The following is a 280,106-nucleotide window of genomic DNA, read 5'->3' on the forward strand; positions in this document are numbered from 1 at the left end:
ACCAGCTGTGATCCCTCCTGGACAGGGGTCCTGGCTGTAAAAGGGCCCCCATGGAGGGCTCTCCGTCCTCAAAAAAATGAGCCTGCCCTGTTTGTTTGTGTACAAGCTGGAGGTAATCAACCCAAGTTCAAAGCTTTCCCTAATTACCCAGGGGTATTAAAAAATAAACATGCATTAAGAGCCATGTAAATGCCATCAGTGATGTTTTATCAGCCCCTGGTTTTAAAGATAGTCTTGATGTCATGTCAAGTGGAATGGGTATCATGGGTGGCAAAGACGACCAGCTCCACTTTATTAGAAATTTACTGCAGCAATAATAAGTGGGTCTTCTGTGCTTCATTGAAATGATCCTTTTGATATCTTCATGTTATTTCATTTTGTATTACAGATTTCATTAAGTTGTCTCCACGATATTTCTTTTTTTTTCAAAGTACAGCAATTAAATCACTTTAATTAGAGGAAAATACTTGACAGAAACGTTAAGCCTTGAGGTTTTATAAATGCTGAGGTCACTGCTTTAATCTTTGTGAGAAGGTCTGAGAATGTGTGCAAGAAGTCATCTGAAGTACTTACACATGTAGCAATCCTTCCCAGAGTCACTGCTGTGTGTGGGTGTGTGTGATCCTGTGAGCGTGTGTACATGAATGTCCCTGTATGCTCTTGTGTGTGTGTATGTTTTTACATTCGTGTAGTTAAGGTGTATAGGGTGCTCTGTTTGAAAGAAAATACAGATAAAAAACAAAACATACTTATCTCTCTCTAACATTCGGAAGTGATAAATAACCCTAGTTAGGTTAAACACATAACCCCACCGGTCACCTCACCCACCTACTCACAACCACGCACAAACATACCTCCTCACACACACACACACACACACACACACACACACACACACGCACACGCACACACACACCCATTCACACAGTCCAGTACTTTATTGTAACCGCTGTCCAACTTTCATTTGTCAGGTGTGCTCATTACTCTTATCTACAGCCTTGAAGGGGATAGAAATGTATGAACAAGTTTTGTCTTCTCTCCTAGCTTTAGCAGAAATAGGGAAAAACATATTTGTGGAAATATCTTTTTGAGGAACATATCATTGGACAGATCTGTAAGGTTAGATGAGGAGATCACATCTTCATCTTTTCAGAATGCTGAAATATGGTTTTTAAATACATTACTCACATTTTATTTTTATTTTAACAGCTGCAAGAGGCAAGTTGGAAGCTCAGTTGGAAGCTCAGTCACCACACAACCACATATTTTACCTCAATTACTGCAATAAACAGACATGCATGTACACGGTCACACATACAGTACATGCACATACACACAGAGCCTCACAATATGCTTGAATATGGTTCAGATTCCCTTTGTATAATATAACAATATTTTTCAGCATTGACAATACAGGTCTAAAAGACTCATGCAGTGAAGCCCACATGTGTGGCATTGGATAGAGCTGATAACCATACTGTTTAACCTCAATGAAGCTTCAATGAATGGATTAATGCCAATAAATGTTTTAAAACATGACACTTACCTATTTCTCAGATAGTGCTCAGTCTAGCACTTACTCCTAACACCCCTTAATTATTCAATGGCAAATACTGTAGAGGACAGTTTTTAAGATCATAAGTACACTGAGGTATGAATCTTTATGAGGCTTCAGGGATTTGTCAGAACTTGCATGGTTCACTGTGTGTAAAAGGAAACCATGGAGACTGTAAACAGTAACTGGAACAGGTGAGAATAGAGCTTGACTTAGGGGCCTATCATGGCACATACAGCCTGTTGAAAGAGGCAGACACAGACAGGTCAAATCAAACAGACCACAACAAAGAAACGCAAATATAACCCAATTCCATTCAAACCCCACTAGACTAGATAAATATACAGCAGTGCACTTTAAATAGGAAGGACACTGAAACGAATTTAGCATTAAAGACAGAGAGAAGACAAACTTGGATGCCTTTTGGATTCGAATTGTTCCCCACCAGCAGGAAGTCAGCTGAGTGGTCAAACAGCACCACCCTGTGGAACATTAATACTAGCACTGTTCTGAGGCCTTTGCATTTGCTTTGAGCTGTATCCCTGCAACTTCTAGGGAACAAAGCTTAGCCCAATATATTACTTATACTAAAACTCACACAAAAACCTCAGGATGTGTTGATCTTTACTGCATGACTTCAAGAGAAGCAAGACAATAGTAATCTATAGGGAATGATCAAGAACAGTGCGCTGTACAAATAATAAATAATAATAAATTCGTAGAAATACTGTAGTGTCCCATGCATGTCGAGGCAAACAGGGGGGATCAAAATCTACTGGAATGATTGTCACATAGTTAAGTGTTCTGAACCTTTTAATGAGGTAGCAGCCTGCAGATCAGCCAGTGATTCTCCAGATATTAGAACTTGAATGAATATGAATTCATCTGCTGTCAGTTTGATGAATGGAGAAAAATGGAAATTGTGGTATTTCCTTACTGTGAAAAAATTATATTAAATTTTTGAGAGGAACAATCCCTTGCACTTGACATGTTTTAAAAGTATGGAAACAAAGGGAATAATACAAAAATGATAAAGGATGCCTAGAAAGCCCCAACTTAAATAAAACCTGTGCTAAATAGTTTATTTACAATTACCCTAAGAGTAACTTTCAGGAAAGGCCATATGGAAGTCATACACTTAATACATAGTGTACTACGGTTTCTAAGTAAGGCAGGTGATGCCCAAGAAGATACAGAACATGCAACTTATCACACCAATGCACTTTTAAGCCCTGCATTTTCATACATGTAAAAATCATCTTCCAATTTGGGATGTAATAATGTCAAGGTGAGGATGTAATATACAGTTCTTTTCCTACTTAAGATTATGATTGAACTCTTTCTAGTTGAGCCATTGGTCTCATTTCATGTACTGTACTGTTTTCTTTTTTCATTGGAAATGAATTCCCTATCAGCATATCTTCATATACTTATCATATACTTAAATGTAAGATAATTCTTAGGCCTGTTATGGTTGGTACCACAATGGCTATCAGAGCTACAAAAGGTAAATGAACTCAGCCAAACCATATTCACCTGGTTAAGTTGTCTGAGCAAAGGAAAACATTACAAGTGGGAGGTTTGGGCCAGAGGTAAACAAAAAATTAATAAAAGTCTTCAAAAATTTTTTCTTGCTTTCAGCATACAAAGAAGGAGTGTGAGAAGGAATGGTACAATTTGAATGCACTGTGTGAATGAGCCTTGGGTCACGCGTGACTGCAGAATATTGCCTTGTCAGCACTAGTTCTTGAGTAACTAACAGAAAGGTCAACAGTGTATATGAAAACCATACATATGACATGTGAAAAGAGAATGCAAATTTGAAAAAGTTTATTTAGTCAAAGTTGTTTCATGTCCCTTATTTATCCTGATACATAAATCTTACAGGTCATAAATATATAAAGCAAGACATACACATAAATATTTTACACAGCAAGCAAGTGGCTCCCAAAGAAATGATTCCTTGAGCTGTCAGTCAGCACACTTACTCCATTTTATGCTACAGCCAGCATGCACATACAGTAAATGAATGGTACAAAACACATACATCAGGAATAAGCAACCCTATGTATGGAGAGCCACAGATATTTATGGCTTTTGTTCATTTCCATCCTTAATTACACCAGTGATTTCATGCTAAATAAATGCAGGTGGTTATGTGCCCAAGACAAGTGGTAGTCCATGAACATGAATGCTTACCCATGGCATACACAGTAATCATACAATAATTCATTTTAACTGAAAAAATCTATATACACCCAATACGTGTAATAAATATTTGCTGTTGTTTAAAAAATTAAGTCATATAATCCACTATAAAAAACAAACTCACACATACCTAGATACATAGTGACAAGGATGGCAAAAACAACAAATTAAGTTCATATTTTCTGATAAACAATATGACAGACACAGACATTACTACATAAATATGAAAGAGGATATACATATCCCTAATCATCCCTCATTTTATCTGCTGCACCTGAGAGAATCTTAGTGTAGATCAACTGATACGTAGGATCATGATTATGTTAAAATGTCCAGAGGAATCAGCAAGTGTGCAGTTTAGTTCACTGTATTTACAATGCTATTTTATTCTTGGAATTAAAGTCTAAATTGACAATTAAGGCAAATAAAAACAAATGATATGCTGTTTGCTACATTAGACATAATAATGTAAAATTCCCTTTCAGTTGTGACATTCTGATGTGCTTACATTAAACTGTATAACAAGTTGCACAGTAACAAAGATACTCAACTGACTAAGCTAATATACACAATGCATATTATACATCCTACCCTTATAAAACAGTCTATGATGTCCCTTCAGATGTGTCCTTGGTCGTTTCTGACTTATGTTTTCATTTCAATACAGCTGACATTTCTTAAGTGCATAGCTGAGGTATACTGCTCAGATGATTAATAAGTTAAATACATAAATATTGCAATACTGGTACATATGTGGGCAATACATTTCTATCTATGCTATTTCTATGATTATTCTAAGGCACAATATGCAAAATAAACGCATAGCAGAAAGTCTTTGATCATTGTGAAAAACATTTTGAACTATTTGTATTTTACATTGTTTTACTTAAATTTGTTATCTACTTAAAAGATCCATGTAAAACATATTGCTTATTGTTTAAATCTTCACATCTTTCATAACTTGGATATTTCCCGGTGGCTAATATGACAAAAAAAGGCACATCATCTTGATATGGATAAGAGAAAAAGAAAAAAGTACCCTGATATCTTTTTACAAGCGTGTGAACTCACTCCAACAACTCCGGAGCTCAAATTATACAAACCACAGTGGCCAAGTTTCAGTCTAAAAGCAACGTGCTTTTCCGACATTGAGCAATACCTTTATGCAACTTAGCTGTGTTACTTTGTTTCTTACACATCCCAGGAGTTTGTTGCTCACAGATATTAACAGAAAACAAAACAAAAAACAATAATTTTTACACTTGTCACTCACATTGCCGAAGAAAGTGCACTGCTGTTAGACTGAATATGTTCTGGCCGATTGCAACAAATCCTCCAAACTAAAACACTGAGAAAGCCTTAAGATGTGTACTTTTAAACAAAGAAAAGCTGGACTTCACAATCACACAAATCAAATTAAGGCAGCAGTAGATAAATCAGACCCATAGGGCCAGGTCACATTCTGTTTTGTGGGGCATCTCTAACATTTTAGAGGTACCCAGGACCTACCTTTCAGGTACAATAACTTGATATTGAATGATATAATGCAGACCTGAATTGCTATGAAGAGTGGAAAACCGAGCTGCTCTGCTCTATTACAGGCATCTGTCTTGGCACCTGACAGACTCACAAAACATTGTCTCACTTAGCAGGTGAGCCACCAGCCTTACATACGTCTAGTGACCACTGCACATGTAACTGAGATAAAGTTTGCCTGTTACTCGCTTGTATTTTTCTTAATGAAAAATGCCTACTGCATAGAGATTGGACTAGTAAAACACATGCTGCTTTTGATTGCTTGGCCCCTGTGAAAACATTATCTCAGGTTAGACATGGTGCTGGGCCTGACTCATGGCTGCTAAGCAGAAATAAATACATGGCAGTTAGTTCCTTGCACTGTGGGTTACCCTGTTATGTAGTTCCTGATCAGTGAAAACATAACACCAGATCACTGGGGCTTGTCTCTCATATTCACTAGCCTTCAAACTCTCATACTCCTTGCCTGCTGCTGTCTCTTCCTCATTTATCGCTCACAGTCTCTCTCCTCCTCCCTAATACAGAAGGAAACTTTACCCTTACCTTCCTGTACTTTGACCTCTGAGGACATTCTGGCCAAATCAAAAGACACGTGACAACTCAACTGTTATTCTCTGGTGTTCTATTGTTTGGTTTTCTATTTTTTCGATGGAACACTAGATGAACATTTTGCTATCATAAACCTTGATCTGCTACAGCAGCCCTTGCATTAAGGTTATGTCCTTCCCTGGTCACCCCTGCCTGTGCTGTCATGCAACAGAAGGAGTTGCAGTAATCACCATTCATTTGAAATCTCCCAGTTCTTTATGGTTCAAACAAACATCTTCTGATTCTTCCTGTCCAACTAGTATCTTTCCATCCTCATCCGGCTAATATATCAATAGAAGCAGCGTACGGAATACGATTTAGTAAAGAGTGCATTACTGCACCACAACATCCCTTGCTAACAGACAAACATCACATCAAAGACCTACATCTTCACGTGCCACAACACCGATCACTGTCACATCACAGGAGTAGTCCTCCTCCCCTCACACACTCCCCCCCCCCGTCCTCCTTGTCCTAGTTGTCCTTCTTGCTCTGACTTTCACTCCCTCCTCACCCGGTCTCTTCCTGCTGCCACAGAGACGGCGCGATCGGTGACCGGAAAAGCGCCGGATTGCCCTGCGGGCCTGGTGCACCTCGGGGTGGCGCCTCGCCAGGCAACACCTGTCCGCCAGCAGCTGCCGCATCCTGTAGCCTTGTCCCTGCTGCCGTGAATGGAATCGGCACACCGTGGCTCGGGTAAACTCACAACCCGTGTGGCGCCCTCGCCATCTGCTCTGGAGAGTCCGCATGCGCTCCTGTCTAGCCCACTGCACTGATCAATATGCTGAGAGTCCAGTAGCAGAGCTTTCCTTATCACAGCGTGCATTACAACTGAGGGTAAAATGATAAAGTCTTAAACACCAACCATTGGCAACATGAGTACGTTTCCCTTTGTCAGCATTGCATTGTGGGATTGAAGTACGAGGAATATGTGTGTGTGATGTGAGCCCAAACATTTTACACCAGCAAGGCAAAGTACTGCATGTGGTATTTCTTGAAATCACAATTCTTAAATAATTTTACAATACAAAAATAAATGTGAGTATAATAAATAATTCATAAAAAATGTTATGTACAGTACTTACACCTAGAAATTTACATATGAACATATTTTAAGGAATAGAGGACATTTCAGAACGAAGCCTTCATTTTTTAGCACCATTGGAAGCCACATAGGACACAGAAAGAACCTGAAAAAGGTGTAAAAAGAATTCAACAATTATGCACATGAAACCACATGAAAAGATGAGTACTAATGCAGCTGCTTTAAGAAATTTTAGAAATTAAAAAATACAAAAAGCCAAACAAGCCCAACAGGCTTATGATATATTACTTATTTCAACCGAATATTCACACTTCAGTATTCAGTATTTGTACAGATTGTTACAAATCCTGATATTTTAAAGCTTGCAGTAAATATTCTATATATTTGTACAACAATTGCATCAATAGTATTTATAAAAGAGATCAATATTTTGGCATAAAGAAATACGCACCTGAAAAAGTAGATTTACTTCACTTTTATGCGAAAGCCAGCACCCGTGGATGGAGTGCATTTTCCACAGTAGCCTCCACACATTCCTGTCACTCTGCTGCCATCCTGTGGACACAAAAGAATAGCAGATTCTTCCAATTCTTCCTACTGCCTTATTTATGATACATGTGAAGTATTCAACAGTCCACAGGGAGAAATTCCACAAAACAACTGCAAGATGCAAGGAGACAGGTTGAACAGATTTCCTCTTTAACGGTTTATGAGGCAAATCAAGGCCACCATAAAACCTTACAGCACCAACAGCAGCTACAGAATGATGAAAGACAACACGTAATAAATCATTGTAGTATGCACCATGCAGTAAAACATGACATAACATAACGCAGACATAATTCTGTAAGTTACAAAATGCTGTCACGGATTAAGAAGATTAGGCTTAATTGTATTCCCATGAAAAATCTAACAATGACACACAAACATCTGTTCAGGTCTTGAACAAGGAACCACACACACGGTGATTAGAGAGCAGCCTATTTAACCGAGAAGCCAGGAAGAGGGAAAACACTACAGTAGCTAATGCTGACAAATTAATTCTGAGAAAATCGACAGAACAATAGAGGGGGGGGGAGGAAAAACTTTTCATCCCACATTAATCTATGCAGTACCCTTCTCTCTGGCATGAATGATCTCATCGTAAGTGCCCTCTCCAACACTCGACCTAAAATAACTGGTTTTCAGTCACTAGCTACTTCAGGACTTTTGGAGTGCACAGTGCTTTGAGGTGCACCCTTCTCCTTGCCAGAACCAGCCACTGCCTGATTTCCATCACAAAAGCAGGCGGTTAACTCCTTTCTCCAGCTGCTCAATGTGGCACTCACTCTGGCCATTGAGGGCAGCAGAAAGTCTCAGGAAAATGGCTGAAAGAACGAGTGTCTTGGTCATCTGCCCGGAGGAGGCATGGACGCCAAGAGGGGAAAAGTCTGACACCAGGAAACAGAACCGGGCCAGAAATATGCATCCTGAATAACTGCACAGAATTCTTCCATTTCAAAAGGAGCCTATTCTCCAACCTCAAAAAGCTTTTGGGATTTGAGAGAAACTTTTTGTTGTTTTCCCTCATAAAAAAGCACAAAATATAACTTTTCTCTGATGTCTTTTCATGCATTTACCAAAAATTGGATTACCCCTAAAAATAGATTATAAAAATACATATTCAAAACATTCACTCTTAATATCTGGTCTTTTAGTAAGACAGAAAACTACACTTTAATAACAGGAAGCACACTGGAACTTCACCCTTTCTCTTATTACATTTCTATGCCTCAAAAGTGAAATATTGTGTTCTGCCATCTTTGACTTTTATCACTTTGTGAGTTCCCATCAGAAGGTCTAACTACAATGGGAATTGATTGTGGTGCAACATTGTTGAGATGAACTGTATTCAGTTTCAGCTCTTTTAAATACCTGACTTTAAATTTACTTCAACACAGCTGAGTTGTGTGACTAAAGTCTGGAAAAGGCCTCAGGACCCCATATTGATTTACTTTTCAGATATGTAGGTTGTATGTATATGTAATGTGAGCTGTAAGAATGTGGTTTAGTAGGCACATGTATTACCTGTGATTTATGGATATCAGCAACAGCGTAATTTCCTTGGGAAATCCACTTGGTGTCTTCAGCCACCTGAAAGCCGGTTCCGGAAAGGTTGATACTGAAACGACCCTAAAAGATGGCATTAGAAATAGTTTATTCACACTTTTTATTGAGAACAAAATGATTGCTACTCCTGCTTATAAGGCCAAATGCATGCAGGGCTAGATTTCCTGAATCCCTAAAGTTTACTCATCTCAGTTTTGGTTAAGGGTCATGTAATTTGTAACAACAACACAAATAATATTTTTTAGCAGCTACAAAGGGACACCTATATGGGTAATAAGTATTTCCAGGTGTGAAATAGTCATCATAGTTATCATGGTCATCATTTCAGATGAAATACCCTGGGGACATCAGGCAATCTAGTCCTGTCTAAACAGGATTTTACAGTAGGTGGCAGTAGTGCTGCTTCTTAAATTGCACTAGTTGCATTCACTGCCTATTAAAGTGTTGCTTATACAACCTAGCCAGAGCAAATCCATTCTATAAACAGAAAAACATGAAGAGGACCATATGTAAATAATTTACACTCGGAAAATCAGCACTTTTACAACATTTTTCTTCAAAAAATATACAGCAAGAGTCAATAATTTCAGATTTTGCCTAAATAGTGGACAGTTAAGTACTCGGTGAAAAATGACTAAAACGTGGGGCTATGATGACCAACAGTTAAAAGTCTGTGGAGGTGCCCGATGCCTTTTTATATGCAAGTTGCACTATGTTAAGGGAGTCAGAAGATGAGGCTCTGACCCTTCAAAAGCATCTGTCCAAATGCTTTAGATACATGAAGTCCTAAGTGGGCGAAGCGCTGCGTTTATTCACTTTCGCCTGCAGACAGCTGTCTGGACCACTTCTGAGATTGCTGTCACATGCGTTACAGTTTGAGATGCAGATGGATGTGGAACAGCCAGACGTGTAATATGCTCTCCCCCTACAGGCCGGCGCAGCATTCCCCCCGCATTCCTCCCCCAGCATCTGTGGAGTGGACCGGTCTCAAGAGGAAAACAGCAGACGTTGCACAACGGGGGAGACGCAGTGTGAATTCCTCGCCGTCTAAGCGGGGCGGCCGCGGCCCAGGCGGGCTCGTGCGCTCGTCTGCAGCCCCTGTGCCATCCGCGCTGAGACGCGCAGGATCTGCGGATGCTCGCAGTGGATTCTTTCCAAATGCACTCGCAGACAGACCCTCCCGCCCTCCGGCGGTCTTTGTCTGCACCGCTCCATCTCCAGAGAGGCAAAATGTTACCATCCCATAACGCAGCCAGATGTCAGACGCATATCCTTGTGCTGCACGCTCCCCAGCTCTCCTCACAGCTTTGCTTTTTGGGTTTGTAATCCAGATAAAAAGGCTAATTTGAGCTGTCTAACTCTAACAAGCCTAACTTTCACATTTAACCTATCAAAGTGAACAGGTGTTTGTAATATACATAACATACATACATGTATACATAGATGGACATTGAACAGGATATTTGTGCCTAACCACAAAACAACAGCCTCAAAAATGACTACAGAGCTGAATCTACACCATTATGACCCAGTCTCAATACAAGCTTTATGGCATGAGCTTATGGTAGGTCTGTCACTTGGAAACTGCTTGTAACCGAGGCCAGTGTACAATAATGCATAACCTGGTATTATGAGCACAAATCCCAGACTTCTGAGAAGTAGAAAAGGTAATATGGTCTGATGAATTGTGATTTACTCTATTTCAGAGCTGGGCAGGTTTTTGATTGAAGAAAGCCAAAGAAAGCCTTCAACCCACATTGCCTGTTCCCAGCTGTTAAATATGGTTAAGCTATGGGCACCCAGTCTGCATGACATAATTACAGCCAAAGAATATCAGACCATTTAAAGTCACCAGGTGCACCAAACACTGTTTGCTTAGGATGTTCCCATATTCAAAGAAGATAATGCTCCCATTACACACTCCTAAATGGATTCAAGACTGGTTTCCTGAACACCAGGATGAAGTCAAACACCGCCCATGGCCTCCCCAGTCACAAGATATAAACATCTTTGAACCATTATGGAAATCTCTGGAACGCAGAGAGCAGAGTATATATCTCTACCTCCATCATCTCTCAAAGCACTTGAGGTTTTCCTTCCTGGAGAAAGGTCCAATATCGAAATAGAAACAGTTCAAAACTTGTATAACACCATTCCAAGGAGGACTGAAGCTCTTCTTAAGGCAAAGGCCTGCCAACCCCTTATTACATATGGTGTCTCCATTTCCATTGCTATTCTCACCTGAGGACACCTGGCGGCGCTGTAGCAATCTCCTGCTGTGGCAAATGGGACTCTGTGGCCTTCCCGTGTAAAAGCAAACTGCCAGTCGGTCGCTGAATACCAGGAGTTAAAAAGAAAAAAAAAGCTTCCCTTTAGTGTTGCCTTATGTGACACAGGCCATGCAGAGATGCATTTACATAACTTTATTTAACTGTGTCCCACGCTGCTACAATAGACCTATCAAAAAAAAACTGCATTCTACATTACAAACATACTAAAAGGCTGCCATACTTGTCAATGTAATTACAGCTGGGGCAAGTTAGACTAATCCCAGCCCCTCTGTGTCTTTAATTGTCAGCCCTACAACTGTAAAACACATCTTGAAATAATTAACCCCTTCAGGCATGGCCTTAATTAAATGTCAGTGCAGTGCTCCTGACGTGGAGACCTTCATTTGGAACATCTTAGGTAGTTGACATATGAAATTCCCTGACTCTACAACATTTCACTGTGGCACTGACAGATCTGTGTAATCCTGTGATTATCACTGATGCTGCATTTTGCAAAGCCTCCAGGACCTCACTTTCTCTCTTCTCATGTTCCCACCATGTGACAGCTAGTGTCATTAAACTGTCACGGGCTGAATTATCACAGAATGCTAGCTCTGGGATAATCCTGACCCTACATGCCCACCTTACAAAGCAGCACTTAGATCTCCTCCCTCCCAGCCCCCTGGTGCTGAAGCCATTCACGGAAACACCAAGCTATCTTGCTGTACAAATATTCTCCTTTGATTATATATACCTTTGATTTTTCTACCTGTGAGTAGAAGGAACACAATGCAATTCTGCAGAGTGATGCTGCGCAGGGCAGAGGTCCACAGACTGATCTCTCCCTGCGGCCTCAGTATGGTGTAGTGTTTAAGGAGCTAGGACTGTGGCCCAGAAGGCAGAGGGTCACTTCCCTGAGGGCGTACACATGTTGTGCCGTTGAACTTACTGTAACCTGAATTACCTCAGTAAATATCCAGCTGTGTAAATGGATGATGTGCATTTAACTATGGGCCACGTGAGAGGCTTTGGGTAAGAATGCCTGCATAGGAACTAAATGATAATGTATATTGGAAGGCAGCTGACATTACTTCTAGCGAACAGGAAGAAAACAGAGCTATCAGCTGACACACGCTATGAGGTGATATTTCGAGGAAGGCTGTGAACTGTAAGACATGGCTGGGAGGCATAAGAGACTGTACTGCCTGTTCCATGACACTGTACAAGAGACTCATTTGCATTAGAAGATCTTGATATTGCCTGGAGCAGATGGGTGTAGTAGAGAGAGAACAGAGATAGCAAAGTACAGTAGTAAACATGGAAGTTGAAGGGGGGGGTCACAGTAATATGCACATTGGGTGTATTGCAATTTTCTCTTCCTGCTCCTAGCAGCCCTCTCCATCCTCCCTGTAAAAGGAGAGATGTGCTGAGCTATATCATTCCATTGCTCCCACTGCAGACAGAGGAAGACCAAAGGGATTATTGATAATAAAAATAATACTAATAAATGAATTGGTTATCAGACCTCTGTGATTATTTTAGTTTTAGTTCTCATTGAACAGCCCAAAGTGTCTCTTAATAGGCAATCAAGAAACAGCCAGCCCTAATCACTCAGAAAAAGGTCAGAGGACACGCCCCTGCATGGAGACAGCTGTGAGCGAGTGAAGTGTCACTGGGACTCACTGATAATCTGCATCTTGCTGAGGTCCAGCCTGACTTTGCTGAAGGTGGAGAGCCCTGCAGCGCTGTAGTCCCTCCTGCACTGGCAGTCCTCCCGGCGGCTCCCGTTGTGGGGGCACTCTGTGGGGTTGTTCAGCCTGAGCCAGAGAAACACCACAGAAGGCTCTTTGTTTCAGATATAAAAAAAAAGAAAGGCTGGATCCTTGTCCGTTTCCTGAGAACGGACCCGCTGGCCCGAGATGCCGTTACCTGAACCCAAAGACTTCCGAAAAGTTCTCAGCGTCGCCCGCCGTCAGTGAAATGTATTCCCGAGGAGCGCCTGACTGCATGCCGGCACAGTAGATCTGAGGAGAGGGGGGAAAAGCAGTGCGGAGATTTGACCCACTTCAAGAGGAAACAGATTTCATAAATAGAAACACATGATTCGCAAGTCACCATCAAACTCGTGTCACATGACATGGCAAAATGACTGGCATTCTCCTTACAAAAGACTGCACTGCAGAATGAAAAAGAGGCACCTGTAGCCAAAACTGCTACACAGAAGGGCAAGGCAGAGGCTGTGAAGTAGCTGGCCCCCGACAGGGGTTTACTGGAATGACATATTGGAAAGGATGAAGTGCTCATTGGAAATAGATTTTTGTGTCAAAATATTAAGAAAGGATTATTTCCATATGTTTAGCCTATAGTCACAAGCTTATATTCATTATGATTTGTGTGGATTTCAAACAGAAACATGGATGCGACCATATAAAGAGGATGGTACAAGGATCTCACCCTCAGTGCTTTTCCTTGTATGCTGAGCAAGTGCTCCCCGTCTGCCTGGATACCATTCTGGCTCTGGATGTCACTGCAGCTAGTTGGCAAATGGCCTGCAAGGAGCAAAGATCACATGAGTAGAGTTCACCAGAGCCCAGCACAGCCTTGAACAGGGAGAGGGTACTCACAGACAGTGTTGCTGCAGACCTTGCGCATCTCAGGTTTAGTGCTGGATAGGCACTGGTTGCTGGCCTGGCCATCGACCGTGACACACTGCACTGTCCTCTCCATCACACCCTCTCCACAGGAGGCTGAACACTGAGTGGAGTAAAAACTAATGTAAGCCTACCTATTCAGCATAAAAAAACAGCACACACAGGCAGCAAATGACAGACATCTAAGCCTCCCTGTTCAGTGAAAAATCGTAAATACATGCAGCAGGAGATGGTACACATCATATTTAGCCTAATCTACCGCAGATTCCATTATTGCTGGTAACTTAGTACAGAAGGCTATTACTTTACTATGGAGCTCACAGAGGTCAAGAATCCCTTGAAATTAAAGAGATCTCCATGAAATTTGTAAAATTCTCAATCCTAGCATAAAATGTAAGAAGTAAATGGAAGAAAATGGCTTGTTTCATTTCAAATGAGATGTAAAAAAATCTCAAACGCTAACTTGCAAAGTCAATTTACACACTATCATGGAAATGTTGTGAGTGGGTTTCTCAAATATTGCTTCAATCTTGTCAGATTTTTTTTTTTTTTGCTTTTTCTCATTTTACTATACCTTCAATACATTTAATTGTTTACAATTCATTTTTTGCTTAAATCTGCTTAAAAGACAACACCTTAAGTAAGTAAACAGGACTGTGAGATGACAGTTCTGAGTTTTTGGATAGGACCCCAAGAAATGCCACTTCACTATTCTTTTTATGCACAACTTATATTTTTCAGTAAAGACAACTACAGAGTGCATAGTTTGTTACATCATGTGTAAACAACAAAAATGAAGCTGTTCATCTAGCTGTCAGCCTCACTAATTAAAGCTCAAGACACACTGCCTGACTGAAGGTATGTCCTCAACTCAGACCATGTGGTTTGCCTCCTTGCATAAGAGAGTCAAGACTTCTTTGTGTTCACACCATACTTTTTTCTAACAGCATGTATGAAGCTGCCTTGTCAAATGGACTGAGACCATGTTGTCAAGCAGTCTCACTTGGTAAGGATTTGGTATGTTTTGGCTGGTTTCCCAATTGCACACTGATGTTCACACTACTCTCCAAATAAACTGCACCACGCTCAGTGCAAAACAAAACTCTAGTTTAAATACCCTTTACAGATGATGTGTGTTGCGTGTGTGTGTGTGTGTGTGTGTGTGTGTGTGAGTGAGTGAGAGACTTCTCATGTAAAGTGTACATACTTTCTTGACTTACTGCTAATTGCCTGAGGCCTGCCCATGACATTTAAAATATTCCTTAGCTAAAATCATAGCCGTATGGTAACCAACATGCAAATCAGCTAAAAAATAGGTCAAAAAAGATTACAATTCCTCACGAAATCTACCAGAACACTACAGCGCTGACTGCCTCTGCAAACATTGCATCCTCATTTCCAACTCTGCTAGACTGTCAGTAAGCTCTTCAGTCTTGACAGTGAGGTGGAACATTTGGCTGCTAAGTCCTGGTGCTGTGGAAATATCCACATGGAATTCATGTCTTATGCTCAAATGGAATGAACAAGTACAGTATATCAACAGTGAAAAAAAACACTCACTGGTCCCCAAATTCCAACTCTCCAGGCTTGTGGAGCAGGACAGGGGGCAAGGTTGCACACCAATACGCTGTCTGGAGGGGTTCCAGGGCAGTTGTATGAGAATTGGTACCCGTACTCATAATTGTCCTTTCCAGAATGCACCTCACTGCAGGACACCAGTCTCCTCCGGTAGCCCTGCCCACAGCTAACAGAGCACTGAAAGAGAGAACACACAAATCATAAAATATCAACAAGCATAAAGACAATGGCTTGCGGTACACAACTGGGTTGGCCCTTTGTTCAGCTGGTCCCATGTGGTATAGTCCATGCAAAAATAAATTACTTGCAGGCACACCAATTATATAAAAATATATTATATAAAAAACTGCTCACTAATCCAATAATTACCAGTTCACACATTGTACAACATTCTGTTGGTAAGATAAACCACTTCCCTACAAATGCTCTGCAATCACACATACAAGATGCAATAAACTGGAGGACATTCCACCTTGCTGCCTTGTTAAATGAGTATCCATCTTTACAAATGGATAAAATTCAAGATGTTAGCAAGTTGTCCTGGATGAGGATATCTTCTACGCAAACAGCAAATACAACGCAAACTTAGCTGCTAATCTCCACGTATATATTTTTTTCTAATACAGAGATGACCATTTCGAGCACTGACCTCTGACCACTCGCCAGTGATCCACACAAACTCGCAGGGCTGCGTGTTGCAGCTCTCCGTGTCAGCTGGCTTCTTCTGGCTCACGCAGTACATCTCATGAACCTCCTCCTCCTCTTCCTGGTCCAGACACAGAACCATCCTGCGCCTGCGTCCCGATCCACAGCTCTTGCTGCACTGCAATGCAAACAGCAGGCGGAACGCATTAGGGAATTCACAGTCCTCCACCCAGCACTGCTTTACCACTGTCCTTAAGCCAAGGTTAAAGGGAGGTTAAAAAATTGGGTAATGGGTGACTTGGAGGTGTTTTGTTTTACATGGGAGACTCGAGGAAAAGAAGATGAAAGAGCAGAAAAAGAGTGGTAAACATCGCTCGATTGTCAAACCCTGAATTTGAGAGTGAGTGGGAGAAGGGTCCCACGGTGAAAACTAGTGCGCTGGCGCTGTCATCGTTTATATCACTCTTGCAGTTCTGTTTAGGTAACCCATGCCTGTGAGGAACTGTTTATCTTCAAAAACCAGCTCACTGTGGGACAACCGATATATGTGGGGCAAGAGCCGAGATGAGCAGACGCAGTTATGTGTCCAGAAACCTGAGTGATGGATGCTTACGTGAGTTATCAGGTCTGTGACGTACATCACAGATGCATTACCTGCATTCGTTGAATCAAGGCCTAAAGTAAACTGACAACCAGATGCTTGTCTTCTGTTGAATGGTAACCCAAACCTTAGAGGGCCAAGAGGCCTTGCGTCATGAGCACTTGCAAACTACTTCAGGGATTGCAAATTAACTCCAGCTGGACTTTTTCCCTGTTCTGTGTTCACCCTTGTCAAACAACTCAAGTGCATCACAGTGTTATATGAACTTTATACAGTACTAGAGAGGAATGTACCATAGCAAACTTGCCTTGCTTAAAATGTAATATACTATTATCAATATTTATCCCAATGACCGAAATACTCCAGTTTCTTATTTTTTTCATCAATTATGTCAGTAAATGGTTGTCAGTGTATGGGGCCCTCCATGTGTCATGAGGGCTTCACTCATACGCTTTGGTAAATCCAATAAAAATGTTAACTTACTGTAACTGCTCTTGTTATGCTTGCTTTGCTTATTTCATGCAAAGCTGTTTATCCACACATAGTAAAGAAAAATGAATTTGTGCTCATAGAATCAATTTTGCTTTGTCAGCCAGCTATTTTTCCACTTTGCTGCATATCAAATGAGCCACGACTCTACGCTGAATGAGCTGCAGGCTAAGAACCACTGAATACAACAATTTAAGTGAGGGGGCAATTTCAGTAATTCTCGAAACCTCCTTCTACTCGTTCGTTTTATGGTGTACAGTAAAGTACAGAGAGCACTGGCTGTCTTTTTCTTAAAGACATGTAAGAGGTGTATTCATAGCTTCATTAAAAGATACAACTTGGAAGTCCAAAAAAGAACCTTACATCCCATTGGTTCTTTAGAATAAGGATTAATTAAGTGAGAGGGAAGCAGTACCTATTTCTAGGAATCCTGTCACATGCTGTAAGTTTTCAGAGCATGAGGAACCCCACGAATGCTCTATGAAGCAACATGACCCGACTAACGTCCAACAACAGAGCTGCTTCATAATTGCCTCCAGCTGTCGAGAGCTGCCACGAGGGGGGCTGAGAAGGTATTTCCAAGCAGGCTCTCGACTAATTAGACTTTTCTCTAAGTGCTACGATTTCATGCTGCTTGCTGACCTAGATTTAAGGCTTTCTGAACATTTGCTTTTATTCAAAGTATTTTAGTAAAACCTTTTTCAGCTGGTAAAGAAACCTAAAAAACACAGTCTATCAAATCGTTTGGTTGATAGAAAATGTGATATTTTTGTATCATTTCACGTTTACCTATATCCTTAAACTGCGTCATTGCAGAATTAAGTCCAACACCACTAGCTCTAAGACAAATCAGCGAATTCTGCGTAAATTCAGCGTAAAATGTTTACTTCTCGGTTTGAATGTGTAACAAAAATACATATCAGATGATTCTGGTAAGCGACTGTACTTGGTAATGTATCCCTGCATCCTTGTTGACTGAATTTACTATTCAATACGACAGCAAAATTCCATAATCAAATAATGTTTTAAAAATCTGATTTCGATCACAGACAGACTACCCCATCCCTCCCCCTCAACGAGCGCTGCGAAAGCCTCCCTCTCCCTTTGGCCCTCTGACAAGAAGCGTCTCTCGAGCACGCAGGGGTCTGGTCCAAGTTAGCCGCTCGCACCTCGCTTTAACAGCAACATGACACTTAGCGCACGTCACGGGGATGGACGCGTCTCGTTGATTATTATTTATTATTTTCTGTAGCGGACGCGCTCCGGCTCACTCACGCGGAGCAGGGGCGCACTCACCTCATGCCAGTCTCCCTCCCTCCACCTGTAGCGCGACGGGCAGTCCGCGGCCTGGCAGGGCTGGCTGGATGCCGGGCGGGCGGATCGCGGGCACTCCGACTCCTCCACACTGCGCTGGTCTCCGATCTGACAGAAAACCTCGCGCTGCTGTCTCCCTTTCCCACACGACGAGGAGCACTTAAACGAGGAGGGAAGGTAAGCTTAGCTCTGTTATTCAGTCTGCTTTGTGGAGGAGGCTTGGAAATGTCTATGAAACTATCTGTCATCTGACACAGAAAGCAATATGATTATTAGCCTCTGTGTTGTTGCCTTCTTCGCAATGGGGAAAACTGCGAAACTGTAATTCACGATCATGCGGTGTAGTGAAAAATACTGCTTTCAATCAACATTTTGAACATCGCTAACATGGCATCATCAATTTATTCTTTCATATCAAAGCAACACATGCACATGACCTTCGTTGTTACAGGTGCTAGATGAGAGATATCTTCACGGCTACCGTTTACCTTACTGTTACATGGGGCTGTATTCTGTGAGCAATGTGCTCAGGAAAAAATATGTGTGAAATAATATTACATTTTAAACTCGATCATAAGTAATATTGACTAAAACACAAATGATACAACTGGAAAAAGATTAATAGATAAACTAAATTATTATAATACTAAATTATATCAGTGTAAACATAAAAAAACTACTGACGTGACATTCTTCCTCTGATATCATCATCATCATCATCATCATTATCATCATTATGTAACATACAGATATGACTTCACTTAAAAAAGATTTCTAAGATCTTAAATGCACAATAATATTGAAAAAGCTTGAAATTTAATACATTCAGAAATAATATCAATTTTATCAAATAAAATAATGAGTTTATTTTCTTCAAGTCAAGTCAATGTCTTGACCTTTTTAGATAGTTTAAATGAAAAACTGTTGAGGCTGTGATGAATACTCATGACATTGTAATAAAAGTACGTTTAGCTGCAAACTTTAGTTAAATTTGTCAGGTGTTTCATGTTAACATTCAGACCTGCAACTGTGGTTTACTTGCTCAGAGGAAGCATTGTATAGGTATTTGCTATTATTTCACTATATTGCTTCAATTATACATTAATTTCAGATATTAGACATAAAAATACCTAGGACATAGTAAGACTCATGGGCTTATAACCCAAATGTTGCTGGTTCAATTCCCAGGTGGGGCACTGGTGGGGCGATGTTGTTGTACTCTTGCTGTTGTACTTAACCCCAATTACTTCTGCATCTAACAACTGTATAAATGGATAACATATACAGTTGTAAGCTGGATAAGTCGCTCTGGGTAAGAGCCTCCGGTAAGAAAATGCAATATAACCAGTGCTCTACATTCGGTTTTCAATGTGACAGTTATTAATTATATTTGAAAGTATAGATTTTAACTATGTTTATGCTGAATGATTTTAGCTATATGTGAGCAGACAAATCTGTAATTGTGAAAAGATGGATACGTGGAGTCAAAATGTGTTACTGTGCAAAGCTACCAGTAACCATTTTTTCCTTAAGAGAAAAGTGCAAGGGACATTGTGTAAAAAAGTTTACATAAGTGAAAAGAAAAATAGCGAACCAAACGAACAGTGTATAAATAAGAGGCCCCTATTGTAGGCACTCTGTCTCTCTTTGTTGAACAGCAATAAAACCTCGATTTGATACAGTACACTCAGCCTTGCCCCTTATAATAAGGAGCAGATTTCTGTAGAGGCCATGCGAGCCAAGAGCTGGGAAGATTACATTTCATTCCTCATCTTAGTCACTCTGAACCACGACTCAGGTCAGAGGTGTGCATATTCTCAGTGGAACTTTCAGACTATTGCTTGTTTGTTACTTTTCTTTTTGTTTCTTAGACCTTTTGTTTGACTACTGCTAGAACGCAGAACCAGACTAGGTGACAAAGACGACAAAGTAAGTACAACTGCAGTTGCCGTGTCTATTTTGTGCATCCGTCCACTGCTATTTGACCAATAGGTTCTGAATACAGTAACATGGTAATATGTTAAGATTTCATTAATGCATTAGAAATACTGGAAAAAAGTACATTCCCTACCCACAGAACAGGGTATTTTTTCAAGGTAAATATTAAACATGTTCCAGGTAAGTTTAATAAGTATTGCACATATGTTTTGCTAATCTACTCACAAATGTAAAATTGTGTTTCATAAATGGATTAAAAAACTAGATCATAATAACATAAGAAGGGTGTTTTTGCGAGTGAGCACTGAAATAACCTTTTTATATGAAGACCAAGATTTATAATTACTGGTAAACACGAACTATTCTATGGTATCAATATTTCATCTGGCTTTGATGAATCTTAATGATCCAAAAAATATCATGTGGATAAAATGCAATGACATCTGTGATTTAATTTAGCAAAAAAAGTGCTCAATGCATTGACCTAAATAGCTTAATAGTAAGGTATGCATTTTCACAAGCAGTATACATGTGGATTTATATATGATGGTAAAACTATTTGCCATTATGTTGCACAATGACTCATAAAAGCCTTAATTGTTTGATTTGGTTCTGGAGGCACTCAGCTGTCCTGGCACACCTCCACGCATGGAGTGTGTGTGTGTGTGTGTTTGTGTGTGTGTGTGGAAGTCTAGAGGAATGCTGAGAAATAATGCCCTTGCCCACCCACCTGTCAAAACGGTTATGCACAAAGGACAAAACGAGACCCCAAGGAGCAAGCGGTAAACACATCCAGATGCACACAGCAAAAGATCCCATGGAATGTGATGGCAGAACTCACTGATTAAAGTGGTCCAAGATTACCATTAAGAGCATCCAAAAAAACTTCACGCCCTTAGCCAGCTGCACATCACCGCACAGTCTGGCTGCAGAGTGACTTACAGGTATGCAGTGTTACAGTGAAAATGCTGTAATGCAGCACAGAACAGCAGGAGAATTTCACAGCCTCTCAACATGTATGTTTTCCTTCCCAAGAAGCAAACACAGGATAATGACTACGTGATTTCCTCATTTCTACACAATTTCAAAACTACATTTTTTGTCTGTGAATTTTTTTAGTTTATATTTAACATATGATGGGAGAGGAACAAGAACAGCAGTTTAAAGTGGGGAGTCTACAGAGCGGACTCTGTTACATATTGGCAATGGGGATGCTTGCTAGATCTGTATCCTTCCTATTTCCCTGAAGATAGTTTTCACAAAAAACATCTTCAGTCTGTTACTAGAATACTATCTCACTTACATTGACGCCCATTGGTAATTGCTTTAGCGATATGTTTGCTGTTTATGGAATTGCTTACTTTGATTATTTTTAAGAAAGCTCTTGTTGGGAAGATTCAAATAACTGTCAAATCAAAATGAACTGTTGAGCAGACATCTAAAAAGTTTATTTTTTAAATATAGCTGAACCAGTGATAAAATCTTAAGTTGGGAATAGTTTGCACTGGACTTGTTTTAGGTTTACAAAGAAAATAACTGCAGTGGGCTTAGAATATGACCTTTAATGTGATCTCCTCAAAGCCTGTTGGAAACATTGCTACTCCCTAAATTTACAAATCACAGGCTAATCTCATCTTTTTTAAAAAAAGACACATTCACTATGGTTTCTTATTCTAGAAGGTGTTGAATGAATGCAGGAAGACCCACAACCAGAACCAAGAGCTGATGTTAACATTTTCCATATTGTTGAAAGTGTCAACAAGGATAAAAGACCTTGTTTGAGAATTTGATAGACATGCTGTGTGCCTACGTTTTCATGTTATCCTTGCCAGCATACACCTATTTTTCTTTTTATACCTTTTTAGTTACGGCGTACCTCATGACATAAGCAGCACCACTGCTATACTGGGGGTATGTGTTTGTGTAGGAACACAATTCGGAGATACTTTGATCACCAACAAATTGCAAACTAAAAACCTGGTTTTGTGAGTGGGTTTCCTTTTTTCTCAGAGGGTGTATTTTCCAGCCATAATTACAAACATTATCCTCCAGTGCTTTGATTTACTGTACATGTACCTACTTATTCAAAATCTTTGAGAGTATCTGACGATATATGTCCCTCGCACCTCAGGCAGTGACAAAGGCAAAAACAGTTTTCATTTACCTACATTATTGTTCTTCATACTGTATGAACAACTGTATGAGGAATAAAATCACCTTTCAACATTTTGAATAAAAAAGGAAAATTGGCAGCACTGTCATTTATGATATGAAGTTCTATTTAGAAGTCATCCACATGCCCCAGGATGTGATGCGCTTATTCATCTGAACTGTATATAAACGGCGACTCAGCGTAAGTATCTGAACGGGAACAGACAGGGTAATCTGCCTCGTGGCATTGCTGACTTTCTTTTTGTGGTTTTCTCAAAGAGATGTCTGAAATTGGGAAGAGCTGCCCCTGGTTTAAAAGTGTCTCCCCCATTGAGGCAACTGCTTCCCAGTACACTTCCTTGCCAATCACGTCGACTACGTAACTCAAACACAAAAGGTGCCGTGTATGCCCCATTCACTTGCAATAACAGCCTTTTGCAAACATCTGCTATACTTTTGTGGAGGTCTCTCCTCATCCGCCCCAGAGTACGTACTTAAGATTAAGAGCCGCAAAAGGCCTGTCTGAGATCACACTCTGAGGTATGGCTCACAGATGTGGGCGCTTGCCTGAGCCCGGCTGCCATGGACGTACCGGGCTACCAGATGTTTGATACATGCTGGGAATTCTGTCTTCTCTGGTATGGTAAGTAAACTGTGGCTGTTCATACAGAAGAGTTTCTGACAGGTTCACTATTGTGTGTGACACCACTTCACACTGACGGGTTTGACCCCACTGAGACCTGGATGAAAGGAGAGCAATGACCCCAGTGGCCCCCAAACGCTTCCTACCGCGGGATTTCTGAGCACACGGGATGAGATATGACATAGCAGAATCCTGTGGTGATGAATGGTTTTGGAGGGAGTGAGGCAGATGTGAAACATCTGCCTACCCACATAAATTGAAATAAAGTTACAAGTCCTGAACATGGTAGCACACAGTATTTGTAAGATGCCAAATGTTTTTAAGAAAAGGAGGACCTTGGCTGAGGTAAGGGTACAGTGGGGGAAGGGTTGCCATGTTATGCGTTTAGAATGTACCTCTCCCCAGATTCCTGTCTTCCACTTGGGGCAGCGCCCCCCTCGGCAGCGCCTCTGCTTGCTGGGCCGGGGCAGGTGCTGGCAGTTCTCCTCCTGAACGGGCCTTCCAGAGAGGGTCACACAGGTTACCTTGCGGTACTTGTATCCTTTCCCACATGAGGCAGAACACTGCAAGAAAAGGGACAGACAGTTCCATAAGGGTCATCCTGGATGATCGCCAAATCAAGTTCGTTTTGTCAGAGTGCTGCTGATTGAGGGGGAAGAAACCCACACATTCATTTACTAGTGAGTGATTAATTGTTCCCATTATGTTACAAAACCAGTATAGCGTGTGACATGATTAATTGCTCCTCCGTTTTCATACAAAATGAACATAGTATGTTTAAGAATCCACCAAGGTACTGTATGAAATGTTTATTATCTGAAATAACCGAAAAGATACTGAAAATGAACTGGAATGTTACTGAAAGCAGTGCACATGCTTTATAAATAAAAAATGAATACTCAGTAAATTGAATCCTACATGTACTGCATGTACTGAAGCTGTCAGGGTTATACTACACATGGGGATGAAACAAGAAACATAAAAACTCCTTCACCATTAATTAAACATTACGATTCCTTTTGGGCAATACAATAAATAAGACTAAATTGGCTACACAAGTTCACAGTTGTTACAAAGTTATGGACATTTTACATTATTACAAACTTTCTGTACTTCAGGCAAGAGAAACAAGTTTATTGTTTAATAAATAAAAAAAAATATAGTAAATACCATTGATCTTCTCAGGGGTACTCAAACACAAGAGTCAGTTTTATATATAGATATAGCTATGGATATAGCGATGTGTAATGGATTAACAATATCTTAGGCTGTGCTGGTTGGGTGGTGGGTGGCTGACACAAAGACTGAATCAGAAGGTACAGTAATTGAAGGCTTTGTTTCGAGCCAAGCGGCTGCAACCCTTTCCTACAGGTTCACTGAACTTCCAAAAGCCTAACCCCATCTGACAAGCGGGCAGAGCACAACCACACTTTGATTTGAGATTTGAGGTTTTCGGTTAAGATGGGAGAATCAAAGGCGGGTCGGGATGGGAGATGGATCTGAAATGACAGATTCTAGTTGAGCAAGTGCGTAACCCAGTGTGGTGCCCACGGCAGAGACCCTGCTGAACAGCGCATTGGACAGGAACAGATTGTGACCTCTCACCCTTTAGGAAAAGGGGTTTATGTGTCTCTGGGACTATAAAGATGGTGGCCCAATCAGAAACATCTGCCTGTTTACAAAGTACATCTGTAAAATGTTGCATTTTTACGAGTATAATTTTTAAGATACATTTTGTCAATACCTATAGCGTATTCAAGTTTGCAGTTTCACAATGATGGTTTTACATTACCACAGAAATCGAAAGGTGTATTTTGAGAAATGCTGTGTCATTTGACATATAAAAGTGTCTAAAGACGTGCACTGTATCGAAACAGACTAAATGCATTATACATGCTATAAAACACTCAAAATGTGTTTCAGGAACAGCAAACCAAAAAAGTCTCACTTTATACTCCCCACACAAGGTATTGAAGCACTACAGCTGGAAAATAAAAGTGGAACGATCACTGCAGACTTTTTAAAATAAAAAAAGACAAAAAAACACTGCACTGATTTTTCTATTTATGTGCATTGTAGTCAGATTTGCATTTGGCTGCCTTTGTTTTCCTCACCATTCCAATTCAATAAAACTGAAGAATGTGAACCATTCTGTAACATAATCACGCTAGGAAGTGTATGCCGTTGTTGCCCTTGTTTTTGTTGTGTGCTTGACAGCAGCAGTATAGTAATTTCAAACATCCTAAAGAAGGCCTTTGAGTCTGGCCCTGTCTCCCAGATGTGGTCCACATGCATGAACTAACTATGAAAGGGGAAAGGGCTCTTAATGCCTGTGTCTGTGATTTACACACTAAAAGACACTGTTGAGGGTCTGACCTGAATAATCCCCTCTTTCTAAAAATGCAGCTGGGAGGAGATGATCATTTTTTCATGTTCACAAAGGCGTTAAGCAAGTGTCCCCAGTTTGTGAGGTGTTTCACAAAAATAATAAGGACTAAACCAAAAATAAACAAATAATTAAAATGATGCCCAGTGCATTGATTTCTGTGTGGATGTATGCCTGTTCATAAACACTGTAATGACGCATACAAGCAGAACCTATCCTTGGGAAGATTACAGAAGGAAACTACAGAAAATATTGAGGTTTTGAATAATTAAAATGCCATTTACAATGAATAGTGAGATCCCAGGTTGTGCCAAATTTCACATGCTAGACCATTTTCAATGTTTAACAGTGATAACGTATAAATGAGTTTTCAAACCATGAAATAACCTCTCATTATCTTGGAAGTAACAGCCTTGAAATAATTTAAAAACCATTAAAGTAATATCCATTTTAACTCAATTACCCAACACTGAGCATTCATACTGTTGTTTATACCAGTTCAACCTGCATCTCTATTCTAAAGAAATACCGCATAACACACTTTTTTTTATCAAGTAACAGGTAATATGAATGAAATATTACCAAATAAAGCAACATAAATAACATATTGGACATACTCCAAGTAGACGGTAGAGATTTTCGTGTCATTGTAAAGTTTATTCATCACTATACTAAAAACTATTCTAAAAAAAATAAAATCTTTTTTTTTAATGTCAAATAAACAACATCATTGAAAAGCACCACTCTGTTTGTTCAGCACCATGTCCGATCGCAATGTTCTGCCCCTGAAAGAAAAGACAGAGGCGTCTCAGTCAAGGAGGCCCGCGCTGGCGGGAGCTTCCTCCAGCCCCAGCTAAAGTGGGCTGTTTCCGAGAAGTCCGTCCACGCTGATCAGACACGCGGAGAAAGCTCTCCTCCCAGATCAAATGCGACCTCTGACCCCGGCGTAGCCCTCTCGGTCGGTTTGGTTCTCATTCGGGTCACTGTGACTGGCGCACCAGCACCAGCGCTGGCGTGTTCTTCACCGCTTTAGGCCAAAGCGAGACCTCAGAGCCTGAATTTCCAGCCTTCGAGAGACGAAGGGCGCAGTCATGTTTGAACACGGAGAGAGTGAAAATGTCAGAAGAATCCACTCAAAGCACCAAAAAAGCAGCCACAGTGAACAAAATTTTTCAAAAATGGAAGAAGCCTGAAAAAAAAAAATAGGACAAACAAACAAGCAGACCAAAACAAACAAAACAACAGCTAAACACTCACCCCACCAAAAAAAAGAAACAAAAACAGACCAAAGTGAATCCCATTCCAAACAAATGAATAATGCGATCAAGCCCGTAAACCTAATACTTAAACAAGTAAATTCATAGAAATGATAGAGAGGTCACATAGTGTCTGATACCAAAGCCTATGAAGGCAAAAAAAAACATTGTGCTCAGTCATTGTGGCCAACCAGACGAAACATAAAATGTCCTAAAACAATTCAAAGAAACGTTCCTAAATAATAATACACAAATAAAATAAGACAAAATAAAAAGATATTTATGATTCAAAATCTTCTGGACACAGATGGTTTGTGCACGTCTTACTCATCTGTTTAGAGTAGATTTAATTCAGATTTAATTCACGAGTGATTATGACTGCGGAAGATATGATGCATAATTATAAGTCCAGCCTCTGTGAAGTCTGTAATAATGACACAGTTGTATCACCCTAGAGGATTCTGAATATAGGTGAATAAGGTACACTTTTTATTTTACACAAATGCTCTAAATAAGAAACATACACACAAATCTAATTTAGATAAACTAACTTATTGAGTCCAATACTGGAACTGAATGGTGTTTCCAAACGTTTATGTAAAATACTCATTTTCTTTCATTGAGATTAGAAGCCATTTTGCAAGATACTCTCATGTTTGGTGGTCAGTTTACCTTATATTGCTGCCATTGAGTTTTCATGTAAAATTTGGAAGCTTCAGGTGAATTAGAATAAAAAGAATTATTTTTCTATTTACCTTTTACTGATATTGACACATCTAATTTTGTAAGTGCATTAAAAATTATGGATATTATGAGTCCAAACTTAAAAGGTTTGTGCACATAATGCATTTTTTCTCCAAACAAAACATAGAAACACTGTTTATTGAATATCTATACTTTACTTTAATTGTGACCTTTTTGACAATGAACGTAAATTTGTATAAACTTATATATTACCATTAGACTCATACTGAAGTAAAAAATAAATACAAATAATTACATAAATATACAAAAAGTCTGTAACACTGATACACCTCAACTAATACTGCCATTTGGTATAAGGGTCACACTTAATCGGAAGAGCCAGTAAATACTGTTATCAAACAAGTAAGATTTATTAACTTTTAATGGAATTATTATACACTCTTAGTGGGTACAGTCTTAATATAAGTCATTTGACTTACTCTGAAACCTTTCACATCATCAAATTCATTTTAATAATAGTTTTCTTCTGAGCAAAGAAGTATCCCTCTACTAAACAAATTGTAATACATTGCATATATGCATAATTAATTAACTGATTAATTGTCACATCACAGCAGTAAAGCTTGCATTATTTGATAATAGTATTAAAAAGCTCTTGAATTACGTGTGACGGTGTAAATTCTGTCTATAGATGCTTCTGTTACAAAGATTTGAATGACCAGGACGCTAAAGTCACCCTCAGAATGGCCACAACATAATGTCATCAATCTTAACCAGCCAACATCCCTCCTGAAAGACAGGAGAGGGAATTTATATGAGAATGAGGTAGACACAAATGACTGGCCTAGGCGCTGATCTTCAGAAGAATAAGAATCTGTTTCCCTTGTTGTTGCAGATTTTGTGAGTCTACAAAACACCGCTGCAAGGAATGATCTCTTAAAGTTGAAACCAACACTATTTTGGCAGAGAAAACTACACACAACTTGAAATACTCTACAATGATAGCTGAACCAAGAAAAAAATTTGCCTAATTAGAAATATAGCTCATCATTAATCCATAATTGTCACTTTTAATGGACACAAAAATATACAAAAATAGAACATTAAGAACTACTAAAACACATTGGGTGATTGGAAATGCAATAAAACATCTAAAAATTGCATGTATACAAATTATATGTTACAATAAAAAAGCACACGTGACCTTAAATACGATAAGGTAGTTATTTCAACATTAAGATCTTATGACTCCCTTGTATTCTATTGAAGCACCGTTTAAAAGTAAGTTAATGGCTAGATGTAATGTGTTTTGTTTCAAGTGAGGTATGGTAGATCTTTTTTCACATGAATTGATTTATGATGGTTGCACCCAGAAAATATTTACAAATGAATACAGCAATACCTATGATGATATTAATATATTAATATACAACACCTTTTGAGTAAAGTGCCTCAAAATTTTCAGTTATGCCAAAGCTTTCAAGAGTGTTTGTGTTATCCCATGAGCAACAACCTGATAAAAAGACCTGCTTAACTCTTAACTGTGTGACCAGCCACTGCCTTATAGTACCATAGAATGCAGACGTGAAAGCTTATGAAGACACATATTATCCTTTTTTTAGTTAAAATGTGAAGCAAGAGCACGTGTTGTCACACAAATACACTCTAAAATTTAGAAAACTGATTTCCCATTATACATCTAATATTACAACGAGATAAAATAGCTCCTAAAAAAGTAGACTAGAAGGGATCAAATTTTGTTGGCAGCATTTTTCAATGAGAAAGTCTCACATCTTTGCGTCTTAAAATGATGACATGTTGCACCCATTAAATCCTGACCCATCTGCACTTGTCCCCATTTAGGAAAGTAAAAACATAAACTATGGCACCACCTGGTTTGGGAAGAAAAGCTGTGCATTCCTCTCTTAATGTTAACCATGATGATAAGACATCAGATACTTTGACCCTCCAGATATACAGAACGTTCACCAAAATGTCCATATATATAAACAGTGCATGTAGATAAGACTGAACAGACTTGGATATTATGACAGAATATCCTTGAAACGACTTGGGAGGTTAATGCTATATACACCAGAAAAGAAATCTCTTAAGTAATAAATTATCTTAAAAAAAAATACAAATTAGATTCATTCTGAAACACAAAACTGATCCTGAATTTGTGGATTACGTCAAAAATGAGCAACAGCAAAGGTGTTCATAGGGTCAACCCTGACAACAAAATATGCACATTGTTGTCACGTATGTATCTGCTTTGTATGTGTATTAAGTGCAACAGAAATAAAATTAGCACCTGTCTCTAAAGTAGCAGTCCGTGACAGGCACCAGGGCTGCGTGGATATTCTAGCATATACGTGCTGCGGGAATAACCCAACCCCGGTTTGTTTGGTTTTTGTTTTTGAGGCTATGGTTTTGTGGCAACCCTGTGTGTGGTGAAAAAGATTGTGAAATACAAATGTTTACGAGCGTACCGAGCTCCAGGGATCGGTGTTCCAGTGAGGGCTGGATGGGCAAGACTGAGTATTGCACTGCTCTCTGTCAGGAGGTTTGTCAAGAATTTCACAGCTCAGATCGTTAAACCGTTCCCCGTTGGGTCGCTGACACGCGACCAGGCGCGTCTTTATCCCCCCGCCACAGGGCTTCGTGCACTAAATGAGAAGAACACAAAAAAGTGTGTAAACATAGGCCAGAAGAACCCACCTCCCACGACTACCTGCTTCCACTCACCTGTCCACTAACCTCCCCCCTCCCCACTTCAAATGAAGGGTGGCCCCCCAGAGAAAGAAGGGAAGGTTTATAAAAGAAAAATCAGAGCTAAAAGAATCCTGAAACACTTGGAAAACAAACAAAGGTGCTAATCTAATAAAGACTCCTCAAAAGCAGCTGAGGCCTAATTGAGACATCACTCAAGAAGCACTTGGCAAACATGCAATTTACCCCTACTCACAACAAACAGGCCTCCCAGGGACTGCTTTGTTAAAAAAGGCCAGGTTTGCTTGTAATGGCCAAAAGGTTTCATTAAAACGTTATCATGAAGTGGGCATGCTGTAACTGCTTTGGCAAAAGTGATGCTTTTAAATTCGAACCATCTTGGTGTGGTGGTTGTTTGAGGGCATTGACCTCCACTTGTATGGTAGTGTCTCTCACCTCTCCCCAGTTCCCATAGACCCACTGTGGGCAGGGCCCAGACTCGCAAGAGCGTTGCTCGATGGGCTTGGTCCTCTCCTCACAGTTATTGGCAGCATAGCCGTTTTCATCCTGACAGACGACGACACGCCTTTGGAACCCTCCCGCACATGTGCTAGAGCACTGTCACCAAGGAGGAAGAGGTAATGAATCAGTACAAGGCATCAACACACACCTGGGACTACACTGGCTGCAAGGATTTTAATGCCTTACCCTTTAAATGCAAAATTAACCGGATCTGTTCTTACAGAGTGAGGTCCTCTCACTCGAACAATTTAGTGGAATGATACATTATTTGATTGCTTGCTCAAATAAAAAAATCAAATGAAAACTCAGTTCAATGTTTACCTTGTATGTGCTTTTGAACATGTAATTATATAACTTCTATGACCTTTTTTGAAAAGGCACAGTACATAGTCAAATCCAAGCAATTGAATTCAGGAAACACCAAGAATCACCAGGAGTACATAGATGCTAAATAGAAGATAAGGCTGGCAGAAATGTATCTACCAAACCTCTGAATATTATCAGTTAGGCACCTGTCATCAGGTGAGTGTGGCCTGAGAGAGACCTGTTGATCATGTGAGGTCTGACAATAAATCATTCTCAACATTTACAAGAACATTCAGTATTCAACAAATGTGCTATTCTACACATGGAAGACTGATGATAACTCTAACCACATGCCACAAATGCAGTACGAGCAGTCCTCTATATACTGTATGTTTGCTGTAGTGTGCCAATCTTGCATAAAGGAAAGAAACTGCATTCCACTGGATTAAACAATTGCTAATAGCTGAAGTGGTTTTGTTATACATCTTTGGATTCTTGATCAACATCAATCAAATTGTCAGACAAACGTGAGGGCCGTGCTCTGTATATCGTCCTGTAAGCGCTCATACAAACGGTCAAGCTGCATCTGGAAATGTGAGCACTGGCGGCTGCTCTTTGCGTAGGCTCAGGAAAGGCCAATGTCATTTGACCAATCTCCACGACATCTTTGATGAGGTCAGTGCAAGAATGATGCTCACGGGATATATGACATAATCAATTTGGGTTTTCCCAAAAGCTTTTGACAAATTGCAGCAAGGGAGATTAGTCGTAAAGCTGAAATCAGTGGGGAGCCCAGGTCAGCGTGCATGTGGATATGGGGAAGCGAGCAGGACAAAGCTCACACTCTGGGGTAAGGGAGGAAATGCATCTATGGCTGCCATCTGAGGACACGACGGAAACAATCCAGGGATGGGAATAATTTATACTCGCAGAGAAAATCAAGGAATGAGGAACGAAGGAAAGAGGTTTGTGTGTGGGTGGTGGGGTGGGAAATGCGATCACAGGACATCTTAGGGTATCAAAAGCGACCATTTTCAGGTGTTGTCAGCCTCTATTTCTCAATGTTTTTTTTTTAAATAAACCGGTTTTTTGAGTAACAATGTCTGTACATGCATGGAGTAATGAGAAACACAGGCTATACTCAGCATCTGGCCTGCCATTTGGCCCTTGAGAGCAAGCGAAGCATCAAATCAGTTAAATTGGTATGAATGTTATATTCATCTCCTTATTACATTTCTTCTGTCAAATGATATATTCTTTCTATTCAAAACCATCTAGCTGCACTGGGTTTGTAGTATGTTTAACCCGACCTTAATTCAAGCAACACACACTCTTATGTGTGACCATTAAAAACTAATGAAGATAAAGTGGACACAAATCTAATGAGCCAGGTACACACAGTTGCCATACAACTTCATGACAGCAGCATACTGTAGTAGCATGTATATATTCAGAGACAGAATTAGTGAGACTTTTGCAGGCTTCTGTGAGCTGAGGCAGTGTGTAACTGCAGAAGCTCATTGGTTTAAAAAAAAAGGTTTCGGTATAAAAGCAAGAGCCAATCCTCACCGCTCCCCATGGCCCTGTCCTCCACTGGTGTGACTGTGCGCGGCCACCATTCCGGACGGAGGTCCCCTGGGGCGGAATCTTTTTGCGAGGGTCCCCATTGGTGGGGAAGTTGCCATGGTCACTGGAGCGTACGGGACACTGGGGCATGGCGCACTCCTGCTCAGTCGCTGGGCGGTCATCGGGGTCACATTCGCTCACATCCACCACCTGGTCGCTGAAGTTCACACACACCACCTGTCGGGTGGCCGTGCCCTGACCACAAGACACTGAGCACTGGAAATGCACGCACGCGCGCACACACACACACACACACACACACACACACACACACACACACACACACACACACACACACACACACACACACACAATCACTTAGGATAACAAGGTTCATTCAAAATGCTCAAGGGCTCTATTTTATCAATATCTCATACCTTAAAACCAGCCCAAACCTAAAGTCTGTCTGAAGACCCTCCAATTATTCATCTAAAATGTAGCTCTCTAAATCAGTACAACAATCAATCCAGAGTCATCACAGTGTTCCTATAAATGGTAAATGCTGGGCAAGTTCAATCAGATCCCCCTTATCTCACTACTAACATACTTATGGATTTATGAATCTGTTAGTCTGAGTCAATGGTGCTTGTATGAACTACATGGAGTGTCTTTTTTGTAGTAATATGACCTTGCACATTCACGCATTGCCTTAACAAAGGTTGGTGCATGCTAAATATGCATTCATTTTTCATGGCATTGGTACTGTTATTTGTACCTTTGCAATGGAATAAACAATGTATGCTTCCATAAGCTGGCAAACAGAGTATTAATACCAGCATTGTAGTATTTGGATTCATTGCACTTTTTAGTGTTTCAATCTCCTAAAAAGATAAAAAGGCATTAGTGAAAAAGCAAACAATAGTTGGTAGTGAAATACAAGCTTTAAGTCCAGAGAACATATATGTTCTAAGATGGCTTAAAGGCAAAAAAAAAATGAGACTTTGCACATTCCACAGATTCACTCTCTCAGACTGCTGCTTGGAGTTAATGACTCAGTGAGAGAGCCTGCTTTAAAAATCTAATAAAAGTTTTGTGTACTCATTAAGCTTCATAAATGGTTGTAATAACTGTAATCATTTTCGCAGTACTTATGTTGATTTCCTGTTTAATTTTAATCAAGCTCGAGAGTTAAAAAAGTAAATGCTGAAATGCTTGTCTCTGCAATTCTATGGCCTTGAAATGAATGGCTTCCTGGGCTGAGTTCACCCAGTAACTTTGACATAAATAAGAAGCGAACCTCCCACAGCCCATGTGCGTGTACCCGATAGCCTTAGTCTGGGAGTTTCGCTTGTACTCTAATTCTGATGAAAAACATCTGTAAACAAAGCCTGGCCCCTCACAACCTCTCTGCCATTCGCCTCCGCTCCTCTCTCCCAAAGAGACTCTGAACTGTATAGTGATCATTAAAAGCAGTTTTGAGCAGAACCAATCAAAGCAAAATAAACATCTAAATGAATTACACAACTGAGTAAAATTCCTTTAGTAAATTAAAGTTAATTAACATTTTTGTGTTTGCATTGGCAAAACTCAACAATAATCAGATTTATAAAAGAGAGAACCACAGCATTAGCTTTCTAAATTGAACCTCATACTGAGCTCTCTAAATTGGACACATTAGAAAGTAAACCAAAATCCTTATATCTGTCTGTATAGATAGTTATCTTCATATTACATTTTTGGGCAACGAATCTACACAATTTCATGGATATTCCAAGTATCTCTAATTTCCTGTCACAATGTAGTCTCCATTCCAAATGCAAAAAAAAATGTCCCTTAATAAAAAAAGATCTGGTCTGTTTGATCCCTTTAAATCATTTCTTTAGTTAAACTTATGATGATTCACTTGCTTCAGCTCGTTACAATTCAAGGCATAGTGTACACATATTATAAAATTTCTCTCAACAATGCCACAATAACAATCCAATTTTGTGAGAATTTTGTGTTAGTTGGGATGAGACTCTTTCCTAGTCCAACTAAGACTATACATAGTGTCCTCAGGGTCCCACAACATTTCTACAACATCAGACAGATGTTGTTAGAATGATGTTGGGTAGCTGGCATGAGATTCTTTCCCAATGCATCTGAATTTCAGAAGAATGTACTCAGGGTCTCACAAAACTGCCACAACTTTAAACAAGTGTCATGAGACTGTTGTATGTTCATTGGTACAAACCCATGGGGCTCTTACCAGCGTCCACTCCAAGACTTTCCATTGACCGCAGGCCACCACAGAGCAAACCTCACGGGCTGGTGGTTTGGGAAGGTGGAAACAAGCGGACTCTTCGGCCACACCCCCCTGGTTGTCCCGGCAACTCACATAGCGCATCCTCGTCCCTTTGCCACATGTTGCACTGCACTGTGGGATCAGACTCCAGAGTCAAGGCTGAGTTCACAGTGTTTGGGGAGGACATTCACATCCAGTCTATACCAAGTCCACACCATGCACATACAAACTGACATGCAATGGGGTACACACTTGTTGTATGGTCATAACCATGCCTTTCTTGACTAATATCACCAAATTTGAGCTGGTAAGCATGAAAAAAACAAATGAAAAGCTCATGACAGTTTTTGTAAAACAGATGCCTATTTACCTGTGTCCAGGATCCGAACCGCCACTGGGTTTTGTGCCCGGGGTGAGGCGGCACTTTCGTTTCTGGGACAACTGGGTGTGTGACGGGGCACTGCACCAGTTCACAGTCCTACGGGGGACAGACACGTGTCCATCAGACACATCCCAGTGAAACATCCGGTTCTGATGAGCACAAGACGCACCAAACGCTCCATACCCAGCACCCTCCATAAATGGTGGTCAGAGGCAAGAGCTCCTTGGGAAAAAGGAGCTCACTTTGGGCTGAGTGGCTGCAGGTCTCAGCTCTATCCATTGAGAGTAAGAAAAGAACAACCCTGGCATTAGAAGCCAGAATCTACTCCTTTTAACTAACAATTAAAATAAGCCTTCTTCAGGGTTGGATACAAAGCCTGTGCGCCAGTTCCCGCGTGTGAGCACCGCTTTTGCGGCTTCACTGGTTTGGGGGATTTTTTTTTTCCATCTTGGTTCAGGTGGACCCAGCCCTGAAACATAAGCTCCATTCTTCCAGTCCCCAGTGACCGGCTGACAGGGAAATCATTTATGGCGGGCAGCCTTGTACCCGCCTTCACGGATGACTGGCTGGAATCACACAAAGGTGAAGTGACTTGTTAAGGGTCAGTGAGCTTATGGCTGAGTTAGGAATTAAAACCGGGGCCTCCCTGTACCCATTTCTCAACTTTTATGACTCCGCCCCGCCTGTTCTTGTTACTGCAGCACCAGACTGCCGGGAAAATAACTATTGCTCCCTTCCCACCATTAGAATTTTTGAATATGCATATGCTGACATTAAATAAAAAAAAGCATAAAACATGCGTAAGAGTAAAGCAAAATACAACAAACATACCAGTAATGCAATTACACACAATCTGTCCAAGCAGGCCAGTGCATTTATAGATGAGTACATGGGTAATGGTTTCCTTGGGCTTTACCAGTATGGTATGGTCATATATGCTTTCAGTTTGTAAACACACAAATACTAAGCAGAGCAGGACAGAGGGTACAACAATTAAGTAGAGTGCAGGTAGAGGGCACTACCATCACATGAACTGTACAAAACACAAGATGAATTAGTGCCTCCAACACATACCGACAGTAGCAAAATGGGCTAAAATGGGCTACAGTCTGCTGCTATGTCTATACATCTCTTGCTAAGGCTAATGTAATCTTTCCCTACAGTGCAAAGCAGCTCCCCCCCGTGGTGAATTTGTGCGCCCCCTGTGTAGGGCAGCCCTGGGCTCTGTGGGGGACAGTCTGGTGGAGAGAGACAATGTCAACAATGTGGTGCAGTCTGGGGGCAGATCCGGCCCTGCGGGCCGTCCTAGTCCAGACAACAAGGCCTTATTGAGTCCAGGTGGTGTGGGCCTAGGTGAGGGGACACTGTCCTTGCCCCACAGTGTGGCATTGACTGTACCTACAGCTTATTTACACACGGGGAGTCTCCTCATTAACAGTCTAACATTGACCGTACCTGTGGCTCTCTCAACATGGTCAGTCTCTTCTTTAACAGATTAACATTGACCATACCTGCGGCTCTCTCAGCATGGTCAGTCTCCTCTTTAACAGCCTAACATTGACTGTACCTGCAGCTATCTCAAACATGGCCAGTCTAACAGTCTATTAACAGTCTCTTTAACAGTCTAACATCGACCGTACCTGCTGCTCATTTTCACACAGGGAGTTTCCTCTTTAACCATGTGTTTAATCAACAATGTGGCATTTATATACCTGCAACTCAAATTGGGAGGATTTCCCTACCATTTCACAGTGCCTCAAGGAGACCTGCATCTCAGGAGCAGTGCTCAGATGGGAGTCATACATGCAAGATTTTCCCTCTATCTGTCAAGGGGAACAGGGCCCCAGGCATGGCTCAACCTGCCTCCCACACTCAGAACCAGAACTGGAAACCAGTGTGTCCTGGGTGGTCCAACTTTGTGACATTTGATTGCGTGGTACACAAGCCAGGTGACACTATACACTATACATCAACATGTGGACATATAATTGTGTGGGGGGGGTCAGGCCCTACCCCACTCCCCCCGGTCAGTCTCTGCTTGGGAGTTCTGCACACACACATATACCAGACATAACTTAGAGCTATTTACCACACATACATACATAACAAACCCACATTCACTCACACATACATACGCACACACACACACACACACACACACACACACACACACACACACACACACACACACACACACGCACACAAACCAGATCAAATCACAAACAGCCACACAGCCCTTTCCACACTCCCCCAGATAACTCTTTGTTATTGTGCTCTCGACCACACAAAACATCCAGATAGCATTAAGATCTTTCCAAGACCCCAGTTTTGTTTCCATATCAAGAGAATCTGCTAACCCACTGCAGCGAAGCACTAAGAGCAGACAAATGGTGAAGACGGACCCTACCTGAGTGTCGGTGGGTCTGGTGGCAGCATTACACTCGGTGTCGTCCATGACGGACCCATATGATCCAACCACACATTTCACCGCCCTCATCTGATAGCCCGGCCCGCATGTGGTCGTGCACTGCAATTGCCAGAGAAATTTGCAAACACAGTGTTAAAGCAGATGTGAATGGCTCAGCTCCACAAAGCGTATACCCCCAGCAAGATACAGGCCACAGCTAAAAGATCATAGCCCCAAAAGCAAAAATACATAAGTATTTCATCAGGTTTACACAACTTTTTTTCTGCCACATAAGTACATGCAGCTTTCTTCTTCTTCAATGACTTGAGTGAAATGAGGTCAAACTCATATGGCAGTGCTTCAGCTGAAATTGCACACAGTTCATTTAATGCCTTCAAATATACATTTAACATGATTGCCTCTTTCATGGTATGGCAATGCATAATCTCTGTCACACTTCTGTGCTTACTAAGAGTTTACACAAACACTCTGTTGTAGACAGTGCTATATTTTGATTTGTTCCTGTTTTAGGCTCCAGACATTTCTGCGGGGTGGCTCTTTTCACTGAGAGAAAATACTTCCAAAAGAACCATGTAAGAGAATATACACATACACACATGCACACATATACAGTACCGTCCATATTTCACTCATATTCCTGACTAAATAGGTACAAAAAATGCTACTTCATAACCTGAAGATACCAGGCTGTCCAACAGCCACTTGTCTAACAGCCAGCCCATGGTGGCAATTTAGACATGCATTCTCTTCCTGGAAGGGTTGCCACTGTATTACCGCCCATACATTGCATTAATACTGGAGCCCTACAGTGGGAAGTAGTAGATGCAGCTTTTTTGATAGCCATCTTGTGAAGGTCAATGACCATTTACCAGCAGTCCTCAGAGAGCTCTTTGACATTAACTATGACAATGCATTCTGTTGATCAATCTCTTCTTCATGCTATCTGCTTAAACCACCAAGAAACAGGAGGCCTTTGAATCTCTCTGTGTGGTTCCAGACGCTTCCACTGAACTTCTAATAAGCAGAATGTTGGTGTACACGTGGCTAGTCAGATTTTGTTTTAAAGATTACTTAACGATGCAAATAAATATGACCCTTGTGCTGCTGGATTCATTTTAAGCAATAAAGAAATCCGATATGTGCAGTTTGTCTTTTGCAGCATGTTTTTGTTTCTGTTAGTCAGGAATAGGCATAAATATGGCGGGCACTGTACATGTGTACACATATACAAGCACAAACATAAACAAATACAGGACATACTATACATGTAAATAATAACCCCTGCACACATGCACATTTCTTTTTTGTGTGCGCTTTTTTCATGGAACCCAACAACAAACAAACTGTCAAACAAAATAAAGGAAAGCTGAATGGGTCTTGTATTCTACTACTGCGTGACAGATTAGATATACAGCTGATAAAGACACTCTCAGCTCTCACATGTTTGCACACACAAAAGAACTCTTGCACACACATATGTGCATGCACACAAAAACCCACAAACATACAGACACGTGCACACATCCACACCGGACATGGCTTGGACAGCACAGCATAACAGCACAAGAACTCAACAGCCTTTGCCATTTGGGCAAAGTTCCTCAGCTTGAGGCCTGCAGAGCTGGAGTCCAGCAGATTTCACAACTTTGTTTGAACAACTAACTCTCAGCATGGGTGAAAAAGTGATTTAATCCATCTTACAGGGAAAAAAAAATGTTTGTGTAATTAGGTAGGTAGTTTACATGGATTTCGCGGACCCAAAAATGCAATTCCAACTCATTGCTCAGCTAGCAAGACTCAGGCTGGGACACATACAGTCCTTAGGGACCACTTCCTGGTTTTCCAGGACAAGGACTGAAGGAAGACTGTTGCAGGGGAACAAGTGAACTTTGACACTGACCTGTCCCCAAGGCCCGACCTGCCAGGAGGCACACTCCTGCTGTTGACAAGTCTGCACTGACTCTGGCTTCGAGGAGTCACAGAACCTGTCGTCCAGACGGTCCTCTCCGAACTGGCACCAGGTCTGCCGATGCTTGTACCCTTTGCCGCAGGTCACAAGGCACTGCAAACATGCACACAGCACAGAGTAAGGCAAGGCAGGCAAGCTGTCAAAACACAGGGCATCGCGAACGTCGCGCTTGAGTCAGGCACAGTTGGTGCGCCCATGCAGTGAGGCTCCACATGGAACCTTATCAGAAATATCTGAGGAATGTGTGCCATAGGTTTCCAAGCAGTGCAGACAGAATGTGCAAACGCAGCAATCGACCCAGGTCACTGTGCTACATTACAGTGTAGGAAACTGGCCTATCTGATGAAAAGCAAAGTGTCTAGGATACAAGGTGTTTTCACAACGTGGAAATTCAAGTGGAGAATGTCATTTCGAGTGTAAGAACCACAACCAGGATTCGAATTCAGATTTTTTGCTGGTGCCTATACCCACCTACATTGACTTTGTTTGTAAATGAATAAGTGAGGTTGCTCCCCAGATTAGTTCATTTGCTATCTTAGGATGGAGGAGGAAATCCTATTGCTTGTGTTTTTGTGATTTCTCTCTTGGAGGGACAACAATGAAAAGACTGTGGTGAGTGATGCTCGCATTATAAAGCCTAGCAAGGGAGGTCAAATGTTTGCTGATTTTCTAGCAAGACCTATTGAAGAATAAACAAGACTGTGCTAACTAGCTAGTGGTAAACATTGTTAAAGGCACTTTCTGGTTATGGTATTTAGAACAGGATAAACACACCTATACATGCTTGACTGGAATTGGATTAGGGCAAAATCAACTGGAATCATCTGAAATGGCCAACGTGCTGTCAGCACTGGCTAATTTGCAGCAGAAATGCCTCTGGGTCCGTACAGGTATAGCACACAGCTAAGGTGGGTCAGTGGAAATGAGACTCTGGGTGTAGTACCCACACAGCTGCAGCACATTAGTAGTTAATCAGAGCCCCGAGCCATCTCTCACCTCTGACCAGTCCCCAGTCTTCCACTGAGGGCACAGGAACTCATTGCAGGGCTGGACCGTCAGCTTCTCCCGCTGGTTGCACTTGCTCTCGTCGTGCCCCGACTCGCCCCCTTTGCCGCACGCCGCCCCGCGACGCCGCGTCCCACCTCCACAGCTCTTGGAGCACTGCAGAAAGCGACAGCCATCTGTGAGGTGCTCGCTCTGTGCGCACAAACGCCGGGGGAGGAGGGGGTGCTGACGCAGCACTGCCACATACGATGAGTCAGCGACGCCCACTCACCTCGGACCAGGGTGTATACTCCCAGCCACCGGGGTTGCAGTCACCATGGCAACCCTCCTTGTCGTCAGGCTTGCGCTGGTTGCTGCAGTAGCGGTCGTCCACCTTCTGGGTCTTGCCGTCGGCCCGGGTGTGCTTGGCACAGTAGATCTCCAGAGTTCGGTAGCCTTGCCCACACTGCGCTGTGCACTCACTCTTTCTCGCAATATGCCACCTGTCATGCCAGGGCAAACCCATGGCAACAATGACACCTCCCATCACTTGCATTGCCAACATCGTTCTCAAACAAATGCATTCATTCAGATCTGAGAAGGGTAACGCACAGCATAAAGAAACAAAACCAACTGTGATAAGTTATTCCAGCAAATATCTAATCTGAGGCATCATTTTTATCTATTTTGAATGCATTTTCTTCATTTGCATACATTTTCTAGTTCTATGCAGCGTGTTCAATGACAGTTCCATATTGAAGGGTGGCCTATTTGATTGCTATATATACAATCCCTTTGTGTTTTTTGAAAAATAATCTTTAGAGACACGTTTGCAGTGATATCCAACATGTCAACATTACATTTACATATGACCATTAGAAATTCAGTACATGAATGTCAATCATATTCAAGATTCTCTGTAATCTCTCCAAAAAACTAAACTCATAAGCAAATGAAACTGATCAACTGTATCCCAATTCTCAGGTACAAAATATCAACATTAAATATATATATCAACATATATATATATATATATATATATATAATATATAATATATATATCAACAACATTATATATCAGCTGGGGGCTATGCCTTATGCGGTATGCTGGATGCAGCTGACAGGAGGCCATTGGTCCATCCCAAAACCAGGGAAATGATTCCAAGATATCAGAGAAACAGCAGCATGAGCAGAGCACACTGGCAAGTGATGCCACCAAACATACAGAAATCCCTATGAGAGGTGGCACCTCTCTTCAGACACAGACAGACAGAGAGACAGGCTGAGGGGCTTACAGACAGGGAGACGGACAGTCAGACAGAAAGATGGACTGGCCAGCTGGCTGACAGTCAGAAGAAACACAGGACTAGCGACTGACCTGAGTTCACACTCTGTGTTGCAGGGCTCAGTGATGACAGCAGGCCGGGGCGATCCGTGGCACCTCTGGTCTGAGACCACCACGCGGTCTGACTCTCGGCTGCACAGAATCTTCCTCTTTCGCTCCCCTGCTCAGAGGTGTGGACAATGAGGACTACATGCCTTGGCAAATTTCTCTTACAGTATCTGCCAGCCACTGTGATCTCTGAACTGTTAAGGACTGAGTGAAAGAAAACTCCTCCAATGAACCCCCTGTTGTTCAAGAGGGTAATGATATTCCCTTTTGGTGAGGCTTTCTATTGAAGACAGAACTATTAAGGGCTTAAATCTGGTCTCTATGTGCTTTTATGACCCTTAACACAAGGTTTTATTACTGTAACACCCCCCTCTGCCACATACCTTGGCATAGCCTACTGCACTCCTGCCATGGGCCATAAGCATCCCAGAAGAACTGCTGCGGCTTGTCTTCAATGGGAATGTTGTAGCTGTACCTGACATCTGGATTATACAGGTTACCGACAGACAGCACCTGGCAAGGAAAGAGGACCCCTTAAGACCCATTCACCTACAAGTCTCCTAACCGTCTTCCAATATGGAGGGAACTGCATCTTCCCTGCATTACACCGCTTAAAGTACTGAGACTAAGACTTAGCCTAAGACTAAGACTAAGCCACTGAAGATGTGAAGCAGCATTATTTTATTAATATACACCATTTTCCCCCTCAAATGAAAGTATAAAGGTTGAGAATCTTATCTGAAACTACTACTCTGGGTACAACTCTGCCATGCTATGGTTCTTCACATATCCAGTAAAGTAAAGCATCTCCTCAATGTTCCACCTCCCAATGTACAGTGTGTATGAGAAACCCCTGATAATGACTCTGCATCAACAACAACTGAGCCTATGGTTTTTAATATTTTTTTAGTCTTTAACATTTTTAATTACCAAAAAGCAGAAATTGAGTTTTCAGGATAACACAACATCAGGGAAATCATCACACTGGGCACAGTACCTGGACGACGATCTCCTCCTCTATTCTGTCAGTGCAGTTGATTCTCTCGACAACGTGGTCAGAGCCACTATATTCTATTATAGCATTTCCCACTTTAATTTCCCTTTTAAACATGCTGACGACGAACTCGCCATTGAGCAGGTACTCCCCACGGCTGTTGGAAATGGCTGAAAGACAGGAACAAAAAGATGACGTGATAATGAAAGCCACCGAAAGCATCAACGCTTTTTGTCAAAGCAAACCCTCTCAGGGGTGTGACAGTAAGTTACAACCGCAATCAAACTGTTCCTCAATGAAAAGACTTTCTTAGAACTTTTAAATTAAATTTCACTGATTTATATTCAAGACCTTAACTTAACTCAGACCTCATTGTATTTTGATGTTTTCCCCTTCTCTATTCCAAAGACAATATTCACAAATATCTAGTGAGGAATGGAGAGGATTTGCCCAGCTATGACATGCACAGACTCTCAGACTTCACTGAGGCTCTGACTGTATTGACAAACATGGTGATTGGAAAAGTGAATGTTTTCACCACATTTGTGGTGGTTTGCGATAGAAAAGATGTACCTAATTGGGGTAAAGTAATCCGGCATTCCTTGAAGAGCCAGCAGCTTCCTGTTCATCGTTAGTCTGCTGCACAAATTCACACTAATGCGATTATGTAGCTAATTTCCTGAGTTAGTTTCCTCGCCATTTCACACATCACGGTAATGCGGCTACAGGGCCATCCCCCAGGGCCGGCACATGTGTCCCGCCCCCCTGTCTGTAGGAACAGGGTGACCTGCCTTTTCCAGCGTTCACTGAGAATACATGGAGTTGGAAACACTCCAAAGAGGCCATTCAAGCATTCGCATTTGCGCTCCAAGCTCATTAAGGTGATCTACAGGCCTCCACCCCCAATTACACCACACCTCTTAATGCATTTTAAAGGATGCTGATGCTCTGGGAATCAGCTGTTTTTTATCTTCACACAATCCCCCCCCTTCACTTCTCACACCTGGTCATTTGTCAGAAGGTCCCTGAATATTCGTGTCATTCACGCCTGTAAATGAAGCTCAGACTAACTTGGAATTGAGAATACACAAAAGTCTTCACCTAGAACTAAGGCTCAGTATAATTTATAATATTGCATTACATTACTGGCATTTAGCAGACATTCTTACCCAGAGCGATTTACGTTGGTTACAGTGTTTTTTTTTACAATGTTATCCATTTATACAGCTGGATATTTACTGAGGTAATTGTGGGTTAAGTACCTTGCCCAAAGGGTACAGCAGCAGTGCCCCAGTGGGGAATCTAACCGGCAACCTTCAGTTACGAGTCCTGCTGCTTAACCACTATGCTACACTGCTGCCCTGTAAAATAACCGTTTTACTTCTTTATTTATATATCCATTTGTATTTACATTTACATATATTTACATTAGTAAGCTACATCACATCATCAACTGATTTGTGGGTTATTGCCACAACAATCCATGGTGCTACACACATAATAGTAGAGACAAATTTATTTCATTTAATTTCTTCAACTGGCATTGGAGAGTCAAGAAGACTTATATTTTTCTGCTGCATTGACGTCTCTTACCGAGGTAGTTATCGTCCTCTGGTTTCCCTGAGTAGCTGTGCTGTCGCACGTCAATATTTGTAGCACCACTGGGAATACGCACGACAACGTTATATCCTGAAAAAAGAAGCGTGAGAATTCCTTGTGTAACCATGTTAACTGTGAAAAAGCATTGCGAGGTGTAGAAGTCAAGCTCTCCAGAAAACACGTTTCACCCGTGCAGTCTCTGCTCACCGTAATGAACAATGTTGAATGTGTCTGCAACAGTCTTGCATGAGGAATTGTCCCCACCACACACCCCACACTTGTCCCTCCTTGCCTTGGAGTTCAGCACGTGGTCACATCCTGCTTGCTGCAGAGAGGGAGAGTAGAGAGAGAGCATCAAACCTACTGTCATAACAAACACGTGTCTCATTTTCCAGCCTTGTTTATTCAACTTTTATGTGACACAACAAAAACTGTGAAGTGGGGAAAAAATATCCCAGTCTCCTGAGATCTCTGAAACTGATTCTGATTAAGTCTGTTTTCTATTTCAGGACAGTGCTGTCCCCCAGGCAACATAACAGAGGAACCTCAACGCTAATTCCACCTTGTCCCTGCACACACAAAGAAGACATATGAGACTGAACTGCTTCATGGAATGGCATGAGGTTAAAGCAGAACATGTAATAAAACAAGAGGAATGGAAACAAGGTAGGTGGTCTGAGAATGTGTGTTATCTGTTGTCAGTTGAGCTATGTCTGAGAGATTTCGGAAAGGCCATACCCTGCACAAGCCCTGAACACAGATGTCGTTGGTGTCTGGCCCACAGGGGGTTCCATCGATGACTCTGTCCCTGAGCTGATAGTAGGCCGTGCTCCCAGCCACCCTGCAGAACAGCTTGCACCGATCCTTCATTAAAACTGGGAAAGGAAGGCCAGGTTGGGAAAGTAGCAGTTAGCCTCAGGAAAACCACAGAACCTGCACATGATCTGTATGGCAGCTCCCCATATGAGGCGTCTTACTTCCGCTGTACTTGGGGACCCAGCGGACGTTTGGAGGTAGACCGTTGATGTTGAAGTGCCTGCCATCGAAGGCCCCACACTGCTCCTCCCTGAAGTCCTTCTTCTGTTTGGAGCAAGGCTCAGAGTTGCAGGAGCGGAACTTCATCCTGCGTCCCACGCAGTACTTCCCCCCGTTCCTGGGCCTGGAGGGACCGAAAAACAGAGCATGGACCTCCCGTGTGGCATGGGTTCAATCTCACATCTCCTCTCTTTTTGCAGCTCTCCACAGATAAACACATTTTCTCCAGTTCCCGTCCACTCCCCGTACCCCTGTTATCAGCAATCCCTTTTCATCTAAGGACCGTCAGAGCGCAGCATTTTGAAGTTTTTGTGTGAAACTTTCTCTGGGCAGTTTAACGCGCTGAGTTTTATCAAGGTACATTGAGAACTGCTGGTCAGGAGACACAGCCGAGCTGGAATGCATGACTTGAAAGGGCCTGCTTACACGGGTCGGTTGCACTCCCGGACGGCAATCTTGATGCCCCCGCCACACGTCCGTGAGCAGGTTCCAAAAGGGCTCCACACCCCCCACGCCCCCTCAATGGGGGTGGCGTCATGCTCCTTGGGGATACAGAGGCCATGTTTGCAGTGCTGTTTGGGGAAATCAACAGAGAGACAGACAGACAAGCCATGAGGCAGTATCCTCTACACTGACAATGCATGTATCTGAAAGCTTTCAAGACTAGGCTTTTGATGCAAATCTGCAAGGATTGTAAAACGAAGGGAAAAAAAAAAAAACATCAACAGCCTCTTTTGGAAGAAGTAACTTGCTTGTGCACAAGGGGCAGAGCTGTTTCAAGTTAGGGAGAATCAGTGACCTCATTTAACTGCAATATCTGAGTTTTATATAGCCCGTGTGTGTTTTGTGCAAAAATACAATGTGTATACAAGTCGGGTCTTAAACATGTGTGTACCCGGGTTCCACTGGAACTCGGCTCCAATCAAGTCTTTCAAGTCAGAAAGCAAGCAGGAAGTGGACAGTTGAAAAGTGCTAATTAAAAGCTACACTAAACCAGTAATGGATATGGAAATCTCCACAAGCCTCCATCGCAGTCGGTTTAAGTCTATTATTGCTTCGTAATAATACAGGCTTTGGGGCAAACAAATCTTTCCTTCCAAAGGCTAAAACTATTTAAACAAATGGAGGGATTTGCATGAAGTGCCACATGCGTTACTCGTGTTTAGCTACACATTCGTGCCCCAATTTTAAGTAATTACATTTTTGTCCAGCTTTTCCTTTGTAGACAGCATTCCAAAGGCCTAACAGCAGTGGTAGAATCCATCCAAACAGCTGCAAACTCAAAGGAATTCTAATTTTAACAGAAATTATTCATTTGCCAAAATATTCTGCTATTCTGTTTTTTTTTTTCTCACTTTTTGAGCTTTGTCTCTTATATAATCAACGTAAAACTTAACCCTCTCACAATACACAGCATTCTAAAGCTCTGTGTCACAGAAACATGGACAGAATGTTATGTGTATTTACAAGTTGGATGTGCTTGATGTGTTGTATGTTCTGGACAGTGATTTGTGAACCGGGTCTACCTTTCCCTGGGAGCACTCAGTTCCGTCTGCCCAAGGCATATGCTGGGTCCGGCAGCCTTTCTGGGCCCCCTCTGGGCTGGTGCACCACAGCCTCCGACACTGCATCTGGACAACATCAACAAACGGGCTGTTATCTTCACAGAGGACTCGCATACAGGGCTCCCCATTAAATATAGCCACAGAACACGCTCATCTATCTATCACAGGACACACTGAAGACATGCTTTAATGCACCGTGGACCGTGAGAGACATCTCAATCGAACCAGCTACACAAAGGTAAAAAACTTATGTAACTACAGCTTATGTTCACCAGCTCAGCAGATTTCTCTACTTCACATTGCCCCCCCTTCCCCCTAAGCCCCATTTTTCTGAGCAGACGTCCATAATGAATGTAAGGCTTATGATGCCGAATTATGTAGGCCTTGGTTGTTTTTGACAGACTAACATGAAGACATTCCAGTTTAATACCACACTGAGCATTCTCTTACCATATATGGGCACACCTGCGTTCCGGGCCCAAATATCAATTCACATTGTTTATTAACATTGTATATCCGTCCAGGGAGCTGCTGAGGAAGACTGTATGGCCTAGGTATGGGCTCATCGAGCAAGCATTCGCCATACCCTGTGCTATTAAGAAATGATAAAAAAATGACTTAAAGAAAAAACAAAAAAACAAAGACAAACAGACAGACAAAAAACACCTTCAGTACAGAGGGCGAAAAATACTCCTGCTGCTGTAAGAAACAGCTAGACTATCGGCATGCCAGCAAACAAGATATCCCAAATTAGTTCAGGCTACAGAAAACATGGGGCTGAGATTACTGTATCGACTGCATTAAAAAGGGTCGACTACATACTCAAGGAACTCTGTGATGTATTTCCTGCTACATTTGGACCACATCCAAGGGTTGGTGTAATAATTCAATGTTGGCGCCATCACATGCTGTTGGTTTTTTACGCCGTCCTCTTTACATTTGTTGCTGTCATCGTGGGGCATGTTAAACCTTAAGGACACAATGGAAAACAGAACACATCCTAATGAGCACAAAAATTCACCACACTGAGAATGTCTGCCCTCTTCGTGCCATTTGACAGAACAGTAACAGGTGAAGGAAAATTATTTTCTGGTTTATGAAATGATTCCAATGATTACTCTCCCTTCAGGCTACCAATAAGAAAAACATCAAAGCGCATTGGTCATTTAGACAAGCATGCATGTGAATGCGTATACTGGTGTTTGTGTGAATGGTGTAGCAATTCAGTGAAATGTGTGCAATAGGACAAGCCCTTGTGTGCCACTAATGAACCCTTAATGCTGACAAATACTAACCTCAAGTCTCCATTAACTGTAACCACAATGCACTGTTTACAGCTATCCACTGAGCGATGGATACTACCACATGGACAGAGACACAGAACAGCAGAGTCTCTGTAAGGTAGTGTCACCGTGATGTAACTAAGTACAGGTCATGAATACAAGAAATCTGCTGATTTATTATGTTGCACTTTTTGTTTCATCTGTGACTTTTGGTGACTAACTCCAAATATTGTGCAAAAAATGAGGAAACAGATTCATTACTCAAAGTGCACTGCAGGTAGACTGAACAGAGAAAGGCCTCATTCATTATGCCTAGGTTAAAAACAACAGTTAAAAGGAAATCCAAACAATAGATATGCTAGTGACAGAAAATCCGTTGCATGTTACAGCAAAAACTACACGGAAAAGAAGAGAATGGAACATTAACTCAAACACAACCAACTCCAATTGTCACAACAGCAACTAAGTCAAATGCAAGCAAGTGCCACTAGCCACAAACACCATCCAGGTAAAAAAAAAACTGACTAAAGGAAAAGAAAAGAGCATGTGCAAGGTGCCGTACAGAGGTGCATGATGGGATGCTGAGAGAACAGGTGGGGTACTCACACGTGGCCCAGCTCATGAGCAATGGTGAATGCAGTGCTTAGTCCATTGTCTTCACTGATGCTGCAGCTCCTGTAAGGATCACACACAGTGCCCAACTCTGCCAGACCTGCATGTCCAAAGATTCATCATAATCATCATCACAAACATGATCATCATCATGTACAACATCATTATCATTTTGCTGAGCAGACAGCCCATGACAGACTGCCTTACAGCTCCTGTATGACTTTATATCCATACATTCCCATTTCAAACTTATGTATACACTTAAAATACAAATAAAATGTTTTTAAGAAGAGGGTTTGAAATATTAACAAAATTTTTTCCGTGAACATAAAAGCTGATAGTACTGCCCTATTGTCCTAGGGTCATTTTCTTTACGATTTAAGAAATAGCTATATCAAATAAAGGGCAGAAGGTCTTACCTAATGTGTCACATTTATCCCGGGCCCGGCAGATATCCTGCCTGTGATAGAGACACAAAGAAAAGCCCCTTCCATCAAACACATTCATTTCTCATTCAATATGCATCTGTAAATGAAATACTTGACTGTTTTAAATTGCATGCATGAGACCACTTATCAATTATTTAGATCTGTATTTCAATGCTTGTTAATTAAGAAAAGGTTTTTTTCTTCTTTTACATCCATGAAGGATGGCTTCATGGATGTAAAAAAAATAATGCACTGATGTTACTAATTTTCCCGCTGAAAATAGGGTGAATGCATTTGCAGTGTGTCACTATTTTTAGAAAAAAGGGTTTAATACACTGTTTGGGGGTAAAAGTGGGATTTCTGGAGCCACACAACGTTTGAATTTTCAAACTGAATGTACATTCTTACTATAAACATGTCCTCATTCAGTTTATACCATTGCTGAAAGCCCATTCCTTCTTGCTCTTTCCACATCTCGAATGTTAGCGCGCTGCCCAATAATTGGTTGGCCTGTCCCTTTTAATCCGTACGCGACATGCCAGAACCAATTACAATAACGTCTGTGTGTCCCACAATGCAAATATGGTTGATATTGACCATTCCCACAGTCCCTTCTGCGGATCGCTGACTTTGGCAAGGACTGCTGTTTCTCTTCACGGGGCTCTGGAGAGAGATTCTGGGACCGGGACCACACAGTGACCTCAGAGCACAGACCCAATCAAAGTAGAGCGGCTGCCGGCAAGACCGATAGGAACAAGTGTACCCACATGTTGCTGTAATGCTCCCAAGTGAATGCTGTAATACACGGTTAAACCAAACAACATTTTGACCATGGCGGTCTTAATCCAGTCACTTTGATCAAACAACATTTTGACCGTGGATGTCTTTGTGAGGTCATTATGAATGAAACATTTCTTTTCACCACTTAATAAAACTTTCACCAGGGAGCATTACAACAGTGCATGGGCACATTTGTTTCTACAGCAAATGTATTCTATTTAATCTATTCTATTTTATACCCAGCCTGTGTAGAACATGTGCAATTGTCTACGCTAATGGATGTCAATGAATGAAGTGCAGCTTGTTTTTGCGTTGTTTGAAGCTGCCAGTGCTACAGACACAATTGCATAAGACAAAAATAATGTTCCATACCTGGTGATGAGAATAGCAGTGTCATGATGTGAGTGGTGGCTTTCATCTGGATGATTCTGAGTTTGCTGCCATATGCAAAAATTTTTTAAAGTGGTCTGTGCATTGAAGGAGATGATCGGGCCATCCTTAGAAAAGAGAGACAGAAGCATTCTTGTATTAATGATCTGGTATGGCTATTATTGGTGCATGTACATTTATCTCATAAGTCTAGTTGCTGGATTAAATCAACACTGTCAGATCACCTTATGGAAAAGTGATATTAAATTAAAAAATAAATAAACTACCAATGCCCTACAATAAACAAACTATTTCCTTAATATGGCTCTATTCAAGTCATTTCACTACAAGCTAGGAAGGACTGTGTTTATTTAATTGAATAGTACTTTTTCTTAAAATGACTTCATATTTAAGATTGATACAGATTAAAACCTTGCCATCTTACCAGTTCATTATTTATTATTACTAATTTCACAACAACTATATTAATTAGATTTCCAATGCTTGGGTCTTTGTAGATGGAAGAAACCTGAAAAGAAATGGATATGACACACAATTAGTGATCAGTTCTACTTTTCACTGATTCATTTCTTCTGGTGAGCCTGAAATGTATGTGCCTTAAGCAAGTCTTAGGCAGAGCATGTTTCAGTGCTCATGCAGTGGTGATTTAGCCTGTCCAACAATGCTGAGCTAAATTAAGTCTGGAGTAGCTGGGAAAAAAATGGCTCATTTGACTGTTGAAAAGTTGATTACAGTCTGCGATCCAGCAGGGAATGCTGCCTTTGCCAGAAACAAAATATAGGTCAACTTACCCCCTACACGGACAGCCAAGAGCCTTGAGCAGGTTTTATTTGAAGAAGGTAGAGTATGCCATCTATGCAACATGCCTAGGGTTATTTTTTCTCATTCATCAAAGTCGTCAGGAAAGTCTGCCTTGTCTTGTAACTCTGGTGTCAGCTGAGAAACTCTACTGCCCTACGGTCCCACAGTGACCTAAATGCAGGTTTGAAAACCACAAAAACACACAAGCCCCTGAACTTACAATGGACATTAATGTGAGAATGTAGTGCTGAAGGTTGCTCCCGTGGTGTTCCACCATTTTGCTGTCCGCGACCACCATGACTTCGACAAAGCGCGGATAGGAGAGGAAGCGCTTTGATCTTCTGTGAGGTACTGAGTCACTGCTGTCATTAGCCGTTTGCTTATTTTCCGTCGCGGAGAAAGGACGCGAGGAGAAGCTGGCGCTCAGCGTTTCCAGATCGGCCAGCATGCCGCCAGGCACTCCCCGCCTCCTCGCCTTGTCTCTGTGTCTCCTGTGTCTGTGTTTATGTCCTTGCATTGAAGAGACACACAAATACAAACAGATCAACACAAAACAAAGGCATTTCACAACTGGAGCAACACCCTGTTTAAAAATGTCATAACTTCATCGACCAAAGTCCCGATCCCTCGTTAGAAAGTTTCGAGCATGGCAGTTATTGAGTTGAACTATATAGGGATCAAAGTCACGGCATGAGGGGAGAGAGAAACAAAGCACTGCTCTTCAACAAAACATCCCAGAAAATCTCTCCCTCTCTTATTATTCTTTTGTTCTGACAATGTTCCTGGAGCAGAGAATAATGGTGAATATATACAATGGCTTCTATGACTGTACGGTAACATTGTTTATTGCTATTAATAGGATGAGACAAATATTCATTTTGCCCGCATTAAAGCTTTTCTCTTCAAATGCCTTGGGTCCAGAGGCCTTGTAAAGGGGGGTGGGGGGTGCTGGGGGGTGCCGGGGTTCACGTTAGGTGAGCTTGGCACACTGCCACTAAGAAAGATGGAGCAAAGCCTTCTCTCCTCAAGAAAATGCCATGTGGACACAGGCTTCAAGTGACAGCAGAACCCAGGGCCTGAATTCTGATTTGTATCTTGATAAGACAACAACGTGGAACAATGGAATACTCCTGCCCTGGTCTGTGTTCTGGCGTGAAATAAAACTCAGTCCCCTAACCACTCGCAATGTAAGACCACTCATATAAAAATGACTTCATCTTCTGTACTCAAGTGAAGCGGTTCTCCTTTCCTGCAAATGACTGTGTTCACAGTAGGACCTTTTTTCCAAACTCAGACTACAAAAGCTCTTTATAAAAAAAATCCCCTCTTCCTCTAATATACATTGCTACTCATTGAAAACTATTTTCTTGCCCAAAGCCCCTTTTTCACTTTGATAAGACTAAATATTGTCCTCACAGACAGTTATGTACAGACAGATATCAGAAAGACAAGCACAAAGAAGCCTTTCAGATTTGTGAATAAACAACACCAGGGCATGCATGGCGTGCCATCTCCGCTTTTACATTTATACAATTCACATTTATTTTCACGAAAACAACTTTTACATGTTTAAAAAGGGAACGCGTTACTATGGTGCAGCTTACAATGATTCTTCATGGTATTGGACATATCGGATTTCCTTATCTAAAGGCTACAGGAAGTACAAGAGTCAACAGGAATTTGAGGCAATAAACTGAGATGCTACGATACCAAACAGAATTTCCAAAATGGCTTTCCTGTTCAGGATCTCAAAAACAAACTATTTTATATATTCTCTCCTACTGAAAACAGACTCCCTTAGCCTAAAAATGGACACAATAATTGACTGACACTTCAGTTTAGTGCAGATATAATATTAATGTTTTCATATTCACACTACAATTCTCTGATGGGTCCTTTAAACTGTAAATTGTAAATACATTTGAAAGAGCACCCTGCACACATGCATTGGGTAAGAACTGTTACTTCTTTTGATTGACTGGTTTATTGGGGTGTGACACTCACAAAAAATTAACAAAACAAAGTGTGTACAAATTAGTCCAACAAGAATAAATGGTTGGAGATGAAGGCATATTCAGCATACCTTCTGAATTACTCCTGAAATGAATTTGCACATATTACTATTAGAAATTTATGTTTTCTTACAATCTAGGGCCTGAATTCTTGTTATTCTTCTCATGCACCTTTGTGCTCTGTAACTGATAAACCCCATATCTCCATGTATTTTCTTTAAATATTAAGTAAGTAGCAGCAGAAACCAGACTATGTTCTTAATGATTAAAAGAATTCAATTCATTCATAACTTATTCATCAGGAGGCAGACATTATGAAGTATATTAACCATGTATTTTGCTGTTTGAAAATATGAATCTCTATCTATTGCAAAAGTATTAGCATCCCAGTGAACCCAAATGACTGAGAAACACATAAGAGTGTGTTACTTTCTGTTTTGCTTCACTACAAATGTCACTGTCAGTATTCACTCATTCAAGAATTGAGCAGAAAAGGAGCAGACTGTTGCCCCAGTGTACTTGCAATGCCTCCCTCTCCCTGTGAGATACTGGGGCCCATAAAAGTTGCTCTCTGGGAGACCTGTCAGTTCCGGAACCGCCCAGTGGTCTGATGGCATTCCACCAGAGTTCACTCTTCACACAGGGATTTAAAAAACCTAGGCTGGTGTGCATGCATGTGCTCACATTTGTATGTGCATGTGCATAAGGATGCACATGTGTTTGTGTGCATGGGAAATTTTGTATATGCTTGTGTGTGTGTGCATGTGAGGAAGTGTGTGCATGAGTTTTTTTTTCTACATTTTAGTGTTTTGAGTGTTTTTGTGCATGTGTGTGTGTGGGTGTGTGGGTGTGCTTGTTCACACAGGTGTTTTTACCTGAAGCATCACATGCAGTCCCATCCTCAGTAATGTCATTCTTGGGTGCATCTTTTCTGTATACAAGATGAGGTTTGTTGTGTTCTTCTTCAAAATGTTCCCCGTTATAGGTGTGAAGAGGCTCCACAAAATATTCCCCTTCCACAGACCTGAAAGTGCCAAACTAAAACACACAAAAAAGTACAATGAATTAAAATAACTGTATGGCTGAACTACGCCATGATACTCCAATGCATGAAGGCTTTCCACTTATTAACACAAATGCCCCATGTAATCAGTCCTGCACAGGTTACACTTCATGATTGCCTCTGCAGTAGAACTATATAATGCACATGCATGCAATTATGATGGAATGATGACAATGATAAGTAGAGATGATTATCATGCATTTTGTCTCTTGGCAGGCTTAATGGATGCCTTGGCATTTTGGTGTCTTACTTCACAGAATGTACAGCTGCTTGTTAACTCAGGTCAAAGATACAGTAATAACGTTAAGTGTCCAGCCGAGCTAAATTAAAAAAAAAAAAAACAAAAGTATATTTTCAGTTTTATACATATGATGGGCTAAACACAGTGCTATATGTGCTTTCACGTTTAAAAATAAGTGCTAAAGAATAAATAAATCGACATATGCAAATCTTCAGTCGGGAGACGGTGGGCTGCAGTGGGGAAGAGGGGGATGGCGCATTAATTCATTAAATTTATGTTAACATAACAAATTGAGAATTGTTTGCTTGCAAAAAAAGTTGTTTGCTTCAATCGTCGTGAGATCCAATAGCAGTTACTGATGTGTTGATAACTTTCTTGATACAAGTTTAAGGTGGTACAATGCTAAATGGCGTACTTCATCACCAACAAGAAAATTTATGCGAAATAAATATCTACAAGTAAAACTGATAACAGCATGCGGAGCCCCACTCTGGGCTTATGTAAGACAGTAATGCTGCAACACACCACACGGGACAGACTTGAATTTCTTACATCTGTAGAAATGAATTTCTACTGGTTCCTTAAACGACGTTTTAAAGTGGTTGAGTAGATGGAACCGCCCACGCGCGCACTTCCCAAACAAACATCAGCAGGTAAACAAACCGCTCTACGCGGCAATCCTGGACATATCATAATGCGCAGATGGACTTATACATTTTTATTTGATGGATATTTGATAAGAAATTCCGTTGCCTTGGGTGTAGACTAAATCGTTCCAGCACGTGCAGAACTGAAAGGAGAGGGATATATGATGCGTTACAGTTGCTGCGCCACACCGTCTTCATGGTTAGCTACATATGGACATACTGAAATGAGATGAACATAATTCGCATTTCAGCGCAAAGCGCAAAGGTAAGGATGTCATGTTATGTGTACAGGATAGGCTTTCTCACATCGCGTTCATTATTATTATTATTATTATATCAGAGAAAGTACACATAACATTTCCATTGTGTACTATTGTCAAAATAATCGTCCCTGTATTTGCTAAGAATAATCTGCTGGAAAGTCCTGCAAAAAGTACAGTGATTTTAAATGGCTAATGTTACGTATATCTGTTATGTGTCTGGGAATACTGCCCCAACTCTAGAGGACAGCATAAATACTACTTGACTGACGACTACAAAAAGATAATATTTCAGTAGTAGTACGCACGTTCAGTCATTAGATGTCAAGTGCTTCTAGGCTGCCAAGAAAATCACATTGACGTCACCACTGCTGATGCTGCCCTACAACTAGTATGCGTGGGACGTCACCACAGTTAACAGGTCCTGATTTGTGCTGTTTTATGATGCACTGGAATCAAACCTCTTTCGCAGGTGTGCCACAAGAAAACGAACAATGTGCGTGCTAGAAATCAGCTGCAATGATCTAAGTTCCCTGGGCTGGTGTATCTGACTGCTTCTTAGAAGGGATAATGTGCTCTTGATCATCAACAATGAATTCAATGCAATACATCTAAAGCGTTGTGTCGTGTTGCTACAAAACAGTAACAATATCAAAGTTCTGCATTTCCAACTCAGTTAAGCATTTAACATTCCCGCACAGTGCTGCACGTTGTGGCAATGTTGCGGAATGGCTCTGGGCCCATGGTTTGAACTTCATGTGCTCAATTCACACTGTTGTCGTGTAAACTGCGCAGGACACGGTATCAGGACCGATGTGCACATTGTGCTCATGAACTTACCATTCCGGAGCACAGGCTGATGACGGCAGTGTGTTCCGTTTTTGAATTGACATGTCCTTTATAAAAGCAATGCTGAAACTCTGTGTCCTCCTCCGCGTCCCCCTCTAGTGAAGAATCCGTTAGGTTACTTCTGCTGGGTACTCCGAGTATCGTGACCGTGTAAAGAGGCGCAATAAATCCCGACTCAAGCGTGAGGTTGAGGTGAAAGTCCTGCCCAAAAGCCGATATTCTGTAATGAATGCGCGAGGAGGCCCACTGATCGGAACTGTTGTTCGGTGTTCCAACAACACTCCGTTTTTTCCTTTTGAAGTGCACGCTCGTAGGCAGTTTGTCACCGGCTTCATTCACTCTCGTCGGAGTTACAATCTCATATGCACCAAGCTGCTCAAGCAGTTTTCCTGAAAATGAGCGTGAGCAACACATTAATATTGGAAATACAGGTTACAGTAACGACAAGTTACACGCCTTCATTCGATGTAGCATTTGTAAATAAGTAGTTAAAGTTTTACTCAGGCTAAACAGTCACTCCAACACTGCCTGTCTAAAATGTGTTGCAAGTCATGTGCCTAGCTAATCCTGAAAAAGTCATTCATTCTGTGCACACCCGTGGTAAAAAAACAGAAGAGGGGTTGGATTACTTTACCTTGTCTTGAATTTAACTGCGGTCCCCCTGTTGTTGCTAGTACATTCAAGAAGTCAGGGATTAATACTAGAAACCCAAGTCCCCAAAACAGAAGATGCATGATTGTCCGCATTAGTTGGAGAGCAGCCCCTTTTACTGTATTCCTTCTGCCCTTGCTTTGGTCAGTCGGGCTTCAGTGCTGTATTCCAACCTTCACAGTACGCGCGTCTGCCACATCAAAGTTGATTATCTTCGACTTTTAAGCGGTGGTTTCTGTACCGGTGTTTTGCGTTTAATCGGGAATCGCTCTCGGAATCTCTGGTGAACATGCATAATGCAAAGGGGGTCGATGTACAGTCAACTGTGGTGGGTTTGTCTCCCCAGCTCCGTTTGCCGGAGAAGCCGTGGGCGGGATTACGATTGAAACCCGTTGAAGGTACATTACTAGGAGGACACGCCTATCTCTTTAGCCACTCCTTTGAGCAGTGTACCCACACAGCGAAATTTATTAGTTGTCTCTTATACATTGTAACATCAACTTTTTCAAACAAAATAATTGTTAGCAGTGTTTATAAGCTCGGAGCAAATTTGTCATCGACATCACTCTTTTGTAGGACTTTTGTTTATTTAATCATCAATTGAACGCGAATTCATACTGAAATAAATATTGAAATTACAACAAACGCGATGTCAACACTACGGTAGGCACAATCTAAAATGGCCTGACTGATAGCAATACGCAAACTTTGTATATTGAAAATGCAAGACATGGTGTTAAAGGCATTAGCTACTACTTTCCCTGACGTCCGAATCATTAACATAAAATCTATTGTAAAAGGGTTCAGTTAAGTGTCAGATCAAAGGATACTCTGAAAGTACACCCAATGACCTAGAAACGCGTGAACTGCAAATTCAGCTCCTCCTATTCGCCCTGGGTTACGAGTAACCACGGAGATGGCCGGTTCTTTAAAGTCGATTAAGAGAATTATGTAATTGATCATTTCCCAACTCGTAATAACTTCCTTTTTCTGTAGCCCAACGCTTCATCTTAATGACTGTGAGCGCTATCAGAGAGGACTCGAGGAAGGAACCCATCGTGCCTACAGCAGCGTCTTACTGAGAGGGAACAGCCGTTTATTTGAATCAGAGTGCAGCTATCAAAATAAGAGATAAGGGGTAGGCACTGTCTGTTGAATTCGACTGTCCTAGACACAGTGAAACGTTTTATTCAGTAGGAACTAGGCATGCCACGGAGATTGAAATAGACAAAATATCACTGTGAGTCTTAAGATCCGACCGAAGGGTCGAATTTACTTGTAGTCTGTTCTGCGAAATTGGTTTGGGGGCAATGTCACAGAGTACAGTGTTCAGAATGCATTGAGATTAATTTCACAAGTCAGAGAACTGTAGAAGCCGTTTTGTTCATTGACCACACAAGTAAATCCTTAGTTTTTAGTTTTTTGTTTTTTTTTTGAGTGAACTGAACTCTTAATGCTAAAAGACTCCGAGTCTGTTGAACACGTGAAGAAATCCAAAATATAATGTTCGGTTTGACCCGCAGTGTAGGCCAATTCAAATATAAATGACATTTCTAGATGTGCTTATCGGTTTTGAAACCAAAGGCTCAACTTAATAGGCGTGTCCACTGTTTGATGTTTTTGGTTATCTTAAAATGGGTAAAAAAATGCCGTATTATGATGATGTGTAGTTTAAATTTATTTTTATTTTTTCTTTATCATTTAGGTTTTCAGGAATTTAAGTTTCATAAATGGAAACATCAGTGTGTTTCAGGTAACAGCCATATTCAAATTTGTCCCGTAAATTGCCGTATATTTAAATTATAATTTAAATAAAACTTAAGATAACGACAATAACATCAAAGCCAAATCAGTTTTGGAGTTTGATATAGATCCAAGACCACCTCCAGCAATTTGCACAGATAAGGTTTGGCAAAGATATGTTTTCCTTGAGAAGAAAGGTTATTTTATGAATTGATGCCTCACCCATGAAGATTGTGATAGGGTGCATTTTAAACTTTCAAACAGAGGCAGCGATAGACTCAGCTTGGTTTCTGAAGGTCACCTGCACTGAATGAATGGAGATGCATTGTCAAGTCAACAGCCTTAGGTAATAAATTAATAATGAAATAATGTTAAAAAAGTTATCAATACCGACCAGAGGACTGTGAAGATACAGACTGCACACCAGTGATATTATAAGCTGGAACAAACCAAGGTACCTATTATGTGGATATTTTTGTGGACAGTAGAAGGAGTTTAAAAAAACAAGTAAAATTCAAGCATATGCCAATATCTGCTAAAAAAATAAATAAATAAAAATAAGGTGTAAGATTGTAAAACAACCACTGAAGTTCATTTTACTAATCAATGACATGGATGAAAAGGTGGTGTGAACCTAAATTATGACAGGTCCCTGTGCTGCTGCTGTTGGGTGTATCAGTCACTGTGGTGTCCTCTAATGGACACATGGATTCCCCAATTCTGTTGTCAGTGAGGGCACCTTGCAGCCAAGGCAAGGAAAAGACATGGACACATGGTATAAATGCTAACCCATTCCTAATGCTTGCATTTTTAAAGGAATAACTGTGCACCTACTTTTCTACTAAAGTGTGAAACCCATCTTTTGAAAGTCTTAATAATGTTACAGAAATGTTGCTTCAGTTTGTCTGATTTGATGTATTCAATTACACATTATGTCATCTTTCATCTATATTTTCTAGAACTGAACTTATTCAACAATTTGTCAATTTTTCTTTACCAAAAATGGTACTTGTTTTTGATTATTGTACCTCATTTACTGTTTGTCTTTAGATAAATATATGATAAACTATTTAAATCATGTCTAATTTAACAATCTATAAATATAGTTCTGTGAATCTGTATGTTTGTTTTGTAATTCATTCTGCCTACACTCTTATCTTCTTATACTATGCAAGGCCATCATTGCAAGATAAATTAAATGCATATCACAACCACAACAAGAACATTGGTACAGAACAGCCAGTAGCACAGTAAATGAGCACCACGCTGCAAACAGTGCTAAAATATTATCATACAACAGTACTCATAATGCCTGCCTATGAAACCTTAATTTCACCATACCGTATTGCACTTAGTGGTTGGAGTAATGAGATACTGGCTTTGGATATATCAAAGGGCAAGATATGTTTTAGCTAACTGTGGGTGATTCTGCTAAGATGATACCTCAGGGTTAGTTAAAGAGGACTGTTGAGGATGTGTGGCTGTGGGGGTGGGAGACTAACCTTCAGTGCACAGTACACTAGTACCAGGGTAAGAAAAGGTAAGGTGTGGCTATGTTTTGGGACATTGAACATCAGCCTAGTGGCAGCATTCTGAATGAGCCAAAGTGATGTGATGGCACAGGTAGGGAGGCTAGCCAGCTAGGGGTTGGCAGTAGTTAGAGCAGAATCGTGCAAGGACCTGGACTGGGAGCTGGGAAGGGTACCTGGTGAGAAACAGATGTGTTCTTCCTAATTTGGTTAGGCAAAATCTGATGATCACTATAACTATGGTCTCTGTGAAGCAGAGCTTATTGTCCAGAGTAACACTGAGGTTCCTAGCAGTTTTGATGAGGAAAAGCAAAGACACACCCAAAGTTATTGAGACATTTTAGAGAGGTGAGGATTTACCCTGCAAATGCAGTCAATCTGTCTTTGTTAAGATTGAGTTGAAAATGATGGCTTAAAAGTGAGGAAGAGACCTGTGAGCCAGATGGGGGAAAAGGGAGTTGAGTGTCGTAAGGATAACAGTGGTAGGAGAAGTACTGGAAGAAATAATAAAAGCAAGTTATTTAGTGTAAATGATGACCAGAAGAGGGCCAAGCACTGATCCTTGGGAAACTCCCATCAACAGTGTGTGCAAAGTCAAGAGAAAGCCTCCTGAGGTGAGTCGGAAAGATCCAAGAGGTAGCAAGCGTACAGTCTTTAGGTCATGCTTGATATGGCTATCCTTGCTACAGTGGAAAGGTGACTGAACATGATTGATTATATGTGTTAGATGTAGATGTTATTGATTTCATGTGTGCAGTTCCAAGGAGGACATGTAGCCTAAAGCTGAAGCACAGTTTGCACATTTAACCTCTTATATCTTTATTCTTTCTACATTTCTATTTAAAAAATCACAGAAATTGAGTTCCACAGTTCCACTGTTGGCACAATTAAATCTATATCATTCAAAATATCACATTCCAGGAATTTAAAATATTCCACATTCCACTTCTAAATTACGTAGTCATGTTCCTCCCTAAGTTTTCTATACCATAGTGTAACCTAGTGAACAGTTTTATGCTACATATAAAGTAGCACTACCTTATACAAAATCGATTGCTATATGATGCTCCATTTTACGCTTATGAGGAGTTCATAGATGCTGTCCCTCTGTGTGTAAGAAATTATTTTCCACCTAGTGGGTTATGCACTGATCACTTCAAATGACTCAGTTCCCATGAACTGGTTATGAAGCCTTCATTAGTATTTTTAGGTTTTGTTATTGAATGAAAGCCTGAACAAACTCTAAAGACAACATGCGTTCAGCCCCCCATGGTGACCATTCCAGGAAACGCCATCACTGTGACCACTCCCCTCCTGGAGCCCCCTTAAACACCCTACCACACGGTGACATGTTCAAATCGACCCCTGACCCACACAAAAAGCTACCGCATTTAAAGTGAGAGTGATGTTTCCTTTAGAACAGCACACAACAGCCATAAAATAAAAATGAGGTGAACATGGGATTTTCTGTTCATTTTCTGTTCTGCTGTGGCTCATCAATGTGGCCTTGGATTTATGCGTGTTTTTTTTTTTTTTTTACTGGCAGTGATTGTGGACACCATAAGGATGAAGGGCTGTGTGCAGCTGCTGGGCCGTGCTTCAGTGTATTTAGGGCATACTTAAACAATTTAACTTCACTTCCCCTGCAGTCCCGATCATACCAGATAAGAGCCAAAAAAGCTGAATGGAATCAAAGTTCTGGTCTGGCTTTTCACAGAATGAGACATGGGAACTTTATTTCTAAGGTATTGAAGCTTTTGAGATTTCTGATCCAAACATTCATAGTGTTCACTGCATGGCTCAGTCTGGCTACCACTTTTAGATCCCACACATGAGGTTCTGCATGGTACATTGGATTAGTCACCCTTCATTTATTCCCCTAGTCTCTGATTTCAGCGCTCGACAAACCTTTATCCTGCCATTTAAGAAAGAGTGTTGCTGTGCAATGGCCGCTATTCCATGAAGTTTGATGTGTGAATAGATTTTGGCTCTTAGCAGTTAGACAATGGCCTGGAAAAATGATTCTTGTAGACATCATGGTTCTATTGAGAGTAGGAATTTTGGCACATGCTTCAATTTTTAAATTTATGATTTGTACTGAATATCCTGTGCTCAGACAGCTTTAGAGTATTCAAGGTCAAAGGTTTATTTTATGTCTTTAAAAAAGTTACAGGTTATTACATGATTTCTTGTTTATACCATATACCACGTTATATACCCATGCATATGCAATGTTAAGTCATCCGTGCAAGTTCCCTCTGCTTCACGTTAATGGTACTTTTCAAACATCATATCAACTAGATTCAAAGAGGCTCCTGGCTTGTTGCCTATAACAGGTTCAAGTCATTGCTCTTTAATACTTTTAATCAGCTTCAGAGGAATTTCAATCAAAGATTGCCTTACTGACCACCATGGTCTGGACCATACATTCCAGGACATTCACAGAATGAAAGAGTTAGAGCCTTGCAGTTTGGGAAAGGTCACTGGAATCTGCAGCAGTCCCTGCTCATGACTGTGTTCGAGCCGTTTGGCATTCTGCCCAATGTGCATCGTTTCCAGCGAACCAGACAGTTTTCCCACACTATTGCTTTACAGAAAATAATTACTACTTTTACTGAAAGAATACCAAAGCAGCCCCTCCTCTCTGACATACAGCGCTACAGCTCATAGGCTTCCCAGGTACAATCACATGCAATTATCTGTCATGCCCCCGCCCCCCTGTTGCGATCCCTTATCCTGGCACACAGCGTGGCCCCAGGGGGATCTGGAAGGCAGGGAACGTGCGATTGGGAGCGGAGAAACGGTGACTTGGTTCCTGTGAGAGGAAAGCTGTGTTTGATAACTCATGGGTCTGATAATGCTCTTACACTTATTGCTTCCTGCAAGATGGGACCATTTGCACTTCCAGAAGTAATTGACTAAACATCCAGAGACACAGGAACCCACCTTTAAGCCATGCAACACACACACACCCATGCACACACTTTCTTAAAGTGCGTCAGAAGTTGCTGTTGAACTGGTACATGCTTAGAGTGGCCCATGCGGCAGAGTTTAGACCACTGCAGTACTCTGGTAAACATGGTGGAGAGTACGTTTACAATGGTATTTTGCCAAACGTCATCCATCAAAATGAATCTGGCCAGCACTGATGATTTAATTTTGTTTAAAGGAAAAATAACATTTTTATTAAAAAAAAGCTAATGTACCTGTTAAGGATATTCATTGCTGTATTATCTGACATTATATTATTATATTACACATACTCCGTAGGACAGAAATTTGAAAGAATTTGCAATTTTACATCTCACACAACAAATTATGAAGATACACTTCTAGAGGGCTGTGCTCTCAGAAGCATACAAAAACCAAGTGCTCTCAGCTTTGAAGTGCAGTCGAAGCTATGGTGAGATTACACAGATGGGCGATAGCTGCCTGCAAGTAGTATTTCAGCAAAGAGTCTCTCCCGGTTTTGCATCCTCTTCAGCTTTTTAAAGCTTTTTGTGGAATGGCAATAACAGTAACAAGCCAAGCTTGAGGTTAGTTGGGGTGCTCTCGTCAAAGAGTGACTTAAGGAGAATGTTTTTTGAAAAGAAAGGCTTGGGGTTAAACAATGTCCCAGCAGACCACCACATGCACCGCACAATAGGGAAACATCAAGCGCACGTTTAATTTTGATTCCAAAAACTGTTCGCGGCTTCCACGAAAGATGTGTTTACAAGTCCAAGAGACTAAGTGCTATGCCGAAGCAGCACTTACTCATTTTCTTCCCAAATGCTAGATTTTTATGGGAGGAATCCTTCCACAATAAAGAAGGACACACAGGACTGAATGGGGAGGGTGTGATATTTTAGTGGAGGGTAAAAAGCGGATCTAGACACGCAAGCCCCCATTTGACTTGTATGAAACATGACAGATCAGTTTGAGAAAGTAGTGATATCGGTTTTGCAGCCATGCGCTATGGGGCAAGCAGCACCCTGCTTGTCTCCCATTCACTTGTCATCCTGTGTTTAACAAAAGGATAACACAGTGACCTAATAGCTCTCAGCTGTGAAGAAATTGAAAAGATAAGCTGCCACCTGACGGCCGAAGTGCGAGTATTGATACAAAGCAGCTGCAGACAGAGGGTGTCTATCACCTGCCACAGGGCGTGCAGATAACCATTACTGTTGGAATTGTTTTTTATAAATAACCCCTTTGTTTTTACATTCCTCCCCTAAAATGTTGAAAATCATCGGGAAGGACGAAATACCTCACAGTCCTTTGATTGCATTCCAAATGAAGAGACGTGCCTAAATTAAAACACATGCGGGTAAATGCCACCTAGCTAGTCAGTTATCTGGAAAGAATATTTTACTAATGGAAGGTTTTGACAGATGTGATCTAAGGAGGATGGATTAAGACCATGTCATGTTCTTTTTTTCTGCCACTACATGACATAAAGTTATCGCTTAAACTTTGGCAGTGAGGATCGCAAGTTGCCGTGACAGCTGTTTTGTATTAACAGTGGCTTACAACAACTTATTCATGGCTGGGTTTTATTTGAAATGTTTAGTGATGATCTCTCTTTTTTAGTAGACAGGGAAAGGCTGGACTGTATCTGCCTGCCCTGAGTGTCAAAGAGAAAGAGAACAGAAAAAGAGGGGAGGAACGATTCTCTTTAAATGCACAAATTGCTGGTAAATTTGTGTCCCATCTGTCCCAGCTGCCTAGGCCTGCCCCATTGTCATATTATATATACTTTTGTGTTCTGGGTCACAAATTCTATTCTCCTGCTGTCAATGCCTGGAGAATAGGTTGGCCCAGGTCCCGCTGGCTGGCCCACTATGCATCAGGCCGGCTGTGACTTCCAAGCCTTGAGCAGAAGACAAGCTCACAGCAGTAAGTATGTCCCCCACTGGAAGAGAGGAAAAGAACTGCAGCAGCACTGCCTGTACTGTACAGTGCACTGCTGTCAAGCAGCCTTGCATGGGGCAGATACTGAGAGAGACAGGGTTTTGTGAGGATAGACCTCTCTTTGATACACACACACACACATGCATCCACATACACATTTGTACACATTCAAAGTTACACATGCATGCATGCATGCACAAGTACACACACACACACACACACACACACACACACACATATACACACAAAGATTTCTGGAGACTGGCAGCACAGTACTGTGGTGCTGTGCTTGTGCAACCAAACTACAGTCTTTGGAAACATAATACTGTTTTCAACAGAGTTCAATACTGTCAGCTGGAGCTGAGCCATTAAGCATGACAGTAAGCCTACTGAGTGTCTCTTGAGTTGGGCAGCGCATTCCTGTCGTAATCATTGTGAGCTCTATTGGATCTGCTAAACTGCAGTGCACAAAGGAACGTCTTTTTTTTGAAATCAGATTTTATAAATTCAATGAAGTCTGATAATCTTATTAAGTTATTAACCCCTCAAGGGCCTTGTGGCACCAAATGCCCACTAGGGCTGATAGGGTGAATATAATGGATCATATTCTGAGCATCAAAAGAAACTCCACTCTCTATACATTCTTTATATTTTTTAGACAAATAAAGTGTTTGAATTTTTGAATTGTTTTTTGACAAGTTAATAATAATACTAATAACTGAGCGTAATATGCTTGAGTGCCTTTGATAGTTGTATAAGCACTGCATCACCTCATTAGTCAGAGAGGTGAGTTGGCACAGGTGATGAATAAATTTAACCTGCTGAATGGGAAGCTGGCCGAAAATCAAGGCAGGAAAACATATAATGCAATCAGTAAGCCCTGCTTTTAAAAAGAAAAACTCCTTCATGTCATTGTCATGGTGGGGGGCTGGAATAGAATCAGTACACTCTTGCTCATCCTCTTGGATGTGCACAGTCAGCACTTACAAACCTGGCAAGAAGTTACAGCCAAAGTTTGTCAATACTAGACCATGACTGACAATTTCTTCCCTGGATGGAAATATAACCAGGCTGTGTTTTTGTAATTATCTCAGCATTGCCAGTCTCACTGCATCAGAAATGGCAGGTCAGACCAATGCGTCAGTGGTTCATCTGTGAGAGGCAGGTATAGGGGAGGTAATCTTCTTGCCAAACTAGATGACCACAAAAGGTCCAGTGCTTACTAGTGTTCACTGATACAGCAGAAAGAGATGAGGCAGGCGTCAGCAACAATTCCTCTATAGCAAAGAATCAAGGATTTGTAGGCACATAAAATGCATACTAAAAGCCTTAAAGATATTTAAATATATTTTTTATAACCTTCTTGTGACTCTACATTTTGGGGTTGACCACAAAGAAGTATACAACTATGTAATTGCTGGGAGTAAGAACAGATGGGAAATGTAAATGAAAATGGTTCATCATCATTATATTGTAGGAAGCCTACAACAGTTATCATCAAGATAACAGTTTCAAAATATATATAGAGAAAACCAATTATAAATATACATTTCTTTCTGTCAGTCCCCCCAAATTCATTGTTCTGGTCTGACCAGCTTGACTCTCCCTCATAATTATTGTCAATTTAATTGTTCATGCATTTTGTTATACATTCATGAGTAAATTCTGTATTTTGGGAGATATTTTATTTACCTAGACATTTTGAAAAACTTGGTCTCAAAAGTGTGTAAAATGTAAAATATAACATTTAGAGTGTTACTTCAACACTTCACTTTCCACAGCCATATGTACAAATATGTGCATATACTGGAAAATTGTGTTTCACTCTGACACACTTAAATAAACAATCATGAATATGCAATCTTAAAACATGCAAGATGTCTACAGTTTTAATCTGATTTAAATAGGGCTCATGCAATTCTCAAAATCATTGAAGGCTTTTTTTGTATTGTGATCCCTGGAAAATATTAAGAATGTGTTTTTTATAAAGGAAAATGACATGCATGAATTGACATGCATGAAAATGACATGCAGAAACATTTTTAAGCATGAAAAACAAACCATTTCTTGTCAGATGTTTTGGTAAAACTTCTGTAAATAACGGTAGAACTAGCCGTACAAAGTAAGCTTCACACAGTATCTTCATTCACCTGAACAGATCACTTTAAGTCCTGTAACAAGAAAAGAGTCATGAAACAATGATGAAAATATTGTCTAGGCTGAACTGAAATTGCTGCGTTACTGTGATAGCTAAGAGACTGACTTGATGATTTATGTTGAAAATACAGCTGTGAGCTGAGAAATGTCTGTGTTGTGTTTGACTCCTTTGTTGTCTACTGCTTTTCTCCCAGTGGTATTGGCTTCTTCTTTGTGTATATTTGGGTTTGGAATGATTTGGTGTGAGGTACAGGAAATATCATATTTCACATGGCTGAAATTCCTTTAAATCATATGCTAAGAAACAATCATTCTTCTGTCAAGAACAGGATGGAACGGCATAGGTTGGTTGACAGTACTTTAATAAAGCTTCTCTGTTGTTGGAAGAAAAATAACAGAAAAACACACCACTAGCAGACTCTCTTTTATGGTAAAGGTAAGGCATGAGAAGAACTCAAAAAAATAAGTTGGAATTGAAAGATCCAACAATTGGCACACAGAATGAGCATAAGTGGTATATTTAATACAATGACAAACTACAAAAAACATGTTCGTAGCAAACCTCTAAAGTCCGCTTTGCTATGGAAACCCAGGGACCGGATTGGAATCTGCCACAGATAGAGTCAGCTGTGACCAGTGGCGTGGGGAGAGTCCAAAGTGTAATCGATATTGCAGGAACTCCAGCACACATTACATCATCCAGCTGAGCCGAAGGCGAGTAAGCCAGAGACAGTATTCCACTCTGTCGCTGCACGGTTCTTGGGAAGGTTTGGCGTGCGACCCCATCGTGGGCGTTGTTTTTACATCACGTCATATTGATATCATTTAAACTCAATGAACCCTTTAATGCAGAAGAGTGAGCCTTAATAATGTGTGATAAATCCAGCACATGCTATGCCGTTATCCATTGCCCTTTTGCCCTTTTTGACGCACTCCAAAAATAAATTGTTTCTCATAAAATGTCACTCTCCTCTCACTTCCCCATCCTGTAATAAGCTCTTTATCATGTTGATGTATGGTTGAAATCAGAAAAGCTGTTTTCCCATAGCCAATGCAATGCCCAGACTCCACAATACTCAAGAGCACCCATGGCTGAATTACGGGTCGACTGACATTTACATCTACAGGCTGGCCGTGCACAGCATGCAACCTGCAAATCTTCACAAGTTCAACAGCACTGCTTCAGTTGGAAACACTGTGGACAAGACCAGTTAGTAGCCTTAGCAACTGTCATATTGAGAGTCACAGAGAAAAACACAGACAGTAATTATTTTGAAGAAATTCTGTCGGAAATTCTGTCAGAATTATTTCCATAAGGTGGACATCCTCATCAAAGTTATTTAGAAAAGCCTCATATTAAGTAAGCACTGTTGATGATGAGTGTGTGTGTTTGTGTTTGTGTGTGAGGGGTCTCTGTGAAGTCCCCATGGAAACTTAGCAAAACACGCATATGTAGTTCTGGGGGAGTAATCGTTGTTTCATACCAAAGGAGCTGTCTGCAGAGAGAGGACTCCTCACCTCCTCTCTGTGCACCTCATTTGTCATTGCGTCTCTCTCTCACGTCTCACTCCACATGGCTGTGCAACACCACGAAAAACAGACTAACATGGTGTACTTGACAACAGGAAAATATTAAGAGTTCAACCCTTGCCATAACTAGAAACCTTTAAACCAGAAACACATTAAGCAGTATCTCGTAAGCATTAACAGCATCACCAATCATTTAATCAATTGGTTCAGTTTTCAAGGGGTGTAGAGCTGCAGCAATGTCATTGGCAGGAGGTGTTTGTGTTTGCGGCCATTTCAGCTGTTTTCACAATCCAGTCGGTGGCCATATAAATTCAGACCATACATACAAACACCGGAGAGCGTAAGCAAATGTAACCTCTTATGTGTGTTGGTGAAAATAAAGACAATTGCTATCACTGAAGATTAAAGAGGCCAAGGAAGGAAGAAAGAAAGGGTACTGTAATCAACTGACTTTGCCTAATTGCTTCAGTACAGTTATGTTACTAATCAGTGGGGCTGTGAGAGGTGAGTCACTGAGGAGCCTAAAGGCCCCCTGCTCTATATAAAGCACAAACTGTGTGCAATGAAGATATATGGTTTACATGCTGTTTCCCTGGACAACATGGAGGGACATCCTGTCTGTGCTTCAGCCCTCCTTTTGATCGCAGGCTTTCTCTGGGCTCACTGTGGCTGCAGGCTCTTCCCACTGCGCTGGGCTTGTAGTCTACTTGACATCCTGTAGCTCACGCTTATTTTCGCTCCTTTCACGAGGGATGCTGGCTGCAGTTGCTCTTTGTAGTTTTTTTTTTTTTAAATACCAAATGCAATGCAGAATAGATCCCTTTTGAGCCTGCGGTTTCCTGAAGCCATCCATCTGTGGATTGGTTTTCAACTTGGGTACAAATAGAATGGATTCCAACCTACTATATATACATAGAGGATGAAGAAAAATGTCCATTTACAATCAAATAAGATGCTTAAACACTGATCCACTGAATATATCCAATAAAAATAGAGCTTTTCTTGTGCCATACATGGAAGGATTTCATTTAGTTGTGGTCTTCAATCTAGTTGAGCAACAAGAAAATATGAAAATATAGAAGTTTTTCTTTTGGCTTTGCAATGCATGGGTTTCCCCATCCCTTAAACTAATGACCTAATTATCTAGATTGAGGTGGGGAGGGGGGTTGGGGGAGGATAGGCAGAAAATGAGAAGGGGTAGTGACCTCAAAGGAAGCTACTGTAGCTGATAAAAGTTTGAAAAAAAATGTTCTGTTTTATTACAAACTGTTATCGAGCGTCCTGCGGGCTCTACCGGGACTCCATGGCAAAGTACAATGGCCGACCAGGGTGTTCCTAATCTGTATCTGATACCAACTACTGTCAGGGAGGTTTTTTTTATCCTCGAGAGAGGGAAAGAAGGAAAAAAAGACAGAAAGAAAGAAAGGGACAAAGAGAAAAAACAGAGGGAGATAGAGGTGAGAGACGGAGGTCATATGCTTTGATGGCTGCAACCTCACCCTACTTGACCGATCAAGAATCCAAAACAACAGCTCACAGTTATACCATCCCTCTGTGTGCAAAACCCTCCTCTGTTGTAAAAACCGGATGTAAAATGTTTGCATTTGAAGAAAAAGCAAACTGAAACAGTTTATTATATGTATTTGCTTTATATCAGATGGCTTGTCGTACACTGTGGTGCTATAGGTGAAGTTATCTTCTGTTTATTAGTGTAAATAATGGTTAAGAGCATTTTCACTGACTTGTTTATTTTGTCTTCAGCATCAGTGCTTAGCTATTTAGTTTTTCAGTTCAAGTAATCAAATTTTGCAAGCTGAGACTTTTCATGCGTTCTGGTGTGTTTATAACAGCTGGTCCAAATTCTTATCATATAAACCAAACCATCCTCACTGTCCTTACAGTATATTCAGTTAAAGTTACAGACAATTATGTGGCTGAAAACACTGGAAGAACAAAAGTGCATTTGAAATCAAATCAAATTTAAATACTGGATTGGAAGGTTATGAACAGCCTTGTGTGCATTTACAACTGTAATATTTCAAAGACTTGAAACAGATTATCCTTGTTACTCCTTTTCATTCTTTACATTTATCTTTGTTGAAGTTTAACAATGTAGCTTTAACTCCGCAGATCTTCTCTCAGCACATGAACCAAATACTTGGCACAGCAACAGACAAAAGCAGGCCCTGATCATCCTTGAAGAGACAGAATATAATGAAAGGTAATAAAAAAATCACTTCAGACCTAAATTGTAATTGCAACTCACATTTTTTTTCAGGCACTGGAACAGAACTCCTTTACAGCAGGGATGTTCAAAGAATAAACTTCTACACCCGCAAAAAAGTACAAAAATGTTAAACTGGTATGCTTATACTATGTTAATGATGACAAAAAGGCCACTAAAGAAGTCCAACTAGTATTTTTCCAGAATTAAAATAACTGAGAATGCAGTCTTTCCCTCTGCTGGCAGGGTGACTGTTGTAATATTCTATGGGGATGCATACTTCTCCTTTGTTTATGTATTTTAGGGAACAATCATGATCATTTCCGTTGGCCTTTGAACTGCTGAAAACCACTATTTGCCCACGAAAAACACAAAATTCAGACATGTATCTGGTTTCTGTTCTAAAATTACACACCCTGTCATTTTGTTATTCTTAGGCTTCAATTGAAAATTATTTGAAAACCACAGGAATAGTATTCTAAAAAAAAACCCTGACAATCTAAATACACTTTAACGTAACATCTCTGTCTTACTACTTTCAATTTAGCCAAAAACAGGCAAGGAGCAGGGCCCAGTGTACTAGTACAGAATAAAATTTAGTTTAAAAGTTGAATATAAATGTAATGACATAATTTCTCAGTGATGACATTGACACCTGATTCATTCACATAGTCACTGTTCATGTCAACATGTCCTTAATTTCAACAGTATAACATCTTGTCCATTTGTCCTAGCATGGTGTCATTGATCCTCTCACACTAAAACTTTTATGTCACACAAGTAAAGTTAAAGCACTCATTAAATACTTGCTTACCTGTAATTTACTTCAGCCACATACAGTACATGGAATAATTTTGTTTCCATTTCAGTAAGGATTTTGCCTTTTTAGCTGGAACACTTTGTTAAGCCAGGTTTGCTTGAGCCTGAAGATCCAAGAGGTGTACCTTGCTACAGGGGAAATCCATTGTGATATTTGAACCTATGGCCATCTGTTCTGAGACTCATTGCTCTGGTCTCAAGTATACTTCTCCATTCCGATGCCCTTTTTAATGAATTAGTTTTAGTTCAGACCTCCAAGAAGCTAAACTCGTTTATGCTTTACACCATCACATTTATTTTGTTCTTTTATGTCTTTACTATTTAAGAAGAAAAATACCCATTATTGGATTTCTCCAGACTGTTGGGTTGAGATTGGATGCAGACAATAATGTAGCATAATGCATTAGATGTGGCTTTTAAAACCTCTAATTGACTAATTATTGTTTTTCCACAGCACATTGTTGTAGACCTTGTATTCCCCTCTCTGTGGAACTCTTGCCTTTCTGGAAAAAAAAGCCAAAACATTTTGGGTTTCCTTTTGTTCACCACAGCGGATTTGTCTGGAGCACGTTTTCTGTTTGTGCCAACTAGTATTTTACAGTTATCACTATCTATCTATCTGTCTATCTATATCTATATCTATATCTATATCTGTATCTATGTGATACAAAGCCTTCACTGCCCCAAAAGAAAAACTACTGAAATTAAAAATGTGTGTTCAGTAAGTGTAATTATAATTGTATTGTAAACTGCTAAATGTTTGTATGTTTGAATTAGGATCCTCTGTTTAAATTACATTTACCATCTTTCCAAAAAAAGATCTGTATTCCATCAACTTTGAAACAGGGTAATGTGGAATTGTGTCTGGTAGCCAGCCATTGGCTAACAAGTCCCAAATGTGTAGAGGTGTTTGCCTGGGTTGAGCAGTTGATTCGGTTGTGGCTCTGCTCATGCTGGTTTGTGCGTTTTGTAGAATTCTAAAATGAACCGTTTAACCGCTTTTATTATGAGTGGCACTTCGGTTGGCACTGTGACACTGTCACAGTCTCTAGCATGAATCAAATTTGTCTAGATACACTTATATTCGTCTAGGTAAATTTAATATTTTTAAACTGATTTTTTAGTTTCAGATTGTTTACAAAACTTATAATATCATCTAAATACATCTGAAATGATGTAATTGAAACCAAATTAAAAGCAATTATTTGTTTTTACAGAGTGTAGGTATCTTGACTTCCCAAACTGGAACCATGCCTCCTACAGTAGAACTGTGACTATCTGGAATTAATTTAAGTCCAGTCATCAACTCTTTGTAGGTCATAAGCTGAGAGTTTATGGCCCTGGGATGAGAAGTGAGGAGGCTGCCACTGGGGATACTGCGTTTGTCTGCCTGTGGCTTTCAGAAACATGATAACCTAAGAGCAACATCCTTCTCAGGTTAGATTCTAGGATGGCGGTTCCAAAGCCTGGGTTTAGAATTGGATATGGACACATGCTGACTGTGAAGAATTATCTTGAAACCTCAACTAAAACAAAACTGTGGTTTGAGTGACCAGGTGCAGCTGTGAGGAATTCGCCTCATGTGGCTTCTAGTCTGCACCAGAACAGATGGATCACTGTCAGTGATGTTGTCTGATCTCAGAAAAAACATGGGACAACAGTTAAATGCTGGATTCTGCAACAATAAAAAGACCCAATGGCTACATCTATAAATTTAAAATTTATAGCTGCATGTAGCCATAAATGCAAAACAAACTAATAAACAACGAAAAAAGAACAGTTTTGTTACAGTTTTAGTCTTATGCTGCCTTTTTACTTTTTGACAAGAATATTATCTTCTCTCACCTTCCAGCCATTCATTCATTCATGCTTTTCATTATTTTGTTGAGCCATCTTGTGTTTTATAGTGCATATCATGCTGTTTATACATTACACACTATTCAAGGAGGGGAAAAATGACATGACACAAAGACCTTCCTTTTTTATGGTGTAAATCAGAGTTGGAGAACCATTTCCAGTGAACTATAATCAGTGTGTACAGGAGAATCACCATGGCCATCATATAGGCAGGATCTTTTATTCCAGAGAAATGTTATGGACACCCACCCATCCTGCAAAGTGACAGAAAATCAGATGGGAGATTACATTCCCAAAAACTGCTAGTCATGCTACCACACAGCCAGACTTTGCCAAATGAAGTCCATACTCACGGTGCTTTAATTTTTCTTGGCTGGAGTGACCGCACTCTCGGCAAACAAATGGTTCCCAGCTCAGGCCATGTAACGGATGTTTAATGTGGGCGACGTCCAGATGTGCAGAGTAGCACCAGGAGGGAAGCTGGCCTTTTGTTTGTGATTACTGTTCTTTTTTGATGCGCAGATACTGGTTTCCCGTGAAGTGACTCAGTCCCGTGAAGTGACTCCTTGTAAGATGAAAGTTCTCCACTGACCTGTGTGACGTTGCTGTTAACAAATGATGAATGTTTCAGTCTTTTATGGCAGCTGAAGTACATGCTGTTCTGGTAACTTTGCTCTTTTACAGTACATTTTTATTCATCTTATGTCTGTAATATCTCCCCTCCCTGTTCCAATGTATTATATTATAAAGGTGCATATCATCAGATTAAAGAGAAAGTGGGAGTTCCAAAATGTCTTCAGTAGACATTTTGCTGAGTTTAAAATTGTCACCAATGAAGTCATTGTCAACATAAGCTTTTCCATATGGTCTCTGCAATTGATATCGGGTATTAGCATAAAGCCTCCAGTTATGTCAGGATCCCTTTGGGGATATACAGTTCCTTGAATAAGTCTGTAAAAATTGACCCTAAGCTTTTCAGGCAGTAATTTTGAAAACCATGTATTTTTTTATTTGCAATAAACAGAAAACTTAAAAAAAAAAAAAAATTACAGCTTCTCCCTCTCTCTGTACCAAACTGTACTAATGATAAGAAGCAGAAGACTGTGTGATGACAGGGAAATCCTTCTATTAGAGACACTGATCAAAAACATTCATTCAATGTACAGTAAAGCAAACCTTCTTCAAAAGTAACTCATGGTAACAACTTCCATTATCACATCAATATATCAAAGCCTTGCCAAGAGGAGTAGCCCATCAAATGTATACTTTACTTAGCATCCGATGAGGTCTCATTCAAAGCAGATGCTCTTCCACTGACAAATTGCCAATGTCAAAATTTATTCAGAATACCTTTCTCTGGTCACATCTCTTACTTTGGGACATGCCCCAGCCAACTCTCACACAGGACTGCTTCAGTTCCAGTGCACTGATTGGGCCGACTGAGTTTCATTCCATCTGTTTAAAATGTTTGTTTATTTTCACACATGGACATATTCGTGATTCAGGGACTTGTGGGACAAAATCTAATTTAAACATGATGTAAATGCCCCTGATCTGCTGAATTTTATAAATTATATCTGAATGATGTTTTCACAACATCTGAATAAGATTATCATTTTGAAATGTGGCTGTTAGGGCAATACATGCACAATTCTTAAGAGAGACTGACCAAATCTGCATGTTTTATTTAAACATCATATTACACCTTTCCGTTTCATTTGCATGTAATTGCAGGGAAGGGAGAACACATGAGAATAAAACACGCAGTGAAATGGATCTTTTTTGGCCCAACATTAAATCCATATGTGGAATACCACACATGTGAAATCGTCAAGATTGCCTCAGCTCAACTAAACTTATCAATCTCCTTCAGATCCTTAGAAACCAAATGGCAGCGAAGGAAGTCTGGTCATGAGCTAACCACGTCCAAAATCCAAATTAGGCCTCCATTTGTGAATTGAACATTCAGTAGGTTGTATATACTAAACTGCAACTTTGCACAGAAGCATTTTTTTTTTCAAGAGAAAAGTTTTTTTGAGAACACATTTAAAATAAAACTTAATAGTTTAATTCCATGTCCTCATTAGATGTGTGAACCTTACCATTTTGACAGCAAGCAATAATCCTCAGGTTTGTTAAGAGTGCTTACACAGCATTTATAGATAATGCGCACGATAGCCTTCTGCCCTGTGGTAATAGGCAAAAGATCCCACATAATGTAAACATGATGGGTTCCCAGGAGCCTTGTGACTTCCTCACCTCCCCTGGCTGTGGACTCCCTGACTCTGCTTCTCATCACAGGAAGTGTGAGACTGTGTGATGATGTGTTGCAAGCCTTCTCTTATCTCAGATAGAGATGGGCTCTGGAGTGTGTGCGTATGTGTATGTGTGTGTATGTGTGTGAGTGTATATATACATGCATGTGTGTGCATGTGTGCAAGAATGCATGTGTATATGTATGTGTGTATATGTGTGTGTGCATGCAGTTGTCCTCTGGGGGAAAGGGGAGGGGTATTGCGCTCTAAACATGAAAGCTGTCCTCTGTGGCCACAGGACCTCATGGGAAAGTCCACTAGCGGCAGAAGTGAAAAACCAACAGACATAGCTACAGCGACCACAGTCCCATTTGGTCACAGGACTTCACAGGACATACACATGGGCTCATTCACACCAGACACACACACACTCACACACCAAACATCACTCACTCAACCACACCGACATACAGTACACCATCACTTCCTCACCCACACACAGATACACACACATAATCACCCAGACAGAAACTGAATCATTTCATTTGTTGGATTAACAGTCATGTACTGTATAACGTGTATGTGTAAGTATGTATAATATATCTTCTTTATTATTCCTCCATCCTCTATGTACCTTTGCGTTACTGTTGTTTGTGTCCTCGTTTAGTTGCTGTGTATACTGAATATTCCAGTTGGACATCTCCTTGTTCTCCAGAAGTGTGTGTACAGTATACTCTGTTCCTGTTGACAGCTGTTTCCTTAGGGATTAGGTGGAAAATGATAGACTAAATAGAAAAACTTTCATTCCCCTCAGCTGTGCTGTACCGGATGTGTTCGATCCATAGGTCACATTAGTGGTGTGTCTCTTGGCTTCCTTCAGCTCCTTGACCAATAATGACTACCTTAGCTCCTCTTGGAAGACCTCAAGTAGTCCTCAGCAATCTACCACCCGACTGAGCTTTAGACATACGCACAGGCTCAACTGGCCATTACATGCATTTTTGTGTCCTCTTCTCCATGAGAATTTGTAGTGTGTATGAGTGTGCCATTGGCCCAACAGTCGTCCATCACTGGCTCTGCTGGTGTACAGATACCTCCCTTGCACACATCCTTCAGTGACCCCAGATGGTGCAAAAAGGGGATTCCTGTCTGAGTTTTAAGTCACTTGTGATTATCAAGATACATTTCTTGACTGGTTAGTGTGTCTTCTGGTATCTGATATTTGCTTTCTAGACAGAGATACCCCTGTAACATTACAAAATGTACATGGGAGGGAAAAGAAAAAAAATCATATTCATTGAACAATTAAATATGCTCTCTTCAACCTTTGTAACATTAACAAATTTACACTGGAAAGAGAGCAGTCATATATATATATATATATATATATATATATATATATATATATACCTATATCATATATATCACAGTATATGTGCATACACCTTGTTACACAATACTGATGGCAAGGGAAACCTTGGACTCTGTAATTACACAGAGAAGTTATATGAATTTAATAAAAAGCGGAAGGCATTGCTGAGAGTTAAATTCTATACTATAGGCAAAAAGTATCCACGCAGCTGCATTCTGCAGACTCCAGAGAGAGAGAGAGAGAAGTGAGGAGCTGCAGCCAAGATTCCTCTCCCCACAGAGCTATGGACACACGCACCAATGCATGCTTTCCACAATGATCCCCTGGAAACAAAGCAGGGCTTACAGTAATACTAACAGTTATTGTAAAACCCTCTCAAGTGCTGTCATTTGTTACACTCGAAGGAGGTGCTTGAGAAATGCACATGTTAAAGACCTGCACATTTTTTTTCAGCTGGGGATCAGTGACCTTATATCAGGTTGCCAAAAACAGGGAAGTACTAATGCCAGGTGGACCGACGTTTAGGACACTCTTTCTGTTGGTAAGTGTTGCAGAATTAATGGCAATCACTGTCCACCCTGCAGGCTTGGGAATCGCCTGCTTAGCAGGGACAGTCATATTGTTGTCAGACAAATTGATGGTGGTGGTGCATCACCACTGCAAAGCCATGGGAATCATGTTCTTCTATAGAAGAATAGCCAAGCATATTCTACTTTACATGTGTTTCCTGTTGGATTCTCTGATCATGATGCACAGTGGCTGGACATTCTGAGATGTCCCTTGGTCTAATCTAATTGCAATATTCATGGTGCTTAGCACTGAATAGCACTTAAACAGTTACTACTTTTTTGTTTCTTTCACAACATTTTTGTTGTGTTCCTGTTTATGAAAAAAAGTTGTACTCGTTTAAAATATGCTATGTGGTTTGTTTGAAAGGAGGCCCTTGTCTTCACTCCTGTGAGGGAAAGAAAGATCTTAACTGTTTACCAGCAGGCACAACATGTTCAGATTTATCAAATAAATCTGGGACTTTGAGTTTTGAGGATCTCCAAACCCAAACTATGATGATAATCCACGCAGCATCCTTGTCTGCCTTTCATCTTCTCCATGTTCTGATGTTAATTAATGGATGATGCCACCACATAAATAAATCTGTGGATTCTGGCCTGTTTCTTTGGAAAGCTCAATAAATATCACCGTTTCCTCCATTTGTAATTTTCCACAGTACTTCTCTAAAAATTTTGCCGATACTGGCATGCAACAAAAACTGGGTAAACAACATGCTTTTGGACCTAAATACAGACCTGGCAAAATAAGAAAAATGTCAGATCACACCAAAATCCAACAAACAGATGAAAGATTAAAGATTATGGTTGAGTAGTAAACTGTACTCATTAACTCATGCAATGCCCCTTCTTTCCGGTAATGGTCATCCTTGGATAGATGCATGATTCTACAAAAACCTCAGCAAAGACTTCATACGTGTTTTGCCACTTCAGGCTTGCTGTGCTTGATTGTGTAATTAATTATGTATATCCTTTAATGTCAAGCAGCAGAACCACAGTGCTGGCTTTCCCAACAATAGAGGAGGACACAGACAAAAGCATTCCAAGATAATCTTCAACATCCTAGACACACACGTTCATTGTGTGTTTTTTTGTCTGTGATGCTGTTACTTCCAATACGGTGCAGAAAGTGAAACTGTTTATGTATATTTTAATGCACAGATATTGTTTGGGGAACCCCCAAAGAAGTAAATTCATACTCTGTCCATGAGCAATGTTAAGAAATATGCTTCCATACCTTGGTGAAAAAAGGCAAGAAATTTGACATTCAATAAAGAATTAGGTGTGCTGAATTCAATGAGCGGATATTCATGAGTAGAGTTATGGTCTGTGTTTTTAAAACATTCCATTATTAATCTTTCCTTCCTGCCACTTCCGTCCTCCTGTCCATTGTTTCAAAATAGTCTTGATGGAAGGTGTTTGACTTAAGAGAGGTGGAGTGGCACAAGCTACAATTTAAATGCCAGGATTGACTTCTGGGCTTTTCATGAAAATCCATTATAGATCAATACATTTTGTTAAAAAGAACAATTCTCTATATACTAGGATCAAAACACTGGTCAAAATAAGAGATCTTATAGGTAATACTGTTGACTCAGAGAATAGAGTATAGTCATATTTCATAAGCTTTGTCTGAGCCAGGTGTTTTTTTTTTTAAAAAAGAGCCCCAACAGGATTCATTTAAACATCAATCTACTGGTTGTTCAGAGGGCAGGCTATATGGCCATCAAAGAACATCGTTGTTGGGCAGGTTGCATAAGGCCGCCTGCCCTGAGCCAAGCATGTAAGGCATTACAGCAATTACACGCTCACAGCAAATGCTCCCATCAGTTTATCTGTGGAGCAGCTCACTGCTTTTTCTCTCTGACCTTAACAGAAGTTTCATACTGCCAAAGATGAACTAGTGTTTGGAACAGGCTGTCTGAGCACATTTGAGGGGGAGGCATGAAAACATTGGCTCAGTGGTTTAGCCTGACAGTTTATCCTTGAAACAACATTTTAAAGGAAATAATGGACGATAGAGGCAGACTGATAGATAGATAGATAGATAGATAGATAGGTAGGTAGGGAGAGAGAGAGAGAAAGAGAGAGAGAGAGAGTGAGAGAGAGAGAGAGAGAGCCTCTGTTAATGTATCCACCGCACGAACAAGAGTGATAGAGCTATGCAGCTGTATGCTGTGTGGAGGATAAAGAGGGCAAGTTTAATTAAAACACATCCCTGTTACCGATTTTCTGCAGTAAAGTTGTGTAAACTCAGCAGGGAGGTAAGCCACAACATGACCACAGCTTCAGCTGAACAGTGTTGCCAAGCCAGCTGAAGGGTTTCCATCATTCATACACAAACATGCAGCTCTGCTGACATTGCTGAAAGAGGGGCTCCTGCAGGATCTTACAGCGCAAGGGATTTTACCACAGGAAGGAGGCAGACAACCAAACAGGTGCTTCAAACCAAGTTTTGAGTGCCCCTTGGTGATGTGAAAACACGCTATCCTACAAAAAGTCTAGGGAGATGAGTGGTTATGAATAAAACATGTCTTTATTCCAAGAAATTAAAAGCATGTTGGCCTGCCTTCAGCCTTATTGACTGCTTCAATGCATCATGGAAAGCTATTAATTTAATCCATTAATTTCTGGTAGAAAACTTGTGGTATGGTGCTTCACTCTTCCTTTAAAGAATCAGTAAGCTCCACATCTGAAGAAGCCTCTTCTTGCCCTTAGCTGTGGTGAATTTTTTCTCAGTTCAGTACTAATTTGGTACACTTTATCAACAGCAGTGATGAGAACAGCAGGGTGGCAGAGTGGTCAGAGCAGCAGGGTGGAGCAGTGGTCGTGGCAGCGTGGGTTGGGGTGGATATGGCAAGTCCTAGCACACTCCCACTCACTACAGTTTCCTCATGACTGAGGTGGGAACAGGCAACCCTCCCCAGGGCAGCTGATAACCATCAGGAAATTCAGTGCACACTCCCCTGAAATGATTCTCAACCTGGGAGTGGTAGGACACAATCCCACAATCCCCCCACACTGCTCACAGCCAAGAGGGGCCACAGGAAGCAGAGGATACAGGAGAGGTATAAAAAGCAACCCATTCTTTTCTAAATGAAACTGAAATTCAGCAATTAATTTTAAATTAAATCCAAATAGCTTCTACTAAAACAAAAATGGAGAAAAATTGACAAAGCTATTTTCAACACTTTATTGAACCCAGGAGGAAATGAAAGATCTCTAATTAGACTCAAATTAGGCTTACCCTTATTTTCCCACTGATCATTGTTATTATTTTAAATTCTGTGCCAACATTGTTCTTTCTCTGAAGGAATGTATTGGTAATATTTCTGTGAGGGTAATGAAATGGGGTTGACAGAAAGAGTCTGGCCATGGCCAATTCAGGTGCAGTGTAAGTGCCGCTATAGTAGTCCATAAGGCAAGCTGTTCCATGTCATTCAACACATCAAATGAGGCCCTTTGTGAGGTGTTAGTAATGTAGTGCTAAGCTGTGCTTGGTCCTCAGAGTTAATATTGTATTATAGAAATCCCATCAACACCCAGAAAATGTAAAAACAACACTATGTGTAAAGCAAATAATATTTATTAAACTAAGTATTTGCTACTATATGGTGTGTCCCATTGTTAAAATAAATGTCAATCTATAACTTTAGTGCCAATTTTGCCTCATTCTTCTTAAAAACTGAATTGATCCTTTGACTGAATCTTTCTATGAGAACAGTGGATTGGAGAGATATGGGTTTGGTAGGACCCTCTTGTGCATCCTCCATTTCAGATATCTCAGCAGTTTGAGGAAATATGGGAACATACATTTCCTATTGACTAGTACCCAAGATCATGAATGCCATTTTATTGTCTCTCATTAATTACTAGTGTAATCTTGTTGGTGTAGATGTTACTACATTATTAAGTGGTATTAAGTGAGGCTGCACTTATTCTATTAAAAAGATGGGGGAAACTGATCCACAAGCTGTATCTTTACCATCACATCTCACAAACTGTGACATAAAGCCAAACCAGCTGAATTAATATGCATATAAATACATTCTGTATTCTAGAATAATTATGGGAAACTGCAGGCTGACAGTGCATTCTGGGTAAAATCACAACCTGCTGCCCCAGAGCCAGTAAAAGCACTGACATAGTGAGCAATGCCCATGTCTTAGGGACAATCCCTGCCAGTAAGATATGAGATAAGTCTAAAATAACGGAACAAGGGGAAAGAACCCTTGTGGAAGCTGGCCCAGATGTAAAGGTAGTTACACGCCTGATAAGGTGACCCCGGTGAAGTTTAGGATCATTGTGGGCAATTGCCAACATGTCACTTTTTAAATGATTTTATGGCTCCCCTGGAAAACAAAGTGAAACAAAACAGAACAGAATATTATTGATATTAGCATGAACACAGACGACCCAAATATTTTGTCAGAAATCTACAGCTCGGGTTATCAGGGAGATTATAGCATTGCCAGCATGTTAAAGTCTCTCTCTCATCAGCACCAATAATCAGGTCAGAGGGTCAGAGCCAGACACTCATTGCCAGTGTACTACTGAAGACCCAGAGCCTCAGACAATTGGAGCTCATTTCCACGTCAGCTTGGGTGTGCCTTCCTTTCCATGTCTTTCCACTCTGTATCAGAAAGTGAGACAGATGACACACAGTTTTCACCATACGCAGTGGCCTCAGCAGGGTGTATGTATCATGAACACTCTGCATGCCTAGGATTCAGTATGTCCTTGCGCTTCTCCCCTACCCTTCCTTCCTGCTCCTATGATTGTGTCTGTCTTTGCTCACATTACCCCACCCTGCCCCCACTTGCTACGCTCTCTGCTCCATTGTACACCACTGATAGCAATAGCATCTTGGGAATGCATTTTAATGAAAACACTCCCACCTCCATCTAATTAATGGCATGACAACCAGATAAAGGGGTATATTTTCCCAACTGTCTTTTCTCCTCTCTCTCCTCTGTTCCTTTCCCTTGTTCGGAAGATGACATCATGTTCAACACCAGCAAAACACACCAAAACAAAGAGCCAACATTAGTCTCTCAGAGGCAGGGTGGAAGCGCCTGGAGCTGCAGGGGGTTTAACTCATGTCAAAACTACATTTACTCTCCTTTCCTAATGGCCTATATCTCTCCTCTCCCACACTCTCCTACTGCAGTGTATGCATTCAGGCCTCATCTGGACGTGCGTGTATTTATGTGTCTCTGTCTGATCTATGTCTTTCATCTGCAGTCACTACTCAGGCAAAGTGTCCTCCTTTAGGAGGAGCGATGAGCTCATGGCTGCTGCTACAATAATATACAATGTTTGCCGCTCATCAGAAAGATGGAGGATGGATGTCAGCTCCTCTGCTTCAGTTCTGTTGCTCTGAGCTGAGCAGGGTTTCATGGGCATGGCAGATGTAATTTGCATTGCAGGAGGTTTTACAACATAGAACAGCCTTGCTACATTAGAAGAATATCAATGTAATGTTTAGCCTTGCTTAAATGTGCAACTTTGTAGAAGTTATACTAAACACCTGGAAGTTGTTGCCTAACTTCTCTAAGTAAATTCCTAAAATCATGAAAATATTTGAAAATATATATAGTAGTGCGTTTCAGTATCTTTCACTACAAACGAAAATGTTATTTAATAAATGTGTATGCATATATACATATATGTGCACATATATATGCATATGTATGTATATATGCATATGTATGTATATTGTGCCTGTGAATGTGTGTTTGTGTATATTTCTGCATTTTTCCTTTGTGTGTTCTGTTCATTTCTCTTCTGCACTGTTTGTGAGGCCAAAGAATAACACAGTCTTTTGCTCTGAGTTCCTTTTGGGTATAAATTCCGTGCTGTGGAAATCCTGCCTCTGATTTCCAGCCATCAGTTGTTTCACATCCCTCATTTACAATAATAAAAAAATTCTTGTGTTTAGTAGATTAAAAGTTTGCTTTTGAACATTCATTGCAACAGTCATTTTCAATATACTGGCACTTAACTCCCCCCTTCCTGGCCCTCCAACTCAAAAAGAAAGAAAGAAAGAAAAAAACAGAAGAATGGATTCCTATGTGTCATTCCATGGGTGGGTTTTTGCAAACAACTGGCAAGGTCCCCTGCCATTTTCCATTCCTACGTAATGGACTGCCATCACACTTCAAAGACTCAGCCCTCCCCTTGATCAGACTCTGATTTAGTGGGAGAGCCTGGAAGTTACATCTCTTGCCATGGACACTCCAACAGAGCGGCCAGATTAAGCCCATCCGTCTGGTGAGTAATTCTGCACGCCCCTGAGGCTGCCGTCCTGCCTCCATAGCAGAGCTGACAGCTAAAGCTAAAGCCTACAGCCTCACACAGGACTGCTTTTTGCTGGCAGGAGCTCTGGGTTCTCCGCTGTGCGTAAGAGGCGCGTGTGCCGGGTCCCAGAAACACACCGTGTCTCTGTTTCCGGGATGTAGTAGTGTTTGTGAAAGGGGTTTACGGATTTTCCAGTAAGTGCTATGGTTGTCACAGACTGGATGTCAGTGCCAGGTACACCTTCCAGAACTTAAGACCAAAGAATTATTACTGAGTGTTGCTTCAGAGATTCATGGCAATCCACCCATCCACATTGGGCTGGATGTATTTTACGAGCTTGCATAATTCCCCCACCTATGAAGTCAATGGTCAGTACAATTACAAATCCTGAACATACAACATAACAGGGAAAGGACACAGTGATTAGAACAGTAACAGCGCCGTTGATGCCAGCGCTGAGCAGCTCTGTGTTTGTAGGTCAGAGTGCAGAGCTGTCTTGGCCAAGTCTCGGACAAGGAAAATAAACGATGACTGAAGCTGCAGACGTCACAGCTCTTATCTGCGCAGAGTGAGTAAAACAGTTACGTCGGTGGGATCCCTGGCCCCAAGGACAGCTCGGCCATAAACGTGCAGGCAGACAGACATGCTAACTGTCAAAAGGAAGGGGTTAGAGACACCCCCCCCATATGTTTAGTGTCTGAACCCAAATGAACCCCCCCCCCCCAGACACGTGCGCACACACACACACACACACAGGGAATTGGCTCCATCATCATATGCCCATTATAATAACCAGACATAAAAATAAAACATTTTCACTGACTCTGCAAAAAAAAAAAAAAAAACTTTAAAAGCACAGTACTTGCATACTAAAGCAACTGTGTGTGAATCTTTCTTCTTCCCAAGAGGTGGCCAGCAGGAACATGTGCTCTGAGTCCCCTCCCATGAGAGAGCAGTGCTGGCATGTGTGCGCACTGTCTCACGGACTCACTGAGCATGCTCCGTCATCTTTTCCCACACAGTTGGCCCATTTTAGGCTGCTCGCTGCTTCTGACCTATTGTTTACTACGGCCCATGTCAGAGGGGCGGAGACGCGTCACTTCCTGTACGTGGCATGCCCCCCCGACCCAGCCCTGTGCGTCAGCGCCCCACAGACCAAACCAGTCCCCTGCAGGACATCCGATCACGGCTCTAATCGGCATCCTACCCTGAGGAAGTTCACGTTCAGCCGATTAGGTTGTGCAATGCATCCGGGCGTGAGGCAGGGCTGGGTCAGTGTGGATACCTTGCACAGCCCATTGTGTGACCAGGACCATTCATGAAACCTCCCTCCACCCAACCCATTGTCAAACACGGGTGTAATCTTCCTCAAGGATGCAGCTCCTCCTAGACGACAAAAAGGAGGCGCATTCCTCCAGACATTTTCCGCAAACCTGTACATGAACGCCAGCTACTGTATAAACCAGATGTGTGCACTGACCCACATTTAAAGATGTCCTATGCTGAATCCAAGGATGCTATCCTTCCTAGAGGACAATAGAGACGGCATATGCCTCACCAATTTACCGTAAAGTTATGCTATGAGTATTAACAGTCAGCTAAAATGAAGTGCAATTTGTCCTCAAACAAAATGAGCCATAGTACAGTGTGGCTGCAATTTCCTGGAAGGAGGGAGACACATTTATGCCAGGGTACAGGGCGGTGTCCCAGAATCCGGTGACAGAAAGGGTTAACACTTCTCCTTGTTACTCTCCACATGCGGCAAGGCGTTCAGATTTACATTCCTGCTTCCTGTTAGCACACAGCCGTGTTTTCAGTCGCGGCCGTGCTCAGATTTATGAGTCTAGTTGCCTGCATGTGTGTCCAGCGCAGCTGCCCTGACGGTCACTGGTCCCATCCCTCTCAGACTCTGCAGCCATGTTCTGCTATAAAAAGTAATGGAAATACTAATACACACATGCACACAGACTGCTGGATTTCAGTATATGTTTGTATAAAGTCATGCCACCTACATTATTTGTTAATGTTAGTCTATTCAATATGCTTATTCAATATAGACCCCTTTCAATTGGCCATAAAGAAAAACATGGATTCATACCATAAAATGTTTTATAAAGGGCCTATTACTCTCACAGGTCTTTTTAATCAATTGAGCCACAGCTTGACTAACTTGACAATAAAACATACCACGGTGGCTTGCTTAATAAGCTATATGATACCCAGGCCTGGTAAGATAGGATTGTGTGAAGTTTACTGAAAGGAACTAAAGATAAAGTTGTGCCAAAAAACAAAAGGTCAGTGGCCAGACACACATTGCAGTACATAATTGAGCGGTGACCATGCAGCAAGGGTATGGGTCCCTAAGGGCTCAGTCCACGCGTTACTCTATGACCAAGCATCGGCCTTTCCCAGCAAGGCAGAAATCCTCGCACCAGATGCTTTGAACACATCCCCTCAATCAGAAGTAACTCTGAACTGCCTGTCAAGAGGGGTGTAGCGAAGGGCAAGAGCAGTCACCCCGCCCGGCCTTGAACCCGGGTCTACGGGGTACCAAACATGCGACTTTGACCGCGACGCCAAAGAGCCAGGCTCGTTGGTATGGCAGTCAGAGCACATACTCAACCGTAGTGATGGCGCTCCATCACACTGCCCTCCCCTTCGGGAAGCGCACCCATGCGCTTCACGCACCATGGCGTCCCTCACGCATTCTCTTGCCGTACTTCTCCCATCCCAGGGTGCCCCACTCACCAGTGCTTCACCCATCTCTGGGGTCCCTCACACCGTGCTTCACCCATCTCTAGGGTCCTTCACACCGGGGTCAACCTAACCTGGGGGTCCCTCATACAGCTCACACACCGGGCACGCCTCCAATGGCCTCGTGGCAAGCCATCCCACTACTGACACCATTTGTAGCAAACGGCAAGAGCAGTCACCCCGCCCGGCCTTGAACCCGGGTCTACGGGGTACCAAACATGCGACTTTGACCGCGACACCAAAGAGCCTGGCGGGCGGGGTGACTGCTGGGTTAGGTGGACCCCGGTGCGAAGGACCCTAGAGATGGGTGAAGCACGGTGTGAGGGACCCCAGATATGGGTGAAGCACTGGTGAGTGGGGCACCCTGGGATGGGAGAAGTACGGCAGGAGAATGCGTGAGGGACGCCATGGTGCGTGAAGCGCATGGGCGCGCTTCCCGAAGGGGAGGGCAGTGTGACGGAGTGCCGTCACTACGGTTGAGTATGTGCTCTGACTGCCATACCAACGAGCCTGGCTCTTTGGCGTCGCGGTCGAAGTCGCATGTTTGGTACCCCGTAGACCTGGGTTCAAGGCCGGGCGGGGTGACTGCTCTCACCCTTCGCTACAAGTGGTGTCAGAATAGGGGAAAGGCCGTAAGTGTAGCTTATCCAAGTGCAGCACTCAACAGCTACACCAGGACACGCTCCAAAGTACAGGAAGCGTATGATCTCTATGGTCATTCTGAAGCATGTTTTCTTTGTTACAGAGGGCAAAAGGGTTTTGTTCTGGAACAACAAAAAGAAACCTGAAAAAAGAAAGGAGCAGAAAATCTCAGGATTGTTTGGTGTTCTGTAAATGCTGGTCACCCCCAGTGAAAACAAATAACTGGAGCTCAGACTGCATGGGTAGAAAACACTGACAATACAAAACTGCACAAAAAGCCATTGTCTCAGACTGTTTCTCATCAAATTTATTTTTCTTCGAAACAGGGGGTCAGCTGGCAGATGTATATCACCATTGTGTGTTTTTCTTGGCAGAGTTTTACTTTATTAACATACTGCATATCTCCTGTGCATTCCGCTTGAGGTAAATGTTAATAGCGCCCAGACTGATTTTTTTTTTTTTGGTCTCCAATCAATGTAGAATTAGCTTCATCCATCCATCTGTCATTTGTAGCTGTTTTTCTTGTTTGTTTAAGATATAAAAATGTTATTTTGTTCCTTATTTTGCCAAAATGTTGATACTTAAGAAAGAATATGCAAAACACATTTATGAACATTTATGTACACCAGTATGGACATCTAATGGTGTAGTAAAAGGGGAATTAAAAATGTCAGCATTTACAGATGGGAAACAGTGGAGAAGAAACAATCATTTCACATTTGTGTGTCAGGGCAGAATGGCCATCTCAACAACTGCTTGTCCAAGCAGCTTTGTCATGGGAAAGGTGACACTGTGGATTGACTGCACCCTTTGTGTCCTCATTAAGTATATCTATGCATCCTAATTGAGTGGGACTGTAGAGGTTTTTATTTGGTCAGAAATAGAGTCAGTGGTCAGTACAGTATGAGTAAGTTGGTGTTTAATAGCTGGTTTGCAGCTTGTCTGCCTTGTGTTCAGGTCTTTGTTCATCATACGTTCTGGCATCCAGAGAGGCCTTTGAAACATCAGGAGGCCTTTCTAAACGTAGGGATTATTTGAAGGTAAACTCAAGGGAAGGTGTTTGCATCAGCATATACTATCTCAATGATCCTACAAAACAGAATTATACATTCTTGACATAACCAACCAGGTTTTATTTTCTCAATAAACAACTCTGGGTGTTTTTCATCACTATTTGTGAGGATAACATTCAGACTTATTGATCATGTGTGCTTTGGCAACAGAAAGATGTTATAAGTAGTTACATGACACACCTTCCATCTCTCTCACATATTTGGAGACATGGAGGGTCTGTAGGTGTCATATAGGTAGATTCTGGAAACATTCCAGAGACATCCCCTGTAAAAAGTAATCTATGTTAAGACATTGATTTAATAATGTTAGGGACATATTTTGGGATACACCACAGTATGAGTCATGCATCACAAATGTATCAATTATTGCTACTGGCATATGCTTAATTCAGATCACAGAACGTAAAATACATTTTTTTTTCATTTTAATAACATGTATTTATTCCAGGAAACTGATTGAACCATATACCTTTCTAAATGTTGCCAAGCAGTGGCCCATCAGTCAGAGGTGATATCACAGAGGCAGCAACACATTCTCCAATTTGTAGCTAATGATTTTTAATGCTGGAGGATGGTGTTGTGGCAGAAAATCACTATGGAATTCAACACAATCACTATGGCTTTGTCTCAGTGACTGATGAGCCCAAACACCTTACTGTTTCCTTTCATTATGTCCAGGGTTATAACCAGCACTGTGCAGATCTTGAGGTTTTCTGATCATGAAGTTGTCAATGATGATGCAAGTATAAGTAAACAAATATGAATACACAATACAAAACCACGCCCTTTTCAAGTACTGCGCCCAATATCCATCTGGACAGTACGTCAAATGCAGGTTACCTGGGGAAAAAATCCGCTTAAAAACTTCCAAGATCTTTGAAGAGATCATTTTAACAAAATAAAACGCAAAATGGTTATATGACATTGTAAAAAAGATTGACAGATAAAAACGATTGACACATTAGATATATTATGAGAACAATCAAAACAACATACTTACGTTCTTTCAGTATCGCTAAACTGATGGAGCACATCAGCATGGGATAGTGGCTAAGGAACTGGACCGATCCAGAGGTGGGGAATTACCATTTGAGCAAGGTACAGCAGTGAACATGACTTGCATTAGTAAGTGTCTAGCCAATGGAAATTTATTAATTGAGAATAGACAATGGAAATTATTAATGGAAAATATTTAAGCTATGCAGGTTGTGCTGGATGAGGGGAGGTACTGAGTAAATGAATGAATGGATAAATTAATTAATGAATACAATAAACACTGTTATAGCTAATAATAAACTTTTTCTCCTCAGTTAAACCATCATTTCCCTGTCAGTCTGTGTTACTACGGAGTCGCACTAGGGGGCAAGGTAGAACATAAAATTCAAGACCGTGTGGCACTCCAGGAAGATGAAACAGCCAGGGAAAGAATGTCAGTGGAATCTAAAATCATTTCTAAATCATGTATTTTTAGAAGCTTAAATATGTATGTGATGGTGCCAATCCAAAACCACTTATTTAGATACATTTTGTGGATAAGAACTGGAAAAAAAAAAACAAATACACAGCTTGCCCCCAAGCTTGAAGACCTGTCAGCCACTGGACTCATAAACACACTCCATGTTCCTCCCTTGTGTGTGTGTGTGTGTGTGTGTCCCACACACCACTTTTCTATGATCAGCTACTTTCCCAATGGCTTCTGTCTTGTCCTTGTCCTTGGAATGTCTGTGTTACATAATCTGTGGTAAATACCAAACTGTAACCTGCAAGATGGTGAGACTTGGAGAACAGAGACTTTTAATATCAATACATTGTATATTATAAAACATACACAAAAACACTGAGGGAAAAAGTAAAAATCCATGAAAATGGCAGCCTTTTCCGCAGTTTATTTGACATTTGTGGTCCTGAGCACACTATAATATGTCACCAGTAGAGGGCACACCTTACCCAGTGTATCCAGAGGTGTTAAACAATGCTGACTTCATCTGTCTACACTGATAAAATTTGAATGACATATTCTGGATATGGTCTCAAACGGAAAATCGTAATAGTCAGAAGAATGTATACATTTTGGACTATGATTCCTGTTCTCAATGTCTGAGAATGATCCTTTAACCGTGAAGACAGAGCAAGGCATATTATGGTAGTGATAATTCTACTAAATGCTTCAAGCACAGCATGTACAGTATTGTAGTGTAGGCAATCTACTCACACCAGTGGCTGCAATTCCAAACTCTTACCACCAAGTGGAGCTTTTAAGGGTGAACTTGAAATTCACCTTTCAGTAAGCAAACCCCTCCCTAATCATCAAATCTCTTTAATGAAATTCCCCTTAGGACACTACTTAGTCCTCTAGATGATAGTGAGCTGAAACATCTGTATTATAAATATATTACATCTAAAATAAATAAAGAGCAATTTAGAAATTTTGCATTTTCTCAAAGTGTTGGTTGCTATCTGTTTTTAAAAAACAATTGCAGAAACAATTGCAAAGTAGGTGAAGAACTTCCTTAACTTCCACCTCATCATTACAATCCTCCTTTTATATATAATATAGGATTGTATAAAATAGTCTATAATAGAACCATTTCCTGATAATGAGAGACACACATGTTAACATGAAATTCTTAGTTTTGTATGTATTCTCTGCTCAGGAAAAGTTTTTTTCCTTCATATGTAATGACACATTAACATGAATGCAAATATTGATAAACACATGTCTCAAAACTAGTAATAATTTACCTTGTAGGCAATATGATGCAAGTAGATTCACAAACTTAAAAATGAACAAAAAGCTTCCATTTACTCTGCTAAAGTGGACCTCTCTGCACATATTCTTTGGCCTTCCATTCATGTCTATTGGTCATGAATGGAAGATTCATGCTAAAAATAACAAACACCTGTGATTCAGTGAAATTCAACACAGCTCTGATGATTATTTCTGAATGAATCAAATCTGATAAAATTGCAAAGCAGTGTGTCCCCATCATTTAACTATAAAATCAAATTGTTAAAGAAAATTAAGACACTGAGGTTAGATCAAACCTGGACTTGGAAGGTTTAGTCAATGCAAGATGCAGTTTGTCAGCTGTCAATTTACAATGGTTCATTATATTCTTAAAGGTTAGTGATAGTAATTATATGGCCAAAACCAGAATCAAGCAGAGTGATATAATGAGAGACAGTCTAGTTTGTAAAGGCACCTGTTAGTAAAAGCTATGACCAAAAAATGACATCAGAAATTACATTTTTACTTTAAGAGTAAGAAAAGTGGGTCATTTCATGTTGTACTGCAGGGCAAAGAACTAGGCAATACTGCACATAAAGTTTCAGAGAAAACATTTCTTCAAGTGTAGAAGGGGAAACAACTTTTTATGAAAATAAGTAAGAAATTAATTTCAGCAGTTGGAAGCATAAACCTTTCAAAATTTGTTTAAGCATTTAAATGTGGTGCAGAATGACAGATTTGTCTCCTGGAAACCATTAAGATTCCAATACACGTAGAGAGGATTTACTTAGTCATAATCATACCTTAGTCTATCAGTCATCGGTACAACTCTGATAGGTATAGACAGGGACAACCTTAATAACTTGATGAGCCAGTTATACTTACATGGATGTCTGGATTAATTCGGTGGCCTAAATCATTTTCTGCTGACCAATCATACAGGTTAATCCGAGGAGGCCTTTAAAAGCCACTGGTGAGGTCGTGGGTCCATTGGTAGCAAAGTCTGTCTCCCTTCACCTTTTTTCCTGTACAGCCAGCCAATACAACACTGCTGAAGGACTGACCACACACCGCAGCCATGAACGGCACAGAGGGCCCAAATTTCTACGTTCCATTCCCCAACACCACTGGTGTTGTGAGGAGCCCATTCGAATATCCACAGTACTACCTTGCTGAACCATGGGCGTTCTCCGCTCTGGCTGCCTACATGTTCTTCCTGATCCTCACCGGCTTCCCCATCAACTTCCTCACCCTCTACGTTACCATCGAGCACAAGAAGCTGAGGACCCCCTTAAATTACATCCTGCTCAACCTGGCGGTGGCCGATCTCTTCATGGTCTTCGGAGGATTCACCACTACGATGTACACCTCGATGAACGGCTACTTCGTCTTCGGTGAAACTGGCTGCAACATCGAAGGATACTTTGCTACCCTCGGTGGTGAAATCGGGCTGTGGTCTCTGGTCGTCCTGGCTATTGAGAGGTATGTGGTCGTCTGCAAGCCAATGAGCAACTTCCGATTCGGCGAGAACCACGCTATCATGGGCGTCGCATTTACCTGGATAATGGCAAACGCCTGTGCCGCGCCACCTCTCTTCGGCTGGTCCAGATACATCCCAGAGGGCATGCAGTGCTCATGCGGAATCGACTATTACACCCTGAAGCCTGAAGTCAATAATGAGTCTTTCGTCATCTATATGTTCATCGTTCACTTCACTATTCCGCTTATTGTCATCTTCTTCTGCTACGGCCGCCTGGTCTGCACCGTCAAAGAGGCTGCTGCTCAGCAACAGGAGTCCGAGACCACACAGAGGGCTGAGAGGGAAGTCACCCGTATGGTCATCATCATGGTCTTATCCTTCCTGGTATGCTGGATTCCCTATGCCAGTGTAGCTTGGTACATCTTCACCCACCAAGGCAGCCACTTCGGGCCCGTCTTCATGACAGCTCCGGCTTTCTTCGCCAAGAGCTCAGCCCTCTACAACCCCCTGATCTACGTCTGCTTGAACAAGCAGTTCCGCAACTGCATGATCACCACCCTGTGCTGCGGGAAGAACCCCTTCGAGGAAGAAGAGGGAGCATCCACCACTGCGTCCAAGACCGAAGCCTCCTCGGTGTCCTCCAGCTCCGTGTCCCCTGCGTAAACGTGCTACCCCCACGGGGTCCGAGAAGATCCACAGTTCACGAACGAGACTTCGGCTGCTGGCACCGACTGAGCGCTGTGTCTACAGAAATAACACAAAGAACTCTTATTTTCCTTTTTTACAGGTCAGTTGGTTAAATTGAAATACAATTGAAGGAGATACTGCGTCCATATGTCCTACGTTGTTTCTGTATGTACAGTACGTCCAACATAATTGTGCATAAGAGAAAAGGTGTTTTTTAGAGAAGAGTTAAGTTTCAGCTGGACTCTACCTGGTACCAGCCTAATTGTGATTGTAGAAGTATGTAACCAATGCAGCATTAATAAACGCACTTTGCAAATGATTTACCTTGTTTTGCTTCCCCTTTGTGAAAGAAACAGGTACAGTGTTTCAGAACTAATTTATTTAGCATTAATGATGAGTATCAGTGAGGAAGCAAAATACCTGTGTGTTCTACTGCATTATTGTCATGTGTTTGTGAAGTTTTCAACTCTTTGTGTTTTTATTTATGATGCTTACTACCTTTACTTTGGCTGCTCAGAACAATGGAAAAACTTCAGGACATCAGGATAAAACATAACTTTAAATTTAACGTCTGGAAATTATTTAGAATTATTTAAAAGTAGGCACAGCATGGAACAAAAATATATATTTGTGCATAAATATATAGACAAGTAAATAAATAATTTGACTGTAGAAATGATACTAAAATGTAGTTATGGATGTTATTAAATGTAATAAATGTCATTGCTAATATTTAAAATAAAGGAATTCTAACAGGTTAGTAGGTAGCAATGTTGTATACACTGAAAGGTCACTCTGCATTAATTCACAGTGTCATCAGGATTTATAGGATTATGATACAAAAATATTCAAGAAGTATTAGGTGTTACCTAAGTGGATATTCGAGAGTTATAATCTGGTGAAGGACTCAGGTAACCAGGTAACTGTATTACATACACACTCTGCAAATCCATCTTAAGCATTAGCAGTTGCATTCTATGTGACCTTGGACCGATGCAAAATTGTTCTGAGTCACATAAATGACTAAATGCAGTAAGTTCCCTTAAACCTAACTAATTTTATAGATAAATCAGATAAAATCTATCATACCATTTAAATCATTAGCTCATTTTTCAAAACATCTCACAAAACCTTAGGTCATTAATTATACTATGAAAAAACCAACATGATACATTAATACTTGCATGTGCATAGTACACCTTCACACATAAGAGAATGCATGTGAGCATGAACAGCAAAATCTTATTTTTGGTTGTTAAAATTTTTAAGTCAGGATCACCCATGTAGAGCTAATGACTTGTAACTGACTGCATCTAATATAGTCATATTTCCTTTGCACACTTCACATTATATTTCATAGGGTTAGGGATAGGGTTACATTACATAATTCTTAGGAGACTAGGGACTGATTGTAGCTTTCAAATGTATACCAACACAATAGCTGGTGTGGCCCATGGGAAGTGTGCCATAACCTACCATGATGCATAAAATACACAAGACAGATGTAATGCAAAGAACAGTTGCTGGCATTTCATCTGAGAGTAAAAGGGGAATCGATACAGATGAGAAAAATAATCAAGAATAAAATAGGAATCAATACCCAGCTCTTTTATAGCATGGTTATATGTTAAATGAACTTGCACTGACAGTCAGGCTGCTAAGCAGCTTAGCAATGGAAAACTCTCAAGATGAGCTGGGTGTCCTCTTGGTGGCCTTTGGCAAATCCATGTCCATATTCTTGTGCAAGTTCTCCTCCAGCCCAAGGTCAGTTGTTTTCCTCATCATTTTTTCAAAACCAGCACAAAACCATACTTCCCTCACATCATTCAGAACAAACCAGCTAAGGAATCCTCCACGCATTTTCCCCACAGGTAATGGAAGTAGAGAATATCGCAATTGGCTCTTAAGTATAAGACTCGATGATGTGTCCTGTGGAGCTATGTTACAGATGAGAACACCAGTTTGTTCCCATAAAAGGGAGCCGTTACATAATGTCCAGCCTGTCCTTCCTCTGCACAATCAGAATGACAAACTGGATATTTTTACATGAAAGGCAAAAAAACTTTACAATGGTTATGGAGCTTTTCGGAGGCAGTGCCAGTTGATTGGCCGTTGTATGATCAAGGTGGACCGCCTTAGCCACTGAGTTCATTGCATCAGCCGATTCACTGTTTCAGTGTTAGCTACAATAATGCATACCTTGCACAAGTTACGTAAAAAGGATTTAGATGCTGATGGGTGATATACTCCTGAGCTCCTCTCCTCCTGGTCATTTTCTGAATCATTTTCTGCATTACGCAACCACATGTATAAGGGACACCAACATACAATGAACACTTTGTGTACACAAATTATTTAAAGGTAAAAATCTAGGTCATCCAGGATCATCTGGGATCATCTAGGTATTACCCCAATGGACCCCTGGTATACTGTAATTAATTATTAGAAAGTATCACTATAACTACTGATCCTTTCCCCTTTACAGCTAGTCATGAGCACAATTTTTGGGGAAAAAAAAACTGTATGTATTGTATGAGCAAGCCAGTTTGCTTCTGCGTATCTTGTTGTTACCTTACTGTTCTGAACATCAAGCACCAAAACTTACATATAAGCAGTCTCTTTAACAACACAATGATCCTTGAAAACTCCTTCATAAACCAGATCATGTGGAATTGAGTGTTATTTTCAGATAGACACAATGTTCATGGACATTGATTACAAAGCTTTTATTATATAAAAGACATCAAATAAGACACAAAATATTAGCTTAAATATCATTCCCTATTCTCTGTTATAAAACAAGTAATGGTACCAATGTCAAACATGTGGTAAAATGCAGAAAAAAAATATATAAAAAAAACATCATAAAATTGGGACTCCCTGTACTAACAAGCTAATGATTTATCATTAGTGCATAAAATGACTTGCTAGTGAATACAGCATAGTCTACATGGATTGTAAAATAACTAGATTGTTAGTTTGTATTATACCGCTAGATCTTGAAACCTTTAAAATTTCAGCATGGTATTTTTTAATTAATTAATTTATTTATTTATTTATTTTTGATAACTGGAGAACTGCAAGATTATAGCAAGGTCTTGGTCAAAATAACAGCTGAAGCTTATGTCAAAGATAGATGGAAAATTTTCAGCCAGAAAGTTTTGATCCAACCAAACTTGAGAATTTGTTTGAAAGGTATGTTTGAATTTAGGGTTTAAAAATGACAGTATTTTAGGGATATGCAATATGTTTTTATTGCATTATGCAGCTTCTTTCAGATTACCAGACCTGATTGTTTTGCACCAAATTCTTTTCTTTTATTTTAAATAAAATGTTATGTCACCTTTACACTTTTTCAAGCATTGCAGGATCGTGAGGCTCATTCCCAATATTACACACAGACTTTTGGTTTACGTTCTCAAAAATGGTCATCAGAGCTAACTGAAGGTGAGTTTTCATTCAGTTTTAATGGTCAGTGATGTGTGGTCCTTATAATTGCATTTTCATAATGGAGCATCAGTCATCAAGTACAGACCATGGTATTGTTACTTTATAAAACCTATTTTGGCATTATGGTCACATTCACATCAGTTTCTGTTGAGCTCTACAGCAATCTTCTGACATCAAAAGCAAAAACACACATTTCAAGCCATGCTTCATAAAGTTCATTAGGTCATCTTAACTCAGTTGCTCAGTTGGGATCTGGGACAAAAATGACTACACAACTATGCTACAATTACTTGAAAAGACCTCTTATACTCTGTTGAAGTGCATATGCACAGCCTTGGTAATGTGACTGTTACGACAAGGGCACATTGAGTGTATTATAGGTAAAATGCCAGTGGGATGTGAATATTGTAGAAGAGATGCCTGTTCAAATTACCACAATTGACTCACTCACCATCCCTAAAAACTACACTACATGATCGCACATTCCCTAATGTTGCATCTCTTCGCTGGAGCTCCATGAGTCATCCATATATACATATATATATATATATATTCATTACGTCATGAGTAATGCATATACTAACCTTGTATTTTTTTTATAATTTATAATTTTGTAATCATTAAATTCATTTGTAATTTTTCTTTGGGCAACAGTTTGGAAACTTTTTTAACCTGTACATTTTTTGTTGGTGCATGTCACTGTTTTTCAGCAGTATAGCTGGAATGCAGAGCATGGAACCTGAATCATTCACCAGATAGCCAGTTGTTGAATTAACCATTCAGCCAGTCAATCATTCCTTTAATGATGAGATCCATTTTACTGACTAATTTTGATGATGTGACAGCTGCCTCCTCCACCACCATTGTCCTTTAAACAGAAATACAGAGGGGAAAAAAACAGGCTCTCAGATTGTACTGCAGCTATTTATTCAAACCTCACCAGACAGCCAGCCTACTCAAAACATAATAATGTTGTAAATGATTCAACCACTGCATATGCTATGAAGGCGGACAGAGGTGTAGAGTATTGGTTGTGAGCACATCTTGCTCAAGGAGTATTTGTCATGCTTCAGCAAAACAAATACCTATAGAACTCAGTGATAATGACCTTCGGGGTAGCTATAGCAACCCTCATGCCTTCGGAACTCTCACAGAATACAAATTCTTCGTGACCAGCTCAAATCTTCTCAAGATAGTGGTGTTGGGAATGGATAAACAACATCTGGATAAAGGCCAGACAGAAGCCATTTTTCAGTTTTAGGAAGAAGCTGAAGCAACGGCTGTCTTCTCCTGTGCAGTGCTCACATACTGTGTATCATATTGGTGTTGCATCAATATGAATTGGTTTAGATCCTCAGGTGCTTGTGTTAAAAATACAGGAGTATTAATCACTCAGTTGATCGGATTCCATGAAGAAGTATTAATCACTCAATTGATCATATTCCATGAAGAATTACCCCTCTCCTTATGGCTTTGTGGAAGAGTGCTTTTTAAAGTGCTGATTAGGACTTGAGGTACTGTATGAAAAAAAATGATTGATTACAACAAGTACAATAAAATCAGTTTAAAAATGGATAATACTATTAATAAGATTTATTTCACAGCATGAACAATTCAAAGTCTTTTTTGCACAAATATCTGAATTGGTTAATCGGTTCAATGCAAAATAGGACCTGTTGACTGTAGCCTGTTTGACCTTACTGAAGTTTATCACTTATCGAAGGCCCTGCAATCAGCCAACACCAGTATCAGATTTTTATTTCTACCAAATATCCCTCATCACGCATTTTGCTCAAACAAACAATTCTATGATACATTTACAATAAATTTGCAATATGTTTTATTTATTAAAAAGCATTATCTGTTTGTTTAGTGGATGTTTTTATCACGTTCATGGATGAGCTTACACCACCATTTTCAATAAGTCTTGTGAAAAATGGTCACCCTAAATGTATTGCTGTTACATACTGGCAGTACCTTAAAACCATAACACTTTCTTAAAAAACTCTCTGAATATTTGAGTGTAAGCGTTCATTAACATTCTTACAATGTAACAATTAATGTTTATGTAGTGTTAAAAGGCATATTAATTCATATTTCATATTAGTTTTCACTAAATTAAAAATAAAACATGGACATACTGTATGTTTTAAAGGATAAATCTAAATGTCATTTCTTTCTGTTTCATTCTGTTGATTCATTAGTCATTTTTTCATTTTGGCCAGCTATACTGCCTGAAAGAAATGCTGTCATCTCAGCTTTCGTCAGGACCGACTCAACCACCACTTGCGTTTCCATGACTACTGCAGAATGCACATCAAGGTCAGTAGATAAGCCCCCTAGTCCTCATCTGAGATGTTGACGATGCTGTTATTAGGTAAGACAATTTTATTAACGTTTCCGTACTGGAATAAATTGTTGCCTGTCATTGTGGTATGCCTCTGCCGCAATTTGTGGGCAATGAGCTGATCCAATTAATGTTCAATAAGATGGTTTAAGGAGAGCAGAGAACATTTGGTAGCTATTGGAAATTCTATATCATTAAATCAAGTCAATACTCCTCTATGCTGGATGCTAGAATGCTGAATGTCCTGAAGGTATTCCCATTATATTGAAAAGGATGCTATTCACATTAGCATGACAAATGAAGGTGTAATGTTGCTGCATCATGATGGCAAACCCAACAGTATAACCCCACACTAACTCTGCAATGCTACTAGCTGCCCATCATTTCCAGAAACCTGTAACTGTTAGCATGCACTGCATAATGACTCAGTCAACAGGCACAATTAATTTATACATAGCTAGCTAGGCCAGGATGGCATTTTCTTCATGTGCATAGTGACACTTAAACTATGCTACACATTTGTATGCACACATGTACATGTGCATGCCTGTACACCAGTGCATGCACACACACATGCACACACACACACACACACACTCAATTTCCCATTGTAACACAGTAATAGCTAACAATCCAGCTGTGAGATATTAGTAACAAATTTGAGGTTTTAGTAACAAAGCACCACACTCCCTTCCTTCAGTCTGTGAGTTGATCACAGCTTCATTTGTTGGTTCATCTTAATTTGTTAATGAATGCTGGCACAGCGCTGTTTCCCTCTCCATCCAGTGAAAACAGAAATGGCTTATGCTCGTATTTCAGCCTAGAAGTTCAAAAGTGATTTCAGTAACTACATTCATTAAAGGTGCACACTCAATGTTTTCTTCACAAATATGAAGCTGAAAGATCAAACCTTTGGGCATACTGCCTTCATCAGTGATAAGATGCCATTCTTAAATATAATGCAGAAATAAGTTTAAGGCTCTTGGCCAAAAAAAAAATACCACTTTTATGAATGGTAACCATGAATTGGCCTTTTTAGCCTTCCAGGCTTCATGGATGGAGTGTCACAAACAAATACGCCCCCAGCTGGACAACGGGAGTAACTACAGTGACTTTTTTCTGTCCCATTTTCTACATCCTGGATATCATGCAGAAAGCTAACAAGTTCTAATTTTAAAACTGCTAACATGACTTGAGGGGTACTGAGCGCAAACTGCAAGACCAATATATACTGTATGGCCTTTAGCAGCATGGAGGATTGTCTGGAGTTCATGAACATGTTCACCTGTCAGGGTGGATGAGTTCTCTAGATTGCATTTTTCCGGTGTTCAGTATATGGCCGTGATAAAATGGAACGATTCAAAAATCCATTTTAGTTGGCATCAAAATACTTGGGTGTGAAATGAATCACTGTATGGTCATTTCCCACAGTGGGACCATTAAACCGATTTGTATGTAAACAATACGGTCTGAACAGACACCCTATCCACAAAGGGTCAATTTCTCATAGATGCCAGTTTCTTTTTTCAACAGAATCAATCAAATGCCCTCCCAAGTATCATCTCAACAATGGTTGCCCACATGCATAAGTTATAATAATGATTATGTCTCCACTCATTGGGTTCAGTGCTCCAACAGCATGGTTCAAGAGACGTTCATTCACAGGATCCATCCACAATAATCCTCTTCACACAGTGTCATAAAATATTGTGATGTCACAAATTTTCCTCAAGAAATAATAAAATGTCAGTGAATAGATGAAAACAAATTATGTTGTAGATGCTGATGTGAAACAATTTGATACTTTGGTTGGGTTGGGAATTATTTTGGAGAACTACTCTCTTTGTCTCTTTCTATACATGCACTCACACATACACACATACACTCAGACACACACACACACACACAGACAGAGAGAGAGAGAGAGAGAGAAAGAGAGAAAAAGAAATAATCATAAGTGGGCTGGGAAATAATCTAGTCTACATAACAAATGTAACAGCTTATCTTTGACAATTATAAATTCATGTCACTGTACAGACGCAACCAATGAATTTTCCTAATCTTGTGACTCCTCTGAATGTCCATTGTATGATAAATTAATAAACAGAATAAACACTCATGTTACAAAAGAAAACAGTGTGTATCCTTTTTTTTCAATGTCGATGTTTATTAATGTAACATATTTATACATTTCCAGTTTGAGGACACCCATGGTTTCAGAGACAATCGGTAAAGGTTGGGGAGGGGTGTTCTTGTTGAATATAACCAATATCTTAGCATCATTCAAATTTAGATAATGTGTGTATATACTTTTATATATTAAAAGTATTTGTTTAGTTTTGAAGGAAAAAAAGATCTGTCCACATTTTCCTTACAACATCCAGTTTGCTGAAACATGGAAACAGAATTAGACGAACTCATGAGAACACATGTTATGATGCATATAAAATGAATAACGTTTTTCTTGATTTGTTGAGCCAGATAATTGTTAATCTGATAAATGTCCATCCATCACAGAAAAACACTGGGAATGTACAATAGCACACAGGATCAGATAGTTCTGTTATGGTACACTATTCTTCTTCTTTTAGTTTACTTCATTCAAATTAATTTAATGATATGGGGTAGGATAACGTTATTTTGTGACAGAAGCTTGTTACTTATCTCCTTGTTCGTCAACAAGAGGAGATTGTATGTATCCAGAAATATCTAATTGTGCAGCAGTAATAATATTGTATTTGAAGACAGTGTTACACATTCCACCTTTGAGTCCCAATTCTGTTCTGCCATCTTGCCTCACAAGTTGCAGCTGACAGTAACACTATCTCCCATGCTTCCACTGAAGTGCTGTCTTTTTGAGGGCATTATTTTCCTTTGATTTCCTTTGATTTCCTCTGACTCTCTTGAATTTCAATGGAAAACTACTTGATAATAAAAATAGCATTCATAGACATCTTTTTGAAAGTGACATATAAATTTTGATCTGTTCTGAGGGAAGAAGCTTAACTAATAAGTCTACATCTATTTGGACGAATGTCACTGTGTGTATGCCCACATGGGTCAAATAAAGCTATGGACAATGTAGTATTTACATGTGCATAGTGTTTTATGTATATATAAAAAGATAGGTCTATATACTGCTTTTTTCCTCAACACAGAAGATAGTATGTCTAGAGCACACTGCAAGAAATGTTTAAAAATAAAGAGACTATTCAAGTGTTTTATAATACACAGACAGGCCCACAATTAAGAGAATATTCAAAACAACAGAACGCTTCCAGTGGCATTTCAAAACTGCTTTGCATACCTTGATTCAGAATGCGTTAATTATTTCCATGAATCACATACTCCATCTCAGAAATATAAACACATATCACATTCCTCATGGCTGGGGTTTATCATAAATTCTCTTTTATACAAGAAAAGCCACCCTTCCCTCACAGACTGTTCTTCTACAAAGTAAATTCTGCCTTCTTGATGCCTGGTTGCTGAACTTACAATCACAGCGACAAGTAATAAAAACTCAAAAAAATGCTTTTGCTGTGACTTTCCTCTTTCTATTTGTATTTCTAGGTGATAAACATGACACACTGTACATATACACATATAAAATACACAGCAGCAGGCTACTTCAGTGGTTTCACGGTAATAGCTAACAGCATGGCTCAGCATGGCAGACTGGCTTTGCTTGGTTACCACAGTGCACCTAAACCATGCCCAAAAGTGGCCTAATCATTTGAAACTTGGCACCCATGTGCTACTCAGTTCAGGCAAAGCCCCAAAGCCACATGCAGAGGTTTGGAGTCACTGCAGTGGTTCTGCTCTTTTCCTTTTCCCGGTCCTTAGGAACCAATGTGGTGCACTGTTTGGTTTCGCTGCTCTCTCTTCTGTCATGAACATGATATCTGAGGACTGGGATAACTTTTCACCCAGTCCAAATAAAATGGCTAACAGCAAAACAAAGCCTCGCACAATGAAGGCAGAAGAGGCAACGCACAGGACTCTGTGCAGCTCTTCTCTTTACCCTGCCTTTGGACTGTGACAGACAGATAAAGAACACTTTATTCTCCTGCTGTTCTCATTCTTTATTTTCAGGCTTCTTTTGCGTCAGAAAATTCATTTCAAACTTGTATTTTTTTTTTCCCAGAGAGCAATGACGTTTGATATAAAAGAATAGACAAAACTTCATTCTGCACTGTAAGTGCTGGTCAAGCTTCTTCCTCATCTGATCTCTTTCTGGAAAGTGGGAAACAAGATGGCCACTAACCATGCACCAGGAGGCATCAGTGGACAGCTGAGGCAGCTAAAGAAATAGGTAAAGAAATAAACTCTGCACTTACTAATGTGGTTATGAACACCCCTCCGTACACCCGCCACACACATGCACACGCACACGCACACATACACACACACACACACACACACACATGCACACACACACGCACACACACACATACACACACATTAGAATGCGCTCACCTCTGTGCAGACCATGTTTAAATAAATATTTAAACAAATGGTTAAGAGGATAATTTGAATATATTATTTTATTTTTTAGCATTACCATCATAGTTTTATTTTTTTTATTTTTCCCTTCATTCTTTAAAATGGTCACTTCTGAATGTACACATACTGCAAACTCTCAAAAATATACAAACAAATGCAGGCTTGTGCTATACTCTGGTCAAATGTCTAAAAAACAGTGGCACTGGGGGAAAAAAAAGACATCAAAAACTTTAAGACATGCACAGCATATATCTGAACACCAGTTACCGGTAGCTGTTTGGTGCATGTATGGTTTCTCTGGGGGGGAAAAAGGATAAGACAGGTATTAAAAAAGCCTGTCTTTTATCAAACAAAGATGTCATTTATGGTGTTGTTAGGCACATAATTGTTTTCATGTTGTTTTGTAAAATTTTGATAAATGCATTATGCTTAACAAAAAAGAAAAAAAGAAACAAACAACAACAAAATAAAAACAACCAAACCAAAAAAAAAAAAAAAAATCGTACTTCTGCTGATACACTGTCTGGGAACACAGGAATGTCAAATCAATAAGTTAGTATCCAGGGTCCATGTTTTTCCACATATGAAGGGCTATGTGTGGAGGAGAACTGCAGAGTAGCGGAGACATTCGATCAGATGCTGAGGTCATTGTGGCTTTCTTTGTAGGGCCTTCTCTTGGGCTCAGGGAACGGTTTGGAGCTGAGGCTGGAACTAGACTTCAACGTGTTGTAGTACTCCTTGATTCTGGGCGTGTCCACGTCCTCTCGTCTGGGGATTCTGTCGGGCGACAACTCTCTTGGCAGGCTAACGGCTTTGTAGCGTCTCTCGGGTGATCGGTCTCGTGCGAACCTCTCCTCCCTGTCGCTCCTCTCAGGCGACGCGTCCCCCAGCGTGTGATTGTTCTTGAAGGCTCTGTCGAGCGTCCTGCCCCTGGGCAGCGTCTCTTCCTTGTAGATGCGTTCGGCGCGCTCCGCTTCCCTCAGGCTCAGGAAGCTGTCCTCTGTGTAGGCTCGCTCAGGGATAGGCATGTCCTTCAGGAAGCTTTCAACCTTGGAGTTGTGTTCAGGGACTGGCAGCTCCTTCAGGAAGCTCTCCGGCTTGGGGACAGGCTCCGGGGCCGAGGGCTCCCTCAGGAAGCCCTCTTCCCTGCTCATTTTATCCGGCATCTTGTTCCGCGCTCTCTCGGGGGAGAGGTCCCGCCTCCAGTCCATGGACTTGGCTCTGCGCCTGTCGGGAGAGTAGTCCCGTTCCCGCTCCGGTGATCTGTACGGGTCTTTGTACCTGTCCAGGGAGCTCCTGCGGCGTGGGGACGCGTAGCGGTGGCGTCTCTCGGGGGAGCGGTCGTGCCTCCTCCCGTGTCTTCGGTCCAGGGTGTTCTCCGAGCTCCTGGCCCCACTCCGCCTCTTTTCTGGGGAGTGGTGCCGGCTCCGGTGGTGCGACTCGTGCTCCGCCCTCTTCCTGCCCGAGCTTTCCTCCCTTTTCTTGCTGTGTTTGGACGTGCCGCTTTCTTCCGACCTCCTCCCTCGCCGCCTGTGCGTGGTCTTCTTGTCGGGGGAGCGGTGTCGGGATTTGGAATGGTTGCCGTGGCTCCCGTGGTTGCTGCTGTGGTGGTGGTGGTGGTGGTGGTGGTTGGAGTGTCGGCCGTGTTCCCTTCTGTCCGCAGCCTCCTTCGTCCTCTTGTCCTCATTTTGTGATGGTTTGTGAAGATCTGGTGGATAACTGGACTCCGATGATGCATGTAATCGACTGTTTGGTGGCAGGGTTTTCACTTCCGAAACATTTTGTGTACCGGCGGCGGGACTGTAGCCGTCATTGCTGGCGTCTGCAACAATACATAAGGGGTTGTGGGTAAATGAAATTAAGATCTTTCGTAGAGTGGACAGTGCTTTCATCTTGCATGTTCAACAACCAAGCAGTCGACATTAGAAGCCAGATTTTGGGTTAACATCAGCAAACACGATTATGTAATATTTGGATTTAATGAAATTCAATGAAACAGCACTGTTGATGGTGAAATATTAGTATGTACGAGCCAAAAGCAATAATGCAAGAGGACTGGTGGAGCGGCCAAAGCTGCTAGCAGAAAACACTCTTGTATTGCAGTTACATAAAAGGCATCTAGGGTGTCCAGCCACAAGAAGGAAAAGTATATGGCTGAACATTCCAAGAGTTTACAAATCAGTCTGACTGATGATTTAACCTGTGCTTGAGAGGGCCATCTAAAAACTTACCCTGGGGTTAGTTTACACTATTTATTGACATCTTCCAGAAATGTCAAAATTCATTTCAGTCTTGAATTAGACATACATTTTATATTAACTGGGAGGTAGCCTATTGATATGCTTTAATTCAGCAAAGCCATAGGTGCCCTAACAACACAACCATTTGGCCTTTGTATTTAAATGAATTTATTAATAAAGATATTTTTCTTGACTCTGTGAATTGATGGGATTATCAGAGTTTGTGAAATGCATGACTTTTTAAAGCACTGATTAAGTTTGATGTTTGCATTTTGACAAGACTTCATGCACTTCCATGCACTTCACACTTGTGTGCTCATTTCAACAAAATCAAAATAATTTTGATGTGGTAGAGATTCTTAAATAATGCAATAAACACATTTTAAAACAATTTAGCAAGTATCACATTTTTTTCTCAAATTGTACACATCACAGTACTGCGAAATTATTGAAAAATGACTTTTAGAAATTCAAAAAAATGTAGTACTTGCGTAGATTTGTTAATCAAAGTCATGGACTAAATACTACATTTGTTAAACCGAATGAAATATATTTTATGTTTTAACAAGGATACTTTTCAGCATCCACGTGACTTAGCTTTTAATAAAACATATAATTTGCTTGTTCAGCGAAATTTCTAAAGGCAAATACGCATTGCGAAATGGAGATGTTGGGGTACAGGCGTTAATGCATGAGACCGAGTTGGAAGCAAAATTGCAGTCTGAAGCAAACTTGCAATGGCAAACGCTTACTGGATTTAACGTGACCTTGTATTCAGCCTCCCTCTTGTCTTGCACTACACATATTTCCAGTGGATTAAATGGAAGATAAAAGTGTCAGCTTATTCTAATGAAAGCATAACATTTAGAACATGCTTGCTTTCTGTTGCTTTCTATCGCTACAGCAATGACTACAGCAGTGGCGGGATCTACAGGATCTGCCATTACTGGATTAGGAAGCAGTTTAATGATAATGACTACAGAGCTGAAGAAACAGATTGGGGAGGTATGCACATATTATATATATACATATACATGTACATGTACGTATATATACATATATGAGGTGAGAAAGTTTGAGAAATTGAAGTAAATAAAGCCAGTAAACGACGTCCAATAACAACAAAAGCAGGTCAAAAAACTGGTAGGCTTTCGCATTTCAACAGTGGACACACCAGGCCCAGAGATCAAATGCGAGAAGCGAATGTATGAATCCATTTTGGCGGGACAGCGTGACGGCAGCTGGTAAAAAAAAGGAGGGGTTGCAGTGCATTCTGGGTGAATGGATTCATTTGCATGGAGCACAGCACAGGTGACAGGTGAGTCAGGCCACAGCACACAGATACCGAGGGGACGGATTTCAGCTACAAACCGTAGTTTGATTTTGGCCCATAAGGTAGAAACAGGGCTCCCCCAGCTTGTCATTTCTCATACATGCAGCGAGATGAGGAGCTATCATCGCTGAAGGAAGGTGGAAGAGACCAGCGAAAAAAAGGGAAGGAGAGAGAAAAAAAAAAAAAACAAAAACAGAAAAAAAGAGAAAAGCAGAAGGTTTAGATCCTCAACATAAGCAGAAGAAAGAAGAATTATCCTTTGGTTTTTCTTTTTTTATGGAAAAGGTGTTTATTTATTCATTTTCAAAGAGAAAGATTGTCCAGGAAACACCCCAACTTTGAGTGAAAATTTGCAAGTAACAGAGAGAGTCCTGGAACCCAACAAACAGCCCAGCAGCAAAGAGACAACCCCATAGACACACAGAGAGATGCACACACAACACTGCATCAACAATTTACATCACAGACACAATGAAATCACTGGCGGCTGTCAAATTGTGAAAAAGTACAAAATGGTATAAAAATATACAACCTGTTATATTGGTGTAGGAAAGACAAACAGTTCATAGTACATTCTTAGTCTAACGAAATTACATGGATGGAAACTACAAATGGTGACTACCCCAAAAAAAGAATGCATTTTGATAATCATGATAAGCAACAGAACAATACAATTGAAATGAAATTTCCATAAATATTATGGAAAAACGGACTCAGAAAAACAAAACATTTTTGATCTGTAAATATGACCATTTCATGCAACAATTCACATTGTTCTTTCTCAGGAAATGAAACGATTCATGGTTTCATAGGTAAAGCACAAATACTGGTAAATGATTTAACTTCGTAGTTAATAAATGAATGTGGAAATATGAGGTTACACCAGGGATTAGTTGAGTCTAAAGACTAGTTGTTATCTATGACAATTACAGTGGGTGAGAATAAACCCATGACTTGTGAGGATTGTGATCTTAAACTCTATAACAGACAGTATTATAAATTTTCCACTGAAACGGTATAAAGTATAAGGATGATCTTTATTCCATAATGTCTTTGACAAACCTTTAATTCAGTAGCTTACATTCACCTTCAATAAATATTATAAATATGTAAATTATGCCTCATTTACTAGCACACTTTATCAAACAGAATGCATTTCAGGGTTTACTGGTACGCATGAAATGCAATGCAAGTCAAGCCTTTCCAACTTAAAAATATAATTCAGCAAAGATTCTGAGGAGCAATAAAGTTTTATTCAATTTGAGAAACTTCAATCATGTTGCTTCCTTGTTCTGCTTTTTTTTTTTCTTTTTTCAGTGGACATGCCACTCCTCCTCCAGCCAGAGCTGGGCTCCTGCCCAGCTCCTCCTTATACTCTAGCCCAGCTTAGAAGCAAGCAGAAGACAAAAGAGAACGGGGAAGCCCAGAACCCAGATGGCAGGAAGCTAGAAGACCTGGTGCGCAGGAAGTGAAGTCACCGGAGCATGTCAGGGGGTGAAGGCGGGAGAGAAGGGAAAGTTTTCGTAGATTGACCCACCATATTCGGGCACGGAGCCGTCCCCTCGCTTGAGGACCAAGCGCACCCTCCGCCCACCGTTTTTAATCAGTTCGATGGCACGGGCGTGCTTCATGTTCTTGGTGCTCTCCCCGTTGATCTCCAGGATCTCATCTCCGACCTACGTTACGAGATGTGGGAGAGGGTAAGGGAGCAGGAAAACACATCTCACCACTGCACAGAGAATTCTTCTTAAATTCACAGTTATGTTCAAGAAGAAGGCGCCTGTTGCCAGTAATGTTGGTTTGTTCTGTGAGAGAAAGCGGAAATCTTTTTCCCCCCTAGTTCAAATCTGTCAGCGCTCTCTGCCAGGGGAATACCATCTCCACCGAAATGGGTCTCCTCTTGACACTTCTGTATGCTTCGCTGTACAGTGTTGCTATTAATATCTCATCTAACAAGCTCAACTCTGGGCGAGGATGGGAATGGTGACATTGAAAAGCACATGAACATACAGCAGCTACTGCACTGAAAGCACAAATATTGGAATGTCTCATTTACAGCCTAATATTATATTCAGACCTACAGACATGCAATTAACTGTACCGTCATCCTTATCTCTGAGTGGAGTAGCAAAACCTTTCCCGTTGTTTAACAGGCTTCAGGCTCAAGCACACCATACTGCACACAATCAGGCTCAAGCACACAAGCACAAAATACTGCTATCAATATGTAACTATATTAGAATTCTGCATTATTTTTTAAATTCATTTTTAAAATTATATATTAGAATCTGACATACCCGCATCTTGCCATTTCGGACAGCTGCCCCATCTTCCGCTAGCCTTAGGACGTACAGGTCCATGTTGTACTCACGTCCCCCTCGAAGACTGAAGCCAAAACCTTTATTGTCCCGTTCAAGATCAACTGAATAGAACTCTGCCTCCTGTGGAAACAAAAACACATACACAAAACAGTTAACAATAAAACAACTCACACAGTTAACACTGCCATTTTGTGAGGAACTTGTAGTTTTAGCACGAAGGACAGGTGCCACCTCCAGGAAAGTTACACATAATCGATACAGGGTTCAGTGCTCAGGACAAAATGAATAATTGATTTGTTAGGATTCGTTAGGATATTTTAGGCTGCGACTAGCCTGTAGGAACATCGCAAGGGCATTGCAACAACTGAGTCAAAATTAAGCTTTTTGGGCATTTTTGGTGACTTCAGATGTATTCCAAAAAACAAGGTGGTGAAGAGTGAAGGTGATTTACAAAGGACTGTCCTTCATGGTTGCTGAATAGTGGAACAGAGAACCATTAAACCAAGGTAGTGGCTGCCGGAGGTCACAGCACACAGGGGAGATGAGGGCTCTTTACCTGGGCTGGAACCTGTGTCGGAGCTGGTGGTGGAGGTGCTTGCGGGGCTTTGAATTCAAATGACTCCTGTTTTGGTTTTGTATTGTTCCTGAAAAAAGAACGCATATATACTCTCAAAAGTCATATTATTATAATTGTATTTAGCAGTCATGTATACATGTTCATACACTTCGATGTGCCTGCTTCAGTGATTCTGCAAGTGAGGAAATATTGCACTCTTAAGACATAATTTCAGAAGTGGGATTTTTATAAAGTAATTTATTCCATCTACAGAGCCTATATCATCAGGTTAGATTATCCACGTCCACAACACACATCCTTCCAAGTTAGACTGCCTGGGCCCCCACCTTGGCTCGGGTGCCGCTTGCTGTTGAGCTGTGTGTGTGGTCGTGATTGTAGCAATCTTCTCCGCATTGGTCAGCAGTGATGCATTGGAGGACTCTGCGGAAACAAGAGTGATTAGAATAACCAAGGCAGCAAGCAAAATCACAGCAGCTCTCTCACAGACTTCCTGTGGGCTTCCTCGCTTTCTAATCTTCACAATACAAAGAGTACACAGAAAATGACCAATCACAGAGCTCCAACCAGGGATATGCAAGAACATCTGGACTCATCATTCTGCTTGTTGAACTAAAGTGTATCTAACAGTGTGTCAAGCTTGGTTTGAACACTCTACAGGTCTCTCTCCTACTACAAATCCTGGTAAACTATTCCATATATTAATAACTCCACTTCAAAACATTTCCAAATGTTAGTGTGAAATTTTCCTTGAAATATTTTCAATTTATGTTTGCTTGGTCTGCTACTCAAACCTAAAATACATATTCACTTCTTGGAACCAGCTTGGAACCAGTCTTGATGCTCTTCCCTGTACCAAGAGCTTTCATGTCCTACTTATAATGCAGTGCCCAGGACTGGACTGTAACTGTGGTCTGACACTGGTATTGCACAATATTTATATAATCTCCTTTTTATTTGAACTCAGTAGTTCTATCACAGCATAGAGTGTAACCATTTTGATTGAAACATACTTATCAAGGTCATTTATCAAGGTCACATTCTCATCAACAACACAGCTGCACACTTTCCCTTCAATCCACACTATTCTCTTACACACAGACACTATTCTCTCCTCTAAAATCAAAAATCTATTCAATCCAGAGCTAAACCTATTGTCTACTCCCCCTGCAGTCAGATACTGCTGTCTATTCACCACTTAAAACCAAAGCCCAAAGGTTTTAGACATTCCCTGGATCCTGCTGGCTAATCACTGCTCCTCCAAACAGCCTGTTCGATTCCAGCCCACTGGACAGAGACTGTGGTCACATCATGGACAACCATGATGTGATGATCCAAATACAGTTTTTCTGATGCCAGCTGCAGCATAGGGTGTGCATTCACTCATTCCACTTCGGTGGGAATGGCTGCATGTTTTTGGTCCAGAAAATATCCCAAGCAAAAATTAATGCGCTGGACCATTTCCAGCCCCTGCAATATGTTGACATATAAGAATTCACACAAGACAAGAGTTGCTGTCACCACCTCAGCCATTACAGTGGTACGCTGGATGCTACACAGTCCTGGCAGTGTCCCCTGGCATGTTCCTCTACAACACAGCAGCCGCAAAGGTGTCCTGATTAGACTGCATTACACCACAGGCCAGGATGATGCATTCCGCATCATTCACTGTAATTCAGCATGGATCGAGAATCCATCCAGAAAGCCTGTGCAGCAGCCTGACTCATTAATTCCTCATTTGCCTGGTTCTCTGACAAGCTTGACTTCCTCTGTGAAAGCCTCAAACCGTGTGGCTTTGGATTAAACACCATTTCAATAAAACAAACAATTCACATTTCTATCGAAACCACTACAGTCCAATTTTGTCTTCGTGTATGTTTATTCGTCCAAAACAAAAGAAAATAAGCTACTTTTCATCTAATTTTTTAAAAACAAACTGCCATGGTTTATTTAACACATAGCTTAACATGGTTGTGCTCTTTGTTTTTTTCTCCGTTTTTTTTTTTCCTTCCCCCATCTTAATTAAGCAGCGTTTGAGAGCCCCTCCAGAGAGATCTCCCAGAGCTGAATACCAAGCATTCACCCGAACTTTGAACGCTTCATACAGCCAGACAAGCTTTGACAGGCGGCCATGTTACTCATTGTGAGAGTTTGCCCTGAATAAAAGGCATCTTCGGAAACAAATTAGAATTGACTGTGGGCAGCTAGCAAATTGTGTGCCCTCTAAATGGTCCCATACTTAAACCCTTTGCAGGCCAAACTCTCTCTGTTCAACCCTAACTGTCTGCGCTACTTTACTGTAGTATTACTACACCTTTTTTCCTTATTTACCTATATTACCAGCAGAGATCACATTCTGCTTTTTCCCTGTTTGTACATACTGTATGTGTAACATTGTCCCCAAAATAAAAACCTATGAAAATTTGCTCAGTCAGTTGAAAGGGATTACTGCTGAGCTCTTACAACCCTCGTTTACAAAGAAGGTTATCTGCATATCAAATATTGAAAGTGACTAATCAATACAATTGATTAATTAATGATTCACCAAACACAAAAGGGCAAACAGTGGCAAATCAGAACACATTAATTAAAAAAAATTGTTGGAGCTGAAATACATCATTGCTCTGCACAGGGCAAGTTGCTGACACTAATAATCCTATTTATGCTTTGTAAAATGGCCATGTACAGTGCAGACATCTTGCTTTTTCTCACTGTAGAAAAATCACCAAACACTTCTCATACACACTATATTCATGCACATATCTGTGAATCTCTTAAACAGCAAATGACTTACAACACTTCCTCCAAACCACTTGTAATGCCAAGAAATTGCTTCTTCTGTGAAGCAAGTTTGTGAAGTAAGCCAAAATATTAACCTCCTTAATTTTTGCATCTACTGTTGAGAGCCTGAGAATCATCTCTCTGGAGAAGCACCTAAACAGGAGTGGTGTGCTACAGAACAGACTTTACCGGCGCATGATCAACGAGTTCCCAACTTAACGGAGTGACCCTCACCATCTCCAGGAATGATCCTCAGCGTGACAGTGTTCCCAGCCTCCTTGATCAGGTTGACGATGTCCGAGTGAGACTTGTTAGTGATGGAGCAGCCGTTGACGGCCAAGATGCGGTCGCCGACCTTCAGCTTGCCGCAGCGGTCAGCTGGGCTCCCCTCGATGATGCGACCTATTTTGTGGGGCATGGCCACACATGCGTTTCCAGCTTTGGCATCACCATTGTTTTTGTGGTTGTGACATTGAGAAATTAAGATTTGTGTTTTTTGGGGGGGTTTTTTTGGGGGGTGGGGGGGAACAAAAGGTGGAAGGGGGCAGGAGAAGAAAGAGGAAAGAGAAGGTTAAGGGTTAATCCACCAAGCCACCAAGCAGAACTGCCCACAGACTATTCCTCACAGACCTGCCGCCTCGCAGTTGGAAAACGCTGGCCAAGAACATGACAGCCGGTTACATCTACACGCAGGGGGTGGGTGACAGAGCTGTGCTGAATCTGTAGAAATTCTGTACCCTGTCAACCTGCATGTTCCCTCAGATATGCATTTGAGTAATAGCACTTCTTTTCGTTAAAACTCAGTGGGTCGGACGGGTTTTGCGCCACTATACACCCTGCTTCATGACCACTGATGCCTAAAATGGCACAGGCTAATTTGTTTTTCCCCTTGGGACGTGAATCGATTGCCAGCTCTTCAACCTTGGGAGCTTTGATGGTGGGATAACTGAATTTTTTGGTCCCTGCGACAGCTCCTAAAGGATGGATTTACAAAGCATCCTCCTAATGAGAACACTGCATCACCCATGCCATGAATATGCTGACACCGGCAGCGCCGAAACATGTGTGCACAAGTAACTGTGGGTGCTCTTTATTTATGCTGCTTGTCTGAACAAGCCCCCAGGCCTTTTCCTACCACATTTATATTTATAGCAGTACCTACAGTCTCAGTATCTTTGGTTAATCATTACTGAGAACCTTCACTTCACAGCCAGATTTCAGTTCTTTCATAATTCCCAGACTGAATGTTCCTTTGCCTTCATCACTTGGTCTAAATGAGATCTGTAAAATGATGTTTGCAAGCACGAAATTGCAGAACTACGACACGAAACAGCCAGCACCTGAGCTGTGGTGTGTTTGTGTAGGAGAGGTATTCGCTGAAAGGGCAGCAGGCTGACAGGAGGCTGAAAGCTGCGGCTCGCCCGCCTTGAAGGAGACGCCATTCAAATCAAGAATCCTCTCATATCTCTTTTCTGAGCACGGATGATCGATTGGCTGTCCCCGAGCGGAGCAATCGAAAAACTAAATGTCCTTGCCAGCGTTTTCCCACTTTGCATTTGAGGGGGAATTTTACTTTTCTTGAGCACCCGTCTGCGATTAAGGGGAAGCAGCGAGTCCAAATACGGCAGCACCCCCACAGGCACGCAGTGTAGCGACGTCCCAGAGCTGGACAGACGGAGGCCCCAGACAGTGAGAGGGAAGGAGTGGCCCCTCCCCCCACAGCTTTGAGGGGGTGAGGGGGTAGGTTCAGAGCACACTGCACAGCAGCAGGCAGACACAGTGCATGCAGAGGGACACAGGGAGCGCAGGGAAGCGCATTAAGGTGTCACACCACTTCATTCTTGGAAGCCAGAAGAAGAAAATTCCTGATTCACGCGTCCTTGCTTGTGTCAATCCCTGCTGCTCCCTTTTAAACAGTGTGACCAATAGAACTGAATGCACTATGCTGCTACTGCTTGTGGAGTGTAATTAGCAGATTTATCTGCGGTGATTATCATGTAAAAACGGCCTGAACATCACCAGAAAACCTAATATAAATATTATACAACAAAATAAATCATTGTCTGCTTTGTGGAGTCCACATATACTAAAACAAACACATCGCATATTTTGCAAAAATGGTGGTATCATCACTTATTTTTTACTTTTTTATTGTTATTTAAAATAGAGAGATCACAGTGTTAGGCAGGTGTAATATGTGTCTAGTGAATGAATCTAGTTGAATTTTAGAATTACCAAAGAAGTAATCCGTTTTCATGACACGGCCTAGTGGCCTCTGACAGATTGTACAGTGTGTGTCCTAAATGTGTGCGCATGTCTGTGAGGTCACAACAAGGGGGGGGGGGGCATACCAAAGGTGGTCCCGGCCTCGGGGCGGGAGACGGAGGACACGATGACGAAGCCGAAGCCCTCATTCTCGCCGCGGCGGATCTCCACGTCGTAGGGCTGCACGGCGGTGCTGACCACGGCGCTCCCGCTGCCGCCGCCGCCGCCACTGCCGATGCCGCTGGTGCTGCCGCTGCCCGAGCTCACCGTGTTCAGCGAGTTCTGGCTGCCCTGCGGCGTGCGCTTCTCCTCCGTCAGGGACGGCGCCTGGTTGCTGCTGTGGTGGGACGAGGCCGGGGACGGCGGCACGTCGCCGTCGCCCTTGGACACTGAGGAAGAAGGTGTGGGGGAGGGGCACATCAGAGAAAGAACTGTGAGGCTGTTGAACTTATGACTGTTGTAACACTTACTTAATCATACTGTTGCCGGACTGTGGCAGAAAGATGCGCAGATGAGTTCTGACATTTTCTGCATGTACTGCTCATGCGGCCTTACCACATACACTTACATAGCTTTTTAAGTCGCTCTGGATGAGATGACTGCATTGACTAATCTCAGACAATTTGGGAGCATGTCAGCACATAGTGCTCCTACCTTTTTGCATCTGTTCATTTCACATGCAATAAAAGGAAACATTTTGTGATCATAAGCAAATTAGTACGTCCATAAAATTATTATAACACTCATTTCACAGATACATTAGCATATTAGTATACTAATTAGTATATTAATCGTTCAGGATAAGACATGCATGTAATGTAATGTAATGTATTACATTCATACAGCTTGTGCAAGAATATACATGCCTTCAGGGAACAGGCAGCACAAACACAATCACTGGGACTCTACTGAGCTTTGATCCACAGGTTTCTATCATAACACTGTAGTTAGGAGCAGTACCAAATTATGTCCATCAGACAAGAAGAAGGATGGATAACAACTCGCATCAGCAAGGTACTGAATTCAACATTCTTAATTAGACCGAGACATTTTTTCCTCAAATTGGTCCTTACAATTGACAGTTTTTCCATCTGTGTTGAGAACATGGTATAGCTTTTAAATCCAAGAGAGCAGAACAGAACAGTTACAGTTCTGGCCACTTTGATTCATACCCTCAGATTCCTTCCACCTCTCCATTGCCCATGTGTGGACCTGCTCATCAACACCCGACCTTGAAAGGCTCAGCCGCTCTCAATCACATTTATGGCAGCTATTTATATTCCTGAAGGGCAAACTTACTCTCCAGTCTTTTAACAACTCTGTCAAAGGTTGCTACACCAGCCCAGTGTTTTTTTCTAAAATGGATACAAATGACCCTGCCGCAAGATATCACAAGAGAAATTTGAACGATTAATATTACAATGTACGCAATGGTTTTGTGGTAAAGTAAAGAGCTCTGGTGCAGTCTCTGATTCATGCTGGAGCTCTAGTAGGGGTGAATACTTGAATACCTCATGTTTCTGTGGGTCAGACTTACTAAATCGCCCCGTGCGAAGACAGCATTAGTAGAGAACCTTAGCCCATCAACTCAACCCAAATGGCTAAACTGCTAAAAATGACACATACATGTAAAATGACATTATTAAAGGACCAGGAGAGCCACAGTCAAACATAGTGAGTGCACCCCGCTTCGCAATCCAGTCAGCCTGGCGCTGTCTCTCTTACCTCCGTATCCGGTCTTGCGGCGGACGGTCAGGTTGACATGACCCTGCTTGGCCGCCTGCTGCATGAGCTGCACCACCAGCTGATGGGACTTCCCCACCACGGCTGTCCCATCCACACATATGAGCTCGTCCCCAGACCGCAGCCGCCCATCTTCGTCAGCTGCCCCATACTTCACGATGTGACCAATGTAAATCTGAACGACGGCACAGAAAGGACCGTTTTTGACTGGAGGGGGTACGGAGTTTTGGGGGAGCTTTTTTCCGCCACCAGCAATGAAGTGTTAAAGCAACACATACAGTTGAATGTGCTGTTCAAGCCTGTCTTCCTCTCGCTCCCCATCTCCTTCATCTTTTCCAACAAATTAAAACCCAAGGGGATGGTTATTTTCTTTCTTCAAGAGCTACACAAATCAACTTGAAAGAACAAACAACTTTCATAGGGGAAACTGGTGGTTGAAGTGACAGAGGATTTTCTTTGTCTCTTTCATAATTTAATGTTTAAAAAAGCTGGCAGGATCCATGTGAGCATGCACTGCATTGCATTGCATTGTATTGCTAGTTCAACCACACAGACACTGCAAGTACTTGCGATGTAAGTGTGGATCCCTAACCTATGTTTATCCTCAAGTGACATTCAACAGGGATGGAGGACACAGCTCTATTGATTGAGTGCACGCTGCTCTACACAGATATAATGCTGTCAAGAAAGCGCGGAAACGTTTGAAGCTAGCGCTTCAATTCAATAACTGTTGGAACTCTGAGATACTGCCGATTGAGTGCAGTCCAGCTGTGAAGACCACCTCCTACTTATATTGATGGGTTCAGTTCTGAGAAACGTATTTTTGACCACCAGTTTTCCCCAGCATTCTGTGAGAGTGTTTCAAAATCTGTCAGGCCTAGTTTCTTGTTTGCCATAATCAGCATCTTTTCACTTTGACCTAATCAGATTTTTTTCAAATGTAAAATTTAGTTTTGAAATAATACCATAAAAAACACTAAACAATACAATAAAGGTCTGTGACTTCAAGCAGAGGCATTGCTAGGATCTTGAAACATTTGGGACTTAGCCCAGCCCAGAAATCTTTATATTTTTGCCCAATAATTGCATCATTTGCGTTTTTGATCAACAATGTATTATTTTCAAGGACTTTATGCATGATCAGAATGACAGATGAATTGATCCGGGGCTATTTTTTTGTTATTCTTATTTTTGTAAAAAAAAAGAAAAAAAAAAAAAAATATATATATATATATATATATATATTTATTTATTTATTTTTTTTTTTTTTTTTTTTTTGAGATCCAGGGCTATTCATAAAACATTCAGGGCTGTAGCCTCGGATGCCCAGGTCTAACAACACCACTGACTTCAAGTATTATCTTTGTAGAGTCCCTTCATGGAAAGATTGTGTCAGTGTGTCTCAGTTTTACAGATACAGATCTAGTGGTAATCAGCAGGTGTGGAGAACGTCCGGCCCAGTCTGTACTCACTGGCTCTCCGGGCTCATTTCCTCCAAGTATTCGGAATCCAAAGCCAGTGTCCTTTCTCCACAGGAAGATGTCCTGTTCTTGATAATCGGGCACTGAAAGAAAGATCCCATGGCCGTAATCAATACATTTGTCCTGTCAGACATTTTGTACTCGTACATACGACTGTGTCTCATGCTTTTGTTTTTATTTTACATGCGGCAGCAGCTGGAACAGGCTGCAAGGGGGGGTTGTGACATCATCATCTCCTTTATGGATGCACCTGCGGCTCTTCTAATTACCCCGATGCTCTGTGTTCACGCTATGCTAATATAACCCTCATCCTAACCAACCCCTCTCCTCTGTGCCCAGCTCTGCCTCAGTATTGGAGCAGTGAAAGAAGCACCAAGAAGCACTTGGCAGTGAACATTGGAAAAAAGCCAAAATGGACCCTCATCCCAGTATAAGTATAGTAAGTAGAGTCAGTATAACATTGGATTGTAGACAACTGCACTTCATGAATGGGAAGAGTGCTGTTCACATTAACACAACTGGGATAAAACTCCATTTTTACAGTTATGTCAAAGCATATGCCTGGCCCACAAATGTAGACTGAAGCACATATGGAGGCAAGAGGTTTTTCAGGTGTTGTATATTATGTAAACAAGACCATTCAAAACTTAACCAGCCTCCCTCGCATATGACCAATGAAACACACAAGAAAATCCCTCCTAAGTCAGCTGGCCCTAAACTCGTTAACCAAGTAACTGGTAATATAATTACCAAATAAATGTCTGCTAGGCATAGTTTGCCCAAATCAGGGTCAACAAAAATTTAAATCAAATAAATAAGTCTTGCATAAGAAATTGGGACTGAATTTGCAAAACAAACTCAATTGTGAAATACCATCCCTCAGTATCAGAGGACTAAAGCTAAGACATGAAGGTTGAGAAAAATGTTTTCTTGCTGCACTGGACTTGGTGCACACAAATCTTACAAAAGAATAGTACAATACCCACAAATTCCAGTGTTAAAACATGATTGGAAAAGATGTTGTACATGTGCACATATAATTCTACATTTTCCAGTCTTTTGTACTGGACTCTCTTTCTCTCTGAGAGATTAATTCATTTGCCTTCACATGTCTTTAGCTGTTGATGGCTTACTTAGCTGTTCCATCTCCCTTTGTGGCTGAGACTGGCAGCAGAAGAATGTCACAGAATTTCAGGGTCATGAGAAAAGTATCACCCAGGGAATATGACAATGGCAGTGTGCCGCTTCAGCCATCAGGACCCAGATTGTGTGGCCTTGATCACTGATTGGAGGCTACCTCAGCCATAAGGAATTTGCCAGTGTACGTCTGCTTTTTCATCATATCTGGGGGGGGGGGGCTGCAGTGGGAGGAGCCCTGCTCTTTTTACCTGGCTATGTGGAGCCCAGCTATGGTTGCTCACTACTCTACGCTGAGCATGCAGGGGGCTATAACGGCATCCTCCAGGGAGAGAGGATCCCCAGAGAGACTTTTTCCATAAGGGGACACAGGGGCCTCCCCAAGAGAGATGCAGACATACCTCCGAAGCCAAGCCACAGAGAAGCAGCAAGGCGGCAATGAAGGAACAACCACCCGGGCTGCGGATTGTGAAGCACGCTGACAATCTGTATGCAGCATGCAAGCCATTCCTCTCTGTCGCCCGCCGTCTGCGGCCCTGTGGACTTGGGAGGTCGAGGACTAATAGCGGCATCGGCTCAGAGCAGGGAGCAGGAAGCTGGCAGCCGACCAATCACAGCGAAGCAGTGGACCGTGCTGCTCCCCGGCAATGGACAAAATGGCTGCCGCAGGGAGGCTTGGCATGGCTAATTTTTCATTGCGTTCCAGCTCCATCCCGTGTTGGGAAGAGAGGCTCGGGAGGCACCAAAACGGCGCATGTTCAGCGAGGCCCTGGCGCCTCTCCGCCGTACCCGCCAGATCAGCCACCGGGCCGGGCCAGTCTCTTCAGAGGCAATTACACGCACAGACGGCAATCGCGAAGAGGGCTCACATCAGATCAAACTCCTCTTTGTTTCGCGCTGCTCCCTGCCTAACTTGAGCTTTCATATCTCTGAGCTCATCGGGAGTGAGTGGAGTAGAGAGCCTGGCTCAAGTTCCTCTCTATTTCAGGATGTTGAATAATAAAAGTGAGGCGCGATGACGAGGGTGCAGGAGGGATTTCTTCCAGCTGACCTGTTTCGCTCAACCTGAAATCCACTCCCCTGTACTCTCCTGACAAAAGCTGAGGGATATTCCTGTTAATTAGGAAGCTCACCTCATTTGCATAACTGGACATGGGGGGAAAAAAGCGCTAGATACACTATCCTCTACCATCTCTGCTTTTGTTGGAAGACATACTTCAAAGCCCAGCGTTCCATGTCAGCAAATGAGTGTCTACAAATGTTGTATCTGGTTGGGAGTGTACTATAGGATAGGGTGGAAAGGACCAATCACTCCAGTGTTTGCAAGAATGAAAAGATGCTTAAACATGGCAGACACCCTTCCGCAGTACTGCAGGTGAAACAGAACCACCTGACTTTCCCTTGAAGTAAGACATGGTAGATTCACAAAAGAACCTCAGGGCTAGTACCTGCACCATTTGCTCTCCCAGATCTGACTGCTGCACTGAGCAGCTGTCCATATTGTGCTTCTTTCTGCTGTTATTCTCAATGCGTATTCTGACAAAGGAGGTAGACAGTCTATTGTAAAGGAGAAGGAGGAGCCCCTCACACAAATGGAGCCATTTGAAGCTCTTCTTGGATTGGAAGCTAGCATTAGAGATCCAACATGCTCTCCCAAGAACCTCCTCTCCCAGCCTAAGTGACGCAACCCCCCACCAATACCCCACAGAGCAGAATAACCTTGACAGGAAGGCGGCGCCAAGAAAACTCCCAGAAAGCCCTCTCACCACAAATCTCATTATACTTACGCCTACTTTCATACATGCTCCTAGACTGGGCCCAAATTTTGAAGGGGTCTGGCTTCTTCTGAGTGGTGCCGTCTCCTGATTCCTGGGGGGGCAGGCCGGGCAGTGGCTGGGTGGGGGCCGGGGGCGCGGCGCTCTCGCTGGGCAGGGCCTGGGCCGGGTGTATGGGCGAGTCGGTGCGCGTACTGCGGTGGCTGGAGACACTATGCTGGGAGCTGCTCTGGCTGTCCTTCCTCTCCAACTGCTGCTGAGTGGAAAGAGAGTGCAAGAGAGACAGAGAGAGACAGAAGGAGAAGGAAGGAGAGGATGAGGGACAGAGGGGGGAGAGAGAGAGAGAGAGAGAGAAGATGAGGGACAGAGAGAGAGAGAGAGAGAGAGGGAGAGAGAGAGAGAGAGAGAGAGAGAGAGGGAGAGAGAAGTGAGCAGAGTGTGTGGATGAGGGAAAAAGAGGAGAAGGAGGAGGGAAAAGATGGAGTGAAATAAAGACATAGAAGGAGAGACAAGGGAAAAGGGAGGGGAAGAAATGTGGGAGTAAAGAATCACACAAGGTCATGACGGAACTCCTCCTGGGTGTTCATTTCCCCCTCACTTATCCAAACCCTCTTATCTCTCCATCTGCATGCAAATGGCGAAGCAGACACAAACCAGCCAATTGAGAGGCAGCCCCGATGTGAACAGAATCACAAAACCTTGCTTATTCACTCCAATCACCTTATTACTTTTCATGAAAAATAAAAAATTTTCCCTACAGAAACTGAAAGTTACACACTTGGCTGCTCATTCCACTGTACAGACGGTGTTTGCTCTTGATGGTGTAGAGACAGCATAAACAACAGGAGTTGTGTTTGTGTTCCAGATATCACTCACAGTTTACTGTGCAGAGAATCCCTTACAACAAACAAGTGTGTCACAGAACTGTACTGTAGTTCTATTCTATCAGATTCATATTTAATCAAAACCATTTGCTACAGCTGGAAAGGCTTTCTGCGTGTGCATATAAAGCATAATTAAACAGATCAGTTTAAGATTCTTCAAGAAGACACATTCCAAGGGAAGACAAAAAAAACCTCAGAAAAAAATAAAAATTACATACTGTATTCTTTTTGTTCAGCAGAAGGCTGAATATGTTTGTAGGAGCTCCCCACTGTATATAAGATGAGATTCTGAGCACATATTGGGAGTGTTTCACCAAAGGCGGAATTCCTCACGGACCCTGACGCACAGCCACATCTAGGCTGACATTTCTATGATACAACACTGTGCACAAAGCCAGCTTTCCCAGAAAAAACTTAATTGAATGTGACAGTGGTCCAGAGTCAGCCCCCCCCCCCCCTTTCTCTTGCAGCTCTTCTACAGTCATGTGACTTCATGGCCATCGCCCCCAGCAATGAGCAAACACCGTCATCAAGTCTTCCTGCTGGTGAGGAGAGCTTGCAACAAGAATGTGAGGGCAAAAGGGTTTCTCCATCTCAGCCTCAAGTTCTGCATTCCAATCTGCAGTACTGACCTGAGACTCCAACCTAAGACACGCTCACACTCACTGCTTTTGCACACTCAGGAAGACATATACATACACTCACAAACATAAATGTTACACACTCTCAAACACATATACATACACACACACTCGTAACTGTCACACAATAACACAAAAACACACCTTCACAAATGCTGCCCTGTCATAAGCCTCTCATCATGTCTTTTACACACACACACACGCATGCATGCATGCACCACTGTCACAACCAGTCTCGTGTCATGCACACGCTTACCCCTTAGTTACAGTCATATGCTACACCTTAACTCTCCCACATCCCACACATAGCCTCAAAAGTACATGCAAGTGCTCCCACATTCCACTCACTTCTACTGCACGAAGCATACTCCACCCGTCTCTACACTCACACAAGCCTACACAGTACAGAACACGCATTCAACCTCTCTCTTGCACACATGCACACATACAAACACACACACACACACACACACACACACACACACACACACACACACACACACACACAAACAGACACACAGACACACAGACACACACACACACTCTCCACACCTAACACCTCTGGTATGGTTACCACAATGTCACTCAGTACAAACATACATTTAAAAATATATACGTAAATTATGGGAGATCATTTTTTTAGATACATGTGAAAAAATATTCATGAAAATTCTGTTTTAGTTTCATTGAAATGCAGGTCAGTGTTCAGCTAAACAGGCTGGAAGAGCGGAGCATGTAAAGCAAATGAATGACTGCAAAATTTGATTCAGTGCAATTTCAGTTCCAAGGGAGCAGTGGCAACACAACATTCCTACACAAAAGCGTTCCCACGGCCTGGCCTGCTTTGCCTATTTCTGTTCAGTTACTCATTAAGAAAATACAATAGGAGGGCTTCTAAGAGCAGGGAGGCAATTCGCCTCACGTGTGCCCTCTGCCCTCTCTGTCAGCAGGTCACTGCTAAACAAATTAATCTGCGCATCAAAGTATTCATTAAAGTACAGGAGGTGGTGGTTTCACAAAAGAGAGAAACACTTCCACCGTTCTGCCTCGGAGATAACCCACAGCAGCCCTAAGAGGGGACCACAGAGAGCGGAAGAGCAGAGGAAAACGACAAACATCGGTACTCACCAGCTTAGGGCTCTTCTTCGCCGGCGCCACCCCTGAAAAGCAGCAAGGAGAGAGAGAGATAGAGAGAGAGAGAGAGAGAGAGATAGAGAGAGAGAGAGAGAGAGAGAGAGAGATGGTTAATTATCAGCACAAACGCCTCACCTTCCCTGCAAGAACATCGGTCCCAGGACGGGGCGGCTTCTACGGCGGAGGAGCGTGGAGCCGCGGCAGCCAGCCACTGCTAGCGCTCCCGCTCCTGTGGAATTAGAGGGTACGGGAGATCTATCTGCATTAGCGATGCTGACTGGTGCTGCAGAAACCCTGAAGGGCTGGCCGGACCCACACAGACCTCCCCAGCTCCGGAAGAACAAGAGCGCCCGGGCGCAATCTCAACTGTTACCCATGGACAGGGAGCGCAAGCGACCGAACATCGAATCAAAGGCAAGCGTCGGTTCCCCGCTTACTGAAACCATCTTCCTCCGTCTGCTCGCTGCGCGACGTGTCCGTTGGAGGCTTGTGCATCGAGAGGCAGATCTTCGCTTCGCTCTCGCGCTCTCTCTATTTTCTTTCACCCTCCCCCTCCTCCCTTCGCTGTGCATTGCTAGTCCTTCCTCACCCCCCTCCCTCCCTGCCTCCCTGCCTCTCTCTCTCCCCCCTCCCTCCCTCTCCCTCCCTCGTTCGCACTACTACACACGCACACACCTACTCCTCTTTTTATCTCTGATAAATCGGAAGCTGGGCTTATGGAGCCTACATAAATGATGCACTAGTACATTCATACAGAACCGTCAGGCGCCCCTTGCTATAATGTTTAAAGTAGAACAGACTAAATTAAATGGAAAGGGCCACAATTAGGGATCTGTTAGATACAGAAAAAAAACAGCCACTTCAGCAGGGAAAACACTGCACAACAGTGAAATGAGCACCTGCATTTATGATATTCACAGGAAAACATTTCTATGGGCAATTGAGTGCAAATCAACCTATTGTGAAAAAAAAAAACAAGAACTGTGTTGCAGTGATTAGGAAGTGCACAGCGCACTCCACTCTCTGCCCATCCTAAACATTGTTATGCTGAGTACCAGCCACTGTGCCTTGCATAATCATCCCACACACCAACAAGACATTAATGGTTCTACACACCTAATAAATGACTAGGTATTGATCCCCCCCCCCCCAATGAAAAGGCTTTTAGCATGACTTTTAGTGCAGCGCTGTCCTCCTGACATGCGGTCTTCCTTTAACGCCGCACTCCGCTGGTGCTCGCTGCACGTGCACCGGCCATCACAAGTGCTGGCGCTGTCACTGATCATCTGTTGTACAAAGATTATCTCCTGCTCTATCTGCAGCCCTGCTCTCAGCCTCGGCAGTAGCCATTAAATGTTAAAACTTTCTGCTGCGGCACCGCCCTCCCCGTGTATTTATAATTCATTCCAGCTATTTCAAATCAGGGGACTGGCTCTGATGACAGGCCGACAAAAACGCATTTAATATAATGATTTATACGCGCGTTTATGAGTGTGTATATACATATATACACGCGTAGATGTTCAAGCCCGGCTGTGGGAGTGTAATTGGATGGTAACAAAGGCTGCCCTCGGTCTACTGCGCAGAAGCCACGCAGGACGACGTCAGAAATAGAAACAGAACCAAAGCACTCAATCTACCTAACCCCAATGTGTTCCTCTTTTTTTTTTAAGGGCAGAGGATGCAGCAGCTGCAAACATGCGCGAGGTGCGTGAGAGAACCAGCCCTCGGATCAAACGATGACCCACTGCTACCACATTTATTCTCCTTCTAATTATCCTCAAGGGAAATCTCAGGCTCCATCTTTCCTTCCATGCACTAAAGTACAGCACGAAACAAAGGTAGGCTGCCTTTGTCAAATCCCCGTTTGCCCATGTGGCGATTCAAGGTTTTCTGCCTCTTTCTGGTAGAAATACCAACACAACAGCAGTTAATATTCCGTAAAATAACGATTTATCTATTTTCAACAAGCTCGGTTCAATGGCTTGGGCTGAGCGCTGTCAAACGCGCTGCATGGGAGTGGACCTGCCAAGCATTTACAAATCAGTCCTAAAGATCGCTGGGAGAGCACACGCATTTTAGGCCAGTGATGTGAATCGAAAGGGGGAGCTTAAGTCCGCATTGAAAGAGCAGATATGAACTTGAAGGTATAAGGGAAAATATCCCTCCCACAATGATGGTGTGATAGCGCCTTGCCAGTTACCATGGTGAGGAACTCCTTGGGTTGGCCTGAAATGTGTCAAACGCAGCGGACACTAAATGGAAGCTATTAATGGTCAGATTATCATGTACGGTGGGCGGAAAGGGCCCCCCTCCCTTGCCGGGGCTTGGAAGGACAGCTTCCAACCGCCCAGCCCATCTGTCACACGAGCCAGACGGACAGGCACGCAGGGAGTGACAGACGGTCTCTTGGCAACTGCGCAGGCCGCATAACACTGACATTATTCACACAGTGATATTTCATCCCATGTTTGAAAAGGAAACTGTATCGAAAAGTACAGAAATCTAATTACTCTGACACATTTGTTTCATACATTTTTTTATGTATATTTGGCAGAGAGGAAGCAACAATGCTGCCAGGCCCTCATTAGACAGGCAACCATACCAGTACTGAACACCCACTCAGTGAAGAGTGCTAGACACATTGCTTCTGTTACTACATGGCACACTAACCTCCCCCCACCAATCCCTCACCACACTCACTCACTCACTTACTCACACACACACACACACACACACACACACACATGCACATTAACACACAAATAGAAACACGCAGACCATCCCCCACTGCCTCAGTCAGCTGACAGTATCTGCCTCATCTTTCACCAGTTCTTGTGTGTTTGGATGCATTCCTGTGTTATTGATGTGTGAGACTGCTAGCTACAGTGTCAGTGAAGCTGGTAGGCTGTTCCCTTTGTCTCTCTCACTCTCTCTACAATGATGGTGGTGATTTTGTTGGAGGGGGGGGGGTGACCCTCCCCATACCCCCCCCCCCCCTCCTCACTGCCCCACTGCAGTACTGCGGAGCATTGTCATGGAAACAAGGGGAGGCCAGATCGCCAAGATGTACCACTCGCCTCTGGCTTCAAGGTGCAAGTCAGGGGGGAGAGCTCACCTTGAGTGACTCTCATTCAAATACCAGCGGTGCCTTAAACTCATCACGAGGACCCAGGCTAATGTTGGTAGAAAAATATGCATCCATTCAGGAGTGATTACTTGTCCCCCAATAGCCAGCATCACCGTTCATTATTCCAGCGCCTCCTTGCTGAATTAGTTGTCAGCAAATTTAATGCGATGCATGCAAAAAAGTCCTTCCGATACACTGAATCAATTCCCTCCTCCATTGTATTCATTATTGTCGTTTATCTTTTTTCTGGCTTTACTTGTAAGTTTTCTGAAAAGGATGCTCCATTTTTGTTTTGATAGAAAAGCTATTTACAAATCTGCCATAAACACGTCTTCTGTTACAGATAAGGCAAAACTGCTGAGTAGGTTGGCTGGGGTTCAGGAGTGACTACATGCCTCTGATAAAGATGGGGGGGTATGATTTAAAATGGTAATGTAGAGGAACAGAACAGTCAATCTGAACTGCAACGCTAACAGCATTCGCAGAGCTGAAGCACAATCCAAACAGAGCTGTACTGGTAGGTGATCCAATCAGGCTCTTTAGAGGTGGCTGTCCGTGTGACAGTGCTGGAATGTGCTGCACTGTGTTTTCTATGACCTTCCATCTCTTTCCCCATGAAGGGGCTTTCAGCTCAGCCATCACTGATTAATGGTGCACAGATGCGGAAATCAGGTTTCTAACCATGCTGTTAACGTATCCTGACATTCCTCCCCGCATTCCTTTATTCCCCTCTATTGCTGTGGAGGTGCTATTGTTGTTTCTATGTAATAATTATCTTTTGGGAGCGCATTGTCTTCAGCAGATAACCTTCCTCTGCTAACACACTGGCTGATTGGAAACAATCTGGCTTCATGAACACGGCATTTAACATCTGCAGAGGCCTAAATTGCATTAATGGATGGCATTTATATGATACGATCAAAGCTATTGGACTGCCGAGGCCCTGCATTTGGGTATTCTGCACATGTTATCTGTGCACTGGTGATTACTGGAAGCACAACAGACGTCTGTATTTCCATACCACACTCTACAGGAATAACGATGACATTTAAACCCATGCGGAGCTGCTCTCCAAGTAAATAATAACAAAAGGTAAAGCCTTTTGGGCACACTATTAATTATGTAAGCATGTCTTACAGAAAATATGGGGAGAAACTGTGCACGCTAAGATGAATAATTTTGAGAGTGAGCATTTGTATGTGAAAGCCAATCATATGTCTGTGCTGGATCACGGGGCTGTGCAAGGTAAGACGTGTGTGTTCTCAATCATAATTGTGAAAATGATTTTTTGAGATGTGATAACTATCCCCATTGTGCACTACCGGATGGGTGGATCTTGCCATAAAATCATCCCTGATAATCCCTTGGTCATTTCTCTCCAAAGCCATCAATGTCTCAGTAGATTCTCTAATTTGTGTATCTATGGCGTTCCTCTCTGTATTCCTGGTCAGGGGCCTGTTTCATGATACATATGCTTTAATGAGGAATGCATTCGCTCTCTGATCCCCAGAGAACAGAACATATTCAAGGGGTTTTTTTTTTTAAATTTAAAAAACACCACGTTTCTACCAATTACAGCTCTCCTCAAGCTTCCAGGCAAAAAGTTCTAATTGGCTGCCTACAAATTGACTTGTGACGGCTTAGCATGGACAAGAACAATGCCGACATCAAGAGCAGCAATTAAACCTGAGTACAGAGCAGAAAGAGTAATTAAAGCACCCAACTAGATCCTATTCACCCCAGGGCGCCTTATTCATTGAACAGTGTGAGACTGAGGAACACAATCAAAGTCTCTACAGTCTTTGCATTATGCAAAGAGCTGCATTTAGAGTATATGGATGGCTTTGACACATTTGTCACAGGTTGGCTACTGCACTCACAGTCTCTGCACAAAGCAATGCAAGGCCTGCTCCTATTGGCTTATACTTGCACAGCTTAGTTGCAAAAGAGACACCGGATTGGACCTTCAAACGAGCCAAACTGAAAGACTATTCATTGTGGGGCTTTATCTGTGGGATCCACTGGGCCTTTATGTCAATATTCATTTGTGGCCAATGGGTCTTTTTCACAAGCCTTGGCTCCTACCAGACTGATCATCTCGGACAGTGAGACTGACTGGGCGCACGAAAATTCAACTGCTGCCCCTAAGTTTCCCTAAGGTTTCTCTGAGCCTCAGCATGACATTCTATAGGCTATAACCTCTGCTATACAGCTATACACTGGGAGCAGCTGGCACAAGCCATTTTCTCCATATGCTCCTTTTGCTTTAACATATAAGCTGTGCCACAGAACTTATCCCCTCAACGGACAATTCTCCGTTATATTGGTTCTGCCCACCCGGGGAACTGATTATGTACTTCGAGTAAACATGTTGCATGAAGAAGGCTGGAGAAACTAGTTTGCCCAATGGGTGGCATCCAGCTCTGTGTGTGACATCGGAAGCCCATTTGGCTCGACACACTTTGATGTCATTGGCATTTTGACATCAATGGCATTACTCAAGGGTGCCACCAGTAGACAAATGTTCCACCTGCAGAATATGGTGGCTTTAGCATACAACTATCAATTACCCCGGGATTGCCTTTTTGACCCTGAGATTGAGGTAGGTTCTATTAACCTGAGGGCCACTAATGTTAGCAATCCCCACTGTTGACAGAATGGCACAGCCTCTGCTTCCCACAAAATGTCTCTTCATCATCCATGTCAGGCAGAAGGGTATCCATTTTTACTGACCAGCTCTGGCAGCCCTTTGATTGGGGGAAATGTGGTTACGTTCATAACCTTCATTTTTACTAGCCCTCTGAATAAATCTGAGCAATTGCAGCTGAGCGATTCACAGTCTCATAAGTGTCCCAGCCCCTTATGGGAGTCATTAATAAAACAAGCAAGCCTGACCTTCCAGTTTGTCAGTGGTTCACCAAGTTACTGCGCCTATTACAATCACTTAATTACTCCACAGATAAGAAGTCGCTTGATTGTAGATTTATCAAATTACCAATCCAAAATGCCACCTAAAACTGTTCTACCACCGAAACAGTTTTATTGTGCATTTCACAGAGCAAAATTAAGGTCCTTTGTAGCTGCATCCAAGGCCCTGAGCTTCATGTGAATAAAAGCTCAATTCAATGGCCTTTCCTTATAAGGCTCCTTTTCAGGCCATTGCTTGCATTCACTCCTTTGTGATGGAGTCCTCCAATCAAAACACAGCCGTCTTCCTCTCCACAGTTTGAAATAATACATTTCAATAAAGACTTTGACACTCATGCCCTCACATACACACTTGCCGGCACTTCTGTGCACACATACACACCCACGTACACACTCACACACACAAGCACACATTCACATTCACAAACACACATACAGCTCAGGTAGGTCATTCGCTGTGTAGGAAACATGAGTCACCCAACCAGTCAGGGAAGCTGCAGCACCACCTGAGCTCACCATTAAACCGAGCACAGATACTTCTAACGTCTATTGCTCTTCTCAAACAAATGTGGCTAAGAGTCACTAACTCCATGGCGAGGACCTGACAGACAGTGAGGAAACTCCCAGAAGCATCAATATTCAAAGGAAAAGGACCCTCCCTGATCTGGAGAGCAGCCACTACCCCCCCCCCCCCGACCCCCCAAGACCTACCTCTCTGCACCAGCATGGTCACCTCACTTCCTTTGGGGCACTTGCTCAGCATGTCCACCACCTGATTGTGGGTCATGCTCTGAACGTTCCTCTTGTTCACCTCCACGATAATGTCCCCTTCCTTCAGGCCCCGGCAGCGGGGGTAGTCCACGATCTGCTTGACCCTCTGGCCCCCGCCAGCTGGGCTGTCGGCAATGGTGAAGCCGAAGCCCTTGTCCCCCTTCTCCATGTGGACGGTTATGAGCTCAGGCTGGGTGGCGATGGAGGACGCTAGCGTCACCACATCGCTCGGGTAGGTGTGAGAGCCATTGGACGCCACCTCGGCTGAGGGGCTGTACGGGCGCGGCTCCTTGGCACCATTCACGCTGTTGCCCGTCTGGCTGCCGTGACTGGATGGCGAGTCGTAGCTTTCCTGCCCATTGACGATGATTGGCTCCTTGTCCAGGATGGCCACTGATGTCACCAGGCTGGTGTTGGGGTCATCGGGGTCAAAGGGCAGGGGGTAACCCCGGCAGAGCTCGAGGTCTACCATGGAGCCGATGGGAATGGACTGGAAGATCTTCACCACCTGGGCGTGTGTATACCCCAGGACACAGGTGTCGTTCACACTCACAATCACGTCACCTGAAAGAAAACCCACATTTTTACATGTGCAAATAGAGCAATGAAATAAGACATGTGAAGGACAGCTACACAATGTCTTGGCTAGGTACATAAGTAGTTAGGGCATTGGGCTTGGATCTTTAAGTATGGCACTTAACCCAAGCTGCTTCAGCAAAAACTGCCAATAAAAACTAGTAATGTGAAAACTGAGAACATGCATAATCTCAGTTGGCTCAGAAAAGGAATAGGGCCACCTCCAAGGCAAATGGATACTTATTCTGAATTTTGGTTTCTGGCTTTTACTGGAAACCCAGTCTTATACTAAGGAACCCACCAGTCTCCATCTTCCCATCCAGCGCAGCGGGCCCATCCAGAACCAGACTCTTGATCTGAAGGAACTCGTCGGGCTCATCCCCGCCCACCACTGTGAATCCGAACCCTCGTCTGCTCTTCTTCAGCTTGGTGTGGATGAAGGTTCCCTTCAGCTCGGCAGGGTTCCGGGTAAAGAAGGGTTTTCCTCCTGCAGCGGGATCAACAGCCCACATAATACAGACATCACATTAGAATTCACAAGGCGTCAAAGGGCGGTTTCCTCATCAGGCCGTGAAGCACTGACAGAGCATGGGAGTCAAGTGCAGTTGACAGCAACTGAGAAGATCTGCAAAATATTCATCATGACACGCCATTAGCACGCACACACAGCAGTGCAGTGTATATCACTCTGGAGACAGACAGGTGTGTCAGTGAATGCAAATGGAAGTTAACACTGGAATCACCTGTGCTAGTGATGCTTTAAAAGCAGGCTGCAGTGGTTCTAGGACAGGTGTTAAAGGGCTGAACTGTAAACCACTGTCTTAAACAGAAGCAGTCATACACATCACGGCAATACACACAACCATAAAACACAACATATTTCTCCAGTGGTAGTGAAGGGATGTCACATTCCTTTTGCTTGGGCAAATGCAGGCTAAGCCCGTTTTATAACATAAGGCCCACTCAAGCATGTAATCCAAGTCCAATCCTTTAGCCAGACCTTGACTCAAACCTTCATCGACATGGGAAGAGAAACCCTGACATCATTTGCCCGGTCGATGAAACTAGATCCAAACATCGACAGGCTGGACGGCAAAGTGACCAACCACAATGCAATAACACTGGGCGGGAGCAACATAAATCACATTGTTGAATGAAAACATAAAATGCGTCTCCTCTGATGAGAGGACCGTAGCTCCACATCTCCCCTTCCTCTGCGACATGGAAGAAGGACTGCACTGAGAGTTTGTTCGCTCAAATCTCAAGGCCTTTGGCAGAGGTACAAAGGATCCTGGATTCATGCTGTGAAAATTGCATAATCGAACCACTTCACAGACAAGAACTTTTTTAAACCACATGTGGACCAATAATCTGACAAAAAAGCTTTTTGTGTGCATGCAGGAAATTGAACATGGGTGTGTGCTTGTGTGTGTGTGTGTGTATCTGTGTGTATGGTAATTGGGAATAACAAGACACTAACGTTTTGCCCCTAGTGGGGGTGGCAGTGGGGGGGCTGCCTGTGGGTCCCGGTATGTCTCTTGGTGGTTGGTGGCGTAGCTAGCGAGTGGAGCTCCGGCAGAGGAGTGCTCTTCTATCCATTCTGCAAGAGTAAGGGAAGGGGTCCTGTTTTTTGGGTCTTTGACAGCTGCACACACTTATTTCTCACTATGGCTGGCTGACACACTTCTGTGCAGATGAGTAATTTGCCTCAGAAGACATGACTAGACATTTGGCAAAGTTACATCAAAGATTTATTCTTTGCTAACACAGTTTCAATCCGTAAAGGCAGAAAACTTAAATATCTTGTGAACTTAAAATGTGAGATATACATGGACAGCAATTTGGACCCTGTAAAATTTTCTAACTAGGTAATTATTATTTCATTACTCAAGAATTCATTACTTGATAGCTTCATATATCTCATTTAACATGAATGAAAACTAATAGGAAATTCTCATTAAATACATTCACATCAAACACAACAGTGACAGTGAATTGAATTCTATTTTATCATGCTTTTTAAATAAAAAAACCTTAACATTTCAACTTTTCTTTTGCATCTACATTGGTACATGTAAGAGCTTTGGGAACCTCTTCTTGTTACAAATGAAAATTCATTGATCAAACAATGCTTGTTAATGCCTTGAAAGGAACAAAAAATGCTCAATGACTCTCAATTAAAAAATACTAGAACACAACAACACGTAATGACAGACAAGACGATCACAAACATGAAAAAAGAAAGAAATGATGCCATGTCTGGCTGGAAACGAACCTCGAATGTACCGCTCACCTTCTGGTGGCTGTTGCTGTTCGAGTTGTTTTTTCCGTTTAGCTTCCAGTATGGGGTTTTCATACTGAGTCTTCCTGTTTATGTGACTGGGAGAGGGAGAGAGAAGGAAAGAGGGAGAGAGAAAGAGGGAGAGAAAAAGGGAAGGAGAGAGGGAGGGAGACAGAGGGAGATTCATTGAGACATTGATAAATGGGTGTACACGCTGGTTGACAGTGTCTCTGGCACACAGACTCTTAAATCTCTCCAGTAGAGAAAAATAAGGGCAGACAGTGACAGCAAAGGCAGGAACCTCAGCACAAGACAATCAGAACAAAATGCTGCTTCAGGAAAAGATAACAACTAGAGGCTTATTCCATTTAAATGAATGTAAAAAAGGCTAAGCAATTATACAGCAAAAATATATAAATCTGAAAGACAAATATGAGTTTTGGCCTCAGAGGTATTGCATTGAACAACATCAAAACACTGGAATACATTTATATACACACTCAGACTCCAGGGTCTCCACTGGGAGGAAGAACTAAATATTTCCAAATGATAACGAAAGCAACAAATGGCCTAATTTAAATAAAGTCCACTACCAAAAAAAAAAACATCAGAGCTGGTCAATTATCTCTGTCATGCATCTTTTTTGTTGCAAAGTGGCATACAAAACAAGTCGGCAAAGTGAAAGACTTACTCCACATAATACACCCCATACACTGGGTCTTCTATTTTCTCCCATCCAGCTGGCAGTTCTGAAATTGAAAAAGATGCAGGACATTCAGGCTCATCTGCTTCATGTTTGCAGCACATTTCATTAGTAGTGTTGCCAGCTTAGTAACCTGGTCAAAAGATGTAGAAACAGTCAGTATGACCACGTAACACTGACACACAGAGATCATTCCACATTGACAGTTTTTTAAACAGATACCAAAAAACTATCCCCATAAAAGTTTTTGCTACATTGTATGCCTTTATCATGTCTGAATGGCAAAAAGTGAAGGACTTATACAGAGCATAAGCTCCCCAAATAACACCTCACCTTTCTCCTTGTAATTGTCTAAAAACTAGTTGTTTTTAAGTGTTGAATTTCTGGTCTGAAGAACAGGAAACGCTGCTCAGGTAGGCATTTCTGTCCATTTGTGCCCTTCCAGCACATATCAGACTCTGAACAGGTGAAGTGTAGAGGCTTTGTGTACCATCTGACATTTAGCTGATCAGATACTGCACTTAAGGCGGCCTTGTGGGTTTCAAAAATCTCCACGTACACCATGGGGTGGTGTCCATGGGGGAGATGGAGGTTCAGGGAGATCATGGGAGATGCACACATTGTCTTTTTTCAAATTGAACCCACATCTTGTGTTTGTCATGCTTAATGTGTAGAACAATAATAACAAAATGCTTTCACCACATCCTTAAACTTTTGTATTGCGTTCTTGATTTTGTTTAAAAGACAGACTTTAAGTCTGTAGTAATACTATCTAGACCTCTACAGAAAAGGCAAAGGTCACAATTTGAGTCCTTGATCTGTAATGAATAAATAATACAACAGCCCACTTTACAATAGGCATGCAGGTGGCATGACTGTCAGGAGACTCCTAGCAAATTACACAAACCTAAACAATTTCCATAGATCCTTCTTGCTATTCATTTATTCAAAAACAAAACCATTCAGTAAACAAGTAAATTTGAGCTTTTCTGTTTCTGTATTCAGGGTTCATCTGTGATGTTTCCATTTCATTAGAGTTCAGTCAGATCAGGACAAACACAAACACACACACGCACACCCACACCTACACCAACGCACACACACTGAAGTGTATGAACACTGAAAAACACATTGAAGCATTTGTGAGTTTTTTGCCCCACACAGCAGGCATTAATTTACCCTTTGGTATGGCAATACTTGTTTAATGAGTATGAATTAATTTGCTCATACTAATAAGCAGCAATGCTTTGCGTGGAACTGAGGTTGCACCTCTGCACGTGCATAATAATTTGTCTTTGCTTTCATTAAGACACTTCAGTTACAACATGGAGCAAAGTGCTATAGACTACATGAAAATCTGACCATACCCCACATTTAAAGCTGCTAGCCTGCTGTAATCACCATTTAAATGGTTCACATGAACCTCACATAGTTTTGTTATATTTTATTCTGTCAGCTTCTTCTTTGATTTGATCAGAAATGACCCTGATAATCATATAAAGAGTAATTCTAAATGTTGGTTTTCCCATGTGAGCAACACACAAACATTTCTGAGGGGAAATAAGTTGTCAGTCTGTCGTATTAATTTGACATACTCTGACAGAACATGCCTCTGTTGAGCAAACATAATTATCAATCACTTGAGTTTAGAAAAACTGAGATCCTAAATCTACCATTCAGCATTAAAGTACTGTCATACTGAAGAAAAAAATTAATAATTTATGTTGAGTAAATGATTTTTTAAAAAAGCACTACTTTAATTTCATATATCTTTAAGTGTCTGCATTCCAAAATCCCAGGCAAATGCACGATGGTCAGGAGGTGTCAAAAAAAGACTGCAGGTTTTGCTAAATGGATAGTGCAAGATAAACTCTACATTCATTATACACAGTTCCTCCGTGTTTTTCGGCTCAGAAGGGAACTGGGAGACAAATTGCCTATTAAAGTGTTTGCATCTCATTTTAATCTTTACTGTACTTGATGCACGATGAGTGGGCACACAGAAACTGCATTTTTTGCAGTGTTTCAATTTTCACAATCAATATTTATTGACTGGGTGCATCTAATCTGTCTGAGAAAATAAATAAATAAGTAGACCGATGGGCTTATTGCCAGGCACTTGGGTCACTTGGTGAACAGTATACCGCAAAACTACGCATCGGACACAAGTAGCCTCTGAATGAATACATTCATACTCAATCTACAGTGTATAAAAGTGCTGTACAATCAGCCAAGCAACATCAAGGCACAATTAAAACCTGATATTAAACGGAGACTGGTTTGGGAATGGTACTTTGGATCACCATATTCTGCGGGCGTTGATATTTGCAGAGTTTACTGAACGGGGACACTAATGGTGCACAGAACATAGTTTTTAATAAAACATAAAGACATTAAGGGGGCTTGGATATTAACCATCTGTGACACTATCACACACGAAAAACGCACAGAAGAAAATGGATGCAGTCCAATAAAACTGTCAGGAAGAAGGCAAATTGTGTGCAAGCCTGCTATAGCAAGGTTTCCTGGAGGTGTGATGCCTACCTAGCTCATTGTCCAGCTCTTCAGTGTGTACGCCTTCTTCTCCAAGTGAAAGACAGCAAATGAAGACAGGCGACAAGAGAAACAGGGAGAAGAGGGGGGTGAGGGATAGACAGCAACAGAGGGGGGGAGATAGTGAGATCCAAGAACAAGCTTCCAGCAAAGCCTTCGATAAAGGAGCACAATGCAGAAAAAAATACACCGTTGCAACCCATGGCAACGCATGCAGAAATTCTGACTGGTTGGATGAGACAGGAATCGATGGGTAGGGCAGCTATAATCAAAACAGGGAATATAATAATAATAAAAAAAGACTCTATAATCGGCTCACGCATTGGTGGATGAAATGAAGAGCAGAGGATTCAGCTGTAATTAGCAAACCTAAAGGGATGATTCCCAAGTGGCCAGGAGGTGGCAGTGTTCCAGATCTCTCATTTACAGGCATGTAAATGGAAGGGCCTTCATTTTGCAGGAAAAATACACTAATAAAAATCAAAGCCTTTGCCATATGCAACCATGTCCATCACTCCTAAAAATGGAAATTCATGCGGGGTGAGGCAAAGCTTAACAGGTACAAAAGAAACAAAGCCAATCTTTTTTTCCCTATTTTTCCCATACTATGTCCTTAATTAAAAGATGAAATAATATTCTTGGGAATTATGAACACCAGTTTTTGTTTTGTTGATCTGTAGGTTATAAAGAACGAGATTTTCCTTTTCATTGACATTCATTCATCTTTTTCAAAATATAATTTGCGGATCAAGGTCCAGTGTTGCTCATGACACAGAAAACCTTCAAATGATAATTAAAAACAATAATTATTTAGAATTAAAGAATGAAAACAGCCTTTTCAGTCTGCAGTGCTGGCTTAATTTGATCATTTTTACAATGACAGAACCAGGCTGTTTTTATATGCCGGTGCCAAACCCTTCTGCAGGTGGAAATATTTATGCGCCCTAATGTTCATAATCATTTTCATGAGTGATTATTTGTCCTTCTCACTGAAGGGCTGCCACCAGTTTAAGAGGACCTACATATGGCCGCACCCTGATTCTCTCCATCCCCGACGTGCCTTGAATCGTATCAGCTCTTTCTTTTTATGAGAAAAAAAAAACTGGAAAAAATGCGAAGCACAACAAGTGAGAGCATTCTGCATGCGAGCGGGGCAAACCGATAACACTGTGTCTTCTAATCCACAGCATTTTCTGTGGGCGGGCATTCCTCTGTGAGGAAGGCATTATTTATTTATGCTAGATGATGCGAATAATCCAGCCAGTCCTTGAGGCTTTCAGAGCGACTTGCTCAGACCCACAGCTCAGGACCCACACATTAGTCATTCGCTGTCTCCTGCAGCTCAAGGACACCACCTGTAGGCCACGGGAGGCACTCGCATTCCGCACAGACAAACGCTCACAGAGGAGATGGAGATGGATGTGTGTGCCAGCATGAGGACGCAGCATGGGAGCCTTACCATCGTCTTCACACTCCTCCAGTGGTTTCTGGGGCTTCTCCAGGCACCGAGGGTCGATCCAGGATGTCGTCTTTGTGTTGTGGCTAAAAACAGAAGTGAAGGACAGACGTGCATTGTTCTAGGATGCAGTAAAACACTGTTGGCAAAACATCCTCAGTGTTAATTGCTGTCTAAAGAGAAAAGAAGGACCCCTATAAAAGCAAAAAATACATATACTACCCAATGTTAACGTGGAGTGTACTGGCGATGTTCCCCAGTCCTGGAATAACACCACTTTCTAGTTTCTGTTTCACATCGAAATAATATCTACGCCTGGATATATGACACATGCTAACACACACACACACACACACACACACACAAACACACACGCACGTACGTGCACACACACACACACAGTATTGTGTAAGTATTCCTTGTTATAGTGAAACTATTTCAAACCCACACTAGTTATGGCTGAAGTAACTACTTTGTGCAGTATGAGGTCAAGAGGATGCACTCCAAGGTGATGAAGATCTCATCTATCTGCTGAAACCTGCTCTTGCACCATGGTCTAAAATCAATTTTCTCTGCACTAGGGTTTAAGAGAATTCTCTTTAAAATAAGAATCTTTTTTTCTCTTTAGCACCTTATAGTGAGTCCAGCAGGCATCCCAAGTCAACACAGTAGGGGACACACAGAATAAGCCTTCCCTACATCAATGGTTATGTGCAGTATGAAGCAGACATTCTGTCATAGGCGATGCATTATAGGGAGATGAAGGCTAAAGGGGGATAGTGGAACAAACTGTGGAAGAAAACGTCCCCTCTTTAAAGTGTATGTGTATGCACACATAAGAGCAGAACTATCCTTTCTCACAAAGGTGACATGAGGCATTGTACAGAGCAATGCGGAGGGGGAGGGGAAGGTTGTATACATACTCTATAAAGTAGACCTCTCCATTCTCGGTGTAAGCCATCTCCCAGTTGTCAGGCAGAGGTCCGAGCGGGTCCTCTTCGGGAGGGTGAAGGTGGGGGTGAGTCTGCTGGGAGCTGTCCGTGGTTGACGACGAGGCGTTGTTGAGACCGTAGGAGGGGGCGTTCTCTCGGGAGGGGTATGGTCGCACGGCGGGGTGCTCGTCTGGTTCACTCGAATCTCCTGGGGATGAGAGAGTTAGAGAGGTGAAGACTGAACATTCTCACTGACGGTCTCTGCGGGATGAAAGGGGGGGGGGGGCAGGACTGACTCAATTTCTATACCACTCTGCTGCTCAGAGACCCCTCCCCTGTAGCCCCAGTGTAGAGAAGTTAAGTAGAGTCCTCACAGGGACTTGCAATTCAATGGCCCCTCCCACCAGGAGATCTGCCATTTACTTCCTGCTCCCACTGTGGTGATCAAATGCCATTCACACCTTGGTCAACACTAAGTCAATTCTCACAGGTACACAGCCACAAGACAAGAAAGGGAATCAACAACTGGCACATCTGCTCCATGAACAAACAAACAGACCCACACTTTTCCTCACTGCAAATCCTGTTAGACATTTCACACAGGACAAGCTTCCTGTTTAAAACAACACAATGCTACACTACACATTAAACAAGCAGGCTCTCAAACGCAGACCATTGCTTGAAATGATTAACACGTATTTCCTCACAATGTCCCAAGACCAAATGAACACATTATATCAAACCACATGCAACATAATCTTAAAAATACATATGATCCTTCAAGAAATAATGAACAAACCATTCAACTTTTTAGATGCAATTGGAGGAACATGCATGTCACCCATATTGTAAAAAAGAACATTTTACCAATATTCTCATTCTTTTGTCATCAAACCTCAGATAAACCCCACTACACCCTTAAAATTATCTCCAATTTTTGTCCACTTTGTTAGCTAAAATCAAATTTATTTCAGTACACACATATTTGTGCATACACACACTCACACACAGTATCCCTTGCTATGGTGAAACTATTTCAGAGCTGAAGTCTTTCCCCTCACACTGATTATGGCTGAAATGACTTGCTGCAGTATGAAGGCAAGGGGTGCACTCCATAGTGAAGAAAATTTCATCTGCTGAAAACTGTTCTAACACTATAGCCTAAAAATTCATGTTCTCTAAACCCAACAAGGATATTCTCTTTAAAATAAAGATCTTCTTTTACATCTGTTGGCTGGAGATGCCAGTTGAACTCACTCAATTTCAGATTCAGAGTCAGATTTCTTCCAACTCCACGCTAAAAACGGACAGAAAATCACAAACAAGCAAGTCTCTCTAAGAACCGCTGCATGTCTTAAACCTAATTATACATCCAATAAATTCAAGCATAAATAATTAATAATTTCACAAATGTTAACTATTGTATCACAGTGTGAAACTGTGTGAAGCCCTTTACTTGGCACACTGTACACAGCACAGCTACTGAGCACTGCGGCCTGAACACTGACAGAGCAGCTGCCCCGAAGAGGCCCCTTGGTGCTGAATGAGCCTGCTGAACGCTCACACATCCTTCACCGCAGCCAGATGGCACTGTTATTTGCCATTAGACGATGGCATACCATGCAGCCTGCTAGTCTCGGCAAACCCAACACCAGCAACGGTCTTTTACCTGTAAAGCTACTGTTCATTTCAGGGACTTCGTCTTCATCGTCGTTTTCTGCAGGCACTATTCCAGCATTTTGCATGTCATTGTAGGACTTGGAGCGCTTGGGTGTGGAGTGCTGAGAGCCAGGGAGGCTGTCTTGCAAAGCATCACTGGCAGTCACTTTCCCACTGGGGGGCTGGCTGGGCGGCTTGGGTGTACCATAATAGTTACCTAGGCAACAGGGGGATATTAGCATGTTTAGAAAAACAAAAAAAGAAAAAAACCCGGAGAGAGAGGCTGGAGAAGCATTTTTTTTTATAATAATCGCCTAGTTGTATGCAGATCAGAGGCTGTATAAAAAATACTTCGGCCTCCAAGCGTATTTTACCGAGGGGAGAATAAGCAGCCACTTGGATTTGGAATGGTTCGTTTTCCATTTTATTAAGGATGAGAAAGGCGAAGTGCCATTGTTTAGGAGCAGTGAGCATGTAGGATTGAAAGAACAGCCAGGCTTAAAAACACCTCATTAAATAAGAATTTCAATGAATGGTGTTTCTGTTGCCATGTTTAGTGATCAGCTGTTGTTATTCCATTTTTCTCTTGAGAAAATATAAATAAACTGGATACAGACAAACACAGGCACACACACAAACACAGGTACACAGGCGAACACACAGACTGAAGTACTTTTTAAAATCAAAGAAGTTGAATTTTTATGGCAAATTCTATGTGAGTGAGTGGGGGGAGGGAGAAGGAGAGAGAGACAGAGTGACAGAGAAAGAGAGAAAGGGAGAGGTTATCACTACACCAATGATGACTTACAGAAGAACAGATTTTGGATCTATAGACATTACTTGCACCAAAGCAGAGAGATAGATCAAACTGTTATCAACATTTTCTGTCCATTCTCAGGATAATTAATACTGTGGTAAACACCAATTGGCATACTAAAATGCACTCCAAGACAAAGTTACCTCAAGCTTTCCTTACAAGAGGTCTAGGAACTTAAACAACTATCTTGTGAAAACTCTTTTACTAATTCTGTCTTCCAAACATGTGTTTTTTCTAATGTCCACTCAGACAATTACCCCCATTTCCATTTCCCTGACTGTAATCTGAGAGTTTGGGGACAAACCCTTCATTCACATTCTAAATGGAAAACAAATGAGGGGGGAAAGGGCAAAAAAATCACTATGTCCTGTGTACACGATGAAGTGTCTATGCGGTCTATATTTTGCACCACAAGAAAAAGAACTAGGGAGCTAAAAACAAGAGTCACAAAATGCAAACGTACCACTAGTTATAGAGGTCTTAATAAATCTCTATGATGTAGCAGGACTTAGCTGGAATCCCTTGTCTCTTCAGGGCAGATTTTTTTAACATGTAATGTATGGAATGGGTTAATTTGTCTACTTTGATAGCAAAATGTTCCATCCATGAAACTGAATTTTGTCTACAAGGCCAATCTATAGAGACTTTAAGGACTATTTAAAATACTACTTCACCTCTGCAAACTGTTCAGTGTGAAAAATATGTAAGATTTGTCATTGTACTCTGGCTATGTGTTATGTACATATTTTTGTATTTCTGTAGTGACTCTTTATGTCAGCACAATAAAAAATGGAATGTGACACTTGTGTGGGGGGTTTATGCCACAGATCCAAAACTCTTTGCGTGAGAATATATCACTGCATCCTGCACTGGACAATCAAGAAAATGTCTTCCTTCCTTCCTACATATGTCTCCTATAGAATTACAGTCGTCTTTAAGGTGGCAACCAGGTACACAATTTATCACTTTCAGGATGCCATCTTGCCATGCTCAAGTATTTTGGCTGCAGAAGCCGTTTCATGTCTTGATAAGAGTATCCCTATTGCCTTATTTAGGTTTGAATCTGCATTTGTTTTTTTCAAATGTGAATTAGAATCTCGTGAACACATTTCTATCCTCTACATTGGATTTAGGATCATCTAAATTCTGCTTTTACTTTTGTGAGGACAGGTTTCATTACGTTAATCAGAATGGCCAGTGCCAGCCATAAAAACACACTTGCCTGTACCCTATGCAGAAATTATTGCTCCCATTTTTATACTTGAGTGTTAATATGCTCTGCTGGAAATAATTGCAGTGTAATATTATGCTGTCTGATTTGTTACAAATGACAACATTCTTCAGGTTTAGTTTTAGTGGATTTTAGAATGTCTACCACTCGCAATCACAGGTTCCAGATCAAGTGTGACTGAGTGCATATCATTTGCACCTTGTTTTAACAGTTAACACATTGACACAGGCATTGAAAGGCCCCGTGTTACTATACGCCTGTTGCCCTGGTGATGACCCAGTGCCAAATCATGTTCACTGTCTGTGAGCTTGAAGGTACCCATATATATCTAAAGCATATCTAAAAATAAAACAAGCAAAACTAAAACCAAAATCTACAAACATTTTATTCTTTTTCTCATTGGTTGAGCAGGGCTCTACTTTGTTGATGTCCTTCTTGTGAGGGAGCTCAAAGTATCCTCTTAGGTTAAGGCATTATACATATTGATATATATAGAATTTAAAGACACCATCCTCGTTTTATCCCTTTTGTCCTTTCAGTGCATTTTGCAGGCTACAGAATGACACTGTTGGTAACACACTGCAGGATATTTTAAGTGAAGTGAATTCGTCCACATAAATGCATCTCATTATTAGGTGTGACGGACAGTTTGCAGAACGTTATCTGCATGGAGAGAGAGGGAGGTGCAAACGACCTGTAGCCTGTGATGGGGGACTGGGGAAATGGGTGTGACTGGGAGGGGACTGGAACTCAGCTTGCACTCTGGGTATGTGTCAACATGGGAGAAATATGGCAGCAATTAGAGGATGGATATTGACTGTGGAAAAAGGCTTTCTGACAGTCAGCGGAAAGCGCAACGGCCCACGAGTTCTTCGGAGAGAGCCAAAATAGTCACAGTGTAGCTAATTAATGAAGCTGCACCACACCACAGTACCAGAGAGAAAGGACAGTGAGAGAAGGTGAAGACACACTGAAGCAGGCGCACATGCACACGCACACAGACACATAAATATGCATGCACACAGACACACATAACAAATACACACACATTGCATTATTGTCATTTAGAAGACACTTTTATCCAGAGTGCCTTACATAGGTTAGAATTTTTGCAACATTACCCATTTATACAGCTGGATATTTAATGAGGAAATTCTAGGGTAAGTACCTTGCCTGAAGGTACAACAGCAATGCCCCATCAGGGAATTGAACCGGCAACCTTTCAGTTACAAGTCCTGCTCCATACCACTATGCTACACTGCCGCCCTGCATATATCAGCATGCACACTTCAACTGAATTTTACAAACAGAAAATCAAAAATAAAAATTGGAGGTAGAGCAAAAAATGTCTCCATTTTAAACATGTGCAATGTAATTACTGCTCTTTGGCTGGTATTCATCAATGACCAAATGCATACATGTAGTCAGAGGTAATGTCCCATACTGGTAATAAATGCATGTATTTCAGGCTTCCTCTTCATCAATCTGGGATCTATCTTTCTGTCTATGCATTAAAGACAATCCAATATTGCATGAGCACTTCTCCATCTGTCTTTGTCTTCATCTGTGCATTGTTAAGTTCATCAACAATATTAAATTAAAATGCTGGCAAACACTGGCGGTAGGGTGGGTTATACCATACTAAGGTTAAAATCCAGCAGGTGTTTCACTTTGTCTCCTACCAGCATGAGTCTCAGGTTAAAGGAGCAAATTACAGTTGGCTCAGTTGAGATGATGATTAGATGAATACAGTGTTTAAGTGAGTGGAGCAGGAACTAGCTCATAGCAGCACTCTCCTGGAAAATGGTCAAGGAACCCTGCTTATGTCAGCTCATCCTGACATATCCGATGTGGCTCTGTCATCAAACTTACCTTCATATGTTCCTATTTCAAGAAGAGTCCCAGTCTGTTCAAGGTTCAGGAAATCCTCTACTGACAAGAAGTTGTAATCTACCCCAGGGACCTCTCCGTCACGTGGGGGGCGGGTTGTACCTGAGGGGCAATTCAAAGAGAGCAGAGTTAGTTCACCATAGCAACAGGACAACCAGCCTCCGTTGATAGATCGATCATTAGGTCACCTCTGGCAAATTCCGCAAAACAAGATGGTCATGTTGCAGTAGCTTGAGAATAAAAAGGAACAACCTCATTGGAATAAATCAGTGGAATATCGCCCCATTTCACCTCACCTCCACCCTGCCATTAATAAACCATGAAAAATTATTTTTAAAACAGTGATTAAGGATGCTGTTGCAGCCAGGCAAAGTGTAAGGCATAATAAACTGAAGAAAGAAGAGATGAGGAAAGCCAAATTACATTAGCTAGCACTGCTGTTAAACAAATAGCAATCTAAACTGAGCAATAAATTCAGGGCTGAGTACACAACTGGAAAGGGTAAAAGGAAGAGGGCACAGCAGTAGCAAAGCCTCGTCTCCTTTCTCTCCAGCGTCTGGGTGCAGAGCTTCCTGGCGTGTTACAATCCACAGTGGCCAGCGAGACTCTCCTTTCCCTCTGGCTGACAATGCAGAGTCGAGGGCTGCATGCTGTAAGAGTCCTCACGCTGATGCATGAACTACTTAGTTTACCTGGACTACTCTGTTTAAAAAAATTGTACAAACAAAACTGACCCGTGAGCAGTGAGATATGAAGCTTGTGCGGATACGATATATTTTGGGGCACATTTGTTACTTTGGTCTTTGTTTTTGTTTCATGAACCAACTAACGTAGTGGAAGTTAATATAACTGCAACTTAGTATTGCAATGTTAGCATTCCTTTTACTGTATTATTACACCTTAATCTGAAGCTCTAAAATGCTCTAAAATGCAGCTGATAAATCATTACCAGTTTAAGAGTGACAACAAACATGCTTCAATTAGAGAAATGCGTCAAAGAAAAATGGTAAATGGGTAAAACGGGGGGGGGGCGTACATAGTCTCATAGGAGCAAAGCAGGACAGTGCTACACCTCTGAACCTGTCATACGCGATGACGTAAAAGGCACTGCCAGGGCATGTTTGGGGAGCTCCAGCAATCTGGCCTGCAAACGGCTGCACGTGCGACGCGATAATGGTTCCTGACAGGTCGACAACGGGTGTAAATTCCGTGTGAAACTGCTCTGCGTCCCGCGTTGCGACGCTGCGATGTTAATTGATGCAGGGCCATGGCTGGCCCACCGATCTCTCCTCCCAGCGCACCCCCTGCTCTGCCAAGCACCCGCTTTCATGGCGGTAACTACTCCCCGTGTGATTAAAATAATCCATGGATCAAAAGACCAATTTTTTACATCCACACATTTACAACTCCTTTATCCATTTCCAATCTGATGCCGCGGTTTGAGCTTTGGACGGACGGATCATGCCAACAGCACTGGATTTCCGTTCTTCTCATTTGATGCTTTTTGGAACTTCCACCGAAACTTTAACCCTCCTACTAATCACATCACGACAAATCCTGCGAATGGATGGTCAGAGGTATTCGTGGGGCCTGCTGAATCTGTAACCAACACTTTGTGGATTGCTTACCTGCAATATGGAGACTCAAAGTTTGATTCAATCTGACCTGCATGGCAGTACATGATAATACAGGATTCAAAACCTGGGACTGAAGCCCCGGGGCCAGGAGATGGTCTAGTCTGGCAAAAACCCACTCAAATAGCTGCTCTCCACTTGAATAAGGCCCAGTTCTTTAGCTACATTATAATTCAAATATAACCTTTTTCATGTCACTAGTTGCAGTGCGGAGCCTCTGCAGGAAAGGAAAATATGCATAACATTGCAGGCTGTTACAAAGATGCACAGACCTCCATCTTCCCTCCTGAGTTCATTTGGTTTACGTGTGCATCCCCTGAATCTCATATCTTGCTTTGATCGTTTCCATTCAACCAGAAAATGATATAAGAGGATGGATGGTCAATACAATATTGTACAAGTATGTGTTTGAGAAGGGAGGGGGGGGTGGAATCTAATCTAAAGCAACAAAGACTTTGCCACAGAAAGGATTGTGCGAGCTCAAATCTCTACAGCCTTATTCGGAAGAGTGCTTCCACAGAGAAGAGAGAGACCGTGGAGCGACTGCTGACAGCTGGATACCCAGTACTGCATAAATGGAAAAGTGGGGGAGGCGTTTCATCCCCCGTCTCGCTGGGAAGATGGGGCTGATGGGCAGCAGAACGCTCCACGATGCGTCTCCATTCACCATCTGGGAGAGGGCTGATGGGCGTTGATGGCAATCTCCGTTAATTTGGACGCTTCCCACGCCGAAGGCGCAAGGTTAACCGAATCAAGGGTTTCATCTGCAGGATTGAATGCGGCCCGGATCGATAACGCAGCAAAACGTATCTGCATGTTTAATGAAATGAGAAGTGTTATCTTTATTCCTTTATTTCCAGCCTTTGAATCTGCCACACAAGCTTACTGGCAGCTGGGGGGACACTGGGGAACTGAAGAATATATATGGCAAGGAAGATCTGTTTTCTCAGCAGAGGGTGGGGTGCAGTACCATGGGATATAAACAGCAGTTATTTAAAATCCATCACAGGTGCACCCTTCATATCCAAAGTTAAAGTCAGTTAAAAGTGTTTTTCTCTGCTGTGGCTATTTCAGAATTTTGTGGATTTTCTATACAGGAAAAAAAGGTCTTTAAAACACTGAAAAGTTGTGAGGCGAACAATGAGAGAGACTGGTAGTGTTTTAAAAATTCTCACGCTGTTGAGTTGAGCAAGTGCATACTGGGGTAGCTTGATGTAAAACACACACACACGTATGCACATAGCGATGCATGTACACATGCGCACATAGACACACAAAACCTTTACAAGCAAAGCTTATTCTCCTTTACAGTCATACAACCAAAAAATATATCCATTGCAATTAGAGACAAGTGTTCTGTCTGGGAAAAAAAATCACCTCGCTTCATTATGCATTTCTATTTTTATATAAAGCCGAGCCTAAATAAATCTGTAACCTCCCCCACCCTCAAGGTCTGCAGCCCCGTGTTAGATCAATGAGGGTACATCTAATATACTGTACAAACGCCTTTCCCCCAGAGTGCATATTCAATACAGTCTGCTCACAAGCTTCTCGATCTCCTCATCGCATCACGCGGGCGATAAAAGGAGAGCTGATAAAAATAGTTCTGCAAGATGAGAGATATTCTTTACTAGCCCTTCAAATGACAGCGACAATAAATCACCGATGCAGTGATATGCCAGACACTGCCTAAATATGCAGAATATTCCCTTTGTACCCAATAGCTAAAAAACACTGCCTTCATACCACAGTTCTTCTTAAGATTGCTTCATGTGCATCTATGCACCTGAGTTTTAAGGGTTAAATTGAGGCATGTAAATGGAAGGTAGGTAACACTCAGGCATCCACAATGTACTTAGGCTTGCAAAAGTTGTTCATTTGTTATTTGATGATGTGCTCCAGGGCAAGGCAACATGACCTGTGTCTTACATGTGGAGGAGTACAGAGAATGGACACTACAGAGTAAGTGGCTGGTACCAATGTCTTCTGCTACTCTCCCTTTTCACAGTAGTTCATGATAATTGCAGTTGAGCTATATTATACAGCTATCAAATAATTCAAAACAAAACGCCTGTTCATCGTCTCTCTGGTAAATCTGATCCATCACTTCAGACTGTTCAGTATGCAAAAACTCACCATTCCCCAAGAGATGGTAAAGATATTGGTTATCTAATACTGCACTTCACCCAAAATCGATGAAGGATGTGTAAGGTTAGCGGCCACACAGTAATGGCAACACAAACACCCGCAGCTAAATGCTTAAAGCTGATCTGGGTCAGTAATAGCCAGGTCAGTAATGTTCAGTTGTTACTTTATGACCGTAAGCATGTTCTTTTAAAAGCACATTTCTCATCTTGTAACGGTGTCATGGAGACCTGCACTTCAAATATTTCATCGCCAAGAGAAAACTAATGAGATCAGGCCTGGCAGCATTATTATCTATTTCTATAAAGGTAGCAGATCTTGTACCTGTGCACTGCTACAGAGGTATGTGTACAAAGATAGAGTTTCTTTATCTTTCCTCCCCATTTCAGATGTGCTCCAAAATGTATTGATTCACTTTACTGAGATGTATTTTATTATTTGTTTCTGTAGCATGTACTAACTGCACCCATGTTTAAAGGCAAAGGAAATGAAACAACTGATATCTTTCCTTTCTGTAAGATACATCACACAGGTGGAGCAAAGTAGAGTAAAGACAATTGAAAAAAAAAAAAGTTACAAAATTTTCAACAGCCAAACAATTTTTCTCCTTGAACAAAGCGGCAATATTGTGACCACAGCAAATGACTGGATCAGTCCAAAAAAGCTTCCATTGAATTACGTCTGAGGCTTGGCTGGGCTTGTCACTTAAAAAAAAAAAAACAACTCATGTATTTCTGAACAGCAGACTAGCTGACTCATGCAATGAAATGGCACTCAACAGGGGAAGGTGGTTGGAACTTCTAAAACCATTCACCTTTTTAAAGATTTTGACAAGCATGAGACTCTCTGCTTTCAACTCAAACTAGAAAGCAAAAAAAAAAAAAAAAAAACAGGTAGTCAAACAAACCTTGGAACATTACAAACGTGATATTTTTTCTCAGATGATCTCCCACAAAAATGTTGACTTTGCTGCACCATTTAAGCATTGTGTATTCAGCACTAGCTGAAAACATCCCTGTGCCATATGGAAAAGATGTTGATTCTTTTCACAAAAAAAAGTTTTCAGAGAGATGAAAACAGGATATGGAAGTCTGATCACAATTTCCGCTCCAAGATAAAGGGTTCACCTCCTGCCAGAACACTGGACCTCCAAATGTGCCAATTAATTCTCAGCCCACACAAAGATCGAGCGACGTTAGCCATGGTGAAGGGACTCATTATCAAGTGCATAGAAGGAACATATCTTATCTTTTGTATTTACTTATAAGCCAATACTCTACCTTAAAATTGTTCTGCATGAACAAAGAATACTGGGAATGCTTTATAACAACTGCTGATTTCTTCTGATGTGGATATTGGATGCTAGCATTCTGCACTGTATCAATGTGCCATTACAAGCATGTCATATTTCATATTTTGTCACCCAAGTCCAATAAAAAAGTGCAGAGATGAAATATTTCCCTGCATTGATTCACAAGTCAGGAGAAAAGAATTCACAAAAGACATGTGGACATGAACGAGTCCTGTAAACAAAATAGACATGCAAGGCAAGAATGAGTGAAACTTCAAAGAGAACATGGGAGAAGGCAGATCAGTTCAGAAAGAACAGTCTCAGAGGCAGACTACTGTCTTAACTCTGGAGAAACCATAGAAATAGTTTACTCCCATGTATCTTACATCTGTGCTCACAAAAATAGAAGAGAAAGTACAAAGTGAAATGACGAGAGTAGAACGCTTATTAAAAATATATGCAGCATTGTTTCCACCTGCAGAGACAGACTGCTCAAGAATTCCATATATCTTTCTCTCTTTGTGCTTTAACACAAAGAGTGAAAATGCAAATGAAATTGTTCATCTGGGGGAAAAAGTCAGATGGTACATGACTAAAAGAAATTATGCACAGGGCCAAAAAGAGGAGGGTAGTTAACCTCCACTTATGCAATTGAAAAAAATGAAAATGCTTCAGTAAAATGAGAATTACCTTGACATGGCTAGTACTCATTTTCTTAAAGGAAACTGGAGTCAGTAGTATTCTATTGTAAAATTACCTAGCATGTGCTACCTTTTGTTTTACTGATGCCAGAAGGGAAAGCCGGCTCTGCGTGAGTAGAAAATACACCCAAAACATACATTTTTTATGTCTGTAAATTCACTCAAAATTAATCACCTCTGTGTGCTGCAACTTTACAGTTTGCATTGACCATGCACTTCGGCAGCAGAGGTTTGCATATGACACGCTGAAAAGCACAAACACATGATTAGCTGCTCCAAAGACACATGCAAGCTGAAAGCAGCCAGTGTGATTATGCCCCTTTTCATAGAGACTTGTTTAATAATTACTAACAAGATTGATATGTGATTTAAAAAAGGGGTAACGTGACACTATGAACGAGAAGGACTGAAAATTCACTTTACTTCCCATTATGCCAGAGAATAATAACGCCCTTCATGGGATGACTGGGTTATGATTTTTATATTCATATAATTGTGGATTCTACGTAACACTCAGCTGTGTGATATCCTGGGCTGTAGGTAACCATTTTAAAACAAAGAAACGTTTTTATGGTAAATGGCATCATGTGAGGTGGCGGTGGTTTCAAAAAGATGTTATTTTCTACTACATAATGGTCTCTGTAAGGATCCATGCTAAGGAAGTCGGCTTGGTTTTCGTAGAGGATTTTTCAAACACCTTTTACCCCCACCACACAGCTTCTGTATTGTTTTTCAAACTGATCTTGAAAACATTAGTGGTAATATGCCTCTTCTTACCAGGTTTAGCTGAAACTCCTGTCTATTAAATGACACAGAGGCATTTTCAGCCATATTCCTGACTGCTGCTTCATCAAAAAAAAAAAAACAAAAAAAAAAAACCAGTAGCACTTCTACTCAAAAAGCCCTTCCCCTTTGCTCATGGAAAGCAACATGCTGGATTAATGCACTTGGCTATGGCAAAATGTCCACCAAAAATTTGGTTAGAATATCAAACCTTTTCAAACACAGCCTCCATTACATTCAACATTCTCAATTCAATACCAGCAGCCGCTCCAGAAGCACAGCGACAGCACAGCTACGCACGTGATCTGACTGCCAACGAGATCAGAGAATGAATGTGCCTCATAGATTTCTTGTGGCCCTGACTGGAAGACATTTTGGGTGCTCTAAATGAACAGGAAACCATGCCTGCACAATCTTTCGGTGCACCAGAAATGACGACAACAAGAACTACTGAGATACAACAGTGGAGCTGATAAGAAAAACAAAAATTAAACCGCAAGCTTTTCTTTGGTGCACATTGCCTAATAATAGCACAGTAGACAGTTCCAGGGACCTGGCTTGGTGCTGATTAAGTCTGGATCTGGTGTCCGTGGAAGGCATCTGCAATCAATCACAGAGAGCCCGCGCCTGTTCTCTCCTGAGAGATTTCAGCCACCTGTTCCCTCGAAGAGGCCAGTAACTGCCACTCAAAAGTACAAGGGGGTCAGCTTAACCACGATGCATTACAGACTGAGAATGTCTGTCACTGTCTTTAAAGCTCAGTAAAATGAAACTGCTAAACTGCTAAAAGAAAATTGGGAGATTTATGTTGTTTATGTTGTTTTCATTCATTAGCTAATGAGCTAATGAAGGTACAATCATACATGTACATATGCATATGTGAACAAGACAGTGGATAAACAAATACAGTACTTGAGAATGCTGAAAGAAGCAAGCGAATGCAAAGGGCCTATAAGTTCTTACACAAAAATAGAATGCTTTGATTGCTGAGACATTCTGCTCTGTTGCTAATGACAACCCTGGAAGGACAGAATCACTTAGAGCCATGCTGCTGAAACTGGCAGGTGTGTATCTGTGGTGCTTTGACAGCTCTCTCCTCAATCCACAGCTAAATTTAATACCTAAAAAAATCAGTAAAGACAAAGCTCATGGGTCTGACAAATAGGCTAACAAATGATTATGTGAGAAAAAGAAAATAATAAGAATGCCACAAAAATCTTGTAAAGGAGTAGTGGAGTTTTATACGATTTTGATGCCTGTGTAACCTAGAGGAAATTGCATTGACAAGATAATGTAGATGTGCTAAACTAAATTTGAAGAAGCAAATTTCCTTTGACTCATCCTAAAGGACTGAGGGGGGGGATCACAAAGCTACAGCATCAGACAGAGCATGGGTGCTCCGCTTAACCGTCTTTGAAATCATGGGTGCACAATTATTGCTTTTTCCTGTTTGCAACACAACCCTAACACAAGACATCCTATAAGCCGCCAGAGAACATGGCTAGTAACAGCTCCCCTTTCCAGCTCCACACAATGTAAGGCAATTATCCCACCCAGCTGTCAAGACTTCCTTATCTGCGTAGTAATTACCCCATGTGATACAAGTCTATGAAGTTAATAAGAGACAAACCTCAGAGCGATTCAATGGAAAACATCCTGTGAAGAAAGAGGCTGAATTACAGCTGTGTGTAGACTGCTTTATTTCCTATATGGCCTTAACTATAATCATGGAAATATACCTGATAAGTAAAAAGGGCATTGTTGTATTAGCTGTGTCTAATTCCTGTACCGCCTCTGTCTCTCCCTTAGCCCTCTCTGTTTCTCTTATTCTCTCTTTTCCTCTCTCTCTCTCTGGGTCATAAAACAAAGGGGAGGAGGGAGAGTAGGGAGAGAGAGACGTGAAGAGAGCTAGAGAGAGAGAAAGTGTAGAATTCCTCACCACCTCTCACCACGCCACCACATCAGAGCGCTCTCTCATTTGTTCCCGGGCAACTGCTGCGCCAAATGTCACTAAGCGTGACTAGGTGCATAAATATTCTTGTAATGCTCCAAAGGTTAGGAGATGAAACACTAATCATCCAATCAGCAGCTGTTTGCTCCCAGCGTCCACACAATCATCAGCTGCACACAACTCATTGCTGGGGGAGGGGGGAGTATGCACCGCCAAATGGCATGATCCCGGGCCAAAAAGAAAAACAATTACCTAATGGGCATTTAAAACCCCCTCTATAAAACACACAAACACACACAGACACACACACATACACAACTAACCACCAACCCACCCACTGACAGATACACATCCACCCACAGAGACACACACACGTGCGTGCACACACACCCCACAGGGACACACACCCACATCCCACTGAGACACTCACCCACAAACGGATAAACATGACCCAACCACCCACAGACACCTACAGACACCCACAGACACACACACACCTCCAGCTGATTGGAGGTCTTAAATCCCCATGCTGAGTTGTTCAATAGCAGAACGAGGCAGCCACATCTTGGGCACACCCTTTAATATCTAATGGACTGAGCCGCATGTCTGTGTGGAGGAAGCAGCTTTTTCTCCCAGAAAAGAGCAGCAGGATATCAGAGTGAATCAGCATCACTGCTCGAGCCCCACTGCCTGCTGCAGCCTTTGTGCAGAGAGCAGCGGCAGCAGCAAAATCCTTGACACTGGCAGAGCTGTAGTCCCCCCGACAACTATACACTACACGTCACTGCCACCACCACAACGAGTTGTGTGATCTCCACTGCACTGGGCTGCATCAGCTCCGCTAGACTGGGCTCAGTCATCACCATTACACAGAGCTCCATCAAGTCCATAGCACTGAACTCAGTCACCTCCATAACACTGAGCCCCATCACTTCACTGAGCTTTACCATCTCCATTACCTTAGCCTGCATCAACCGGAATCCACTGAGCTCCACCACCAGTATGTTGCATCTGTGTGTACGGCAATCCCCACAAATTGCCACAGCACCATAAGTACACAGTAAGTACAGCACATGATTTTGAAGGTCATTTACATTGGTAATACTCAGGTCAGTCACATTTGAATGTCGAAAAGGCAGTCGAGATTAGTGAAACATGGCATCCGCTGCCTTAATTTCAAATGCTGGGCACGCAGAAACGCAGAGCCCCCAAAACACTGAGAATTCACTGGGTCCCTGATCTCAGGAGAGTAATCCCTTCCTGTGCCCTGTCCAAATCGCAGCGGGGCTGAGGTGTTGATTCAGTTACAGGCTGCAAGATCAGCCAACTCTGTGGCACGATACCGTACCTTCTTATCATTGTTCCAGAGCTGCCTGAGAGCTTGTTAACACAAAGGTCTGTCCCCTCTGCAGGATGCTGGGGTCTCGTTTGTATATATATAAAATAAACACCATTCTGCTTTGCTGGGTAAACAATGGCCCGACTTTCTTCCCTCTGTGGGAACAACCACTATACTTATGAGAATGGACACTTTTCATCTATGTCTGTGAGCAAAAGGCTCACACTTACATTAAATAATGAGTACAGTGAATAAAAACATGTGCTCTGATGCAATAATAAAAACATCACTCTGAAATCTATCATGATGAGTCTATACATACATGGCCTTCTCTCTGAGTCATTACCATTTAATCTTGGCAGACAATTTGACTGTCTTCAAGCTCATGTATATTTGATGAAAAGACAATGTCATTTTCCCTGTTTTAAAGTTCCATTTCAATGCTTCTCTCCTTCAGTTGATTCCTTTGCTTACCTATCTGTGGAATATGTAGTATGGAATATGGAGTTTTGCAAGTGGCTGCAAAACATACAGCTACAGTCCTGCTTACTGTCAAATTGACCCTAGATGATAACAAAGCCTTCAAAGCAAACCATGGCATTACTGGTCCAACCGTAACATTGATTGAGAACACATTCTGTGAGGCACCCACAACCCTAAGACTTAATATATTTAATAGGCTGAACACGTGATGGAAGAGGGAGGCTTCTTGAACAGCAAAACCCATTTGAGCCACACTATGATGCTGGTGACTCCCTAATCAGGTCCAATCATACAGTTTTGCAGCCGAGAACAAGGTAATTTAATTGGCCTGAACAAGCTCTGCGCACTATGGATGATGAATGAAGCTTTATTTTCTGAACAGAACATTGTGCTCCACATTTATATTTTACTTTCTACTACATACCATACAAGATGACGCAAATGTGGCCTGCCAAAAAAGACATTTTCTGACATAATGGCATAGCTACAGAATACAGCAAAGACACTAAAATCAGTGATATTTGGGGGAAAAACCCCCACAGCTAAACAGAAAAAGATGGCGTAGTGTTGGGCTCTGCTCACACCGCTCACAAACGAGGCCTATAAATAGCATCTTGTGAGGATGGGTTTGTTTCCACGCGGTTCTCAGTGCGCCATCATCCCTCCTCCCTGGAGTCATCAGTTTGAATTTCAGCTGTGACCTACATTCAAACCTCGCCACAAGGGCACTGTGGGGTTGGGGGTTCTATGCCGAGTTTACAGCGAGGAACCAAGACGCTGATCAGTTGAGGCTCCTGACGCGTCCTCCTCAAAACCTCCAGCAGCTCCGACAGGGACGTCAGCGTGATCTTAAGCTTGAGTTTGTAACAACCCAAAGGCAGTGTTTAAATCTTCAAAGCATATTTCTAAAATTTAAACATTCTGCCACAGTGTCTGTGCGCACCATGCATGGAGTTAAGTGACTTATCTTTACAGTAAGTCAATTTTCTTTGCCGTTTCTTTGATATGGTGCCTACTGCTGAGCTGCAGACAAACATTCATCAATAGCCATCTTGCAGTTTTTAGTGTGTCTCAGATGACCGTGGTTATAGGTTTGTTAATCTGTAAGTACCCTAGGTAACCTCTGTAACACCTGGTTCAACCAAACAGGCCATTCTGAGGTTTGTACCGCAGCTCTGAGGCCCAGTAGCCTCAGGCGGCTTAGCACTGAGCGGGGGAGGGGTGAGATGGGCAGTGAGACGACTAATGTTTACTGGACAAACTAGGAGGACGACCTCTCTGACACATGAGTTCGGCGGCCCTCTCACGGGAGGCTAGCACAGAAGAATCGTCCTTTCCTTTTCAGTCAGCTGTTTTAGCAAAATGGCAGATGAGCTGATGAGGATGTCTGGATTCAGTAAGGTCAGAGCTGTTGTGTTAAAAGGCACCCAGGGCGGAACGACACACAAACAAAACCCATGAAAAGAGTTGGATATGCTAAATATCCATCTTGAAAGAGGCACTGACTGGGTGTGTAACTGGTCCTTCAAACTAAACTTCATATCTCAAGTTCCTGTGTGTCCATTGCTGTTTTCTGTTTTCTCTTCAGGTCCATCATTGGATGACCCTCACATTTTACTAGTGCCACCGTGCAAGCATGCATCCACCTACTCATCTGTCATCCATCTTTTCTCTACAAAGAAGAGCTTTTGGTGCCTTTTCAATCAAACAGGAAGAACAAGCAGGTTCACTTCTGAAGGAAAGACCAAAAAAATTCTAATGCTAATTCTGATCTAAGTCTTAACCGGTGTTATTAAATATCAGACCTAGTCGCAGGGAGCAGAACCCAGAGTGGTAAATTAGCAATGCTGACAGAGAGAAGAGCAGTAGCAGATCTGCTCCTCATGGGAACTGAGGGAAAACAATGACCCGTGGTGACACCTTGCTGATTAGACTCTGACGCGCGTGTTATCTCAGGGTGAGGGATCAAGTAAACTGCTTCATTACAGCACAGGAGTGGGGCAGCCCCGTCGTCAACACCTCTACTGGTGCGCCTTCTCTGCCAGCTACCCATCCAAATACACAGCACATGCGCCCGCGTGCGTGTGCGTGTGTGTGTGTGCGTGTGTGTATATGCAAGAGAGAATGTATACACTTTGCAATATACTCAGCATATACGGCTTACCTTCCAGCTACCCTTCCAAACCCAAACACTGCCGCCACCCTGCTACCCTCCAGAACCTGGCACCATCTTGTAATCTTCCCAGGCAAACTGCATGAGCCTGAGACCATTTCCCAACCAGTCAAACGGGCGAGCTTGCTGTTCTCACACACTCCCCCTTCCAAAACGAACTCTAACATGCCAGACTCCAGCCCCGGTAGGACAGTTCTTACACAGCACTGTGTACAGGTTCTATACCCAAAACAAGGTAAATGGGAGATGACTAAAACTCTCACGGCTACTTCAGATGCCTCTCCCTGACAACAGTCATAGGAAACTAGATGTTAAATAACTAGCAATGCAGCACCTTGTCTGCATAATTTTTAGGGTAGCATAACTCTATGATTATCCAAAAAGTCAAAATAGACGTGCTCCTTAAGTATATCTTAAGTATATAATAGTATATCAACATACTATTAGGAGAACAAAGGGGGATTTTTCACCTTGCTTTCTCAAATACGACACCTTATGATACATCACTGAAAGGTGATGCATTAGGACATGCTGAACTTCTTTGTTTTGATACTGTCACTCCAGTTAACTTCCTCTCTGTTATCAATGCATAATTGCAATTCTACCCTGCATACCTCTCATATAATAGTATCTCTGCTGTAACCAGAGCTATTAGCCACAACAGTTTAAATACTAAACAAGTACATGCAGTGCAATGTGAAGAGTTACAGAGACAGACACCTAGGGGCAACTTCACACTACTAGACTAGTTTTCAATTCCACACTTGATTGGTTTTTGGAAGGGTAACATTTCAAATTTTGTGGTATTTCTTAGTACACATAAGAGCCCTGGGGTTGTAATGAGGAAAATTTGATTTGAGAGCCAGATTTGAGAGCCATCTGGCTCCTGAATGATTTAATGATTCAAGTCATATATTTATAGGATCATACCCTAAAATGTAAGGAAACATCAGAAACATTGAAAAACTTATGCTTATGCTACCCTTTAAAATTGATAGTCTTCCTCCCTAAGATCCTTTATATGTTTTATGCACTGGCAAGCAAGACATGACAAAAAGCATCTCAGTAGTGATCTTAATGTATTTTTATCTAAAGCAAAAAGAGTTCTAATGTGAACCTGAGCACATGATGCAATGTGGCTTGGTTTGGAGGTAGACTCTACACATACCAAGACCTCACTGAAAATTGAAGTCAAAACTTCTGGAAAGACCAGATGAGACTTTGCTCAAAAAAGAAACATTAATTGTCAGAAGTTTATTTCTTCATTTGGTTGCTCTACAATAAATGGAAATATGGACTGAGGGAGACACTTTGTAAAAATTCTGTAATGCAAAATGAATATTTCTGTCAAAGTTAAGGGACAGGCCCAGAACAAACATGCACCCTATAATCCATCAGCACCATTCAGTACACATGTCTGGAAATCCAGTACTATTGCCTGGTTTTCTGTCAGGCCAGTGCCAATACAACATACGATAAAAAATGGCAGCAGGATTCTAGATAACAAGCGACCATTTATAAGATCCAACCCCAGCCTGCAAACCCTTCAAATGCTGACAAATGTTGTACTTCATTGTTTATTTATTTAGTTATTTATTTGGCTGGAACTCCTATCTAGAGCCATTTACAAGGCTAATACTAGAGGCTGTGTTAAATACCCATCACAATAGTAACAAGAACAACAAAGGGCATAGGTATAGAACAGTAGCATTGTAAAAGGCATCAAGGTAATAAAAAACATGCTAAATAATATAATAAGTTTTTTAACAATTGCCTTTATTATAATGAATGATATATAACGCTATATAAACAGTATTTCCATGTGCCATGCTAACACGTCATGCTAACATCATGTTTTAAAGACTAAGCCCTTTTCCACAGGAAAGATATTAAATAAATACTTACTAAACACTAAAATAAAAATACTGTTAAATGTGTAATGCCACATTAGTGTGCTACCACAAATCATCTGAAATCAGAAAGCACAGACAAACAAGACACCAGGATGCAGCTACCAAGGAACACTCATGATGTAATGGAAGTACACCATGCACCTGTGCAAATTAAAGCCAAAATGCATTTAATGCATGTCTAAAATGTCTACAAAGAATGCCAAACTGGAGTGCTTATGAACTTTCAGACTTGCATAAACTACAATTTTTTGCTTTATTCAATTTATTCCCTCTAAAGATGATTACAAAAGCCTTTCCTAAACTTGACACACAGAGGTCTAACGAGTACAGTTAATGAGATGATAAATCTTTATAAGGGTCTTTGTGTGCTAGTCCTAGTAAGGGGTCCAAGCCCCAACAAAGCCTGCTCACACACAGAGCACATGTCCTTTCTTTGCTTCTTCCTTATATTTTAACACACAGAGTAACATGTGCTTTAACGATGGGTCAATCATTGCTGGCCCTAAGATTCGGAGGTGTCATTACCCCGACTCTGTTGAAATGGAGATGTGGTAGCGGCAGGAGAGCACATTTACGACTTCTCGGGATGGTTGTGATGGCGAATCGTGTGACCATTGTGAATGGAAAACTTCGACAGGCAAGTCCTATTGACAAGTCTTGAGAATATGGGTTATCTGAAGGTCAGCCTCCGTGCACCCACTGAGACACCTTCGGAAGCACAGAGAGAGGGTATTGATTATTACAAATCACACCTTGGTGAGAAAGAAATGCATCGGCATGCTCTGTGATAGAGATCAACATCGTGGCAAGATGAAAAGAAGGACAACAATGAGATTTTAGGAAAGAATCATGATTGCCATTGTTCTAATAATAGGGACATTGTCATTATTCGGCTTTCAGGAATTCATGTGTTTGAGGATAGAAGCGATCAGAAAGGTATAAATTGAGTTATGCCTGTCGTGAAACGTGTGAATGTCTGCAAACCTGCTAACAAAGCTCCTTTAATTGGACCCGATTTGATTGCAGATCACTCACAGATAATTCTAGAGTGTGGGTTCTTTGTAGTCTTTTTTTTATTATTTATTTGTTTCTCTTGGAAAATTGGTCACGTCAAACACTGTGTTTGAGGGTCGCCATGTAAACACTGAAAAAGACATCCATCCGGATAGTGCTGTGTTTGCTCTCGGTTTGAAGAAACTTGTTATCTGCAAAGCTTGATTAAATTTTTCATGAGCATGACCCAGTGAATGTGGAGTGGAAGGCAAGCTTCCTGCAGCCTTCGCTGTCCCCCTATCAAACGCGTGCTGCAGCAAAGCAGGGATGTGGTAACATCGGCCAGCTCTCGGTTCCCGCACTTTATGCAAATTGAAAGAACCGCCACAATGCACACGCAGTATTTTACGATTCTAAACATTTTAACAGACAACTGTGGGTGTCCACAGAGGCCACAACCTTCCTTTAAATCCACAACAGAGCTTTGCTCTGTTGCCAAGGGGATGTGGGTCGAAACCAAACTGGTACAAAACCCAATGTTTATTTAACTTTTTATGAAGGAAACATAATAAGCTATTGACAGTAATAAACAAAACACAGTAACAGCATAATGGTTTTTCAGCAAAAACTGGTTTGTAATTTGCATTTTATGAGCGGACTGAAAAATGACAAATCTTTAGTTTCAGTCCACCCACTGAATATAAATAAGAAATCCAGCTCTTTCTGTAACTTTTTATCAATACCTTATGATTACTGAGAACAGTGATCAAACCTAACTCTTAATTTAAGGAGAAGGGGATTTCATGAATGGTTAATGTTCAAAATGTGTCAAAAGAGTTCATCTATGAACCAAACTGCATTTCCTGTTTCTCTGTTTACCTCAATTTACCAGAAGACCAACGTAGAAAAGGTTATGCTACAAAAGCAATAATCCACCAAAATATCATTGAATGCAACACACACACACACACTTAATATCTAATAAGCTGATTTATTGGCTATAAATTATGCTACCACGCAAAACCAGAATGAATGAAATATTTTTCAATAGCTTATATTTTGAGAGGACTGGGTATGATTTTACAGGATAGGAGGAAGAAAAGGTGAAACATTGTCTCTATCTGCTATGTGGACCAGCAACTGCATTCCAGGGCAGGATTAGCCAAAACTGACAGTGAACATGTTTTACTCTCACACAGTTTTCCTGTTGGCCTGTAGTGACCTTTTCAATGTGGTTGTCAATGTGATGCCTATATCAGGAGTACAATAGCCCAGGAAAAACCAGTTAAGCATGCAAAAAGGAGTCAAATACAATAGACAGATTTTCTCCAGTATGCTTTTACAAAAACAGACACCAACATTTTAAAGGTGTTTTCTACTCTCAATCCACATAATTATTTCGTTCCTTCGCATCAGATATTCCTTAAGTATCTAAGAAAACACACACACTCATTCATACACAATCATCAGTTGTCAAACACAAGTCAACTCACAAACACACACGCAATCCTTTGGACAAGATGAAAAATCTACTTGCTCATGCATGTCCATAATAGTATGGACCTTGAATAGTGACATTTGAAACCTTCTCGCTCGCCTTCTGTCTGTCTGTGGTTTGAGCTTCCACACTATTGTACAAAAGACGGCTCACCCAGACATCTGCCACTTTTAACCCCTGCTATGCTGGGGGGGGGGACTTCAGCCCTCCTGTTCCAGATACATTATGTAACTTAAACACAAGCATCCATCCTTAGAAAAGAACCAAAGCAAAAAAAAATCCTGACTCACAGTGGCATGCCAATATTGGCATAAACAGAAACAGAAATAATGTTCTAGAATTTTTTCTCCGCTGCTTTTTGTGTGAACTATACGTCATCGTTGACAGTTTTTGAAAAAGAAAGAAAAAAACAACCATAGAGCAGAAGACATTTCATAACATGATGCAGCAAATAACACAGGCTTTCCATCAGAATTTTAGGGGGGGATTTTTGACAAAAGAAATGAATATGCAGACAATTAAGAGCGGACGACAGCTGTGAGGACACTGCATGCATTCACGGGGTGGGGAGGTGGGGGGTTGGGGGTTTGGGCATTGAAAGAAAGCTCTCACTGGGCGAACCGGGTTTGCGCCACGCAGGTAAGGCTCGGTAGGGCTAGGGACGGTGAGGAGACCAACAGAATGGCGACCATTTCCAGCGCCACAGGGAGAAAACCATCTGTCTCTAAAAGGGTTAATCCACAACGAGGGCCGCGATTTCCAGCATTTTCCACTCTACATACCCTCTGTTTGGGTTCATCCACAGACCCCCTGGGTCTCAAAACACCACACAATCCCCTCTACCAGCTCCCCCTTTTAACGAACCCTTCGTTAACAATTTTGTTGTTAATTGGGAAGGTTTAGAGTGGGTGGATAAGGGGGGGATTGTTTTTGTGAGACCTGACTGGGGGACGGTAAAACAGGCTGGATGAACACAATTAGGTCCAATACAACAGGCCATTCTTCCAAGCCCCCACTACACTCCATTTTCTATGGCTCAGACCCTGCTTTTATCCATAAACATTTTGAAAGGGGATGGGGGGGGGTTAAAAAACCTACAGGCTACAAAACAAGAATTCAAAGCTTAATAATCCAGAAATCTTTCTAAAATACTCTATAAAGACGCAACGGTTTGTCTTTTTTCTTTCAGTAAAAGCTTCCCCCTCACCAAAGGCAAGCAGGATGAGTGAGAAAGCGAGAGAGCGAGCGAGAGAAAAAAGCTTTAAACCTTCCATTTAAAGAGAGCTACAGGGAGCCAGAGGGAGGGAGGGGGGGGCAGCAGGCAGCAGACAGAGAGAGACAGCAAAGGAGGGAGGTGAGGTGGTGGGGGGTGGGGGGGGGGGGGGGGGGGGGGTAGGGGGGCTGGCATCCTAGATACCTTCCCCAATGCATGCTACCCAGCCATGGCAGGGGATAATGGCCTCCAACACAGGCGAACATGTCAACAGATCACAGCTTAATTCTGCCCTGTATGCGAGGCGCAGCTCGTCTCAGCTGACACACAGCAGCGCTTCGCCATCGCAGCTAAACACAACCGCACCGACCATGCCACAGATCTGCATAAGCCCGATTCGCTGATGCTCTCCGCTTAATGGATGGCAACATTTTCCTTCTCCCCACCCCCACCTCCATCAAATCCCGGAAGCTAATGCCCCATCCTGAAATGGAAATGCAAATGCATCACATAAATACCTCTCCGCTGCTTCGTCCACCTCTATTCCAGCAGGAAATTCAGAAAGGCAGAGATCCCAGCAGGTTGGATGGAAAATTTGGGTGTTTTTCCCCCCTTGCACGCATCAGCCGCTTGCATCTGCGCGAACGCTCCCAGCTCCCAGCTCCCAGGCGGCTGCCTTTTTTTGTGTGTGTGTCCAAGCCCACAAGCACAGCAAATTAGTTGTCCTGCCCAGCTTAGAAGCTAAGCCAATGTGATCTATTCACACTCAAACTCTTGTCTGAAGCAAATGTCTCCAGCCTCGCAGTCCCACACATGCACCCGCCCACCTCAACTCAGACACTCTCTCTCTCTCTCTCTCTCTCTCTCGCTCGCTCGCTCCCTCTCCCTGCTTCTCTCTCTCCTCCCTCCCGTTCCCCCCTCCCTTTGCTCTCACACAGATATCCACACACATGCTCTCCTGACAAACAGGGTAGTCGCATCACCCTCCCGTGGGTCATGTGACCCTGGCAATCAACACTCCAAAAGCAGAGGATGGGCTGGGGCGGGATTAAGGCTGAATGAGATTTAAAGATAAAGCAGGCTGGACGGGCCCTGCCTGCGCACAGCTCCATTGTTTTCATTTAACCCTGTGAACGTGCGATCGTTGGTGTGCGTGTGCGTATGTGTGTTGTAGGGGGGAGGGGAAGGGGGGGGGGGGTTCAGCAGCAAAACCAAAGCCCACTCCTCAGGTGTGTCAAATGCTTTTGCCGCATCATGGTCACATTGTTACAGCAGACCACAATCAGATCAATGGCCAGTAAAACATGCAGGTTTCTCTTCCTGCACTTTGACTCAAACAGCTTTGATGATTTTTCAATTTACAAAAAAGACATTCTTCTGTTTTACAATCCATTAATGCTCTAAATTTTAGGGGCAGTGTGGGTAAACTTTAGCCCTCTATCTTGATAGATGATAGAGAATAACTTTCAAATATTCATTGAGAATCCCAGAACCATTACTTAAAAAGTATTTATATTGCAGTATATGACTTGACTGTTTCAAAGAATTAGACTTTTCAGCAAAAGCAGGGAGGTGTTTTATGACTACCATAACTACAGTGCTCAGAATCAATGTTTGATTTTTCAAAATGGCTGCCAAAACAAACACATACTTCCAAGCTGGTAAAACACACCATGTTCTATGCTCCACAGATTATTGTGCAATTGATCAGTGGTGGAAATGGTGGTGGTTGTGGAAGGGCTAGATAACATTACATTTGTAATATCACTGGTTTTTGGCTACGGAGTACATTTCAAATGAGCTGCTGAGAAAGGCATGAGAAGGTAAACACAGAGAGAAGTACTGGAGCAGGTACAACCTCCTACAGTGACCCATAAAAACACTACCCTAATGAGCAAAACCAAGGCACCAACGTATCTGTCTTTATGATGTGAACAAAAAATGGCGTACAGTGCTCTGAGTCACAGGTTGCACAAAGGAATCTTCACTGCATGGCAATAAATTAAAAACTGATTAAGAAATAAGCCAGACAGACCTGCCTAAGTAGGTGCAAGGTACCTTGTTGTACAACTGTAAGAAAAGGAAAAATACATTTGCTAAGGAGGTTGATGAATAAGTACTAACCAAGACACTACTTTTTTCTGGAATTTGAAATCACCGTGGAACAGCTGCCCTAATATGAGGCTGAAGACCAGACTGTAACTGTTGTTTTGAAGCTGGAATCCTTTGCTCACTAGGCAAAATACAGGCTTCCATAAAGAGAAATCCAAACGTACATACTCACAGCGCAATCAGATTCAATTTTCCTCCTCATCCCTTGGAAATATCTTTCAATACATTATTTAAAATATACTGCATGACCGCTCCTACTATTCCTCTGTCTTCCAGTTGGCAATCTCGTCCTGATTGAATCTGATGACTTCAGTATAATGACAGTTCTGATGACTTTATACCCAACTTTCTTTGTTTCCCACTAGCTGAGAAATCCTTCAGATCCACCCACCCAGAGCACTTCAACTCAAATGAGGAAGTGATACTGGTGACAAGCTTTGTGATGGTCTCCTCTCACCATCTCTAGGGGCAATTAACTTGTTCTTTGAATCTTCATGTCTTGCAAATCAACACTATTTGTAGAAAATTTGTTAAGAAAATGGAAGGGTATGATCACAGGTTGCACAGTCAGTTTCTCTACACACAAATATACTTTTATGGTATGCCTGACAGGCATGGCGAACCGTAATATACCAGGGAAGAATAATTTGTTCAGGGAAAAAAAAAAATAAATAAATAAAATAACCACTAACTAGAACATCTAGTATGACAACATCTAAGATCTATGTACATCTTCTGCAGGAAAAACAGGAAACATCAATGGCAGGAGAATCATTTTAGATTCAATCCATTCACTAATCCAGCATGTAAAAGAATGCCAAGTGATTGGCTGGGTGGATGTGGCAATATTATCATGCCATGCCCCAGATATATTTGCTGTGAAATAAAAAAGGGATGTTTGATTGTTCATTGAGCCAGGGAGCTCCAACACACAAGCAGAGAGAATTGCTTGCAGAGTCAGAGAGAGGTCCATGAATGTGACCTGCTGCTTTCTGGACAACAACTCACTCTACTGTTTTCATTCAAAGGTTCACTTAGGGACATTATTTTCATAGCAGAGAAATGTCAACTGCTAACTTTCCACTGGATATCCTGGTTTGAGTTCATACGATGAAGAGCAGAGTTTGGACATACATTATTCGTACTAACATATAAACAGCACCTTAATGGCACCTTACCAGCTGAACTGCCCTACTACGAGAGTGATAACTCAGTGTAAGTGTCCTTTAGATCTAGTTCCTGATTATGCATTGGACAGGTTTTTAGTGAAAATGTTGCTCAGTAAATACAATTTGAAACTTTAAATCTCAAAGCCAGGGATGCCCACCAACAGTAAACTCCTTTAATTAGTCACAGTTCATACCTCAGCCTACATGTGAAGCTGTGAGCCCAGACTGAAGTTGCAAAAGGGAAGAGCTGGGGGTTCTAGTCTTGAGTGAACTCATGGATGCCCCCCTTCATCCATTCATCGTGGATGAATTTGAGCTCTCAACCATTTCAGAGGAGGATAAGTCCCCTCCGGATGTCCCGCTACAACCATGTCTGCAGAGGACAAATGGAAAATATCAAGGTACTCAATAATGCATTCAAAATTGACAATACATTCGCATGATACACCTGCATGAGCTACAAATATTATGTCAGCTCCCCTGAGGGAAGGAATTCACTGTTTTTGGGTGTGGATGGGGTGGTCCAAAAATGATGAATGGTTGTTATGAGAGTGTGCAGCAGTTACTGAAGACTATGCATGAGTGTGTGTATGAACCATGTAACACATTTAGTGCACATAATCATATAGTCCAATATCTAGAAGATTGAGTGTGAGGAAAAAAAATACTCAATTTCAGCAGTTAAAAATAAAGAGCAGCGCATGGCGTTCACAAGGCCACCTCTTCATAAGTGGAACAAAAGTTTCCGTAAGTAGAAAACTGCACTGAAAAGGAGGCGATCCTCACTGCTGCGATGTTATTTTAGATCGTGACCTATATCTCAGGACTAGAGGCCCAGATACCGGGCTACACATTTGCCAACTTAAGGTTTCATCACAGAAAATAGTCTAAATTTCTCAAAAAGGTTTTTGGAAAAAAAAGACATTTAATTTCAAATGCTGTTCTCTTAACCCTGATTGGTGGTGGTTGGGGGTGGTGTTTGGGGGTGGCGGAGGGGGGGGGGGTGTCCCCAGTTGGGAATTCATTTAATTATGATTATATGCAATGAATTGAGGAAGGTTTGCACTTCCTTCACCTTAGCCACCTCTAGGTCAGACTGTCTATCTTTCTGGGGATAACAAGTGGCTGGTGACCATGGCCTTAAAGCAGCATGCTCCATGGAATGAACATGGATGGTGGTACACGTGTTAATTAGGTCTGAGAATGACTTGGTAAAGATAGACAATCATCCCTCATCATGGTTGAGCTATCCGCTTCTATTATTCAGGAATGGGGGGATTGCATACGAAGTGTAGCATCAGATCCAGACCACAGTCTCTGCACACACGCTCTCAGGCGCAGCCCGGCATCTGTCCTCTCAGAAGAACAGAGAAAAGCAGAATCCATTGTTTCCCATCACTCCATCCTGTCTCTCTCCCTGCCTGGGGAGGAAGTGTAGAGCTCTCCGTTTCTGTTCGTATTACAGCACGGCGGAGCATGACCGCTGTTCCGTGACATGAGCAGTAGCTTGAAATGGGGGTGGGGGGGCTGGTGGGGGGGTTGCGGGGGGTTGGAGAACAACTGAAAATGAATTCAGGGGAAGAGAAAGGCGAGCCGGAATCCAGCTGCCCCAATACGTGTTGGAATGCGCTTCATTAAAATGTGGCTGCCTGGTTCAAGCCTGCAATGCGGACGGATGGAGGCACAATGGTGTGCGCCACGCTTTCCCCTGCTGATCCGTTAAAAAAGCCTTTTGTTCAGGTGGCATCTGGACCTGATCTTGGTGTATTCGTGACAGCTGACCCTCCTATACACTCTGCACCCCACCCCACCCCCGAGGCATACACACACGCTCACCTCCCCCCCCTCGCCCCTGGAGTGCACCCGTCTCTTGCCCTGTAAAAGGAGGTCTGTGTACCAGTGGGCCTTATACAAAGCCTGCAGGATGAATTAGAAAGAAAAAAAAAAAAGCACCACAACCACTAGCCATCTGTCCTTCTGGGCTGGATGAGTCTGCCTGAGTGTGCCTGCCTCCCTCTCCTCTCCTCTCCATCCCCCACCCCCACTCCAACCCCCACCCCCATCCCTTCAGCCTATATACAACCCATCGACCATGCCTTCAGTGCTCCATACATCACATTCCCTTCGCATACATTAAGTGCATTTTTTAAACGAACTCACGTTCCAGGGAGGGAAAAAAAAACAGTAACAACAAAAGAAAAAAGAAACGCTTCCACTTGCCTGTGTGTGCAGAAAGCGTAAACCCTGTGAGAAGCAGTAATCCTGCCTTTTGTGCGCGGAAAAACAGAAATTCGTCTCGAACAATGATCCCGAGCTCCGCGGTCGAGTGGAGAAAGAGAGAGAGAGAGAGAGCGAGACAGAGGAAAAAAGAAGAAGAAACGGCGGGAACGGTGATCGTGAGAGGGGCGAGACAAGCTGGCTAACCACAGGGAAGCTGACACTCAGTGGAATATGTGAAGTGAAAAAGAGAAGATTGAGAGAGAGAGGAGGAAGAGAGAGATTGGGAGGTGGGTTCGGTGGTGCTGGTTGGGGGGGGGGGGTAATGCTGTTAGGAGCAGCTGACGGTGCGAAATGAGAAAAAAAAAGAGCGGCAGACTGCCTTTTATGTCGCTGGTGACATTTTCAGCTCATCACAACAATGGCCATCTGTAGGCGAACTGGGGCTGGAGGAAAGGAAATTCTCATGGCAGGGTCCACTTCCTGTGGGCACAGAGAAGACTCGGGATTATCAGCGAGCACCTGTTTGAGTCAGGCATGGGGAGAGAGGGGGAAAAAAAGGACAACGCCACACAGAGACATGAGAAACAATCCTGCGATAGCAAGACAGACGGGCCCCCAGGGAGCAGCGAGAGAGAGTGTGGAGCTATCCGTTTCCTTCTGATTTCTACCTCATAGGATGGCTATTGTTGGGCATATTCGTAGCAACCATCTTGTTTCCCAGCCCATTTACTCAGACACATCTGCCTGATCGTACTTAAAGAGACAGGTCAGAATTATTCACAGCGTCTTGTTATATCTTTCCCCCTGACCAAGTGTGAAATATTACAGCTTCATAAATGTGAACACTGCCCAGCTGTCTTAGAAGTGTTTGTTCTGAGGTATAGCCGATAAAAAATTGTGGCAGCTCTTTTGATCTGGATATACAAAATCAGTTCAAGCACTTGCACACACTCATGAAAATGACACGTAAGCCAACATGCAAAATGCCTCTCGATATCAGAGCACGATTAGTACCATTTTGAGGGACAGTACTTGATAACGCAACATTACCCCTGTGCCAAACTCTCAGAGAGGGAACAAAAGTCTCCTTAGCTGTAGGGTCACACTTCCCCCTCCCCCCCTCACCCCTCACCCCCCAGGCCCCTCCCCTAGCCTCGGGCCTCTAGCCACCTGGCAAGATGACCTGCTGGTCAAGCCATCAAAACATTGACTTGTTGAACAAAGCAGCAGCTGCAGAGCTACACTCTCATAAAATTCCAGGAGGTGACATCACTCACCATTCATTCACAAGGCTGGGAGAACGTCCTACTGATCTTATCTCACAAGTGCCTTGTTCAATATTCAATATTCAAAATGCTCCTTCCCTGTTCTTCATTCCGTACTCCCCCCCCCCCCCCCCCATGCAGACAGTTCTGGAGACACAGGATAACAGCATAACGAGCTCATCACTAAGCTGAAGTCTTGGTTGGTATAGAAGGAAATGATTTAAAGATGATTTAAAGGTGTGAATACATGTGATCTTTGTATTTCTAGAATAAAATCCATTATTTGTGAACAACATGACTATTTTCTTTGTACAATGCTAGTGATATTAAAGTATAACATTAAAAACATTAAGCAGAAACAATACCCAATGTGTACTTTTTATAACTTTTTTAATTCTTATTCAAGCACAAGTAACAATAAATTTGGAAGGCACTGTGTATAGCCTATTTTTGAAAACCCTGTATCCCATGCTCCAGACATCACAGAAAGCACAGAGGGCCTCTGTTAACCCCACAAACTGAGGGCCTTCAAAACGAATTTCCAATATCATCTAACAGGCCTGCGGCCTATGCCCCCTCATCCAATTTCATAACACGCACCACATGTGCGTTGCTACCAGCAGATCTTATTGCATAAACACACATGTGCAGCATGTCTCACTTCTGTTCAGGCCCATCCCCTCCTGTGTGTCCGAAGCATTTTGATGGAGAGTTGTGAGGGCTACCCCAATGGCTGCGTTGTGGTTTTCATCACTCTACTGCCCTTCTGCTCTTTTTGGGGGCGGGGCTGGATTGCAGGGGCGGTAACAGTGGTCCTAAGCTACAGGGAGCGTGTGGAATATCCCTTTTGCACAGTGGCAGTGTGAAGTCAAGCTGGCAGGAGCCACCTGCTGTGCACCCCACCCTGTCCAAGACAGTCCCCCCCCCCCCCCCACACACACACACACAAACACACCCACACACACCCAACCATTTTTCATATTCGTCCTCAAAGTGCCCCTAGGGCCTCTCTAACAATCAATCAGCACACTAAATCCATCATACCTCTACTGCCCACCTCCACATATCCATACACCAGCTATTTTATGTACACAGCTGAAATCAGGATCTGCCTCAGTGATCTCTCATATAAACACTGGAAAGTATCCGCAATGTGCAATTCATTTTATAAAAACACATTCTTCTCACAACGTTTCTTTTAGGATCATTGAGGTTTAGGATCATTGAAATGCTCCTAAACCCTGAAGAAGGTTTAGGAGCTTTTCAATGATCAGATGGCCCTCGGTGAATTGTACTACAATAAATGAATTGGAATCCTTTTATAGTAATACACAGTACAACACTATAACTGTAACACAACATTATCTGTCTTACATATTGCCAACTACTTTCTTGTAAATTCTTTTTAAAATACAGGTTATAATTTGTGCAAGACAATGCTGAATTATTCAAATGGGAATTCAATAATAGAATCATTAAAAATGTTTTGAGAAAAAAACTGTTGTTTCATGTGAGGAATTAGAAGGGATATGTCAAAAATCTGTTAATATAATGAGGAATTAGGAAGGTGATAAATAATTTAAGAATAAAGAAGACATAGAGCGCCTTGAAAAAAAATGAATTTAGGGTGTGAGTGTAAATGTCTTATTCATAGATCAGCATTGTGCATTCCAAATGGACACAATGACAATCCTTGTTTGTGTGGTAAGTAGCAAAGCTCATGACCCAAGGTTGCCAGTTTGATTTCTGCATGGGCCACTGTTGTTGTACCTTGGGGAAAGTTACTTAACCTAAATTTTCTTGATAAATATCCTGCTATATAAATTGAATACAGAATTTAAACTAAGCAAGAGCGTATGCTAAGTAATTGTAATGTAATTACATTCCAGGTGAAAATAAGGTAAATGGCAATGACCTGGAGCTAAGCAAATGGGCACTTTCAATGTCTTGCCTTATTTTTTGTAATAATTGGAACATGTGCAAATTATTACACTTTTCTGGTAAGGCCAAAACTCTCTACATACCAAATTTGAGAACCATTAACCTAGTGGTGCATGCTGCAAATTGCTAGCCATATTTATTCTGATAGGTTCCATGATTTCGTACATTCTGTTCAAATCAGTGCAATGGTTTATGAGGAGATAGTGTTTTTCCTCATATGATGTGTTTAAAATGATGGAAAATTCAATACTGCACTAGTAAACTAGTAAATAATTCATGGGGCAAAAAGTTGCATTACAACGAGCAGAGTATGTATATTAAGTTTCAAATTGATATAATAAATGGTATACTTCAAAAAAATTTTGAAAATTGTGAAAAACATCCTCCAAAATTGAATGAAAATGTCTTAGCATATGACTGCCTTAGCATACTAGGAGCATGCCAAGTTTAATCAAAGCTGACCCAAGGGTATGGAAGTCAAAGTAGTTTTAGTGAAAATAGAAGAGAATGATGACTTTTTGCTACATGACCCCATAATATGCATATCTGACACTTGTATACTAACATTATCATTATTATATATTTGATTTGCTTATGGCTGTGTTTCTATACAAAGACCCTTGCAAAAATTATACAGGAAATCCCAGAGTACAGAGACCCATCATGCTATCTGGAGACTGAACCATGGCTTTTCTCAGGTATTAATTAGTTTATAAGCTGGGCATCCAGATGCACAAAAAGTACATGGAAAGTACATGAAAATTTCAATGCAAACATGTTGAAACTGGAGAAAAGAAAAGGGATTTTACTGTGTGATGACAGATCATTTGCAATGCATACATTACTTATATTAAGGCACAATATTTTGGAGGGAAGCCCTTTCAAAAGCACGCTTGGGTTATAAATTACTGCCACCTCCTCTTTTCTGTCTCACAACGCCGTTTAACCGTCGCAGTCATTTTCACAGTGAGTGATCTTTTATGTGTCCGACATGTGTATCGCATAATCACTGGGGAATTCTATTTTCAATATACAGGATCTGATAATCCCAGCCAGCTGGGGATTGGTCCACTGTGCTGGGCTTAATGGTCACATGGATGGAGGGGGGAAACATGAGAAAATGTTCATCTAAAAGGCCAGCGACCGCAGGGACACGGGTCAATTGCTGGCCGACTAAAATGCTATGGCATTCAGACGTTCAGACGTGGTATAAAAGTCAGGAAAGCGCAGAGACAAGATTTTCATTAAGGGAGATGAACCCCTCCTCTAAGCCTGCCTGCTGATGCTTTGACCTACAGGAGCCATGGCACGACAGTTTTCCTTTCACATGTGGACACTTCAGGGCATTGCATATGATAAAAGACAGGTAGGGGGATCAAAGCAATAGATTATCATCCAATAACATGCCATGACATGTGATCAACTAAGATTTTTTTTTAAAAAAAGAAAAAAATTCTACGAAGGCAGTTGGAACCTGTGTCCTCGGGTGTCAAGTTTTGAACAAGACATACTGCAGTTAATCTTTGCCTTTATTGATCCCTGGAAATACTCTTAACTTATGGATCAGAGAGCAATGGTCAATCTCACCGTAATCAAATTGCATCGGGTTGAAAAAAAAAAGCACTTCTAGCTGATTGGATGGATGAAGAGAAATGAGCAAATCAAGCATCCATTTACATAGTTAGATTCATTGCTTTGTCATGACGGCAACAGAATAAAAGAAAGATGCAGAAGCTGACAGAACCTATGGAGAATTCCTGGAAAAAACCATAGCATAAGGACAAAAGTGGCTAACAAATCCATTTGTCAACATCTGTATCACAGGCAGCCATCCAGCTAATGCATGGCTTGGTAGCCAATACCTTATAGGTACAATCACTCTGTGACCCTCCCAACTATTGCCCTTGTACCTTGCTCTCAATAGTATAATTCCTAGGTGGCCTCCTGCCTGATTTGAATAATGAGTCATACCCTGTCTCTATTAACATGGAGATTTTCACAAGGGGCACAATTACAGCATGCAGATCCAGTCAGTGAATGCTTGTATTGAGTCCTGCCTCTGTGAGGGTCTAAACACAGAACCCACCTTTGGTGAACTCTTGCAGAGAGAGAAACTCTACAAATTCATCTGCCGCATGACCCAACAACTAATCAAAAACAAAGCATCTCCTTCTCTGTCTTGGAGCTCAAATCAACCGCCCCTACAAAATCAATAACGGGCTCCTGGAAGGACTTCGCTGACCCTCTCTCGCATACACGACAATGACCTCTCTCCCACAAAGTCACTGCTCTGAGTGCATTCTGACGCCTTAGTCCTGGCATGCCAGACTGCAGTACCCCTGGGAAGCTGAGAAATTCCTCACGGAAGATACGCTTTCTCTACGAGCCTGCTCCAATTAAAAAAATGCTTATTGGTTGTTCCTGTAGCCTTTCACATGAGCAGCTAAAAGGCAAGAGCAAGGCCTCCATGTTAAATTTTCTGATGGACCACCTACCTAAACAACTTGGCTTCATTGTTGATGGTAGGTGACCAGTGCCCTGGGGCCAATGTCATGACAAGAGTGAATCTGCATAAGGACAATCACACTCACTTGGGGGACGCCCATCTTTGGGAAACCATGATGATTAGTGCTAGAGCAACAGAGTTTGGGTATCTCCCCTGTGCTAGCCTGCACTGGCTTTGTTGACGTCTGTAAGGGGAAACATCTGCCTCAAAGAATACCACTGGCTGGCTGAGAGCCAACAAGAGACTTCCACCGATACAGACATCAAAGAAAAAAGAAAAAAACAAACAACAAAAAAGAGCAAACACACTCCTCTTAAATCCTGCAGACCGCCACCTGTGACACACTTTATGATCAATTAACTCATGGTAGTCCCACCTCTAGACGCAAAATCTCCCAGTTTACTTTGCCCTGTTACCCGACCCCAGCAATGAAGATTGTCACTTCAACTTCCCTAGTCTTCCCCAAGCAGTTGAAGGTGGTTCGGGGTTTTTGGGGAGAAATAATGTGGCCATTTATCAGTTATAATATGGAATATTGGGAAAAGGATATCTGTATACAAACAGGGAAGAAGATTTATAATTGCATTATGCTACATTACCCTTGCTTAGCTTACTTACTACTGCTGCTTATCCAGAGCGACTTACATAGTTTTATGCAGCCACCTATTTTATTGAAGCAATCTAGGTTGAGTACTTTTCTCAAGGGTACAACATCAGTGCCCAACTGGGCAACCTTTGGGTTACAATGTCTGCTCCTACTTCAACACCACACTACTGTCCTGTATCAAGCCAGTTTGAAGAACTTTAGACTTTTTGTGGCAGAGACGACAGCATCTAAACAGAACTGTCTCTCCAGAGGCAATTCTTGGCATTCTAAATGACTTTTCAACACCATCTCAATAATCCATCACCATGAACATTTATTTTATGGATAGGACTACTTTCGTATTGTTCAATGTACCCATTTCGAAATGGGCAGTATACACCAGACAATGGGATGACATCAGTTGAAATGTAACAATGAGGAGTACAGGAGCAGTAAAGCACACTTGAGATCCCAGACAAAAATACTGCAGCAATATATTTGGAGCCCTGCTAAGTACATGCAGTCTCTTAATAACATAGTCTCTTAATAGCATGAGAGGTGGAAAGCGCACTTACAAGGCACAGCGTGGCGGTACAGGTTATCTCTGATGGTCTGCTGGAGCTCGTGGTCCGGGGACGATTTCTGAAACCTCTGGCTCAGATAGTGCTTCAGATCCTTGTTGAGTTTGTTTCCTGGAAAACAAACAGGAAGACACGTGTTAATGCTATGAAATGAGCCAAGGCCTTACAAAGACAGTTTGGCCTTTCACATGCCAAACTTAAAAACAAACTCTGGGTCAGTACACTGCCCCCTAGCTTGCATGGTTACGATACATTTTCAAACTTGTGTACGGAAACAATGAAAATATAGAAATAACACACTACACACTAAAACACATTGCCTTTGTGTTGTGCCACCACACCAGTAAACATGGCCAATATCCTTTTGTTTTGTGGGCAAAACATCATTATGATGCATGACGGGAACACAAAAAAGTTTTTATTGTGGATCAGTCTACTTAAGATGATCTTAATTTTCTCTGTAGTCAGAGAAAATGTATTTCTTTCAACATGTGATTGTTATATGTCTTACTTAACATAAAAGGAACTGAATGCATTTAATCCTAGTTTCCTTGGCACACCACAGTTTAGTAGCATCATTTCCTTTCAGTTTATCAGCCAATATGTGCTTGGCTGTTGGCTCCCAAAAAACAGTTTTGAGAGGAAGGTGCCCACTTCAAGTAGCAGGAGACCACAACTAACTGGACTTCAGAAGTCAGATAACCTGGGCAACAAAATAAACAGGTAGGCATCACAAGAGAGACTTTGCGGAATCTGGTACCTTGGTGCATAGACAAAGATATCCAAAGATATCCAGTCAAGTGAAGGGTACCACCCCACCCACTCAAACTCATAACTAGAGTAAAGGTATATTGCAATTTAACAAGGCAATTCCAGGAGGAGCTATGAGCTGCTAAGAAACTGCCAGTCAGGCTCATACGTTACCACCCAAATGTAATTCTTTCATGCATAAAATCAATGTATAGAAAACCAGAAAAAAGACATTAATTTTTAATCTAAACAAATTTCAACTGATATATAATTAGTGGAACACGAATTAACATGACATAATGGGAAATTTTCATTTAAAAGTTTGCACAGCCAGATTTGCCTTTGCAAAGTGCAATTATGCACCCTCTGAAGCATACCTGGTTCAACAGAACTCAGACAATAGTACAACAGGTAGTGTGAATAATCTGCCACTCCTGGCTACCCCATCTGCCTCTAAAATTCACATTGCCTATAAAGTGTAAATTCAGAAAGGTACCAAAGGCATTTTGTCTGGACATCAAAGTGAATCTCACCATGGACCACAAAAGCATTACTCCCTCCCTCCCATATAACAAACACTGTATTATTAATCACAACATGCTCACTTACTCGCACACACAAACTGAGACACCAGTAGGGCTGCATATCACTCAGAGTACACCTGATGGTGATTGAATGAAGTACATCTGCTGTACATTTTTAACTATCAACTTCCACAGAAAGAAACCTAAACGGCACAGTTTGAGTCATGTAGAGTTCACCTTGCTTCATACACAGACACATTAGCCGCAGTTTACATGTCCACGCATTTTCATGGTTTCTGCCTTTCTCCAGTACGTACAAATGGCGAGCCTTCTCCTGCAGGGTTAAGTGTTCCCTGAGACAGGGGATTAAAGAATTCCCAGTGGACTCTTGCCAATCTGCAATGCTCAACCCAGTCACGACATAATGAAGTCCTAACACTGGAAAATCTAACCGAGCAGCAGCAGAATCGGGGATCCTTCCGATTCTTTACACTGAACTGCACCACTGTCTTTTTCATGTCAAAGGACGCCTCACCACAGAAAATTATTCTTGCGATTTAGTTGAACAGTCACTTTCACATGCAGCTTTTAGTAAACGGTATATGTTTTGTCCAGGAACGGCAACGGTGTCCAAACCATAATTGGCTACGGCCTGAGTCTATTCATAGTTGTACCCACAGCTTTGTAGATTTAGGCAAGTTCTGGTTCACTATACATTTATGAAAGAATGAAAAAAATGTATGTAACTAGATAAAGCACAAGCTACATAGAGATTGGTTCCTTCAACTATGAGATTGGTTCTCATATATATTTTGTAGGAACCAATCTAGTACATTCAAGGGCCAATAAAATCAGCACCCTTAATCATTTTAAGTTTCCTATAGCATAGTAAAAATGCAGCTTTGGTAAAGTGACACTAGGAATAGAGAAAAAAAATTGACTGACATTTGTATTTCTATGAAATGTATTGTATTTGAATAAAACAGTGCCACTAGGTACCTAGCTGTATGTGTGGCATACATGATATTTAAGGTATGGTGTTCGGACTTATGGGTTGCATTACTGGTGAAATCCAATTGGCAGGGAAGGACTGATATTTTGACCTCTCACTAGAGGACCTCTCACTATCAGGAAGTGCATTCAGAGAGTTAAATTCGGTTTTGTTGTTTTTTTTTTTTTCTTCTAACATCAGGATTAATTGAAACAAGCCCAAAAAAAAAAAAAAAAAAAAAAGAAACAAGCCCAAAAACAGAGCATGCATTCCAATCAAGGATGAAAGCACTTCCAGCCCAATCTGACTCCACCTAACCCAACAAGACCCTGAGATCAAGAGGAAATCTTGAGTGCTCTTAGATACGATAGAGCCCCAAACATTGCCATTGATATGTCTGCAGTATTTCCATGTCTGTGCTGGGTACCCTAAACAAAATGCAGCAAATCAAAACTTGCACTGATTGCAATATCCTACAGTGCTGGAGAGAGGAGTTCGCTATACCCTCAGGGGGAAACACTAATGAAATAAATGTCTATACTTTATTAAATTATATGGCATACAAACATATATTTGTCGTTGTTTTTGCATTTACATCATTATAACAATTTTTATAATTATCAGTTTACAATATCTTATTATCTGTATTGTTACATGAAATGCTTTAACCAGTTACCACAAACCAGCTGCATGTAGTTTCACCATTGATGGCTTGCTATGATAACAATGGTACAGTAACTCTCAATGCCAACTAGCTTCATAGTTTCTAAAAGCAGAGACATTACAGCAAAATCACATAGTCCTGTTGCACAATACATTAGATTGTGATCTTAAGACACATATACATCCTAACTCACACTGTAATCATCCTCACATATCTCATATTCAGACGTTATTGATCACCTTCTTTCACCTCAGAGAAAGAATGCACCACATGAGACACATCACCCCCAAGTTTAACCTAAATACTGAGAGGTGTGCCTACCGAACCGATGTTCCTTCAGAATGCCATTGCAACCGCTGAGTCAGAAGAAGTGGATTTGTACAGAAGCATAATATTTTTGGACTTTTTTCTGCTGGGTGATGAGTGAAGTCAGAACCAAGATGCTTAACACAGAGCTGAATCTCAACATTAGTCTTGGGAAGGTAGCATGGCCCTTCTTTTGTTGTTTGGAATACAGTCCAATGAATTAAAAGGACCAGAAACGGTTGCCATGGAAACACTGTGTGCCATAGCAGGACTGCAAGTAAATAAACCTAGGGGCTTTATTGTGATGGTGGAAGCAGAGAAATATCAGCTACCACAGGCAGACCCATTCACGTCATCTTGTCTCAACATTGGTCTTGCATTTTTTGAAATACACAGTGAACACTTATAAAAACTATTAGTAAAATGGCTGAAAAACGTAAAGACAACATATGTTTCAATATATGGAACAATACAAACACATTTCAGTCTATTCAAAAGCTGGAACTGTATGTGTTGGCATAAAGGTCATGGAAATGAACTTAATGGTATGATTGTACTGTATGTAGGTCTTACAAATCAGATTGCGTCCCAGCTCCAAATCTAAGGGAGAAAATGCATGTTTCTATGAAAAGTGGTATTCAAATGTTAGGAAAATATGTCTACCATCCACCACTTCCAAACTGTATCTGAGGTTGCACTGAGCAAACAGCTCGTGTATCAGATGAAAAATTCCAAGAAGATCTTTGTCTTTCACTGTTTGTGAAAAAACAAATCTAACCAAAGAGAAAAATCTCTAATCAGCCATGAGAGAGGTTTGGGATGAGAAAGAAAGAGAGAGAGAGATGTGCAATATAAATTGCACTGAGGTATGAAGTTAACACTGCAACAGACCCACAAACTAAAATTGGAATTATGGCAGGACAGATGCAATAACCATCATTTCAGCTGCAGTTACATATTGTTCAAAGAGGCATAACTAGTTTTAAATAAAAAAAATGAAAGACAAAAATGAGTTGAATGAAATTGGGCACCAATCTCTTGCCATAGAGCAACTGATTCTGTTCCCAGTCACGGTCTTTTCAGTGATTCTGAAAATCCAAAGCCCTTATCACAACCAACTGAAAGGAAATGCTTGAAATGAAATAAAATAAACAAAGCCCACTACCTTGCAACAAGTGGCTGAGAATGACCAAGAAGTTCTTCAATGCATGTACGGATGCCAAGATTGAAAGATGACAGAATACTGTCAACAGTTCAAAATTTAAAATGATTTCCCTTTCTGTATTCTAAAATTCTTCTCCCTTGCCTTGCTTTTGGAACCATCAACTGGAGAGCGAAAATTGCTTTGATGCTCTGAGATTAGTTTTGGAATGAACAATCTTTTTTTTTTCTCCTCTCAAAAATCCCAGTGAATTGTGTTATTTCTGGGTCCTGAGGGTACAAGGGAAAATAGATGTCTTATGAGAAAAGGTAACAACGATTCTCCAAAGTCTGGGTGTGAAAATGCAAAGATGAGCCCTGTCAGAAGAAGAATTATGCTCAGTGTTTAATGTTCAAAGTGCATGCCTGAAGAACATGCAGAGTCACTCAGTACCTTCACAGCAGAACTGTCACCATCCACCAGCACCTTCTGGAGTCACCCTTCTTCAGACTGCACCTTGGCACATTTGATTTAGTTCACTAATCTGCCAGATGGACCCACAACTGGAGCACACCTAACTGTTATTTTCTTGTATCACAAATATCTGAAGATTAATGATAATAGTTACCATTTAGAGTGGAGACACACCATAACATGGGACCTGGACAAGGTCAAGATGGACGATGCGGGAGGAATATAATTTTCTTCTTGATGGTTTTCTTGTGCAAATTATCATATAAATGACATGGAAGTGGGAAGTAAGAAAGCAGCCATTAAGGTATATATATATGTGGATATTGTGTACATATCAGTATCCTGAAATATCATTTTATTAATTCACATATATTTTGGATTAATAGGTTTGTTTTGTATGGTTAAACTTAACAGATAATTTTGACAACAAATATCGTCCAAATCCCATTGCCCAGGAGACCGGAGCAGTGGGTACATCTGGAAAACAAAATGGACCATCAAGCCAATCTCTGTTAGAAGTCTCCAGAGCTACAAGTCTAGGTAATGGTTTCTCCCATCTGAATAAATGTCAAAATGGAAATTCTGTCAAATTATGTATGATTGCATTAAAAGCCTCGACCAACTATGTGCCCCTAAATTAACAGATTTAGAATTTTGCATTTTAAAAAAATACAGGACCAGAAAACAGGGAAAAGGGGTTCATTCACCAGCTGGAACAAGTAGTGATCAGAACAAACGCACACAGATCACTTCATTAAAGTGCTTAAGCAATCCCGACAACAATATGGGCTCTTGTTCAGACACATTGAGTTGCTCTCTTCAACAAAAAAGTGATTGTCAGTGGAGATACTTATGGATTCTCCTCTGGTTGACTTCAGATAGATCTGTTGGTCTAAACTGTACAATGAAAGCTTTTTGCTGGTTTCAGTGATGGACAAATAAGCTAGCACATTGCAATGAACTTCTGCCTTGTGTGGATTGTTATATTTTTTGCAATGTGTTGATCTAAAAACAAAAAAGTGAAAATGATGCTATTGCAGCTGCTGTTGGTGTTATTGCCAGTGTCCTTGTACTCACTCAAAGCAGGGACACAAGCTAACATAAAACACTAAATAACACTGCCCAAATTAGTATAAACATCTGTATTATAAACATCTCTTCTGTATTCAAAATGCCATAAGTTATTACAGTATGTGTGGTGGTTTTCTATATGCACAATTGTTCTTTCGACTTCATCAGAGGCACTTCTGTGCTATTTCTTTGAAAGCAACTCTGGATAAGGGTGTTTGTTGAGCCAATAAATGTAGATATGAATATAATATGCAACCAGGAGTCAGGCAAAGCATGACTGCAACATCAATGCCTCAATTTTATATCAAAATGGAATAGCAATTTCAGTGAAAAACTCAACAATAAGTGACATGTGTCTACATATTAAGTACAGAAACCACACATCTGTATTAGAGCAAGCACTGGCAAAATCACATGTCATACCTGGCACACAGACAGGTTATAGTAAAAAGATTATATAAAGTAATAAAAAGTAATAATATAAGTTATAATAAAAGATAAAGTTGCATTCCCTTATATTCCACGGTGTCTTCTCCATCATCCTCCCCCATTGCCACATAACTTTCCCCTTCTCTTTTCTCTAATTTTGTGCATAATTTTGGTCTCCAGTTTTGCCTAACATAATGGTCTGTATTATAATTTCACAATTTCTACAACCAGGTTAGGAATCCATCAACGTTTGAACCAAACGTAAAGCTCTCAAGACTGATCGGCCCCCTGATCTCAAGACCCCGGCTCAGTCTAAAGAGATCTAAACAACTTAAAGCAATTTCTTATGTCTTAAAGTCTGTTTTCCTTTAAAAATTTTTAAAAATTTTTTGTGTGGTACTGTCCCTCACTTGTAAGTTGCTTTGGATAAAAGCGTCTGCCAAATGAATAAATGTAAATGTAAACAGCTCAATGCTTGCTCACAGACCATCATCAGGCATGTGAAAAGAATAGAAAGAGTCCAGGTGTCACAGTAAAATCTATAAAGAATCAAATGTTTCAGTGGATTACTGTGGTGCTGGTGGGATTACAGCAGGGTACGGTGCTTCGGCCTTTGTCCCAGAGTGCCGCTCTCTCTCCCCCGGCAGACGCTGGCAGGGAGCAGAGGCCTCAAACACAGCATAATCCCACAGAAATAAATTCATATCATGACCTTCCTGTACAGAGCTGCAACCAGACATCACAATATTCAACATCCGGCTCTTTCACATCCACAAAACCATTAGAACAATGGCGTCCCCACCGCACGCTTACACAAAGGCAACTAGAGTGAGGAAAAAACTGCACTCTTCATCTGCAAATAAAACTGCTGCACTGCATGGTCAAAAGGAACATTCCGTTAAGCAAGTCTTGGATTCTTGCTGTTTGCATCTGAAAATATTAAAAGTGAGTGAGCTCAGAGACATTTTGGGCTCCTGTTTGAAAAGCGTGCCATTTCTCACTGTGCCTGGTGGAGGAGCGATTCATTGGTATGCGACTGAGATATTGAGCCTTTTCTCTCAAACTACGGCCAGTCAGCGATGAGAAAAAGCGAGTTGGATGCTGAAAAAAGGTCATCACGATATTTCATGTAAACTCTGTGGAATTTGTGCAGCCCCCTGTCCCTTGGAGCTCCGCCTCTCCAGAACATCCTGGCTGGCATGACTCATTCTGACAAGCTATCATTTTGATTTAATCCAGGCAACAGGTGGTGATTGGATCATTACTCAAGACAGCAGAAGGTTCTGCCCCCCAGCGCGGTGCTCAACTGTCACCTAGCCCACTTTATCTTCAATTAACTGTTACAGGCCAGGTCCCCCTGCAGTCCAATCCAGCCAACCTCTGCTCAGTAAAGATGGCCGCCTAAGGGCTTGGGATGTGGTCACCCTGGATGTCTTGGTGAGGCTCCTTCTGCTAAATGTGACACTGTGAGGGAGCATGCTGTGTCACGTGACTTCCCAGCCAAAGGGCACGAGTCACAAAATAGAAAAGAGCCGTGTGGAGGTGAGCGGCATACTGCATGCAGAACTCCCTGAAGAGCCACTGGTTTAACCCAAATATGAGTGGATTATACGCATTGCTATGCAATGCCTCCAGTAATGATTACATAACCCCAAATCTAGTTATGCATTCTTGCCCTCTTTTGAGTTATGGGGGAGGGAGGGGGGCGCTGTTGGTACTTTAATGGTAGGGAGGGCTGCTTATTGACAAAAACATGCAAGGATTTTTCCCCATAATCTAATCAATGCTTGTGGTGATGCTTTCGAGGTATGGGCTGTCGAGCTGATATGTAACTAAATGCGATCATTTTCCAAATGTGACAGGATTGCTCAGTAAGGATCGTCCATCTCATTTTATGTACGTTGCAGGATGGATTGATCCAAGCACATTGACTGGTTAAGGGCTAACCATATTAAATCAGCTGATCAATTCCAAAAGAAGCTCATGACAATCTCTGTGCTGCTGCATCAACAATGCCTGGCATTTCGAACATGCATTCATAACCAGAGTAAGCTGGACGGTCTTTAAAGCTATCTTGGCCAATTTCAGTTCTCAACCAATCAAACTGAAGCAAAACAATGGAAGATTTCACATTTATATAAGTGGCTGCTTAACATACACAAAGATGGACCACTAAAACAGGAGATCCAGAGATTTACAGACACAGCATTTTCCTCAAGAGTCTTTATGCCGAGGTACACAGATCCCAGCTCTGATGTCATTACAGCCTTATCGGCATGCAATCTGTAATCATTAAGTGAAGCACACTGCCCACGGCTGTCCAAATCACCGTTTTCACCTCGAATTATTGACCCCTTTTATCACTGACGGAGTAAATGTGGAGGGTGATCTTAATCTCGGTCCTTAAGACTGTACTCCTATTGCTGCATCCTATTCATGCGCATCTATTTGGGTTTTTGAGAGTGTGTTTTTGGGCACGGCTTTCCTGTTTCCAGGGAAATTGTTTAACATGAACAACAACTAGGGAATGTCAAAGTGATTTTAAACTGACGGGCAGAAATAAATGCTGGACATTTTCTGCCCTTATTGTTTATCAAAAAAATTTCCTCCAACCCTGCACAGACATTCCAAGCCTGCGGGCAAGGTGGTATATCAGGCAAAATTTAACAGCAGACATATTATCTGCAAGTAAAAGATATTGCCTGCATTCTGTCTTAAAGTAATTTCACAAATTGACATGGGAGACTGGTTAATCAGCGTGGCCTGCTCTTGGGGCACATTAATTGTGCTGGGGTGCTGTTAACACTGCCTGCTGTCCAGCGTTTATCACAATTTAAAATCACACTTACAGACTCCCTCCCCCAGGACTCCAGAGTATTTACTGCAATTTAATGAGGGGATTTTTTATTAAGCTAAAGTGCACAGATCTGGGATTTTTAATCAATAAACACGAACACTCCCCTGATATTTCTTTTTCATTTCAGACCTAAAGATTGCCCCAAATGACAACAGTGCATTAACAGCTTTAGAAAAACAACCCATTACTTACTAAAACTAGTTCTAGTGAGGAAAAAGGTGATGGGAAATGTATTAGTTGAAATATAATCTGGTGATGACTGCAAAACGACCTTTGTTGCATTTTTCCTACAATTGAACAATGACACAATCACGGGAACAAAACGATTCATACGGTCTGCACGTTAGCTGTTTGGCTTGCATGTGGGAGATCTGGTTAAACAAAGGCCTTTAGTGATTCACAAATTTCTATTCATTTGATAAGAGCAGGGACATATCTGTATCTGGGAAAGAGAGAGTCTGAGGAGCAGATACTTACTGTCAGGCCTTTAGAAGCTCCTACAGTGTCCTTCCCAAGAGAAATTATTGTTCATACCTCATGATGATGGTACTACTGTGTTTGTTTTCCTTAAATCTGTCTAGGCAGCACGTTTTAGGCCTAAGTGGTGAACTGATAACACTGATATCACTGTTCCACCTCGCAACAGTGATCGACACGCACTTCAATAATGATCCAGAGGGAAAAATGTGTTTTTCCATTCATTCTTTTCTGCATTTAGGGATATACTTCACAATAGGAAACGCTACATGGCAGATGGCCTGTTTTCCATTGTGTGAGAGAGGCAGCAGTTTCAGACAGACAGGACTGTTTGCTGTTCTAGTTGCTCTGCGACTTAATCAAATGACAGCGTTTGCACACAGACAGAGGATTGTTTGCTGGTGCGGTCGCTGTCTGAGGGTATTTTAACGGTCGCGGTTTTCTGACAGACGGGAAGCCCGTTTGCTGTTGTGCTTGTTGTGTGAGGTATTCAAGCAGCAGTGTTTTCAGACAGACAGAAGGCCCTCTCTCTGCTGCTGCTGCTGTTGTGTGGGGACATGTGCTCGGCTGATTGGGATTCTGCGTCCGTCTCTCAGCTCAACACTGCCCTCTGTGTTCCTCTTCATTAGGCTCGCCTGCGTCACGGGCCCTGTTGCCATGGAAACCCCCGTCAGATAGCACAGATAGCCTGCTTGCTGAGAGGCCAGCGTGCTGCCCCCCACTGGGGGATTTCAGAAGCTCACACACAACCAGCATTGCAACGTCAGAGACGTCTCTGGTCAGGTCCCTCTCCAGTGCTCTCTTGCTCATGGTCAAAAGAGAAATAAAGCACACTGATTGCTCTGATTGTTCACAGAACACGTCTATGCAAGTTTCATACTGAAACAATGACAATAACTCAATGTAAAAAAACCCAAAGCCTTTCACAGATTAACTCCAAATAAACAAAATCCAGTTCAACTCAACTTTACACAGAGTAAATTCTGATTTTTAATTGATACATACAGTAATACAGACGTATTGATGGAGGGAATGTTCTCCGCAAGATCTCCTGAATCCACCCCCACACACAAACCCTACCTCTGATTTCTCCCTGGACAACTCTATCGAGCGAGTACATCTGGGAGAAATAATGGATTTTCCCAGAATCCTGAGCCAATAGAAAACAGCCTCACAATCAATTTATTGCCTTGCAAATGTGCAGTAAGGAGGAAGGCGAACTGAGAGAAAATGCATTCCAATCTTAAACAGGAAAACACAGTAACCTGTGCTTTGCTTCAAACCTCAGCACAGAAGCCTACCCTTCCTGGGGTACAGAACAACCATACAAAGCACAAGCGGAGAAAGGCAAGAAGAGCCAAAAACAGCTTGTTGGCCCAAACCCCTGCTGTATGTATGACTGTCTGGTAAATGTGTCTCTTATTACAAGTGCTCAGACAAGGATATGGCGGGATGTTCACGTGGCAGGTGTGGACACTGATTGGCACTGTTTAATATGCTTTCCAAAATTACTTGTATAGATGGTGCTAGACGCAGACCTCTTCTCTGCTAAGCATTTGCTTCAACAAGTGATCTCTTAATTTGCATTGCTGGGCTCTTCATTGGAGGCAGTGTGTGCTCAACCTTAAATCCACACATGAGGGATGACATAATTAACTACAAAGGGCTCGGAGGATCCTTTTCACCGGCGAATACAGCACTCGGGGAGCACGGCGTTGCCTTCAAACAGCCAGTGGGACTGTTTACAGCACTGTGATTGCTTTTATTGATTTTACTCCTCCAAGCAGAAATATGCTTCCAAGGATTCATTTCAGAACAGTAGTCATTTACACAACTCTTTTCCAAGTGTGGGGGAACACGGGAGTGTGTAGCATCTCTCTGTGTCTGAGTGTGTGTATTTTGTGATTTGTGTCACTGTGAATTTTATGCTAGATGTTCTGTATCCCTTTGTCAAATGCAAACATCTAGACAAATATTATTGCTCTTTGATCGTATTAAGTAGCAACAAGAAAACTAGAAAAATCAGAAAATCATGTTCCATTCCATTTCCATTGAGGGAAACACCCATAATGCAAGGTGCAGATATTTCATAATAGTGAAATGTGCAGCTCCAGTGTTCCTGGTCATCCTCCTTCTAGGAGGTTCCAGTGGATTATAGGATGTCCTTGTGCAATCCGATTGCCTACACCGACTATGTATGTTCTGTCTTACACCACACCCCTTCAGCAAAAAAAAGCAATCTCTCTCTTCCAAAACATATTTTTCTGCCATTTGTGAATCAGAGAGGGTCACATTTAAAGACTTTATTTCTTCGTGGGCATTTGACTTAGTGCCTTTTAAAATGAGAGCTGTTGTTGAACTTGTTAAACATAAATGCCCCAGTGTGCTTTCCCCTCAGAAAACAAAATCATGAGATGCGGCCGGCCAAATTCATCCCCAGTGGCACAGTTTGGGCAATCTTTTTAGACACAGTTCTGTAAATGGCACCGCAGTTTAATACAACAGGATACAGAGAAGATGTGATGTGTTGCATAAAAAATAAGGGATTCTGATCGGTTCATTTTCAAATGGTGCAAAGCATAACAATGAATACACAACCAGTGCTCAAAACTGCTGAAACATGAAATTTTCATAGGTCATTCCATTGCACACAAAGCTTGGAAACAAGCTCAAATTACAGTGTCAGGGCTAGTGCAAAAAAACTCCTATAATACCACTGCAATATTAAAATGACGGCATGATTTTCGTACGTGCCTCTCATTTGTAAGCAAAAAAATTAGATCCCACAGAAATACTTAGCAGTTAGCCTCAGCTGGTGTGGTGTATTTGAAAAGCTAATGTTGCTGTTATTGATTGATTTGTATAAGCCAGTAGGGGGGTATACGCAGCATGTGATTACCTCTCCATCTCTTCCCCTTCGTATTGACAATCCCCATTAGGCTTTTGCATGGCATTAGTCTCCTCAGCTGTGCCAGCGACAGCCCTGCTGATTGGGTCCCAAATTTAAACATGGTCTCTGGGCTGCGGCCTATGCTCAAATTAAGGGAGAAATGTGGTCCCCAGAAAAAGAACTGGCACATCATCATAACTGCATTGCTGTGCCTCATCGAGGCCCTGATCCGCCTTTAATAAACACTCCAGCTCGAAGGCCTTAATGGTCCTTAGTCATTTGCAAACCTCCCTCTGCAAGAAAATCATTTTGATGGCGCTGCGCATGGAGGCCAATGACGATTATGGGACACAAGTGTTCATTACAGTGGGATGAGATTACCTCCTCCTGAAGATCCTTTATACATTTGTTTCACTTCTGTAAATCTCTCTGCATGTACCTACTGCATTTCATAGAGGTTCACCAATAAAATCACATCAATCTGATGAGCAACACAAAAAGGGATGTTTCAGAGAGCCATAAAAACTGTTTCCATTTATTTACGCCTTGCAGACATCCTTATCCAACATGTTAATCCACTGATCCAGATATTATCCACTTATACAGCTGGGTATTTACAGAGGCAAATTAGGTTAAGAACCTAGGGTGCTACAGCAATGCCACACCTGGTGTTCAGACCTACAACCTGCTGACTATAGGCCACATTCCTTAATTGCTGTGCAAAAGTGATGCCCAGGTGGGACACATCCACAGAGTCTGAACACCACGCAGGGCCCAAAACAAGAGTCCAGCCAAATGCAGTATGTCATCTGGACACTACAAATGTGCACTGCATGCAGTATGTAAGCCTAGCTGGGACTCAAGGCCTCTCTGACTGCCGCCAGGCCCTCTGATAGTGGCGGTGAACCCGCGCAAGTGTTCCAGAATCACTTCTCCTTCCCATGCCACATGCTTACGTTCGATCCAAGCATCCCTATAGATTCCAAACCATCAGGCAGCCATCTTAGCCCTACTCCCCACCCATCAGATCACTAGCTTCAGTTCAGTGTAGCATTGACCCCTCTGTGCATCACACCTTACACAAGGTTCCTTTCCAGTCCTCTCCCTGAACTGTACTGCAGGAGGCTTAAGCCTGGGACCCTCCCCCTAGCTCTCAATCCCCCATTCTTCCCAGTAGTTAATAAGCAAACACTGATGTCTAATTAAACGGCCCTTGTTAAAGCATTGTATACCTTACTGTGATAGTGGAGCCCTGTGGTGCACAGCCCAAGGGGGAGATGAAGTCAATACACAGCACCAGTCCCTCATACAGACGATACAATTATCCATATATGGTGAACACAGCAGTAGGGGTTTGCTCTCACTGTGTCCCAGACTGCTTCCTCTATGCATAACTCATCAGTGCATCACTCCAAGTGCTCACTAGCAGGTCATTGATCCATGATAAGTAGAAAACACAGGCTTGAGATCCATCAACTGTTTGATCTTTTTTTAATGTTTTCATGTTTTACCCATTCATCACAAATAAATACATGCAGTCCCTTTTTTCGCAATTTTTCCGAGCTCTAATATTGCATGTGCATTTCCTACTTTAGAAAAAAAAATTAATGGTATTTCTGTAGTCCCTTACATTCTGATGCAATAGTCACATGTCCACCAGGGGGCGCATCTCCTCAATGTCATTCAAAGAGAGGTTTCTCAGTATTAAAAAATGACCCGAATTAATCTGCATGACTCTACTTAACCCAGCTTCTTATCGTAATCAGATATGTTCTCACATCTCAAAAAAATTTTTTTTTAATTTTTAATTTAATTTCATTGCTAATACTGATTACAGTGGTAAGGTACATGAAGAGGAAAGAAGAAATTAAACTTCTTTTGTTGTTGATCTGTTGCGAAGACATTTTATGACGTGTGCATTTAAAAGGACAACATACATTCTTAAAAAGTTTACTGGTAAAAGTGGAATGTGCCCATGAGAAATGAATATATGCCTCACTGAAGTGTGATAGAGAACAATACCACTACAACAGGAGCAGTCTGCAAACTATGTTGCTGTGTATCACATTATTTACATGATATCTCAGGAATAATTTTTTGTCTACATGTATGTCTAATAAAATGTTTCAGGACTTCAGTGTACTCTGAAAAGTACCTTGATTTATGTTCATCAACCTGTTTGATCATATTTGCTAATAATAATAAAGCTGGTTTGATGCTTCCACTGTTGGTCTGTTTAAGTTTATCTGGGACAGAAGCAATACAAATATGATGCACATTTGAAATGACTTTTTTCAGCAACTGCTTGTGACCTCTGGCTATGCCGTATCTCATTGTCCCGAGACAAGTAGTATGCACTTTGAGGGATAAAATTGGTTCGCGCAGTTAACTACAAGTCACATTCAGAGCCATATGCCTGGATGCATGCATGCGTAAAAATAAACTGGCCCTTTCCACATCAGCATATGTTGATTTTCCAAAGCCTTTAATTAGCCCGACAGAAAGGGGAAAAAAAACAGGCAATGCCGACTCCTCCCATAGTTATTGTCCTTTTCCTGTGGTTTGCTAATTACTCTGACTGATCCCCCAGCCAAGCCTTCCACTTCCCTGGATATCCCTCATGTCCACCTCTGTCCCGCCCATGAGAGTTTCCTCCCACAGAACCGTGAAGGCAGGCATCTAAAAGAGATGGGGCAAGATGTTTTGGGAAGACACACTTGCCCCTGCCCTACCCCTCTTCTTCCCTCAGCTGTGATCCATGTTCCTCCTCATCCACCCTCTTCCTACATCTTCTTTCCCTAGCTCCTCCCTCCTGCATATACAACACCCAAGTTCTTCCCTTCATCCTTCCCCACTACTTCTTTCTACACTATACTGTTCAATCTATTACTCTACTCCTCCCATAACACCCCCCTTCCTCGCTACACCCTTCCCCCTACCACTCCCCCTGTATGGTAAAGCTTCCAAAGCCCCTCCCCATCTCTTACCCTACTCCCTCCCAAAGTCCCTCCTCTCTCCACATCTGCTCCACTCCGAACGCTGCTCCTCCTGCCCCTCCTGCTGCCCGCTCCTCACCTCCCAGATCCAGCCCCTGGCCCAGCCCCTCCTCTCGTCTCCCCGCGTCTGCCCCTCAGAGCGGGCAGCACTGACCCAGTTTCCTGTCTCCGCGCTGCTGAGTCAGAGCGGAGCAGGATGTAACACACGGCGAAAGGGAAGCGTTATCCACGGTAGAGCCCACACAGCAGAGCTCCACACTCAAGCAGACCACATCTGTTAGGTCTAATTTTAGCTGGAGGAGCCGTCCCTCCACAGTCCTACTTTTCAAGCTGGCAGGGCAGAGCATAAGAGACAGAGAGAGAGTGAGAGAGCAAGAGAAAGAGAGAGAGAGAGAGAGAGAGAGAAAGATAGAAGAGAGAAAGACAGATACAAGAGAAAGAGAGAATAGAAGAGAGCAGGACAAATATGGGGGAAAGGGAGACACTGTCTCTATCACTCCGAGACCCAGAATCATTTCCTCCAACATTGTGGAAAACATTAAAAAATAATGAAAACACACTGCCATAAATTTTCTTAAATTAAAAATAATTTCACTTTCATGACAAACAATGAAACCCCTAGACGTGTTAGGGGAAGGATGAACATCCTCACTAGCGACACTGTATAACTCACAGTGGCCGTAGGGACCATGAGTAACCACTCAGCACTGCCTCATAACATACACATTATTAAACAGACAAAATAAACAAATGTTAGGGAACTAGAGAGAGGAAGAACTCAAATACATGACAGAGAGTTTGGGCACTATCCCAAACTTAGAGCTCCCTTTGAAAAACACTGTCTCAAACTAAAGGCTCGCTTGGAAAAACACTGTTCTAAACTTAGTGCTCTCTTTGAAAATCACTGTCCCAGACATACTGGCTTCACATTTTCTTCTTACTACCACGTGAACCAGTTCTTCTACTGGGACCACAGCTCTTCCATGCTTACTCAGCACAAAATCTATTTCATCATTAGAGACAGGTGCATTATTAAATTGCACTATACTTGTTAGTGAACAGGAAGAAGCAATAACTAGATTTGTGTGTGCTGCTCATCCATCTGTCGCCCTTGGAGAAGGTTTCCTACTCGCAAAGGGACTGGTTCTGAAGTAAACACCACAGCACCACAGAGGAACAAGACTTCCAGCTTTGACACACTAATAAGAAAGGGATGATTACAAGATCACCCTATGTACAGGCCAAGCCTTGCCACACACAATGGCTCTCTTCAGCTCATCGCAAATGACATTAAGTTTAGTTAGCTGCAATCTGCTCTCAGACTCACGGTGACTTGAAGTCCCCAAACACTTTAGACAGGACTCGGTTTCACGTAAATGACAGGCAGATCAGGATTTTAATTTGTGCCGAACGTCAGCACTTTTTTTTTACTCCCTCCAACAAGTTCCACGGGAACGTCTGCTGTCAGTCCCAGGGTGGCGTACCATCCGGGCTGCAGCTCAGCTGAGACAGGCTCTCTCAGGAGAAGCCAGCTCTGGCGAGGACAGTGTTGGTAACTTAAGAGGAGCAGCAGAACTGAAAGACCCCATTTTGAGGACAGATTGTCTTCTCGTCCTGCCTGGGTGTTTTTCCCTCTCCCGCAAACGCTCTGCACTCTCCGCACACGGAGCTGTCAGCTCCTGCTCACTGTGACATGGCCGCCAGCCCCAGCGCAGTCGCTGCCGGTTAGCTCCTGCTTCTGGGTCACCGATGGTGTACGGCCAATTGCTACAGCGCTGGCTGGATCCAGTCCAAGCCTTTACTCACGCACAGCAGTACTGCTTTTCCACCTGCAGGGGGGGGCATCTAATTAACTCTACTTTAACCAATAGCCTTTCTTCGAGAAACCACAAATATGCCTTTGGATTAAGTCACCGTGATGATGCAATGAGATCAGATTTGCAGAAATAGTGTGTGTGAGTTTTAACGATTAGTCTTGTTTGGTATGAAGGAATTATTCGTTCTAAGCTTGGTGCTTTGTGGAAACCTCCATGGCAGCACACAGTATTATGTATTCTCACAACCCTCTCCAATGTTTACTGGTTTACTTCAACCCTCTCACATTCTAACTTTCATTATGAATAGCTACAGCCTGCCTGCTTATTTTACAAAGGGGGGATGGGAGAGAGGCTGCACTCACCATAACAACAGTGGTGTATACACTCCATTTTACCATTAGTATAGACTGCTGCCATGAGCAAATATGTTTTGTGTACAGACTAAATAATGTGTAATTCCACCTCAGAAGATACCACATAACAACCCCCCTCCCACACACACAAACACATGGATGTGCATTAACACACACACAGGCGGTTACGACCCCAGTAATCCCACACACCGGAGCACAGGAAGTCACACACTGAATTTCAATCAGAGGGAAACGTCACCATCCCCCTGACCCCGGGTGCCTCTGCCGTCTACCGAAAAGACCCTGCCTTCCAGTCACAGCAAACACGCGGCTGAGCACAAACAGGACGGACCCCGGTCACGTGTTCACAGGGAACGTGCTTATACGACGAGCTCCACAGGACACAGGAGGCGCTTTTGATCCAACGTGAACGCCGACAGTGAAGAAGCGGATTTTATTATTGTTTATTCATGGTAATCTGATGAGATGTAAGAAACAGACAGGCACAGACAAAATGCTACAATTATACTGCAGACCCAGCTGGCACTAATCCACTTTTCTGGACTATCCCTGACTTAATCTGGCAGATTTCTCCCCCTGACTTTGATCAGTGTTTCAGAGATGCACTGCTGTTGCACTCCTCAGCCTCCTCCAGTCTAAAACCGCATCCACTGTCACCCTATCCTATTCCTTTACAATATATTTAGATAAATTACCACTGTTTGTAAGGAGGGTGCTAGCAGGCTCTGCCCAGTACTGAAACCCCTGCTATCTGTCCAAGACCAGAGCAGGTCTGTACAGATTCCAGACTACCCTTCTCGGTTTCTTTCCAGCACGACTGAAAAATGTTTGCTTTAAACAAAGCCTGATAAACTAAATTCTTGGACAAGGATAATATCATCATGAACAGGAGTGTATACATTTTAGTGTGTCTATCTTGGGCCAGCTGGAGAAGGTGAGTAAATTAGAGGGAGGCACAGACATTGTGTGCATAAGGAACAAGCCTTAATGGTGTTCCAGTATGGGGAGAAGCAAGAACACTCTGAGCTGGCTGTGTTTAGTAAGACGTGCGACCGCACTGCGCATGAAATATGCGCGTCACAAAAAGCCATTCTTCCAGGAGGCAATAACCTACAGCGAACCTGAAATACAGTTGCCATTAAGGTGGCGAGCAGCTCCGGCAATCCCGGTGCACTAAATTACCACTGCCCAGACAGTGCTGCTGCCCATATATTTCACTCCAAAGCCTCTTCATTTTGGAGCCACACATGGACCAGCAGGAAGGAATGGCTCAAAACGGGCTTCTCACTGTAGCCAACAGCCCCTCGCCTGGGCACTCACATTCTCGCCCTCTGCAGCTTGATAGCTCACCCTGGCTATTCAGCAGGCATTACTGAGAGCTACACACACGGTAATGCAGTGACAGCACTACACAATTATATCCTTAACATGTAGAGCACTGATTGTGTAAGAGAAGTGTGTTTTTTTTTTTTTTTTTTTTTCCAGGCACCAGGACCCTTCCCTTCTTGTCTGTTTCCTCAGCGGTTTGTTTCACAGATGCCAGCCGAAGCTGAATCTGCTGGCGGAGAGCCAGCCCCGCGTTCCCGTCTCTCGGACTGCAGCGCAGATGTTCCCAGCGAAAAATGTGCTGACTCGCAAGGAGCAGCCGTAAAAGATTTTACTGGCTCAGGCATCGCTGTCCCCCACCTTGTTACTAGGCAGGACCCCCCAAACGCTAACAGGCGGGTAGGTAGTATTGCAGACAGGTCTCTCAAAAGTAGCTGCAACGAATGTCTGAACACAGGTTATCGAAATAATGTGCTTAAAGCCATGCAACTGAAAATCACACTTATAATAAGCAGTTATGAGGTTGTTTTTGTGTTTGTTTTAATTTTTCGTGTTTACTGGAAGAAGTGTCGAGGCATGATGTTCTTGGTTACAGAGGACTGTAGCTACAAGCACAAACTTCAACTCTTTTGATCAAAACTGTCAGCATTATTAATGTCCCATTAAAATGTTAAGGTGCTTTGAGGACTGAGGCTGCAGATTAAAAGTGCTTTTAACTGGGAGAAAAAAAAAACATTTTTTCTCCACGTCATTTCCACAGTGCAGTCACAGCTGTGTTTCAGCTCAGAAGGGCCTGTATCATCCACCTGGTCTGGCTATTTCTCCTGATCTACAGCACACAGCTCTCCCAAAGGGCGCTCATTCCACACTGTCACCACTCTGGTATGTTAAAAAGCAGCCCTCTCTGTGATTCACACAATCACCGACTGCCCAGACCTTCCGGGAACCGACCGCTGAGAGCGGAGCTGGGATTTGGACCTGACCATATCCCACATTTGACACGGTCATGCACAGTGGAGGGAATCTCATATTTTGAGTGAAGATAGTATAAAAAAATCAAGATGGTCAACTCTCTTTATTTAACAAAGTCCTGCCCTTGCACTGGTGAGTAGAATGACCTAGTCCACTGATTCTCAATCCTGCTCCTGGGGGCCCTTGCTCCACACAGTTTCCATCATTCCCTGCTCTACCTACCTGACTGAACTCATCAGTGGCACTTTTGATTAGCAGAGCACACCTGATTTAATCAAGAGCATTGCACACTAATTTCAATCAGGTGTGTTTGGAGCAAGGATAGACAGAAGATATGCAGGACGGTGGGTCTCCAGGAGTAGGACTGAGAAACACTGACCTAGTCAATATTAATTCAATTTGGAGGATGGAATTCTTAGCAGGACCAGAGGGAGGTGCCGATGTCTCCTTTGTGGTATCCTGTCCTCCTATGATGCTTGCAGGACAAATCCTGAAATGTTTAATATTAGGTTGAATGTCCCATGAGTCGTAATTGAAATGGAAAAGTGCTAATGTGTTTTCCCAGGTTTACAATAAAAGAAGCATTACATTTTTGTATGAGCAGAATGAAAATCTACCGCTACATCATGGTACAGACAAACCATCATCAGGGATAAATCCTCTGGAGGTCTGACCCATAGACATGCGAGGGGAACCATCGGAAACCTGACACAGTGACATCCTGCTCACCACAACACTCCCCTCACTCCTGACAAGGTTTAAAGGTGACACAGCGCTTACCTGTGGAGGCGAGGCATGGAGTAGTGATGTCATCAGCGTAGACAGGTACAAAAGTCCATGTGGGAAGAAAAAGGAGATGTTTATTAAAAATCTATTTCAAGTATGCCATTTGTGTAAGACTGCAATACTCTATTGTATTAGCACCTCTATAGCCCTATAGCACCATAGCTCTCATTACTACCTCTCCTACATAATCAATCAAGAGTGCAATTTAGAGTTATTTTTTTGGAAATAGCACTAAACACAAAAGGATTGTATCAGTTATCACTATTTTGCACAGAGTGATGAACTCTCTTCCACACTCAGTTTAAACTGCATATTGTCTGCATGTGTCAGAGGTAGAGAGAAAGAGACAAAGAGAGGGAGATACCAGTGAGGGCAGAGAGAGAAACATCACTTCATAGAACTGCACTTTGTTCGCACTTTTACTCAACAAAACCCTTGACTGTCTGTAACATATTGTATATTTTAATGTAACTTATGCCTTTTCAACTGGAGTGTGGACAGTACTGGTGGTTCAAAAACTTTATTTTCAGTGCCACTACCAAATTCACTTAAAAGGAGGAAACTGCTTTATGTCTCAGTGTGCTTAAAACCTGAATCTGTGGTGCCATACATAGACTACAATCTGACAGCTACAAGATTTGTCTTGTCTTTTACAATATAAGCAGCAGAATAATTCACAATAAAATACTGTAAATATAAAATGATTGGCTATATAAAGTAATGTACAACATATTAAATAAAACCCACTAATATGAAATTTATTCAAGCTACCCCTTGGAGACACCCAGACTGCCCCCAGGGCAATGAGTACCCCAATTTGAGAAGTATTTATTCAATACCATGGAATTCAAACATCTCAGATTTCTTCGGTGATTATTAATTTACAACAATTAAATACACACCATCTCTCCCAGTTGACATCTCCTTGCAGAGTGCTTGGATGTTTTATTATAAAGCCTGCCCACATCAGAATTAAAAAGCAATCTTAAATGATTACCAGCTATAAGTAGTTGCTGCGATTACATTTCAGCCCTATTTACAAGTCTTTGTTTACAAGATTTGTGGGGTTTCCTTGAAAAACATGATAACAGTTTGCAGTTCTAGAATTAATGCATCAGCTCACTGATACACTGAACAAAAAATCTGAAAAATACACATATGTTGTAATAAGCCCAGACATTGCATTCATTCACCTTTACCATCAACACAGAAATCTTACCTATAATTAAAGTAACACACTTTTTAGTGAAACTGACTGCTAACATTTAGCATGTTAACCTTTGCAACACAGACCTTTTTAGATTAATTTTCTTTGACAGCACAAATGCATGCATTGATGCACACTTTTTCAGACTGCAGCATATTGCTGGCTTGACAAACCCCATCCCAAATAAGCTTGTTCTTTTTGTGTAATTTATCTCCATTTTTTTACAACATAGAAAACATACTTGCAGTACATGCAGTACTTAACCAACTATCCCCTTTTCTTCTCAGGAACAACCCTCTGGACCCCCATCAATCAGGCCTTCAGAGCTGGCCACTCAACGGAAACCGCACTCCTGACCATGACAGAGGCTCTCCACACTGCTAGAGCCTCCGACTTGTCATCTGTCCTCATCCTCCTTGACCTCTCCGCTGCTTTCGACACAGTCAACCACCAGACACTAATATCAAAGCTGTCTGAGATGGGCATCTCTGGAACCGCCCTCTCCTGGTTCAAGTCCTACCTGACTGGTAGATCCTCCCAGATCTACTGGAAAGGCTCCACCTCTGCACCCACCCCCCTCACTACAGGAGTTCCACAGGGTTCAGTACTGGGACCCCTACTCTTCTCAATTTATATCAACTCTCTTGGCTCAGTTATCAAATCACATGGCTTCTCCTATCACTGTTACGCTGACGACATCCAACTCTTTTTCTCTCTCCCTCCCTCTACCCCCCAGGTCAACGAAAGAATCTCTGTATGCCTGGCTGACATCTCCAAATGGATGTCATCCCACCATCTGAAGCTGAACCTCAGAAAAACAGAACTGCCACAATGCCATCCTCTCAGTCTGCAAAGAGCTTGGGCGTTTTCCTCGACAGCAACCTGGACTTCAAGGAGCACATCAGGAGGATTTGTCCGTTCCTGACAACATACGCGACGCAGCTCCTTATCCAGGCCACAGTTCTCCCTCACCTGGACTACTGCAACGCTCTCCTCGCAGGCCTCCCAGCCTGTACCACCCAGCCTCTCCAGCTCATCCAGAACACAGCTGCCCGACTAATCTTCAACTTCCCCAAATTCTCCCATGTTACTCCCCTGCTTAAATCCCTCCACTGGCTTCCTGTCGCTGCCAGGATCAGATTCAAGACCCTGACCCTCGCCTTCTCTGCGATCAACAGGACAGCCCCTACCTACCTCCAAGAACTCATCCAGCCCTACACACCAGCCCGACCCCTGCGCTCAGCAGCAACTGGACGCCTCGCTCCTTGCATGGTCAAGGCAGGAGGTGCTCGTTCTGCTAGACATCGGCGTTTCACCTACATCGCTCTCCAGTGGTGGAACGAACTCCCTGTCCCACTATGGACAGCTCCTTCACCCCATTCCTTCAGACGGGGCCTGACGACACACCTCTTCAGACTCTACCTGGACTGACCCAGCACAAAATTGCTGCCCCCCCAATCAGTGCTGTTGTAAATTGCTGTGCTTTTTGAATTGTTTCTTGTTGCCGCCTTTACCCTGACACTCATTGCACTGTTTGAAGTTGTTGAAGTTTGCTATTTGAAGGTGTATCGTATTAGTTGCCCTATATGCTGTAGTTGTACAAATCTGATAGTACTGTGTCCTCAAACAGACCTTGCTCTCAGCTGAGAACTGTCTCATTGTGGAACTGTACACATCCTGTCCCCGTACTGTCGCTATACTTACTGTATGCACTTTTGTACGTCGCTTTGGATAAAAGCGTCTGCTAAATAAATAACTGTAAATGTAATGTACACGTATAAAGCCCACCCTGAGACACACTTGTGGCTTCTGTAGAGGGTACATCAAAAAGTACAGTAACCCTTGCAGTAAAAATGCAGTAAAGCAATAACTCTCGATCAGATTTGGTTTTCAGGCACAGTACCAGGGGGTTAGCCCACAAATCCTTTATTTTCAAAAAAATCCGGTTTGCATAGATTATTGCCTTTTTCCAGGACACCCCTGATTTCAATTTGATGACAAATTTGCTCTATGCTCAAGAGTAATTAACTCTTGTTGACCCTGTAATCACGAACTAGTCAATCAAAGGCTATCGGGTGTTTCTGAAATCATTTCTTTAGTCCAGGATTAGGATCACAGTTCACTTAATTTGGGGCAGAAATGTGAAACGCCACCAACGCCAACACTACTCCTGTGTTTCTAGACTAATGTTTGCCTTGGAGGAAGGTTATGAGAAGAAATGGATGCTGGTCCTGTCATCACTGCCCTGTGTGATTATAGCAGCAGGCCTTACTGAACACAAGTGAAAGAGGCTACATTTTTCCTGGTGCAGTATGTCAAAATGGCACTGGTTATGTGTAATAGCTCCCTTAATCGTTTGTAAAAGGCACTAGCAGGCAGAAATGTAATCTCTGAGGACTCTACTTTTGATCTATCTGTGGTTACAAACTATTAATAAATACATATATATCCCTGACACTATGCACAGCAGCAGAATCTTGTTTTGGAGTGATGCATCATAGAGACATGAGGGAATATCTGAAGATTGCTGCAGAGTCAACAGGCCTCATTGGGGTTCTGGAAATTAATCTGTCACATAAATTGGTAGAGAGCTGTAGCAGCTAACAGTAGACTGCACAAGAGCAACACCCCAGAGGAACAGGTTTACATCTGTACCAGAGTGGACAGATTTCAGTGCTCTGTGTGTGTGTGTGTGTGTGTGTGTGTGTGTGTGTGTGTGTGTGTGTGTATGTGTGTGTGAGAGAGAGAGAGAGAGAGAGAGAAGGTATGTATGATTTAGTAACAAGATGACAACCATGTGGTGGTTGAAATGTTGCATCTGTTCATTAACAGAATCACCTCTCTCTGTGATAAAAATCAAGCGGGTGGGCATATTTTTCTTCATGGAGTAATTGGAAGAACATGCAGCAATTAGCAGAAGTGTTTAAAAGAATGTATCACTGGGTCTCCTAAATTCGTAATGACCATGTGGGCTAGGTCAGAAGTGTATCCATGCTCTGGAGTGTGCCAATACCGGTGAATGGATCTTAATAAAAACACAAAACACCCTCCAGCCTCCACCTGACTTATCTTCCAAGCTGCTCTTGACAGGAAGAGGCCTATAACAGCATGAGAGTGAGAGAGACGTGTTTAAAAAACCATAAAATCTATGACCAAAGGTGTCTGAAACGAAATCAAATTTTCAACCGACGGAGCTCAGTGATATTTCTTTAAAAGCGTTCGTCTACCATGGCTGCTGGACAGGCTGACAAATCCATTCCGCCATCCTGGGGCCTTGCCTCTAATGCAGGCTTATCAAAGTAATCTTCCCACAGAGTGTCCTGCCTTTACTCATGTACAGGATACTGCTGCTCACTGAAGTGTATTTAATACACAGCATTTCCCCCTGTCCTTTAGAGCCTTGCCAGCACTATATTGTCATGCTATTTACATGGCACTATTTGAGTGGACGGCTTTAAATAGTATATTATGATGCATGATACTGATCTGATTTGAGTGTCTGAAATGAGGGTTACAGCAATGTCAGATCCGGTAATGCAGACAGCTTGGATTTACATAACCATGCTCACAAAATGCATATAATGCATGCGAGATGTCTGTCCCAGCTCTGTGATGAGGAAATGCCAGGCTATCTTGTTTGCATAGCTCGCCTCCCTCCCATTGTAATTGCTCCAGGAGATGGTAACTTGAGCGGGACGCTGAAGTGTATCTCGTGTAGATGAGACCTTGCAGTGCCTGCACAAGCTAATGTGAGAACAGACTGGGGAGGAAACTCAGAAACTCCCTTTCCGATTACCCCACCACTCACCAGTGACGTTACACCTCATCGACTCTCAAAACCATCAATGCTAGCGGCGGTACTAGCTCATCCACCAGCCATCAGCCATGGCCACTAAATACATGCACCTTACATGGCTGCCTTCAGCAACTATGGGTAACTTTTTCCCCTCTGCATATAGCCACACATTGTTGTATGTATTTTGTACATTAAATAGAAGATAAAAAAGGGTTGATGTCAGCTGTTACAAAGAAAAAAAATGCAATTTTAGGTAAGACAGCACAATAAATTAGTTAGGCATCCTTTAAATAGTGTAGTAATGTAGGCAGTAATGTCTTAATAATTGGTTCTGCCATTAGGAGTGTGACCAATTTGGCCAGAACAGGCTTCCATAAACCCTATAAGCAACAGCCAAGGGGACCATTTACCATCACTTTTAGAAAAATATGGACATTATCCCCACTTAGACACACTTAAGGTACTTCTACTTATTTTTTATTTTAATTTACAAAGTGAGATGCCTTGTACAAAGAGGGGGGAAAACTAACTATTTAAATGCAAATGAGCTGAAATCAGATGGAATATGCAACATTAGGAAACCATTGGAGTCTGGCTGTTTGGGACCCCAGAAGTATATTTACAATGGGGGAGCCCAGCGAAGCATGCGAAGACTGTTTTATCAATGTGAAACGGAGCAGAACTCAGGCGGTTCCCACAGCCTTACCCCTTGCTTAGAATAATCCTCCTGTTTTAGTCTTCTGTAATGAAATCATATAATCTTCTGCTCAGTCCTAGTGGGGCACAAACACATCTCAGATGAGGAATTCAGGAACACTTCAACCGTGACAAACACACTCACAAGGGCTAGCTTTATACCCCGGCTATTTCTGTGACAATATCCTTTCATTATCTGAGAATCCTTTTCTTGCACTCCTACACACCAAATGGGATTTAAAACCACTCGACATTCCTGCATCATCTAATTCCAAATAAAAGATGGGAGTGATGAAAGGTATACTATGAACATGTATATCTTGCAGGAACGCTATTCTATAGGTACATTGTATGCTAGCAGTTGGTGTTAACTATTTGCATCAACTGCTTTGTATTGAACTCAGGATCCACATAAAAGCAGTGTCTTCAGAAAAATAAGTTCACCTCTCTTATAGATCTCAATTTGCTCCTCCTGCTGAGCAAGGGGGTATCATGCGAATAGGCTAAAAAACCAGGGACAATATTTTATCCGTATAAATAAAACATGGAGCTTCAAGAATATATTCATTCTAGAACTAATTATCAGCACGACTGACCAGCTATCACATGGTGGTCAATGGAATCACATACTTCCTGGACAGAGCCATAGTCTGGTTATACAATCTGGTGACCCACAGTGCTGGACAGAATCCTGGCCTACAGAAGCCATTAAGCTTAATCACTAACGGCTTTTTTTCCGCCCAAATTTCATTGATTTTTTTATGGCAGCATACTTACAGATAGTGCTGAGACAGCACTCCAGGCCTGACAAATGATGCCTCTGTGCGCTAGGAATTATCTTAAATGACATTTTCCCCCCAACTTGAGAGAAAAATATGGTCCAATCCAATGCAATGGTGATATCCAGTGGTACACAGTTGTTTAATGTTTTCAGGGCTTAATCGCCAGTATTAAGGTGGAGTCGGCGTGACAGCAGGGCATGTCACTTCAATTCTCTATCCCACATCATCCCTTCCCTATCTGACATTGTACACAGGGGGTTATGGTGGGGCTTTTGGCTTGACACAAAAGCTGCCACCAAAGGAGTGACTTCTGCACATTGTAGAGTGCTGGTGGTCACAACCAATCAGGATGAAGCAAGACCTTACTTAACCCACAGTCACAGAGAGACAGACTTGGCAGTTGGACCTGCTTTAAAACCATCTAAAACCACAGAGACAGTGCATTAAATTTGTGCTTAAACTAAAATAACCCGAGTAGACACAGAAATGGAAAGATATTCAAATATATCCTTGTGTGCTAGTGCCAGTGTTGGGAGCAATTGCACACATGCCATGAAAATAACTTCCGGAAATGTAACTGTGTGTGTGTCACAACTATGAGTGGCAACAGGACAACAACAACAACAAAAACATACTGTGATTTTAACCACGAAGCAAGTGCCTGAAGAGAAGACTGGCTTTTTGTAGAGCTGCCAGTTGTAAACAAGCTGGCATGTGATCATTTCCTTTCCAATAAACAGTTAGATTCCATGGATCATAAGTGCTCAGCTGAACTCCACATTCCACTGTCACTAATGCATTGAACAAAACCCTTTTATACATTTAGCAGTAGGGCTCCTGTTAAAGTGTTGCTCAGGATAACTCTTGTTGTCTGATATATTTCTGAATGTCTTATGTGAAAAATGTGAAATGTGAAATGTGAAAACCCCCTCAGATTTTGGACAAGTATGTAAATATATCACTACTCATGGCAAAGGCATTGATATTAAACACAATTCAAATGGATTGGTTGGAAGTATGTATATTGTTTTGCAAAGACTTTGCAAAAGCTTCTGACTAAGTCCTTTAAGGTCATGCAAAACAGACTTTAAACAGTTTTTTTCTCAATTTTTAAAAAAAAATTTTGATAAACTTTTTAAACTTTGGTGCTGGGCCTGTGTGAAGTGTCGGTTCTGAATCTTGTCAAACAAACCCTGCCTGGTATGCAAATTCACATCAAACACATATTCTCAACACTGAAGAGGCCAAGCACGGGGTAGCTAATGAGCAATGAAGCACTTGAAGTAGGCTAACCATTAAAGCACACTTCCTGGTGGCCACTGCACAATGCATAGCTGTTGAAGAACCACTCGGGCTTCACAGGTTGTTCACAAAAAACTACTTCAACATCCCAATGCCAGAGTAACTAATCCGAAGAAATTAGAGGCTGCCTCTTCATCATCACAAAGCAGGTGTAGCCAGCCTATGGCCCCAGGGTCTCATGCAGCCCTTAAAAACTGCATGTGTGGCCCCCAGTGTGTGTGCGAAGGCAAAAAACATCCATTATGAATTGGATTAATGGCATAATTAAATATGTTATTGTGGTGTCCTGTGAAATTAGTAAAATACAATAACTGAAGACAAACACTAGGGTCCTCTTGAGTAAGGAGTGTTCAGGTTATCCCCGTTATTTCACCATCACTATAATTTCCCTTATTTCCCACTGCATGTAAAATAAAACGGATTTCACTTCAAAAAGAACACATGGAAGGCTAACAAAACATGTGCTAGTTCTCAGTATGATAAATGAATCTTCTATTAAAATCTTGAAAGCATTTTTACTGTGACCATGTGATGATGACACTGGAAAAATTCTGGTTCCCACTCTGGATCAGAGTGGCCATCCCTCACATAAAGGATACTTACACAAAGAGATGACCTTTAAATCAATCACTGCCTAGGAGAATCAGAGGTGGGCCTTATCAATAAACCTATCACTGACACTGACTGACTGCATTTAAAACAGAAAAAACGGCATTGAAAAAATGACAATTTTTTTAATTGCAACTTTGACTTAAGTAAATGAGACTGAGGGATAGGAACTTAGGCAAGCCTCCAGTCACCAAATTCATGAAGGTGAAGCCAAGTGGATTTGTCTTTCACTGCCAGCACAAGAGCTTGCCTCTGTGATGTTGACTCATCAGATAAGGAAAGAGATGTATAGACCCTCTCCCAGGTGGTTAAGCCTTGTTTTCATCACATTCTAATGGTTTGCTGCAATTCAGCCAAATGCAAGCACATTGAGAGGAGAACGACTACAACCACAATAACCCAGACTTAACTTACCAAAAGAAACCCTGCTAAAAGATCCTTAATTACACTGATACACTGTCGCTATGAATTATGCCTCTGAATTAAATTTAAACACTATATTCCAAAAGACATTTTTTCCATTTGAACTCAATGCAAAATGAACTCATAACTCATTTATATTACCTAACAAATTAGAGTAATATTTCACTGTTGGTTGTGACAAATGAAGATACCCCCTCAAATTATACCCAATCCTCTCTTAAAGGAGCACCCACAAATACAAACAAACCTCTGGTAAAAGGTAACTAAATAAACCCTAGATATAATCAACCGTGAATGCTGTTCCCAGAGAGAAATTGAACATTACATACTGGAAACAACTGTACACAGTTTTTCTTGTGAATCAGCATTATTTAACAGAAATAGCTCCATGTCAGTCTCTGAGTGAAGTACTTCATAAGGTTTATTCATTTGGTTGCTGCTAGACTGGGAGCTTCCATGCCTTGACAGGAGCACTGAGAAGCGGCTTCGGCCTGCTTTTTGCTGGCCTGCACATCGACGGGGCTCTGCCATTATAAACAGGCTTTTGTTCATCGCCTGTCCCAGGCCTAATGCCTCTGCACAAAGCCAGTGTCAATAGAATCGGGTTTATTGAAGAGAACGGCGTGGATTGTCCTCGTGGGCCATGGGGTCCAGCATGAAGGCCGGTGATAAATACATGGAAAAACAAATAGGGAGATGGAGTGGATAAACTGGCGATTAGAGGTCCCCACCAGTCAGTTGCAAGAGGGGGAAAAAATGCCTCTGTGCCACATTACAATTAGTCAATTACATCAGCACCCTCGCCCTGCGGCAGAGTCTGTACGCAAGGCCACTGAACTAGAAACAGCTTTCCAAACATCACTTGGCAATGTGAGCACTTTAACCCTTCCCATGCCGACATGCATGCAGATTGATGGACTAATGGCCCCTTGCACATTCAAGCAGTCTGCAAAGCGTAAGCTTTGTTTCAGTAGTATTCTTGATTCTCTGAAGGGATTTACTACAGGTGTTCATAACAAACTTTTTCATATCTAATTGAACTTCAGCAAAAATTCATCTTTTGTACAGCTATTGTACAACAGACTTTCTCATAGGAGAAAGCAGAATTCCTCATCCTAAAAACTAATAATGATGACATCCATAGTATTCACATATGAGCTGTGTTTTCTGTCACAATGTGTGCATGTGTGTATGCATGCAGATGTGTATCTGTGTGTGTACATGTATGTGCGTGTGCGTGCGTGTGAAACATGTATCGTATGAAAAGTTTAACAGCATTTGTAAACCGCGCTTCCACTGGCTCTGTCTGGGAGTTTCCATGAGCTTGTCCCTGAAGAAATTTCTTGAAGCCGTGTCTGCTCTCAGAAATATGAGGGTGGGTCTGTTTTTGGCTCGGTGTAAGGCGGCAATAGTGCAAGTGAAACAAAGGCCTGCCAGTTTTTGCCAGTCCCTCAGCACGAGAGTAAAACAAATAGCTGGATGAAAACTGTGCGACTGAAAGAATTATGACTTAAGGTTCATTGTTTCATGCTTGAAATTAGGAAAATGGATGATGTTCCCCTAAGGAGCCAACTCTGTTGATTCTCCTCCAGTTCCACTCACTAAGGAATCCACCTAATAGAATTAAAATGACAAAAATCAAGTTAACTCTCTGGGTCCACAGAGAAGCTTTCTAATTGTTTCTATTTACAGTTTACGGCATTCTGCATAAAAAAACCTTTCAATTAGGCCATTAAAAATACATTTTGAAGAGACATACTTGTGAACACTAATGTAGTCACAAAGGTGCAACCATGGAAATTGCTTGTAATGATCACTTTACCTTGTAATCCCTCATTACAGTTGTATAATTAGACGTAGTAAAAAAAATCTGACAAATGACAACTCACTTACATGACACAAATCTGAGTTTATGATCCCTTGCTTATCATTAAGTTCTGTAAGTGTTTTTTCCCCAATTTTCACAGACGTTCCAAACTTTGTATTTAACCGCACACTACTTTTAATTCAAGTCCCTTCATTGATGTTACTCCACACCACATTAACAGCAAGGGGCAAGGTTTCCCTTGGCTCTAACACAAACTGATTTCATTCCAGAACAGGAAAGGCTAAAAGAATGGAACATGATGGGATAGCAAAAATGGGAAAGAGGGAAAGGGAGAGAAAGGTCATATCCCATACCTCACACATCATCAAACACCAAAACCCACCCTTTCCAAAGCGATTACCAAATGAGTACTTACACGCCACTTACACACTACTTTCTACTTGTTACTAGTCACACAGTCCTTTAGATCATAATGGCCATGTATTACACCGGCCACTTACTGCCAGCTTAATGCAGTGTGTCCAGAATGTTCCAAGAATACATCACTGTCACCTTGGAAGGACTCAATGTAATTAAGTCTCAAGGTTTTAATTGTATCTGCAGCACAGAATACCATAATGCAGACTTTATCATCAGCTGTAATGCTGTATCAGAAGATTCCTTGGCACTTCACGCACGGGTATCTGTCTGTGCCTTGTGCTTTTAAATTCAGACTTCTACACAATGAGTCACTTAGGTTATTGGAAGGGGTTCTATAAAGATTTTGTAAATGTTTTATGAGGAATCAGAACGCTGTCTCTGTCCTTCCATAAAGGTCCAGCTCGTTTAAGCCTAAGGGAGGAGTGTCATATCTTGGCACCAGAAAACTGAAGTGCTTCAGCCATGTGTCTGACTGTCAGCTTTCTGGATTTTCCACGGAGGGCTGCTGAAGGCTGTAAAATAAAGAGTGAAAGCAGGCCACTCCTAGTCTCTCACATTCTCCTCATTCACTCAGAACTATGGGTGTGGCTGAAAAAAAGCCTTTCCTATTCAAAACAGTGTCAGCCAAGAGACAATTTAAGAAAATATTATGTCCACTGGTAAAGTTCCTGGAAGCAGTCACACAAATTTAATTATTTAACAAATTATTATCAGTCTTAAACCATAAAATTTGTGAATTGAATTCTTACTAGTAAAGTCTTTTTCTGACAGACCACAGCGTGACCTCTGTGGTTTTTCAGAGGAAAAAATGAAATGGGAAGTTTTTCAGACCAATCAGAATTTCCTGTGAGACTCAAGGGATCGGCATTGATTTGACCCCTGGGGTGCTTTCACTCTGACATCAGGCTTGAATACTCATGAAAATGATCCTCTGGAGGACTTAATGGGAGTTATCATTCAGCACATATCTCATTAAACTCCTAGGGTATTTAACAACCGATCCATCCAAATGATGTAGCCTGGGGTCTTAAAGGGGTCACAAAGTCATTTGAAAAATAATACAGACTACCACAAGGCCTACAGTTCAGTGCCTCGTTCAGGAGAAATCACTGTAAGTTACAGTTTCTGACAGCGCCGTGCATCAGCCATCCCGGTTCTACGGTCTAACAAAATAAACAAGATAAGCGTGTCACATCGGCGGTTGTCTAAAGTTACGCCATTAAATGAAAACATACATTTTACTGAGGACCATTTTTCTGAACACTGGCCGCACGGCATTTCTGACCGATAACGGAAATCACCGGAGCTCTGCTCTCCAGGAGATAAAGCACCCCCCCAGGGAGCCGTCTCCAAAGCTGTCAGAGGCGGCGAGAACGTGATGGAGACGTTTATGAAACACCCGAACCGAGCGACGCCGTGGCCCTGGCAACCCCTTCGCAGCGCTCCTAGTGTCCATCCTCAAAAAGAGCGCCTCTCTAATGAAGGGCAGCGCTTACGAATGTGCTGACATGCTCGCATAAAAGGAGCTGTCGGCAAACTGCGGCAGCGCGCTTTGCGGCGGAGGGCTGGACTAACTCAGATAAGCAGGGGACTGCAATCTGTCAGGCCTGGACGCAGTGCGGGCTGGGAGGACTTTCCCCATCTCTTTCCCGTTTAACGCTGATGAATGGAGTGCAACGTCCTCCGGCCCGATAAAAATCCTGAGCAGTCATTCATTTTATGCGCCCCCAACCCCCACCCCCAGCTGGAGTCTTTTGCTCAGCATGATATTCAATCGGTTGAAAGCCCCAGTTCACCTAGGTGGTCCTTCATCCTCTACCTGGACTGATTACTGACCAACATTAGAGGGAAAAGGAGAAGCAGGTGAAAGCTACTTGTCACCTCCAAAGCAGGGGTAACAGCTGGATCCATCGCGTGAAGGGCCAGGACATTGCATACCAATCAAGTAAGGTTAAACTCTGCTGTGTGATCTCAAGGTAGTTTTGCTCCTCTGTTGTAGATTAATCAAACACAACAGTGATTAATCTACAACAGTGAAAAAAATTGAGGAAAAAAAATCATGAAAAAAAACTGAGCTAATGCAAGAATAACATTTACAGCTATGGTAGTGACAGTAATGACGATGACAACAGTGATATACCCCTTCATTCAAGATGACAAAAATCTCCCTTTCTGACTGGACACTTTGGCTTTTAATCAAGGGGCAAATTTCTTCTTTAATCCCATTAAAACTGAAGGGGAGGGCACACAGATTTAATGAGCTTCAAAGTCAGCCTGAAGCTGCAGAAGCTCTTGGTCTGTGATGCCAAGGCCACCAATAAATAGTGTATCACTACAGTAGCTGGAGGAGAACGTTCCAAAATCTGACAGGGCATCTTACTCCTGCAGATCAAGCTCAGAATATTAATTAAGACGGTAGCAGCTATCTGACACGATGGTAAAAATAATGCCTCTATGGCACAGCAATTTTTTTCCCATGCATTACAAACCACACAGTTCCACTTTCATTCTCATTGTCATGTCATAAAATGTACTTTACAACACCAGTACACTCCAGTAACGTGGCTAGGGTGCCACAAACAGACGATTGGTGAAACATTTACAAGGAAGTGTTTAGATAAAAGCCTTAACAGAGGTGTGTTCTCAAAGTTAAGCTGCATTCCAGTAAAAAGCTAAAAACAGTTTTACAGAAGGTTCTACATCACTGAGAAAAAACTGAATTACAGGGTATCGATTCTTTCGGTTATACAGACAGGGATTTATGTACAATGTTTAAAATCAATAGACAAAAAGGCCTGCGACTCAAAAAGAGCATAACATTTGAAGAGCATGAAGTTCAGGTTGTAAACATTTTGTAGGACTGTGTCCATGTGTTCTATAGTATCAATATTTCACTGAGTCTGTTAATCCTGCATTCTTTAAACAGATGCAAGGACTCTAATGCAACCAGGGGCTCTACAAGGCCTCTAACGCAACAGAGCAGTTATACTGCGAAGGAGGTCAGTTCAATTACACTGCCATTAGTGTGATTCTTTAAGACCTCTAATGCAATGGAGATAACTGTTATGCTGCCTTTCATGGATGAAATAATAAATGTCCTCCTTCAGTGTCCACAACAAATACCAATAATAATACTAATAATAAAATGAGGTATTTGTGAAGTGATGGTTCACTTTTATCTTGGTTGCACAAAAGAGTAAGGAGTGTCATAGCATGTGTTTGTGCATGTATGCATTTGTGGCTGTGTTTGTGCTCATCTATCTGTGCGTGCGCATGTCTTTCTGCATGCATGCCTGCGTGCGTGCGTGCGTGCGTGCGTGCGTGCGTGCTCACGTTGGACTGGGCTGGCAGACCCTCAGGGACTCCCCAAAGAGCTCTGTGGCAAAAATATAACAAGCCTCCGTGTGACTGTCACATGACCACCAAATGCACACATGTATCCTCACTCATCGAAGTGGACTGCCATCAAACGAATTATGCTCAGACAGAAAAAATGACACGTACCCTCTCAGCAACACTAGACTGTCTGGGACTTTCATTTTCATCTCCCGACTCAGACAGCATTTTCAAGCCACTAGAAATGAAAAATATTTCATTTGTAAGGCTTTGCGTTTCTGCAATACCCCTCTTTATCACTACTCATATGATTAGTAGCATAATTTGGACTTTCTGAAAGGCCCTCTCAGTTTGCAGTATCACAGTAATCATGCTAAAAAGTGGACTGGGTTAAAAATACTCAACATATCATGCAGGATATTGACCACTGCAGCATTATTGCACAGCAAGAGAGATAGGTGGGCTGCTTATTCAGCACAAAGCAAAACAAAACAAAATGCTGAAAAAATAATTATGGAGCTCACTTTTATCCACACACAGTACTTTTCAATCTAACCCTTTATGCAGTGCTTTCCAGCCAGGCAAGCATATAATCCCAGGAGAGATTTTAATAGACAAGACTGAGCCGTTATGCAAGCGGAAAAGTTTTGAGATACAAATCATTACACTAACCGTCCAAAATTGCCTTAATCAAGGAAGATAGTTCCTTGCTATGCCAAACGATATACACAAGGAAAATCTAAAAATAATAGTACATTGTACACTGTAATAATACACTGACAAAAAAAAATAAGGCTCTGAATTAAAATACAAATTCTCCCTGGACAGGCGTAGAATTTGGCACTTCAATGCTGAAAATGACAACCAGGTACTACCACAAAAATATCTGCAACAACAGAAAACCAGTGTGGTATAGCACAGACGTGTAATGTGGCAGATAATTTCTGAGTGAGTGATTGTTGACCTGAAGTCATCCAGCAGGCTTGATGAAAGAAAACTGTGACCTTGGGGGGGAGCTGCATTTGGTGACATCAGGGGGGACATCAGAGGGGAATGACGTGATAGCTGGAGACAAAGACATGGTTTCCTCCTGAGAGGAGGTGACTGTGGTGCAGAGTCCTTAAAGCAGGAGAGTGACAACACCACCTCAACATGACACAACAGCAACTACTACACAAGATCATTAAAACATACAGATGAATGCCACCACACTCATGGAAAAACATGGAAGCCACGTGGAGCCAGCCAGCACTGCAAAAGAGCCATGGGAACCTCTCAGCTTGTTTATTCCCAGTTGCTGCATCAGTATTTCTCAAAAGACATTGTGACTTTCTTCTGTTTCTGCATTACCCATGAATGAGGCATGGTCTGTATGCTGAAAACAATATGTTAGAACGCTAGCGTTTCTGTGACTCAATTACCACAGAGCTCATTTTAAAACACTGTTCACCTGCCATATGCAGGTTTCGTTCAGTAAACATGATGATTAACTTAAGGAGATGACAGTTTAGCTCCCAGACAAGCGATGAGCACCCAAACTTGCCTCCTTAATTAGTAATTAGATGTTTGAATTGCCTCATGCTGTTTGCCCTCACAAAAACCATATCAGTCTAAGTTATCAACAGACATGACATTTGCTTATAAACCTCGATGTAATTACATCTTGAGGCTCGAAAAAACGATGATATCCTGGGTGGTTCAAGACAAACAACCTTTTCTAAAAATAAACACCTCCTCCTTGTCACCCCATGATTTAAGTGGAAATTAATGTTGATTTTTCCCCAGGTGGACAGCAATGTCATGGTGCCTGTCGAGATGATGGTCACCCCTGCACACTCTTTCTCTGTGTCAGAGGGACACGCAATGATTGCTTTGGCATAGTCCATGAGGACCGTGTTTATTCAGTGCACTGACACCTCTTGGATCTCAAAAATCAATTTTGCGCAGGATAAAGGGTGTCGTGGCAACAGGGGCCATCGGCAACGGGTCATCAGGCTTTTCCCCTCCCACAGTCTCAGTCACAATCTCAGATGCAATTCGGGGAGGATACAGCACTGCCAGTCACTGGGTAACAGCTGTACAAGTCTCAGCCAATAGTGAATTAGAACCAGCTATCATGCTGCTTTGCTTGTTTGCCTAAAAACAAGAGCAGAACCCGCCCTAAAAGAGGTGTTTGAATATTAATGTCATTGATGTAAAAATTCATAAGATGTTTACCATTCCAATGACCCCCCCCCCCCCCCCACTCCCCCCCACTAGTTGGAGGGGGATATGATGGAACCTACAGTACCTTACAGCCACTGAACAAAAAATAGACAAAACCAGACTTGACAAAGATTAAGGAGGTGTTGGTAGAGCCCCCCCCCCTCCAAACATTAGGGTACTGCAACAGTGTGAAAATTCCAGAAAGCATCCATGTCACTGGAACACCAGTCGCAACAGTGGAGCAGGATCAAATGTGCAGCACCATTCACATTTTTAATTACTGACACTTGGCGTCCTGAATGATCAATTGTTGTTATTGGTCCAGAATAACCCCAGACACCTTATGTGGTCTTCCTAAAATCTCAGTTTGACCAAAGGAACCCACTAGTGAATAGAAGGTGGGACAGCAGCTGGCTTTATGGACTCTAGTGCCTATTACCATGGAGTCCTACCCTAGCCTGGACATTGCCTCAGCACCCCTGAGCAAGAACAATCCCAGCAGTTTAATTGAGGTCCCGACTTCACTGCATAAATAAATAAAAGCAATAAATCATTGTAACCCCCCTACCGCACAAACAGTCTTCACACCACGGGCACCAAATGCACAATAGCATTTTCTATACACAGAGTACAGATTCATTTCTCTCTCTGCAGCTCTTCTATATAAGGGCATCATATTGCCCAACAATCATAATTTATAGGAGGGAATATCCAGCAGTCCACAGTGTCACTCATACTACACTTAAACCTATCTAATGAGAAATGGGAATCTCTCTCTCCCCACCCCCACCCCCACCCCCTCTCGATATAATGACGGCCTCTCCCAGGGTAGGTGCTGCCTGGATGATTAAAACCATAAAGGTGAAACCAGCAACGTGTAAGTGAGCAGGGAACAGAGAGGTGAGAGAGCTAAGAGGAGAGGAGCAGGAGGCATGAGAGGGAGACACAGTCAGGCACCGCCTTCTCGGAGCTGGGTTCTGCCACCATATCACAGCTAATTGCCTCATTCAATTACAGACCCACGTTTCTAGCTTGAACACAGGGGAAGCCTTCAAAGCAGTCTGAACACCAGTCAATTAGTAGCATGAAGATGTAAAGACTGAAACCAGTCTGGTGTGTGACACACTGCGTTTCTCAGAATTTGGGTGATTAAAGCATTGCAATTCAAAAGGCCTGCAATTCGCTTCTGCTAATACTATCACTAGCAACCGTAAGCAGTTTTGATTGTAACTTGCAACAATACCAATAAAAAGGCACAATCAATACACACAAGTTTACACAGTCGCACTACATTGTTTTCCCAGCCCCTTCTTCCTGTGGTATTTCAGCACTTTCAGAAAATTTTAGTTTTGCCCTCAGAAGCACAGACTTGCCTCAAAATGTTTACTCTGTGTCTGTTTACTTTAGACGGTTCCACTGTCTTCACTTGAGGGAGCTCCACAAAAATATGACTAACTGAGTGAAAGTCAGAAGCACAGCGCCAACACCCTGATCTTTCTTTTATGCAGCACCTTGCTCAGTTCTAAATAAAGATAAAATAAGTGGAAATGCTTTTTAAGCTGACACTTACCGTTTAGACTCCTTTATTTGTCATGACGCAGTGAGAATTATGGGAGTGAGATCTGTTATCCTCTTGTTCTCTCTGCTGCTCTAACGTGACTGAACCTGTCACAGATTCTTTCAGCTACACACCTGTCACAATGGGATGGGCCTGGTTTACAGTGAAGACAACACCTCTCCAGCGTGTGACAACAGGGGACATAGTCAGCATTCACACACAAATGTCACATATTCTGTGTTGTTTAATCATTTAACCATGTCAACAACAGTATTAATGTTGTTTGATATTATTATTACCCATTAATAATATGATATTATTATGTTGTTTCAGTTGAATGCTAACACTTCAAAATGTCTTACTATGTCAATCATACATTTTCTAACAATACTCTCTCTTTTTCTTAAAAGAACATCAGCCAGGAAAATGATGAGGTTAGGAGTCAGACGTAGAAACAGAGGCCAGGAGTCACCGCGGCGCAAACCCGAAACTCTCAGAGTTTCAGAGTATCGTCAGATCAGACCACCCACATTCCCCGACAGGTTAGACCACATGTGCGGCAAGCCTGTCCTCTCTTTCACTTCCGCTGTAGGCTCACTGCTGACATCATTATATTCCAAAGAAACACTCTTCACTTTCCAAACCTTAGTCTCAACATCAAAGCCGCGAGGTCACACTTCTGCCCCGGCTGTTTGTGGGTGGGCCAGTTTCTGGTTTTAATTTGATGTGCTGCAGTTCATCTACATGAAAGGATTCCACTTATGCTATTGACATTGGCAGGGGAATTTAGATTTACAGTAGACAGAGCTAAATAACAGATAAAAATACTTTCACTATCAAACACCAGCAATCCTAAAGGTGATTAATGTGCAGTTCCTATGAAGGTAAAGACGTTCAATTTATTGCTTTTATTTTAGTCTAGATCACAAATGAGATATGTTTGAAATCACATAGGGACTCAAAGCAATTAACTGTACCAATGCCTGTGGGATGACAGTGCAGCCCAAGACTACTCATTTTCTCAGAGACAGAACAGTCAGAAACTGAGCAAATTCTCATAGAACTGGCAGCCTTATGAAGGAGCAATGTCAGCATTTCAATCTCCTGATATGAAGAACACAGAAACTGACACGCAAGAGGAAGGAGGGCAGCTGAGCTGTTCACATGCATTCAGGTGACCTATCACAGTCAAAGAGTGGTGCATCATAACCTATAACCCCCCAAACTCACGTGGTGTGTAACTGCAACGCAAGATTATCTGATAAGACCGACGCCACCCTTCACATTAGAAGAGGAGAAATTCCATTAGTGCTACAAACCACTGAGATTAAATGGCCAATTTTAATTTAAGAGCCCAGGGATGATAATCACAGTTGTTGGACTGGGCTGAGACAGAGAACTGTGTCTCCTCTTCCCAGGCAAGGGCTTCAGCCTCACTGCTCAAACCTCTGAATCGTGAGCACATCACACACACACACACACACACACACACACACACACACAAACACACACACACACACACACAGGATAAGTGCAGTCGAGACCCTACTGAGAAACACACCCTCCACATTTCAGCATTACAAATCAATATTCAGTTACAGCTTTTCTCAAGACAGCAGTGAGCTGAAATTGAACTGAGGTACTGAGCTAGTCACAATGCTTGTTACAACCAATGACACATGAGCTGAGATCATGCAGGTTGGGGAGCTGGAATAAACCACACATGGTTTTCATTTTGGCAAAGAAACTGTTAAAGATGGATGTGACACCAGGGAAATTAATGAATGCGAGCTGTCATTACAGCCATGTCTCGAGTCTTCACTGAGGTCCTAGCCTTGAGGCTTTGCAAGATTAAGCACCCCATGTTTCTCTAAAGGAAGAAAAGGATTTTCTGCATAACATCACCTATGCTCTAACCTAAATACTTTACCTTATCTTCTCACCATTTCCCTTGTCCAGGAAAGGCAGTTAAGTGCTAATATACGAACTGCCTATCAAAGGAAATCTCAAATCCAGCATTCAAAGCCACACCCCTCAGGAAGCCCGTAACTTTACAGGTCTGCATGCTTGCCGGTCTGAGGGGTGGACAGAGAGAGGGAGGTGAGCTGCAGTGGTGTTGGCGCTTCCTAAGAGTGCAGCCGGAGGGCGCTGACAGGGACACACAGGGCACACTGAGAAATGGTAAAGCAGGAGCCAGACATGCCGCCCCAAGGTTGGGCCAGATGCTTGCCGCCCTGGGTGCAGCTGCTGCCCAAGGTGACCTCACCCAGGACGGAGCAGAATGGAGACGCCTCTTCGTCTCCAGACTCCCGTGTTCTCTCAGTCTCAAATAAAGGAAAAAAAAAAACCCAAGCCCACAAATCTCAAAGGACCTTTTGTACCAAAGTTTGATTGGGGAGACAATCTCTGTTCAAGGTAAACTAAACTAGCCATGGTTGCCTAGGGACCTTCAGAGCCATCCCTTCAGCTTCACTTTGAAAACTGGATCTGCAACCTGATCTCCCACCATTCTGACAGTATGCTGCCTCAGAGGTGTCTGACTTACACAACTGATTATGTGGATTATCAACAGTGAGCTTGTGGTGATATGGCCACCCACCGACAACCACAGAAACTGAACAGAACATTTCCAAATCCCAGCATGTTATTCAAATCAAGAGAGTACTAATCAACTAATTCTCAGCCTTTCATTATGTATTTATCTGCACTTTCCTTTATTCAAACAAACATGTTATAACTTTTGTAGCTCCTGTTTTAACTTAATTGAACTGATTAAGATATTGGGGCAATCTCAAATTTTTCACATTTCTAAATTACAATCAAAATGTGAGAATAAAAATTCAGCACACTGTATCGATAAATCCTGTATGCTAATGATGTGTATTTTTCATATTTACAGAAGGTAAAGCCAATTAAGATTTCTTCTATCAGAAACTAAGTGAGCGCAGTCATTGAGGAATAAACATTTACATTTTCAAGCCTACTTTTAATATACATCTTATGACAATTTATTACACTAAAATTATATTTTCCATTATCTGTCAAGCACTGGGAATCCATTTGATTGGGTGGTTCTTCACAGCTATAAGTGATATTTGGCTGTTGATCCAAAAGTATAATAGGTACAATGCTTAATGCTCATCTGTAGCCTCTAAAGTGCTTCACTGTAAGTTCCAGAAAGGAACAGGAAAGTTTTGTGTTTTTTCAACTATTCTGTAGGTATAATCCCCACGTGGATGATCCTTCAACTATCATGCAGTCTCCAGGGGCCCATTAGTCCATCTGGCAAACTTGTTTTTTGGTGCCAGCCCTCTCAGTCTAATTAGTTGTTTATAACACTCAATAATAAAAAAAGTTTATCCACAAAAATCACTTTGTGCTGCTTTCGATGCACACTGCCTCATGAGGGAAGGGGGGTGCATAGTCTCCATCATTGGATCCAGAGTGAATTCAGCCTAAAGTTTTCAAAACAATGACCTTTGGTTGCTCAAATTAAGAGGGCTCTGTGCGCTTCATAACATCAGTATTGTCATTTTTTTTAGAGATGAGAAAATGAAACTGCTATATACAGGACAGAAATAGCTCCAAAGGCATGGTTCTTCTATTATTTTTCTTGGGATAAGGGTCAATTATTTGTTCTTTTGTTATTTTTACCAATGAAATGCCTTGTTTTCTCCCAGAAAGATTGTTTAAGGTTCATTGGCTAAATGTTGTGTGAGAGCTGGGGACAGATTCTGACCTCATCTGCCATGCTTCAAATCTTCCTCCTCATTATCCTTCTCAAAGATCATACATCACCAGGCACCACATCTGAGTTAAACAGCATCAACTCAAATTTGACCTCACTCTGTTACACAAGCTATTTCTTTAAAAATAGAATTTTGACATTTATTTATAAAAACACGCAAAGAAAAAATTCTGGGACACAGGCTTTGAAACATCAGTAATGACATGAGTCCTTTTTGTAATCAATCTCTATGTGAGAAACTATTCCCTTCAGCAGAAAAGGCAAAGTAAAGCCCAGAGAGTTCAGACAGTAGATGAAGAACTATTCTTACACCAGAGTACAAGAGAACACTGGAGTCTGTACCTTCCTGATAGAACGGCCCTGAAACGAACTGCTATTGGCAGATGAGAGGATGGGAACCATTTGTCAGTCTCCCGCTTTCAGAACGGTGGGAGGGGGGAAATTATGCAAATGAGGCACCGCCGGAGACGGTTCAGAGAACGCAGAGCATCAATCACACCGCACGTGCAGACCGCCGAGTCCGAGACTGCACACGCATCGCGGGGAACACTCGTGCCAGGCGCAGAGCCATGCGCCACACAAACGCAGCTTCATTATCTCTAACGCAGGCGTGAAACAGAAGCATATAATCACTTAATGGCACGAGACTTAATCCGCATATTGTGGTCTTCAGAAATGCACTCTCGTGCCCCGGCCACACAAACAAGAGGCCAATCTGTGGACATCCATCTTCAGCTGGGAAAAAGGCCCCGCAGCGCCCCTTCAACCCAGCCAATCGGCAACATGAAATATGGTGTTAATCCTCACCGCCTTCTGCTCAAGGCCTGCTGCCTACGGATCTCCTAGCCCTTCACATAAATAACCATTCTCAATACCTCTAAAATGACACAAATCCAAAAGCAATGACAGTAACTTTTTTGTGAAAGATGCGCCATGCAACATACATAAACTCTTCATAAGTACTGTGTAAGCAGCCATAGACAACTATGCCAACTGACAGAGGCTGTCATAGGATGTGCAACTATATGCGGCTATATGCATCATCAGTGACATTACCATAAAATACCAAATGAGCAGGCAATTCACATACCATATGGATGCTGACATCATACACTGTTTTGGTTATTACGCGGCTTTGTGTTGTTATTACGCAGGACCTTTCATAGAAAGTGTTATGGCACTTACATATGCTGGCCAAGTGTTGCGTCACTAGAACCACAGCGTGAGGAATTCTCCACTTTCTCAGGGTAAACAGAAGTGATGTTTAATGTAAAAACATATGGGTAGACACAGTGCCTTGTCTTGAGGATTGTGGCTCCACCACAATGGAGAGGTCAACGTGCCCTAAGCCAACCTGAGCGCACATTGATCCAAACCCTTGGAGCCTGGAGCCTGTCCAGTTTCACTGGGTGTTTAACTTGGGTGTTATTTCTTCCTCAAAGATACAGTCACATGCAATCAGAGAGAGGGAAGGAAAAGTGTGCACATAGACATAACATGAAATAAATTTAATAGATTCCACTTTAAATGCTTGGATGTGCCTGCGTTAGGCTTTCAAAAAAAAGCTCCTTGAGCATCCTGAGTTTCCCCCCATTTGGATGAACTGACAGAATACAATATGGAGCATGTATCACAAAGATAGCAGTTTTAATAGTATTAGTATTAACTGAGATATTCCAGCATATCATCAACAGAAACACTTACATCTTGTCTCGGAAAAAGCTCCTTGGTTCAGAATATTTACACTCACAGACAAGAATACAGTAATGTGTCAAGGAGAAAAAAGATGTCATGTTGATCCTGGGACGACACAGCCTGGACCTCCCAGAGTTGTGTTGTGTAGTTAACGGGTTCTGCACACAGTCTGACACATGCTGAGTTCGATGGACTTGGCCGTGAGAGCAAGGCCCACGAAACTGATGGCGGGACAGACAGAAATAATCATATCAAGGAAACAGCCTATCAGAGGAGATTCCACTGGACGCAGAATGTGGGCCCTGACGGAATGCATTCTCTTCACGGTTCAGAGGGCTGTCAGTGGAGGAGGGTGAGCACTCTCCACACTCCATGCTAGACTGGTGTAGTGTCAGAACAAACCAAATCAAAAACCAACCCCCCCACCCCCTCAGCGTTTTCAATTGTTTGCGTTTGTTCTTTGGACATGCAGGAGAAGAACATGTTAGACAGCTATGCCTGTTCAGGGATCTGTTCATCATGCAGCTCTTATTGAATCCAGTGCTGCTTGTCTTTTTTCTCTTCTTCCTAGAGACTGGCTAAACTTATCAAACCATAGTAAGAAGAAAGAAATATTCCCAGGATGGGAGATCCTGCAAGGTCCACTACCATTTTGTGTCAAAGTATCAAGAGCACAACAGAAGTCATCCACTTAGGGTGAAAGAGAAATGTCTTCTCCTGGTGTAATGGGTTAGTGGTAAGAGTATTCACCCTTACACGGGATGTTTTTGAGTTCAAACCCTCTCAAAGCCATACAAAAAAGATTTAGTAATGGTTTTTGATGACTCTCTACTGAGCATTACCGTCAGTATACCTCATATATGGCAGTCTGATCAATAGGTTCTAATGCCAAGGTGAACAGCTACCCAACACTGTCTCAGGGGACAAAATTTTCACTCTATGGAGGGTGGACTGCTGTAAATACTTGACCATGTGAATATTCAACACCCCAAATCTAAATCCATGCATAGCGATGGTCTACTGCGCAAACATACATTTTTTTCACTCTACAATGTAGTCCAAATCTCAGATTTTTAATTTAGCTAGATGTAAAGTTTACCTAAAAGTAGGTTTCCCTAAAGGTAAACTCAAGTACTGCAGACTGAGCACTGCCACCATAGACTAAAATGCAGGAAATGCTCATAGAAGCAGTATCAATTCTCACACAAGGTCACAACAAAATATCTCTCAGAATCCCCTGCGTATGTAACTTACAGTATTTCTGCAGAGTAAATCCATTACAGCAAATGCCTTTTAAATGTCATCACTGTGGAATCTACAGAAAATCTAACAAAGTATGTTGAACTGCTGACACAGATATGGACCTCCTTCACTGGTGCTCAAACAGAAGAGGAGCCACATTTCAAAAGTGTTATGGCTCCGTTAGGTTTACTTTGTTTAGATCTCATTTCTATTGCCATTTAGCATCTGGAAGCACCTGGCCTTTAAGAGCCACAAGCACGTCTCATCTGCTTCCCTCTAAAACTTTTAAGTGTAGAAGTTTGTCTGTGAAAGCTGTGGAAACAAAACACAGGCTGTGTGGATAAACCCCTGGGATGTTCCGCTTCTCACCACATCAGACCAGGCTGAGCGGTTATGTGCATTTCAAATAATTCAATAGAGACATCTTGGTCACTGTGATCTTTGAACAAATATATTCGGTTTATGGCTCAGACGCATGCCAAGAATTATCTTCCATGAAATCTCGTTCAAATCTCGTGGGAATAGTGACATCACAGAGAGGTGCCAGAAAAGTGGGACTAAATTTTACTTAAATTTTATTTAAAATATTATAATAATCCATGCTGAAGACCAGTCTTTTTTACTAATACAGACTGTATTATCTCACAAAAGGCTCCTGAGTATGGCTGAACTCTATGGCAAGCCACATATTCATTACCAGGGGGCATGTGAGTCACAATTAAACAGGATGCAGGTTTTGGACGACCAAGGCTCTACACAGCAAATGTTTATTATTATTATTAATTTGATCATTTAAACTTCCAACATTTAATCTTCCAGTAAACATATTATTTCATGCAATCTTTATATCATTAGTAGACAGAGAAGATCGAGTCTGCTTAGAATGGCAAATTCTCTGCCATTTTCTTTCAAATGGACTAGTCTGCAGTCAGGTTTTCAAACAGGAAGTATAAAGCCGTACCATTTTTTTCCCTCTTTTTACAATAATGGTGCTATTTCTGTTTGAAAACCATTACCTCATTGTTTGGCTTTCCTGTAGTACAGCAGTCTACTGCTTGCTTCCTTCAAATGATTTTCCTTGGAAAAAAAGACTGCTTCCTATTTATGATTACAGCCTTTCATTCTCAACCCTCCAATCGCACTTAAAATTACATGTTGGCCAACCGAGTGGGACACCAGTTCTGAATGTATGTTTTCAAAACAAATGAGTTTAACTCACTTCATTAAAACTATGAAATCACAATAATCTAATCTACTCCTTAGGAGTTGTACGCAGTAGTTATAGGCCCTGGATAACTATGCCTGGATCCAATTCATTTATGTATCACACATACAAATTACAAACATATAATCAGGAGAACATGCACTTGATACTGGAAATTGAATTAAATATTTCAACATGATAAAAAAAATTAAAGATATGCAAAGAAATTAAATTATAGACCACAAACATTTAACAGCCTTAAAGAAATTTAAACAAGTAAACACTAAATCCAGCTGAGAGAGGGAACAGGTTAACTTTGTCCTTATTTACTTAAGCTGTTATTTACAACATTTATGATAATAGAACTGTCCCATTTTTTCTTGCAAAAGGTCACGCTCATGTGTAGGAGCTAAGACACATAAAAATGAAAAAGTAGTACATGGTTTATCATCGTGGACCTGCGGCGCATGAAATGACTGGAAGCACTGAAGAGGCACAGGTCATGGTCATGAGAACAGTGAGGGATGGATCCTGGCAGTGGGACCAACCTCAATAAGAGGACAAGGAGGTGCGAGTCAACCCTCAGGCCACAGATCCCTGGGAGACTACTTGAGTCATGGCTTCCCTCCCACCGATCGATAGGTTTAGGCTGGGAAAGGGAGCCGGTGCTCACCATGGCAAGCAGTTTCACAGAGCAGGCTGAACTCCAAGGCCACCATCCGCATTAAATCATTACACTGAGCCAGTAAACTCCATTTGTTCCTCTGTAAAACCGACACACAATCTGGAAAGGGTCTCACGCCTGGTCCTGGAGTCCAGGCCATCCTTTCATGCCTGTTGACTTTAACGACCACCATCAATAGAGTGCATGTTAAATGATCTTACCATTCATCTTATGTTTATCTTATTGCATTTCGTTTCTGTTGCTTTATTCAACTTAAATAACATAGAATTTAAGCTACTTTCATCATGTGGAAAAATCCAAAACTGTGTCAAAGTATTCAGCTCAATATAAGTGATAGCTTTATTTTAAGTTTTAAAAGTTACATTCACGCAACTCATGCAAATTTTTTTGACTTTTTGATAAAAAAGTTGTACTTTTCATAAGATGGAATATATCAGCTGACTTAACGAGTTGGAAACCTGAAATCGATGCACTGTACCGTCGTTAACATGCAAATCTCCTGAACCTTTTCCACTCCTTGCGTAAAGATTAATGAAAGGCAGCATTAATTTCAGGGGTTTAAAAAAGGTTGGACCCTCTTATCATGGCAAATAAGGCTCAGAAACGCTAGCATCACAGACTGATGACATCACACTACAGATTAATGATTTTTGTCTGCCTGGTAATAATCTTCACCAGAGAATAAGTCTCAGTCAAAATGGTGAACAAATTCACCATTCCCATCTTAGTGGTATTGTCTTTATTAAGTTAGGAATTGCTTTTATTTTGGAGAACTGCATGAGTTAAGGCTCTGCTGGAGGGGTGCAAATAGGGAGAGGCTGAGAGAAGGACACTCTGCGAAAAGCAATGGCCTACCATTCGACACACTAAAATTCAACATAATTGTCTGCAGTTTCATGTCTAACTGTTGAACTGCACAAACTCTGAGCACATTGCTGGTTACACACAACGAATACCAAATAATTACAAATACACTGAATCCCAGAGCAACAGGACCAGCGCTGGAGGGACCTGCTCCCATTAAGCCAACGTGGTACACCAAGATATCTGTCCTGCATACTACCTCATAGGCTGTGTCTAACTTGAGAAATATTTACCTCATGAATAATGAAAGAAGCAGATTTAATGAAAGGATTGTGTCACTTTACACCAAAATACAATGGTACCTTTGGGGTAAAGTTAAACGCAGGGTTCTGAGATAGAGGGACTGCTTGCCCTCCCTTCTCCATTCCATGTGCATGTGGCAGATGGTTTGAGTTAATGACAGAGTACAACCATCCCATAATGAGTCACATCATTTAAACAGCTATATAGGATTTCACTTTAAAAGACAGCCTGACTTGCTCACCACAACAAAACATAATTAAAAAAAATATATATAAAATTTTCTAAATCAGAATGAGTCATGTGTTTTGAAGCCAACCCCTGTAACTGTTTGGCTAATCACTTCCAAATGTCTAAATGCTCGTCCACTGGGGCTTAAATGTCAAGTGCTTTTATTTATCAATCAGTCAGTCAGTGCTGTCCACAAAACTGCCGTGTGTAAGGGCTTGTTCTTGTTACCATGGATACCCAGGCACCTGATTTCAATCAACACAGCGGCTTGTTTACAAGCACCACGGGACATGCTGTGGAAGGGGGAGGGGGTGCATCAGCGACACTGCCCTGCGTTCACCCAGACTGGAAATGCAGAACGTGTGTGTGTGTGTGGGAGGGTTGGTATGGCATTGTACATTGTAGAGAAACGAGAACTTAAAAAGCCACACTCCTCTTGATAAACCAGAAAGGTGTTCCGCCATGCTGTAAGAGTTCCTCAAACACCAGGCCCGAGGCTTATCTCCAAATGCCACTCTGCTGACATTCCAGCCCACAGCTCCGCCCATTCACCTGTGACAGGTGGAACTGAAGAATGCAGGAGTTTCGCTCCGACCAGTCTGACAGGAAAGGCGTGGGGAACAGGTGCATCTACTCCCTTAAAGGCAACGAACGCACAATCAAAACAAGCTCTGGTATGCGGAGCATGAAGAGCTGTCTGACAGGTCAGCTACACCCGCAGACCACTGTTTACCACCCCCTTCGTTCCCACACTGAAACACATGTCCCCTGTTCTCGTAAAGCACTGCATGTCCCACTGCAGACTGGAACACAAAGAGCCATTTGCCATAATCCCACTGCGGATCCACCTGGTCTGAGCATTTTTTCCTAGCAATATATCACTGTGAGGGGTTTCATGGAGAGCCATTTTAAATATGCACTGAAATATGCAGAGACCTCTAATAGGTACACACAGAGTGAGGGAACAGAATGAACTGGATGGGCCGCATTCCAGGAAGATTCCACATTCCGAGACAGAGGCATTTAAGCAGGACACCACTGATGCGCCACAGGCAAACAACACCCCCTCGCAGATAACACAGACCCTGACTGGATTCCTTCTCAGAACCCAGTGTCATGCAAGACCTCTGGCAAGACTGGGTAACAATCGTGATAGCATGTTTTCTGTGTCAGTACACTGCTTTTGTCATTCAGTCAAATTCCATTCCTACAATGCACTTTCGTACTCATCACTATGCTACACCTTGCAAAATCCCCTAGAATAACATGTGAACAAAATAAATTATGTTCTTGCTTAGATGCCAAAAGAGAAAAAGAGAACAGAGCCAGAAATGGTGTTGTAAAGGGCACATAACCTGACAAGGATGAACTGAACTGCATCCTGGAAACTTTCTAGAATTCAGGAGTCACGTGGCAGACACGACAGGGACTGGGGGAGAGAGCCACTTTCTCCAAAAATAATAATAATGATATGAAAATAAGGTGAATAATAAGATGAAAATAAAAATGAAACCAGACAGACACATATGGAAACCTGTCTTCTCATTATTAAGCACAACAAAGTGAGTTTTTTAATTTGTTTTCTTTAAAACTTATACGATTCTCTGTGAAATACATCAGTTCTTTACAGTCTCACTCACCATCAAGAACAGTTGCTGTGTTCATAGCATATTAAACATTAATGTTTTAAAGGAATTATTTTTCACTCGCGGTCAAACAGTGTAAGGAGCAGAGTACTGGAGTACAGTACAGAGCTGTGTGAAATACATACAATTCAAATGCCCATAAGCACTCTCTGTAAACAACGCGACTTCATATATCCTGTGCTGCACTGCAGCGTGACCAATATGACGCGATCATTACCTGTGCAGCATACAGATTCACAGGAACAGGGGTCTATGGCATAGACAGAGGGAGGAGTCAGTGCACAACTCGAATACAGATGAAAGATAAAAATCAGCCTGTGGTTTGAAATACTCGAATGAGAAAAAAAATTACATTTTTATTAACTGCGACACTGCTGTTCGTATCAGTTGCACTTCCTTGAGACAATTTAAACCAAAACAACACAATCAATGGGCTAACCTTATTTTGAGACTGATGGGGAAATAGGATTTTTTTTCATTAACAAGCTTTGGTCTCAAAGGACAACTTCCATCTAAATCAAAAATGACACATTTCTCCCTTTTTAGCATAAGGATTTTCAGCATATATGAAAACCTACACTTGTATAAAACAGATGGCTCTATATACATCATATACGCATAAAATGCCACCACGCCACAGATATGCTGAATGTGAACATTTATTGTGGGCCAAGTTGGAGAAAAAGTTCCATCAGCAAATGTCTGCTGATGCTGCACATCTCTTAAATATCATGCTCCACTGAAACAGTCCAATCCAGACTCCAGGTGTATGGTGCATTTTACTTTAGGACCACCAGAGCATCATTACTGAATTTATACAAACATCACGCAGTAAATATTTCAGAATGTTTCATCGTGAAACTCCAGTCCTCTGCAGCACTTCTTTGCTGGTATAGTGACCAGTGGTGTGGTAGGGGATCAGGGTGGTACAGAGACAAAACCAGTATGAAGCTGTTTAGTTCAGCAATATGAAAAATGAAAGGGCATTCCCTGCCCATTTAATTTGCTGCAACAGACACTGTGATCCATGACAACTGTGCAGCGTCATGGCTATATCGTGGCCAGAAAAAACTGCCAGATGTCAGGAGTCTGCTGCATTGCTGAGGTTGGTTTAGGCCGTTTTTGACACATCAAGACTCTCAAATGTCATGTAAATACTCAATTTCCACGAAAGATGATCCAAAGGCATGAATTATTCTTCTCCGCAGATGCCTAGAGGTCTTTGAAGACATTTTTCACGGGGCCTAGTTTGCTTTCAGAGCCTGCCCATATACTTCCAATCCTGCCACTATCCCCCAGGGTGCAGAACACACAACGTGCTCCAGTCAATCTGGCCGTTTGACGCTTAGTTCCACAGCGTGAAAAATAAGCGTCGAACCTAACGGTCAATCACTGGAGAACTTGCCAGCTAAAGAAAAAAGACCTAAAACTCAGGAGTGCTTTAAAGTCTGAATAATTTCTTCTACAAAGTGACAGACGAAGAGGATTGATTGGTCAAGCATAAGTCCTCACAGCTGAGGTAGTGGAGAGGGGCAGGCTTGACGTCTCCCACTCCATCAAAATAATGGATACTTCACCTTGAGTCTGGGTAAAAAAGGAGTCACTGTAAATTGCTGGGGAACAGCAGACTGCAGGGTTGAAGTCGAACAGACAAATCAAAGAAACGACAAAACAAAAACAGACTGAGTATGAACCAGCATACAGTGAATAAAATACTAACATTCTTCTGGACAGGGACAGATCATGGCAGCAGTGTCCCAGACGAATCTGGGCAACAAAATGCCTTTAGTCTGGGCCTAGGAGTGGCACTTTTAAACCAAAAGCAGAATTACAGACTCTGCCAGCAGATCGCCATTCCTGGGTAATTTTAACAAACACAACCTCAAGAAGAAAAAAAAGAGCCACATAAAACAGGTTTATAAAAGCCTCACTCTGGAAATTCATCCTTCAACACACGCCCCATGCTGTAAGTGAAGACTGAGAGCTCTATCAGCTCTGTGGAAGTACTGCTGTGAGACAGAGATTCAGATTTTTTCACCCCTTTTACCAGCATAAACATCCACCACGGCCACACCACAGTCAGTGAAGTGGGAGGGGGAGTTACATCACTCCAGTGTGGCCTAAACACGGGGCTGCATGTCAGCCCCTGGCATGCCAGAGGCCTAATTCCAGACAGGGAGCGTGTGTGTCACAGTGGGACACCCCTGGGCACGAAGCAGGACAGGGCTCCGGTGGGAACGGAACACCCAAGGTCCTGACCCCTCAGTGTCGACCAGAACTGCAGGGAGACAGGCACAACAACCAGCAGCTGAGGAGCACTGACTCAGCAGGTCACGCTCGCGTCAGTGCGTAGACAAAATGAGTAAAATATTCAGCAGACTGGAAGAAACAATTAGGTGCTGCCCATGAGGTGCTTCCTCAGTTAACTGATCAATGTTAAAAGAGGAACAGCAAATAGCAAGCCACCACAGGACAGGACGCAGGTTCACTAAGAGGAAGACTAACAGCATGCTAAAAAGACACACCAAATGGCCTTTTCCTTAAAACAGAGATAATGAAACAATGCACACTACTAGAGGACTTATGGTAGACACACCTTCCATCATAGGAAATAATCAAACCTGAACAAAAGTGAACCATCGTCCCTTTCTGGTTCATCTCTCATGGCTTCTTTAAGTGATCCAACACAATTTGTCACTGAAGTAAGATGATCTGGATGAAAATGATACAGAAATAACCCTGCTGATTTATGCTAAATCGAAACATGAACTCTTATCTTGGTAACTGTTTTACAGATTACCATTACACAACAAGTCATTAAAAACAATAAAACAGTCAAACAGCATAGATATGCTGGATTAAAATTATATGGTTTGAGTTCATAAAAGTTCAGCCTTGACTGATAAACACTTCTGGGACAGATACCAACACACATTGATGATGTTTGTTGTTAGAAGGTCATTTCTTGTGGCAATATACAAACACATGTCTAATGAACCAGTGCAGGTGAATATTACCTCCTTTTAAACAGGCAGTTCTCTGAACTCTTGGCTCAGTAACACAAAGCCCTGTTGGGGGAGGTACTGCAGACGTGTGTCTGCCTGATTCTGAGTGGGCTCCCTGTGTGGCAACACCTGCTCGCGCCGCGCTTTCCGCCCATCGCCCAGGTGGAATCGTCATGGAGACGACTCTCCTCTCGAAGTTTTATTGGGGGGGAGAGAGGAACTGCTTCACCAGCAAGCCGGCCTTGATCATTTCACACAGAAAGGTTTCTCTGAATGTCCTTTCAACAAGGGCACAGTTCACATTCTGATCAAAAAAAGAATAAAACAACAAAACCACAGCAACTCTTTAGTGTCGCACGCTAACTTCATTCTCACAATGCCATAGTCCGAGTTGTACTGAGGAGGACAGACTCAGTTTTAAATCATCTTAATTAAGGCTGACTCGCTCTCTATTCCCAAGGAAATGTGTGTTTTCGACCCTTGCAAGAAGAAGCCAGCAGAAGAAAGGCCTTTGCTTTAATGAGATTTGTGTAATCGGGCCCCAGGGCCCGGGCTAGACTATAATTAAAGGTAATGAAAAGAAAAATACAAAAGGAAAATATTCCATCTCTGAAGAATTGGATACTGAAACGGGCACCAAAATAAATAAAGCAACTTGGACATTCTACACATGAGATTTCATTCAAAGATACGTCATTCTTGCAAAATACCAAAACATGCATTTGGGATTCCTACACATCCAATCAGACACTTCTTCTGAGATGCCTTTTTTTTCTTTCATAATATGGCATCTCAGTTAACCACTGGCTATTGTAAGCAAACAATTCTAATTGCCATGTAATGTTTCTTCCATGGAATATAATATGTTTTGAAATACAAAATATATATGGAATGTTATTTGTCAGTGAACCTTGTGATAGTTTACAAATCTTAACAATAAAAAGCAGGTTGAGCAGGGGTTAACCATTTATAAAGATCTCATGCTTTCATGACCTGGAATGTCCCTCACCCGATACTGTTGATGCTGACACAAATGCATTTAGGCTTTCACTCTTGAACAATGACTACCTCTGATTCCTGTTTTTCCCCTTCCCTCTTGTACTCATTGAAACGATTATGCGTTTGTATTTCTGTAAATGACATTTCCTACGAGACTGACAAAAAACATCTTACTTTACGGATCACTCTTTGCCCTGCAGTCTCTACATGTGGAAGTGAGCTGTGCTCTCAAATATGAGCAGTGCACCGCAGTTTGGTGTGATCCTAGAAAGCTGAAATTCCTTCACTCAGTTGGCACAGCACGTCAACATGGGGAATATTTCACGCCCCTTCAGAAGGACATCTGCTGATGCACGTCTCACTTTACGCCACAGTTTGGAGGACTACTTTGAAGACGTCTGTTGTTTCAGAGCAGATCCCTACACGGTCAGTCTGCTTTTGTGGTCTGTGACACCCTTTCATCAGTAATCCTCCATGCACATTAAAGTTCTCTCCAATACAGACACCCAAGAAGCCCATTATGTTAAACTCACACTGTTACCCAGCGAGAAATGTTAGGCGCTCTCAGATATGCCTCGATCTGCACAGCAACAGTCCGTAATACACTTTCTCATGGCTACGTGAGGCTTTTTACACTGACAAGTCCCGTAGCACTACAGGGATTACGGATAATCTAACAACAGTACTGAAAACGAGGGAAGTAGAAAAGCAACAATGAGCAGATTTGCTGTGCGATTCTCTGCTCTGGGTGGGCTAATAAGTTTCAACAGTGTGGCAAGATACTAAAAGCCAGCTTAAAATACAAGCAAATCCACAGCAATAGTGCCTCAGTGAAAGAGGGTAATCAGAAGTGGTTTGAAAAATACAATACAAAGTGGTTACTTGTAACTTGCTTTAGAAATGGATGCTTTGTGTAATGGCTGTTACTACAGTGTGCACCAGTTCCACGTTGGCATTCTGTCCTAACCTGTGCTCTAGGGAAGGAGGTCATTGTTGGTCACTTCCTTGGTAACAGGGTTCCTCCATGAATGGGAGCGATTGTAACATGAGCCCACCATAGCAAGAGAAGGACTTACACACTCATATGCACGCAGGCAAGCACACACCCATTCCGAGTGTATAGAGCACCTGGCCAGTGAACATATGTGAGGCCTTTAAAATTTTGCTTTTATATGCTGAACACACAAGATACCAACTCTGCATTCACTTACTGGAGTAAGGCAAGAGCAGCTACCTGTGCATTCACTGGGTAGCAAATTGAAGCTGTGATTAATGCTACCATTAACGGTTTAATTAAGTCAACCTAGATAAGTGTTCAGCAATTACACGAGAAAAACATTTTGGGTAAAGAGCCACAAAGACCCTGAAATAAATCGCCTGACTGGAACTTAGAATGGCATTTGCTGGAATGCTCCGAGTAACGAACACCAGGAATAAGCTTGAGTCCCTGGGATAGAGGGATGTACCAGGAGGCTCCTGGCTCCTGTTCCCAGGAATGCTTGGTATTCCCCTGCCCCCCAGCATGCCTCAATCCCCAGCAGCGTCTGGACAATTCAAACTTCACCCCGGGTGATCCGCTCCCCTTTACACAGCGGCCCAGTTCGCTGGGCTGGAGGATGAACAGACCCCCGCTAGGCACACATTACCGTTTTATGGGTCAAATTAGGGAGGTTTCTCTCAGACTGAAGACCTGTGTAAACGGAGCTGCTGGTGACCCATGCCATTCATCATTTCCTAAAGACAATATTTTCAGTGATCAATGAGAGCACATGACAATAATATGTAAAAATTTCACACATGGTTAAGAAGCTGGCCATTTCCTAACATACTTTTCCTGAAAGATTTTTTATATGCATCAATGAACTGAACCTAGAGAGTGTAATGAAAATATGTGAGCAAGTGAGACGTCTCTCATCACCTACAATGATTCACACACAATATCTACAACTGTCGCATTGCGTCTCCATACCAGAATCACGTAGCGCACATCATTATCAGGTGCATCCATGGGTTGGTCCATGGTGTATGCTGATAAATTCCTACCCTGGAATGGTAAAAATCACCCCATAACGTGACAGCGATGGAATGGAATGTGTGTGTGTACGTGTGTGTGTGTGCGCGTGTGTGTGTGTGGTGTTTTTTTTTTTTTTCTTCAGCCTGCAAAATCACATACAATAGGCATATCAGACACACTGGATGAGTGAATTTCAAACTGCCAGACATTCCACACCAAGGGGTAGTTTGTAAAAAATAGAGCTGTATTCAATCTAAGTCAGCTGCATGAACCAAAACACTCCAACCGTCACTACCACAACCATGCTACTTTCTTTGTTCTACATCATCACCCAACTTGGTTTGATTTCTTTCATGTTACTTAGTAATTTTGAACTCTACAAGGGTAAAGGTAAATACTCATGGACCCACCAATGGACCGGTCCTAAAATTACCCAATTCTGGTATTAGAAGCCTCACACACCAACACAAGGATCCAATTCAAAATCATCTGAGCTACACAATTCTACTGTGTAAACTCAGGGTGACATTCAAGGCTAGTGCACTGTTGTGGAAGTGAGCTGTTGCAGAATCTTTGGCTTATCAAATGCTTCTGCTAGGTTTAAGTGCAGGAGGGGAGGGGCTGCATCAAATCATTTTTAATATGTTTTGTAAAACATATGAAAACACTACCTCAAAATAAACTATGTTACTGTTTCATGGAATTGTGTTTTTTTGGAATTACTTTGAGTTGTTCAGGGGCAAGGCCATACTGGAGAGATTGTTGAAAATGTTAACAGTGTGCTTGTCTTCTCATCAAGCCTGTTTCACCTGCTCTAACCAAGGAATCTGTCAGAGACCTTGGGAAAACTGCATGAGAGAATGAATCCATTCCAATGAGTTATGTAGCATGCTGAGGTCATCTCCATAGTATGTACCATTTATCCTACGCCAAGCAAACAATATCTGACTGTGACCTTTGTCCCCATCTGTACCAACATTTTCCATGCTTCTGCTCATGCCCGCAGTATTATTTACACTCAGTCCAGAGCAAACAGAAACCAAGAGCACGTTAAAAAAAACACACATTCCCTCAGAGAGCCACAACCCTCTAATCTTCCAATTGTAAAGCCGTGTGTGGTGCGAGTCTTCAGTTCCCGCTGTTTGACTATGCTGTTCCTCCACTATGAGCAAAGCCACCTGCAAAATATACCAGGTCTGAAATTTGTTCAAAACTTTACACAAGATTCATATGTACATCTAAAATCACTAGTTTCAGCTTTGGAGAAAACCAACAGACTGAGGAGGATAGACACTCAGAACACTAAGAACTTCATTCTTCTGCAAACATAGGCTAGTCCTAACCCAAATCAGTGGTCTTCACACATCCTTAGGTCATTCTTTTTGGACACCAGCCCTACACTTGGCTCTTTGTTCCCCTTTTTTGCTTCATTTACATTGTCCAAAACTACATGAGGAAGTACAGATACTTGATTGAGGGGAGATGCCAGATGGTGGACCCATAGTGTATGATTGTGGGGATCTTGCATGTTACATGTCACATGTTATGTTATGTTACATTACATGTTGTTATTTGACAGTAAAAAACCTCAAAGCCAAGGCTGTAAGGCAATGCAGGTGTCCATTCAGAAACATAGTCAATGATCAAAGCTTTCACTCAAGAAAAAAGCGCTAGTAGCTTCAACAGGTTTCTCATTCCTGACCAGCATATAGCTTAAGGTTTGAATGAGCTTCCAGGTCACCTCCTCCCGCCATCTCCCTGTCACGAAAACCTCCTTATCAGGAGACCAGGAGTCTGTGACTTGATCTGCCACTGTCAACAGCAACCTGATCAAACAGGTTCCTCAGGTGTAAGAGAGTTGGGTGTGCCATCGGCCCCTGAAAATCCCACATCTTGGCACTGTATGGAACCCCAAAGGCCTTTAGGAAAAAAAATGAGCCCTTATCAATCTCTGAGGAGTGGAGTCCAATGGCTGTGCACTTCATCTGATTAACGTCACAGTGAATGTGCTGCTTCCATTTGCATCCCAAAGGCACAGCCCTTCTAGGCCTCTTTTTAAGGTCTTGTATTTCGTGATCAGCTACATAATTATCTCCTCACCCTAAGTCTGAATCACAACATTCACACTTAAGTAACACAGTGAGACTGGTACGGTGGAATTCAGGTATTCAAGGTTTTGTGTTTAATTCTAAAGAAGAGACATGCCACCAAGCACTACTGAATCCTGAATGCAAATAAAATTACTTTGCACCTCAGGCAAAGCATGATTTAGTTGGCAATTGCCTTTCCTTTTACTTTTGCATGAGCTGAGGTTTAGTACAAGCACTGAAGGCTGGATTCTGTGTCCCATTTCCTTCCATGTTCACAAATTGTGCATCCTGACCTGAAAGAACCATTGCTGTTCTTGAAAAAAAAGCAATGACAGAAATCAAAGAGAATACTTCTCCCTTTCTCACATGATTCAGTGAGAAATGAGATGTGCTACAGGGGAAAGGATTCAGCAAAAGAGACATTCAAAAGACTCGTATGTTGAAACTTCTCGTTATTACGTAACACAGTTAATGATTTTCCCAGATCAACTCTGTCAATAGAAACAAGCAAGGCCACACAATGGCATGCAAATGGTCCCTATGCGAAGAATCATATCCCAGCACTGTTCACTCTAGTCTTTTCCTTGGCAAAATAGAGGTTCAAAAAAGTGATAATTTTCCTACTGAAAAAACAAATACCAAGGCATACATTCAATATTCTGACAAGGCTGCTTTGTCTTTTACTTGGCGTTAAGAGTCTATGCAACTCGTATACTTTTTTCATACACATTGTCACAAGTTTAGCTTGTCACTGAAATGAAAAGAAAATATTAAGAATAAAAAGGGATAGTTGCTTAAATGTGTTATTGAGAGATAAGCAATAACCTCCAGAGTGGTTACCGCTGAGTGACTATTCCCCCTAGGTGTTTTTCATGAAACAAATACAATCCTGAAGTTTGTGGTTGATATTATTTTCAGAGGTGCCCTAAAGAAAACGTACACAAAAAAGAACATTCCCAAAAAAGCTGCTGCTAAACATTTTCTGCTTCATAATCATAACCTCAACAATCTCTATTCAGCTCTGCACTAATTACTGTCTAAGATGTAATATGATCCTCTCTCATGGCTGTTTACATTCAAATATAGGGATGCTCTGATCTGTATCATTCCTTGAGCAGATGTAGACTACTTCAGCCATTGGGGTTTATTAAATAAACTTGTTTTGGCTCTATTCTACTTCAGCTAGAGGTGTCTTTTTAAACATTTTTAACCTACTACAAGCTATACAGTATGATGTGGTTTGTTTATCGGACTGTGGTAATACGTAAATTCAGGAAACAATTTTTGCCCTCAGTCAGGAAATCTATACACAATGTATAAATGTCTGTTACTGCCAACATATTTTCCCAATTAGGACTGATTAGAGCGACAGTCTGTGACTGTATGAATTATTAAACTGAAACCAAGCACCGTCATGTGACCATATCGCCATGGTACCCCACAACAATCTGGAACAAGCCCAGCAGCGTTCTGACCACAGAGAGAGGTGACTGGATTGTTTCCTGACATGGTCTTAATTCATTCATTGACTTGGGTTGAATCACCTAATGATATGCTTGCCAAGACAGGACATCTGAGGCAGACATGCAGAAGCAATCCTGTGATACACAACTGGTCTTCAACGGCATAGGTGTGTTTGTAGTGAACCACACACAATGTGATAAAAGTGTTGACTGGTTAGGGAGGGGCATGATCATTATCAAAGTATGTATTTTCATCAAAAACCAAAAAGATCGAACTATGAACTGCCTAAAGCAGAGACACCATTATTATAGCTATGGGGTTATATTAAGGCCAGAGTAGGTTTCACCCCTTGGTGGTAAAGCAAACTTTGACATTTCACATATATACATAAGTATTTATACCAGTTTGTTCTACTCTTGTTAAGCACTGACAGTGCCACATTTATTACCTTAGGATGGTAATCGAAGGGATATGTATTGGTCCCACTGTCCTCCTCTGGGGACATCAAAGACACATCTTGGTTGCTTTAGAATGAAAAGAATCTCACCAGAGACCCATGTGCTGCAGACCACAGGCAATGGGGTCAAACCAATGAAACTCACAGTGTACTCATACTTAAGTAACCAAGACAGAAAAGACAGAGGGTGTTGTCTCTTTCAGTGAGACACTGCTCCTATTCTGAAAATTTGTAATAGGGACTTTGGTTATTAATTTATACAGATATGCGTAAACATTATATTTAAAATGTTCTTAAATAGGGCGTGGACGTGAGGAGAGGAAAGGTGTGTGTGTGTGTGTATGTGTGGTGGGGGTAACTCCATAGCAAGCCCTACATCTAGACATTGACTTATCTAGTTTTGACACTATGTCCCTTAAAATCTCTAAAAATGGTTAGTCTTGAGTTAATTCTACATACACATGACCCCATTGTCACATGCTTAATCTGTCACATAGTGTAATAATAGCTTTTGGTGTCTCAGAACCTCCCTGCCAGCCTACAACAAAAACTGGATGACTGTCAAAGTGGCTTCATGTCAAACTATATTTTCAAGCTGAATCAAGTTGACCGTGAAGTGTTGAATTCTTTGGTCTTCATATTTGTGTTGATGTCACTAGAGCAGTTCAGAGGCTCCTTTACGGTTTCATTATTTTTTCAATAAAAAAGTTCTTATTGATTTTTTCTTTATTTTGTTTTTGTTTGACAGAAAAGCTAAATAGAATGTTATGGTATGCAGGGTCATAACACTTTTATTTCGTTTTTTTAAATATTTTATGGTTAAGTGGCAAATGAACTGAATGGTAGAAAACTAAAAATTGAATTTGTTTAAAAATGGAATAGTTTAAAAAAACAGACATGGGATGTATATGGGAAACGGTGAGCACTGCCATATGTCCTTTCGTGGAAGAGGGTAACTGCTCAATGAAGTTCATGGGTGTTTCCGAGGCTACTGTTTCAACATAACTGAAATGGAATTTTCAGAAGCTGTGCCATTTTAAAAAGTTTTGGTATAATCATCATCCATTCATTTAACATACCATCGTGCCTCCTCCGTCTCCGTGCTGCCATAGTCAAACACCATTTCACAATAAAACAGGAATACACTTCTATAAACTGTCATTGGGACCAGAGCAAAGTCCGCCGTTGCTTGCTTGCATCACTTACCTTGTCTGACAGTTTTCAACCTGATGGGACCCTTGCAGTTCTTCATCACTGTCAGCACGTCATAGAGGGGCAATCCAGACACCGAGAGACCCTCCACTTCCAGTATTAATTCCCCCTGCGTCAATCTACCATTTTTGTAAACCACTGTATCTTCCTTAACTTGTCCGATGTACGGAAACTCTCCATCCTCCGCGCCTCCGAGCAACTCCACATTCAGCTCGCCACAAGCGTCTTTGCAGATTGTGCATTCGTTAACTCTGGTGGTCCAGTGGTTCTTCTTCTGTATCACTTTGGACATGGTGAATAAAATCCGATACAAAACAGGTGGCCCCGTCGGCGGATAAAGAGACAGCGAAAATCAGCTGTTTCATAGAACGCAGTTTCCCAATCAAATGCAGTAAACTTTCTTCTGCTTCTGTAGCAAGAATCCTGCTTAAAACGTTCCCCTTTCACTCTGCAAAATCAAGCCATTCCGATTCGAGGGTCCACTTTAAAGGAGCTCTTGGCCAGCTGGTTCTAATTGGCAGATTTTCTTATCCTGATTTCTCATCTTCTACAACATCTTTATCATTTGATCCCTCTGAGTCTTATCCTGTCTAATACTGTCTGCTTTACTTTCATTAACGTCTAGAGTCCACACTTATTTTATCTCCAGTTTATTTAGTTTTTGCCACCACTTTTCCTGTTTTCTTTTCAAAATCCCGGTAAGAAAGCGTTTCCTTTACCTAAGCGACGAGTTGGTTGGAGGTTTCACATCGATCACGGCTCCTTTAAGCAGGTACGACGTTGTCTTCTGTATTGTTACATTTCATCCTATTCTGTTTGTTCCTGCGATCGGGATCTACTGATAGTAAAGTCAGCGCATGCGTGCAACTTCCCTCTGGAGCCCTAAAGGGAAATCCTGGCAACACCTATTACAGGGTCCTAATGCTCTACATTTCCCCGCCCACCAAGATGTTTATAAACCGTAAACCGGATTTACCAAACTTGTTGAAACTGTTAATTGTTATCACAGTTCTTTTGCTTGAAGCTACTGCATTAATACAGAAATAATTTTCAAATACATAAGCTCACACAAAACCTTTATAAGTTATATTCTGAATCATAATCGTTCGAATGGCATGCATGAATAAAACTAATGTGAATGATTGACACATAAACCACCATAAAATGTGGAAGTCTAAACTCCAAAATTCTCTTACGGCTGTTGTTACCATGTGTAAGTATACGGCGGTATTTCATTTCCCTTAATTTTCAAATATAACAGATTTGCATACGATATACGTTTTGTGTCTGAGAAAATAGTCTCAAAGGAATGCACAGCGCCAGAGAACACGGAACAGCTTAACAGCGTGCTGATGATTCCATCTGTCAGAGGACTAAAATTCTGGTTCAGCTGCACGTGTCTGTCTTTGATGTTTTTATTTCCTCAGGCCACTGCCCTAAGCACTGCTCATTTCCCTTCAGATTCATTTCTTTCTGTCACCGGTGAATCAATACTCAAACATATCTTTAGAATATTATAAAAAAAGCACTTAATATGGTCTACTGGGACCATAGTTGTTGATGATGAAGAGTAGGGTGGGATTATGATCAACATATTAATAATAAATATTACTAATAACGATCATTTATACTATAGAGTTAATAATAATAATAATAATATGTGTTGTTGTGGTTATCATCATTATTCATTTGAGCCCTGTAAGATGATGACATGGGGTAAATATTAGATGACTGGGATAAGATTGTCTGGCAGGAGGGGAAGTTTAGTGGGATCTTATGAGTTTTAGACACCTAAAAATAACATCCAAAGTACTCTTGTTCCCATGAGAGTGGAACCAGTGGCCTGGATGGGATGGGAAAACTGAATGCTTTTAAGCTCAAACCTTGTAACTTCTCCTCAAATCAGCAAAACACCGGTCACACTCTGCCAGCATGTGCAGTATGGAGGTCGCTCACTCAAGCACTTAAGAGAATGATGAACGTGTGTGTGTGTGTGTGTGGTTGTGCGCGTGCATGCATGGTGTGCCTGCATGCGTGTGTGCGTATTGGGAATTGATGTGGCAGACATTCATTTTTTTCATTAGGTATGACATTTCTACCCTTTCCAGTTTCAAATCTTCAGATTTCACACCACAGTCTATGTCACTCACCACCTTCTGTCATTTTTTATGACTCTCTTTATCTAGCTTGTATTTGCCCTGAGCCAGTGCAATTTTTTCTGTGAACTGACCAGTGAGATGTTAATTTTATATCTTGGGCTTTCTGTGTAGATGCACATCGAACATGAACATTTTGTCCAGCACACTGCGCTACATTTGACAGCCAATGCACTGTAAGGCCCACTGCAAAAGTCAAAAAAGACAATTATAATGATCTGTCACATTTTTGCACAAATTCCTCTTAAAATCTACTACACTGTGACCAGTGTTTTTATTTGTCTAAATATCATAATTTGTACTGTCATTTTCTTTGCACAAATAAATGAAATGGATTGAAATTAAATGATTTGTCTTGCTTCTCTGATGGCTTGCTTGGTCATCTAAGCATAACACACTAAGAGCTAGGTTTATTTGTTCATTTATTCTTGTCCTTTCAGCAGGATGAGAGGCTGTGTGTAGTGTTCCCTGCTCTTTTCGGCCTCCCCTGCTGTGGCTTTAGAGTCTGCCAGTCAAATCGACTGCCAGCTACGGCAGGGGTCAGACAGCTCCAGTGCCTGCCACTTGCCACAGTGTGTCATCAAAACCTGACAGACTGATGTTTTCAGAATGATCACTGGCGAGTAATAGTCAACTCTTGCATTGCTGGGGAAACTGCAGCATAACAGACCTTAATATAAAGAAAAGTAGCAAGATTAACTGTTTGTAGCTGTTAATTTAGGCCAGCAAGTATTGCTCCGTATGTGTATCTGGTATCATGAATTTAGGGGCAGTGGATAATGTTCTGACTGTGCTGTGGCACTGTATGACAGACACTGGATGTTATTTTATACATAGTTATCCAGCATTGTTTTTTCAAGCTTAGGATCCACAGCATAGTCTTATGACTGATAAATACCTATGTAGAAGACAGAAATGTCAAGCTGTTTCTGAAGGGGTTCTATTTATAGAAATGCCAAACTCTGCACTGAGTTACAGTCCTCTCAAATGAATTCAGTGACATTTTCATCTGTTTCATCCATTACTTTTCATACCTCAGAGCAGTACATTCAAATGAGTGGGGTATTTTAAACAAATCAATGTTATAATAGACGCTAATTGTGCCATCTAGTCCTTTCTATGTAGTAACAATTTATTGATAAATTGCAAATGTATACAAATTGACACATGCAGGAACACTAAGGCCTGCTTTAGTGACAAATGACCACCGACCATAGCAGGGATTCAAATAGTCGTTAAAGTTTAACCAACTCATACTTTATCACTGATAAGTTCATCTTTGAATACTGTTATGTCTTGGAGGTCTGACATGGAAAACATTCAGAATCAATGTCAAGTACTTAAATACTCCCCAAAGAGTATAACAATTGCATCGACCACATGCACAAAAACTACACTGAATAAATACAATAAATGCCACAAAGTCTCCCAGGTGGCTCTTGGGGGAGCAAAAAAACAGAGGTTTTATTGAGACATGAAATCAAGACCGTTATTTTCCCAGTCATGGTAAATTTCCCAAGACACAGCCCGCCCCGTTTTGAGAATGTCTCCCTCTAAAGTGAGTATCGGTTTCACCCATGATCACGCTCTCCTTTAATGCACTTTTAATGTTGGTTGGCAGGGCTGGAGGGAAAGTAATTGAGTTAGAGGCAGTAAATGACCCATTCCTGACAGGCCTGGCCCCTCCCCTTGACACACAAGAGATGAAGAGGAGGTCTGCAGGTGTTCCACAGCCACCCAGGGGGTACAGTATGGCTCATCTTTGGGGGCATCTCTTCACAGCACCTCAAATATCTTCTGAGTGAATTATTACATAGGTGGTAAGCAGATCTGCAAGAGTCAATTTTGCCTTAAGTGGCAGACTACTTCAAAACAGCTGCTTTGCCACATTTGGCAGATTTGAATGAAAATTGTTTGTCTGTTGTCATTTGAGTTAAAATCATCAAGAGCGGTGGCTGCTTTCTTTATGACATGCAGTGTAGTTTGTTTCCAAATTTACCAATGTCTAATTATCTTTGAGATGACAGAAAATGGAAACCAGTTGTGTGAATTGCAAAGGTCCAGAGGTGGTATTGGCACATGCAAGAGTGGTAGTCTCCCAGCAGCTTGTTCTGTGCTTTACTCAACTCCTAATCCACTCCACTCTGGCTCTCTTGCCCTCTGTGATCTGATGCCCTGAGGCATTCCCACAGTTATGGTCATTTTGGCTGTGAATAATCTGCCACAGAAAGTGTTGACTCACTGACTGAGCAGCTCCCCCAGAGCAACAACAGTGCCCTCATTTTATCACTAGGTGGAACAAAAAAATTAAGATGGAGACCCACTGAAGCAGTAGCCACAAAGAGTGTTTTTTTGCAAGCTCATATTGATGGAAAAAAGTATTTGCAAATAGTACACGCGACATCAGGGTCTTGTCATTATACTGCTCTCCGCATCCTGTGACTTTTCCAGGTGCTCATGTGTTTCTCAGATGCTCCTTTCCTCTGTTCTGGGTTTGCTCTCCTAGTGCACGGTGGGATTTGACACATGAAAAATAGCTGTGGTTGGTGTGTGTCTGTATTAGACAATTGCATTAGACAATTTTGCATATACCTCAGTGCTCATGTGCATGTATAGGATGTCATGGTTAGATGGTTAGACAGGCCAAATATCCAATTAGAAATTTTCAAGTTAGGTGTGGAAAAAAAGGGGTAAAATGAAAAAAAAATGGTTGCAGGAACACAGTGTACTTCATGAATCAGTTTTGCCTTGGTTCATCCAATAGCTTCAGCTTATTAAATCAAACTGAGTTTAGTGCGGTAGAACGTATTTAAATTCAGATGGTTCACATATCTGTTCAGCCAAATCAGCTCCTGTCTGAAGCAGTGAGGTGCAATGGCCGCTAGCTGATAATGTTTTCTCTTCCAAAAGGGCATGAACTGTGCATCGAGCACATGCCCCAATGCTTTCAGCACTGTAAACCCAGTTCTGTTTTCTATATGGTGTTGATCCACTGCATTCTGGGTTTTTGTCTACAATGATATAAGAAGTATGAGAGACACTATGCAGTGGATGGCACACTATGACTTCAAAGTATTCAGAAATAACCTCCGAGCCATAGCAGCCTTACATCTGTTTGATTCATGACCGCAGATAAATCTAGATGAGGTATAAGTGCATTACAGAATGATTAAAACCATAAGCTTCTTTATGCTAGGGAATCATACGCTGTGAGGTTACATTTCACATTAAATAATGCACAACTCTCCCACCAAGTCTCTGGCAAATTCGCTAACCTAGCCAGAACCACTGAACCACTGAAGGAGAGCTATAAAATGGGACAGTTTTACCATAGATGAGTTTTAATCTGCTTTTTTTCTGAGTCAATAAAGTGGAATTTTCTGTCCCAATGTCATCCAGCAAGAGTGAAATCTCTCTAACTAAACCATTGCTGTAAAGCTTGGTGTTGCTTTGCCAGATAAGCAACAAATTCCTCTCATAAAAGCAAATTCCCCTCATAAAAGGCCCCTAGTTATTTTTAACTAGTTGAAAGTGTCATTATGTTACTGCTCCAAAGCTGTGGATAATGCTATTGGGCCATTAATGTGTGTATGAGCAACAATGATGATTTTGTAATGATAGTTCATCAGTTCTAACATATACAGAGAGATTCTGCATGAGTTCTAACTTGTAACTCAGTTGGAAATTCTACAGCACCATTTTAACATATACTACTGCAACAATATTTACACAGGATCATCAAATTGACATACATATTTAGTCTGTTGGTATATTAATTTCGAAACCATGTTGAAATAAGACTGAAATAGAAAAACTATACACAACATGACAGCAGTTTTAACTGAGTTTCATTTTACCCCTAATTGGGATTTATTTAAAGAAACTAAAACAAAAGAACAAAAGAAAACCTTTTGCTCAGAGGTAAACAAACATTAGATTTGTGCCCTTGATTCTATCAAGAAATAATATTTATCAAGTAGAGCCCATGGTTTCTACTTGATAAATATTACATGGTCTCTTTGGGCCTCTGAGTGGAGAAGCATTAATGTTCATCAGAATCAGGGCTCGCAGTATTTAATAGTACACACAAACATGCCCTGCAAAGCAGCATGTGGTATATATCCTGCCCACTGATCCTCATCAGCTGATCTCGGATCATCACATGATATTCCAGTTCATGCCCCAGCACGCAGACCAAAAAGTTATCTTTATCTCAAACTACACAGCGTGAAATTGCTTTAAGTTATTTGACAATAATTCTGAAATACCAGCAGAACTTCTCCCTCTTGGCATCAGCAGGGGCCATTAGCGCTGTGCAAAGCTCTTAAAGTGGTGTACATTTTCAGACAAGGCCCATAAAATCCCTTCTAGCATCCCTCAGTTATAATAAGGTCTTTATATAAAGAGCATATTCTGCATGCTACAAATTTATGACCAAGGTACCCTTCAAAGTTTGGGGAAAAAAATAGCCATTCATTCTGCTCCACCTCCTCTTCTCACGGCAAGGCCTTAATATATCATTTGGAAAATGCTTGTTTTTAGAGAGCGGGTACTTTACATGGAATGCTGCTAGCCAAGACTCTGTCACCCAGATAGCAAATTACAGCAGTGGAGGGGTTCCTGTGTCTCTCCAGTTGCTGACATCGAACAGATTACACTCACCGTCAGTCGGCTCTGAGCTGCAACACCTGCGGCACAACAAGTCTTTCAGCATTACAGCTGAGCGGACAGAGGCTGGGCGTGTTGGCACAAAGGTCATTGCGTTCTTAACACCCGCCTTGCTTTTGAGATCTTCCACCTGTGAAAACGCTGCTGGTGTGATCCTCCGTTGGGGAAGCAGTCACAGTAATCCACAGTTTCACGTTGCTACCCCCATTTCTCTGCTTTGGAGGTCTTCACCTCAGGTATATATAGGCTGGACACGGTGAAATGCGATGGAATGATTTGAAACAAGCAAGACGATTAGGGCATTGTTATGATCGCTGTATTAGCTTGGGGACTGCCCACTGTAAAGTCTTACCACCATGTAACATTGCTGCATTATTTCATTCCTTGTCAGCAATGACATCATTGAGGCTATGTATGTTAAGGAGCTTGGTCAAGTTATCCCAGTCGTTCTGCAGATACTAGCATTGGGCATTCATTAGGAGGCAACAGTTACATATGCAGTATATCAATGATATAAAGACACTTAGCTGCACTTTGTACCTGCTGTAACAGCACTCACTCTGTGCCATGCCAATATTTACAATATGTCACAGTCTCTCATGCTTTATTGATTTCATATAAAACTCAAATGGTGAACCCTATATTCAAAAAGTCTTTCCCTGCTTTGTTGAAAGCTAAGTAACCAGAACTCCTATAATTAAATGAGCAAACAATTAAAATAACAAGGCAGCTAATCTAAAGTGAGAGGAGGAAGGCATGTAGTGTGAGCTCTCTTTAGTAATAAATGATCATTGAGCATGTTCTTCAGCCACAAAATGGCTGCCAGATAAGAATGTCACATGGCTGAAGCTTCCTTTGCCTGTTGTGCAAATACAGCACCATGTTTGTCATACGAGAGAACAGTGCTACTGTTTTACCAGTATCTGAACAACTTTCTCCTCTAGTGAAAAAAACAACTTGCCTTTGTCCTCTCTTGTTGTTGCCATTTCACAGAGAGATGACACTGCAGCTGTGGCTATTTTAACTGGGCTCTGCCTATGAGTCAACAATGCACCATTATGAGCATGACCTCCTGATTATGCTGAGCTCTTCACCTTTGACCCCTCCTTCAGAACTTCAGATTAGAAAGAAGGAAGGGGAGAAGGAGCGAGAGAAAGAGAGAGAAAGAGAGAGAGAGAGAGAGAGAGAGAGAGAGAGAGAGAGAGGGAGGGAGAAGGCAGTGTAAAAGAGAGAGAAGAGTAAGAGAGAGAGAGACAGAGAGAGAGAGGGAAAGGCAGTGTGAGAGACAGAGGAAAGAGAGAATGAAAGAGACAGGGTAAGAGAGAGTAAAAGAGAGAGTGAGAGAGAGAAACAGAGAGAAACAGAGAGAGAGATGAGAGAGCACATGACAGCAGTAAGAGGGACAGTCATGTGGTGTGTTGCCATCCTTTCCCCCCTTGTCCGAGATCTCCTCTCTTATGTAACCCCATCAGCTTGGCTGCGGGCGGCAGGAGCGAGGCCTACGCTGATGTGATCTGCCTTCTCCTTCACTGCGTCCCGGAGAGCGTGTGGCTGAATAATTCAACGGAACACAACACAACTGGAGAGCGCTAGCGTCCTACTCGCCTGGTTCAGATATCAACTTCTGCCGAACAGTAGAAATAGAGAGAAGAGAAAGGAGAAAACGTGTTTGTTTTATTCATACCAGCCGTGTTTTAAGTGTTAAAGCGTTGTTGTGAGAATCAGTCACCATGCATGCTGTTTGCTGTAACAATGTCATTGTATGCCTCTGACTACACTGATTGTGATGAGTTAGAATGCAATGAAGCGCTCCTGGCTTAAGGAGGGATTGTTTTCGTCTGCACTATATGGGTCATTCCCGTCAAAGCCCATACTGTGCTGCCTTCAGCGAGACCAGTTTAGATTTTCCTCAGATTTCAGATCTGATTACTTAAAGATGCTTTCTCTGACCACATGCAAGACTGCCTATTTCCATGCAGCAAGGACCCAGCCCTATGAAGACCAGCTGTACAAAACTATTCCAGCAGTACTTGCAAATGCACAGACGGTGGCATGTGTTGAGTATGGCAGAGTTAAGCACATTTTCCTTCCATGGCATCATCCGTGGGCATAGTAGTAAAGCAAATGATGCATTTTATAGAAAGTCTCACTGGGGTCCCAGAGAGGGTTAGGTTAATGTTTGTTGCATATATAATCATGTGGGTTGGAAAGGTTTGTGGAACACTATCTAGGGCAAATATCTCCAACACTATAAGACTGTCACTCGCTGGGGTCACTTACACAGTGGGGCCACATGGAATTCAAGATATCAGTGGAATTGTATGGAATGTTCCATCTAGCAGGAAAAGCTCATCCAAGTTGCAATTGATTGAAAAGTACCTCTTCAGTCATGAGAACTGGCATTGACCTCAGACCTGACGTATCTGATAAATGCATGTGCTCTTGTTTGACATTCCTGAGTAAGGTGCTCTTATGTTTGCTTAACTGTGACGAGGGTGCCATGACTAAATGCCAATGTACTGAGGTATGACAGTGGCCTTGGCAAGTTCTTTATCTAGTTGAAGAAGACACTCTTTGTCCAGTCTGTAACCCAATGCAAACATTAACAGTAGTAAAGAAGTAAAGTATGCCATTGTACAGTATATTCTAAAAGTCTGCAGGCTGTCAAGTAAAACTTTGATTGAGTGTCCTCAGTGATTAAATCTGTCTTAAATTATTTAAATTTCACTGCTGCCCTCCAGCATCACTCTGTAATCCCTTAGACACTTCATGCACATAGGGCTGAATGGCAGGCTATGTGGGGCTCTGTGTGACTGATTCAGTTTTCTTTATGTATGCCCTTTTCTGCAACTGAGTCAGAGTTCTCTACCTACCTCCCTCTCTTTGAGTGACTGTGTGCATTGGCAACACCCAAGCTTCTCTGTGACTGATTCAGTGCACTGTCACCACATGCCAGGGTTCTTATCTCTTGTTCAATGGCTTATTGGGCCACATCAGTCCGGCACTATACAAGGAGTGTCCCCATGTGGACCAACTGATGGATCTGACACGCTCCGGTTAGACCTGAACTCAGTCCAAAACACACCAAATGAATTTCTCTTGAAATTCTTTAATATGCATTGTGCATTGTGCTTTAGTGTGCATTGTAAGAAAGTTGGAGGAGGGAAGGGGGATACAGAACAATCATATTTTTAAATGTAAACACTGGTCTGTTTTTAACAAAAAATTGCAAAATTCAAACTTTTTTTTTCTTTCCCTATTCTTTTTAAGTAATTGGTCGATCAATATCTTTGAGTCCTGCTGTCCAGCATACAGTGTGTGGAATCTTCCAGGGCTGGTGAGCTGTGGGCAGGCATTATTAATGGAACACATTTGCTCTTTGTGGAAACCTGAGCTCATATTATTTCTTTGGGCGCATGGTGAATTTCTCTGTTTATGAAAGTCAGTCCAGGGGAGCATATGGCCTGCTGTCAGAGGGCTGCAGGTGGTTCCTCTTTCCTTGCTGACAGGATCTGAGGCCCTCTGTGAAGGAGTAGAACAAAGACCCTTGTTGCTATGTTGGAACCAGTACAACACAACGGCCATTTTAGTCTGCATACACAAGTATACACTCTGTATGGTATGCATTTATAAATTCCACATGGCAAGTATACTGACAGCAGAGCTGAAAGGTCTGACTCTTTATGCATGTGAGACACAAAGAGGGAATGATGCAAAGAAAAAAATATCATATTTTATATAAGTCAGAAAGATCAAAAAGAACAGGACTGCTGCCCAAGCCAGGGAATATTCTGAATACTGTATGATTCTGCAAACATTAGCAATTTTGCTAGTTTAATAAAGTTTATTGGAATGTGATGAAATTCTTGGTATTGTATACTAATAAGGTGCAGAGCCAGAGTGAGAAGCAGGGCACTGAAATTTCATACTATTTTACTTACTAAAGGATAAATTCCATAAATTGATCTAATTCCAGCTGTGGGCAGTCATTGTCCATCATCTCTTCACACAAAGACCAGGTACATTCAGCAATTGTTTCTTCTCCTGTTAATTAATCAAGCATTTATTTGCCCAATGCCTTTGTCACGAATCTCAGTGTCAAAACTGTTGTATCCATGGGCACTGTATATTTCAAAGAGCATCAACCTTGCATGCCTTGTAAGTGGAACCCATTTAATCCTTTTTATGGAATGGACTCCATTCATTTATGCTGGAATTGGGGCTCTGTAATTTCCTAGTAGAGTCCAGAGTCTATGTACTCTATGTACATCTTAAATTGCTTCTGTTATTTCAAATGTCATTATGGTATGTTTTGATGAATGGAAAAGCTTTATATTGGTTTTCAAAATCAAATAATCATTTTGCTGTTGCAGAATGTCTATTTTGCATCAGCTGGTGGTTTTTGTTGTAGTTGTTGCTATCCTTGACTTCCACAAGCTCAAACGGAGTTGAGGGAGCAGACTCTCAGGTAGAACACTGCCGTTGTATTTATCAGTATAGCGGAACACATTTGTAGAGACACTTATTATGTTCACTAGCAGATGTGATGTATCAGAACTCCTTTGTGCTGTGCAAGTGTGATTGAAACTACCGTGCTAGGTCATTTATACATATTGTCAACTGTACTGTTCCTCACCATAAGCGTTGTGTGCATGCGTGGTTCTTTTGTCCACGTTGTATTCAGATAAAAAAAGTCTATTTGACTTATGTTTGCAGGCATTACACGATGTGAAATATGCTCATAAAGGTGAAGGTCTGCTCACCTGTTCACCCTATATAGGACACATGAAATTTTAGATATCTATGAAATTGTACTAAACCTTGTGTGTGTGTGTGTGTGTGTACAAATTACCACTTGCCTTTCCCAATGAAACAAATATTTGTGCCTCCCTCCTAACTGCTTAAGAAAAGTATATGGTCTTGTGTCTAAATTATGAAAATACACATTTTTCACATCCAGGACTGTGTTCTGGGTTATTAGGATCATAACGTGGTTTTTATTAAGGAATTAATTATAGAAGAACAAATTTGACATCTGTCCAATTGAAGTTTTTCACTCATTGCAAAATGAAATAAAATAAAACAAATCATGACATTGTGCAAAGCACCAGTTGAGGGTGATGGAACAGTGTGAACATTTTGTTTTCACACAGAGTTCATCTTTTTGATTTGTTGATCTTAATTATGTAGTTGATGCTGTTAGGGAATATGACAAGACATGGCTATCTGGGGTAACTTGGCCTGGTTGATCTAGATTTGGCCAATTGTGATGCTGACCTCCTATGATCTTGTCAAGATGGAGCACTATTTATTCTGAATTTACTCTCTCCATGTCTCTCAAAGCCTTCCGGAAACTTCCCAGTGCTCGGAAAGAAATCAAAGATCCAGATTAAGCAAGTTCATCTGACTGAAAATCCTGGTATTTAAACAATTTAAAGACTTTGGCAACAGACAAAGAGTGCCATTATTTTCCTAACTGTGGAGAGATTAAAAGAAGATTTAGTTTCTGTAGAGAGAGGACACTGCATGCAGTCACTCTGAGGACAATTTTTGCAAACGTACTGAAAACGTCTGCAACAAATGAGGCAAAAATGAAATGCCTGACCTGACACTTTTTTGTCTCTTTGTGTTGATTATTTGTTAAATCCAATGAAAACGGGCTCCTAATTTTAGAACATCTAATGAGCAGAAAAGCTTCGCAGCATTTGCAGCATCTCAGACTACTGATTCCTGTGTTCTGACACAAGAAAAATGATTTTCATTACACAAATTATTTTGTTTTCGATTTCACATCTTGCTGACATCATCAAGGCAGCAGTGTGACAGAGAAGTTAAGGAAGTGGGTTTTGTGAGTAGAGGGTTGGAGGTTCATGTCTTGGGGGGGGGGGGGGGGCTGCTGTTGTAACCCTTGAATAAGACACTTGAACAGGATCACTTCATTAAATATTCAGATGTGTAAATGGATAATGTCAAAATAAAACATATAAGTCATTTTGGATATAGGTATCTACTAAACTAATAAATAATAATCTAATATATTATACTGTATGCAACAATTTTTATGCATCTAAATTCAGTTCTGTTTTATGTTCAATTATTTCACATGATGCAGAGAAAATGATTTGTGATTGTGAAAGTGATTTGATTTTTTAAATTCACTACTTTCATTTGCTCAAAGCCCTTTATTAAGTTCCTTTCCACAGGCTGTTATGTAACTACTTTAATAGCTGATAATGCAAAGAGCTAAATACTGATAAGACAACGTCAGCTAGTACTTTAATTTATGCTAATTTCTTTATTCGTTTTCAACATGCTCCTAGAGATTTCCTCAACCAATGAATCAAAGGTTCCTTTTCTCAAAAGATGCTCATTGAGATCCTGGCTTTGATCCATGAGAGTGAGTTCTCTGGCTGAGAGCTATAACATCACAGGGAGCAAAGGTCACACCTGAGAGAGCTTAATTGTTACAATCTTCTACCTCTGTAGTTCTCTATTGTATTGAATTTCAAACATTGGGTGATTTCAGCTTTGGACAACAAGCTCTGTAAGAAAGGAAGTAAGAGAAACCACATGAACCACATGTAATCTAAAACAGTTCCAAAGCAAGGGCCTCCAATAATGTATTGCATGTCATAATAGTACCACTGAGACAATATGAAAAGTAAACATCAAATTGTTGGCTCTGAGAAAACTGTCAGACACTTGGCTCACTCAGATGAAATGAATACATTTCATTCTGATTATTTCTTTTTTCTGAACATCTTCTTCACTCTTAAGGGATGAGTGTCATTCACAAAGGGCAAAGGTGAAAATAGAACCTTCCACAGCTAAAATACAGTACCCTATTCAATTGCTTGTCATTCGTAATTAAAATCCACCTCTCTTTGTATCCAGTGAGATTTTGATTTAAGACATTATGAGATATTCTTGGAAGTTAAAAGGGAACCTTTTTTGACTGATGTACACTGCATAAGGACATTTCATAGTGCCTACTAAAATATAAAGAAAATACAACACAAATGTCATTTATAAATGCCAATGAACAAATAAACAATAATTTCACACATTTTGCTATGGTTTCTCATTTTCTTCTGAATAAATAGTTAATACATAAACAGATATGAATTCCCAGATTCAAGCAAGTGAAGACATGCCCTCTTAGTAACAAGCAATCAAAAACATAAACAATAAAAAGATGGTTCCTGATGATTTAGGCAATGTATTACCTCTCTATATTAATACATCTATATGTGGCATTAAAATAATCCAAAAGGCCAAAGGTTAAATACATATAATACAAATAAAGGTACAGAATACTTAATATGGTGGACTAAAGCTAAAAATCACCAGTTAAAAAGTCTGCCACAGAGTGTAATAATGATTAAAGTACAGTGCACAGTTTAGATGGCCACTGGCTATGTACAGTTATCAATGGTTAATGTGGTCTTTATAGATTTGTTTTCTGTATGATAAACGGGCACTCATTCTGACTTTGGAAAGCTTAAATTACAGTTGTAGAACTGTGTTAACTTGTCCAGCACAGCGAAAAGGAAAGTCATTGTGTCACTGTTTATTGTAGCAGACATTTGACCTTTGAACTCAATCTTGTCAGACCTGACAGCTACATAGGAACCATTACAGTAAATATTCAAAAAATTCTTGGTTACAGGCTTGCTGTTTAATGTTGTAAACGTTAGTGAGAACTGGGACGCATCTCTTTGAAAAATCTAGACATCAGACATTGGAGCTTTGAAATCCATTGATCAATGATTAAAAAGAACTCAAAATAAGATTGAATAAGGATTGAGTGGATGGGTAAAAATAGTTGGTGGCAGAAGTACATGCTGTCTTACACTGATAAAATGTTTCTCACTGCAGATAAGAACATATTAATAAAGTTTAACAAGAACAAGCTGTCCAGCCCATTAAGCCTTGTCGTTTTGCCGTCTAGAGTGCAACTGAAGAAGCACTGTGTAAAGCCTGATCTTGAACACTCAAAGGGTCTCTGCTTCCTGTAAATGAATGTTTTAGCAGAGGTTTAAAAGGATGTACACACCGCAACACTCTTCTGTGGAATATGTGACCATGGCTGGAGAAAAAAAAAGACATTTAAAATCATGTAAATTCACAGCAGGTTCATTTACCGCAGTGCAGCTGTGAATATTTCATGCTGGAATATTTTTAAAACTTAAGGACAGGGTCGGAATATCATCCCAGAGGAGACACTCTTCTGCCCTCGTGCTTTTACATGTCAGCAAATAAAATCATTCAACTGACTGAGCAATCAGCAGGGCGTGAGCTACCAATCAACTGTTGGATTGTGGGTGGGATGACGCGTTTTGTCACACGGTTATTTATTTCTGGAGCTCGACGTCTGCAGTTGGGATGGGCCCCCAGAGTTTATAGTATGCTGCAGGCATCCTCCCGCTCCATCCCCGCCTGAGGTTGTCGTCACCGTCGCGCCTCGCTCAGGCTCGTGAGAGACAGCGATACGGCAGCGTCCGCAGAACGTGTCGATAAATTGATTGGGTCAATCCTCGTCGCCGTGGTGACGTCTACGCTGTGGTCAGCTTGGTGTTCCTCAGCTTGTCACAGTGATGACGACCCTCCGGGTCTCTCTCAAGCAGCGCTTCAGCTGAGGGAAAGCGTGCGCTTGTGTGTTTCGCTTCCTGTGTTTCGCTGCTGTGTAAAACCATGCTGACACGTTGTTAAATGGCTTTGTGGCAACAAGGGCACTTTTAAAATGATCAATATCACTGCACAAAAAACCAAACAAACAGCATGGTGTTCTGGTTCAAGCCATTACCTCGAAAAAAGAGAAAGTTCAGTTGCAGCATAATGATTCACAATGCCCCCTGCTCCTCTCCCAAAAAAAACACACGCATATGAACACACCTGCACAACTCACTGAAGTGAAGCAAAAGGACACTGCATTCAGATATTACAGAAGGAATATTGTATTTTCCCATACAGAAAACATACACACAAGGCAACGTGTTAGTGAAAACTGACTGAGCTCTGGATATGGTGGAGAGAGAGACACACCAGTGGATATCCTTCCCCTTCCACATCAGGATACCATAACAACAGTGTCATGTGACCACTACGTGACAGCCACAGTGTGCTCCTATTAATGACGGACTGTCAAGTGGGGGGAGTGGGTGAAATTGCATTATGTATCCCTCTCGTTCTGTGACATAGCTGGTTACTGACTGACACCTCCTCTATGCGACCAGACATCTCAAGGTTCATGACAACTGTGACAAGTGAGATTCAGCTGAGGACATTATGTATGATAGTCTGCAAATTAATGCATACTCATTATATATTAGTGTTGTAAAGCTCGTCATACTTATTCCCATTTCTATGCTGAATATCGAAGGCTGAAGAATAACCTTGTTAACGTTGTTATCTGTATTTAACCATGTCTATCACTTTTAATGAGATGCTTTGTTGTGTGTGAAAATGCGCTTCTTTTAAAATGAGACATCTTGTGTTCACACCTATCACATAGGTTTATGACACAGCCTCCATGATCTACCTCTTCTCCTACCTATTATTCTCTTGCTGTGGCCATGTTTTATTGATCCCATCATCCTGTGCATAAAGTTCACAAAACCTACTAAGATGTCTTTGTGTTATATATGGAACATCTATGCAGAAATTGTGTTGAAGCCATTATTTCAACACATTTTTTTCCAATATGAATGATGGAGGTAAGGGCTGTAGAAATGAGGGTGCTGCTAAGGGACCACAGTGCCCCCTCTGGTAGAGTGGTCAGTATTAATGTAGACATTGCTCTTCCCCCTTGAATCGCACTCGTGACCGCCTGAACGCATGCTGTTCTGACACTGTTATTTTGTTTTCACCAGCCAGGTTACAAGACAAGACTACATTTATACTGGATATGACAGTCATGTTTTATTGATGTCACAAAAGCTAGTGTGTACAGTACAGGGTGGCTATTTCAGTGTGGAAGCAATCACCTACAGCGGGCCCGTACTATGAATTATGAATGAGATTTTTATGTTTGAACTGAAAAGCTTTTAATGGTCCTTGTGTTGGTTAGTACATAATTTCCCTACCTTGCAGAGAAAAAGCCCATTAGATGTCTTCTCATTAAGACATGAGCAGTGGCAAATAAGAACTCTACATACTGTACCACAATGTGCCAAGAAAATAAAGACAATCCTTAATTAATTCTAAAAGTGCTACTACACAGAAAGGTAATGAGGCATTGTATTTTTTTGTTTTGCTGCATCCGATGCGTGAAAATATATTAATACATTTATTGAGTACAATAATTATATACAACTAATAATTAGAAACACAAAATGCAAAAATTGTTCTACAAAGGAGATCAAAGGACAGCCAACCGGGCAGAATCTCAGTTCATACCACTCCCCATCTGTCTCACACTGGAATATTAAAAAAAAAAGGAATACCTTACAAACAATATCCCAGATCCCAGAGGAAAGCTGTGTGGACCCAAACCCCCCCCATGACCCTGCCTTCCTAACCTCCACAACCCAAACTCCACCCCCTTCTCCTCATATCACAAAGATATCATATCACATAGACCTGCTCCTGAGTACAGACCTCAGGGGACACTTTGGATGGGTACAGCAGTGTAATACCTATAGTATAATACCTCCCCCTATAGTATGCTATAGCATGTTCTTCTCCCTTCCATAAATATGCCTGCAGCTCTCTCATTAAAGGTATTCAATGTACCATGAAGCCTTTAGCTGAAGATAAAAAGGAACTTAAGCTCAGATTTATAGCTGCACAACTTTTCATCCGTTGCCTGCAGAAATTTTTACCTGTTGCCTGTCGGAGGGTTTTTACATTTTGTTAGTCTCCCTATAAGAAAATGCTGCCTGTTGATATTTGAAGGAAGGTGGTTGATTAACAGCATTTTGCTTCTTATGTAGAAGAGGGACAGCTGTGGAGTGTCTGGGATATTGAATACAATGGTAGTTGAAATATTCATGGCCAGTCATTGTTTATTTAACAATTCATCCTTTGCAGACCGTCGCCATTGTCAGCCGGAGCCAGTGACGGCTGTGGCGTTCGTGGAAACGGCGGAATCTGATCACGTGACCTCAGAAAGGCTGCTCCCTTGGGAAATCCATGCTTCTTAAAGGGGATAATATTTTCGGCTCTTCCATGGTGGGGGGGGGGGGGGTCATTTTTCTGGGCACTTTGTGCCAACTTAGAGAGGAGGAGCGGGCAGCGAGGCCAGCACAAACAAGGCTGTAATGGCTGCTGAGAGCATCACAATGTGGACGGGATGATCTGCCACCACAGGCAGTAGAACACAGTAAATCATGCGGTATTAAATTATCATGGCAGTAATTCACGCCATCCGCGGCAGCAGCCTGCCGCAGCACAGATTGCGTTATCTTCCTCCCATTGGAGGACCAAGTGCGTGCTTTCTGCTGGAACAGGAGAGTAGCTTGCAACTTAGGCCCATGTAGCGCATGAAATGACAGAAATAGGCCAAAATATTGCATAGGATCCTTCCCCTCTATGTCATTATGCTGACAGTGAATGAAACAGCGAGGGGAACTACCCATTCAGGTCCCCGTTAATAGAGAGGAACCATTAATATTCTGGAGTTCTGTCCTTTCAGTTTTCTCAGCTATGTATGATGTGATGATGACTTCTAATCATAGGCTCAACATAAGCCCCATCAATCAGGCCCTGCTCACTGTGAGGAAGGCAGGCAGATAGCCAGCCATGCCTGCTAATGATGTCAGATACTGTACACAGTATATCAAACAGCCATGTGAACAACACTGATAAATCAAAAGAGAGGCTCATATTTTAGTTCATCTCGGGCTCATCTGCATGTTTGCACACCTTAATCTTCAAATTCAGTTTAATGAGATCTTGAATGACAACATAAAATTATCTACTAGTCTTCGATGAGGACATTGGGTCATGAATTAGTCTGAGCAATGACTTTGCATGCAGACGTTGGGTGGTCTGGCTCAAGGCCATTCACGTCTTATTGCCAGTAAGAAAAACTCATTTCTTTTCTTAAGCTCCAGCTTTCTCATTTTACATTATAGTACATTGTATTATTTATACATGACTAGTCTATGCATGCTTAGAGAAGGAAGATCAATACAAGACAGTAATTGGAATGCTTAAAACAATCGCTTCATTAGACTAGCAGCTCCTAAACTTAATTGATCTTGCCTGACTTGTTTGCTTTATAATACCTGATACAGCTGAAAAGCCCTTAAGTGCACTGCTGTTCTACATCATTCTAAATCACATACTGTAATTTCCAACAGCAGTCGTTTTCAGAACATACTGCAAACACACTGCATTGAGCATATAAATAAATATGACAGACAGGCTTTACAGTTGAAGACTATGTGATGTGATCTGGCAGGAAGATTTATTAAACTAACGCATTAGTTCCTTTCATACTGCTTTTGATTTTACCTCCTCATTCGGGACATGAACGCAGACTGGTGTACAGCTGCACAACTCTAAAGGCCAAATATACAAACAGCATTCGAAGTGGTGTTAAGTAGATTTGCATTCTTTTCTTCATGAGAAGAAAATCAAATTCATGAAAGAACATCACCAGACACAGAACAGAAAAGGCCTGCATGATTTCCCCACCCCAGTGTCTAGTGTGAATGTAATTTATTCTTTTGGTCTGTTTTCTGTGGGCCCTGCAATTACGTGCTCTTCTATCCCCAGCTTTATTCTTATCATTGGTCTAAAGAGGTTTTAAGAGCCTCAGGAACACGCTGTTGTGTGGTGCTTCCTCGATGGGAATGGCGGTGTTGAATCACAGGGGTAAGAAAGGTACAGCCAGCACATTCACCTCATGACTGCAGAGCGAGAGCGGGTTTGGGCTTGGACACCTATGAGTCCTGCACACAGAGCACCAGCAGACCTGAGTCACCGAGTTCCTGCATGGTATTTCCATTCATTTTCATCATTCTTTTCCATCGCTGCCATTGTCAGAGCTCGACAGGGCCCCGGGTGCTCTCAACACATTAATTATTCTTTCATCGCGTTTCAAGCTTGGCTGTCCTTATTCCCAGTCCCTGTCCCAATGTTACATTTTAAGATCCAAGCTCTTTGAAATACCCCTTCATCAATACAGTGGGGGCAGGGTTTGACCTGTATTGGCCTTCACCTGGGGGGAGGGGGGGGGGGGGGTGAGCTCCAGGAATGGGGAACACCAAAGGCGTGGCTGCACACAGGAAGGGGTTTACACAGGAGATGCACATTAATCCACAAGATCCATGTTTTGGAAGCACAGATAATCCACAGGGGCCAGGCATTGGCAAGGGCTTTTTTCAAGGGTGCGCTCAGGCTAGGAAAGAGAGACAGAGAAATAAAGAGAGAGACAGAGTCAGAGAAAGTTTAGCGTTGTAACCAGAATCCTTAGGTCTCTTGCCCACATTGTGTTTGACAGATCCTACTTGCAGAAAATGGTGACACTCTGTTATGCAAGCTTAAGTAAAGTGGGTATGAGAGGAAAAAAAATAAAGGTGAGAGGTTGACCAATAAACTGCTTCATCCAAAACCACAAGTTAGGTACCTATATGAGCCTATAAGAGCCTGTAGTCAATAGCAGGGCTGGGTATCCTTTAGAATTTTTCGGTATCGGTGCCGACACCGGTACCTGGAATTTGGTGCCGGTACCAAAACAATACTTTTTTCGGTACCTCATTATGCTCGTTGTTGTAAGCTATTTTTTCTACAATAACCAAAGTTTTCATTTCATTTGACAAAATAAACCAACACTTCCCAATTTCCACAGTGCAAAGTGTTTATTGTTCTCTTACTGAACAACTGTATGAACAGCTTTTATAAATAATGAAATATGAAATGTACAAAATTATTTTACCATTTTATTATTATACCAAACAAAGGGGTTTACAGTCAATCCATTTATAACAATAATGCTTAAGATAGGTAGCTAATGCTGGTAATTTTTTATGTAATAGCTTTATATGCAGCTCACAGGAATTAAAATAACAATTATATATAATATATAGCTTTATAATGAATCCTACTGATATCAATATAGCTGCCCAGCAAGCTAGCAAGCACAATTATAAGTGACAACAGTCGCACTAATTTTTCTGCAATGTTCCGCTTTTAGGCACTGACAAATGTTTGCAGCTAGTTAGCTCTATTTTTGTCTGAGATTTTTAGCTGAGAATCCATTACAATGAGGACACTAGTTACATATCTACGTATCGGAATGTCAGTAACCTTGGTGTAGTTGTCCACTCATTCATTCAGAAAGTTCCAACCTCCTTGGTGTATGCAGTGCTGCGCGCTGTCAGCAAATCAGAACCGTTGGTGCATTTTACAAAATGTCTGATATTTGTTGAACGATCAAACGAGAATTTCTTTGTGAGCAAAGCCTTAAATGAGAAAGCTAATAGGGAGTCCTCATCACAAAGTACCAAAATGTAGCACCAAATGCGTAAACAGATTTCGATACTCGGTAGTAGGCTACCGCTGTTATTTGGTCGGTGCTTTAGAAGTACCGAGCTTCGATACCCAGCCCTAGTCAGTAGGCCAAAGGCTTAGGTCAGTTACAAAGAGTGCAACAGAATGGTCACAACCCATGACTAAATGTCACTGTTTTTTATCTATTATAAATGGTATATATGATGTACAGACATGATAAACAAATCACAGTTCAATACATTAAAAAATCAGCTTTAATTATTTACGTTCATAAAAAATGCTTTACATTATATTACATTATGTGCATTTAGCAGACGATCTTATCCAGAGGGACTTCCAGCACATGCGAACGTAAGTGTATCCATTCAGGTTAAATAAGCAACAGTGTCAAAGCAGGCTAACAACACTCCCAAAGTGTGAGCATAACACCATTCAAGCCCTACCACAAGTTAACTTATGCAATCTGACTTGGCAATGGAAGCCTCTAGAACACAGAAACCAAAGCACATCACAAAACTACACACAAAATAAATCTAAAGTAACAGAGGTAGCAGGTCTTAGGGGGCAGGGATTTGGGTAGAACAAGGATGCAATTTAAAGAGGTGGGTCTTCAGTCTGTATTGGAAGATGGCCAGTGATTCCGCTGTCCTAACCACTGAGGGACCAGTACAGACAGGGATCGTGTCTGAGATGAGCAACCCTGTTGGGACGGGACAGTCAGTTGCCCCATAGTTTCAGAGTGTAGCGATGTTGACAGAACATAGGGTTTGAAAATTGATTGTCCAGCACCAATGTTTTAAATTTGATGTGAACAGTAACAGGAAGCCAATGGAGTGACGTGAGGAAGGGAGTAACTTGACTACAATTAGGGATATTGTAGACAAGAACATGCTTTAGGAAGCAAAGGATTGACCAATCATCAGTAACACTGCCATCTACTGACAAAGATGCAACACTACACCTCACTTCATGATGTCACAGGGGGCCAAATGTACTTGCATGGTTAGTTTTGTTAGCATATTGTCCAGTGTACAGTAATACTTGCCAGTGCTAGTTCTCTTAATGAGAAGTTTATGGTAGTTTGTTCTGTGGAGTACATAAATTATGTGTTTGTTCTAAATGTATAGGCATTTTCTTGGTGTTTTTTTTTTTGTTCATTTATTTTGTGCTCGGTATTCCAGCTTTGTCTGCTTCCCATGAGATAATAATAACCTGAATGAGTTTACTCCACTCAGACACTAGCAGATGCTGGCAAAAACTAAAGCAGAAAATAATCTGCAGCCATGTCTATTATGTGCATAATATCTAGTAGGAATTACCAGATCCAGTTTCCACTCACTCTCATGTGAGAATGAGACTGTAAAAAAGCATTATATATCCACAGCTTTTTGGTCCTTTGATTAGTCCCTTTGTCTCAGTGGCATTCAGGGGATGGGCACAGGTAATATATTTCTATGAGATACATACATAGAACACCTTATCTAACCAGACTAAAGACAAGAGAGTCCTTAGGATATTCTCATCGCATTTACTGTCCACACCTGTGACTTAATATTATACTGCTAATCACGAAATGTATTCTGAATAATAGGAAACACATTTTAAACATTAAATGCATAAGAACTGAACAACACATTTAAAAAAGACTTTTCAAGACCGCATTCTATCAAATTAAAAAGGTGTTGGATCCTCTCAGATGACCATTTAGATGTCTGAAGTAGTCTATGTCTTCAATGTCAGAGAGAACACAGTTTGTGTGAAGAACTTTAATAGAATATCCTGCAAGCAGCATCCATGTCATATACACTAGTTTATATACAGCAACTGCTGCATAAAGCAAATGGGTAAATGGAGCCTTTGTCTGTCAGCACTATAAGGAGTGTGTCATAAGATTAGCAGCATTATATAACCCATTGACCTCAATATAAGGAAATCCCTTCTCCCCATTGGAAAGAACAATGGAACAATAAGAAAATTCTCAATCGCCAAACCATGCTTACAAAACTTAAGAGTAGTTTCAAATATTGTTTTTGGAGGTCTCCTCAGCAGCAAGTGGAAAAATGTGAGTGAGAATAAATTCTCCCAGGCTTTAAGTACAGCAGGTAATACATGTACAATGGGAACTGCATGATTCTTAACAACAGAACACAGTTTATACAGTCACACTGCTTGACCTTGGCTCAAGAGCAGCTGCTTTTCAGGACAGAACTCTAACTTGTGTGCAGTAAAACAAAAACACATGAACACTTATTATTTGATTTGTTCTTCCAAATTACCAGACAGCTACATTATGAGATATCAGTACCACAGTTTATAACACAGTTTATGGCAGGGGAGTAACAGGAAGTTACAAGTGTGATTCCCAGGTGAGAAACTGTTCAAGTATCCTTGAACCAGGATTTTAATATGCATTGCTTCAATCTATGTGCAGCGGGATAAATGGAGAAAATGCAGATTTCCCCAGATATGGTTGTCTGCTTAGTGGATAAACAATATTTATATTCAACCTGTAAAATGTCAGCATTCAATTGATTCTTGATAATCATCAGAAGCAATATGGCCAGATAAAATGAGTTTCTTTTCTCAAGACCTATTTTATTTGACTGAAAGAATAAAAAATAAGATTCAACAGAGCTTCAGGGAAATATCAGGCTTTCATTGGACGTAAAGACAACATTGAGAATAATCTCCTCACACTTGTGAATGTACATAGAACAGACGAGAAGAATCCTTTTTTTTCATTTTGCAGATAAAGTTAAATATATAAATATCCATTCTTGTCCAGACAAATGAGGTAGAGCTACTGTTGGTCCCTGCACTCTAGCACTGACACTCTGGCAGTCTCTCCTGAATCATGGTGGTAATTTGTTTTGCAAATGCACACAGAGAATCTACCTCAGGAAAATGCAGCAGCAGAGCGCAACTTCACGGTCGCTCTGATGTCTTACTCAGAGCATTAAACAGATTGGGCTCTTATCTGTCCCTGTCCCTCGTCTGGGTGTCACACTTGCTTCGCTGGCTGTGTGAAGTCCCTTTTATGCGCAGGTAATAATAATCCGCAGACTGCATTCGTCACGACGGATTAGCCCTACGAGGAAAAGCAGAGAATTGGAGGGAGGGAGGAGCTTGGGGGGCGGATTAATTTAATAAGGTGTGGAAAAATGAGAGGGGAGAGCTTGAGGTCAGACACATGAAGCATACTTCATTGCTTGCGGGGACAAAATGGGCAACATCTACAGTGAGCTAAAAAATACAGTGACAAAATACTATGATGGAAAAATGTCATGAGGGTGTCAACACGAATCCCTTTTCCTGTATAATATATTCCTGTATAATATAGTATGTCAAAGTACTATAGGCAAAACTAAGACAGCATAGCATTATATATCCATGGTGTCCTACAATAGTTATAGGTGTGCCATATTTTAAGATTAGGTTTTACTTTGGCATCTCACAAAAATACTGTAGCCAATATATCTCTAGTTAACAACACTCTAACATGCTGAAAAGAATAAAGTAAATTGGGGTATCAAAACATTCACAGGCCCTTTCAGCAGAGAATTTCCATTTTTTTTACCACACCTAACAGCACCTTGATCTATTATTTAATCTCACGTTACAGTCAGTAATTGAAACTTGTTCTATTGTTTACATTCTCAGGAGAGTAATAAGTTCTACACCTGGCCACACTGAAATGAACTTTTAAAAGGAACATTCAGGCAACATTTTTGTCCCTTCTCTGATTACAAAACTCACCTCTTCAATTTCCTATTAGTTCACCATCTGGGTAAATGAGCTTGAGGTGTCAGGTTTGTACTGCGTGACCTTTATCCCTGTTGACTTTCTACAGCTCTTAGAAATCCTATTCCGAGGGGGTTCACGTCTATGACATTTATTTTACCTAGTCGTTGGACTAACCTTTAATACTGACAGGTTGCTGTAAATTGTTTGGTTTCCCTTGGCTGCATTTCATGTTTAACCACTGGCACTAAAAACACTCACCACCCTTTCTGCAGAACTGCACTGCTGTTTAGCAAACAATAACCAAACATCAACACTCCTCCTAAGCAATGTTCTTTATGTTTGTGCTGGTTTATTAATTGCCTCTAATCAATGGCCACAAATCCTGGTGGCGACTGGTGGCTTAACAATTGGGGGGGGGGGGGGGGGGGGGTCAAATCCACACTAGTTTAAACACTAAGGATGCCCCGTTTGTAAAACGCATGCCTCTTCAAAGAACATTATGATTCTAGATGGGATATATGCCCATATTTGAAGGAAAACACACAACTCATTTGTAGGAAAACGAGAATAAAACATGACTCTCTTCAAGGTAAAGATTTTCTGGTCAAGGTCAGGTTAGAAATGAATTTTCAATATGAAAAACCTGAATACTAAATATTCAATCCTAAAAACAAATAAACACACAAACATTGCATATGTAATCTGGCTCTGTGTGCTGCCTCTCAATTTCAGGCCTCAGAGATCCAAGTGTGAGATTTGTGTGACACACGCTCCCTCTGCTGTGCAGAGATAGTAAAGCAGGCTGAAAAAGCTGAAGATGTAAGACGCCATGGGTGTCCCGATGTGCTAATGTGAACTGCAAGATTCCAGATGGTCCAACTCAAACTCCTAAAAACGTTACAGAATACAAACTGGCACGTTACATAATAGATATACTCAGGTGAAAACACAAGGATTTAACACGAGTTAAGACTGCAGAAGCCTTGTTTGACCACAGTCGTGCTGTGAGATTCATAGTGGGGCTTTACTTGGGAAATATGGCTAGGCAGTGAAAACAAACCACACCTCCGATTTTCCACATGAAAAACCTCAGGTTCACAGCCTTCTCAAAGACCACATGTGAGCTTTTGGCACCGCTAACATGAACTCATCTATATTAGAACTGAGGATTACACAAAACAAATGCTCTACTGAATAGTCTGATAAATAATGGCTGAGGCTGAGGGAAGTGTATTACTGACATGAAATGGTCACGTTTCTATAAATGTGCAAATAATATACTGTATGCTTTTTTTTGATATCCTATACCTAAGCATTTTGTAACTAGAGGAGCCAGGAGAATCTGGCCGTCCTTTAGGGAGCATCAAGGACCTTGGGGATATTAAATGTGTCACAAAGTCTTAAACCATTCTCAAAGCTATTTTGCTTCAATATTACACTATTGTAATGTTTGGTTATCATCATTATCATTATGTTTACGAAAAATTGTATTTCTAAACATTATGAAAATTAAATAAACAATTTCACACATAAATCACTTTTTATGCTCAAGGCACTTTAATGCATAAAAAGTCAATCAACATAGAACAGAAGAGAAAAATAATTTGAGGAATATAAATTAAAAGATGAAATGAAGACATGAGGGCTAAACAACAAATTGCAAAAGAATTCTTAAAAAAAATAATATTTAAATGATATAAGAATAGGATTAAACAAATCTTTGAAGGCTTTAAGAAGAAATGTTTTCAGACAGATTTTAAATGAGTCCACACATGCACAGTCTCCTACTGTGCTGAATAGAACATTCCAGAACTAAGGAGCAGCACAACAAAAGGCCCTGTCTCCTGTGGTTGCGCACCATTCAGCACTTACTGTAATCTGTGTAAAACATTAGCAGCAGTACCACTTAACAATGTCTTTCATAGACATTCCATTAAATAAGTGATGTATTAGGACCCCACTGAATGTGGTTTTTATTTTTAAGTGGTTTGCTTCCACTGCAGCATGTTTACAGTGAACATAAGTATTTAATCTAAACTTGGTCATGACCACAAATTAAAAATGGCAAGCCCGATACAATTACAAGCACAATCACAATGCAATTGCAAAAGTAATTTTTTGTTTGCATATTCTTCCCTTATAATGCAAAACAATCTCATAGTAACAGGTTCATAGGTGATTATTGGATGATCAGCATAGTCGGATTACATTCCAGTCCCTGTCAATGTGATCTAGTTTCTGTGTCAGGACACAGCTATTTATACTTGCTATGGTAGATCTGGATTTGTCTTCCTCCCTGGCATTGAGCTGATGCATCTAGGGAACTGTATTTACAGTGGTGTCTCTAACAATTTATCAACCATTTTCATTTCTTTGCGGACACCCTTATTTCATTGGAAATGTTTGATGTGTCTTCCATTTATACAGCTGGATATTGATCTCTCTGTACACCCAGGACACTACAGTTGTTCAGCCTTGAACCCTATGAACTAACCCAGTGTTTCTCAATCCTACTCCTGGAGGCCCCCTGTCCTGCATATCTTCTATCTAGCCTTGCTCCAAACACACCTGATTGAAAGTAGTGATTAAATCAGGTGTGCTCAGTTAATCAAAAGTGCCACTGATGAGCTCAGTCAGGTAGGTAGAGCAGGAAAAGATGGAAAACATGTGGAGCAGGAGGCCCCCAGGAGCAGGATGGAGAATCAGTGACCTAACCAGTATGCCACACAACCATGCATTGCACATCTACTTGACTGTGATCATGTTAATTTGGGCCATATCCCAAAATCCAATGCCTAATTCACTTGAGGACACTGTGGCACTTGTCCTGTAAACAATATTTATTATACCCCTGGGATGTCTTTGAAGATTAATAATTATAACTCCCATAAAAGGAGGTAATTTCCTAGCCAGCAGAGAATGTTAGTCGGTACCTGTAGCTTAATTGTGACAGTGGACGATAGTGATGGAGGCAGCAGTTCTTAAGTCCCTGTCCTATAGCAGTGATTCAGAGAAGATTACCTGCAGACCTAATTTGATATGCAGCTGCTACAAACATTGCTGAGCAGAGATCTCTGAGATTATTTGGACCACAGTGACTCATAGAAGAAATACAGAAAGACAGAGAAAGAGGGGGGGGGGGGGGGGGGGGGTAGAAAAAAGAGACAGAAAGAGAGAGATGGAGAGATATACAGATACAGAAAGGTGGGGGGGACAAAGAGAGACTGAAGCTGAAAGAGAGGTGAGGAGACACAGGGTCTGTGCTTAGAGCCTACTGTATATTCTGAACATAGCAGGGACAACCACTGTTTCCACCGTGGGTACCACTGAGCTCTCTCAAGTCTGTTCTAGCTCCACATATATCTCAGAAGTTTGGGCCTGCAGCACCCAGCTGACAATGCGCTCTTCTAGGTCATTCAGTTCAATACATGGAATCTTTCTACAGTGCTCCTGCCTCAAAAACTAATGACCTCGAACAAAAACATCTCAGATTCAGCTCCAAAAGTAAGATTTGTTCAGTGTACGAGCACCTCTCTCAAATGACCTCGTTACACACAAAAAGGTCAGGCAGGGCACATTTGTTTTGTTAACTTCAGAGCTTCCACAAAGCCCTAAACATTATTAGAAAGTAGCTGTCTCCATGTACTGACCATCTTTTTATATTTTTACAAAGTTACTTGGATCAGAACTCAAAGCCTCAGAATCAAATGAATCAGCAAATACAAATGTTAATGCAATCTGCAGCACCTTCTTAAGTCAGCAAATTTTTACTCTCAGGACTTCATACAACAGACACAAAGACACTCACAATTGTATTATTATTATTATTGCTATTAATAATAATAATAATAATAATAATAATAATTTCTACATCTTTATTTTAAACCCAAGCTAGCTCACACAGGGATTCAACAGGAGTGTCTCACCTGGGATCTGAAACTTAGACCCAGTGCCTGGGGCGCTGTCTACTGGCCCAAATACTGCTGTGCCGAAGCACATATGCTTTCCATGGAAAGGGGAGATTTTTATGGAATAACATTAACCTTCTATCTATATTAGCATCATAAAATCCTGGGCCATTGATAATTCAGTGCAGCCAAGTACATCTCTAAAATAGCCATTTGTTTCAAAGATAACCATAAGCAATTATAATCCCTTTAAGTCAATTTTAATGCATGTGTGAATGCAAATGGATACCATGTCCCCCTCTATTGAATTCAGCCACATGGGAGTATTTTATGATAATGAGGTGCATTAGGCTTTGGCCTGAAGTTTTATTGTAGCAATGAACCCTGTATTGTAAATGTGTTTTTTTTTATTGCGCCTAATATATGAATACTATCTCACCCCAAACTAAATACACATTTAAGTATTTTTATCAGTAAAAAAAAAGAAAAAAAAATCATACAGGTATTTTAAATTGAATTGTGAATCTAACTAATTTCTTAGCAATTAATTTATTGTCACAAGAATAATCTGAATACTAAATTCAGAATAAACAAACATAGTTTTTTTGCAGAAAGGTTAAACACATGGGCCCATCTCAGATTCATGCAATGTTCACACTGACTGGTTTGTATTTAAAGGGGTTGTATTCATGTTACATTTGATGAAAGAGTTACGCAAAAGTCTGCCATTGTTTACTTGAAGAAATGTGAGACTATAACATAAAAGATGTAAATACTTTACATAATGACACTTTAAAACAAATTACTCCCCATTACTCCCATGAAACAAAATGATCAAATTTAAATTAGAATGTGGCTAATTGACTCCTCATAATGTCCAAAATGTTCAAATGTATGAGCATCATTCTGACGACCATAAATTAATGGTTATAAATGTCAGGATTACACTAGCTATAGATTTAATGTAACAGCCTGAAAGATGTTTCGATTACTATTTTGGATTGAGTTAGCTATCTGCAGGCATTAAAGGATGTTTGCCTGATATTCAATTGCTTCAAAAAAAGATAAACACATAAATAAGTAAATATACATGTGAGATATATTTCCAGATATGGGGAAGATATTGCGCTATAATAATGATCAAACCCAGGATCTCCAGTGGCTGCGCAAAGCTTGCCACAGGTTAATGACAATGTAATTGATATTCTGTGTGTGTCCAGTGTGCGATGGTAACCCCTAGCAACAGTCTCAATCTAGACATCTGTATCATCTCCTTCTCTCTATCTATGTCTCTGCACCATGTGACCTGAATTATCTTAATTTGAATCTGGTTGAGTAACCAATTTCTTGGAGGCCTGGCCATTTTATTGAGGTGTTGATAAATTAACCAGGCTGTACTGATTTATAAAGCCATGGATAAATGGATAAATGATTCAATGGACTTCAGTCAAGGAACCAGGTTCATGATCAATCCAGCAAAATATTGACTTTCATATCATGGCTGAGTCCATCTAGCATTGCATACACCCTTCTGTCGGCCCAGGGCCTTCTGGTGTGTTGTTAGCAAGCAGACAGATGAGGAAAACATAATGCTGTGTGTATAGCTTTATCTGAAGGCATTCATCCAGGTAGCATTTCAACAGTTGGACTCAGCACTTATGGGAACATTAGGATGGTGTGTCTTACAGTATCCTGGGACACAGGCACAGAATACTACAGTACTGTATGGTTTGTCCATAAATTTATCTAATAAAACTAAGAGGGTATTACATTTCATTTCTTGTTTCTGAGATGTTTTCAGTACCTCAATCAAGTGTAACGCTCACCTCTGTTACTGAAAGACAAGGATAAAGTACTTGGCGGACTTGACCTCAGGCTGATTTAGTTAAATAAATAGAAGATGCCGAACACGACACTGTTTGATAGTAAAATTGGCCAATGCCTTTATTTTGGCCAATACTTTTATGTCATTTGAACAGATATCTAACACCCACAACGGTGATGAAATAAAAAGGTAAAATAAGCATATATTTATCCGATGAGTCCAATGTCTAAATTGGTGACACTGTAACACCTGCTTGACACAGAAGTGGAGCTACCAGGGATTACATTCTAATTGGCTAAATGGTCTGAGACCATAATTAGGTTAAACAATACAGCCTCTTATTGGAGGACATGGTGAGATGCCCTCCCTTCACCGTAAAGCGCTTTGTGATCCTTGAAAGGAACTCAACCCACTCAGAATACATTCTATATTTTACACATTTACTGGATGTAAAACATTGTCCACTGTGTTCTATATTATAAGAATTATTAGTCTTTTTTATTTCAGATATCTCTTGACAATTTATGTCTAAGGTGACTGATGTTCCTTGTTCAGAAGATATCTCACAATATGTAAACTGTGTACCTTGCTCACAGCCCCCATAAAAACACTGTGCACAATAACAGCCATAACAATTTAAAATTTACACAACATTGAATTATGTCAACATGGTGGCTGTTGCATTTGGTCAACTACAGTGTGTGCACTAGATGGCACTATAAGACTGTACACTGCAAAGCCATGGACCAGCATGGCTCTTTTGTCTCCAGCTCTGAACCAATCATCAAATTTGTGTCCATACTGAATACATAAAAGCTAGATTTGTGTAAATTCACTTTAAAAGCTTTTAATGAAAAACTTCATTTCTACCTCATCAGTGTATAAAGTTTGCATTTGAATCATCCACATTTGCAAATCACGTGAGCATATGTAGACACATCCAATCAAACTGTTCATTTATCAGTGTTGTTTCAAGTTCAATGTCATAGTGATTTTAAATTGGAAAGGGTATAGGCCTACAGCAAAAGCAGACTTCAGAGGTGAGGTGACACAAACTGGTATCATTTTCATATGAAGGTATGTCTGTGCATATTTTAAAAAACATGCAGATCATTTTCATTGAACCACAGTGTTAATGCCATCCTCCCCAGCAAACAGAGTTGTCCTTCTGCTGAATGTTATCAGCTTTCAGAGGTATATTGATTTTAATGCATTTGCTGTGAAACTCATTCTGAGACTTTTTTATGAAGGTGGAAAACCAAATATTGATCCACCTGCAATGACACTAGGGAAAGTGCTGGTTATCAGATGAAAACCATCTCTTTGTATTTCTAATTTATGCAGCGGTCTGTGTATGTTGATTGGCGCTGCCAGCAGGGACCGCAATGGACCATCGGGGAACATCACAGGTGGGTCTCATCACAAGTCCCTGCATATCATCAAGATGAACCAAAGTCTGTACACTGAAGCCAGACTCACCTTTGTTAAACACTTTGAGAAAGTAGCTCAAGTGGGCATGGCACAACTTCACCTTACTTAGAATCTTATTTTTTGCTTGCTATTTTTTCATTTAGTTTTACATTAACTCTGTAGTGAATTATAGTATTTCTTAACTTTTTACACATTCTTATCTGGGGACACCAGGCATATTTAACATGTTGGCTTTTGCCCTTTAAATGGCAATGTTTTAATATAATATCACTTACAATATGTAAGTTTAAAGTGCTCCATTAGGGCATTGCTGCCTTTGTTAAAAGTGCCGTAACAATAGAATGTAATTGATAAATTCTTCTATAATGTTGCTCTTTTACACATCTGGATTTCTACGAAAATGACAAAACACACTGTTGTTTGTAACAGTGGCATTCTGTTCACAGTCTTTCAGTCACCTATCTGGTACTGCCTATCCAAAATGGTCCATCTATCTGTACTGCTGAACTGTCCATAAAGTACTCAGAGGCCTGTGGCTTGGGTCTATGTAGGCTAATGCAGTGAGCAAGACCTCAATCCTGAAAGCTGTCAGTGGCAAGCAAAGCAAATTCTGGTGGAGCCATTCTAGCAAGTGCTTATCTCGGGCTTAGTTTTGCACAATCCACTGACAACTTCAATCCACTTGAATCTGCAGCTGCACTGACTGAAATTCACTGATACTCCAGTGAATGTTTGGAAGCACTGACTGAAGCCCACAGACACTTTCGCTTCACTGATTCTGGGAAAAGCACTAACTTATACATATTGGCGATCCTCTTAATGGTGGGGAAACACTGGGTCGAGCACACACTGACAGTCTCACTCACTGATTTGAGTTAGCAGAATAATGTCCACTTCTCCACTTATACTACCGCTCATCCTTAAAAGGGTTATTTTATTTGCATTCACACCCTACCTTGCCAAGAACATAAGAAAACCACTGATATGTTTTCACCCAGATCTTTGCCATTACTACTTCTAATTTACTTGTACTCTCATCATTAAGACCTGAAGGGAATACAGGATTGAGTCTACTTGAATTCTCTCTCACACTGACCTGGGTAAAAACCAATTCACAACCATAACCACAATTTAGTCTTCATTTTCACATGCCTATCATAGACCGAATGAAATACATGGACAGTCACTACCCATATTGTTCAGTAGCTGCAAGACAACAGACAAGCCCCAGGTGAACTTGGTTGGCAGGATCAAACTTTTTTGGGTCCCGACATTGGAAAGGGGTGCATTTTACTTGCTGAGTTATTGTTCAAGTTTTGCTAGAGCATTAAAGCAACGAAGCATAACCTGCTAGAAAGTAATCAGGGCTGGCAGGGAAATCTGTCACAACTGCTGCAGAGACACACTGTTATTAGTGGAGCGTGGTACACGGAGGCTTGGCTGGGCCTTGAATAAGACTGGGATGAAGACAGCACACTATCAATACAAATCTCAGCACCAGTGACAGTCTGGAGCTGGCTCTGTGAATGATGATCCCACACTCTGGCAGAGACAATGGCACTCTTTGATAAGCCCTACTAGATGTGTTACCTGGCCTAAGGGAACCCTCAACAACCAGGGATGCCAACAGCTTGAAGTACAGAGGGAATTATTTCAGGGATATATTTGAAAATTCAGTCACAGACGTTACGTCTTAATGACAATAAACACAACTTGAACATTTTTACATGTTTTGAACCTAGCTGGAAATTGCTTTGAAGCTTTTGAATCAATACATATTTTTTTAGATGAGAAATGTATTTGCATTTGTTAAGTGTTTGAACGGTATATGAAAATGTATTTGGCTTTCTAGAATATGTAGTAAATGCACCAAACACATTTTCAACATTCCAGTTCAACAAACTTCAAATGCATCTAAAACATCATTTTAAGTACAAATACTCAAATGTTAAAAAATCAACATCAACATTCTGTAACAAACTATAAAATGTGAGAAATACAAGGATACAGACCAAGGTTTCAGTCTGTAAGCAACCGATAAAACAGCATTTAAGAATCTATTTTTACAATGGGAGGTTATATACAACAACTTTATACTCACTACCAGTTTTACAAATGCTTTTATTTCACTGCAATATCAAAAGTTCTCAAAATATTAAAAATGGAAAACTTCAAAAGCTACTCAATGCAAAGCTTCCTGGTCTTGCTCCACACAAAACATTTAGCAATTTCTGCAAATCACTGCACACAATTCTCCTCATTTGACAGGTGATTCAGATGAGAGTACTATTTCCAGATTCAACATCTGCTGCTGAGAGAAATCTATTCCAATTAAATTCACACATATGCAAATCAAAATGTTCTTTTTCTGCTTTTCTTTTTTTAAAGTATTACCATGAATACAATTATCCCCACCAAAAGAAGTGATAAATGGCAAAGTAAAAAAATGTTCACACTATACATTATAGTAGTCTTGTAGCTGTGAAATTACTGTGTTAATTAATTAAGTGTTTTTCATGTGGTAAACACTATATGTCAATTTCTCTTACATAGTATTGCAACAGCATTTGACTTTATCTTGACACAGGAAAAATGACACTGCAATGCAATGTGTTACCAGTCTGGGTTAAATATAAAGGTATAACAGTTGTACTTGGGCCATTTTAAGATTGGCAGTGAAGAATATCTTATCCAACCTACCATATTGCACACATTCAAAGGATTTGGGCAACATTTCCCAATCTGACATTTTTATTTTGGAAATAAAACGTTTTTTGACTTACTTCTATATGCAGAATGCACAGATGAAATGCCTCTTCAATGATTCAAACATCTGACTCCTACATCTAACATCCAGAGAAAAACAAACAATCCAGCAATATATTGAAATGAAAACAACTGGATTGCGAAATCTTAACCGTTGTCACAACTGTGAAGGAGATAAAGCTATGTCTACGAAATTGCCCGTTGATAGATGTAGGTTCCCCTGAAATTATTCATGGTTAGGTAAGGTTCATATAATTATTGATTTTTCCTTTACTGGACGTGTCTGTTAAAAAGCATTCAAAGGACCTTTATCAGCTATGAATTATGGCTATAACCCTTGTCAAAAGAATACATGAGCGAATACATTATGTGAGAATATATATGACCAGTTCATAACAACTGACATAAGGTTCTAAAGCATGTAATAACATAGCATGACACATCATATGAAAAACAATTGTTATAAGCTTTATTTATGTATGCTTGTAAGAAATTTTATGATGCATTATGGAATAACTAATCGGATGATATAAAAGCTCTGCAAATACCACTTCAAGTGGATCTTTCTGAATTAGTTAACTATTGCTTAAATTCGTCACTCATTTAAGGACAAAGCACTTTGTGTCTGAGAGTCCTGAGGGAGTCAAATACATGTATTTTGCTGATTTAACATAAAAAATATATCATGTTGCCTTTTGTAGGCACAAAAAGCTACAAATGTGAGCCTTTTGGAGGGAGGCATTATAGCAATGATTAATCAGCAGTGCAAACTGTTCTGCTTTTATTCCTCTTTCAGGGCCACTCTGTTAGGAGGCATTGTGGGTAGAGCTTTGGTATTTCTCCTTGAATGGTTCCAGCATGACAAATGTAACCGTCATCTTGGAATGTGCGCAAACAATGCATTCTTCTCCAATAAAAAAGCAACACAGTTAAATACTTGCAGAGAGGGCAGTCACCCACATGAGCCGTGATAAATAGATACTGCATTTCCACTGCAGTAAACAATTTGTATAACTCACTCCTACAGAGGACACAGTGCAACCCACTCCCACTGTCCAGGTCACAACTTCACATCTGTAAGGATGCCTTGTGCTCTATTCTTTTTTTTCTTATTCTGTTTCCAATCCCAATTACTTGCCCTGAAAACAGCTCTCTGAACCACAGCATAAATGTGGGATAGAACACAAAAAACACACATTAATCACAGTTAAATAATAAATTATTAAATGATGAAAAATAAAAGTTCAAACAACTTTTTAAAAAAAAGTTAAAAATGATTGTTTATCAAGATTTTGGAAGGGCACACCGTGCTTGTGGAGATGAAAGAGAGACCACTTGCCGGGCTTTCCAGCGCACCTCTTACTCGAATCCTGTCAGCGAGCAGATGAGAGGTAATTATCGGTGGTGATCTGAGAGCGCACGCCAGATAGTTTAGCCTTGACAGCTGTTTGCTGGTCATGATTACGAACCTTTCAGCCAATCGATATAAGGCAGAGACTGGCCACTGTGACACCCTTCCCTCAGATGGTCTCAGACTCACTGTCCAAAAAAAAAAGAAAAAAAAATCTATGGCCGTCTGTAGAACAGAAATTCATCATCACAATCGATAGAGGCTGCTGGTGCACTGGCACAGATGTATGGAGCCTATCAGGACTGTTTTTTCTTCCCCTGTGATATATCTATATTTAGGCAGGTATGAGGCAGGGGATCAATATGCTGCCGGCAGCTAATATTTCACGGGGTGGCAGCACTGGACAGAGGCCGCTCTGCAGCCCAGGCGTGACCCGTCATGCGCTGCCGGCTCTCGGCTAATGCCGCAGTCAGGATCAGGGCACGCGCGTGAGGCTGGGGTAATGGGCTCTGTCCAAGAGTCATGCCAAATAAACAGAGGGTGATGAGGGAGTGAAATTAAGAGAGGCCCCACTGTTTTTAATCACCAACGTAGGGTGATGAATGTTTTGTAACTCCCCTACACCTAAGCTACCTCATCTGGCCTCTTTCATTGGGGTGATCTGAGGTCACTCATATAAATTACAGTATCTGAGCGATTTTCACACATGCGTGCAAGCACAAACTGTATATGCATGGTAAAATCCTGCCTGTTTCTTCCCTGTGCTCCATGACAGAGTGCCCACTGAGGCGAATGCTTTCCTTCCATCGGAATGTGACCAAATCTGTGTCAAAAGAGCATAAGTTGCATAAATTCACACAACCTTATTTTTATGGAAAGCAGCTGAACCTAGCTGGACAAGGGTGTCAAATGGTTTCTCTATCTTACCTTGAATATTCAACAAGCAAAGTAGTTTATGTGAAAGCTCTGTTCACTTTAAGCATAATTTACCAGGGATGCCATTAATTTGTCTGTCAGAACCACAAGGCTGGATGTGATCTTCAGCATCCAGGACAAGATCCTCAGCCACATAAGCCACATTACCACCTACTGGGACTACTATACCAACTCGCCACTGCAAGTCTTAAAGTCAACCTCCACTTCACACTGGCAAAATGCTGCAAAGTTCACAGGGGTTGACTGCTATGAGTATCATGAATGTGGGATGGGGTGACAGAGAGATTACATGGCATTACCCACTGAAACTGAAATTAACACCATTCAAGGAGGACAGAAGCCACGAGTAAAAGAGATACCCTACACCTTTCATGTAAATGTCTTCTGCTTGGAGAGTTTTAACCAGCAAGCACGTAAAGCCCAGTTAACCAGCTGGCTGTGACAACTCAGTTACTCTACTGCAGCAGTAGATGGTAAGGAGTGTCTGGACATGCTGAATGAGCTGAGAGACAGCCCCCTGCCCTTCACAAAAACATTTCTTCCTTCATTATGCAATTGAAAATTGTGATTAATGGAGAGTTGTCATCTCTGCATAACATCCAGGGTTTTCTAAACCCTGTGTGCAACCATGCCTGCTCTTTTCACACTTTCAACCAAACCACCACTACTTTACCACAATGTTTTATGACATATGTCAAGTTTTTTTTCAAGATGATATACAAAAATGATGTTTCCTAAAGACAGAGCACTGCCTGGCCCCTGTGTCATAAATAATTACAGCCCCTGTCACTGAATAGACATGTGTGTTCTCTCTGGTTCACAATTAATTGCTATTACAGATGGTGCTTGGTCTAATTGCTCTCTGGAAAAAAAGAAAAAAACTGCTGGCAGTTAATGACCCATGCACTATTTCTGTCTGAAAGTTTAGACATTTTAAGAGAAAGGGAAACCAATGATATACTGCTGAAATACAAACTTAAAGTAGTAAATCAATTTGACTGAATGACCAAGCACTTGTTCTGTGAGACAGGTGAAGATTCCTAAATTGTGAGGAAAATTGTTGTCGCTATCATTCATATGTTACAAGTCACGACAGCTACTTCCTCAGGTAAATACTAAACTATGAATTTCATAAAAGAGCCTTTGTCGTCCGAACGTGACTACTTCTTATGGCCCGACACCATACTCGGTTTTCCGTTCAATAACCACTCCCCCTTATTAAAAACTAGCCGGTCGGTGCCTGCCTTTATTACAATGAATTGTGTGTGAAGTTTTTTGCCTAATCCTCAGTTCTTTGCCCTTCATTTTTCAAAGACAGCCTGCAGGCTAGAATTGGCCTTTGCTGACTTGCAGCTGACAGTGAGTAAGTTTCCCTCTTCACGGTTTACTTTCATCTCTGAGATCATACTTTGAGCGGGTCAAGATCAATGACGCTCTCTGCAAATCTTCCGAGACTTCGGGTGATTCTGATTGACCTTACACTTGGTAAATGTACTTTGCTACCCAGTCTGCTCGCAGAGGATTCACTTTTTTCATAGTTTTCTCATAACGTCTCTTAAGGTAGTTTACACATCGTATTAGCGTGTTTTTCAAAGTTATGTGCAGTAGAGAACAGGTTAGGCGTAAGCAAAGCATTACGATATGTTGGGTATAATTTAAATAAATTAATATTTGTGTTTCCCTTATAATGAAATGGGCCTTCGGTCATTATTTGAAATTACAGCAAAGCGAATACACCTTTGGACTACATCTTGACATCCCGGCTTCAGAAAGTAAAAGTCCTGCCACGTATTTGTTCTAGCCATTCACTAAACAAGGTCACTATTTCACTAATTAGCTCCTCTACCTGGCTAAAGTATTGTGCTAATTAAATTCAGCTGGTGTAGATCATGGGTGGAACAAATACGTGGCAGGACTTTTACTTTTTGAAGCCGGGGTGTCCACCTCTGTAAATAAGACACGAAACATAAAATACGTGTGTCCAAATCAGTTCAAATGCTTTACACCCACTTTGAAGCAGCTTTTTACGTCTCTGCACCTCCAGTTAATAGTACACGGCAAATCCGCAAGATGGAGACAAAATTAAACTATCATTTATACTTCTTATCGGAGCGTCTAATTTCCTTGTTCATGTGTACAGTTACAGGTCATTAAACGGGTTAACCAGCATGCTTAGAGTTTCTACAGTTTAACCTAACCTGAGGACTTAAAGAAGGTATCTTTAAAGATTGCTAGGAAAGCCGAAATGGTTGTCAGAAATACATGCGGGCTAGCTTGGGTCTGAGACGCCCAAAAAATCTGTTCACGATGAACAGGTACACAAAAAACGACAACGACACAGAAGATAACAAGATATGACAGAATGATAGATCACCTACTCACTCCATTGATTAGACTGGAGGATGCAAACATCACTGCAGCACTCTGACAAAATCAATTCTGGACATAAAATGAAATCAATCCAGCATAAAGTGACTAACCTAAGGGAAGCACTATTGCTAGGCAATGAACGAAAAACTATAATTAGTATTATAATGACATTCAAGGAGAGACAACCTTAAATCTTAAAAGGGCAGAAATCTGGATAAATTCACATCGTGTTCTACTTTCTAACAAGTTCTTAGGGAAATATGAAATATCAGTCTCTTCAAACAGATATTTTCTCTAAAAAGTGTTTCTCGTTTATAATTATTATAAATGCATGATTAAGGCAAAAAAAAAAAAAAAAAAAAAAAAAAATCCATAGCTGGATGTTTTTGCCATAATTTTCTATTCAGGAAAATGAAAAGTTGCAATGGGTTTTTACAGATGTATTTATTCAGTTTAATATGCAGTCCATTCACAGAATTTTAAAAGGAAGTGTAGGTGTGATGCACATAGGTATGAATTATATGATCAATTAATTTCAATTTTTGTATGAGTAGATAAAGATGAGATTTAATCTTCAAGTCATTTGATTATGACCATTAACCAGTTAAATACTAAAAAGTGAACACCAATGTCACGTATTGCATCCTTTCCAAAATAAATATAATCCAAAATAAATATTGTAATAAAATAATTATTAACAATTGAAATTATTTTCATTTGCACATTGTTGTTGATGTAGAACAGAATTCGTATATATGATTATCACTTGTGGTAAAACACGACAGAAAAATGATGGTCGACCGCCGCCCCTCATCTCATACACACGCGCGCGCCAATGCACGTAGAAAAGCTCTACAGGCTTTCCTGTAACGAGTGACAGCTGACCAGAAGAGCGTCCTGAGAGCAAACGCCATTGCTGTTCTCATCGCACAACAGAATGGAGGCGTAGACAGAAGTCAATTCTTCCTACAGCTGGGTCCCGGGGTCCAATGCGATCCCTCCGAGCGACACATCAACAAGATGAATGTTTGGCGGGGAGCGTCAAACGGCGCACGCTCGTTTCAGACATCATCGCGGCTCGGATGAATAAAGGGTTGCGCCCCCCTTAATGGGGAACTGCTGCTGCTGTGACAAGAGGCGATAAATAACGGGGCCCGCAATGCCACAGAGCGCATTCGGACATGGCACAGGCACAGTGAAAAACAGAGGAAACTGCTAGCCTCTGCATCCAAGTTTTCCAGCGGAACGAGAGGAAATATAAAACTGGGGTTTTATGGCATAGGCAAGCAGCCCGCAGAAATCCATAACCTGTTCAAAAAACGTTTTACATGTAAATAAGGATCTGTCGACAGAAGGCGTACCTTGGGGTGCCTTCAATGCAGCCCAGAGGAGTTATGGTCCAGGTCGCCTCTCCACCTGTCTGCAGTCGCTGCCTGAACCTGAATAGGACGCCATTTTGTTGCACAAATATCTGAGTGAATGCAGCTGTTCAAGTTTTCACTCATGAAAGCAGTCAAACAACTGCCAAATTAAAAGCCAGTAGGTTTTGCAAATATAGTAGTAGCACAAACACAACACTGTCGCAAAGCTCTCTTCATTTGGAAAAGGGATTCATTAATACTGATCATTTAAAACCGACAGGTTTCAGCAATACACATATTTTGATTAGTATTCATCAAAATTACGTTAACAGCCACGAATGTAATATCCATGGATCTTCTCAGCCTTATACTGTAACTCTCATTTCATAAAGACTCAGTACCTGATGTTACTGAACATCTAGAAACACTTCTGGCATTTCTGTCTCATTCTAATTTGATCATATTGAGGAATTTATTACAAACTCAAGTGTTGCTTTAGGCACCTCAGGTGCTCAGTGATAAAGTCTGTTTTTTTCAGAAATGATGTACATTGCAGACAGTTACATCCTGTAATTTACAGAGGGTGTATGCAGCACACAACTGACCATGCTTGAGCATGCATCAGCTCCTTTCACAGTGCTGAGATAATTATTGTGGACAACCTGCGATTCATAAAACTGCAGAAATAGGGGAAGGTAATGCTTGGTAGGGAGCTGCTGCCAGTGTTAGGAAGTGGCGCGTGTGATCGAAGATGGTCAGCTGACTCGGCTGCCTTGACTGCAATGGGAAACGTGTGGCATCACTCTGCGGACAGGGCAGGCAGAGGACATGGGAGGGACAATCAGATGTCCTGAAGTTGCAGAATAGTGACCTGGCTAGTGGGTGGGGTCATATGTTGGGTCATTGGTATTAAGGATTGAAGATGAGGGCACACTGTCCCTCTCACCACCTGGTAGGCTAACATGTAGGATTTTGAAGCAGATATAATCAGTTTCTGGCAGGTGAGGGGAGAGGTCTGGAAGAGTGAGATGTGGGAGGATTTGAGGAGAACGCAGACCATCTGAGCTGCTGCATTATGTATTAGCTGCAGGGGTCTGGTTGCACATGCAGGCAGGGCAGCAAGGAGGAACAGTCGCGGTAGTCCAACCACAAGAAGACCAGTGCTTGGACCAGAGGCTGAGTTGATTATGGGTGAGGAAACGTTGGATTCTTTTGATATTACACCAGCAGAATCTGCAGGACTGACTGACCACTGCTC

At 41.6% G+C, this 280,106-nt stretch overlaps 3 protein-coding genes across 16 annotated transcripts; 1 reads left to right on the forward strand and 2 right to left on the reverse strand.

The window, feature by feature from the left end:
- Positions 1–4,739: 4,739 nt before the first annotated feature.
- On the reverse strand, positions 4,740–57,784 carry adamts9 (ADAM metallopeptidase with thrombospondin type 1 motif, 9). Its single transcript, XM_036530359.1, has 40 exons — positions 57,408–57,784; positions 56,765–57,162; positions 54,589–54,751; positions 51,922–52,211; positions 51,325–51,408; positions 50,883–51,007; positions 49,722–49,762; positions 49,297–49,402; positions 48,230–48,376; positions 47,858–47,999; positions 47,369–47,473; positions 46,269–46,414; positions 45,785–45,966; positions 45,546–45,682; positions 45,015–45,132; positions 44,802–44,897; positions 43,212–43,378; positions 42,598–42,727; positions 42,200–42,326; positions 41,114–41,324; positions 40,834–40,998; positions 39,769–39,930; positions 37,848–37,967; positions 35,429–35,536; positions 35,023–35,190; positions 32,778–33,050; positions 30,837–30,998; positions 30,161–30,337; positions 23,717–23,884; positions 18,572–18,748; positions 16,190–16,363; positions 15,523–15,717; positions 13,936–14,065; positions 13,766–13,860; positions 13,241–13,335; positions 12,995–13,128; positions 11,283–11,374; positions 9,000–9,104; positions 7,393–7,487; positions 4,740–7,086 (listed from the first exon to the last, which is right to left on the reverse strand). Exons 1-39 carry the CDS (start codon positions 57,517–57,519, stop codon positions 7,398–7,400), a joined length of 5,817 nt encoding a protein of 1,938 aa, XP_036386252.1. The 5' UTR covers positions 57,520–57,784; the 3' UTR covers positions 4,740–7,086; positions 7,393–7,397.
- Positions 55,680–94,097, forward strand: rhol (rhodopsin, like). Of its 2 annotated transcripts, none has more exons than XR_005005016.1 (2): positions 55,680–55,929; positions 71,407–71,483. XR_005005016.1 is itself a non-coding variant. In XM_036530361.1 (2 exons), exon 2 carries the CDS (start codon positions 92,945–92,947, stop codon positions 94,007–94,009), a length of 1,065 nt encoding a protein of 354 aa, XP_036386254.1. In that variant the 5' UTR covers positions 55,680–55,929; positions 92,900–92,944; the 3' UTR covers positions 94,010–94,097. The 2 variants fall into 2 exon arrangements, 1 of the variants encoding a protein (XP_036386254.1); XM_036530361.1 differs by lacking the exon at positions 71,407–71,483 and adding an exon at positions 92,900–94,097.
- Positions 94,098–104,828: 10,731 nt separating this feature from the next.
- On the reverse strand, positions 104,829–238,693 carry magi1b (membrane associated guanylate kinase, WW and PDZ domain containing 1b). Of its 13 annotated transcripts, none has more exons than XM_036530261.1 (24): positions 237,867–238,693; positions 176,064–176,180; positions 145,555–145,674; positions 141,645–141,851; positions 139,967–140,183; positions 139,047–139,129; positions 137,579–137,614; positions 135,023–135,080; positions 134,326–134,429; positions 133,531–133,650; positions 132,352–132,537; positions 131,415–132,038; positions 124,640–124,671; positions 121,999–122,242; positions 119,066–119,157; positions 117,576–117,768; positions 115,937–116,239; positions 113,820–114,023; positions 111,134–111,227; positions 110,787–110,874; positions 110,207–110,350; positions 109,447–109,585; positions 107,948–108,036; positions 106,013–106,158 (listed from the first exon to the last, which is right to left on the reverse strand). In XM_036530261.1, exons 1-24 carry the CDS (start codon positions 238,162–238,164, stop codon positions 106,102–106,104), a joined length of 3,849 nt encoding a protein of 1,282 aa, XP_036386154.1. In that variant the 5' UTR covers positions 238,165–238,693; the 3' UTR covers positions 106,013–106,101. The 13 variants fall into 13 exon arrangements, with proteins under 13 accessions (XP_036386148.1, XP_036386153.1, XP_036386155.1 ...); XM_036530259.1 differs by having other exon boundaries at positions 137,579–137,617; XM_036530255.1 differs by lacking the exon at positions 107,948–108,036 and having other exon boundaries at positions 104,829–106,158; positions 134,344–134,429.
- Positions 238,694–280,106: the final 41,413 nt, after the last annotated feature.

Source organism: Megalops cyprinoides, chromosome 6 (assembly GCF_013368585.1).
Source record: "Megalops cyprinoides isolate fMegCyp1 chromosome 6, fMegCyp1.pri, whole genome shotgun sequence".
Classification (NCBI taxonomy): Eukaryota; Metazoa; Chordata; class Actinopteri; order Elopiformes; family Megalopidae; genus Megalops; species Megalops cyprinoides.

Coding starts and splice junctions, on each gene's coding strand:
- adamts9 (XM_036530359.1), bottom strand. CDS start 57,519: ATGCGGACAATCATGCATCTTCTGTTTTGGGGACTTGGGTTTCTAGTA. Junction 45,967..46,268: donor CGGGAGTGCAACCGACCCGT/GTAAGCAGGCCC, acceptor CGGTCCCTCCAG/GCCCAGGAACGGGGGGAAGT. Junction 23,885..30,160: donor ACACCGATCCCTGGAGCTCG/GTACGCTCGTAA, acceptor CTTTTCTTGCAG/TGTTCTGCCTCATGTGGGAA.
- magi1b (XM_036530250.1), bottom strand. CDS start 238,164: ATGTCCAAAGTGATACAGAAGAAGAACCACTGGACCACCAGAGTTAAC. Junction 119,158..121,998: donor GAGCATGTATGAAAGTAGGC/GTAAGTATAATG, acceptor TCTTTCTTTCAG/TGCCCGATTATCAAGAACAG. Junction 106,159..109,446: donor CGGCTCCGTGCCCGAATATG/GTGGGTCAATCT, acceptor GTATTGTTGCAG/ACGCCAGCAATGACGGCTAC.
- rhol (XM_036530361.1), top strand. CDS start 92,945: ATGAACGGCACAGAGGGCCCAAATTTCTACGTTCCATTCCCCAACACC.